Source organism: Pseudophryne corroboree, chromosome 12 (genome assembly GCF_028390025.1).
Source record: "Pseudophryne corroboree isolate aPseCor3 chromosome 12, aPseCor3.hap2, whole genome shotgun sequence".
Classification (NCBI taxonomy): Eukaryota; Metazoa; Chordata; class Amphibia; order Anura; family Myobatrachidae; genus Pseudophryne; species Pseudophryne corroboree.
The window spans coordinates 151,532,252-151,820,609 of record NC_086455.1 but is presented as its reverse complement, the minus strand read 5'-3'; the positions used below and the strand labels follow the sequence as shown (position 1 = coordinate 151,820,609).

Genomic DNA, 288,358 nt, shown 5'->3' with positions numbered 1-288,358 from the left:
AAGAATAATTTCACAGACAGGCTGTTAAGATGTTCCTAATGTTTAAGAGTAAAGGGTATCCAGAGGTTATTCTACAGAATTGTTTTCAAGATGTACAATTGTGTCACACAGGAAGATTATAATAACTTTCAATGATAATAATCAGGCAAAACTGAAAAAAATATTTGGATTGATTGGTTGTATTTGTGACTCAATTTAACTCACGCCTAATGAACATTAGAAAGATAATTAAAAAAATTGTACACAATTCGAACTAGACAAAGTATTGATACCATCTTTGGTCATATATATTGTAGCAGGGTACTTTAGATGTGGCAAAATGGGTTTTTACATATGTTATCACACTGAGTGTGAAAATTATACTGCAGTGATGTCATGAATTATATAGAGTTTGGGATTTATCTGGATTATTACTGTATATGCTTTAGTGGGAGATGTATCAAACCTTGGAGAGAGATAAAGTGGAGATAGATAAAGTACCAACCAATCAGCTCCTGACATTTTTCAAATACAGCCTGTAAAGTGAAAGTTAGAAGCTGATTCATTTGTACTTTGTCCCTTTCCAAGCTTTGATACAATAAATGGGCAGTACGGACGGTGTAATGGTTAGCATTACTGCCTCACAGTACTGCGGTCATGGGTTCGATTCCCACCATGGCCCTATCTGTGTGGAGTTTGTATATTCTCCCCGTACTTGCGTGGGTTTCCTCCGGGTACTCCGGTTTCCTCCCACAAATCAAAAATATACTGGTAGGTTAATTGGCTCCAAACAAAAATTAACCCTAGTGTGAATGTCTGTGTGTACATGTGATAGGGAATATAGATTGTAAGCTCCAGTGGGGCAGGGACTGATGTGAATGGCCAAATATTCTCTGTAAAGCGCTGCGGAATATGTGTGCGCTATATAAATAACTGGTAGTAATAATAATAATAATAATAATGATAATAATAATAATAAATCTCCCACTGTATCTGTAGATGTTTTTAGTTGGTTCCTGTTAAATAATTATATAAAATAACCATCATTGTGACCATGGTAGCATTGTTATCTGTACTTTAAAATATTATGCTGACAAAATGTATTTACAAAAAACCTTTCCACTATTAATTGGTATACATTTTATACATATATAAACAGCATCTTCTTATCTTCCCGCTTTCTGTTATGTCCATTGGTACATAAGGCCTTCTACTAATTATTATGTTAATAATAATAATAATGTATAAAGGCTCTACTGTATATCTATTGCTTGAGTGAATATTAAATCTAAATGTGTGATTGCTGATTGGCTAGCAGATATATACAGTACATATCATGGAGCCCTCAGTATTAGGATACCGCTGATGAAATTGCTCATAGAAGGTGGAGAATCAAGTCAATGTTGTGCTCAAGAGAGCCATTTGGTGACGGTCATGCCAGTACAAAGCAATTTGTATGTACAGTACTATACAGTTTGGTTCAACCTAGCACTGTTGAATGCTGCTTTGATGCATATTTGCTGATGGAGGATTATAAGACCCCCGGGCTCTGTAGCCAGGGTCGGATTGACCCACAGGGGTACAGGGGAAACCACCGGTAAGCCTCACTGCCTGAGGGTCCACTCCTTCCTCTAGGGATCAGGTTCCAGACTGTGCACCTGTATTATACATGGTAGATACGTTGCATTACACTGCACAAGACTATTGTGTATTTCAAGCCTCTGTGGAGGCTGGCCACACCCCCTTTGTAGGCTGGCCACACCCCTGAGTATGGGCCCCTATTACTGCATTCCCCCGGTGGGCCCTTCATGCCCCAATCCGCCACTGCCAGTAGCATACCATTATACTGTTTGGCAGGCAGTGAGAACTTAACACAGTAAGGGGACGATTTATCAAGCTTTTATTTACTAAAATAATGTGAAAAAGGGTGTTTTCACACCCTTTTCACATTAGTTTAGTTTCACTCATATGTATTAAGGGGCGTTTGGAGCAGTTATTGTGAAAAATTGCTCCAAACCCTTTCATTCGGATTTTTTTTAGTAATCCAGATCACATTTCTCATACTTATAATGGGAAATGCGATCTGGACAAATTTATTAAAAAAAAATTCTATAAAAAATACTGCAGTGAGTCCTGTGATAATTATGCCAGCTACACCTGGCGGAATCACTGGGCAGCACTGTGATGAGAGTTCCTCTGCACAGCTTTCTCTGCCTCCAGAGACAGTTGTGCAGGGAGCCGGCAGTGTGATCATCTATGTGTGTCCGATAGATACACAAGATGATCACTTAAAAAAAATTATACTTACCCATCTAGGAGCCGGCGATCGGTGCTTCAGTGATTGCTGCTGGACATCGGGATCTCCTGCTGCTGTGCTGTGAACCCATGTGCAGTAAAGTGATGCTGCAAAGTGGCAGCTAATTTAACTGCACCGCGGGTCACAACACAGCAGCAGGATCCGGCACCTGGCAGCCTCCTGGAAGCAGCGGTCCCCTGCTCATGGACGGGAAAGTATAAGTTGTCTATTAATTTATTGTGCTTGAACCTTAACAATATACTTTAAGCTATCTTACAACTAAAAATAAAGACACAGACACAAACTGCATTGGATTAAATGGTCATGAATTTATTAATTTGAAAGACCTTATTAGTAGCGGGTGTACAGGAAGACGCTAATATTAGCCAGCTCTAGTCTCATAAAAAATGGGGCGACTGAAACACCCCAGCTGTAATGGTGGCGCCTGAAATGCCCCATCTAACGCAATAAGCATAACTTGTGTCGTAAAGGTTTCACCACCCATTACTATAGCACATTGAGGACGCTTCTCATAGAAGCGCCCATTGTCCCCCCACAAGGACAGGACACACTCACCGTCCTTCGAAAAGGGTAAGTGCCCCACAACTACCATTTATGCTACACGTGATCGCTGGCCAGTAGCCCCTTCCAGCCCGCCAAATCAATTACGATTAGTAAGCCAAATTGAATAGAGCCAAATAAAAGAATAATCAAAGGAGGGTGGGCAGGCTTCCAACCAGGTAAGAGAAACAGCTCTGCTCGGACTCCCCCTAAATACCTCACCTCCTAGTATCCGCCCATTAACCTAATGATAGGCTGGCCCATTACCAATTATATCACACTAACCAAACTAGTCTGCCCAGCAACAGATGACCTATACTAAACCAATCTCAAAATTCAAGCCTCTTATATGATTTCGTGCTTAGGCAGCCCTCACCTTTTCTAAATACCGGGGGGGATCTCAGCACAGCGCTGGGGTAGTCACAACGAGGGGGAAGGTACCCGGCGACATCGGGGTATTTTATTACTGCTGTGGAGGGCATTCGCAGGGGCAGAGTTTTTTTAGCAAGTTCTGTCCCTGTATGGAATAAGTGATACATCCATGCAATATACTCAATTATGGCACTGTGAGTTTGACCAATTTTATCACCTGTCATCCGCATTATAAGATGCGGATGGTGATAAATGTGGCCCTTAGTCATTTGTATATTAGTATTGTATGATTCTTACCATGCATTAACTCTGGAGCAACCATCTAGTGTAGAATTAACTAACATACCAGGCTGGAGTGTACTCGTAAACCTGGTTAATTACCTAGTTAATCTATGAAGTTTAATTTTTATTTCGCTACTAGCCTAAAATACTTGAGGTTGCATGAATATTGTTGATTCTTGGCTATTTACATATATATATATATATATATATATATATTCAAATTCCTTCTCCATAACATTGATGGATTTATTTTTCTATTTGGATCAAACTTTATACGTTGGAATTTACAACTAGACAGCGTTGAATTATATATTTTGGGATAGATTGATTGCTGTTATATCTGGATTCCATTTTTCTCAACTATTGGCGTTAATTAAGGCTCTAGTGGTTATCTGGATTACTATTTGGTCAGACAGTTGTGGTCGTATTATGTGTACCAATTATGGCTTTATTTTGTGATGATTTTGAATATGGTTCTATTGCTATTAATTCATTGTAATGATTTATTATAACTATTTTTATATATTATGGAGACCTTGTCAGTGTATCCTTAAATATTATATTTTAGTTATAAGTATGCTGTGTCTTTAATCCCTGACTCCATTTACAGATGATTCATACCTCCCAACTTCTGTCCATCTGAAATCGGGACATGCCGCACCGGGTGGTGCTTCAAGCAAAGGGGTGGAGCCTTGCCACACGGGGGCGTGGTCTGTTGTCGCTGCCCTCGGTTTCATCATTTTGGGGGCGTGTCCAGTGCTCCATGAGCTGCTGGACAGCCCCCGGCTCCCCTCCATGCGCTATTCAGTGTGATCACCGGAGGCTTTGTAAAGCAGAGCAGCGGTGATCACAGGATCTCCCAACTGCCCCCCCCCCCCCGCGGAACACTGCGACCAGCGGGAGGGACAGCGGGACAGTGTCCAATTAGCGGGACTGTTCCCGCTGAAATCGGGACAGTTGGGAGGTATGGATGATTTACAGCTATCACTAGTCCTGTTCCAGTCACTTTCTCCCGTCCATAGTGTCAGGAGTAGTGAAAAACTTTGAGCCAGGAACAATAGTAATCTCAGTAATATGTATCACTACTCCTAGTGTGCCCATTCTATCTCTGTTATATATAACTGGAGTCATTGAGGATGTGATTGGTCACATGTCCTCTCTATACTGATCTGTTGCACTCACTTCCAGTTGTAGATTTCTGACCAGTCTATTTTTAGTCATGTTCTAGTCATATTCCTGATTGACATAGTTTGTTTTCCTGTTTACTATTCAGCCTCTTCTTCTGATGACATTGGTGTGTTTAGGATTACACGTTCTGCCATTGCTCCAGCCCAGATTGTTTATTGACTACTCTCTCACTGCCAAACTTGTCCCTTGCAGGTTTATAATTTCGCTCATTATCCAATTGCCCTGACTATTTGCTTATTTCACTTTGTTAGCCACAATTGAAGCTGATATTTTATCTAGCTGTGCACACTTCCATTTTAGTTCATTCCGTTGTGCCTGTATATTGGTTTTTGGTATTTCTTGCCTGTATGATATATATATATATATATATATATATATACTAGCTGATGTGCCCGGTTTCACCCAGGCAAAGGTTTGGTGGGTGGAACATTTAATCCTTTTTTGCCACCCTTAGCAGTCAAATTTTAATAAAAAAAAACTGCTTAGTGGGTGGCTGCAAATAGCTGTCACAGTTTCCAGACATCCCAGCAGGTCACATGTTCCAGGTCACCCAGCAGGTGCACAGGTATAATTCACAAACTGTCACATTTTTCAGAGCACAATGTTGATGTATTGCAAATGGTAAGCGACATTTTGCCATATAACTCCTAAACAAAGCAACCAATTACAACGCCAATATTTTTCTGCAAATCTACGGACCAATACCTTTAATTTGGTATATGATGTTTAACCCTCCCCAAACAGCATCATAGAAATATGTCACTCATAAAAGTTGTCCTTCTGCTATTAATATATAGATTTGTATCTAACTAATCTCATGTTTAAATTTGTAATGTTTTTAATTATTTTGTGTTTTATTTTTATCTTGAAATGTACACATTGTTATACAGCTTTTTTTTTTAGCAGTTTTATATACTATAGCTTTTTGCCCGCAGCTTCGCCCGGGTGGAATTCTTAACGCAATAAGACGTTATTCAGATGTTTCATTGTGGCCATCTTCAAGTTTAAATTCACTACCCAACCCCTAAAAGAATTAGCGTGAAGATACATAGCTTATACATTAATGGACAGTCTAAGGAACATATCAGTTTTCAAAATGCAATCAGCTTAGTGACCCCGAAAACTATGGATTTCACACTACTGTCGTTCATTTTGGACATTTTATTTTTCACCCCTTTTCACCCCCCATGCTGATAGGGGCTGAACATCGGGAGTGTCACTATTCATCTCCGCGACCGCGAACACTATGGATTTTTACATACCACCCCCTTCCCACCCCCACTCCAAGGGGTGCTAGGGGTGTCTTACCCCCCACAGTATTTTTACAGATTGTAAGTGATATGTGTACCAAGTTTGGTGTAAATTGCTCCAGGCATTCCAGAGTTATGATGTAAAATACATACAGATGAGTCCACAGTTATCTTGACTAGTTTTCTGCGCCTAGACACAACATGATTTATTAGGATAAACCCTTCATCTATTGTTCTCAGCTGCAATACATTACAGAGAACAATACAGCAGGGGATTAAGTCATTACAGCAGGGGATTAAGTTCGACTGGCCAGTCTCAGTTAACCCTATTAAAGGTCAAGATAAACGTGGACCCATCTGTACACACATACATCCCTTTTTATATATATAGATATAGGGCGGGATGTATTAAGATACATCGCTGCCCCTCACCGCTTATCGCAGCGATGTTGATCGCATATGTACTAACATATGCGGTCAATATCGCAATGCGGTGACGGAGGCCCCCCGTGATACCTGTGAGGTGGTCTGCGGGGGGTCTCCGTCATCTCCCTCGGCTCTCCAGACTCCTCCAACACTGGGAAGTAGCAGCAGGCTGCCCCCGGCACCTCCTCCTCCCCCTGCAGCCGTAAGGACCTCCGGCTGCGTTGCTAGGGGGAGGAGGAGATTACCTTCCGGGTCCAGGGCTGCCTGGAGGAAGGTATGCCGGGGTAGGGGGGTCGGCGTCTGCATCGGGGGTGGCATCTGCGGCGTGTTGCGGCGGTCGGCAATAAGAAGTCCATAGGCTTCTATAGGGTATCGCCATCTAGAGATGGTGATACCCTGGACGTCGAAAAACCAGCGGTAGGGTCTTAGTACATTTGAAAATGTGGTAAAACCCCCATTTTCAGGGGGGGGGGGGGGTCCGCATTTTTCCTTTAGTACATCCCGCCCATAGTAACAAAAGCATCCTTATCCGCTACTGCTACTCATTTAGAGTCCCCTCTTAGAAGGACTAAAAATAGGAAAGGAGAAGAAAATCTGTGATATATACTAACATACGTTTTAAATAATGTGTGATATAGCTATATATTAAATCACAATAGTGTTACATTTTTAAGTGGTGTGTGTTAGGAATATATATTATCATACATTTTAAGTGGTGTGCGATATAACTTTATGTTAAATAGCAATAATATCAAATAGACATTTTTACTTAATAAAGTTGTGAATATTTCAGTTGGATTTTGATTGTCAAGATCTAGAATTTCTTTAAATCTTTGATGTCCTATTACATACCAGTAATTGGATACTCGTTGCTTAACAAGTGTTAATGGTAAATTCTTTTTTTTTTTTCTTTCTTTAGCAAAAGCTATTGAACAATTTTCCATATATCATTTAGGTTTGAAGCCTGTTATTTAAGACCATAACAATGATACATTCAAAGAAAACTTTCAGTCAAAAGCTCATAGAAACCAATTGTGGGACATAATGGATATTCCTTCTGAATTAAAACATAGAGGTAGGGAACCCATATCTCATACCGACCAATTGCTATCTAGGTTTATAACCAATGTCATAAATTAAATGTATATACTAATTTATGTTCTGCTCTGTAAAAATGTCTGTAAAAAAGGCTTTGGAAATATATTCTAATCCTTATAGATATCCTTGTGACACTCTTTAGTATGATTATACTGCTGTATATTTATGATAATATATATTTTTATCTAATATGAAAGGTTTGTTTACTTTTTAGATTAACACCTGAAGAAGTTTCCAAGGAGATGAAACGCGTAGGATATCTGCGTTCTGAATCTTCTTTGTGATAACACCACTATGAATTCTTGCTCTTCTATGAAGGGTGAATTGTTCACTTCCAGAATTTGAATTTTGTAAATTGATCCAATTGTACAGAATTGTATCAGTACTGTATCAACCACTTTCATTGTAATAAATTGTACTGTTTTTATATGAGTATCAAAAAATTATTATGTATTTTTTAATTGAAATATATACATATTCAGCATCTCCCAGTTTATAATTAATACCACCTAAAAATATAGTCCTATAAGCACTCCCCTACAGATTTTGTTCTCTCTCTCTGTATATATATATATATATATATATATATATATATATACAACTCTCAGCTCCGGCACTCCAGACGTCCCTTAGGACCTACTTGCAGCGGTGCCTTCCTCCGGGGAAGCACCTAATACATGTTTGAAGTTTTTGCAAGCCTCCGAGTGCCGCCTCGTTATTCTTTGTTATATATATATATATATATACTATTTCACCACCAGGCCGGTGGAAATTACAGTGTACCAAATACAAAAATATATGATTAGAGTTCTGTGTATCCCCATTAAGGGTACATTTTTCAATTATTTCTTTGTGAGTAATCCAAAAGATCCGTGTTTAGGTGCCTAGAACAATCCAATTGTATAGGACGGCCAAATCTCCTTGTTGTTAAGCACACCAACTCCTTTAATCTGAAAAATAACAAAGAACAAGGGCTCCTCCTAGTGTAATAACGTAAAAATCAACACCACATATGAGTAAACCTGTACCATGTATGAATAAATATGTCAGCTAATCTCATATCTTTATGGAGATCCTCATAAGCTTACTGGGATCCACAATATTTTTCACAGGTTTTAATGGAATTCAAAGAACACCATTTACAATCTTAGAGCTTTATCAGAATAAGTGAATGCACGTATACTGTATTAGAGAAAGAAATAAGTCACTTATCTGAAACTCAGCATGCCATATGTACCCAACGTTTCATCCAGATGGAGCTATATCCTCTCTTTAAATTTCTGATTACCCCTGAGGAAGTCTTAGGAAGAGGACATAGCTCCACCCGGATGAAACACGGGATGAATACAAGCAGGGGTCTGGTAATGGAACCAATGGAAGTGGTGTTGATGAAGGGAGCATTAGAAATCAAAGTTACAGATGGGTCCACGGTTATCTTGGCTAGTTTGCTGCGCCTAGGCACAACATGGTTTATTGACATAAACCCTTCATCTATTGTTGGCAATTGCAAGATGGGCTTACAGTACAACACTTGTAATATAGTATATGCCACAATGACTACCATGTGTACGCACAAATATTAGGTACCACCCAGATGTATATACGGGGGACTGCAATCACAGATTTCACTGAGCTTTCATAGTGCTTCAATTCCATCTGCATCCACTATAGGTTGCAATGGGGGCAGTTCGATAGCGCTATGTATGAAATTAATAAAAATAATAAAATTAGGCAGGCAGGAGGTGGCCGTTAATGTTGTGCTTAGGGGCACCCTCACCCCTAAATCCGCCTCTGTATTTGATACATTAGAGCAGTAGTTCTCAAACTCGGTCCTCAGGACCCAACACGGTTCACGTTTTCCAGGTCACCCAGCAGCTGCACTGTGTATCACCAACTGTCACATTTAAAAAAGCTACAGGTGACCTGCAAAACATGAACCGTGTGGGGTACTGAGGACTGAATTTGAGAACCTGTGCACTAGAGGATGTTCTCCAGGCTTCTGTGGGTGCATCTGACTTCATTGTACAGCCCATGGCGATCATTCTACTGTCTTTTTTGCAAAGTGATCACAATGATCTCCATCTCCACAAATTTTGAAGAAACAAACACAACATTTTATAAATCAGACTTGATTATGTACATGGCTACATAAAGCAGTTGCCTCAATGGGTTTTTAAGAATACAAAGGAGGACCACCTTCTCAAATGGCTTCAGCCAAATTGCAGCTTCAGATTTATACCAAATGAATACGACCAAAACTTCAGAACAACATTAGTACATAAAAGAAATGGAAAAGTCTGTAAGCACAGCTGGTAGAGGACACTTCAATGAAGATACAATAAACTGGGAGGCGTGTGTACTCAGACTTACATTCCTAAGATACTTAAATAGAGTTCCTAACCTCTGATGTTGCTCTATACTCAAATGAAGATAGACTAGGTCAATGTCTTGCATATGTGGAATGACAAATAGAGAACAAAAAGTCCTTTCCACAAATGACCATCTTTAAAATCTTTGAAGGAGATGTCTTTATCTCATAAGATGGATGTATTTCACAATGAGTTCACATATATATATATATATATATATATATATATACAGGTTGAGTATCCCTTATCCAAAATGCTTGGGACCAGACGTATTTTGGTTATCGGATTTTTCCGTATTTTGGAATAATTGCATACCATAATGAGAAATCATAGTGATGGGACATAAGTCTAAGCACAGAATACATTTATGTTACATATACACCTTATACACACAGCCTGAAGGCAATTTTAGCCAATATTTTTTATAACTTTGTGCATTAAACAAAGTGTGTGTACATACACACAATTAATTTATGTGTCATATACACCTTATACACACAGCCTGAAGGTCATTTAATACAATATTTTTAATAACTGTGTATTAAACAAAGTTTGTGTACATTTAGCCATCAAAAAACAAAGTTTTCACTATCTCACTCTCATTCACAAAAGTGCGTATTTCGGAATATTACGTATTTCGGAATATTTGGATATGGGATACTCAACCTGTATATATATATATAAACAAAAAAATAGATTGTCCAACCCCCTTGATAATGATGGGCTAGGGGAGTGCACAAGGGAAAAGTAGTCTCCGAGCAGAGTAATGTGAGTAAGAACCCCTATAACAAACTGTTTATCTTGGTTTAGACCAGAGGTTCCCAAACTGTGTGCCGTGGCTCCCTGGGGTGCCTTGGGACACTTGCAGGGGTGCCCTGGGTTGGTGGTCCAGGACCAATTCAAATTATTCATGGTCAAAACCAGTGCTGGTGGCTGCCAGTCATAAAATATGTGGCCAAACAGAAGCAAATCTTGTCCCTCACCACACAACTGACCCTAAGGATGACAAATAAATGCGATCTACTTAATGTAATATTTCTTTCTAAATTTCTCAATAAGAAATTTTTGGCCTAGGGGTGCCGTGAAAAAAATTCTGATATTCTAGGGTGCCGTGATTAAAAAAAAGTTTGGAAACCACTGGTTTAGACTAAATAAAAATATTTTGTTTTCCATGTGAGGTCTCAAGGGGTGATATCAGCAAGGGCGATCCTTACTGCATTTCCCCGATATTAGGCTCCTGTGCACACGGTCTCCCCTGTTTTCTAGGAATTGCGAGGCCAGTTTCCTTGGTCCTCACAAGCTGCACTGCGATGGCAAGGCTGAGTAAGAAGAAGCTTACTCAGCCTGCCGTCGCAGATGAACATCGTGATCGATGGTTGCAATGTTCATCTGAGACACGATCGCATTGCAAATGCAGGGAGGAGGTGGTATGCACCTCCTCTTGTATTTGCATTGCTAAGGACTGGAAATGCAAAGCTGCTGCAAGCAGGCCCTCAGCTTCTTAGCTTCCAGTTGTTCCTTCCAGATGTGTATCCAGGGACTGGTCATCCTGCACTTCTAGCAAATACCACATGGCCTATGGTCATATGGGCTGGCACAGATTGCCAGGTACTGCACTAAGGATTCGGGTTTGTTAGCAAACCAAAAAAGTTAGCAACTGGGCAAAACCATATGCACTGCAGGTGGGGCAGATGTTACATGTGCAGAGAGAGTTAGATTTGGGTGGGTTATATTGTTTCTGTGCAGGGTAAATACTGGCTGCTTAATTTTTACACTGCAATTTAGATTTCAGTTTGAACACACCCCAACTAAATCTAACGCTTTCTACACATTACATCTGCCCCACCTGCAGTGCAGTGCAACATACATTAATTTTGCCCAGTTGCTAAAGTTTTTGGTTTGCTAACAAACCTGAATAAGGCCCAAATGCCCCTCGGTGTTTACCCGTCCGTTGTGCGGTTCCGGGTCTTGCAGTCCCTGTTACTGTCTCTGTGCTGCCCTACTTGAGGGATCTTAGCATCGCTGCTCTCCCGTAGATGGCTCACACACATGGTCCTGGCGTATCCCCTTCTGGTCTTTCACTGGCTCCGGATCCATGTTGCTGATGATCTGCTGACCATTAAATCAACAATGAGAATTCAGATAAAGGACACATGATTCCACGCACAAACCACAGCCTTTCCAGAGGTTTAAACTCCAAAGGTCTATCCAGGTGCCTCAGAAAATTACCACAGTAATGGAGCTCTTCCTACCATGTCCTTTGGCTCCTGATCCCGGTGGTCATTCTCCTGTTCCCTGCTTTTTGTTCAATATTCACAATGAACTACTGGCGCCAGTCAGCAGCCAGCAGTATTCTGTGTTTCCTGTTACCAGTGTAATATTCCTGGTGAACTACAGGTCCCAGCCATCGGTATTCTGTGTTTCCTGTTACCAGCTCAAAATCCACGGTGAACTACTGGTAGTGCCCCTTACACATTATGCCCACACAGTAGCAGTGCCCCTTACACAATACCCCCACAGTAGTGCCTCTTACACATTATGCACACACAGTAGCAGTGCCCCTTACACATTACCCCCACAGTAGTGCCCCTTACACATTATGCCCACACAGCTTTAGTGCCCCTTTTACATTATGCTGACACAGTTGTATTGCAGTACCTGGTGTATTGCCCTGGGCAGTGCTTGGTCTGGAGACTTGCACAGCAAGTATGAGCCACTGTTATACCCCTTTTACACTCGCACACCCGGGTCACTCCCGGGACTGACCCCTTTCACACTGCACTAAGACCTGGGATCGACCCGGGACAGCCCCATTTACACTGATCCCGGGATATCCCTGCAAATGCAACTGGCAGTGCACCACAGTGATAAAACTCAAAATAAGCGAGGTTCTTAGTTACTTTGAGTTTCTGCACTGTAATGCCGGACACTTGTGCCAGTAACAGTGGCTCTTGTCTGCTATGCAATTCTCCCAGCCAGGCACTTCCCAGGAGGCAGCACACCAATAATAATAATGATAATAATAATAATAATAATAATTTTATTTATATAGTGCACTTTCTCCCATAGCATTCAAGGTTCTTTACAGACATAAAAAACACAGTATATGATACAACAGATTTGTTATTACAGCAAGTACAAAAACCATACTGAAATAAAAGAAGGAAAAAGAAAACCTAGAGAGCCCAATAGGCAAAATGCAGGGCTGGTACAGTCATTTTGGGTAATAAATTACATGGGTTATGTATTCCACCCACCAAAGGTACCAAGTGAGGCAGGCATGTTGGGCGCACTGTGTAGGATTACCAGGGTCGGACTGGCCCACAGGGGAACAGGGGAAACCACCGGTAGGCCCCACTTCCTGTGGGCCCTCCTCCTCCTCAAGGGATCAGGTTCCAGACTTTATCCAGGTATGTTACATTATACTTCACAATAATATGGTTTATTATATATTTACCATTGGGCACAGAAAATGTACTCTGTAATGGTTAGCCAAACCTCTGTGGTGGCTGGCCACGCCCCCACTGGAGCCTGGCCACACCCTTAAGCATGAGCCCCTACAACAGCATCCCCCGGTGGGCCCTTCATGTCCCAGTACGACACTGAGGATTACCATGGGTGGAGTATGTCACACCTAGAAGAAATGACACTGGGGTAACACACACCACAGCTCGGGAGGACTGAACTCTGTTCTTGGAGTCAACATTTAGAACATACTAGTCAGCATGATCGTATTATAAAGGACAAGTGGAGGGAGAGGCGCATTTATAAAAGAAGAGTTCTTGAAATTCTTTGGTAAACCTCAGCGTCTACCCTCTACCCTGGTGTCCTGTCAAACCTGCACCTAGCACTGATGCACAAGGAGTAATGCACCAAAAGTCACCTACCTACCTGACATGTCAGAAAAGACAGCAAGGATAGGTAGGGAAGCCTGGTGCCTGAGACAGGAGATAGTCAGGATTTCTGTGCCCTGCAGAGGAGTCTAAGTACAAGGAATGTCCTCTGCTTGAACACCAGGCCTACCTTCTCACCTGAAACTCGGCCTCTCCACCTCCCAGTGTGATCTCTCGCGAAACCAGCAACTGTCTGTTCTATAATCTCAACCCAGTCACATTACAGGTGTAACACCCACATAAGTATTGAATGGCGGTGACTGTGGACACTGGAACTGTGAACACTGGTGATGGAGTGGCAGGCAATGACTGGGGACTGGAACTGGGAGTGACAGGCACTGACTGTGGGTACTGGAGTTTGGACTGAGAGGCAGTGACTGTGGGCTCTGAAGCTGAGAGTGGCAGGCAATGCCTTTTATCAAGCACAGTATATGGACAAGTATCAAGTGTATTATGTGTATTATGTTTCATATATAAAGCCTTAACCTAGGCTTGTCTCATCATTTATTTCTATATAATAACGAATTGCCATTGCCGCAACATTTAAAAGCAGGCAATGGCAGGAAGTCTTGCACACTTCTCCTGGCCAATTTGCGCTCCAATTTGCACAACCTTATGGGGTAGCAAACATTTTTGTGTGAGATCCCTTTGCCGTAAAGTGCGGCGGGTGTTGTGCAAATTCGGCCAGTCGAGATCATCCCCGGCAATTGAATTCCCCCCTAAATATCTATAAAAAATCACCATAACCTAAACATACAGACATAGACCAAAATCCATACAAAACTTTGGTGAGTATTTCTACAAGATGGCTAAAAAGTTACCAGACTGTAAACATAATCAGAGCCACATAATGGAACAATGGATATAGATATACAGTGGGTCAAGACACAGGCAGGAAAGTGGAAGCTTTTCCCTGTTGGGTCTTGTCTGCTAGCCAGGTTCTTAAAGTCACAGGAGGACATTACAAAGACAGATTTTTGTTTTTTGGGGGGAGCAGGAGTAATTGAGGATGTTGCGTGTCAAAAGATAACACAGCACATGCACACTAGTGTCAAGTTAAGGTCCGTACACACTTAACGATAAAATGAGCGACGTCACTCCTTTTCCCCCTCCTTGAGCGACGTTGCTCATTTAATCGTCAAGTGTGTATGCCGCCAGCGACGACCGATGCGCGGCCCTGCGGGCCGGCAACGATCGTCGCTGTCGGTAGGGCATGCATGAAGGATGTGGACTGTCGTCCACGACCGTCATGCAGGGCTGGCGGGGGCGTGATGTCACTGAGCGATATGAGCAGTCATATCGCTCAGTGTGCATAGTCGGCCGCCGGCCGGCCCTGGAGGGGAAAACATTAGACGATGTCGCTCACAGAGCGACATCGTCTAATGTGTATGGGCCTTTACATCCAAATTATGGCTGGCCTTGGCAAACACTGACCTATATTAAGACTGCACTATTTTCAACAATGTTATTGAAAAATAATAATACTACAGAAGAAACTAGAGAAGTATGCAAGCCACCAGCAACAACCACCACCATCATCATCACCACCACCACCACCACCACCACCACAGGAGCTTCATGAAAATCCTCCAGTTGTGCCACCTCCAAAAACCTTGGCTTCTCCTCCACAGAATGGTTAACCTCTGAGGCTCTGGCCTCCCCTCCTCAGATCAGATAATCCTCAGATTGGTCTTACTCTGAAAGCCCTGGTTCTTCCTCCACTAATTGGCCTACCTCTGATGGTCCTGGCTCCTCTCCTCTGATGGCCTGTCCTCTCGCACCTCCTGGACCTAGGTGGGTCAGTTTCCTGTGAAACACAAAATAGCAACACGTCTGTAGGCTAAATGATGTCCAAGGACCAACAATGCAAAGATTAAAGGATTACAGAACTTCAAGCTATGAAGGACTGGTTAACAGACTGTACACTCCTCAAAAGGTGGATGTCACTTTGAAAAGTCATTATCACTTCTACAGTCATATTATACATATATACTGTGCTAAGCTTTGTAAGCACTATGCCTGGCACCCGGCTCACGGAATTATGGTATGCGGTCTTACGGGATGGAGGCGGTCATAATACCGATGCAGGGATCCTGATGAGGAAAAGACAGACAGGGGCGAGTGAGGGGTGTTATCCCCTCTCCCTAACCCTCCCTTTCCGCAGCCTAACCCTAGCCTCCCTCCTTAGTGCCTAACCAGCCCCCGGAGGTGCCTAACCCTAAGCCCCTCCCCCCCCCCGCCATCCCAAGCTGCCTAAACCTAACACTCCCTCCCCTGCAGCCTGACCCTAACCCTCTCAGGGATGTCTAACCCTTGCTCCCCGCAGCCTAACCCTAAACCCCCCACCCACCCACCCACAGCCTAACCCTAATCCCCCTGCCTGGTTCTTTTAAAAACTATACAAATATACATTAATAATACTATATGTTGGATGTGACAAAGTGATCTAAACCTTGCAATCATATCAAGGTGTGTAAATTCTGCCTCAAAGACCATCTCTATTTCAATAATTGTATAACAGTTACAAGTGATCATGTCCTTTTTTTATGCATAAAGTTGATCATTTATTATTGCTTTGCTATATGTATGTAACTTGGAAATTTCACTGGGCTTGATTTGTACTCGATGCTTTACATGAATGATTAAATATATATATAATAAATGTGTAAGTAACCGTTTCTTTTGTAGTGGAGATGAATGGCTGAATCCATTAAGTTACCATCCCAAAGATAAAGTTCAGGATTGGATAAAACATGTTTTGGATGATGAGCCTGCCATGTCCGCATGGCAGGGACGGATCTAGACTTTTCTTTAGGGGGGGGCGGTTTACTGTTTAATCTTGACTCCTCCCTCTACAGTCCCAACTCCTCCCATCTGCAATCCTAACTCCTCCTCTCTCAATTCTGACTGAACTTTTTGAGTGAGACTGAGATAGAGCTTTGTTATTGTTCTATGTACATGTGACTGTGCTATGGGGTAATTGTAATTATTAGCCCTAGTACCCACACACCAGCAAGTGAGGGGCAAATGCTCTGTAACCCTTGCTCTCCTGGCTCCTCTGTGCTGCTGTGGTATAAGCTGCAGCACATCGTTCTGCCTCAGGCTCTCCCCGGAGAGCTCTCTTCTGCTCAAAAGTGGGCGTGGCTATGACTGTGTTAGGGGGGGGGTCGCCCCCCCCTCCCTAGATCCGGGGGGGGGGGTCGCCCCCCCCCCCCCCCCCTCCCTAGATCCGGCCCTGCCGCATGGTGGCATATTGATGTTTCTAGTGCCCACACAATCGGAGGCTACAGTCCCATGCTGAATGATACAGGTTATGAATTAGAGTATGTGCCTACTATTATCTGCCCTTTTTTATTAATTTACTTTTTTTTTAGCAGATGCTTACTACAAAGGTTTCCTGTTAAAGAGCCAGGTCCCCAGGACATGCATAGATCGTTTGCTGCAATGTGACATCTGGTGGTAGAATCCAAGTATTGCATATTGACAAACCGTGGTTTGTGGTTTCTCAGCAATATAATACTGTATGTCTTTCCATATATACCAGAGGTTCTCAAACTCGGTCCTCGGGGGCACACACAGTGCATGTTTTGCAGGTAATCCAGCAGGTGCACAGGTGTATTAATTACTCACTGACACATTTTAAAAGGTGCAAAAAAATAAATTACCAAGGTAATTTGTCCGGCGCTGTTAAGAGGATATGCTTATCCTTTTCAGCTGCTGTTTTAAAGGGATAGTTAGTCCCTGAGTAAATAATATTGAATAGAAGTGTATACAGCGCTAACAAAAAACTGGATATGGGAAATTAGTAATCACAATTTATTATAAAACATTGTTGCAACAATTAAATTCATATAAAAAAAGGGGACAATACTTTGTCAATAAAAAGTAAAAATATAAAAATATATATATAGGGCAGGCACAGCAATTTTTGTTTGATAAATTACCACACGAGGAAGCCGATTGGGTACACTGGTGCAAGTCCTTGGAATAGTAGCCACAGTCCTAGGGAGCAGTTTGCAGTGCTAGCAGATGAAGTCCAAATGAAAAGGCCGATCTTTGTGATGTTTGATCCGGACTGAGGTGCGTCCTGTCAGATTGTTGGATCTTTCTGTGCCTTGTGGACATCCGCTATTTTTCCCAATTCGCTGGTGGACTTCTAGGCTGGTTTCCAAGTTCCAAAAGTGATTCCAGTGGTATACGGCTCCTCAGAACCAACGCGTTTCGCTGTATTCACAGCTTTTTCAAGGTATAACATTTTAAAAGGTCCACAGGTGGAGCTAATTATTTCACTTGCGATTCTGTGAGGAGACCTGCAAAACATGCACTGTGTGTGCCCCCGAGGACCGAGTTTGAGAACCTCTGATATATACCATGGCATTTTGATGCTTGCTACATCTTTACATCTTATATCTAGAGAGTAGGTATATGGACCTCTGAAATGAACATCTCTGCCTGTTGACATAACAGCATGTCTGAAAATGACAGAAAGAAGCAATAATAAATAAATAAATGAAAAATAAATACAATGTATAATTATTATAAATCAGTTTTTTTAATAGTAAAATTTAATAGAGGGCTGGGATACACTGATTACAGTCAATTGATTGATGACAAGCTCTTTAAACTATTTTTATGATTCAATTACCTTGCTAGTAGTTCAGTTTGCAGCTATTCCTGTAAATCTTAACCGTGAAGATGACACTCACACTTCTGGAAATTACACTGTGCTTTGTCTAGGCTGGAAAGAGTCTTAAGTTTAATGCATTCCCTGAAGGGGCTTAGCTAAACAATTAAGAATGCAGTTCCGGAGCCAAATGCTATGTGCGCTCAGTAGCTGTTTTTAATGATCACTAAAATCATTTAGAAAAGAAATATATGTTTGGTTACAGATCTCCGCTCTTTGAATAAAGCAACAAGAAACACTATATAATAGTATGAGTTCTGGAAACCAATGTGAGATGGAGGCTCTACCCTACTGTAACTAATGCACAGAGTTGTCTTTGCTATGGCAGGCTGCCATTTTCAGTACATAAATGAACCCACAGGAATACTGGTGTTACTTTACATAATAAATGCAACCATTAGAGCATACGTTACAACAAAAATATAAATGTAATTCACCAGCGCCATAACTACGTGCCTGGCACACAGCGCAGTTGCCCTGGGGGCGCAACGGCCAGCGGATTGTAATGAGTCAAATTGAGCCGTGTGCTGTCCGCTGTGTGCGCCGCGCTGAAGCCAGAGGCAGGGGAGGAGAGCAACAGCGTCGGATGCAGAAGAGGAGGAGGAGGGAGGGGGACTGGAGCCGCAGCAGCGCTATGTAATTGGTAGAGACGCCGCTGCAGCAGTCCCCTCTCCTTCCGCATTGGCTGCCCGGCGCTGATGTGAATGCTGGGATGCGCTTCCCTCATCCCAGCATTCACAGCACCGGGCAGCCAATGCGGAAGGAGAGGGGACTGCTGCAGCGGCACCTCTACCAATTACATAGCGCTGCTGTGGCTCCAGTCCCCCTCCCTCCTCCTACTTCTCCCCTGCGGCTGCCCGGGATCTGCCAGCATGAGGAGCCTGACTTCCAGCGGGGAGAGATGGTATCTATCTATCTATCTATCTATCTATCTATCTATCTGTCTTTCTCTCACTATCTATCTATTCTGTCTGCCGCAATGTGTAAAAAGAGGGACTGGCTGCCGTAATGTGTAAAAAGGGGACGCTGTCTGCCGTAATGTGTAAAAAGGGGACGCTGTCTGCCGTAATGTGTAAAAAGGGTATGCTGTCTGCCGTAATGTGTAAAAAGGGGACGCTGTCTGCCGTAATGTGTAGAAAGGGTATGCTGTCTGCCGTAATGTGTAAAAAAGGGGACGCTGTCTGCCGTAATGTGTAAAAAGTGGGACTGGCTGCCGTAATCTGTTAAAATGGGGACGCTGTCTGCCGTAATGTGTAAAAAGGGGACGCTGTCTGCCGTAATGTGTAAAAAGGGTGACTGGCTGCCGTAATGTGTAAAAAGGGGGACGCTGTCTGCCGTAATGTGTAAAAAGGGGACGCTGTCTGCCGTAATGTGTAAAAAGGGGGACGCTGTCTGCCGTAATGTGTAAAAAGGGGGACGCTGTCTGCCGTAATGTGTAAAAAGGGGGACGCTGTCTGCCGTAATGTGTAAAAGGGGCTCTACCTGGTGTAGTGGCGCTACTGTGCAGCCCCTATATATACTGCCCCTGTCTTGCATGGGGGGTGCGCTAAAATGCCTAGTTACGGCACTGTAATTCACTTAAATAAGTGCATAAAACATAACATTCAAAGATGGACATTGGTGATATTGTATGGTATTTTCAAGAGACTTTTGCCAATAATTTATAGGGAACTACTAAAATATGGCAAAACATTTTGCAAATACATGTGTTTCCCGAGTTACCTAATCAATCAGATAGGTAATTGTTTCAGGGGTCGTATATAAAATCATGGACAGGAACTGCTACTCATTTTCATAGAGTGACTGTACCAGTTGTTCCTATTCACTATACTAGCATGCACTATACTAGTAATGCTCTGCACACACATGGTAAAATATGCATTTATGTCCCCCAAATCTACAGTCAGTAATGGGCCCTAGTTTAATTACATAAAAACTACTACATTTATCTGGGATGGTGCAATGGTGGGCCCATACCAGCTGCAGAACCAGTATCTACAGTATGTCTGGACACACAGAAACCTTCTTTGTAAAATAATCACTTTGGAATTACTGTAAGTCAATGCAACACATGTATGTTTCATAATATTCTTACTCATGTTTATGCTTGTTAGCTGTTTATTCACAGCAAAATCAAAATAAAACCAAAGACCAAGCCAATCAATCTACACGATGGCAGGTAAATAATTAATAATGTAGTACGCATGGTACCAACTTTACATATTTATACAATATTAATGATAACTACAAATTATAGTTTAGGTCCATCAAGGGCTGTGGCCTCGCCTCTAGTAATGCCACATCATCATCAAGAAATCCATACATCTCCTCTGCCACCGAAAATACGATGGAGATATCTAAAAATAATTATGTATTTCTACACTTTTGCTAAGGAACAATAAAGTTTTTATTTTTTAAATTATACAATATAAACTACCAGTGGTTGGGGCACAGGCATCCTTGAAATAGTGCCAGCACGACACGAAACGCATTGGAAACCTGAAGTAGAGTCTGGAGAATACGTGGAGCCAACTTAAAGGATTCGTGGTGATATCGTCAACTAGTTGCCCCCAGGCGCACCCACAATCCCACATCTGTGGAATGTTGGAGGACGATGCTTAGGGAAAGACAGGGTCAGTTTTCAGTGAAATTGGACTCTTAGGGGTATATTTACTAAGATGGGAGCTCTAGTTAAGATGAGATGTTGCTCATAGCAACCAATCACATTCTACTTCTCATTTATCTAGCACCTTCTAGAAGATAATACCTGGAATCTGATTGGTTGCTATAGGCAACATCTCATCTTAACTAGAACTCTCATCTTAGTAACTTTACTACCATACCGGCTTCTTCCACAATTCCCCAAACGGCTGTAACAACTAACCATTTACATTTTTTTACAGGTGCCTCTATTCATATTTATATACTTGTATTACGTACCAATAAAATGGAGACATCCACTCCATATTCTGTGTCAGTTTTCTGTTTATAAACATAGCAGAAAAATGGTTAACAAATGTGATTTTAAAAGGTCTGTAAAAAACGCAACGTAAACTGCCATGTTTCTTTAATTTATTTTTTTGTGCGAAATCAAGATCAAAATCAAAGTTTGAATTTTTCTTTTTACCTTTTTTTGTAATGGACTACAATGTAAATTACTGGGTAGTTGTGTACCTTTCTACCAATGGAAAGAAACCTGTATATTCTAAACTTACTCTATACACATCTCCATTTTTCCTACAATGAGGCTTTACATTTCTAACCAAGATTGCACCTGATTCTATTACTGCACATTCACAGTGCCAGTTTGACAATGGGGGGAATTCAGATCCGATCACTGGGCAGTGATTTTTGTATCTCTGCGATCAGATAGTCGCCGCCATCTTTCTCCCATGCATCTGGGTGAGGAAGTCATGGCCCTCATTCATTCCTCTCCCCTTACCACCTCCCCTCTTGACCCTATCCCCTCCCACCTCCTCCGCTACCTCTCTCCTTCTGCCTGTGCCTATCTTGCCCACCTTCTCAATTTCTCCCTCTCATCAGGCACTGTACCCTCTGCCTTCAAGCATGCACTCATCTCTCCTATTCTTAAAAACCTACCCTTGATCCAAACACTCTCTCCAACTACCGACCCATCTCTCTTCTCCCTTTTGCCTCCAAACTCCTTGAGCGTATTGTCTACAACCGCCTTACTTCCTTTCTTTCCTCACACTCACTGCTTGATCCATTCCAGTTTGGCTTCCGTGCTCTCCACTCCACTGAAACTGCCCTTACAAAAGACTCTCCTGCCTACTGATAACTACCTCCCACTCCTATCTCCAAGATTTTTTCACGTGCTGCTCCAATTCTCTGGAATTCCCTACCTCTCCCCCTCAGACTCTCCACCTCTCTACAAAACTTCAAACGGGCTCTCAAGACCCATTTCTTCACCAAACCCAGCCAAATCTCATCCTAAACCTCTGTTCCACGCTCTCTATGTACCCCGTCTGTGTCACCCCTGTCTGTCTACCCCTCCCCTTTAGAATGTAAGCTCTCCTTAGTAGGGCCCTATTCCCTCACGTGCTTATCTTTTCTCTTACTTTAATAATCTTCAACTGCATCAACTCCAGCAGTCCTCTGCCACCTGATACTTATTCCAGTGTCATCTAGAGGAGTCTGTCGAAGGCAATTAAGATGATTGAAGATAGGGGTCACCCCTGTAATATGTTTTTTTCCCTTTTGCCATCGGGGAGACGTTATAGGTGTTTAAGATGTCGTACCACTAGGTTAAGGAATAGTTTCTTCCCTTCTGTGATTGTTAGCTTGAATTCTCAACTTTGCTAAATTTTATGTGATGTATTTTATCTGGTGTATATGATATGAGAACTGCATGTAATTTCGCTATACATGTTTATGCTATAATGACAATACATTATTCTTATCTTATCTGCTGATGTAGTTATGTTTAGTTACCCTGTACTTGTCCTATATTGTCTTCAACTGTAAGTCGCTGTTTTCCTGTTTTGATCATTTGTTTATGTACTCTGTAATTGGGCGCTGCGGAACCCTTGTGGCGCCATATAATAAAGGATAATAATAATAAAACGTCATCATCCCACTGTCGGATTCTCGCTGGTTTTGGATTCCATATAAGGAGCCGCGCGTCGCCGCCATTTTCACTCCAGCATTGGAGAGTGTAGCGAGAGGATGTGTCTCCGTCCTCAGTGTCTGTGCAGGATGGAAAGTGGGGTGGTGATTCCAGTGCCGTCTTGTGCTGCTCAGTCCAGTATATTGGGGGTAATTCCAAGTTGATCGCAGCAGGATTTTTGATAGCAACTGGGCAAAACCATGTGCACTGCAGGGGAGGCAGATATAACATGTGCAGAAAGAGTTAGATTTGGGTGGGTTATTTTATTTCTGTGCAGGGTAAATACTGGCTGCTTTATTTTTACACTGCAAATTAGATTGCAGATTGAACACACCACACCCAAATCTAACTCTCTCTGCACGTTATATCTGCCTCCCCTGCAGTGCATATGGTTTTGCCCAGTTGCTATCAAAAATCCTGCTGCGATCAACTTGGAATTACCCCCATTGTCTTATGCTGCATCAGTCCAGTCACAGTGGTGGTGTCCTCTGCTGCCATATGTCCAGTGCTGCTGTATAAGTCCAGTCCAGTGGTGCTGTGTTGTGCTGCATCAGTCCAGTGGTGGTGTCTTGTGCTGCATCAGTCCAGTCACAGTGGTGGTGTCCTCTGCTGCCATATGTCCAGTGCTGCTGTATAAGTCCAGTCCATTGCAGCAGTGCTGTGTTGTCCTGCATCAGTTCAGTGTTGGTGTCCCTGTGCTGCTGTATAAGTCCAGTAGTACTGCCGTATATGTCCAGTGCTGCCGTATATGTCCAGTGGTACTGTCGTATAATTCCAGTGGTACTACCGTATAATTCCAGTGATACTGCCGTATAATTCCAGTGGTACTGTCGTATAATTCCAGTGGTACTACCGTATAATTCCAGTGGTACTGCCGTATAATTCCAGTGGTACTGCCGTATAAGTCCAGTGATACTGCCATATAAATCCAGTCCAGTGGTACTGCCGTATATAAGTCCATTGGTACTGTCCTGTGCTTTATATTATTTACTCCATTTAAAGGGGTTATTAATATTTAATCCAAATAATTTTGACAGGGTTTTTCCTGTGTGGTGTAGGGATACGCTGTCCTGTACCGAATATTGGGAATCATTCTGAGTTGATCGCACGCTGCCGATTTTCACTACTTATCGATCAGTGAAAAAAACGTCTCATCTGCGCATGCGTATGCACCGCAATGCGCACGCGCGTCGTATGGGTACGAAGTCCTTTGTGATTTTGCACTGGTTCTAGCAACGATTCCAATCGCACAGCCGAACACAAGGAGATTGACAGGAAGTGGAAGTTTCTGGGTGTCAACTGACCATTTTCTGGGAGTGTTTGGAAAAACGCAGGCATGGCCGGGCATTTGCTGAGTGGGTATCTGACGTCATTACCGTGTCACTTGTCGCAGCAATCATCGCACAGAATAAGTAACTACAGAGCTGGTCTTGTTCTGCACATAGTGTGTTTGCTGCCGCGCGGTTGCACAGGCGTTCACACAGGCGTTCACACTTCTGTAAAGCGAAAATACACTCTCCCGTGGGCGGCGACTATGCGTTTGCACGGCTGCTAAAGGTAGCTAGCGAGCGATCAACTCGGAATGAGGGCCATTGTGTTATATAACTCCAGAAAAATAATGGAGAACAAAAATTTGGAGGATAACATAGGGAAAGATCAAGAACCACTTCCTCCTAGTGCTGAAGCTGCTGCCACTAGTCATGGCCGAGATGATGAAATGCCATCAACGTCGTCTGCCAAGGCCGATGCCCAATGTGATAGTAGAGGGCATGTAAAATCCAAAAACCCAAAGTTCAGAAAAAAGACCCAAAAAAAGAAATTTAAATGGTCTGAGGAGAAACGTAAACTTGCCAATATGCCATTTACGACACGGAGTGGCAAGGAACGGCCTAAGTTCATGACTAGTGGTTCAGCTTCACATGATGGAACCCCTCATCCTCCCGCTAGAAAAATTATCAGAGTTAAGCTGGCAAAAGCACAGCAAAGAACTGAGCTTTCTAAGATGGTATCACAAATCCCCAAGGAGAGTCCAAGTGTGTCGGCGGTTGCGATGCCTGACCTTTCCAACACTGGACAGGAAGAGGTGGCTCCTTCCACCATTTGCACGCCCTCTGCAAGTGTTGGAAGTAGCACCCACAGTCCAGTTTCTGATATTCAAATTGAAGATGTCACTGTTGAAGTACACCAGGATGAGGATATGGGTGTTGCTGGCGCTGAGGAGGAAGTTGACGAGGAGGATTCTGATGGTGATGTGGTTTGTTTAAATCAGGCACCAGGGGAGACAGTTGTTGTCCGTGGGATGAATAAGCCAATTGTGATGCCTGGGCAAAATACCAAGAAATCCACCTCTTGGGTGTGGAATTATTTCTCCACAAATCTGGACAACAGGTGTCAAGCCGTGTGTTGCCTCTGTCAATCCGTAATAAGTAGGGGTAAGGATGTTAACCACCTAGTAACATCCTCCCTTATATGTCACCTGCTGCGCATTCGTCAGAAGTAATTGTCAAGTTCAGAAACTTTGGGTAAGAGTGTAAGCAGTCCACTGACACCTAAATCCCTTCTTTCTCTTGTACCCAAGCTCCTGCAAGCCACACCACCAACTCCCTCAACGTCAACTTCCTCCTCAGTAAGAAACGTCAGTAGTCCTGCAGGCCATGTCACTGGTAAGACTGACGAGTCCTCTCCTATCCAGGATTCCTCCAGAAGATCCTTGAGTGGTACGACTACTGCTGCTGTTGCCACTGCTGGGAGTCGATGGTCATCCCAGAGGGGAAGTTGGAAGACCACTTGTACTACTTCAAGTAAGCAATTGACTGTCCAACAGTCCTTTGCGAGGAGGATGAAATATGACAGCAGTCATCCTGTTGCAGTGCGGATAACTGAGGCCTTGACAGCTATGGTGGTGTTAGACGTGCGTCCTGTATTCGCCATTAGTTCAGTGGGACTTAGAGAATTGATGGAGGTAGTGTGTCCCTGGTTCCAAATTCCATCTAGATTCCACTTCACTAGGCAGGCGATACTGAGAATGTACAGAGACGTCAGAAAAAGTGTCCTCAGTGTCCTAAAAAATGCAGTTGTACCCAATGTCCACTTAACCACGGACATGTGGACAAGTGGAGCAGGGCAAACTAAGGACTACATGACTGTGACAGCCCACTGGGTAGATGTATTGCCTCCCGCAGCAACAACAGCAGCGACACAAGTAGCAGCATCTCACAAACGCCAACTCGTTCCTAGGCAGGCTACGCTATGTATCACCACTTTCCATAAGAGGCACACCGCTGACAACCTCTTACGGAAACTGAGGGATATTATCGCACAATGGCTTACCCCACTTAGACGCTCCTGGGGATTTGTGATATCAGACAACGCTACCAATATTGTGCGTGCATTACATCTGGGCAAATTCCAGCACGTCCCATGTTTTGCACATACAATTAATTTGGTGGTGCAGAATTTTTTGAAAAACGACAGGGGCATGCAGGAGATGCTGTCGGTGGCCCAAAAAATTGCAGGACACTTTTGACATTCAGCGACTGCGTGCCAAAGACTGGAGCACCAGTAAACACTCCTGAACCTGCCCCGTCATCACCTGAAGCAAGAGGCAGTAATGAGGTGGAATTCAACCCTCTATATGCTTCAGAGGATGGAGGAGCAGCAAAAGCCCATTCAGGCCTATACATCCCCCTACAGTATAGGCAGAGGAGCGAGAATGCACCTGACTCAAGTGCAGTGGAGAAAGATTTCCGTGTTGTGCAAGGTTCTCCAACTCTTCGAACTTGCCATACGTGAAGTCAGTTTAGACACTGCCAGCTTGAGTCAGGTCATTCCCCTCACCAGGCTTTTGCAGAAGCAGCTGGAGAAATTGAAGGAGGAGCTAAGATGGAGTGATTCCGCTAAGTATGTGTGACTTGTGGATAGAGCCTTTCATTCGATTTACCAGGATTCAAGGGTTGTCAATCTGTTGAAATCAGAGCACTACATTTTGGCCACCGTGCTCGATCCTAGGTTTAAAGCCTACGTTGTATCTCTCTTTCCAGCAAACACAAGTCTGCAGAGGTGCAAAGACCTGCTGGTGAGAAAATTGTCAACTCAAGCAGAACGTGACCCGTCAACAGCTCTTCCATCATTTTCTCCCGCAACTGGGGCTGCAAGGAAAAGAATAACATTTCCTAGCCAACCTGCTGGCAGTAATACAAGGCAGTCAGGAGCAAGTGTTGACATCTGGTCCGGACTGAAGGATCTGCCAACGATTACTGACATTTCTATAGTCACTGCATATAATGCTGTCATCATTGACAGCATCCAAGTAGGCTTCTCAGACAGTCCGTATGGTATATGTATGGCAGGATAAAGAGGCAATTTGGAGGCCCTTGCACAAACTGGCTTTATTTTACCTAAGTTGCCCCCCTTCAGTGTGTACTCTGAAAGAGTGTTTAGTGCAGCCGGTCACCTTGTCAGCGATCGGCGTAGGAGGTTACTTCCACAAAATGTGGAGAAGATGATGTTCATCAAAATGAATTATAAATTCCTCCGGGAAGACCTTTACCAGTAATTCCCTCCTGAAAGTACACAGGGACCTGTGATGGTGGATTCCAGTGGGGATGAATTAATATGCAAAAAGAGGAAAAAACACCCTAGGGTGATTTTCTCAAGGCGCTAGATTAGGGGAGGTTCAACACTGCAGCTAAAAGAGTGAGGTTGGTCAGACCTCGCAAATATGCAGTAACAATAAAAAGAATATTTAGCGCAAAATGGTCATAGATGAGATGAGATGATCAATAAGCAATCATATTTAATGCATATAAAATCTAAAAACATCCATGGAATTTACACAAGAAAAAAGGTAAAATATAATATACTAAGCAGTAACTGTGTACATATAAATCGTACGATGATGTTGTTCCCTATAAAGGGTATATTGCACAACTCCCAGACTCATTCAGCTGCACTTGTAAATATAAGATAGGACCTGTTCCTATGTAAATAGTCCCCTTCTGTATCCAATAATAGTGATAGGATAGTCCGTTGTTAATAGTTACCACAGGTGATCAAGGATAATTAAGCGGTACAGCACTCCGCAGTATTGCAGTTCCTTGGTGCAGTGGATAAACTGTGAAATTCCTCAATTGAAGAGGTTTTACCTCCAAGCAGAGGTCCAAGAGGTTCCGTGGGGGACTTGGTTCAGGTCCTGTATCTCCAGATTTCCATAGGTCCAGGGAGTTTAGCAGGAGAGCAGCTCACACCAACGCGTTTCGTTGTGATCACACAACTTTTTCAAGGTGCTGACTGGGCTGTGAGAAGGGGTTTATATACCCAAACAATATGGCTGCTCATTTGCATAACAGATTGGAATCAATCAACTCATCTCATGATATGACCAAATTATGACAGACAGATAAAACCAAATTAAAATCACACATTAGTACCTATAGAACATACTAAAATTAGTTTAATACTGTGGTTATTTCTCTTATTTCATTATATATCGTGTGGTCACATGACCGTTTGTATATAGGGTATATCTAAAAACCGGGGGTCACAATCCCTGGAGGTAGTTGTATGAGCTATTAGTCAAAGGGTGGATCCATGTCTCATTTTATTAATGGCCCTATGGAGTCCCAGAGGCTCTCACCTGAAATAGATCCCATGATAATCAGCGGTGCGGTGGGGATGACGCGAACGGGTCGCGTCTCGTCGCGTCATCTGGAAGTGTCCGATCACGTGCAGTGACGCGATCGGGTTCTCTCCGTCGCGTCATTAGGCCGCGCTTAGGCGCGTATGACGTGACGTGGGGGATGTCATTCTGGTTGTCCAGGCAACGCGTCAGTGTCAGTTATTTTCTGTTTCCGCCAAGCGGCCCAAATATACTAGTTTGTGGTGTTGCATACATTAATGTCCCCGCGAATCTGACAGCCATTATGCCAACCACAGAAATAATGTATCTAAAATCCAATAAATGGATAACAGCATATTATATTGGTAACCCATTAGTTTGGTATATTTAGAGTATCTAAATCCGAAAATAATATAATATAATATGTTTGAGATGTTTCTGTTCAACCAAAGAATATACGTTTTTATAAAAAACACAATATAATGTGAAAAATAATACACAAAAAAAGAAAAAAACAAAAAAACATACTTAATCCAATAAAGTTATAAATATTGGACTGAAAAAAAGGGGGGTGATACATCAAATCACCAAACTGTATACATTCTTATTAAGACAAATATAATTTCTGTATTGAGAATCATTTCTTGCAAAGTTGATTCTAAATTATCCGTCTTAGTATAAGAAACATATTATAAACAGAAAAATTCAAAACTGTAGAAATAAAAACAAGGGTATGGAAAATTAAAAAGAAGAATGAAGGAAGAAAGGGAAAGGGTGAAAAAGGAAAATAGGAAAAAGGAGAAGACCATAGGGGAAGGGAAGAGGTGGTAGGGAGGTACAAAAAGAGGGGAAGAGGGAAGAGAAAAAAACTCAAAAAGAAAAAAGGATACCAACAGCAAGGATGCATAGTTTAGAATATTTGAAAAAATGGTGGGGGGGGGGGGAGATGATCATAACACTGTATTGAGTTCCACTGTTTCATTTAATCCATTTGGAAATATCGTATCTAGTTTGAACATCCAGTACAGCTCTTGTTTGCATAAGGTGTTATATCTATCCCCTCCCCTCTTTGTTAAATCTACCTGTTCAATTGCTGTTAGATGAAGTGAACTAGGGTCACCACCATGTTGATCTCTGAAGTGTCGAGAGACACTATGTGTGGAAACTTTTTTAATAATATTACGGCGGTGCTCCATGAAGCGGATTTTAATGCTTCTAGTTGTACGACCCACATATCTTAAATCACATCCACAGGAGAGAAGATAAATAATATAGGTTGAGTTGCAATTCATGAAACTCAAGAGTTCATAATTCTCCCCATCTTTAACGTGGAGTTGTGTTGTTTTTTTATACATATGTTTGCAGGTCGTACACCTAGTAGCACCACATCTAAAGAACCCTTTGGGTTTGGATGTCAGCCAGTTCTCCTCTGTAAACTGTTGGGTAGGGATTTTCCTAATAAAACTAGGAGCAAGTATATTTTTGAGTGATTTATTCTTTTTAAAAATAAATTTAGGTTTTAACGGTAGTTGGTTCCTAAGTAATTTATCCTGATTTAAGATACTGAAATTTTTGCAGACGATCTTTTTGATCTGCATACTCTCATTATTAAATGTGGAGATAAAGGCCAAGCTATCCGGTTTATCCTTCAGGTCCATTTTTTCAGTTGCTGATTTATTATGTCTAAATAAAGTCTCCCTCTCTAAATCAGAAACTTCTCTAAGGGCTTTCTTCAATGGTGCATGGGGATAACCCCTTTCACCAAAGATCCTCACCATAGAGTCCGCCTGTTCCAAAAACTTAGATTTTTCAGTACAATTACGTCGTAATCGCATTAATTGGCCTCTTGGAATGTTCTTCTTCCAAGGGGGATAATGGGCGCTCTGGTAGTGCAGGTAAGAGTGTGTATCCACCTCCTTGTTGTAATTGGAGGTGTAAATTTTGTTATCCCTGGCTTCTAGAGTCACATCCAGGAAGTTAGTGGTAAGTGGGTGATAGGAGAATGTGAACTGTAGATTAAAGTGATTAGAATTCAAACTAGAAACAAATGACTGTGCAGAAGATAGATCCCCATCCCAAATAATAAAAAGGTCATCAATGTAGCGGCCATAGAGGACGAGACTCGCGCCGAAGCCGCCCCCCCACACATGGGTGTCCTCAAAGAGTCCCATGTATAGGTTGGCATAACTCGGCGCAAATCTCGTCCCCATGGCCGTCCCCATAACCTGAAGATAATATTTATCCATAAACAAAAAGTAATTGTGTTGAAGTATAAAAGAAATAGCATCCACCAAAAACTTCCCGTGTCTCTCCGAGAGGTCACCATCAGCTTTCAATCTAGCTAATATTGCATCTCGACCAAGATCGTGTGGGATATTAGTATAAAGGCTCTGTACATCTAGAGTCAGAAACGCAAAAGTGTCTTTCCACACAAAGTCCTTTATTAGTTGTAAAAAGTGAGTGGTATCTTTAATGTGTGACCTCAAGGTAGAGACACGAGGTTGTAAGAAAGAGTCCACATAAAAAGAAAGATTTGAAGACAGAGACCCCACACCAGAAATAATCGGACGCCCCGGGGGTGACAACAGTGATTTATGTATTTTGGGGAGGTGATAATAGATCGGAATTGTGGGGTATTTAATAAACAAAAAATGATATTCCTCCCTGGATATGACTCCATCGGCCAGGGCTTCATCCAGTAGGGTGTGTAATTGTCTCAAATATTGTGATGTGGGATCGAAATCAAGAATCTTATAAAATTTGGTATTGTTTAGTTGTCTATGAGCTTCAATTAAATATTCTTCTCTACTCTGCACCACCAGACCTCCCCCCTTGTCTGCCTCCCTAAAGACCAAAGAAGTATCTTTGGTAAGGTCACGTAGGGCTTTTCTCTCCCATCTGGTAAGATTGGTATTTATCCTCTTACCAATGGAGGGTTTGTTATGTTGACATAGATTCCTAAAGTCCTCAAGTGTTGTTTTGTAAAAACACTCAACCATGGGACTCTTGTAAGTGAGAGGATAGAACTCAGATTTGCGCCTAAAGTCACCCTTTTTAATGTCATAAATTTTCTTCATGTCGTTCTTTTCTTCGGAATTGATGCTGTTATCCAAAAGGGAATTTAGCATCTCCAAAGCTAGGTCATCACCTGAATCTAGGGTGATGGCCATACCTTCTTCTTTTTGTTGTTGCATATTGCGTTGAATAAAATATCGTTTTCTGCACAAAGTGCGGACGAATCTATTCAGCTCAACAAACAAATTGAAGATATTCGGGGTGCTCGTAGGGGCAAATTTGAGTCCTTTGGCCAAAAGGGATTTTTCACTGGTAGAAAACTGTTTATTAGAAAGATTATATACATTAGTTGGGGTAAGAGTTGTCTGATCCTTTAATCCCAACCCCTTGGTTGTCTTCTTTTTCCCCCCTCTGCACCCTCTATACTTCTGGATCTTCCTCTTTTTGATGTTTTTCTTTCCCACTCTGTTCTTTTCGGGGACCCATGACGTCTTTCGTATCTTTGTTCTAAAAAAACCTCGGAGTTTTTCTGAGAGTCATGTTGGGGATCTGATCTCTGTTCTCTAGGTCTTGCTCCTAGTTCAGACAATTGACCCGCACCTAATTGTGCCGGTCTAGTATTTGTGTTCCTTTCTAGTGTGTTATTGGAAACTTTCCTCTTATCCCTATTTGTCTCTTCATAGCGTGGTGGGTATCTCTCAGAAATTCTTTGTTGGTCCCATCCCCTATTTGAGGGAGCCCTTTTGGAGGTATATGCTATGGATCTAATCCTTTCTCTATTTTTGTTTCTATAGCTCCTCACCTGTCCAGTATTGTAATCCTCCAAGTCTCTCTGGAATTTTTTACATTTGTTATCTACAACTGTTTGTTCAAATTTTGTAACCCTTTCCATGACTAGTAAGTCCCTCTCCTTATATTCCTTTGTATTACTCTGGGGTTCTAATTTGGTTTTAAGGGATTCAATTTCTATTTCAATTTCTTTAACTTTCCGGTCTCTATATGCAATTACCACTTCCATCAGATTCATAGAGCATTTATCCAATATTTTCTCCCATTTCTCTTCAAACTCTCTATCTCCGTCAAAGATAGAGGGCTTGAAGAGTCTGAGACCTCTGGGAATCATATTTTTATCAATATATTTCTGTAAATTGATACTGTCAAGCCACTGCTTGGTCTCTGATCTCATTAGATCCTCCAACTTATAAAACTCGTTTTTCAACAAATCATTCTTGGACTCTAAATTAGTCCCCATGGGATCATCCCATTTCTTAAGAAAGGCATTCCTTCTACTATGTCTGTCATCAAAAGTGGAGAAACTCCCCATTCTTGCAGCCTTGAGTAGGACTATGTGAATTTGCAAAAAGAGGAAAAAACACCCTAGGGTGATTTTCTCAAGGCGCTAGATTAGGGGAGGTTCAACACTGCAGCTAAAAGAGTGAGGTTGGTCAGACCTCGCAAATATGCAGTAACAATAAAAAGAATATTTAGCGCAAAATGGTCATAGATGAGATGAGATGATCAATAAGCAATCATATTTAATGCATATAAAATCTAAAAACATCCATGGAATTTACACAAGAAAAAAGGTAAAATATAATATACTAAGCAGTAACTGTGTACATATAAATCGTACGATGATGTTGTTCCCTATAAAGGGTATATTGCACAACTCCCAGACTCATTCAGCTGCACTTGTAAATATAAGATAGGACCTGTTCCTATGTAAATAGTCCCCTTCTGTATCCAATAATAGTGATAGGATAGTCCGTTGTTAATAGTTACCACAGGTGATCAAGGATAATTAAGCGGTACAGCACTCCGCAGTATTGCAGTTCCTTGGTGCAGTGGATAAACTGTGAAATTCCTCAATTGAAGAGGTTTTACCTCCAAGCAGAGGTCCAAGAGGTTCCGTGGGGGACTTGGTTCAGGTCCTGTATCTCCAGATTTCCATAGGTCCAGGGAGTTTAGCAGGAGAGCAGCTCACACCAACGCGTTTCGTTGTGATCACACAACTTTTTCAAGGTGCTGACTGGGCTGTGAGAAGGGGTTTATATACCCAAACAATATGGCTGCTCATTTGCATAACAGATTGGAATCAATCAACTCATCTCATGATATGACCAAATTATGACAGACAGATAAAACCAAATTAAAATCACACATTAGTACCTATAGAACATACTAAAATTAGTTTAATACTGTGGTTATTTCTCTTATTTCATTATATATCGTGTGGTCACATGACCGTTTGTATATAGGGTATATCTAAAAACCGGGGGTCACAATCCCTGGAGGTAGTTGTATGAGCTATTAGTCAAAGGGTGGATCCATGTCTCATTTTATTAATGGCCCTATGGAGTCCCAGAGGCTCTCACCTGAAATAGATCCCATGATAATCAGCGGTGCGGTGGGGATGACGCGAACGGGTCGCGTCTCGTCGCGTCATCTGGAAGTGTCCGATCACGTGCAGTGACGCGATCGGGTTCTCTCCGTCGCGTCATTAGGCCGCGCTTAGGCGCGTATGACGTGACGTGGGGGATGTCATTCTGGTTGTCCAGGCAACGCGTCAGTGTCAGTTATTTTCTGTTTCCGCCAAGCGGCCCAAATATACTAGTTTGTGGTGTTGCATACATTAATGTCCCCGCGAATCTGACAGCCATTATGCCAACCACAGAAATAATGTATCTAAAATCCAATAAATGGATAACAGCATATTATATTGGTAACCCATTAGTTTGGTATATTTAGAGTATCTAAATCCGAAAATAATATAATATAATATGTTTGAGATGTTTCTGTTCAACCAAAGAATATACGTTTTTATAAAAAACACAATATAATGTGAAAAATAATACACAAAAAAAGAAAAAAACAAAAAAACATACTTAATCCAATAAAGTTATAAATATTGGACTGAAAAAAAGGGGGGTGATACATCAAATCACCAAACTGTATACATTCTTATTAAGACAAATATAATTTCTGTATTGAGAATCATTTCTTGCAAAGTTGATTCTAAATTATCCGTCTTAGTATAAGAAACATATTATAAACAGAAAAATTCAAAACTGTAGAAATAAAAACAAGGGTATGGAAAATTAAAAAGAAGAATGAAGGAAGAAAGGGAAAGGGTGAAAAAGGAAAATAGGAAAAAGGAGAAGACCATAGGGGAAGGGAAGAGGTGGTAGGGAGGTACAAAAAGAGGGGAAGAGGGAAGAGAAAAAAACTCAAAAAGAAAAAAGGATACCAACAGCAAGGATGCATAGTTTAGAATATTTGAAAAAAATGGTGGGGGGGGGGGGAGATGATCATAACACTGTATTGAGTTCCACTGTTTCATTTAATCCATTTGGAAATATCGTATCTAGTTTGAACATCCAGTACAGCTCTTGTTTGCATAAGGTGTTATATCTATCCCCTCCCCTCTTTGTTAAATCTACCTGTTCAATTGCTGTTAGATGAAGTGAACTAGGGTCACCACCATGTTGATCTCTGAAGTGTCGAGAGACACTATGTGTGGAAACTTTTTTAATAATATTACGGCGGTGCTCCATGAAGCGGATTTTAATGCTTCTAGTTGTACGACCCACATATCTTAAATCACATCCACAGGAGAGAAGATAAATAATATAGGTTGAGTTGCAATTCATGAAACTCAAGAGTTCATAATTCTCCCCATCTTTAACGTGGAGTTGTGTTGTTTTTTTATACATATGTTTGCAGGTCGTACACCTAGTAGCACCACATCTAAAGAACCCTTTGGGTTTGGATGTCAGCCAGTTCTCCTCTGTAAACTGTTGGGTAGGGATTTTCCTAATAAAACTAGGAGCAAGTATATTTTTGAGTGATTTATTCTTTTTAAAAATAAATTTAGGTTTTAACGGTAGTTGGTTCCTAAGTAATTTATCCTGATTTAAGATACTGAAATTTTTGCAGACGATCTTTTTGATCTGCATACTCTCATTATTAAATGTGGAGATAAAGGCCAAGCTATCCGGTTTATCCTTCAGGTCCATTTTTTCAGTTGCTGATTTATTATGTCTAAATAAAGTCTCCCTCTCTAATACCAAATTTTATAAGATTCTTGATTTCGATCCCACATCACAATATTTGAGACAATTACACACCCTACTGGATGAAGCCCTGGCCGATGGAGTCATATCCAGGGAGGAATATCATTTTTTGTTTATTAAATACCCCACAATTCCGATCTATTATCACCTCCCCAAAATACATAAATCACTGTTGTCACCCCCGGGGCGTCCGATTATTTCTGGTGTGGGGTCTCTGTCTTCAAATCTTTCTTTTTATGTGGACTCTTTCTTACAACCTCGTGTCTCTACCTTGAGGTCACACATTAAAGATACCACTCACTTTTTACAACTAATAAAGGACTTTGTGTGGAAAGACACTTTTGCGTTTCTGACTCTAGATGTACAGAGCCTTTATACTAATATCCCACACGATCTTGGTCGAGATGCAATATTAGCTAGATTGAAAGCTGATGGTGACCTCTCGGAGAGACACGGGAAGTTTTTGGTGGATGCTATTTCTTTTATACTTCAACACAATTACTTTTTGTTTATGGATAAATATTATCTTCAGGTTATGGGGACGGCCATGGGGACGAGATTTGCGCCGAGTTATGCCAACCTATACATGGGACTCTTTGAGGACACCCATGTGTGGGGGGGCGGCTTCGGCGCGAGTCTCGTCCTCTATGGCCGCTACATTGATGACCTTTTTATTATTTGGGATGGGGATCTATCTTCTGCACAGTCATTTGTTTCTAGTTTGAATTCTAATCACTTTAATCTACAGTTCACATTCTCCTATCACCCACTTACCACTAACTTCCTGGATGTGACTCTAGAAGCCAGGGATAACAAAATTTACACCTCCAATTACAACAAGGAGGTGGATACACACTCTTACCTGCACTACCAGAGCGCCCATTATCCCCCTTGGAAGAAGAACATTCCAAGAGGCCAATTAATGCGATTACGACGTAATTGTACTGAAAAATCTAAGTTTTTGGAACAGGCGGACTCTATGGTGAGGATCTTTGGTGAAAGGGGTTATCCCCATGCACCATTGAAGAAAGCCCTTAGAGAAGTTTCTGATTTAGAGAGGGAGACTTTATTTAGACATAATAAATCAGCAACTGAAAAAATGGACCTGAAGGATAAACCGGATAGCTTGGCCTTTATCTCCACATTTAATAATGAGAGTATGCAGATCAAAAAGATCGTCTGCAAAAATTTCAGTATCTTAAATCAGGATAAATTACTTAGGAACCAACTACCGTTAAAACCTAAATTTATTTTTAAAAAGAATAAATCACTCAAAAATATACTTGCTCCTAGTTTTATTAGGAAAATCCCTACCCAACAGTTTACAGAGGAGAACTGGCTGACATCCAAACCCAAAGGGTTCTTTAGATGTGGTGCTACTAGGTGTACGACCTGCAAACATATGTATAAAAAAACAACACAACTCCACGTTAAAGATGGGGAGAATTATGAACTCTTGAGTTTCATGAATTGCAACTCAACCTATATTATTTATCTTCTCTCCTGTGGATGTGATTTAAGATATGTGGGTCGTACAACTAGAAGCATTAAAATCCGCTTCATGGAGCACCGCCGTAATATTATTAAAAAAGTTTCCACACATAGTGTCTCTCGACACTTCAGAGATCAACATGGTGGTGACCCTAGTTCACTTCATCTAACAGCAATTGAACAGGTAGATTTAACAAAGAGGGGAGGGGATAGATATAACACCTTATGCAAACAAGAGCTGTACTGGATGTTCAAACTAGATACGATATTTCCAAATGGATTAAATGAAACAGTGGAACTCAATACAGTGTTATGATCATCTCCCCCCCCCCCCACCATTTTTTCAAATATTCTAAACTATGCATCCTTGCTGTTGGTATCCTTTTTTCTTTTTGAGTTTTTTTCTCTTCCCTCTTCCCCTCTTTTTGTACCTCCCTACCACCTCTTCCCTTCCCCTATGGTCTTCTCCTTTTTCCTATTTTCCTTTTTCACCCTTTCCCTTTCTTCCTTCATTCTTCTTTTTAATTTTCCATACCCTTGTTTTTATTTCTACAGTTTTGAATTTTTCTGTTTATAATATGTTTCTTATACTAAGACGGATAATTTAGAATCAACTTTGCAAGAAATGATTCTCAATACAGAAATTATATTTGTCTTAATAAGAATGTATACAGTTTGGTGATTTGATGTATCACCCCCCTTTTTTTCAGTCCAATATTTATAACTTTATTGGATTAAGTATGTTTTTTTGTTTTTTTCTTTTTTTGTGTATTATTTTTCACATTATATTGTGTTTTTTATAAAAACGTATATTCTTTGGTTGAACAGAAACATCTCAAACATATTATATTATATTATTTTCGGATTTAGATACTCTAAATATACCAAACTAATGGGTTACCAATATAATATGCTGTTATCCATTTATTGGATTTTAGATACATTATTTCTGTGGTTGGCATAATGGCTGTCAGATTCGCGGGGACATTAATGTATGCAACACCACAAACTAGTATATTTGGGCCGCTTGGCGGAAACAGAAAATAACTGACACTGACGCGTTGCCTGGACAACCAGAATGACATCCCCCACGTCACGTCATACGCGCCTAAGCGCGGCCTAATGACGCGACGGAGAGAACCCGATCGCGTCACTGCACGTGATCGGACACTTCCAGATGACGCGACGAGACGCGACCCGTTCGCGTCATCCCCACCGCACCGCTGATTATCATGGGATCTATTTCAGGTGAGAGCCTCTGGGACTCCATAGGGCCATTAATAAAATGAGACATGGATCCACCCTTTGACTAATAGCTCATACAACTACCTCCAGGGATTGTGACCCCCGGTTTTTAGATATACCCTATATACAAACGGTCATGTGACCACACGATATATAATGAAATAAGAGAAATAACCACAGTATTAAACTAATTTTAGTATGTTCTATAGGTACTAATGTGTGATTTTAATTTGGTTTTATCTGTCTGTCATAATTTGGTCATATCATGAGATGAGTTGATTGATTCCAATCTGTTATGCAAATGAGCAGCCATATTGTTTGGGTATATAAACCCCTTCTCACAGCCCAGTCAGCACCTTGAAAAAGTTGTGTGATCACAACGAAACGCGTTGGTGTGAGCTGCTCTCCTGCTAAACTCCCTGGACCTATGGAAATCTGGAGATACAGGACCTGAACCAAGTCCCCCACGGAACCTCTTGGACCTCTGCTTGGAGGTAAAACCTCTTCAATTGAGGAATTTCACAGTTTATCCACTGCACCAAGGAACTGCAATACTGCGGAGTGCTGTACCGCTTAATTATCCTTGATCACCTGTGGTAACTATTAACAACGGACTATCCTATCACTATTATTGGATACAGAAGGGGACTATTTACATAGGAACAGGTCCTATCTTATATTTACAAGTGCAGCTGAATGAGTCTGGGAGTTGTGCAATATACCCTTTATAGGGAACAACATCATCGTACGATTTATATGTACACAGTTACTGCTTAGTATATTATATTTTACCTTTTTTCTTGTGTAAATTCCATGGATGTTTTTAGATTTTATATGCATTAAATATGATTGCTTATTGATCATCTCATCTCATCTATGACCATTTTGCGCTAAATATTCTTTTTATTGTTACTGCATATTTGCGAGGTCTGACCAACCTCACTCTTTTAGCTGCAGTGTTGAACCTCCCCTAATCTAGCGCCTTGAGAAAATCACCCTAGGGTGTTTTTTCCTCTTTTTGCAAATTCACATAGTCCTACTCAAGGCTGCAAGAATGGGGAGTTTCTCCACTTTTGATGACAGACATAGTAGAAGGAATGCCTTTCTTAAGAAATGGGATGATCCCATGGGGACTAATTTAGAGTCCAAGAATGATTTGTTGAAAAACGAGTTTTATAAGTTGGAGGATCTAATGAGATCAGAGACCAAGCAGTGGCTTGACAGTATCAATTTACAGAAATATATTGATAAAAATATGATTCCCAGAGGTCTCAGACTCTTCAAGCCCTCTATCTTTGACGGAGATAGAGAGTTTGAAGAGAAATGGGAGAAAATATTGGATAAATGCTCTATGAATCTGATGGAAGTGGTAATTGCATATAGAGACCGGAAAGTTAAAGAAATTGAAATAGAAATTGAATCCCTTAAAACCAAATTAGAACCCCAGAGTAATACAAAGGAATATAAGGAGAGGGACTTACTAGTCATGGAAAGGGTTACAAAATTTGAACAAACAGTTGTAGATAACAAATGTAAAAAATTCCAGAGAGACTTGGAGGATTACAATACTGGACAGGTGAGGAGCTATAGAAACAAAAATAGAGAAAGGATTAGATCCATAGCATATACCTCCAAAAGGGCTCCCTCAAATAGGGGATGGGACCAACAAAGAATTTCTGAGAGATACCCACCACGCTATGAAGAGACAAATAGGGATAAGAGGAAAGTTTCCAATAACACACTAGAAAGGAACACAAATACTAGACCGGCACAATTAGGTGCGGGTCAATTGTCTGAACTAGGAGCAAGACCTAGAGAACAGAGATCAGATCCCCAACATGACTCTCAGAAAAACTCCGAGGTTTTTTTAGAACAAAGATACGAAAGACGTCATGGGTCCCCGAAAAGAACAGAGTGGGAAAGAAAAACATCAAAAAGAGGAAGATCCAGAAGTATAGAGGGTGCAGAGGGGGGAAAAAGAAGACAACCAAGGGGTTGGGATTAAAGGATCAGACAACTCTTACCCCAACTAATGTATATAATCTTTCTAATAAACAGTTTTCTACCAGTGAAAAATCCCTTTTGGCCAAAGGACTCAAATTTGCCCCTACGAGCACCCCGAATATCTTCAATTTGTTTGTTGAGCTGAATAGATTCGTCCGCACTTTGTGCAGAAAACGATATTTTATTCAACGCAATATGCAACAACAAAAAGAAGAAGGTATGGCCATCACCCTAGATTCAGGTGATGACCTAGCTTTGGAGATGCTAAATTCCCTTTTGGATAACAGCATCAATTCCGAAGAAAAGAACGACATGAAGAAAATTTATGACATTAAAAAGGGTGACTTTAGGCGCAAATCTGAGTTCTATCCTCTCACTTACAAGAGTCCCATGGTTGAGTGTTTTTACAAAACAACACTTGAGGACTTTAGGAATCTATGTCAACATAACAAACCCTCCATTGGTAAGAGGATAAATACCAATCTTACCAGATGGGAGAGAAAAGCCCTACGTGACCTTACCAAAGATACTTCTTTGGTCTTTAGGGAGGCAGACAAGGGGGGAGGTCTGGTGGTGCAGAGTAGAGAAGAATATTTAATTGAAGCTCATAGACAACTAAACAATACCAAATTTTATAAGATTCTTGATTTCGATCCCACATCACAATATTTGAGACAATTACACACCCTACTGGATGAAGCCCTGGCCGATGGAGTCATATCCAGGGAGGAATATCATTTTTTGTTTATTAAATACCCCACAATTCCGATCTATTATCACCTCCCCAAAATACATAAATCACTGTTGTCACCCCCGGGGCGTCCGATTATTTCTGGTGTGGGGTCTCTGTCTTCAAATCTTTCTTTTTATGTGGACTCTTTCTTACAACCTCGTGTCTCTACCTTGAGGTCACACATTAAAGATACCACTCACTTTTTACAACTAATAAAGGACTTTGTGTGGAAAGACACTTTTGCGTTTCTGACTCTAGATGTACAGAGCCTTTATACTAATATCCCACACGATCTTGGTCGAGATGCAATATTAGCTAGATTGAAAGCTGATGGTGACCTCTCGGAGAGACACGGGAAGTTTTTGGTGGATGCTATTTCTTTTATACTTCAACACAATTACTTTTTGTTTATGGATAAATATTATCTTCAGGTTATGGGGACGGCCATGGGGACGAGATTTGCGCCGAGTTATGCCAACCTATACATGGGACTCTTTGAGGACACCCATGTGTGGGGGGGCGGCTTCGGCGCGAGTCTCGTCCTCTATGGCCGCTACATTGATGACCTTTTTATTATTTGGGATGGGGATCTATCTTCTGCACAGTCATTTGTTTCTAGTTTGAATTCTAATCACTTTAATCTACAGTTCACATTCTCCTATCACCCACTTACCACTAACTTCCTGGATGTGACTCTAGAAGCCAGGGATAACAAAATTTACACCTCCAATTACAACAAGGAGGTGGATACACACTCTTACCTGCACTACCAGAGCGCCCATTATCCCCCTTGGAAGAAGAACATTCCAAGAGGCCAATTAATGCGATTACGACGTAATTGTACTGAAAAATCTAAGTTTTTGGAACAGGCGGACTCTATGGTGAGGATCTTTGGTGAAAGGGGTTATCCCCATGCACCATTGAAGAAAGCCCTTAGAGAAGTTTCTGATTTAGAGAGGGAGACTTTATTTAGACATAATAAATCAGCAACTGAAAAAATGGACCTGAAGGATAAACCGGATAGCTTGGCCTTTATCTCCACATTTAATAATGAGAGTATGCAGATCAAAAAGATCGTCTGCAAAAATTTCAGTATCTTAAATCAGGATAAATTACTTAGGAACCAACTACCGTTAAAACCTAAATTTATTTTTAAAAAGAATAAATCACTCAAAAATATACTTGCTCCTAGTTTTATTAGGAAAATCCCTACCCAACAGTTTACAGAGGAGAACTGGCTGACATCCAAACCCAAAGGGTTCTTTAGATGTGGTGCTACTAGGTGTACGACCTGCAAACATATGTATAAAAAAACAACACAACTCCACGTTAAAGATGGGGAGAATTATGAACTCTTGAGTTTCATGAATTGCAACTCAACCTATATTATTTATCTTCTCTCCTGTGGATGTGATTTAAGATATGTGGGTCGTACAACTAGAAGCATTAAAATCCGCTTCATGGAGCACCGCCGTAATATTATTAAAAAAGTTTCCACACATAGTGTCTCTCGACACTTCAGAGATCAACATGGTGGTGACCCTAGTTCACTTCATCTAACAGCAATTGAACAGGTAGATTTAACAAAGAGGGGAGGGGATAGATATAACACCTTATGCAAACAAGAGCTGTACTGGATGTTCAAACTAGATACGATATTTCCAAATGGATTAAATGAAACAGTGGAACTCAATACAGTGTTATGATCATCTCCCCCCCCCCCCACCATTTTTTCAAATATTCTAAACTATGCATCCTTGCTGTTGGTATCCTTTTTTCTTTTTGAGTTTTTTTCTCTTCCCTCTTCCCCTCTTTTTGTACCTCCCTACCACCTCTTCCCTTCCCCTATGGTCTTCTCCTTTTTCCTATTTTCCTTTTTCACCCTTTCCCTTTCTTCCTTCATTCTTCTTTTTAATTTTCCATACCCTTGTTTTTATTTCTACAGTTTTGAATTTTTCTGTTTATAATATGTTTCTTATACTAAGACGGATAATTTAGAATCAACTTTGCAAGAAATGATTCTCAATACAGAAATTATATTTGTCTTAATAAGAATGTATACAGTTTGGTGATTTGATGTATCACCCCCCTTTTTTTCAGTCCAATATTTATAACTTTATTGGATTAAGTATGTTTTTTTGTTTTTTTCTTTTTTTGTGTATTATTTTTCACATTATATTGTGTTTTTTATAAAAACGTATATTCTTTGGTTGAACAGAAACATCTCAAACATATTATATTATATTATTTTCGGATTTAGATACTCTAAATATACCAAACTAATGGGTTACCAATATAATATGCTGTTATCCATTTATTGGATTTTAGATACATTATTTCTGTGGTTGGCATAATGGCTGTCAGATTCGCGGGGACATTAATGTATGCAACACCACAAACTAGTATATTTGGGCCGCTTGGCGGAAACAGAAAATAACTGACACTGACGCGTTGCCTGGACAACCAGAATGACATCCCCCACGTCACGTCATACGCGCCTAAGCGCGGCCTAATGACGCGACGGAGAGAACCCGATCGCGTCACTGCACGTGATCGGACACTTCCAGATGACGCGACGAGACGCGACCCGTTCGCGTCATCCCCACCGCACCGCTGATTATCATGGGATCTATTTCAGGTGAGAGCCTCTGGGACTCCATAGGGCCATTAATAAAATGAGACATGGATCCACCCTTTGACTAATAGCTCATACAACTACCTCCAGGGATTGTGACCCCCGGTTTTTAGATATACCCTATATACAAACGGTCATGTGACCACACGATATATAATGAAATAAGAGAAATAACCACAGTATTAAACTAATTTTAGTATGTTCTATAGGTACTAATGTGTGATTTTAATTTGGTTTTATCTGTCTGTCATAATTTGGTCATATCATGAGATGAGTTGATTGATTCCAATCTGTTATGCAAATGAGCAGCCATATTGTTTGGGTATATAAACCCCTTCTCACAGCCCAGTCAGCACCTTGAAAAAGTTGGGTGATCACAACGAAACGCGTTGGTGTGAGCTGCTCTCCTGCTAAACTCCCTGGACCTATGGAAATCTGGAGATACAGGACCTGAACCAAGTCCCCCACGGAACCTCTTGGACCTCTGCTTGGAGGTAAAACCTCTTCAATTGAGGAATTTCACAGTTTATCCACTGCACCAAGGAACTGCAATACTGCGGAGTGCTGTACCGCTTAATTATCCTTGATCACCTGTGGTAACTATTAACAACGGACTATCCTATCACTATTATTGGATACAGAAGGGGACTATTTACATAGGAACAGGTCCTATCTTATATTTACAAGTGCAGCTGAATGAGTCTGGGAGTTGTGCAATATACCCTTTATAGGGAACAACATCATCGTACGATTTATATGTACACAGTTACTGCTTAGTATATTATATTTTACCTTTTTTCTTGTGTAAATTCCATGGATGTTTTTAGATTTTATATGCATTAAATATGATTGCTTATTGATCATCTCATCTCATCTATGACCATTTTGCGCTAAATATTCTTTTTATTGTTACTGCATATTTGCGAGGTCTGACCAACCTCACTCTTTTAGCTGCAGTGTTGAACCTCCCCTAATCTAGCGCCTTGAGAAAATCACCCTAGGGTGTTTTTTCCTCTTTTTGCAAATTCACATAGTCCTACTCAAGGCTGCAAGAATGGGGAGTTTCTCCACTTTTGATGACAGACATAGTAGAAGGAATGCCTTTCTTAAGAAATGGGATGATCCCATGGGGACTAATTTAGAGTCCAAGAATGATTTGTTGAAAAACGAGTTTTATAAGTTGGAGGATCTAATGAGATCAGAGACCAAGCAGTGGCTTGACAGTATCAATTTACAGAAATATATTGATAAAAATATGATTCCCAGAGGTCTCAGACTCTTCAAGCCCTCTATCTTTGACGGAGATAGAGAGTTTGAAGAGAAATGGGAGAAAATATTGGATAAATGCTCTATGAATCTGATGGAAGTGGTAATTGCATATAGAGACCGGAAAGTTAAAGAAATTGAAATAGAAATTGAATCCCTTAAAACCAAATTAGAACCCCAGAGTAATACAAAGGAATATAAGGAGAGGGACTTACTAGTCATGGAAAGGGTTACAAAATTTGAACAAACAGTTGTAGATAACAAATGTAAAAAATTCCAGAGAGACTTGGAGGATTACAATACTGGACAGGTGAGGAGCTATAGAAACAAAAATAGAGAAAGGATTAGATCCATAGCATATACCTCCAAAAGGGCTCCCTCAAATAGGGGATGGGACCAACAAAGAATTTCTGAGAGATACCCACCACGCTATGAAGAGACAAATAGGGATAAGAGGAAAGTTTCCAATAACACACTAGAAAGGAACACAAATACTAGACCGGCACAATTAGGTGCGGGTCAATTGTCTGAACTAGGAGCAAGACCTAGAGAACAGAGATCAGATCCCCAACATGACTCTCAGAAAAACTCCGAGGTTTTTTTAGAACAAAGATACGAAAGACGTCATGGGTCCCCGAAAAGAACAGAGTGGGAAAGAAAAACATCAAAAAGAGGAAGATCCAGAAGTATAGAGGGTGCAGAGGGGGGAAAAAGAAGACAACCAAGGGGTTGGGATTAAAGGATCAGACAACTCTTACCCCAACTAATGTATATAATCTTTCTAATAAACAGTTTTCTACCAGTGAAAAATCCCTTTTGGCCAAAGGACTCAAATTTGCCCCTACGAGCACCCCGAATATCTTCAATTTGTTTGTTGAGCTGAATAGATTCGTCCGCACTTTGTGCAGAAAACGATATTTTATTCAACGCAATATGCAACAACAAAAAGAAGAAGGTATGGCCATCACCCTAGATTCAGGTGATGACCTAGCTTTGGAGATGCTAAATTCCCTTTTGGATAACAGCATCAATTCCGAAGAAAAGAACGACATGAAGAAAATTTATGACATTAAAAAGGGTGACTTTAGGCGCAAATCTGAGTTCTATCCTCTCACTTACAAGAGTCCCATGGTTGAGTGTTTTTACAAAACAACACTTGAGGACTTTAGGAATCTATGTCAACATAACAAACCCTCCATTGGTAAGAGGATAAATACCAATCTTACCAGATGGGAGAGAAAAGCCCTACGTGACCTTACCAAAGATACTTCTTTGGTCTTTAGGGAGGCAGACAAGGGGGGAGGTCTGGTGGTGCAGAGTAGAGAAGAATATTTAATTGAAGCTCATAGACAACTAAACAATACCAAATTTTATAAGATTCTTGATTTCGATCCCACATCACAATATTTGAGACAATTACACACCCTACTGGATGAAGCCCTGGCCGATGGAGTCATATCCAGGGAGGAATATCATTTTTTGTTTATTAAATACCCCACAATTCCGATCTATTATCACCTCCCCAAAATACATAAATCACTGTTGTCACCCCCGGGGCGTCCGATTATTTCTGGTGTGGGGTCTCTGTCTTCAAATCTTTCTTTTTATGTGGACTCTTTCTTACAACCTCGTGTCTCTACCTTGAGGTCACACATTAAAGATACCACTCACTTTTTACAACTAATAAAGGACTTTGTGTGGAAAGACACTTTTGCGTTTCTGACTCTAGATGTACAGAGCCTTTATACTAATATCCCACACGATCTTGGTCGAGATGCAATATTAGCTAGATTGAAAGCTGATGGTGACCTCTCGGAGAGACACGGGAAGTTTTTGGTGGATGCTATTTCTTTTATACTTCAACACAATTACTTTTTGTTTATGGATAAATATTATCTTCAGGTTATGGGGACGGCCATGGGGACGAGATTTGCGCCGAGTTATGCCAACCTATACATGGGACTCTTTGAGGACACCCATGTGTGGGGGGGCGGCTTCGGCGCGAGTCTCGTCCTCTATGGCCGCTACATTGATGACCTTTTTATTATTTGGGATGGGGATCTATCTTCTGCACAGTCATTTGTTTCTAGTTTGAATTCTAATCACTTTAATCTACAGTTCACATTCTCCTATCACCCACTTACCACTAACTTCCTGGATGTGACTCTAGAAGCCAGGGATAACAAAATTTACACCTCCAATTACAACAAGGAGGTGGATACACACTCTTACCTGCACTACCAGAGCGCCCATTATCCCCCTTGGAAGAAGAACATTCCAAGAGGCCAATTAATGCGATTACGACGTAATTGTACTGAAAAATCTAAGTTTTTGGAACAGGCGGACTCTATGGTGAGGATCTTTGGTGAAAGGGGTTATCCCCATGCACCATTGAAGAAAGCCCTTAGAGAAGTTTCTGATTTAGAGAGGGAGACTTTATTTAGACATAATAAATCAGCAACTGAAAAAATGGACCTGAAGGATAAACCGGATAGCTTGGCCTTTATCTCCACATTTAATAATGAGAGTATGCAGATCAAAAAGATCGTCTGCAAAAATTTCAGTATCTTAAATCAGGATAAATTACTTAGGAACCAACTACCGTTAAAACCTAAATTTATTTTTAAAAAGAATAAATCACTCAAAAATATACTTGCTCCTAGTTTTATTAGGAAAATCCCTACCCAACAGTTTACAGAGGAGAACTGGCTGACATCCAAACCCAAAGGGTTCTTTAGATGTGGTGCTACTAGGTGTACGACCTGCAAACATATGTATAAAAAAACAACACAACTCCACGTTAAAGATGGGGAGAATTATGAACTCTTGAGTTTCATGAATTGCAACTCAACCTATATTATTTATCTTCTCTCCTGTGGATGTGATTTAAGATATGTGGGTCGTACAACTAGAAGCATTAAAATCCGCTTCATGGAGCACCGCCGTAATATTATTAAAAAAGTTTCCACACATAGTGTCTCTCGACACTTCAGAGATCAACATGGTGGTGACCCTAGTTCACTTCATCTAACAGCAATTGAACAGGTAGATTTAACAAAGAGGGGAGGGGATAGATATAACACCTTATGCAAACAAGAGCTGTACTGGATGTTCAAACTAGATACGATATTTCCAAATGGATTAAATGAAACAGTGGAACTCAATACAGTGTTATGATCATCTCCCCCCCCCCCCACCATTTTTTCAAATATTCTAAACTATGCATCCTTGCTGTTGGTATCCTTTTTTCTTTTTGAGTTTTTTTCTCTTCCCTCTTCCCCTCTTTTTGTACCTCCCTACCACCTCTTCCCTTCCCCTATGGTCTTCTCCTTTTTCCTATTTTCCTTTTTCACCCTTTCCCTTTCTTCCTTCATTCTTCTTTTTAATTTTCCATACCCTTGTTTTTATTTCTACAGTTTTGAATTTTTCTGTTTATAATATGTTTCTTATACTAAGACGGATAATTTAGAATCAACTTTGCAAGAAATGATTCTCAATACAGAAATTATATTTGTCTTAATAAGAATGTATACAGTTTGGTGATTTGATGTATCACCCCCCTTTTTTTCAGTCCAATATTTATAACTTTATTGGATTAAGTATGTTTTTTTGTTTTTTTCTTTTTTTGTGTATTATTTTTCACATTATATTGTGTTTTTTATAAAAACGTATATTCTTTGGTTGAACAGAAACATCTCAAACATATTATATTATATTATTTTCGGATTTAGATACTCTAAATATACCAAACTAATGGGTTACCAATATAATATGCTGTTATCCATTTATTGGATTTTAGATACATTATTTCTGTGGTTGGCATAATGGCTGTCAGATTCGCGGGGACATTAATGTATGCAACACCACAAACTAGTATATTTGGGCCGCTTGGCGGAAACAGAAAATAACTGACACTGACGCGTTGCCTGGACAACCAGAATGACATCCCCCACGTCACGTCATACGCGCCTAAGCGCGGCCTAATGACGCGACGGAGAGAACCCGATCGCGTCACTGCACGTGATCGGACACTTCCAGATGACGCGACGAGACGCGACCCGTTCGCGTCATCCCCACCGCACCGCTGATTATCATGGGATCTATTTCAGGTGAGAGCCTCTGGGACTCCATAGGGCCATTAATAAAATGAGACATGGATCCACCCTTTGACTAATAGCTCATACAACTACCTCCAGGGATTGTGACCCCCGGTTTTTAGATATACCCTATATACAAACGGTCATGTGACCACACGATATATAATGAAATAAGAGAAATAACCACAGTATTAAACTAATTTTAGTATGTTCTATAGGTACTAATGTGTGATTTTAATTTGGTTTTATCTGTCTGTCATAATTTGGTCATATCATGAGATGAGTTGATTGATTCCAATCTGTTATGCAAATGAGCAGCCATATTGTTTGGGTATATAAACCCCTTCTCACAGCCCAGTCAGCACCTTGAAAAAGTTGGGTGATCACAACGAAACGCGTTGGTGTGAGCTGCTCTCCTGCTAAACTCCCTGGACCTATGGAAATCTGGAGATACAGGACCTGAACCAAGTCCCCCACGGAACCTCTTGGACCTCTGCTTGGAGGTAAAACCTCTTCAATTGAGGAATTTCACAGTTTATCCACTGCACCAAGGAACTGCAATACTGCGGAGTGCTGTACCGCTTAATTATCCTTGATCACCTGTGGTAACTATTAACAACGGACTATCCTATCACTATTATTGGATACAGAAGGGGACTATTTACATAGGAACAGGTCCTATCTTATATTTACAAGTGCAGCTGAATGAGTCTGGGAGTTGTGCAATATACCCTTTATAGGGAACAACATCATCGTACGATTTATATGTACACAGTTACTGCTTAGTATATTATATTTTACCTTTTTTCTTGTGTAAATTCCATGGATGTTTTTAGATTTTATAGGGATGAATTAATACTCTGTGAGGAGGAGGAGGATGTACACACTGAAAGGGGTGAGGAATCGGAGGATGAGGATGACATTTTGCCTCTGTAGAGCCAGTTTGTACAAGGAGAGATGAATTGCTTATTTTTTGTGGGGGCCAAATAATCCAATCATTTCAGCCACAGTCGTGTGGCAGCAGAGGTGTAGCTAGGTGCCATGGTGCCCGGAGCAAGGGTGTGTTTCTGCACCCCCTCTCCTGTACTGAATTGTGTGCAAGTTACATTTAAAAAGAATAAATATTCAATTTTCCTAAATTGGTGACAAGGCTGGTTCTAGATCTTGTAGATCTCAATGTGAAAGTCTTCTTTGGGTGCCCCCCATGTTTAAAATAGGGACAGTGCGCACCTAAGGTGCACAACACAAATATAGGCGTGTGGCTTTATGGGGAAGGAGCGTGGCCACAGAATACCACCAATTCAGATTACAGTGCACCGTATTGTCTGTTACATTACACCACACAGTAGTACCCCTTATGCATTTTACACAACACAGTAGAGCCCTTATACACGTTACATAACACTTTAGAGATGTTTATTCTATACATGTTACATCTAGAGATGAGCGCCTGAAATTTTTCGGGTTTTGTGTTTTGGTTTTGGGTTCGGTTCCGCGGCCGTGTTTTGGGTTCGAACGCGTTTTGGCAAAACCTCACCGAATTATTTTTGTCGGATTCGGGTGTGTTTTGGATTCGGGTGTTTTTTTCCAAAAACACTAAAAAACAGCTTAAATCATAGAATTTGGGGGTCATTTTGATCCCAAAGTATTATTAACCTCAAAAACCATAATTTACACTCATTTTCAGTCTATTCTGAATACCTCACACCTCACAATATTATTTTTAGTCCTAAAATTTGCACCGAGGTCGCTGTGTGAGTAAGATAAGCGACCCTAGTGGCCGACACAAACACCGGGCCCATCTAGGAGTGGCACTGCAGTGTCACGCAGGATGTCCCTTCCAAAAAACCCTCCCCAAACAGCACATGACGCAAAGAAAAAAAGAGGCGCAATGAGGTAGCTGTGTGAGTAAGATTAGCGACCCTAGTGGCCGACACAAACACCGGGCCCATCTAGGAGTGGCACTGCAGTGTCACGCAGGATGGCCCTTCCAAAAAACCATCCCCAAACAGCACATGACGAAAAGAAAAAAAGAGGCGCAATGAGGTAGCTGTGTGAGTAAGATTAGCGACCCTAGTGGCCGACACAAACACCGGGCCCATCTAGGAGTGGCACTGCAGTGTCACGCAGGATGTCCCTTCCAAAAAACCCTCCCCAAACAGCACATGACGCAAAGAAAAAAAGAGGCGCAATGAGGTAGCTGTGTGAGTAAGATTAGCGACCCTAGTGGCCGACACAAACACCGGGCACATCTAGGAGTGGCACTGCAGTGTCACGCAGGATGTCCCTTCCAAAAAACCCTCCCCAAACAGCACATGACGCAAAGAAAAAAAGAGGCGCAATGAGGTAGCTGTGTGAGTAAGATTAGCGACCCTAGTGGCCGACACAAACACCGGGCCCATCTAGGAGTGGCACTGCAGTGTCACGCAGGATGTCCCTTCCAAAAAACCCTCCCCAATCAGCACATGATGCAAAGAAAAAGAAAAGAAAAAAGAGGTGCAAGATGGAATTATCCTTGGGCCCTCCCACCCACCCTTATGTTGTATAAACAAAACAGGACATGCACACTTTAACCAACCCATCATTTCAGTGACAGGGTCTGCCACACGACTGTGACTGATATGACGGGTTGGTTTGGACCCCCCCCAAAAAAGAAGCAATTAATCTCTCCTTGCACAAACTGGCTCTACAGAGGCAAGATGTCCACCTCATCTTCACCCTCCGATATATCACCGTGTACATCCCCCTCCTCACAGATTATCAATTCGTCCCCACTGGAATCCACCATCTCAGCTCCCTGTGTACTTTGTGGAGGCAATTGCTGCTGGTCAATGTCTCCGCGGAGGAATTGATTATAATTCATTTTAATGAACATCATCTTCTCCACATTTTCTGGATGTAACCTCGTACGCCGATTGCTGACAAGGTGAGCGGCGGCACTAAACACTCTTTCGGAGTACACACTTGTGGGAGGGCAACTTAGGTAGAATAAAGCCAGTTTGTGCAAGGGCCTCCAAATTGCCTCTTTTTCCTGCCAGTATAAGTACGGACTGTGTGACGTGCCTACTTGGATGCGGTCACTCATATAATCCTCCACCATTCTATCAATGTTGAGAGAATCATATGCAGTGACAGTAGACGACATGTCCGTAATCGTTGTCAGGTCCTTCAGTCCGGACCAGATGTCAGCATCAGCAGTCGCTCCAGACTGCCCTGCATCACCGCCAGCGGGTGGGCTCGGAATTCTGAGCCTTTTCCTCGCACCCCCAGTTGCGGGAGAATGTGAAGGAGGAGATGTTGACAGGTCGCGTTCCGCTTGACTTGACAATTTTGTCACCAGCAGGTCTTTCAACCCCAGCAGACCTGTGTCTGCCGGAAAGAGAGATCCAAGGTAGGCTTTAAATCTAGGATCGAGCACGGTGGCCAAAATGTAGTGCTCTGATTTCAACAGATTGACCACCCGTGAATCCTTGTTAAGCGAATTAAGGGCTGCATCCACAAGTCCCACATGCCTAGCGGAATCGCTCCCTTTTAGCTCCTTCTTCAATGCCTCCAGCTTCTTCTGCAAAAGCCTGATGAGGGGAATGACCTGACTCAGGCTGGCAGTGTCTGAACTGACTTCACGTGTGGCAAGTTCAAAGGGCATCAGAACCTTGCACAACGTTGAAATCATTCTCCACTGCACTTGAGACAGGTGCATTCCATCTCCTATATCGTGCTCAATTGTATAGGCTTGAATGGCCTTTTGCTGCTCCTCCAACCTCTGAAGCATATAGAGGGTTGAATTCCACCTCGTTGCCACTTCTTGCTTCAGATGATGGCAGGGCAGGTTCAGTAGTTTTTGGTGGTGCTCCAGTCTTCTGTACGTGGTGCCTGTACGCCGAAAGTGTCCCGCAATTTTTCTGGCCACCGACAGCATCTCTTGCACGCCCCTGTCGTTTTTAAAAAAATTCTGCACCACCAAATTCAAGGTATGTGCAAAACATGGGACGTGCTGGAATTTGCCCATATTTAATGCACACACAATATTGCTGGCGTTGTCCGATGCCACAAATCCACAGGAGAGTCCAATTGGGGTAAGCCATTCCGCGATGATCTTCCTCAGTTGCCGTAAGAGGTTTTCAGCTGTGTGCGTATTCTGGAAAGCGGTGATACAAAGCGTAGCCTGCCTAGGAAAGAGTTGGCGTTTGCGAGATGCTGCTACTGGTGCCGCCGCTGCTGTTCTTGCGGCGGGAGTCCATACATCTACCCAGTGGGCTGTCACAGTCATATAGTCCTGACCCTGCCCTGCTCCACTTGTCCACATGTCCGTGGTTAAGTGGACATTGGGTACAACTGCATTTTTTAGGAGACTGGTGAGTCTTTTTCTGACGTCCGTGTACATTCTCGGTATCGCCTGCCTAGAGAAGTGGAACCTAGATGGTATTTGGTAACGGGGGCACACTGCCTCAATAAATTGTCTAGTTCCCTGTGAACTAACGGCGGATACCGGACGCACGTCTAACAAGGACTCAGTTATCCGCTTTGCAGTAGGATGACTGCTGTGATATTTCATCTTCCTCGCAAAGGACTGTTGAACAGTCAATTGCTTACTGGAAGTAGTACAAGTGGGCTTACGACTTCCCCTCTGGGATGACCATCGACTCCCAGCGGCAACAACAGCAGCGCCAGCAGCAGTAGGCGTTACACGCAAGGATGCATCGGAGGAATCCCAGGCAGGAGAGGACTCGTCAGACTTGCCAGTGACATGGCCTGCAGGACTATTGGCATTCCTGGGGAAGGAGGAAATTGACACTGAGGGAGTTGGTGGGGTGGTTTGCGTGAGCTTGGTTACAAGAGGAAGGGATTTACTGGTCAGTGGACTGCTTCCGCTGTCACCCAAAGTTTTTGAACTTGTCACTGACTTATTATGAATGCGCTGCAGGTGACGTATAAGGGAGGATGTTCCGAGGTGGTTAACGTCCTTACCCCTACTTATTACAGCTTGACAAAGGGAACACACGGCTTGACACCTGTTGTCCGCATTTCTGGTGAAATACCTCCACACCGAAGAGCTGATTTTTTTGGTATTTTCACCTGGCATGTCAACGGCCATATTCCTCCCACGGACAACAGGTGTCTCCCCGGGTGCCTGACTTAAACAAACCACCTCACCATCAGAATCCTCCTGGTCAATTTCCTCCCCAGCGCCAGCAACACCCATATCCTCCTCATCCTGGTGTACTTCAACACTGACATCTTCAATCTGACTATCAGGAACTGGACTGCGGGTGCTCCTTCCAGCACTTGCAGGGGGCGTGCAAATGGTGGAAGGCGCATGCTCTTCACGTCCAGTGTTGGGAAGGTCAGGCATCGCAACCGACACAATTGGACTCTCCTTGTGGATTTGGGATTTCAAAGAACGCACAGTTCTTTGCGGTGCTTTTGCCAGCTTGAGTCTTTTCAGTTTTCTAGCGAGAGGCTGAGTGCTTCCATCCTCATGTGAAGCTGAACCACTAGCCATGAACATAGGCCAGGGCCTCAGCCGTTCCTTGCCACTCCGTGTGGTAAATGGCATATTGGCAAGTTTACGCTTCTCCTCCGACAATTTTATTTTAGGTTTTGGAGTCCTTTTTTTTCTGATATTTGGTGTTTTGGATTTGACATGCTCTGTACTATGACATTGGGCATCGGCCTTGGCAGACGACGTTGCTGGCATTTCATCGTCTCGGCCATGACTAGTGGCAGCAGCTTCAGCACGAGGTGGAAGTGGATCTTGATCTTTCCCTAATTTTGGAACCTCAACTTTTTTGTTCTCCATATTTTATAGGCAGAACTAAAAGGCACCTCAGGTAAACAATGAAGATGGATGGATTGGATACTAGTATACAATTATGGACGGACTGCCACGGTTAGGTGGTATAAAAAAACCACGGTTAGGTGGTATATAATACAATTATGGATGGACGGACTGCCTGCCGAGTGCCGACACAGAGGTAGCCACAGCCGTGAACTACCGCACTGTACACTGGTTGATAAAGAGATAGTAGTATACTCGTAACAACTAGTATGACGACGGTATAAAGAATGAAAAAAAAACCACGGTTAGGTGGTATATATTATAATACAATTATGGTTGGACGGACTGCCTGCTGAGTGCCGACACAGAGGTAGCCACAGCCGTGAACTACCGCACTGTACACTGGTTGATAAAGAGATAGTAGTATACTCGTAACAACTAGTATGACGACGGTATAAAGAATGAAAAAAAAACCACGGTTAGGTGGTATATAATACAATTATGGTTGGACGGACTGCCTGCCGAGTGCCGACACAGAGGTAGCCACAGCCGTGAACTACCGCACTGTACACTGGTTGATAAAGAGATAGTAGTATACTCGTAACAACTAGTATGACGACGGTATAAAGAATGAAAAAAAAACCACGGTTAGGTGGTATATAATACAATTATGGTTGGACGGACTGCCTGCCGAGTGCCGACACAGAGGTAGCCACAGCCGTGAACTACCGCACTGTACACTGGTTGATAAAGAGATAGAAGTATACTCGTAACAACTAGTATGACGACGGTATAAAGAATGAAAAAAAAAACACGGTTAGGTGGTATATATTATAATACAATTATGGTTGGACGGACTGCCTGCCGAGTGCCGACACAGAGGTAGCCACAGCCGTGAACTACCGCACTGTACACTGGTTGATAAAGAGATAGTAGTATACTCGTAACAACTAGTATGACGACGGTATAAAGAATGAAAAAAAAACCACGGTTAGGTGGTATATAATACAATTATGGTTGGACGGACTGCCTGCCGAGTGCCGACACAGAGGTAGCCACAGCCGTGAACTACCGCACTGTACACTGGTTGATAAAGAGATAGTAGTATACTCGTAACAACTAGTATGACGACGGTATAAAGAATGAAAAAAAAACCACGGTTAGGTGGTATATATTATAATACAATTATGGTTGGACGGACTGCCTGCCGAGTGCCGACACAGAGGTAGCCACAGCCGTGAACTACCGCACTGTACACTGGTTGATAAAGAGATAGTAGTATACTCGTAACAACTAGTATGACGACGGTATAAAGAATGAAAAAAAAACCACGGTTAGGTGGTATATATTATAATACAATTATGGATGGACGGACTGCCTGCCGAGTGCCGACACAGAGGTAGCCACAGCCGTGAACTACCGCACTGTACACTGGTTGATAAAGAGATAGTAGTATACTCGTAACAACTAGTATGACGACGGTATAAAGAATGAAAAAAAAACCACGGTTAGGTGGTATATAATACAATTATGGTTGGACGGACTGCCTGCCGAGTGCCGACACAGAGGTAGCCACAGCCGTGAACTACCGCACTGTACACTGGTTGATAAAGAGATAGTAGTATACTCGTAACAACTAGTATGACGACGGTATAAAGAATGAAAAAAAACCACGGTTAGGTGGTATATATTATAATACAATTATGGATGGACGGACTGCCTGCCGAGTGCCGACACAGAGGTAGCCACAGCCGTGAACTACCGCACTGTACACTGGTTGATAAAGAGATAGTAGTATACTCGTAACAACTAGTATGACGACGGTATAAAGAATGAAAAAAAAACCACGGTTAGGTGGTATATAATACAATTATGGTTGGACGGACTGCCTGCCGAGTGCCGACACAGAGGTAGCCACAGCCGTGAACTACCGCACTGTACACTGGTTGATAAAGAGATAGTAGTATACTCGTAACAACTAGTATGACGACGGTATAAAGAATGAAAAAAAAAACACGGTTAGGTGGTATATATTATAATACAATTATGGATGGACGGACTGCCTGCCGAGTGCCGACACAGAGGTAGCCACAGCCGTGAACTACCGCACTGTACTGTGTCTGCTGCTAATATAGACTGGTTGATAAAGAGATAGTATACAATACTACTAATATACTGGTGGTCAGGCACTGGTCACCACTAGTCACACTGGCAGTGGCACTCCTGCAGCAAAAGTGTGCACTGTTTAATTTTAATATAATATTATTTATCATGTACTCCTGGCTCCTGCTATAACAACCTGCAGTGCTCCCCAGTCTCCCCCACAATTATAAGCTTTATATACAATACATTGATGTGCAGCACACTGGGCTGAGCAGTGCACACAGACTGAGTCACTGTGTGACTGTGTATCGTTTTTTTCAGGCTGAGAACGGATATATTAAGTAAAACAAACAACTGCACTGTCTCTGGTGGTCACTGGTCACTGTGGTCGTCAGTCACTAAACTCTGTCTGCACTCTCTTCTAATCTACAGTATCACAGCAATCTCTCTCTCTCTCTCTCTTCTAAATCTAATCTAAATGGAGAGGACGCCAGCCACGTCCTCTCCCTATCAATCTCAATGCACGTGTGAAAATGGCGGCGACGCGCGGCTCCTTATATAGAATCCGAGTCTCGCGAGAATCCGACAGCGTCATGATGACGTTCGGGCGCGCTCGGGTTAACCGAGCAAGGCGGGAAGATCCGAGTCGCTCGGACCCGTGAAAAAAAAAGTGAAGTTCGTGCGGGTTCGGATTCAAAGAAACCGAACCCGCTCATCTCTAGTTACATCACAGTAGAGCTGAATATACATGTTATGCCACAGTAGAGCCGCTTATACATGTTACTCTGCAGCTTCTAATGCAGAGAGAGGTGCTGCAGCTGCTGCAGCAGCACCAGCAGCTGGGGCAGAGAGAGGTGCTGCAGCAGCGGGGGAGAGAGTGGTATATCAGGACAGAAGTAACCTTGCTGCACAGCTGCAAGCATACAGTGATACATATAAAGGGCCTAATTCATACCTGATCGTTGCTGTCCGTTTTCGCACAGCAGCCAATCAGGTCTGAACTGCGCAGCAGCTGCGACTGGGACAGCAATGAGTAGCTTCCTGCCAGTGAGCAGGAGCTGCGCTGGTAGGGAGCTACTCTTCAAGTACAAAAGCATCGCCGTAGTGCGATGCTTTTGTATTTGTGCAGCGGGGTAGGGCCTGACATACGGGGCGGACTAGCCGTGTGCTGGGCGTCCCCCCTGCATGTCAGGGAAGCTGATCGTAGATGTGCTAAATTTAGCACATCTACAATCAGGTCTGAATTAGGCCCAAAGAGGGCAGCAGATCTCCGGCATGTGCTGTCAGTGTCTCCTGCTGTTGCCTCTGGCCTGCCCTGTTTCCTCCCTAGTCTCCGAGTCAGTGTGTGCCCCTCTGCTTCTCCTCCTCCTCCTGCTCTGCGGCTGTCTGTACATCGGCCCGCAGTATAGCAGGTGGAGGAAGGCTGGGCAGGCGGCACGCCCTCTAACTTTTCCGTCACCCGGAGCTTGTGCTCCACTGGAGCCCCCCTCGCTACACCCCTGTGTGGCAGACCCCGTCGCTGAAATGATTGGTTTGTTAAACTGTGCATGTCCTGTTTATACAACATAAGGGTGGGTGGGAGGGCTCAAGGACAATTCCATCTTGCACCACTTATTTTTTTCTTTGCATTATGTGCTCTTTGGGTCCTAGGTTTTAAAACTGCCATCCTGTCTGCCACTGCAGTGCCACTCCTAGATGTACCAGGTGTTTGTGCCGCACACTTGTGTCACTTAGCTTAGTCATCCAGAGACCTCGGTGCAACCTTTTGGCCTAAAATCAATATTGTGAGGTGTTTAGAATAGACTACAAATGAGTGGAAATGAATGTTATTGAGGTTAATAATACAGTAGGATCAAAATGACCCCCAAATTCTGTGATTTTTGCTGCTTTTATGTTTTTAAAAAAAATCAGCCAGGTCTAAAACCAAAACCCGAAAAGGGTGGTTTTGGCAAAACCGAGCGGGAATCCAGTTCCAAAACCAAAACCCAAAAAGTGTTCGCCGCACATGTCTAAAATATATATATATACAGTACGGATATAGTAACATGGTAATTGGGGTTGAATAGAGGCAAAATGGCCATCGTGTTCAACCTGTATCCTGTATAGTTGCAAATGTATAGAACTTCCTCCCTAGAGCATAAGAAATCTGTAAGATGTATTTAGAGATGGTCACATTTCAGTCTAGTAGGGATAATAGAGCTTAAAGTTTAAACTCCTGCGTATGGTATGCTGTGATAAGTTATTCATTGCTTAATTACATTGGTGGAAAGTTCCAACTTGTTTCAAAGAAGTTGTTTGCTGCAACGTGTAAATCTTGCACTCAAACAGATGTCCAACACCCAATGGTATATTTGCATATAGTGCACATTTGCAGGTTTTATTTCCTATTGTTCATTATCTGTCTTCTTGGAATGATATTTCGTGAGTCAAAGCAGTCACCCTAACCTCAAAGGCAGCTGTCTGGCCTTGTGTCAGGAATCTGTATGCTTTGCTACAGAGGTGGCAGCTGGACCTCATGACTCATTCACCTGCTCAAGGCACTTCCTCAGGTGGGGAACAGCTGACACTCACATTAACCGTTGCAATGCTATATATGTCCGCAGAATAATGTAAAGTATCTCTGTATACACTGAATCATACTTGCCTACCTGACCCTCTCCATGAGGGAGAAAATGCTCTGTTCCTGGACTCTCCTGGTAATGTATGATTGCCATCACCTGTGGTGAGATAGTTAATTGATTAGAAAGGTGATTCACCACAGGTGATGGCAATCATACATTACCAGGAGAGTCCAGGAACAGAGCATTTTCTCCCTCATGGAGAGGGTCAGGTAGGCAAGTATGGATCAGGTTCCAGACTGTGCACTTGTATTATACATGGTAGACATGTTGCATTACACTGCACTAAACTATTGTGTATTTCAAGCCTCTGTGAAGGCTGGCCACCCCCCCCTTTGTAGTCTGGCCACACCCCTAAGTATGGGCCCCTATAACTGCATTCCCCCGGTGGGCCCTTCATGTCCCAGTCCGACAATGTGCTTATTCATTGCAAACGACTATCAAACAGTATCAAACGACTGTATCCCCCCAGGGAAGAGACACACCGCTGAGACCTACATTGACTAGGTTCCAAAGGCAAGGACCGCAGACAGCTGGACCCCGGACAGGGGTTGAAGAACCGTAAGCGCACAGCCGCAAGCACTTAATTAACCTAGCATGACCTGAGACTTTCTATGTTTCCAGATGACATTACCAGCGTCCAAAGGAGTCAATATCCAATAAGAACCTTTTTGTCTCTCATCCTTTACCCCTTTTTCCTTTCTTTTAAAAATCTATACATTAAATTTATTAAATGTATTACCGTTATTCTTTTATGTGAACCATATTGTTTTACCTTCTAATTAATACTTACATCTATCCTATATCTTATGCAAATTGTGTAAGAATATTTTATTTAACCTTACAAATATAGAGTCGCAATATTTAGAAAAATAAATACTTTATACATTTCCCTACTCACTCACCAATTTTGTTACTTGAGTTATCACCCCATTGCACCAAAGGTTTTCCTTTACTTACTGTCTATACATTTATGAAAAAATCAGAAAAGATTAGGCAGCACGGACTAAAATTTTGCTATATAATAACATTCACTAAAGGAAGCGCAGACCAAACCCCAAACACTGTAAGTCATGTAGCAAGACTAACCTGTGGACTACGATCTTGTTGACTACCCAAAATCCATCAGTCTCTTCTGGGTGTACCTACTGTGGTAAGGAATTGGCTTCTTCATATTCTCTGTGCACTAGGGGGGTCATTTCGAGTTGATCGCTCGCTAGCTGTTTTTAGCAGCCGTGCGAACGCATAGTCGCCGCCCACAGGGCAGTGTATTTTAGCTGTGCAAGTGTGCGATCGCATGTGCAGCCAAGCTGTGCAAAACCATATGGTGCAGTTTCTGAGTAGCTCTGAACTTACTCAGCCCTTGCGATCACTTCAGCCTGTCCGGTGGCCGGAATTGACGTCAGACACTCGCCCTGCAAACGCATGGACATGCCTGCGTTTTTCCAAATACTCCCAGAAAACGGTCAGTTGACACCCATAAATGCCTTCTTCCTGTCAATCTCTTTGCGATCGTCCGTGCAAATGGATTCTTCATAAATGCCATCGCACAGCAACGATCCGCTTTGTGCCCGTGCGACGTGCCTGCGCATTGCGGTGCATACGCAGTTCTGACCTGATCGCAGCACAGCGAAAAAAACCTAGCGTGCGATCAGGTCGGAATGACCCCCCAGGTTAGCCTGTGCAAAACTCTAGTAGCTTAATGGGTCTACCTTTGGTATGTTCCCTTACTGTTTGCTCAGAACTTGCACCTCACTGATGTTCTTTTGTGATATCCCACTCCGAGTCCTAGTGAGAACAGTTACGGTTTCTTTGTAAATACTGGCATTATATACATGCAGCCAGAGCTTCATTGGTGACAGTGGACTAGAGCTACAGAGCTAGCGCATGGTGAATGGGAACTCTCAACCACACGCTGGCTACCAGGATGTCACATGCTGCTTCAGGGAGAGGCTGGCTCATGACGCTACTGTGACTGTTGGAGGTCACATGAAACTCCAGAGATAGGCTGGCTCATGCTGGCTGGTGTGTGACAGTTGGTGGTCGTTGAGCATCCATTTTGAGAGGAGTGGCTAGCAGTGAGGAGAAGTGCTGCACTATATACACGGTCCTGACTACTGTTCCCGGTGACCAGAGAGGGAGAGCAGCTGTGAGTCTTTCCCCAGTGAGCAGCAAGTGGAGGGTCTGCAGCCGGAGAGGCGGCACGGAAGGTGGCCCCAGCTTGTAGTGGGATCCGAAGAGGGGTGAGCCAGCTGCAGCACTGATCAGGCTGTAAATCCCTAATTACTGCAATACTGACATCTCCAGGGGAATTAGAGCAGAGCTTCCCCAAAAGCTAGTTCATGACGCCCCAGAAGCTTCATCATATACATGTGGACATTATACACAGGTGCAGTACTATATACATGTGGGCATTATACACAGGTGCAGTGGTATATACATGTGGGCATTATACACAGGTGCAGTACTATATACATGTGGGCATTATACACAGGTGCAGTACTATATACATGTGGGCATTATACACAGGTGCAGCAGTATATACATGTGGGCATTATACACAGGTGCAGCGGTATATACATGTGGGCATTATACACAGGTGCAGCGGTATATACATGTGGGCATTAGACATGTGGGCATTATACACAGGTGCAGTGGTATATACATGTGGGCGTTATACACAGGTGCAGTACTATATACATGTGGGCATTATACACAGGTTCAGCAGTATATACATGTGGGCATTATACACAGGTGCAGCGGTATATACATGTGGGCATTATACATGTGGGCATTATACACAGGTATATACAGTAGTATATACATGTGGGCATTATACACAGGTACAGCAGTATATACATGTGGGCATTATACATGTGGGCATTATACACAGGTATATACACAGTATTATATACATGTGGGCATTATACACAGGTGCAGCAGTATATACATGTGGACATTATACACAGGTATATACACAGTATTATATACATGTGGGCATTATACACAGGTGCAGCAGTATATACATGTGGACATTATACATGTGGGCATTATACACAGGTATATACAGTAGTATATACATGTGGGCATTATACACAGGTACAGTAGTATATACATGTGGGCATTATACACAGGTGCAGCAGTATATACAGTACATGTGGGCATTATACACATACAGATGTAGCCACCTTTATCTTGACCGATTCTCCGCCAAGACGGACGTTTAGTCACGCTAAGGCGATAGCTGAGTTTAATCACAGGCAGGCGCGTTGAGGCGATTCTAGATACTCAGCATGCATTACACATCTCCACCACTGGGTGGCTAATGCTCCACTAATCCAGTACTTTCGATCGTACAGTATAGTGGCGGACTGATCTACAGCTCTGGCAATTGGTCAGTGACGACTGTAATGTTAATACTGTAGGCGTAACGGGAGGCGGTGGAAAAAGATGGTGACCTACACTGCTTTTAAAATACATGTACAGTACATGAGCGTCTGAGTTCCCTAAGGCATAATGGGAATGGTGGGCTAGCGGGAGGCGATGGAAAATACCGTGCTTTACAAATGCGAGCGTCTGAGTCCCCTAAGGCATAAACCAACACCAATGGGGAGGGGGCCGGGCGCTGTTTGCTGTACTTTTACACATGAAATTGGGAATCTCTCATGAGGCGTTGTGGGCTAGCGATGAAGGCTCCCACCTCCCACGCTGGGGGTCCAGGGTTCGAGACCTGATGTGCCTTTTTTTTTTAAATTGTAATAATATACTGTATTATTTTATTTTCATTGTAAGACAGTCAATGGAAAGGTGCACACAAGTTACATATAAATCAGAGTACATCTGCAGGAGCGATTCTTTACGCTAAATGCAACTACATAGCGGCAATGAGTAGAAATGAGTGTATTCTGATGCAACGAATTGAGCAAAACAGTACAGTAGATCTTCGGCGTTTGTGTATTGCACAGGACCTGAATTCCCTCCCTGTCTACTGCATGATCTGTGCAGGCTCCCAGGGGGGGAAGGGCGATGGGGGTAGGGGGAGACGATGGAAAATACCGTGCCTTTGAAATGCAATTATATGAGCGTCCGAGTCCCCTATGGCATAAACCAACACCAATGGGAAGGAAGTGACAACCTTTTTTTTTTAATGTGTTCCCGTGACATTCATTTTAATATTTTTTTTTTCTCTCTAATTCATCCAATGGAAGGATGCACACAAGTTTCACATAAATCAAAGTAGATCTGCAGGAGCGATTCTTTACACTAAATGCATCTACACAGCGGTAATGAGTAGAAATGAGTGTATTCTGAGTGAGCAAAACAGTACTGTAGATCTTCGGCGTTTGTGTATTGCACAGGACCTGAATTCCCTCCCTGTCCACTGCATGATCTGTGCAGGCTCCCAGGGGGGAAGGGTGATGGGCTAGCAGGAGGCGGTGGAAAATACCGTGCTTTACAAATGCGAGCATCTGAGTCCCCTAAGGCATAAACCAACACCAATGGGAAGGAATTGCCAACCTTTTTTTCTCTGACGTCCTAAGTGGATGCTGGGGACTCCGTCAGGACCATGGGGAATAGCGGCTCCGCAGGAGACAGGGCACAAAACTAAAGCTTTAGGATCAGGTGGTGTGTACTGGCTCCTCCCCCTATGACCCTCCTCCAAGCCTCAGTTAGGTTTTTGTGCCCGTCCGAGCAGGGTGCAATCTAGGTGGCTCTCTTAAGGAGCTGCTTAGAAAAAGTTTTTAGGTTTATTATTTTCAGTGAGTCCTGCTGGCAACAGGCTCACTGCATCAAGGGACTTAGGGGAGAGAAGTTCAACTCACCTGCGTGCAGGATGGATTGGCTTCTTAGGCTACTGGACACCATTAGCTCCAGAGGGAGTCGGAACACAGGTCTCACCCTGGGGTTCGTCCCGGAGCCGCGCCGCCGACCCCCCTTGCAGATGCTGAAGATTGAAGGTCCAGAAACCGGCGGCAGAAGGCTTTTCAGTCTTCATGAAGGTAGCGCACAGCACTGCAGCTGTGCGCCATTGTTGTCACACACTTCACACCAACGGTCACGGAGGGTGCAGGGCGTTGCTGGGGGCGCCCTGGGCAGCAATGTATAATACCTTATTCTGGCTAAAAATACATCACATATACACCCTGGAGGCTATATGGATGTATTTAACCCCTGCCAGGTCTCAGAAAAACGGGAGAAGAAGCCCGCCGAAAAGGGGGCGGGGCCTATTCTCCTCAGCACACAGCGCCATTTTCCCTCACAGAAATGCTGGTGGGAAGGCTCCCAGGCTCTCCCCTGCACTGCACTACAGAAACAGGGTTAAAACAGAGAGGGGGGGGGGCACTTATTTGGCGATATGTATATATATATTAAAATGCTATAAGGGAAAAACACTTATATAAAGGTTGTCCCTGTATAATATAGCGTTTTTGGTGTGTGCTGGCAAACTCTCCCTCTGTCTCCCCAAAGGGCTAGTGGGGTCCTGTCCTCTATCAGAGCATTCCCTGTGTATGTGCTGTGTGTCGGTACTTGTGTGTCGACATGTATGAGGACGATGTTGGTGAGGAGGCGGAGCAATTGCCGGTAATGGTGATGTCACTCTCTAGGGAGTCGACACCGGAATGGATGGCTTATTTAAGGAATTACGTGATAATGTCAACACGCTGCAAGGTCGGTTGACGACATGAGACGGCCGGCAAACCAATTAGTACCTGTCCAGGCGTCTAAAACACCGTCAGGGGCGTTAAAACGTCCTTTTTTACCTCAGTCGGTTGACACAGACACAGACACGGACACTGACTCCAGTGTCGACGGTGAAGAAACAAACGTATTTTCCTTTAGGGCCACACGTTACTTGTTAAGGGCAATGAAGGAGATGTTACATATTTCTGATACTACAAGTACCACAAAAAAGGGTATTATGTGGAGTGTGAAAAAACTACATGTGGTTTTTCCTGAATCAGATAAATTAAATGAAGTGTGTGATGATGCGTGGGTTTCCCCCGATAGAAATTATTGGCGGTATACCCTTTCCCGCCAGAAGTTATGGCGCGTTGGGAAACACACCTTAGGGTGGATAAGGCGCTCACACGCTTATAAAAACAAGTGGCATTACCGTCTCCAGATACGGACGCCCTCAAGGAGCCAACTGATAGGAGGTTGGAAAATATCCTAAAAAGTATATACACACATACTGGTGTTATACTGCGACCAGCGATCGCCTCAGCCTGGACAGCGCTGGGGTGGCTTGGTCGGATTCCCTGACTGGAAATATTGATACCCTTGACAGGGACAGTATTTTATTGACTATAGAGCATTTGAAAGATGCATTTCTATATATGCGAAACTCTGGCATCAAGAGTAAGTGCGATGTCCATATCTGCCAGACGATGTTTATGGACACGACAGTGGTCAGGTGATGCAGATTCCAAACGGCACATGGAAGTATTGCCGTATAAAGGGGAGGAGTTATTTGGGGTCGGTCCATCGGACCTGGTGGCCACGGCAACAGCTAGAAAATCCACCTTTTTTACCCCAAGTCACATCTCAGCAGAAAAAGACATAGTCTTTTCAGCCTCAGTCCTTTCGTCCCCATAATATCTGCCCAGGGATAGAGGTAAGGGAAGAAGACTGCAGCAGGCAGCCCATTCCCAGGAACAGAAGCCTTCCACCGCTTCTGCCAAGTCCTCAGCATGACGCTGGGGCCGTAAAAACAGGTGCGGTGCGGGGTCGTCTCAAGAGTTTCAGCACGCAGTGGGCTCACTCGCAAGTGGACCCCTGGATCCTACAAGTAGTATCCCAGGGGTACAGATTGGAAATTCGAGACGTCTTCCCCTCGCAGGTTCCTGAAGTTTGCTTTACCAACGTCTACCTCCGACAGGGAGGCAGTATTGGAAACAATTCACAAGCTGTATTCCCAGCAGGTGATAATCAAAGTACCCCTCCTACAACAAGTAAAGGGGTATTATTCCACACTATATTGTGGTACTGAAGCCAGACGGCTCGGTGAGACCTATTCTAAATGGAGTCACTCAGAGCAGTGATAGCGAACCAGGAAGAAGGGGACTATATGGTGTCCCTGGACATCAAGGATGCTTACCTCCATGTCCAAATTTGCCCTTCTCACAAAGGGTACCTCAGGTTCGTGGTACAAAACTGTCACTATCAGTTTCAGACGCTGCCGTTTGGATTGTCCACGGCACCCCGGGTCTTTACCAAGGTAATGGCCGAAATGATGATTCTTCTTCAAAGAAAAGGCGTCTTAATTATCCCTTACTTGGACGATCTCCTGATAAGGGCAAGGTCCAGAGAACAGTTGGAGGTCTGAGTAGCACTATCTCAAGTAGTTCTACGACAGCACGGGTGGATTCTAAATATTCCAAAATCGCAGCTGTCTCCGACGACACGTCTGCTGTCCCTAGGGATGATTCTGGACACAGTCCAGAAAAAGGTGTTTCTCCCGGAGGAGAAAGCCAGGGAGTTATCCGAGCTAGTCAGGAACCTCCAAAAACCAGGAAAAGTGTCAGTGCATCATTGCACAAGGGTCCTGGGAAAAATGGTGGCTTCTTACGAAGCGATTCCATTCGGCAGATTTCACGCAAGAACTTTTCAGTGGAATCTGCTGGACAAATGGTCCGGATCGCATCTTCAGATGCATCAGCGGATAACCCTGTCTCCAAGAACAAGGGTGTCTCTTCTGTGGTGGCTGCAGAGTGCTCATCTACTAAAGGGCCACAGTTATGCATTCAGGACTGGGTCCTGGTGACCACGGATTCCAGTTTGAAAGGCTGGGGAGCAGTCACACAGGGAAAAAATTTCCAGGGAGTGTGATCAAGTCTGGGGACTTCTCTCCGCATAAATATACTGGAGCTAAGAGCAATTTACAATGCTATAAGCTTAGCAAGACCTCTGCTTCAAGGTCAGCCGGTATTGATCCAGTGGGACAACATCACGGCAGTCGCCCACGTAAACAGACAGGGCGGCACAAGAAGCAGGAGGACAATGACAGAAACTGCAAGGATTCTTCGCTGGGCGGAAAATCATGTGATAGCACTGTCAGCAGTTTTCATTCCGGGAGTGGACAACTGGGAAGCAGACTTCCTCAGCACGACCTCCACCCGGGAGAGTGGGGACTTCATCGAGAAGTTTTTTCCACATGATTGTGCACCGTTGGGAAAGACCAAAGGTGGACATGATGGCGTCCCGCCTGAACAAAAAACTGGACAGGTATTGCGCCAGGTCAAGAGACCCTCAGGCAATAGCTGTGGACGTTCTGGTAACACCAGGGGTGTACCAGTCGGTGTATGTGTTCCCTTCTCTACTTCTCATACCAAAGGTACTGAGAATTATAAGACGTAGAGGAGTAAGAACTATACTCGTGGCTCCGGATGGGCCAAGAAGGACTTGGTACCCGGAACTTCAAGAGATGCTCACAGAGGACTCAGGGCCTCTGCCGATAAGAAGGGACTTGTTTCAGCAAGTACCATGTCTGTTCCAAGACTTACCGCGGCTGCGTTTGACGGCATGGCGGTTGAACGCCGGATCCTAAGGGAAAAAGGCATTCCGGAAGAGGTCATTCCTACCCTGGTCAAAGCCAGGAAGGAGGTGACCGCACAACATTATCACCACATGTGGCGAAAATATGTTGCGTGGTGTGAGGCCAGGAAGGCCCCACGAAGAAATTTCAACTCGGTCGATTCCTGCATTTCCTGCAAACAGGAGTGTCTATGGGCCTCAAATTGGGGTCCATTAAGGTTCAAATTTCGGCCCTGTCGATTTTCTTACAGAAAGAATTGGCTTCAGTTCCTGAAGTCCAGAAATTTGACAAGGGAGTACTGCATATACAACCCCCTTTTGTGCCTCCAGTGGCACTGTGGGATCTCAACGTAGTCCTGGGATTCCTCAAATCACGTTGGTTTAAACCGCTCAAATCTGTGGATTTGAAATATCTCACATGGAAAGTGACCATGATGTTGGCCCTGGCCTCGCCCAGGCGAGTGTCAGAATTGGCGGCTTTGTCTCACAAAAGCCCATATCTGATTGTCCATTCGGACAGGGCAGAGCTGCGGACTCGTCCCCAGTTTCTCCCTAAGTTGGTGTCAGCGTTTCATCTGAACCAGCTTATTGTGGTACCTGCGGCTACTAGAGACTTGGAGGACTCCAAGTTGCTAGATGTTGTCAGGGCCCTGAAAATATAGATTTCCAGGACGGCTGGAGTCAGGAAAACTGACTTGATGTTATCCTGTATGCACCCAAAAAAAAAACTGGGTGCTCTTGCTTCTAAGCAGACGATTGCTAGTTGAATGTGTAGTACAATTCAGCTTGCACATTCTGTGGCAGGACTGCCACAGCCAAAATATATAAATGCCCATTCCACAAGGAAGGTGGGCTCATCTTGGGCGACTGCCCGAGGGGTCTTGGCTTTACAACTTTGCCGAGCTGCTACTTGGTCAGGGGCACACCCTGGCTGAGGAGGACCTGGAGTTCTCTCACTCGGTGCTGCAGAGTCATCCGCACTCTCCCGCCCGTTTGGGAGCTTTGGTATAATCCCCATGGTCCTGACGGAGTCCCCAGCATCCACTTAGGACGTCAGAGAAAATAAGATTTTACTTACCGATAAATCTATTTCTCGTAGTCCGTAGTGGATGCTGGGCGCCCATCCCAAGTGCGGATTGTCTGCAATACTTGTACATAGTTGTTGTTACAAAAAAAAAAAAAAAAAATCGGGTTGTTATTGTTGTGAGCCGTCTGTTCAGAGGCTCCTACGTTTGTCATACTGTTAACTGGGTTCAGATCACAAGTTATACGGTGTGATTGGTGTGGCTGGTATGAGTCTTACCCGGGATTCAATATCCTTCCTTATTGTGTACGCTCGTCCGGGCACAGTATCCTAACTGAGGCTTGGAGGAGGGTCATAGGGGGAGGAGCCAGTACACACCACCTGATCCTAAAGCTTTAGTTTTGTGCCCTGTCTCCTGCGGAGCCGCTATTCCCCATGGTCCTGACGGAGTCCCCAGCATCCACTACGGACTACGAGAAATAGATTTATCGGTAAGTAAAATCTTATTTTTTTTTATGTGTTCCAGTGAACAAGCACAAACAGCTAATTAGTACCCTAATAGAACATACTGTACAGAGATACTAAGTACGGTGATTTGGCATCCGGTAAAACAGCTGTTCATGCTAATTAGTACACTAGTAGAACATAATGTACAGAGATACTAAGGATGGTGATTTGGCATCTAGGAACTTTCCGAGGAGCTTTTATCTCTCTCCATTATACATAGAAAGATTAAACTTGCCACTCTACGTTACAAGCTGTTCGTGCTAATTAGTACACTAGTAGAACATAGAGTACAGAGATACTAAGGACAGTAATTTGGCATCCAGGAATTTAGGGAGGAGCTTTTATCTCTCTCCATTATACTAAGAAAGATGACAATGGAGAGATTAAAGCTCCTCCCTAAGTTCGTGGATGACAAATCACTGTACTTAGTATCTCTGTACAGTATGTTCTACTAGTGTACTAATTAGCACAAACAGCTTGTAACGTACAGTTGCAAGTTTAATCTTTCTATGTATAATGGAGAGAGATAACAGCTCCTCTGGAAGTTCCTAGATGCCAAATCACCATCCTTAGTATCTCTGTACAGTATGTTCTATTAGGGTACTAATTAGCAAGAACAGCTTGTAAAGTACAGCGGCAAGTTTAATCTTTCTATATATAATGGAGAGAGATAAAAGCTCCTCAGTAAGTTCCTGGATGCCAAATCACCGTCCTTAGTATCTCTGTACAGTATGTTTTACTAGTGTACTAATTAGCACGAACAGCTTGTAACGTACAGCGGCAAGTTTAATCTTTCTATGTATAATGGAGAGAGATAAAAGCTCCTCAGTAAGTTCCTGGATGCCAAATCACCGTACTTAGTATCTCTGTACAGTATGTTCTATTAGGGTACTAATTAGCTGTTTGTGCTAATTAGTACCCTAATAGAAAATACTATGCAGAGATACTAAGTTTGGTGATTTGGCAACCAGGAACTTAGGGAGAAGCTTTTATCTCTCAATATTATACATAGAAAGATTAAAATTGCCACTGTGTGTTACATGCTGTTCGTGCTAATTAGTACACTAGTAGAACATACTGTACATAGATACTAAGTACAGTGATTTGGCATCCAGGAACTTAGGGAGGAGCTTTTATCTCTCTCCATTGTAATCTTTCTAAGTATAATGGAGAGAGATAAAAGCTCCTCCCTAAGTTCGTGGATGCCAAATCACTGTCCGTAGTATCTCTGTACAGCATGTTCTTCTAGTGTACTAATTAGCACGAGCAGCTTGTAACATACAGTGGCAGGTTTGATCTTTCTCCTCCGTAAATTCCTGGTTGCCAAATCACCGTCTTTAGTATCTCTGTATAGTATTTTCTATTAGGGTACTAGTTAGCACGAACAGCTAATTAGTACCCTAATAGAACATACTGTACAGAGATACTAGGTACGGTGATTTGGCATCCAGGAACTTACTGAGGAGCTTTTATCTCTCTCCATTATACATAGAAAGATTAAACCTGCCATGTACGTTACAAGCTGTTCATGCTAATTAGTACCCTAATAGAACATACTGTACAGAGATACTAAGTTCGGTGATTTGGCATTCCGTTAATAGCCGTTTGTGCTAATTAGTACACTAGTAGAACATACTGTACAGAGATACTAAGGACGGTGATTTGGCATCTAGGAACTTTCAGAGGAGCTTTTATCTCTCTCCATTATACATAGAAATATTAAACTTGCCACTGTACGTTACAAGCTGTTCATGCTAATTAGTACACTAGTAGAACATAGAATACAGAGATACTAAAGACTGTAATTTGGCACCCAGGAACTTAGGGAGGAGCTTTTATCTCTCTCCATTATACTTAGAAAGATTACAATGGAGAGAGATTAAAGCTCGTCCCTAAGTTCGTGGATGCCAAATCACTGTCCTTAGTATCTCTGTACAGTATGTTCTACAAGTGTACTAATTAGCACGAACAGCTTGTAACGTACAGTGGCAAGTGTAATTTTTCTAAGTATAATGGAAAGAGATAAAAACTCCTCCCTATGTTCCTGGATGTCAAATTACCATGCTTAGCATTTCTGTACAGTATTTCCTATCTAGCCAGAAACCCTGCATCCTGTGCAAGCTAGGCGGACAACTGGAGGGGACCCGAAACACGGTTGCTTCCCGTTTCCTTTTCCAGTGTCACATAAACTAGTGGTTGGTCTGCCCCGATAGCCAAGAGTCTCCTATTTTGTATGGTACCAGTCCTGAATCTCTGGGACACCCAGAACAAGAGATATCAGTATGCAAAGTGGACCCATTTTCCCATAGACTATAATGGGCCCGTTAATTCAGACCCACCATGGGTTCCGACGCTTGCCATGAGCCTTGTGGGGGTCACAGAAACTTGGGGTTAATACCCTCCAGTAGCTAATTGTCTCCCCTTCCATACCAACCTAGCGATGAAGGCTCCCACCTCCCACGCTGAGAGTCCCAAAGTGCCAACCTTTTTTTTCTATGTTCCCGTGATATTCACTTTATTATTTTTTTTTCTTTGTTATACATTCAATGAAAGGCTGCACACAGGTTTCACATAAATCAGAGTAGGTGGAGGATTTTCCTACATACAGTAGTATACTGTTGCACATGTCTTGTAACCTGATCGGAACTCCCTCCCTGTCTACTGCATGTACTTTGCAGGCTCCCAGGGGGGAAGGGGAAAGTGGGATGGGGGTAGGGCGAGGCAGTGGAAAATACTGTGTTCAAAGAAAAGGCATAATCAAAACCATGGGGTACTTTGCGGTGTATCGTTATGTGCATTGACCTCGCTTATCCCTATCACCCCTGTGTATTTTAGCTAGGGGATTCTGACGCTCCTTCAGCATTGCTTCAAATCTGTGCTGTTACTTGCTCCATAGCCGAGTGCCTCCATGGAGCTAGGAGTCACAGGCGGTAGCCATTTCAATTGAGTTTGCCCTGCTATAGAATTGTATGTGTACCGTAAAGTGCATAGAACCTTGACAGTAGAAACTCTCCTGCAGCTTTGCCCTGCTTTATGTAAAACTTGTGTTTTGTCAGTTTGCCATGCGATCGAGCCCGGTGTAACGTAATGTGCATAGACCTCACTTATCTCTATCGCCCCTGTGTATTTTGGCTAGGGGATTGTGACGCTCCTTCAGCATTGCCCCGTAGCCATCGCTGCCTGCCACGAGGTGGAGGTTCAGGGGTAATGGTCATTTTGCCAGTGTGCTATGCGATTGAGTCCGGTGTACCGTAATGTGCAGACCTAGCTTATCCCTATCGCCCCTGTGTATTTTAGCTAGGGGATTGTGACGCTCCTTCAGCATTGCCCCATAGCCTGTAAAATCTGGACTGTTACTTGCTCCGTAGCCTAGGGCCTCTGTGGGGCAAGGAGTCATAGGTGGTAGCCATTTCTATTGAGTCTGCCCAGCTACAGAATTGTATGTGTACTTTACGGTGCATAGAACCTTAACAGTAGAACCGCTCATGCAGCTTTGCCCTGGTTTATGTGAATAAAAATAATAATAAAGTGTCTGGAAAAAACTAACATGCATTTGTACTTTAGGAATCAAACTCAGGACTCTGAGTATAGGAAGCGGAACACTTCACCACTTCGCCGCAGACAGATTAATAAATCCATTGGTTTTGATTATGCTGTAATGACTACGGGATTAGGACGCTAACATACTGTACAAAATTCCTAATCTCAAGAGGCAATAGTGAACTTCTAACACGTCCATTTGCGACAGTGTACACTACTGGTTTTCTGTTGTTTTGTCTGCGGGACTTGGACGCTCACATATTCATAAAGTACTGTAGATGGATCATATACTGTATGCTGTACTATCTGTGTCTGTATTGTATATACTGTATTAAATAATGCAGCGTAATGAGTATTTACTGTATGCAGCGTAATGAGACGCCTTAGTAAAGTAGTCCTTATTATATATTTCAGTATTGTATTTTACGGGAGACCACACGCATGCTCAGTGGTGATTGTAAAAAGCGACATCTGGTGGCTGATCGCAGGTATTACACGTAAAGGTAACGCCAAACGCTCTGTCTGCCTCCGTGCGATTAGGTACGCCTCTCTGTGACTAGGCGCGCCTCCCTACGCTGCGTATGCTCGATCGGGACAAACGCCTCAGCCAGTCAAGATAAAGGTGGCTACATCTGTATACAGCAGTATATACATGTGGGCATTATACAGAGGTGCAGTAGTATATACATGTGGGCATTATACACAGGTGCAGCAGTATATACATGTGGGCATTATACACAGGTGCAGCAGTATATTCATGTGGGCATTATAAACAGGTGCAGCAAAATATACATGTTGTACTGCAGGACATTTGGTGAGTTTTGATCAGAGATACGTGGAAAAGGTACTGTAGGCGGGGGGCACTGCCTCACCTGTCAGAGACTTTTTACTCCAGCGTTTTGACTATAAAAATGATTAGAATTATGCAAAGAAGATATTTCTAATATATTCTTTGTATTTTCCATATACTGTATATAGTTAAAACTCTGGTTTATACATTAGTATGACAGATAAGGCTTTACAAAACAATAATGAACTAGCGCTTCAAACAATGGTGCGGCAACAATTGCTGAGGTGGTCACCAACACCCCAAATGGGTTCCAGAACAAAGTCAGTTGTTTGCAGTTGTGCGCACCCCTGGGGTCGTAAATGTTTCAAATTCAATCTCTATGATAAGTTTTCCAAATTGGAGATGGTTTCAACAAATAGTTTTATATTCAAGGTCCTTCATCCAGATTTCTTCACCTACAAATATCCTTGTCCTTCTGGTGGTGTGACCTTTTTTTAGTCTTTCAACAAGTTTGGGGTGTCAGTCGTGACCACTGATAAACAGCGTGTATGATGTATGACTGCTAATTTAGGCATGCCCAGAAAACGCCATCTGAAAGGCCATGACACGCCAGAGTTTTTCTGACCGCTCCACGTTGCCATCTCCAAACACTGGGCCTAAGTCAGACCTGATCGCAGTAGCAAATTTGTTAGCTAATGGCAGGGTCGGATTTAGACTAGTGGGGGCCCCCGGGACAACTAAGTTGTGTGAGCTCCCAGCAATATAACTGTCTCTGCCACCCACCACTGACACTACTATGCCCCTTGGGGAACAGGAGAGAGAGAGTGAGGGGAGTGAGAGACAGAGGGGAGGAAGAGAGTGACAGTATCCAGGAGAGAAAGAGAGGGAGAGAGAGAGAGAGAGAGAGAGAGAGAGAGAGAGAGAGAGAAAGAAAGAAAGAGGGGAGTGAGAAAGTGAGAGCGTGTCAGGGAGAGAGAGGGAAAGGAACAAGAGAGAGGGGGTTTCAGTGAGAGATAAAGAAGAGAGAGTGTCAGTGAGAGATAAAGAGAGAGAGGGTGTCAGGGAGAAACAGTGAGAGAGGGGGTTTTCATGGAGAGAGAGAAGGTGCTAGAGAGAAAGAAAGAGAGATGGTGCCAGGGAAAGAGTAAGAGAGAGGGTGCCAGGGAGAAAGTGAGAGTCAGAGGGAGAGAGAATGAGAGGGGACAGAGGGGGAGAGAAAGAGGGGACAGAGAGAGAGGAGCAAAAGAGAGAAAGGGTGTCACAAATAGAGAGACGGGGAGTGGAAGCAGGAGAGAGAGAGGGTGGGTGTCAGGGAGAGAGAAAGAGACAGAGAGAGAGAGAGGACCAAGGGAGGGAGAGATGCTATAAGAGAAACAGAGAAAGTAATAGAGGGAGGGGTGCTAAGGGAGAGTGTGATATAGAGAGAGGGAGGAGCGAGAGGTAGTGATATAGAGAGAGAAGGGTCAGCGCACCAAAAAAGACACTTCTACCCCTATGTGCTTCAGATGCCCCAACTACGGCTCCCCATCCTTCTAACACACCTCCTGGCCGCGGCTGCTCGGAGTCCCGTTTCTTCTGCTGATGCTGTGTTGCCCACTGCCCAGCCGCCTTCTGTACTCTCCCGCCAATGTGACAGCCTGATGTTATGGAGGTCACTGCTGGGAGCGGTCAGCCAGGCACCTCAGTATAACCGACCTCGTCGCCTTTCCAATACATCCCCGAATCGAGGCATTATGCATGCCAGGGGGGCGGGGCTTCAGAGCCGGCTATGGACGGAGCGCCACTAGAGTGGCTTGGATCAGGGCAATGTTTGACACAGTGTGGCGGCAAAACCATGTGCACTGCAGGAAAGGTGGGGGGGCAGATATAACATGTGCAGAGAGAGTTAGATTTGGGTGGGTTATATTGTTTCTGTGCAAGGTAAATACTGGCTGCTTTGTTTTTACGCTGCAATTTAGATTTCACTTTGAACACACCCCACCCAAATCTAACTCTCTCTGCACATGTTACATCTGCCCCACCTGCAGTGCAGCATGGTTTTGCCCATTTGCTAACAAATTTGCTGTGATCAGATCTGAATTAGGCCCATTGTCTTCTTGTCACTCACTTTGTAGCTAATTCCACGGTGCGACTGTAATCACATTTACCTTGCTACACATGGCTCAGACGCAGGCACGGTAAGAAAACATTGGCCAATTTACTTACAATAACAGCTGTATGACCATATCTGAATTAGGCCCAGTAGTTTAGTTATAGTTACCAAATGTCCCAGACGTTGATCCTTGTGATGCTCCAAACCGAATCCACTGATTTTCCAAATTAAAACAATTGGATCGGGAAATTAGGGGTCTACAGTCTTTACTAAGCCTTGGATGGAGATAAAGTACCAGCCAATCAGCTCCTAACTGCCATGTCACAGGCTGTGTTTGAAAATGACAGTTTCGAGCTGATTTGTTGGGACTTTATCTCCGTCCACTTTATTCAAGGCTTAGTAAATAGACCCCTTAGTTTGGCCCCAGTGACACTGTCCTCCTGCATTCATGGAAGTGACCCTTTGCGATTGGGTCATTCATCCTGGTCATTTAAAAACCCAGTTTTGCCAATTTGGCTGAAATGTTGAATTTGTTTTGGGTGCGGCAAAAAAAAAAAATGCTGACAGAGAGGTTGGGGGACCACAAAGTGTAAAGAATGACTTTGCTCCTGGAGGCTGGAGCCACAGTCAATGTGAACGCTGTGGTCCTCATTTCAACACGCAAAATGCAGTAATTAACCCTTGATTGCCATTTATATCAGGAGTTTTTCCTTGTAGTGGTTCTAATGTTGGACTCATGAGAAATCTACCTTTTTATATTTTGCATATCACCACACACCTTGTTGTAGTTTGCAGAGGAATCCTACGAGTGAAGACATCAGGCATGTACCATGATGTGCACTGAGTGGACCAGCTACGTGCATTGATAGAAGACAAAGGGGGTCATTCCGAGTTGATCGCACGCTACAACTTTTTGCTGCCCGTGTGATCAACTAGACACCGCCTATGGGGGAGTGTATTTTTGCACAACAAGGCTGTGATCGCTTGTGCAGCCCTGCTATGCAAAAAAAGTTGTGTAGAACAAGACCAGGGTAATAGTTACTTACCCTGTGTGACGGATCCAGCGATGCAGGTCCCGGAATTGACGTCAGACATCTGCCCTCCAAACGCCTGGACACGCCTGCGTTGAACTCACCACTCCCAGAAAACGTTGAGTTGCCGTCCCGGAACATCTTCCTGCTGTCAATCTTCTTGCGATCGCTCCAGTGATCGCTTTCTTCTTATTTCTGGTCGTTGCCCGGCGACGGCCATCGCTCGGCAATGACACACATGCACATTGCGTCCGCCACGCAGGTGCAGACCCGACCTGTTCGCACCGCTGCGACGAACAGCAGCGTGCGAATGGGTCGGAACAGTGGCGTAAGTTCGCCCCAGTTGCCCGTAGGCAAGATAAATATTGGTGCTCCCCTATTTCCTATATCAAGTGTGTGTGTGTGTGTAACAGCAGACACTTTACTGATGGAGCTATTTGCTCCTGTACATGAAGCATGAGAATTCTAACTATATGAAGCTATATGTAACTGTCAGAGAAGTATCTTCATATAGGTAAAATTCTCATATTTCTTATACAGGAGCAAACAGCTTCATCAGTAAGGTGTCTGCTTCCAGTGTAATAGGTCGTGGTTTCTAATCCTGGGTGTGATACTTGTAAAATGTGTATATTCATTCACTATAATAAAGAGGGTGTGATTTGTAAGGTGCAGGGACCAGTGAGGAAGTCGGCCACTGAAAAGACAGCGGCAGCTATCAATCAACTTAATTCAATGGTGTCACAGAATGGGAGGAGAGGTGCCCCCCTTCAGAGCAGGAGCCCGGCGGCAGATGACTCCGTTGCCTCCCAGAGTTCTGCCTCTGGGTCGGAATGACCCCCATAGTGACCACCATGGGGCAAATTTACTAAAGGTTCATTCTAATCGATGTTGTGTTCAGGGGATAAAACACTCATTTACTAACAGATAATTTATAATATTGATTTTTAAATGTTAGCACCTGAAATATAACATCAATTTAGTTAGATTTAAAACTGATTACAAACAATTAATATTGAACTTTAGTAAATTTACCTGTAAGACTCATCTTGCATTCTGGGAGAATGAAGCATGCACCAGACCATACTTACCTACTTTGCTGCCCCCTCCAGCGTTGTAGGTGCATGGGGGCGTGGCCGGCAGCAGGATGGGCATTCTGGGGGTGTGGCCAACAGGGTAGTGGACAGTCTGGGGGGCGTGGCATCAGGATCGTGTCATCGTGGCTCTGCCCCCCGCTATGCATTGCAGAGAAAAGAGGCGCTGTATAGTGGGGGGCGGACCTACGATGACATGATTCAGCGCGAATCGCGTCATCAGACCCCCTCGGACCGCCCACTTGTTCTCTGCTGCGGGTGGTCGAGGAGGGTCGTGGAGGGGCAGCACGGAAAGCGGGAGGCTTGCCCACCTTTTCGGGGGGCCGGGAGGGCCCCCCGATTTTTGGGAGCCTCCCGGCCATTCCGGGAGGGTAGGCAAATATGCACCAGTCTCCTACTTGCCAAATGGGATGTGATCAATGCCCCTCCCCCCCCCCCCCCAGCCTTAGCCCTAGCCGCCATCCCATGTGATTAGCTGTAGCCACCACTCCCCCCACTATCTTAGCCCTCACCCCAGGCAGGTTAGAGTTATGTTAGGGGACAGGGAAGGGTAAATGAATTACCCCGTCCCCTGTCTGCATTTTAAAAATCAGGATGCCGCTGTCAGTCATGTGACCGCCTGCATACCGAACGCCCGGATTACCTATAACACCATGCCAAATATCCTGCTGTCATAGCCTACCAGTTCTGTATTCTCAGCTGATTGTTAAAGGAAAAAATTCTGCGTTTGGGTAATTGCCTAGTGGACTTGGTGGATGGTGCCTCATACCTCACATTACTGTACATAGCCAGAAAGTACCATCTGCTCCGCAAAGCCCAAGAGAATTGTCTATAAGACCCATGAAGTGATACTGTGTCATTATTTAATCTCTCATTTTCTACATCAGGGGTTTGCTACTGCCAACAATCCACAATTGATATAACAAGTAAAAGACAGAAAAGAAGACAGATTGCAGGGAACTTCTGTGTCTTTAAACTTTTAAAATATAGTGGGGGAGATTCAAATGTTTGAAAAGTCGGTTGGGTGTCAGTTTTTTTCTGTCTATTAGATAGGAAAAAACAGACTCCCAACTGACTTTTCAAACATTTGAATCTCCCCCATTGTGACAAAGGAGCTGTGTAGTGGAAGCACACACTGACTCAGTCCTGGGAATAGTAACCTGGAACCAGTGCAGCTGTAGCAGATCCAGCAACCTTGCCCAAAGGGGGTGTGGATCACTGGGTCGGACAGTAACTAGGCTGACAGTCATTAGGTTGACCACTGATGGTCGACAGTGACTAGGTAGACACCTGAAATAGGTCAACATAGAAAAAGGTCGACATGAGTTTAATTTTTTTTTTTTTTTTTTCTTTGGAAAGAGACTGGGAACCCCAATTAGTGCACCGTGTCTCGTTGCATGGTGAGTGGGGCAAGGTGCCTCGCTCCGCTGCATTCGCAAAAGGTTACTATTCCCAATCGTATTCCACGTGGATCGTACAGTATGAAAAAGTGAAAAAACTCATGTTGACCTTTATATGTGTCGACCTTTCCCATGGCGACCTAGTGACCATGTTGACCAAGTCGACCTAATGCATGTTGACCAATAGTGGTCGATCTAATGAGTGTCGACCTAAAGACCGGATACCACCCAAAGCACGGTGAGTGAAGTGAGCCCACGAGGGTATATGGGCTGATGGTGGTCACATATTACCAAGAATCAAGATTTGACCCAAATAAACTGAAAAAACTTGTGTCAGCCTTTTGTGTGTCGACCATCATCACGTCAGCTTTTAGATCCTGTCAATCTTACCCTCTGTTGACCCACTGTACCCATCAACATAATACATGTCGACCATTTGGTGTCAACCTAAATACGTGTGTGTGTGTGTGTGTGTGCGTGCGTGTGTGCGTGTGTGTGTGTGTGTGTGTTGGGGAGTTAATGTTTTATCCTATGTAGTGATATGCTCTTTCCTTCTGCACTATAACCTCTTATAATAAAAAGGACCCTCTAGGGGAGATTTATCAATTATTTGAGAGAGATAAAGTAGGGAAGAACAAACCAGCTTCTAGCTATCATTTATCTAGCACAGTTTAAAAAAATGTCAGTAGCTGATTGGTGGGTACTTAGGGGGACATTTACTAAGCAGTGATAAGAGCGGAGAAGTGAGCCAGTGGAGAAGTTGCCTATGGAAACCAATCAGCACTGAAGTAACATCTATAATTTGCATACTATAAAATGATACAGAGCTGCTGATTGGTTGATGGGGAAATATCTCCACTGGCTCACTTCTCCGCTCTTATCACTGCTTAGTAAATGTACCCCTTAATCTCTCATCTGACCGTTTGTCACCCTCTAAAGGGCATGTTTTTATGTATGATTCTATTAAGTCAGAGGCGATAAGGTAGAATGTGCAGTAAATGTGTGATTAAGTTAGGGTTGTTAATTTGGGGCATGTGGCGCCATTTTGAAAAATTTCTTTATATTATCATAGTTGTGATAGTGAAGGCTATTTTTTTATTAAAATTAAATAATCAATTGTTTTTGCAAAGGGAGCACTGAGTTAATATTTCTATCAGCCTCATGTTAGAGAGTTCCAAAATGTGCTATTTTAACCACTTAACGGACAATTTTTTATCCCGAAAAACGCTCCGAAATTGTAGTTTTTTTTTAATTAGAGAAATAGGTTAAAATGATTTTAGTTAACAAAAAGAAAAGAAAATTTTTGCATTTAAAAAAAAAAAAATCTATTTTTCTCAAACATGGGATCATCGATCGGGAAAATAGTAACTTCGGTAACATCGCGACCATCGCAACATTACTTTTTACCCCCAAAACAGCTGCCAAGTACACAGGGGTGTCTGGGAGTGGCTTGGGGGGTTGGATTACACATTACCAGCGGCTGCTATTGTCTGCAGCCGCCGGGTGGCGGGTCCTGCCGTGCTGACCGATCATTGCTGATTGGCTGCACGGCAACACTGGGGGAGGGTGCAGGGAGGTAGAGGGACCTTCCGGACCCTCTGACAGCAGTAGCGGAGGGAAGTTTATCTTTCCTGCCGCTGCTAAAACTGTTTATCTGAGTGTGACCAGGTCAGATGATGCACTTGCTGGTATGGTCGCATCTGATGTGACCATGCCAGGCAAGTGGTTAAGGTGGATAAATCATTGTGGAATTGCACCTTTAACTGTTTGATTGCTGGCTTATACTGTTCTGTTTTTGAAAATGTCTTTTAATAAGGGCATATGATGTTTATTATAGAACATGTGCTCATTGTACTAGACCATCCTTCAGTTCGTAATTTCTCATTAGCCTGAGGAACCAAAACTTTCCAGTTATGTAACATGCATGTTACGATGTGGTCAAGGGACAGAATAATATTTGTGGCGTTTAAAATTGAGACCATTTCTGAGCTTCTTGTTACAATAACATGTCTGGACTCTATTATTGTAACCATGTTTGTGGAATGGAAAATGGTGTCTTTAATAACGGCTTATAGTACAGAAAGTTATTTCAGCACCATGAACAGTCTTATGCGCCAATATAAACCAGAACAATTAAATGACTTCCAAGTGAATAATTGCAAAAACAAAAAAGTTTACAGACTAACAGATTCATTTTAAATACTTGTTCTTTTTTTTTTTTTTAATTTGTATTGTTATTTATATAGCACTTCCATATTACACGGCACTCCACAAAGACCTATTTGGCCATTCCATTGGTCTCTGTCTCCAGTGGAGCTTTTAATGTACATTGTATGTAATGTATATACACAGACAGATTAGGGATTTCTCTTTAATTAGGCCAATTAACCTACCAGTATGTTTTTTTTACTTTGGTTGGAAACCCACACAATCCTAGAGCATACAACCCACACATACAAACGCCACACAAATTGGACTCTTGAGGAAGTTGAACCCATGACCCTGAGGCTGTGATGTAATTGCACGATCATTTTGCTTGGATATAATAACTAAATGCATATATTGGCCTGTATGCTGTTATATGTTTCTGTTTGGCCAGATCATCCACCCTCCGACAGAGGAGGCCTGGGCCGGGGCCATCTGCCCCCTGAGCCAGTCCTCCATTTAATGTTGCCTTGTTCACTATATGCTGCTCTCCAGGGATGAGATCATCAACAAACTGCACTGCAGATCTCTTTTACTATACTGCCAGCTGCTCACCAGTAGCCCACTCGTCAGAATCACCCCAGCTCCCCAAAAAACGTACTTTGGCCCTAAGTGTCTGCTCGGCTCTGGAACATGTATATATGATATCTCCATATCAACTTGTGTTTAGCTCTGCATCAGTTCCATAATGAAGAAGACCACAACTTTCTATATGTCACTTTTGGTCACCTTTTGTGAGACTTCTCAACTTCAGTTGTCAGGCACCACATTAGTCACATTGTGAGGATAAACAGTTTAAATAATTACTGACTTAGTCAAACTAATTAATTTCAGAGTGCATGATTAAGACCCAAGGGCATATTCATGGGCGCTTTAAGAGAGGGAAGGGCCCATGTCCAGGCTCCGATCAGGCCCCCTCCTCTCCAGCGGTGCAGTAGACTCTGGTATTTTGCCAAAGTTTACTGCGCATGTGCAGGTCTCCGGGAACATGGTGCCTGTGCCGCGTTCCTGGGGACATCTCTATTGTGCATGTGCAAATCACCGTAAAATTTACGCCATGACCAATTTTCCCAGAGATATTTTCAGCTCTGCAGCATAACGTTCCAGTATAGTGCCAGATACACATAATGCCCCCAGTAGAGTGCCAGATACACGTTATGACCCTAGTAGTGAAGTGCCAGATACACATATGTCCTCAGCAGTGCCAGATACACATATGCCCCCATCAGTGCCAGCTACACATGACCAATAGTGCAGTGCCAGATTCACATATTCCCCTAAGCAGTGCCGGATATACACATGACCCCAGCAGTGCCAGATACACATATGCCCCCAATAGTGCAGTGCCAGATACACATATGCCCCCATCAGTGCCAGAGACGTCAGGAGAGTGGAGTCCGGTAGCAGGAGGTGGAGGAGCATCACTGCAGGAAATGCCCTCAGAACTGCAGCTGCTCCAGTCGAATGTGCCTGGAGCTGTCCCTGTTGAAGTGTAGGGCTGTAAATCCATGTTCAGTTAGGGAATCTGAAAGCCCTTTAGAAGTACAGAACATTATGGACCTGTATGTGTCAATTCTGCAACTTTTAGAACTAGGCAAATGAGCTGGAGCCTTGCTGCCCAGCTTCATTGACACACTGCCTTTTATGCAATCTGAAATAGGTCACAGGTAGGCCACTCTCCTGTTCAGCACAGTCTACACTCAATGTGCACAGGAATTTATAGGTCATACACCTGTTACACACACCGTTTTGAAACTGACAATATCTCGTGGCTCTAGTGCAGAACCAACCATAAAATTATGCTCTAAGAAAACCAAGATCCCCATAACACTGGATTACAGTAGGTCACACTTCAGTGTAGTTAACAATTCAAGAGATATTTCATATAAGGAGATACAGCTGATGCGCAAATACAGTACAAGTTCTAACACACTAGTTATTCTGTATTCCTATTTATGCTTTAAATATGCACACATTAAATTTATAAATCACCCATATGTTTTATTATTTCCACAATACTTAACTAATAAATAAAGACACAGACAACTATATGAATTGGAAAACAGAAGTCACAGACAAATTTATAAAAAAATAAAATAAAAAAAAACCCTGAAATGATTAAATTAAGCATGGTGGGGAAAAATCAGTGCTAATTCAGCCATGGCCCAGATAAAAAAACATTTAAATTACTAAATGGGAGTAAAGTTTCCACCCCCGCTACAAAAACTGGCATGGGTAGTACCACCTCCCCTTAACTAGCTAGCCTAGTGCTGGTCTCTTCCTGAGATCTGGTCCTTTCCTTTTGGTATGACTGACTCACCTCTCTCACAGGATAAATGCTAATCAAGTTCTGCTGCACCAGATTGAGCCATCGAAGAGCTCAGCTTTCCACCAGCTGTGCCTCTCCTGTTAGAAGAAAAAGCATAAAAATACATTCCAACAATTTAAATACTGTAAATACTAACCAAACCATGTCAGGTGGGTGTGAGGGATCACAAACTGGAATGAGGAAGCCATCTCCTCCTCCAGCCTTAATATAAGGTAAAACAACCCACCCTCAAGGAACATCTAACGGGATGCAGTTAATATACCAGCTGTCGGGATCCCGGCGAACAGGAGACCGATGCCGGAATCCCAACAGCCGGTGAAATGCAACTGCCAGCTAACTTTGTTGACAACTAAGACCAACCAATCTTTAAATATGAACACAACAGTCAGGAGCGGAACTCTGGGAGGCAGTGGAGTCGGCTGCCGCCGGGCTCCTGACCTCAAGGGGGCACATCTCCTCCATTGTCTCCAGCTGCCTGACCCTGAAGATCCTTCGCTGCGAGGAGCTTTCATGTCAGTGACACGGAAGCTGCCTCCTCGTATATACAGAGAGCTGGCTGTGGCTACAGCTAGGGGGAGCTCCAGAACGCAGCTCCTGCCAGGCCCTTCCAGTTGAGCTGGCCGAGTGAAGCTCTCTGTTCCTCCGTTGAGCTGATAGCAGCTAGGTAGGCACTGGCAGCACTTGCCTCAAGCTGCACTGTGGGGGGGGGGGGGGGTAGTTGGAAGGGGGAGGGGTGCTGGGGGGTCTTTAATAAATGTTGCCAGCACGGTGTTTTATGTGTGCATGTTTAAGTGAGGTGAGTGTGTGTAAGTGAAGGAAGCATGCGTTTGTTTTTGTTTGTGTGTATGTGTTTATTTAAGTGAAAGAGGCGCGTGTGTGTGTGTGTGTGTGTGTGTGTAAGGGAGACTCTGCGTGCGTGTGTGTGTGTGTGTGTGTGTGTGTGTGTGTGAGAGAGGCATAAGTGTGTTTAAGTGAAAGAGGCATTTGTGTGTGTGTAAGTGAAAGAGGTATGTTTGTGTGTTTAAGTGAAGGAGGCGTGTGTGTTTGAGTTTAAGTGAAGGAAGCATGTGTAAGTGAGAGGTGTTTGTGCAAGTGAGAGGCGAGTGTGTAGGTGAGGAGTATGTGTGTTTAAGCAAAGGAGGCATGTGTGTGTGTTTAAGCTAAGGGGGCGTGTGTAAGTAAGAGGCGTGAGTGTAAGTGAGAGGCATGTGTTTAAGCTAAGGGGACGTGTGTAAGTAAGAGGCGTGAGTGTAAGTGAGAGGCGTGTGTGTGTTTAAGTAAAGGGAGGCGTTTGTGTGTTTTTAAGTGAAAAAGGCATTTGTGTGTTTTTTACATATATAAATTGGCACACCGCTGCGCCAAAGCATCTACATTGTGACACGCTGGTGGGTGAGGGAGCACTATAGGTGTGCTATAAACGTATGCTGGCGTCTATTGTATTGTGATGACTGACTTGGAGTGCCGTCCACTTTGCTTGTGTATCTATATTACTAGTGGGAAAGGCACCTGAGCACGCTACTACTGTTCACCCCGAGTGCCGGATAGCTACATATGAAGTGTGGGTGTGTGTGTGGGTATATACAGTATGTGGGGGGGTACAAACATTTATCATGCCTCCGGGCGACTGGGGCGAACTTACGCCACTGATAACAGTAGCTATAACCAGTACTGCTACAACAAAAACAGGGTGCGTATATCCTCTCAAGCTTATACAAGCTCTCAAGTATTTTTTTAAATTCACCCATATGTTTTATTATTTCCTCAATACTTAACTTAAACTAATAAATAAAGACATGGACAACTATAAGAATTGGAAAAAAAGAGCATGGTAACAAAAAAGCAGTGCTATCTCGGTCAAAACCCAGATAGTAAATATTTAAATTATTAAATGGGGGTGGAGTTTCTACCCCCTGTGCAAACCAGTTTGGTTTGTACCACCTCCCCTTAACTAGCCCTGTGCTGGTCCCTCAATGAGGGAGACCTGGTCCTCCCCTAAGGTAGTGGCCGACTTGCTTCTCTCAAAGGGGAAATGCTGTTGCAGATTGCTTCCCCAATCCAAAAGGGGCGAAAAAAATCAGCATGTATGAGCCATTGTACATCACCCCTGGTCGCAAGCAAGGTAGGAAGTGGGTACCCTTTCCCACGCACCACTTGCCCCCCTAGGTTAGAATGGTGCCCCCCTGTTTTTAGGGGTGGGGACATGCCCACTTTTTAGCCCACACCCCCATTCTATTAACAGGGCTTGACATGGCTATCTACACCCCTGCTCTCATGCCAAAGCCAAACAAACTCAAACATGGCATCCTGTAAACTCCTACCCTCACCTTTAGATGCAATGAAACCCTGCCAGTCACTCCCAGCTGCCGAATAGGTCTTTAGTGTACACGGAGCCAGTGCCTTCAACGTGAGTCCTTCAGTGCTGGCCTGATGATCTGCCAGACATAATCAGGACTGGAAAAATCATAAACACAAGGTGAAGGTGCAAGTGACCTAAACTTATTCCACTAAAAATGAGATAAAGCATCCGCAATCTAATTTTCAATCCCAGGAACATGTTTAGCCATGAACTTGATAATCCTAAGAAGGCAGGCATCACATTTAAATGTCTCAGCAGTCTTAAAGCTTGAGGACAAATCATCCTTTGGTTATTGATAGCCTGGACTACAGCCAAGTTATCGCACCAAAAAACAATCCTGAGGTTGCTAAATCGTAACGCCCAAAGCTCAACTTTGACTACAATTGGAAATGTTTCCAAAAGAAACATGTTATCCGTCAAACCTTCAGATCACTTAGAATTAGGCCAAACCTCTACACACCAATCCCTATCAAAAAATAAACCAAAACCTATCACGCCTGATGCATCAGTATACAACAGGAGCTTGGAGTTGGCTACCGGCTGAGGGAGCCAAATGCAAACCCTGTTTAAATCATGCAAGAAAGCCAACCATACCCGTACATCCTCTTTCAATTATAATGAAACATTAATCAAATGGTGGTCCTTCTTCACACCTGCGGTGGCTCTTTCTAACCTGCGACAAAATACCCTACCCATAGGAATGAATATGATAGGTTTTGCCTTGTAACGGATTGCTGCTGTAAAAATACAGGCATTCTCGCACCTCCGGCTTCTCCCAGGCTATTACATTTAGCCCCTGGTCTTTTAAGGTTTTTATGCTTCCCTTTCAATTGCTGCACAAAATAATACATCAGCTTGCACTGCTTCTCTGCTGAACTGGATGAATCAGTAGAAACATCTGAATGTGAAGGATGAGGGGGTGCTGCTGAGTGCTGTAAGGTCTTTCTCTCCTGATCCGGACGATGTAGGGAACCGCCATCACATCCTTGGAAACAGATACCTGTTCCTCATTACACGGTGCGCCCACTGCATCTTGACACCTTCGATGCTTGATCTTCTTGAACAACATTTGCTGACGCTGTTTCAGGTGGAACTTTTTGAGACCTTGGAACCTAGGAACTTGCAGCATGTAAGTTAACAACTGATGACCCAGGTGCTGAACAGCTGTTGCAATGGGGAGATTTTGGGATGGAAGGGGTGTGGGGGCTTGAGGCAAAGGGGGTTGTAAAGTTTGTTGTGCTCCTGCCTTCTGAATAACAGGATGTTGCAACAGCAAAATGATGGTCATAAGGACAATATAATGTCTGCTGCATGAACTGCCTGAGTGACTGAACCAAAGGAAGGTTGTGAAACTGCTGTGAGAACCCTATGAATGTGGCTTCTAATACCTGCCTAATACCTGCCATCAGCAGGAGGGGGCACATTTACTGGCAATAAAGCTGGAGCAGACACCCTATTATGTTCATTTGCTATAGCTGTGGGTGATGTTCACCCCCCAGGTAAAACCAGACTGAGCAGCGGACTAAAGGGATATATTCCAAATGCTGGTGGTCTGAATGCTGGTAGGTGAAATCCCGCCGACACCGGAATCTTGACATGCGGGCAGAATCCCAACATCAGTCAAAATGCCAGCGCAGGAATCCTGACAGCCGGTATCCCAATCATAAGTACGCCGGAGACTGTTAGGGTAAGGCTGCGGGGGGTTAGATGGTTGGGGGGGAGTGTGCATACTTACTGAACCTCTGTCGGGATCCTTACCAAAGGGATGCCGTTGTCGGTCTTCTGACCGCCGGCATCCCGACCAGCAGTCACCCATATGTATTCCGGACTAAAACCTTTAGCTACTCTCGTATGCTGCACCTTTCTAAAGTCACATCAACAGCATGAGGTTGTCTGCCTGCCTCACCAAAAATACAGCAAGGGGCTCTGTAATAAAGTAGGTGGTGATCCCATGACTCCTGAAGTCGTTGGGGGTACATCTGGGTAAGTTAAAACCTCCCCAGTACCTAAAAAGATGGCCACAGCTCCAGGTGTTGGGCCTACCGTGGAAGTTGACTGTGGCCTGGACATTTTATGCAGGGATGCACTGACCAGGTGGGTGGTGCCAGGGGAAATCACAGAGCCCCTGGCCAGCCAAGGCTGTAAGCTGGGGGGAGAAGAAGCAGGCTTTAGCGGTGACCCAACATTACCTGCAGTGATGTGGGTGGTTAAAGCGTGGACCATGGCCAGTCGTGTGCTGCATGTGGTGGGAGATGCAGCCACTGCAGTGAGAGGCCATCCGACTTCAACAAAGCAGTGGGGTGGGGCGTTGCAGTGTTGACGGGGCATAATGGCAGCTGGAGAAGGGAATGAGGGATAATTAAAGTAAAATGGAAGGGGCGAAACAGTACAATAGAAAGCTAAGGAAAGTGTAAAAAGACAAACAGGGCTTTATGGGAAAGATAAAGGATGAAAGGGGAGATAAATTACAGAAAGTGGGTGAAAAAGACAGAAATTACAATAACAGTGTGCAGAATAACACTGTGACAGTAGCCAGTCCAGGAAACCACAAACTGGAAAAAGAAAGCTGTCTCCTCCTCCAGCCTTAATATACAGTAAAACAGCCTGCCTTCAAGAAACTGGTAACTAACTCTGACATCTAATACCAACCAGTCCTTATCTATCAACACAAAACCCGCTATAACCAGTACTGCTACAATAAAATAGTAAACACAGGGTGCTAATATCATCTCAAGCTTATACAAGCATTTTTTTCTCCATATTTTCTCTAGATATCGTACCCTAAACCATACATGTATTTCATAAACATCTACTGTATGTGCAATTTGGTTGCATGTATTTCTTGTATACTGCATATGTATAAAGGTGTGATACGGAATACCGGCATTTGGGATGCCTGCGGTCTTAAGACCGACACCGGCATCCCGATTCTCGGCAGTATGCTAACCCTCCACTACTACCTGGCACGATCCGGGTATCTGGACGCCATTACTTACCCTTCAGATGCCTCCTAAGGCTGGCTCAGCGTTCCAGGACCGGATCCCGCTGTTCCTGAGTTTCCACATGCAGAATGTCAGAGTGGTGATTTCATCAGCCGCGGCCTCCGCTGTGCCCGCGTGGTTAAATGTGCGCTTGTCAGTCTGGCGTCTCCTGTCTCCTGTGGCCGGCGTCGCCATTACTGTTTCAATTCTCACATGGATTACAAACCAAACTTCCCTCCAAGTGTCTGCATGGGCGCAGCCATCTTGGATTTTGTCATCTGAGCATTTCCACCAATCTGCTGTCTGTATTGTTGATTTGCATAATTGCTTAGCCAACCCCTTCCTTGCTGCAGGTATAAGTAAGCTGTGCCTGAGCAAGGAAGGCGTCAGTGCTTTGGTTGTCAAACCTACTTCCAGTTTGTCTCTCTCCTGTGATTGTCTTCCAGGTTCCAGCTCCTGTCTCCAGACTTCTGCTATAGAGACCCGCACCAGCATTCCATCTGCGGTGTAGCCTGACTCTCCGATCCATTCTGGACTCACCTGTTTCCAGCTACAACATCACCTGCTTCCAGCTCAGCTTCCAGCAGTGTACAGCTTCTCTTAAAGGGCCGGTGTCCTTTCTGCAGTTTACCACTCTCCACCGGTATTATTATTTCTCCGCTCTCAAATTCTACATTTCATCTATATTGCATCGCTCTCAAGCTTTATTTATTATTTAACTGGTTCCAGCCAGTATCCACTCCATGCCAACACCTGTCTGGTTCTAACCAGTACCCACAGCAGCATTTTATCTACAGCAGTCCAGCTTTCCCTGGAACACCAGCTGGTACGACCCTGGGCTTTCCTCATTGCTACAGTTGAGCCTGGTAAGGACTTTCCAACTTGCAGATAATAAGAACTGTCTCATACCACCAGAGCTCTGTGGTCCCTGCCACCCTGTAGTACCCAGGAACTGTATTATTATTTCTCTGCTGATTTTTATGTTTCTTTTTACTGCTACTGTGATGCATGGAGTTTGTCATAAATAAATATCATTGACTTTTACTCAAGTTGTCGTGGTCACGCCTTCGGGCGGTTTCTCTTCATGTTACTTACATGTCCAGGGGCCTGATACAACCTCCCAGGTTCCGGTACATCTCAGCCCCTACAACTGAGGCTGCCTTCCGTCAGCTCAGGCCCTCAGTTGTGACAGTAAGCACTGACCAAATGAATCCAGCCGGAGACCAGGATCAAGCGGCCAGGCCGATGCAAGAACTGGCAGCCCGACTTGAACATCAGGAGGCTGCACAGGGCCACATCATCCACTGTCTCCAGGATCTCTCTACTCGGCTGGATGGGATTCAGACAACTCTCCGTGGATCAGGCGCATCTGGGGCGTCAACCACAGTGACTCCAACTATAACCCCACCCACCTTACCCGTTTCTGCTCCACGTCTTCATCTTCCAACGCCAGCAAAATTTGACGGATCTCCAAGATTCTGCAGGGGATTTCTCAACCAGTGTGAGATTCAGTTTGAGCTACAACCTGGCAATTTTCCCAGTGACCGTACAAAAATTGCCTACATCATCTCTCTTCTCAGTGGCTCAGCCCTCGACTGGGCATCACCGTTATGGGAGAGGTCCGACACCCTGCTATCTTCTTACACTGCATTCGTGTCAACATTCAGGCGCATCTTCGACGAGCCAGGCCGGGTAACTTCAGCTTCGTCTGAGATTCTCCGTTTACGCCAGGGATCACGTACTGTAGGACAATATCTTATACAGTTCCAGATTCTGGCATCTGAACTGGCATGGAACGACGAGGCCCTGTATGCTGCATTCTGGCATGGTTTATCCGAGCGTATTAAAGATGAGTTAGCTACCAGAGACTTACCCTCCAAGTTAGATGAGCTAATCTCACTTTGTACGAAAGTTGACTTACGTTTCAGAGAGAGAGCAACTGAACGTGGAAGATCATCTGCTCCAAAATCTTCTGCTCCTCCTCCTCGCCAACTGTCACCAACTAAAGATGAACCCTTGCAAATTGGCCGTTCCCGTTTAACTCCTGCTGAGCGCCGAAGACGTCTCTCTGAGTCTCTCTGTCTGTATTGTGCAGCTCCGTCTCACACTATTAATGCCTGTCCCAAACGTCCGGGAAACTCCAAATCCTAGCTCGCCAAGGAGAGGGCCGGCTAGGAGTAATGATCTCCTCTCCATCTCCTCAAGATTGTAATCTCCCAGTCTCGCTTCAAGTTGCTCAACGTTATCAGAACGTCATTGCCCTCCTGGATTCCGGAGCAGCTGGGAACTTTATTACCGAAGCCTATGCAAATTAGTCGTTCCCGTCTATCTCCCGCTGAGCGCCGAAGACGTCTCTCTGAGTCTCTCTGTCTCTACTGTGCAGCTCCGTCGCACACTATCAATGCCTGTCCCAAACGTCCGGGAAACTCCAGATCCTAGCTCGCCAAGGAGAGGGCCGGCTAGGAGTAATGATCTCCTCTCCATCTCCTCATGACTGTAACCTCCCAGTGTCGCTCCAAATTGCTCAACGTTACAGGAACGTCATTGCCCTCCTTGATTCCGGAGCAGCTGGGAATTTCATAACCGAAGCTTATGTTAAACGGTGGTCCCTACCCACCGAGAGACTGTCCTCGTCCATCTCTTTGACTGCCGTGGATGGCAGCAAGATTTTTGACGCAGTCATTTCCTTAAGGACTCTTCCAGTTCGTCTGAGAGTGGGAGTTCTTCATTCTGAGTATATTTCTTTTTTAGTGATTCCAAGAGCCACACATCCAGTGGTTTTAGGCCTTCCATGGCTCCGTCTCCACAACCCATCAATTGACTGGACGACTACGCAAATACTGGCATGGGGTCCCTCCTGTGCTGGGACTTGTTTAGCCAAAGTTCTTCCTGTTTGTTCTTCCTTCCCCAGGTCATCTGATGTTCCGCCTCCTCCATATCAAGACTTCACGGACGTGTTCAGTAAAGCCTCTGCTGATATCCTTCCTCCTCATAGAGAATGGGACTGCCCAATCGACCTCATTCCAGGGAAGGTTCCACCGCGAGGCCGAACTTATCCGTTGTCTCTGCCTGAGACACACTCCATGGAAGAGTACATCAAAGAGAACCTGGCGAAGGGTTTCATCCGACCATCTTCTTCTCCAGCCGGCGCAGGCTTCTTCTTCGTTAAGAAGAAAGACGGTGGTCTGCGTCCGTGCATCGACTACAGAGGTCTGAACGACATTACCGTCAAGAACCGATACCCTTTACCCCTGATTACCGAGCTCTTTGATAGAGTTAGTGGTGCAACTATTTTCACAAAGCTGGACTTGAGGGGTGCCTACAATCTCATCCGAATCCGTGAGGGTGACGAGTGGAAGACCGCCTTTAACACCCGTGACGGACATTATGAGTACCTCGTCATGCCCTTCGGATTGAGCAATGCTCCAGCAGTCTTCCAGCACTTCGTGAATGAGATTTTCAGGGACATCTTGTACCGCCATGTCGTGGTTTATCTAGACGACATCCTCATCTTTGCTAATAGTCTCGAAGATCATCGTTTCTGGGTAAAAGAGGTTCTTTCCCGTCTCCGTGTCAATCACCTCTATTGTAAATTGGAGAAGTGTGTGTTTGAAGTTAAAACCATTCCGTTTCTAGGTTACATTGTGTCCGGTTCCAGACTAGAGATGGATCCTGAGAAACTCCAAGCAATCCAGAATTGGCCTATACCCTTAAGCCTCAAAGGGGTCCAGAGGTTCTTAGGGTTCGCCAATTATTATAGAAAATTTATACGAGACTTTTCCACCATTGTGGCGCCTATCACTGCATTAACCAAGAAAGGTGCTAATCCATCCAAGTGGTCCGAGGAAGCTACACAGGCCTTTCACCTTCTGAAGCAACGGTTCATCTCTGCACCAGTTCTGAAACAGCCCGACACCGACTCTCCTTTTATCTTAGAGGTAGATGCCTCCTCCGTTGGAGTAGGAGCAGTGTTATCCCAGAGGGCCAAAGATGGACATCTACATCCTTGCAGTTTCTTCTCCCGGAAGTTCTCCCCAGCTGAGCGCAACTATGCCATTGGCGATCAGGAGTTGCTAGCCATCAAGCTCGCTCTGGAGGAGTGGAGATACCTGTTGGAGGGAGCTTCCCACTCAATCACCATTCTTACCGACGACAAAAATCTTTTATATCTCAAAGGCGCACAATGTCTGAATCCTCGTCAGGCCAGATGGGCACTTTTCTTCTCTAGGTTTGACTTTAAACTCCAGTTCTGTCCGGGTTCTCAGAATCGTAAGGCCGATGCCCTTTCCCGCTCATGGGAGCAAGAAAATGAGTCCGAGTCTGCAGACAAGCATCCTATTATTAATCCGTTGGCATTCTCCACGGTAGGGATGGACTCTACGCCTCCACCAGGGAAAAGTTTTGTTAAGCCAGTTCTAAGGAAGAAGCTCATGCATTGGGCCCATGCTTCCCGTTTTGCTGGACATACAGGCATTCAGAAAACCCTTGAATTTATTTCTAGGTCCTACTGGTGGCCAACTCTGAAGAAGGACGTTATGGAATTTATTGCCTCCTGCCCAAAGTGTGCCCAACACAAAGTCTCCCGCCAGTCGCCTGCGGGGCAACTGGTTCCATTATCTGTTCCCCGTCGACCTTGGACCCATTTGTCGATGGACTTTGTTTCCGATCTACCTATCTGCAACAAGTTTAATACCATCTGGGTGGTAGTTGACCGGTTCACCAAGATGGCACATTTCATCCCTCTCACCGGTCTTCCGTCAGCTTCCAAGTTGGTTCAAGTGTTTATACAAGAGATCTTCCGACTTCACGGTCTTCCTGAAGAGATCATCTCGGATCGTGGAGTACAATTTGTAGCCAAATTTTGGCGAAGTTTGTGTCAAGCCCTCCAAGTCAAGTTAAAGTTTTCCACGGCTTACCATCCTCAGACCAATGGTCAAACCGAGAGGGTGAATCAGGACTTGGAGGCCTTCCTCCGTATATATGTGTCTTCCTCTCAAGATGACTGGGTTCAACTCCTTCCTTGGGCCGAGTTCAGCCACAACAATCAATACCATTCCTCATCTTCTTCTACACCATTCTTCATTAATTATGGATTCCACCCTAAAGTCCCAGAATTCCAACCGCTTCCCGCAACTTCTGTTCCAGCAGTGGATGTCACCTTGCGTCAGTTTTCAAATAACTGGAGGAACGTCCGCGCAGCCCTGCTTAAAGCCTCATTCAGGTATAAGAAGTTTGCCGATAGAAAGCGTAGAGCGGTTCCTGCTCTCAAGGTGGGTGATCGTGTGTGGCTGTCCACGAAGAATTTGAGGTTGAGAGTTCCCAGCATGAAATTTGCACCTCGCTACATCGGACCCTTCAAGATTGAACAAGTCATCAATCCTGTTGCCTACAGGTTACAGTTACCATCCTTCTTGAAAATACCCAGGACATTTCATGTTTCTTTGTTGAAACCGCTGATCCTGAATCGGTTTCATTCCGCACTTCCTCCAGCTCCCAAAGTTCAGACTCAACGGGGAGTCGAGTACGAGGTGGCCAAGATTTTGGACTCACGTTTCCGTTACGGTCAGTTACAATACCTCATTGACTGGAAGGGCTATGGTACTGAAGAACGCTCTTGGACCAATGCCTCAGACGTCCATGCTCCTGCCTTGGTCCGAAATTTCCACGCAAAGTTTCCTTTAAAGCCTAAGAAGTGTCCTGGGGCCACTCCTAAAGGGGGGGGTGCTGTCACGATCCGGGTATCTGGACGCCATTACTTACCCTTCAGATGCCTCCTAAGGCTGGCTCAGCGTTCCAGGACCGGATCCCGCTGTTCCTGAGTTTCCACATGCAGAATGTCAGAGTGGTGATTTCATCAGCCGCGGCCTCCGCTGTGCCCGCGTGGTTAAATGTGCGCTTGTCAGTCTGGCGTCTCCTGTCTCCTGTGGCCGGCGTCGCCATTACTGTTTCAATTCTCACATGGATTACAAACCAAACTTCCCTCCAAGTGTCTGCATGGGCGCAGCCATCTTGGATTTTGTCATCTGAGCATTTCCACCAATCTGCTGTCTGTATTGTTGATTTGCATAATTGCCTAGACAACCCCTTCCTTGCTGCAGGTATAAGTAAGCTGTGCCTGAGCAAGGAAGGCGTCAGTGCTTTGGTTGTCAAACCTACTTCCAGTTTGTCTCTCTCCTGTGATTGTCTTCCAGGTTCCAGCTCCTGTCTCCAGACTTCTGCTATAGAGACCCGCACCAGCATTCCATCTGCGGTGTAGCCTGACTCTCCGATCCATTCTGGACTCACCTGTTTCCAGCTACAACATCACCTGCTTCCAGCTCAGCTTCCAGCAGTGTACAGCTTCTCTTAAAGGGCCGATGTCCTTTCTGCAGTTTACCACTCTCCACCGGTATTATTATTTCTCCGCTCTCAAATTCTACATTTCATCTATATTGCATCGCTCTCAAGCTTTATTTATTATTTAACTGGTTCCAGCCAGTATCCACTCCATGCCAACACCTGTCTGGTTCTAACCAGTACCCACAGCAGCATTTTATCTACAGCAGTCCAGCTTTCCCTGGAACACCAGCTGGTACGACCCTGGGCTTTCCTCATTGCTACAGTTGAGCCTGGTAAGGACTTTCCAACTTGCAGATAATAAGAACTGTCTCATACCACCAGAGCTCTGTGGTCCCTGCCACCCTGTAGTACCCAGGAACTGTATTATTATTTCTCTGCTGATTTTTATGTTTCTTTTTACTGCTACTGTGATGCATGGAGTTTGTCATAAATAAATATCATTGACTTTTACTCAAGTTGTCGTGGTCACGCCTTCGGGCGGTTTCTCTTCATGTTACTTACATGTCCAGGGGTCTGATACAACCTCCCAGGTTCCGGTACATCTCAGCCCCTACAACTGAGGCTGCCTTCCGTCAGCTCAGGCCCTCAGTTGTGACACTACCCCCTTAACCCTAACCTTCTCTTCCTGAATCCTAACCCTTACCTCCTTCCCCCTGCAGCATAGCCCTGCTCGGTGGTGCCTAAACTCCTCCTGCCAGCACCCTAACCCTCCCTTCCCTGCAGCCTAACCCTAACACTCCTCGGGGGGGGCCAAACCCGAACCCCTTCCTCCCCGCAGCCTAGCCCTGACCCTCCCTTTTCCACAGCCAGACCCTAACCCTCTCCGCACAGCCTGAATTAATACCCCCCTACCAAAGCCATAACCTACTGTAGGAGACCTGATACGCCGGCATTTTGGCTGTGTGTCAGGATTTTGAGCACCAGCATCCTGACCGCATTCAGTGCGTGACTGTAGATTTGAAAATTTATGTGAAGGTTTATGTTAATATAATGTGGCCACCACACACTGTGAAAGTGGCTACACCCCTTATGGTGGGTGGTGGGTTTTTTTTCTATTTTTTATTTTGCACGTTGTGGACGTGAAACTGGTTATCAACTAGAAAGGTTCTTCTTATCATACCTTGACTCTTTAGAATTGCTATGTGTAAACTAAGCCACCTTTTATGGTTTGTTCTACAACTTTGAGGAATCCAGGATCTCCAGAACCTTCAAATATGACAACCAAGTCCAGGTCATCTCGCTGAGAGAGAGAAAGGGGAGAGACAAGGAGGAAGACACAGAGAGAGAAGGGGGAGAGGTGAGAGATCGAGGGGGAGAGGGAGAGGAGAGAGAGAGTGAGAGGAGGAAAAAAGTGGAGGAGAGAGACAAAGGGGAGACAGTGAGAGGCAGAAAGGGAGAGAGAGAGGGAGAAGGGGAGAGAGAGAGCAAGAAGGGTGGGGGACACACAGAGGGAAAGAGAGAAGACAAGGAGATAAAAGGGAAGCACAGCGAGAGAGAATGGATAAAGAGTGTGATACTGCGCTCTCTATGTGACAGTGGATATCCTTCGTGGGATGTGCTGCTGGGAGAGTGGCTGCACTACAACAGTCCTCTATGGATAGAACATACAAATAAAAAAGGGTGGTTGCTCCCTGCGCACTTCCTTACAGGAAATAATAATACAAATAACATCCAGCGATAGTACAAAATGGTGGTATTAATTAATTTACAATATTGCAATGTAGATTGCAGATGTTACTATTCACAATAGCGATAGTTAGCATAAGTAATTATAAACAGGTTAACGACTAAATCTAAACAAAGGGGAAGGGGTGGCCGAAATTCCTAATACCGGTATACACAGGACAAAAACATACACATACAAATACACAACAAGTATCTATCGCACCAAAACGCACTCAATGTGTCTTACTCTTGTGTGCTTACTTCCTGAGGTAAGATATATCCGTTTATCTGGATTGTAAATACAACGAATCCCTCCTGGGTTTCTAGGATGCATAGGTCCTGTGTACCAATACGCTCGTCTTATACAGACAAAGTCCCGTACTGCGCCCTGTAATGGTGCCTGCGAGAGGTGTTTGAGTAAGGTGGAAACAAAATCCTTACCTCCTCCGGAGTTTGCTTCAAAAGGGCCGGTGAAGTCCTCTGTGTACAGTGGTGGATGTCCGTTCTTGGGGATGGATGCGGTGTCTGCTGGCAGACTTCCCTCATAGACCGCCATGTGCGCCTCGCCGTACTGTCAGGGGATCAGTTCGATCGGTAATCAGGAAGTAAGCACACAAGAGTAAGACGCATTGAGCGCGTTTTGGTGTATTTGTACACAGTAGGTATGTGTATGTTTTTGTCCGGTGTATAATAGTATTAGGAATTTCGGCCACCCCTTCCCCTTTGTTCAGTTTTTATCGTTAACCTTTTTATAATTACTCATACTATCGCTACGTGAATAGTAACATCTGCAATCTACATTGCAATACTGTAAATTAATAAATACCCCCCATTTTTTACTATCGCTGGATGTTATTTGTAGTATTATTTCCCGTAAGGAAGTGCGCAGGTAGCAACCACCATTTTTTACAGCGAGAGAAAATGGTGGAGGACACAGAGATAGAAGGGGGTGACAGAAAGAGAAGGGTGGGAGACACAGAGAGAGCGAGAAAGGGGAGACACAGAGAGAGCAAGAAGTGGGGAAACAGAGAGAGAAAGTGGAAGACACAGAGACAGAGAGAGAAGGTGGAAGACACAGAGTGGTCAATTCAATACTGCGGGGATTAAATAGAGCCAAGAAATAGCTCCCGGGGCTATTCAGTTCAGCGCGATGCTAAGTTGGGGAAGGCCGGTTCTAACTGACTTGGTGTTTTGTCGCAAGAACCGGCATTCTCCGACATAAATGCCCGGCACAATGCTGTTTCTGCTGCGCTAAGGACAGAAATCAGCATTGCACCTGCACGTTTGTCGGATTTCTTCTCACTCCAGAGGGGTGTAGGAAAAAATCCTGTCACTGCGCGTGGAATTGAATAGCCCCGGGAGCTAATTCCCGGTGCTATTCAATCCGCACAGAATTGAATTGAACTCTAAGAAAGAGCGGGGGGGGGGGGGGGGGGTACTGAGAGAGAGAGAGAGAAGGGGAGAGATACAGAGGGAGAAGGGGGAGACAGGAGACAGAGAGAGTAGGGTGAGAGAGAGAGAGAGGGGCTGAGAGAGAGAAGGGGGAGAGAGAGGGGGAGACAGAGAGAGAGGGGGCAGAGAGAGAGAGAGAAGGGGGGAGACACAGAGAGCGAGAAGAGGTAGAGAGAGAGCGAGAGGAGAGAGAGAGAAGGGGGGAGACAGATAGAGAGAGAGAGGTGGGGAGAGACAGAACGAGAGAAGGGAGGAGACAGTGAAGGGTTGAGACTGCCATCCCCTAAATCCACCCCCCCACACACTAGGGATGGACATCGGAAGCCAACCATCAAATGATGGCTGGGCTTCCACCATCTAAACTTTCGATGCGATGGTAACTAACCATCGCATCAAAAGAATTAGATGGAAAAACCCATATGCGCAATAACCCTTCAGCGAGGCAGGGGGCGGGACTGTGGGTGGGGCATGGAATAGTAACAATGCTGTTATAAGGAGTGGCGCATGCGCAGTATTCATGCGGAGCGGCCGGAGAGGACGGAGTTGGACAGAGCATCTGTCAACAGTGGGAGGAGCCAGAGGTGGAGCAGCAGGATGTCACTAGAGTGAGTGACAGCAGTGACTGATCTATCCAACTCACTCACTCATTGACAGAATACCACAACAACACACACAGACGTGTGACATGCTGGGAGTAGTAGTCAGGAGGGCAGTGTCTTCCGATCCCGACACCCAGTGCAGGGTGCACTGCTTACTAGCTGGTTCATAGGTAAGAACAATGATAGCCTCCTGAGCTGTGTACCTAGCTAGCTGGCTGCTGCTGCTGCAGGGGCAAGGGCTGCACTCTGATTGGTTTTCACCACCTCAGAGAACCAATCAGAGCTAGTTTTGTTACCTGTTGCCTAGGTGCAGCCTAGAGAGGGGGAGGGATCATCAGAGTAGTCAGGTCTGAGGCAGGCAGAGGTGCAGAGACATCCTCCCACGAACCCAAGATGCCCTGAAGCAGACACACAGCAGCCGGGAAGGAGCCAGGAACAGTGTAACTCTCAGGAATTAAAAAAACAGTAAACATTGCTACACCATCGGGATGCCACCATCGAATGGTAAAAACACTAACATCGAAAGAAAACCATCGATGGGTAGCAAACATCGACCATCGATGTCCATCCCTGCCCCACACACACGCACACGCACACACACGCACACGCACACACCTACAGACGACACTTCGTACCTTCCTCAGCAGCGGGTTCCTGTCATTAGCAGCAGCAGCAGCGGGTCCCCGTCATTAGCAGCAGCAGCAGCGGGTCCCCGTCATTAGCAGCAGCAGCAGCGGGTTCCCGTCATTAGCAGCAGCAGAGAGATTGAGGGGCAGATGTATTAACCTGGAGAAGGCATAAGGAAGTGATAAACCAGTGATAAAGGCAAGGTGATAAACGCACCAGCCAATCAGCTCCAATATGTAAATCACCAATTAGGAGCTGATTGGTTGGTGTGTTTATCACCTTGCACATATCACTGGTTTATCACTTCCTTCTGCCTTCTCCAGGTTAATACATCTGCCCCAAAGTAACAAGCAATCAGTTACTAACTGTCATTTTTCAAACACAGCCTGTAACATGACAGCAGCTGATTGGTTAGTACTATATCTCTCTCCCCACTTTATTTCTCTAGTATAGTATTACGGGCACCGCCTGACATATGAGCTAGTGGTCCTAATGAATTTTGTTTCCAGGAATATCGACTCAGGGCAGACTTCTGCGTTGTTCAGGTGACCGGCCACGTTATCGGCAAATTACCTTTTATTTCTCCTGACCCCCACAGCGATACGCAGCTCATGTGGCTTCATGGTGCAGGTAAGAGTTGCCATATCTCTGCTTACCTGTTGTGATCAGGTCCTGTTAGAAAACACATTACAATGACTTCTGTTGGCCATGCTACAGATTTGATGAGCCAGGTTTGGTAATGTGGATTATAGTGCCACGTGTGGCTTTATTATAACCGATTAATATACAAGCAGAGGTTAACGGAGGAACTCCATCGGTGGCTGGGTGTGTGAGGTCTCCGGGAAACCTAGGAGTGTTACCATATCTCTGCTTTCTACCCGCTACGTGTGTGACGGGGCAGATGACCAGATTGCCCTGTATAGAGCCAGCAATATCCTGCAATTGATGGGACTCCCAGATTGAAGTGTTTTCTATTCCGAAAGGGGTGGTGGTGGGGGGGAGGGTGTAACGAGCCGCGCGCTGCCATAAAGTGTGAACCCGGTGGTGTGGCGGCAATTTTTTTTATCTTGGGAAAACAAATGATTTACTTAACATTTTTATTATACTATAACGTGTGGATTTACATTAGTAATAACTTAATAGTGTTTTTTTTTAACCTAATTTTTGAATGGATTATCTTGAAAATAAACCACAGAATGTATTAAACATGTTATAATAGCCCTTAACATAGCCAAAATGAGCCAGCATTCCTGCAAATCCTTCCCCAGTAAATATAGAGGCCGCCATATTCTAGACAGATATCAACCGAGGTTATGTTACTGTGTGTTCTATGGGACACTGCAGAAGTGCCAGCTCTGCAGTCTAATATGAATGACTGTAAAACCCCTTTCACATCGCACAAATAACCCAGTATCGACACGGCATATTGCCGTGTCGACATGGGTCAGTGTGCGATGTGAAAGCACTTTGGCCGAATTAGCGGGTCGCCTGACCCGGTAATTCAACCCGGTATAAAAGAAGGATTATACCCGGGTTGAATACCGGGTCAGGCGCAGTGTGAATGGGAGCCGTGTCGATGCGACACGGTTCCCATTCACAGCATAGGGAGAGGAGGCGCAGGAGATTAGCTCATCTCTCAGCGCCGCCTCCAACCCGCCCTGCTGCTGCTGCGCCCCCCCCCCCCACCCCCGCTGCTATGGCAACCGACCCGGTATATTGCCGGGTCGGAAAGCCAACAACAGCAGAGTAAATGCCGGATCCCACCCGGTAAGGACACATTTCTCTTACTGGGTGGGATCCAGCATTTGCGATCTGAAAGCGGTATAACTTAGGCATAACAAGCAGCAATGCACATAGAATTAAACGGGCAGAAGATATGTATATCTAAGAGGCTGTGGTGTTATTACCCTCCAGCACTTGCTACAGTAGCTGCATTCATGTAGTAGACTTAGGGCCCCTATACATTAGGCCTATGCCGCTGAGGTGCCCGACGGACGACCCGCCGGCTGTGGGGGGTGTCACCCAGACCGATAGCAATGCATGCTAATATGGACAAGATTGTCCATATTGGCCTGCATGCATAAAGGGCCCTACACACTGGCCGATACCACTGAAAGATATGAACGATCTCGTTCATATTGTTCAGTGTGTAGGCACCAACGATGAACGATGCGCAGCCCCGCGCTCGTTCATCGTTGGTGACGGCTCGTTTAAACATGCAGGCCAATATGGACAATCTCGTCCATATTAGCATGCAGGGCTATGGAGCCGGGTGACAGGGGGGAGTGAAGAAACTTCACTCCCCCTGTCACTTTCCCCCCCCCTGCCGCCGCCGAGTCGGCCGCATCGGTCGTCGAGCACCTTGGCGGCACATCGCCATGTGTGTAGGGCCCTTAAGCGACCCGGCACCAACGATGAACGAGAGCAGGGCCGCGCATCGTTGGTGCCTACACACTGAACGATATGAACGAGTTCTCGTTCATTAATGAATGAGAACGTTCATATCGTTCAGTGAAATCGCCCGGTGTGTAGGGCCTATTACCACCAGACCAGAAGGTATTTATTACATCAGTACGGTAGGCAGTTTGTGGCTGAACTACAACTCCCAGAATGCCCTGGCTGTCAGAGGATAGCAAACATTATTATTCCACATCAACAAAGGATTTCTTATTTCTAGCTCCTGATGTAGTAAATGTTTTTTGCATGAAGCTGTTCTTGTGTGATTTAATAAGGCGTAAGTATCATCCTGCATGGCGCCATTCTTCTGTGACCGCTACTTCCAGCCGGCTGTATATGTGCTTTCTGGTTATTTAATCATTTAGTATATTTAGGTTAGAAACAGTTTGCGGGCTACTTATAACTGGGTTTTGTTATTGGTGTCGTTTGTACATTCCAGCTTTTACTCCGTAGGGTATCACAATGTCCTGTCACTGGACAGTGGGTGACGTGAATACTTCTCTATGTTATGCCTTGCAGGCCACTCGTGGAATATGTACGCTGTCAATTAAATGCACAGCCATAGGGAAACATGAAATGGATCACGGCAAATCTATCCCATAGAAAATACATTGTAGTAGCCTAGAAATTATCTATAGCTGCCCCAAACTGACAATAATTGAATAATACACTACTTAAATTGTTAGAAGGAAAGAATTGAATAACGGTGCATGTTTGTCACATCTAATATTATTTATACAGTTCCCATTTATGGGCCTTTTTAACAGGATGCGGTCAGCGTCGCGGCCCTGGGGGTGTCGGCGGTCAGCGTCCCGGCACTGGGGATGCCGGTGGTCAGGTGACAGACGCCGGAATCCCGATACCACCTGAAATCCTGGAGCTGGAACCCCTAACGCTGACATCCCGCGGGCAAGTATCGAAGCAACTCTTAGTGTTAGGGCCCAGGGTGAAGGGGGGTTTGGAGTTAGCCACGAAAGGAGGGGAGTTAGCTGCAGCCGCCAACCCCTGGGTCTTAGCCCTAGCCGCCACCCCCACTATCTTAGCCCTAGCTGTCACCCCCATTATCTTAGCCCTAGCTGCCACCTCTGGCGGGTTGTGGTAGGTGGCAGGGGAGGGGTAAAACAATTACCCCATCCCCTGTCGGCATTCTCATGGTCGGGATGCTGGTGTCGGTCATGCGACTGCCGGGATTCCGTATCACACCTGTTTCTCTAACGTCCTAAGTGGATGCTGGGGACTCCGTCAGGACCATGGGGTTTAGCGGCTCCGCAGGAGACAGGGCACAATAATAAAAGCTTTAGGATCAGGTGGTGTGCACTGGCTCCTCCCCCTATGACCCTCCTCCAAGCCTCAGTTAGATCTTTGTGCCCGGCCGAGAAGGGTGCAATCTAGGTGGCTCTCCTGAGCTGCTTAGAATAAAAGTTTAAGTTAGGTTTTTTATTTTCAGTGAGTCCTGCTGGCAACAGGCTCACTGCTACGAGGGACTTAGGGGAGAGAAGTAAACTCACCTGCGTGCAGGATGGATTTGCTTCTTAGGCTACTGGACACCATTAGCTCCAGAGGGAGTCGGAACACAGGTCTCACCCTGGGGTTCGTCCCGGAGCCGTGCCGCCGACCCCCCTTGCAGATGCCGAAGTTGAAGAGGTCCAGAGGTCCAGAAACAGGCGGCAGAAGACTTCCAGTCTTCATAAGGTAGCGCACAGCACTGCAGCTGTGCGCCATTGTTGTCAGCACACTTCATACCAGCGGTCACTGAGGGTGCAGGGCGCTGGGGGGGGCGCCCTGGGCAGCAATGTATTATACCTTTTTTATGGCTAAAATACATCACATATAGCCCTTGAGGCTATATGGATGTATTTAACCCCTGCCAGATCTCACAAACTCCGGGAGAAGAGCCCGCCGTTTTAGGGGGCGGGGCCTATTCTCCTCAGCACACGGCGCCATTTTCCTGCTCAGCTCTGCTGTGACGAAGGCTCCCAGGCTCTACCCTGCACTGCACTACAGAAACAGGGTTAAAACAGAGAGGGGGGGCACTTATTTGGCGATATGATTACATATGTGAAAATGCTATAAGGGAAAACACTTGTATAAGGGGTTGTCCCTGTATAATTATAGCGTTTTGGTGTGTGCTGGCAAACTCTCCCTCTGTCTCCCCAAAGGGCTAGTGGGGTCCTGTCCTCTATCAGAGCATTCCCTGTGTGTGTGCTGTGTGTCGGTACGTGTGTGTCGACATGTAGGAGGACGATGTTGGTGAGGAGGCGGAGCAAATTGCCTGTATTGGTGATGTCACTCTCTAGGGAGTCGACACCGGAATGGATGGCTTATTTAGGAATTACGTGATAATGTCAACACGATGCAAGGTCGGTTGACGACATGAGACGGCCGGCAAACAAATTAGTACCTGTCCAGGCGTCTCAGACACCGTCAGGGGCTTGTAAAAACGCCCATTTACCTCAGTTGGTCGACACAGACACAGACACTGACTTCAGTGTCGACGGTGAAGAAACAAACGTATTTTCCTTTAGGGCCACACGTTACATGTTAAGGGCAATGAAGGAGGTGTTACATATTTCTGATACTACAAGTACCACAAATAAGGGTATTATGTAGGGTGGGAATAATCTACTTGTAGTTTTTCCTGAATCAGATAAATTAAAGTGTGTGATGATACGTGGGTTTCCTCCGATAGAAAATTATTGGAGGTATACCTTTTCCCGCCAGAAGTGAGGGCGAGTTGGGAAACACACCTTAGGGTGGATAAGGCGCTCACACGCTTATAAAAACAAGTGGCGTTACCGTCTCCAGATACGGCCGCCCTCAAAGAGCCAGCTGATAGGAAGCTGAAAAATATCCTAAAAAGTATATACACACATACTGGTGTTATACTACGACCAGCAATCGCCTCAGCCTGGATGTGCAGCGCTGGAGGGGCTTGGTCGGATTTCCTGACTGAAAATATTGATACCCTTGACAGGAACAATATTTTATTGACTATAGAGCATTTTAAGGATGCATTTCTATATATGCGAGATGCGCAGAGGGATATTTGCATTCTGGCATCAAGAGTAGATGTGATGTCCATATCTGCCAGACGATGTTTATAGACACGACAGTGGTCAGGTGATGCAGATTCCAGACGGCACATGGAAGTATTGCCGTATAAAGGGGCGGTCCATCGGACCTGGTGGCCATGGCAACAGCTGGAAAATCCACTTTTGTTACCCCAAGTCACATCTCAGCAGAAAAGGACACAGTCTTTTCAGTCTCAGTCCTTTCGTACCCATAAAGGCAGGCGGGCAAAAGGCCAGTCATATCTGCCCAGGGTTAGAGGAAAGGGAAGAAGACTGCAGCAGGCAGCCCATTCCCAGGAACAGAAGTCCTCCACAGCTTCTGCCAAGTCCGCAGCATGACGCTGGGGCCATACAAGCGGACTCAGGTGCGGTGGGGGGTCATCTCAAGAGTTTCAGCACGCAGTGGGCTCACTCGCAAGTGGACTCCTGGATCCTACACGTAGTATCCCAGGTGTACATTGGAAATTCGAGACGTCTTCCCCTCACAAGTTCCTGAAGTCTGCTTTACCAACGTCTCCCTCCGACAGGGAGGCAGTATTGAAAAAAAATAAAAAAATTCACAGGCTGTATTCCCAGCAGGTGATAATCAAAGTACCCCTCCTACAACAAGGGAAGGGGTATTATTCCACACTATATTGTGGTACTGAAGCCAAACGGCTCGGTGAGATCTAAAAGATTTGAACAATTACATACAAGGGTTCAAATCAAGATGGAGTCACTCAGAGCAGTGATAGCGAACCAGGACGATATGGTGTCACTGGATATCAGGGACGCTTACCTACATGTCCAAATTTTGCCCTTCTCACCAAGGGTATCTCAGGTTCGTGGTACAGAACTGTCACTATCAGTTCAGACGCTGCCGTTTGGATTGTCCACGGCACCCCGGGTCTTTACCATGGTAATGGCCGAAATGATGATTCTTCCTAAAAGAAATATGGACGCTTTCCTGATAAGGGCAAGGTCCAGAGAACAGTTGGCGGTCGGAGTAGCACTATCTCAAGTAGTTCTACGACAGCACGAGTGGATTCTAAATATTCCAAAAATCGCAGCTTTTTCCGACGACACGTCTAATGTTCCTAGGAATGATTCTGGACACAGTCCAGAAAAGGATGTTTTCTCCCGGAGAAGAAGACCAGGGAGTTATCCGAGCTAGTCAGGAACCTCCTAAAACCAGGAAAAGTATCAGTGCATCATTACACAAGGGTCCTGTGAAAAATGGTGGTTTCTTACAAAGCGATCCCATTCGGTAGATTTCACGCAAGAACCTTTCAGTGGAATCTGCTGGGAAAATGGTCCGGATCGCATCTTCAGATGCATCAGCGGACAACCCTGTCTCCAAGGACAAGGGTGTTTTCTACTGCGGTGGCTGCAGAGTGCTCATCTATGAAAGGGCCGCAGATTCGACATTCAGGACTGGGTCCTGGTGACCACGGATGCCAGCCTGAGTGGCTGGGGAGCAGTCACACAAGGAAAAAATTTCCAGGGAGTGTGATCAAGTCTGGAGACTTCTCTCCACATAAATATACTGGAGCTAAGGGCAATTTACAAGGCTCTAAGCTTAGCAAGACCTCTGCTTCAAGGTCAGCCGGTATTGATCCAGTGGGACAACATCACGGCAGTCGCCCACGTAAACAGACAGGGCGGCACATGAAGCAGGAGGGAAATGGCAGAAACTGCAAGGATTCTTCGCTGGGCGAAAAATCATGTGATAACACTCTCAGCAGTGTTAATTCCGGGAATGGAAAACTGGGAAGCAAACTTCCTCAGCAGGCATAACCTCCACCCGGGAGAGTGGGGACTTCAGCGGGAAGTTTTCCACATGATTGTAAACCGTTGGGAAAAACCAAAGGTGGACATGATGGCGTCCCGCCTGAACAAAAAACTAGACAAATATTGCGCCAGGTCAAGGGACCCTCAGGCAATAGCGGTGGACGCTCTGGTAACACTGTGGGTGTACCAGTCAGGGTATGTGTTCCCTCCTATGCATCTCATACCAAAAGTACTGAGAATCATAAGAAGGAGATGAGTAAGAACGATACTCGTGGTTCCGGATGGGTCAAGAAGGACTTGGTACCCGGAACTTCAAGAGATGCTCACGGAAGAACCGTGGCCTCTACCTTTAAGAAAGGACCTGCTCCAGCAGGGGCCTTGTCTGTTCCAAGACTTACCGCGGCTGCGTTTGACGGCATGGCAGTTGAACGCCGGATCCTGAAAGGGCATTCCAGATGAAGTCATCCCTACCCTGGTCGAAGCCAGGAAGGATGTAACCGCAAAACATTTTCACCGCATTTGGCGAAAATATGTTGCGTGGTGTGAGGCCAAGAAGGTCCCTACAGAGGAATTCCAACTGGGTCGTTTCCTACATTTCCTGAAAACAGGACTGTCTATGGGCCTAAAATTAGGGTCCATTAAGGTTCAAATTTCGAACCTGTCAAATTTCTTCCAGAAAGAACTGGCTTCAGTGCCTGAAGTTCAGACGTTTGTAAAAGGGGTACTGCATATACAGCCTCCTTTTGTGCCCCCAGTGGCACCTTGGGATCTCAATGTTGTTTTGAGTTTCCTAAAGTCACATTGGTGATCCACTCACCACTGTGGAATTAAAATATTTCACATGAAAGGTGAAGATTCTATTAGCCCTGGCTTCAGCCAGGCGTGTGTCAGAATGGGCGGCTTTATCATATAAAAGCCCATACTTAATTTTTCATTCTGACAGGGCAGAATTGAGGACTCGTCCTCAATTTCTCCTTAAGGTGTTTTCTGTTTTTCACATGAACCAACCTATTGTGGTACCTGCGGCTACTAGGGACTTGGAGGACTCCAAGTTACTTGACGTTGTCAGGGCCCTGAAAATATATGTTTCCAGGACGACTGGAGTCAGAAAATCTGACTCGCTGTTTAGCCTGTATGCACCCAACAAGATGGGTGTTCCTGCTTCTAAGCAGACGATTGCTTGCTGGATTTGTAGTACAATTCAGCTTGCACATTCTGTGGCAGGCTTGCCACAGCCAAAATCAGTAAAAGCCCATTCCACAAGGAAGTGGGCTCATCTTGGGCGGCTGCCCGAGGGGTCTCGGCTTTACAACTTTGCCGAGCTGCTACTTGGTCAGGGGCACACCCTGACTGAGGAGGACCTGGAGTTCTCTCATTCGGTGCTGCAGAGTCATCCGCACTCTCCCGCCCGTTTGGGAGCTTTGGTATAATCCCCATGGTCCTGACGGAGTCCCCAGCATCCACTTAGGACGTTAGAGAAAATAAGAATTTACTTACCGATAATTCTATTTCTCGTAGTCCGTAGTGGATGCTGGGCGCCCATCCCAAGTGCGGATTGTCTGCAATACTTGTACATAGTTATTGTTACAAAAATCGGGTTATTCTTGTTGTGAGCCATCTTTTCAGAGGCTCCTTCGTTGTTATCATACTGTTAACTGGGTTCAGATCACAGGTTGTACGGTGTGATTGGTGTGGCTGGTATGAGTCTTACCCGGGATTCAATATCCTTCCTTATTATGCACGCTCGTCCGGGCACAGTATCCTAACTGAGGCTTGGAGGAGGGTCATAGGGGGAGGAGCCAGTGCACACCACCTGATCCTAAAGCTTTTATTATTGTGCCCTGTCTCCTGCGGAGCCGCTAAACCCCATGGTCCTGACGGAGTCCCCAGCATCCACTACGGACTACGAGAAATAGAATTATCGGTAAGTAAATTCTTATTTTTTAAAACTAACATGAGCTATTCAATTGTGTGCACGTTTCATTTTTACTTCTTTATTTTACTCTTGGTATGAATGACTCATTTTTAGCCTGTTTCTTACCTACAAGCATGTATTATATTCCCATTGCATCCGTTCCATTGCACTTGCCTGTTGATGATAGACATTCCCATTGGATAGGGCGTACATGGGCCCTCATTCCGAGTTGTTCGCTCGCTAGCTGATTTTAGCAGCATTGCACACGCTAGGCCGCCGCCCTCTGGGAGTGTATCTTAGCTTAGCAGAATTGCGAACGAAAGATTAGCAGAATTGCGAAAAGAAATTTCTTAGCAGTTTCTGAGTAGCTCGAGACTTACTCACAAATAGCGATCAGTTCAGTCAGTTTCGTTCCTGGTTTGACGTCACACACACGCCCAGCGTTCGGCCAGCCACTCCCCCGTTTCTCCAGACACTCACGCGTTTTTCCCTGGCACGCCTGCGTTTTTCCGCACACTCCCAGAAAACGGTCAGTTTCCGCCCAGAAACACCCACTTCCTGTCAATCACACTACGATCACTTAAACGATGAAAAATCTTAGTTCGGGCGTGAGTAAATCTACTAAGTTTTGTATTAAAATACTAACCGCATGCGCATTTTTGCCTTAATCGCTCCGTTGCGAAAATCGGCAACGAGCGAACAACTTGGAATGACCCCCCATGGATGTGTAAAGATTCTGGAATTGTTACTATTTCTGTCTTTCTTTCTGAAAGTGTAAACGTGTTGGAAAAATGATAAATAAATATATTTATGCAAAGTTGTTTTATTATATTACTTTTTGGTGAGCCCTGTGTATAAGAAATATAAGAAGTATTGCAATTAACATAAGTTGATGAGTAACTGTGGGTACACACTGATAGACATATCTGCCGATCAATTGATCTGCAGATATATCTATCTATGGACGGATCGGGCAGTGTGCTGTGCATACACACTGGCCGTTCCGTCTGGGCTGACGTCATGAACTGGGCGTGCGTGTACACACGCCCGCCCAGTTCAGCTGTCAATCACCGCCGGCTGCCGCAGCTTGTGTACGGGCGGTCGAATGATCGCCCGTACACACGCGGCGATGCGCCAATATATCGTTAGACAGGGGGCCACACACACTGCACACCCTGAACCCATTTAAGTGTATTTATTGCTCTGTCAGCCTGGCGCTGTCTGCCTGGTGCTGTTGGCATAGCTGTAAATATTAATGGGAAAATGGCTGCAGTGGCCATTTTCCTGTGATTCACACATGTGCAATAGACATGTCCCTAGGAACACAGCACGGGGGCCATGTTACCAGAGACCTGAACATGCACAGTAGACTGTGGCACAATGATAGAATCTACTACACCGCTGGAGAGGAAGGGGCCCAATCGTAGCCTGCACACAGGTCCCCTCCTCTCAAAGTGCCTCTGCATCCCCCCTTTGCATACCTCCCAACATTGTTGGACAGTGGAGCGGGACCCTGTAGCATTATGTGCATGACATCTATTTACCCGCTAATTACCCATGTGCTCCCCTAAAACTCCCCCTCTACCGCGGTACACTGCAGCCCATGGGTGGGCCAATCCTAGGAAAACTGTACTGTCCCGCTGATCAGGGCCATCTTAACAGCAGTGTAGGACCCTGGGCAAAGCAATGCACTGGTGCCCCTACCCAACCTCCAGCGGTAGGGGTGGGGGGTGCTATCAGCGGCAGCTTTGATGTCGTGCAGACGGTAGGGGGTGTTCTATCTTCTGCTCAGCATGTAGAACCTGGAGCTGTAATTTCTGCTAATTACAGATGGGGCCTCCCTCATCATTGCAGTTTCTCCACCTAAACAGAGTATTTGTCGCACCTTAGTTATAGCTCAGGATGTTGAGGTGGTGCATGGAGAGGCGCGTTGAGGTGCAACAACATACACAGCATGCAATACACATCTTCACCACTGGGTGGCTAATGCTCCACTAATCCAGTACTGTAGAGCAAATAGCGTTGAATGGATATACAGTACAGTACAGTAAACGTACTGTAATAGTGTACTCTTAGCAAGCTCTGTGTTCAGTGACAACTGTAATGTAATACACACAGACCAGTGCTCAGATGGAGAGTCAATCAGGAACTTTAAGTGTATAGCATACTGTAAATAATGGGACGCTGTAGAAAATATTCATTCTCTGTCGGGACCAAAAAAATAAATCAATAAATAAAAATAGTGTATACAGACGCAAACTTATGTGTTAAGGCAATGGTCCATTGCTCAGTCTCATAAAAATAAGACCTCATAATTTGAAAAGTCACACTTGTATATTTGTGTAATAAGTTGCACCTACAATTTTTATTTTTTATTTTGACTGTATATCTGTGTGCATGTCTGAGACTGTATACAAAGTATGACAGGACTTATTTTAGCAAAGTTATATAAAATCTGTGGATGCTAATCTTTACACAAATATACAACACAAGTGTGTCCTTTGCGGGAATCGAACCCTAACTCACGGGCACGGCAACCATCGGTGATACCACTATGCCAAGCTGTGTAGAACTCTGAACTGTGCTTTTCTTTATGTGCATTGGAGACGCTGAGCCAATCTACAGATGTGTCCTTGTACATCCTTGCTGCAGCAGGGCCGAAACTAGGGGGGGGCTAGGGGGGCAGGCGACCTGGGCGCCGGATTGGAGGGGGCGCCGAGACCCCCAAACACCGCCGCGGCACTTTTAAACCCCCTTCTCCCGAGTGCCCAGCTCGGGGGGCGGGGTTTCGCGGAATGACGCGATTGCATCGTGACGTCACGGCGCAAACGCGTCATTCAACGAAACCCCGCCGGAGGAGGGAGAACTGAAGGGGGAGCCCGGAGCCGCGCAGACGAGGAGGGAGAGGCGGCTGAAGAGCGGCGAGAACCGCTTCAAATGTAAGTCAGCCCCTCTCCCTTCTTCTCTCTCTCTCTCTCTCTCCCCACCACCTGCCGTAATGTTTAAAATGGGGACCTGTGCCAGCGTACTGTGTAAAATGGGGACCTGTGCCAGCGTACTGTGTAAAATGGGGACCTGTGCCAGCATACTGTGTAAAATGGGGACCTGTGCCAGCGTACTGTGTAAAATGGGGACCTGTGCCAGCGTACTGTGTAAAATGGGGACCTGTGCCAGCGTACTGTGTAAAATGGGGACCTGTGCCAGCGTACTGTGTAAAATGGGGACCTGTGCCAGCGTAATGTGTAAAATGGGGACCTGTGCCAGCGTACTGTGTATAATGGGGACCTGTGCCAGCGTACTGTGTAAAATGGGGACCTGTGCCAGCGTACTGTGTAAAATGGGGACCTGTGCCAGCGTACTGTGTAAAATGGGGACCTGTGCCAGCGTACTGTGTAAAATGGGGACCTGTGCCTGCGTACTGTGTAAAATGGGGACCTGTGCCAGCGTAATGTGTAAAATGGGGACCTGTGCCAGCGTACTGTGTAAAATGGGGACCTGTGCCAGCGTACTGTGTAAAATGGGGACCTGTGCCAGCGTACTGTGTAAAATGGGGACACTTGCCAGCGTACTGTGTAAAATGGGGACCTGTGCCTGCGTACTGTGTAAAATGGGGACACTTGCCAGCGTACTGTGTAAAATGGGGACCTGTGCCTGCGTACTGTGTAAAATGGGGACACTTGCCAGCGTACTGTGTAAAATGGGGACCTGTGCCAGCGTACTGTGTAAAATGGGGACACTTGCCAGCGTACTGTGTAAAATGGGGACCTGTGCCTGCGTACTGTGTAAAATGGGGACCTGTGCCAGCGTACTGTGTAAAATGGGGACCTGTGCCAGCGTACTGTGTAAAATGGGGACCTGTGCCAGCGTACTGTGTAAAATGGGGACCTGTGCCAGCGTACTGTGTAAAATGGGGACCTGTGCCTGCGTACTGTGTAAAATGGGGACCTGTGCCTGCGTACTGTGTAAAATGGGGACCTGTGCCAGCCTACTGTGTAAAATGGGGACCTGTGCCAGCGTACTGTGTAAAATGGGGACCTGTGCCTGCGTACTGTGTAAAATGGGGACCTGTGCCAGCGTAATGTGTAAAATGGGGACCTGTGCCAGCGTACTGTGTAAAATGGGGACCTGTGCCAGCGTACTGTGTAAAATGGGGACCTGTGCCAGCGTACTGTGTAAAATGGGGACCTGTGCCAGCGTACTGTGTAAAATGGGGACACTTGCCAGCGTACTGTGTAAAATGGGGACCTGTGCCTGCGTACTGTGTAAAATGGGGACCTGTGCCTGCCGCAATGTGTAAAATGGGGACACTTGCCAGCGTACTGTGTAAAATGGGGACACTTGCCAGCTTACTGTGTAAAATGGGGACACGTGCCTGCCGCAATGTGTAAAATGGGGACACTTTTTCCTGCCGCAATGTGTAAAATGGGGACACTTTTTCCTGGATATGAAATTTATGTTAGAAAAGGCAGTTTTTCAGGTTAAAAAGTTCTGAAAGAGATATATATATATATATATATATATATATATATATATATAATATTTTTATTCATTTATTTATTTATTTATTTATTTATTTATTTTATTATTTTTATTTATTTATTGTAAAATAATTTTATTTATTTATTGCGGGGGGGGGGGGTGTCAAATGACTACCTTGCCCCGGGTGACAGAAATCCTAGTTTCGGCCCTGGCTGCAGTCACGCTAAACAGCCCTTTAAGTCACACCATGCGGTGAGACTCAGTAGCACCGATCGTCTTTGTTTGGGTTTTTTCCGCAAAAATGTGTTTTAGACACAAAGTAATGTAATAGGATGCACAAGCAGCTTCTGCTGATCAAAATTATATGCAGCATGCCTATATTCTGTGTGTGACTGAGACTGTATTTGCATATAAAATGCTCTGTTACAGTGTTTTCCTGGAAAACACTGTAACGTTTCATTTTGGATGCAGATAGGGTCGCTATTACACACAGATTGGTGAAGTGCATGGTAACCATCGGTGATACCACTAGGCTAACATACAGTAGTCACAGATATGTACAGTGAAGTAGTTCTTGCGCTACAGTATATTTCAATGGAGACCACACTCATGCGCAGTGGTGATTCTTGCACTATAGTATTTTATTGGACACCACACGCATAAGTGATCGTTATTTTCAGAGCTACATCTGGTGGATAATAGCTGGTATTACACTCACTGGTAACGCCATACGCCTCACTAAGGTGGTCATTCCGAGTTGATTGCTAGCTGTTTTCGGTCGCTGTGCAGCGATCAGGCAAAAAAACAGCAATTCTGCGCATGCGTATGCGGCGTGATGCGCACGCACGACATACTTTCACAACGGCCGTTGCAGTTTCACACAAGGTCTAGCGACGCTTATCAATCGCACTGCTGGCCGCAGAGTGATTTACAGGAAGTGGGTGTTTCTGGGAGGTAACTGGCCATTTTCGGGGAGTGTGTGAAAAAACGCAGGGCGTGTTCGTGACGTCAAAACAGGAACTAAATAGTCTGAAGTTATCGCAAGCTAGGAGTAAGTCTGGAGCTACTCTGATGCTGCACAAAATTATTTTGTAGCCGCTGTGCGATCCTTTCGTTCACACTTCTGCTAAGCTAAGATACACTCCCAGAGGGCGGCGGCATAGCGTTTGCACGGCTGCTAAAAGCAGCTAGCGAGCGAACAACTCGGAATGAGGGCCATGGTTTTGCCCAACTGCTAACAAATTTGCTGCTGCGATCAACTCTGAATTACCCCCTAAGCTCTATGCGCCACCCTGCGACCAGGTACACTGCGACTCAGTGACCGGGACAAACGCCATAGGCGGTATAGATGAACGAGGCTCGAGCAATTAACAGGCTTGGGTGTGCACAACTGCTTTGAAGTCAGATATCTCCGGTTCCCCAGGGCAGATTTGTAAAAATCTGGTACCCCTGAAAAAACGGGACCCTCAGCTATCAGCCTAGTGCTCTTATACTCCTGGGGCCCTTGTACAACTGCCTATTGAGCTCATACAAAAAAGATGGCCTTGCCGCTGAATGTAGGACAGTTGGGAGGTATGCCTTTGATATTTTTCTGGTACATGCTCCCGAATAGGTATTGGCATTTTTCAACATAATGTAATATTGCATAATACGTCCAATATTGCTGCAATATTTTTACACACGTACATTAATGTCTGTTTCCTTTTTATTCTGGCAAACTGATATTATGAGATTTCCAATGAAACAATTGTAATGACATGCAGACAACTCCTGTGGAAAGATTTCTGGATGAGACGTTATACCCTCCAGGTCCATGAGAAACTACTTGCCCTAAGATAACGCAACTCTTTCCTGATAACAGCGGAGCACTGTGGTACAGAACAGCTTGTGCTTTCCACCAGGGAAAGTAGAACAAAGAGATAATAGTAATGTCTTTACTGTACACATAGTTATTTGCATAGTTCATTTTACTGGGGCTAAATCCCTGATGAGTACTATAGGTAAAGAGAAGAAGTAGGAAAACATCTTTAATCCTAATAAAGCCAATTGCATGTCTAAAACTAGCTTAGTCTTATGGGGGTAATTCTGAGTTGATCGCAGCAGCAAGTTTGTTAGCAATTGGGCAAAACCATGTGAACTGCAGGGGGGGAGGATATTACATTTGCAGAGTGAGTTAGATTTGGGTGGGTTATTTTGTTTCTGTGCAGGGTAAATACTGGCTGCTTATTTTTACACTGCAATTTAGATTTCAATTTGAATACACCCCACCCAAATCTAACTCTGCCCCTCCTGCAGTGCACATGGTTTTGCCCAACTGCTAACAAATTTGCTGCTGCGATCAACTCAGAATTAGGCCCTATGGGGGTCATTCCGAGTTGTTCGCTCGCTAGTAGTTTTTAGCAGCCATGCAAACGCTAAGCCGCCTCCCTCTGGGAGTGTATCTTAGCTTAGCAGAAGTGCAAACGAAAGGATCGCAGAGCGGCTACAAAATATATTGTGCAGTTTCTGAGTAGCTTCAGACCTACCCAGCGCTTGCGATCACTTCAGACTGTTCAGTTCCTGTTTTGACGTCACGAACACGCCCTGCGTTCACCCAGCCACGCCTGCGTTTTTCCTGGCACGCCTGCGTTTTTTCAATCACTCCCTGAAAACGGTCAGTTGACACCCAGAAACCCCCACTTCATGTCAATCACTCTACGGCCAGCAGTGCGACTGAAAAGCTTCACTAGACCTTGTGTGAAACTACATCAGTCGTTGTGAAAGTACGTTGTGCGTGCGCATTGCGCTGCATACGCATGCGCAGAAGTGCCGTGTTTTTTTCATCATCGCTGCGCAGCGAACATTTTCTGCTAGCGATCAACTCGGAATGACCCCCTATGTGCGATGAAAGTACAGAAGTCTGCGGTTTTCATAGTTTTCACCTGCTTAACCATTCAACCATAGGTCCATCCGTCCCTGAACTTAATCAACTGCCTCTGTGTCTTCCCTGTAAAACCCATACAAGCTTTGCTTATTATGATTGCTTTGTACTGTGTCAGAGAACATTGATGTTGGACTTGCAGCAGCCTTTACATTTGCAGAAAAATATACAGTATATAATTGATATGTGGAAATGAAGGGAGCTTATACGAGACAAAAAGTCATAGCAGGTCATGTTATAGAGAGGAGAAAACGTGCTGTTGTGCTCAGTATTGGTACGGACAGCTAGCAAGCACACACGTCCTGCCACCGTCACATCCAATATACTCACTCCGTCTGCATTAAGCCACTAATATCTTTTGAGGATGGAGAATTACATTTAGCTTTTACACAGTGGAGACACATTATTATGACCACCATCTAATAGCCAGAGTAAATCGTGTAGAGCACAGGTTCTCAAACTCGGTCCTCAGGACCCCACACGGTTCATGTTTTGCAGGTCACCTGTAGATTTTTAAAATGTGACAGTTGGTGATACACAGTGCAGTTGCTGGGTGACATGGAAAACATGAACCGTGTGGGGTCCTGAGGACCGAGTTTGAGAACCACTGGTGTAGAGCAAAGGCAGCAGCTAGCCGTTCACTGAACTGTCATTTTAGACACACGTCTGGTAGCCCCCAGGTTTGTTTTGACGGTGTGCTGACCCACTGTAGCGCGCCGGGTGGCCCTCACGCACCTTTGTAGCCGACGTCCACCTCTCACATCAATTGCATGTGGTGCTCTACAGTTTCCACATCCGTTACTCGCAATGGTGCCCAGTGGCAAACGCAGCATTTCTAGAGGGGGGTTTCCAAATGTAATCCACAGTCTACCACTCTGCAGAACATGGAATACAGTATTAATATGTAACACTACAGACAGTCTATAGTATAGACTGTATCAAACATTTAAGTAATATACAGTAAATAAGATAAGTGGTCATGAAAAAGGTTAAACATACTATAATAAATAAATATGCAAACACAAAGGAATCTATACTACACTTTCTAAGCACACATCCTTCCACCTCATGATAAGGCTCCTGTCTCTTCTTCCTGGTAGCTACTCTCTGGTCCAGTGCACTGATTGGATGCTCAGATCCACACACAGCAAACTTGGTAGAAGAAGCTGATACCACTGGGCATGTGTAGCAGCTCCGCTCTGTCTCTCAACTTGCATGATGTGGCAGCAGCTCTAGTAATCGTATTATATACCATTGCTATTGTCAAAATGTGAGCCAATTGCCAGGAGAAGGGAGGTTTCCGGGCAACCAGAAACCCCCCCCCCGCCGCGTTTGTCTATGGTGCCATTTGTCCAGTCACGATAGACCTTCACCACAGCAGCACGCAAACAGTTCACAAACTGCGCTGTTTCAGAAATATTGCCACCCTTGGCCTGAAAGCTGATAATCATCCCTTATACAATTCGGTTAAATCACCACTTTTATCCATGACAGCAACGAGTGATATGTGTGCAGACGGCCTATCACACACCTTATATACCCACCAAGCCAGCGCACAACACATGACGTATTTGATGAGCTACACAATGCTGATGTCAAATGTAGGAGGTTTTCAGAATAATGTGACTTGACCGTTTTTAATAGCCTTAAAAGTACCAGTTAACTATAGATGGAGCAATAATAGAAATTAACAAAAGTTAAACGGTCACCATTTTTATTTATCTTATTAAAGATAATGACGGAGATGCATCAAACCCTGGAGAAAGATGAAGTGGAGAGAAAGTACCAACCAATTAGCTTCTAACTGTCATTATACAGGCTGTATTTTAAAAATGACATGAGCTGTTTGGTTGGTAAGTTATCCCTTTCCATTTTATCTCTATTTCCAAGGTTTGATACATCTCCACATAACCTAAAGAGAATGATGTGGCTAAGAAAGCATTGTGTTCTAGGCTCTAGCCTAATGTTATCTATTCCAATACCCTTGAGTTAGATATAAGCCCTTGCATTGCTCAACCACTGGGAGGAAGCTCTGGTCACCTCTTTTGGGCATAGACAACTCACTCCGCAAAAGGGAGGTGCTCCACAGCTACCACTTGTGCTCTAAATGGGCCACTGAGAAGCAATGCTTACCTTTTACCAAAAGAAAAAGTTTGAACATAAACCCACTTCAAACACCTAACAGACCAGCCACGTGCAAACACAAGGAATGGAGGGCTCAAGTATCTGCCATCAATGAGGAAGCAGATCCAACCCTTTATTTAAGATCCTAACCCCAATCTAACAGCCTTTTTGTTGGAAATACGCTATATGTGTATAGTAGTTGTTTGGCAGAGTAATGTAGACACCAGCAGAATTTATAGTTGACAAGTCCAGTGGCTTAACCAGTAGTGTGATTTACTGATAAGTGAAGGTATTGTGGCACTCACTTTTACACTGGTTGAGGCATACAGCGGAGATACAGTAGCAGCAGAGTGGGGTTCTGACAACTCCCCAGCCGGAGATGGTCTCTTGGATGCGGGTAGAAGTGCAGTTTGCTTGAACAGTGGTATAGCAGATAAAAAGTCACAGGTCCCTTGAAGCTATGATGGAGACATCCATCTCCCACTATGTCACTTATATACAAGATGGTGCCGTACATATGCAGTATTAACAACACCAGCGGCCATCTGGGTAAGAGAAGGAAGAATCATCTCCATGTCAATGTGCATTTACCAAAAGGTTGGATTCTGCCGCAAGATGATTGACAGTGCTTGGCGTTCGTGGGGCATGAAAGTGGGGGCATGGTATTCCTGCAGTACCCTGTACCTGCCGTCTACAAATAAAACCAGCATCCTGGTCAAGGGCTCTCTGTGTGGTCTCACAGTCACTTTTACATCTGCTCTGCACCTTTTTGTGATTACCATCCCGACAGGATATTATAACTTGAAAATCATTACTTGGAGTGTAATAATGACAAAAAAAAGTCACAAGTTTAAATGTAAAACGCTTTTCTAAAAACTAAGGCACAGAAATGTTCATGTTCACTTGTGAAAAATCGTCTGCCTAAGAAATGGTTGGAGTATGGACAATCCATCAGTAGAAGACTGACAGAAGAAATGACAATTTCTAAAAATACTTCATTACTTTTGAACATTCCTCCTTGTCCAAACCACCTCTGACATCACTGAAAGAAGTGTGTTGGTATGTTAATGGCTTTTACAAATGGTAGCTTGCAATTGAAACACTTTTCTAAGTCTCCTGAAACCTTATGTTTCTTCATACCCAGAGATACATGATCTATTAAGTGATGCAAGATGTCTCTAGGAAAATGGAAGCTGAAGTATTTTCATTCTTCTCTCAAAATAATAGGACGGTGATCATCTCAGTTGTCATTTGTCCTCTGCTTTTTGACCATTTCACTAACTTTTACATATATAGTATGGCCCAGCTTTTCTGGCCATAGACTTGTGTTACAGTAAATGCTTATATGAAAAAATCTATAATTTATATGTCAATAAAGTATAGATTTTTTTCTATAGAATCAGTAATATATAATGGAACTGACTTTGAGTAATTAATTCATATAATGGGGCATAGGCAGCAACACTTGGCGAGAGATAAAGTACCAACCAATCAGCTCCTATCTTTTACAAACTCTAGAGGGGTCTATTTACTAAGGCCTGGATGAATATGGGCCCTCATTCCGAGTTGATCGCTCGCTAGCAGATTTTAGCAGCCGTGCAAACGCATAGTCGCCGCCCACGGGGGAGTGTATTTTCACTTTAGCAGGAGTGTGAACGCCTGTGCAACAGTACGTCTGCAAACACATTTTGTGCAGAAAAAGACCAGCCCTGTAGTTACTTATCCTGTGCGATGATTGCTGCGACGAGTGACACGGTAATGATGTCAGATACCCGCCCAGCAAACTTACTGCCTTGCTCCGGGTGCCATAAATCCTAGTTTCGGCACTGGGTAGACTTGACAGTTAAGAATAAAACGTGTTTCTTCCAGCTGCTGAAAAGTATACATTTTGCTAAGAAGTCACATATGGATGAAATGACAAATTAGTGTATTGATTGTATTGTATTGTGGAAACCTGGAATAAAATTGGGACATAGGGCCCGATTCTGAGTTGAAAATTTCTGAAAAGCCTTACGGTGCATGCGTTACAAAGAGTGCGCCCACAAAGGTGCTGTTGCAAACAGGACAGACGGTGCAAACCCATCTTATTGCATCATAATATGATTCACATTCAACTTGATTAATATACGACCACTTCTGGTAATGTTACCTTAGGGAGAATACTTTCCATCTCCTACTGCACTTCTTGTCTGGCTTTTTTCGCGTTATCCCAGCAATAACCTAGATGGCAATGTTTTATATTTCGTAAAGCTTACCTATCTCCAAGTAGGTGTTACCAGATAGAGATTATACATGCCCAAAATGTGCAGCTAATATGGCAGGTTCATATCACTGCTTATGGTAATTCCTCAAAATAAAAAATTTTTGGAAAAATTTATGAGACTTTACAATGGATCATCATGGCAAATTTTTCCCTCTTATATCTGACTGGAGATCCTCCCTAGTGGATTTAGGATCTTCAGCTGCCCATAAGTGCCTGTTACATATGTGTATACACACCACCCCTCCCACTGTGGTGTTTTATACAACACAATAGTTTTTGTTTTTGGATGGAATGAGTGGAGGCTTTGATTGTTTATTGACATATTGTTGCTTCCAATTAAAACCCAGATATGTGTTTCCGTACGACGCTGTGTTTCGAGACTAAGATACTCCTTCAGGATGACCCTGTAGTAGAGTCATGTTATGTTTTGGTTTTTTTGTTAGCTTTTTTCATAAAGCTTTCAAAAGTAGTATTTTTTTTAGTATTCAGGGTTATGGTTGTGGACAACTGTAGTGTGCTATATTTATTGTTTACCGCCTCCACCTGGAAGATATAGGGCCAACCAGGACTGGAATGGCACTCAGGGGAAACCCCCGGTGGGCACCACTGCCTTTGGGCCCAACTCCTCCACTAGGGATTAGGTACTAGAGTCTATCCTAGTACACTTTAATTATACATTATACCTATGTTACATTATACTGTACAGGACTATGGTGTGTTTTCTCCAGTGCATTAATCTGCTACATTATCATGCATTCACTAGCAAGGGGCCCATCCCATCACTCTCTATTGGCTAACCAAGCCTCTGTGGTGGTTGGCCACACCACCACAATTACCTGGCCACACCCTTAAGCACAGGCCCCTACCACTGCATTTCCCCAGTGGGCCCTTCATGCCCCAGTCCGACACTGGGGCTAAATGTAAAAGGCAGCAATGTGAGTGAGCCAGAACAATTCCGGCAAGATAGTCCTTATATTTAAACAGCAATTCGTTTAAAGGCAAAACCAAGTTGATTTTGCCTTTAAATTAATTGCTGCTTTAAATCTAGAGACTATGGGACTAATTCCAAGTTGATCGCAGCAGCAAATTTGTTAGCAGTTGGGCAAAACCATGTGCACTGCAGGGGGGGGGGGGCAGATATAACATGTGCAGAGAGAGTTAGATTTGGGTGGGGTGTGTTCAATCTGAAATCTAAAATGCAGTGTAGAAATAAAGCACCCAGTATTTACCCTGCACAGAAATAAAATATCCCACCCAAATTTAACTCTCTCTGCAAATGTTATATCTGTCACACCTGCAGTGCACATGGTTTTGCCCAACTGCTAACAAACTTGCTGCTGCGATCAACTTGGAATTACCCCCTATGGGCCTAATTCAGAGTTGATCACACAGTAAATTTGTTAGCAGTTGGGCAAAACCATGTGCACTGCAGGTGGAGGGGAGGGCAGATATAACATGTGCAGAGAGAGTTAGATTTGGCTGGGGTGTGTTCAAACTGAAATCTAATTTGCAGTGTAAAAATAAAGCAGCCAGTATTTACCCTGCACAGAAACAAAATAACCCACCCCAATCTAACTCTCTCTGCACATGTTACATCTGCGTCACCTGCAGTGCACATGGGTGGTCATTCCGAGTTGTTCGCTCGTTGGCGATTTTCGCTATGCTGCGATTTGCTGCTAAATGCGCATGGTACGCAGCGCGCATGCGCTTAGTTATTTAACTATAAACTTAGCAGTTTTGCTGTTGTTCGTGCAGCGCTTTTCAGTCGCACTGCTGATCGGTGAGTGATTGACAGGAAGGGGGCGTTTCTGGGTGGTAACTGAGCGTATTCCAGGAGTGTGCTAAAAAACGCAGGCGTGTCAGGGAAAAACGCGGGAGTGTCTGGAGAAACGGGGGAGTGGCTGGCCGAACGCAGGGCGTGTTTGTGACGCCAAACCAGGAACTAAACGGACTGAGGTGATCGCAGTCTAGGAGTAGGTCTGGAGCTACTCAGAAACTGCAAGGAATTATTTATTAGCAATTCTGCTAATCTTTCGTTCGCTATTCTGCTAAGCTAAGATACACTCCCAGAGGGCGGCGGCCTAGCGTGTGCAATGCTGCTAAAAGCAGCTAGCGAGCGAACAACTCGGAATGAGGGCCATGGTTTTGCCCAACTGCTAACAAATTTGCTGCTGCGATCAACTCTGAAATACCCCCCTATCTCACCAGAACTGCAGGCTATTACATTTGGTCCATAGAAAGCTTTAATAAGCTTGATTTCTTTGCCTGAATGATACCCTTGTTGCTATCCATTGCTTATATACATACAGGCAGTGGCGGTTCTTGCCACGGGCAAGCGGTACTTTTGCCCGGGCGCCGGCGCCATCCGGAGGGCGCCGCACCAGGGCAAGATCCGCCACTGTGCCCCCCACAGTGCGCTGCTGTGCCCCCCCGCTTTGAAGGGAACCAGACGCGTAGCGTCTAGTTTCCCTTCATTGAGAGGACCTTAGTTGTGCGGTGCGCGATGACGTCATCGCACACCGCACAGCAAAGTAATCTCCATGAAGGGAAACTAGACGCTACGCGTCTAGTTTCCCTTCGTGTAGAGGACCTTTGCTGTGCGATACGCGATGATGTCATCGCGCACCGCACAGCATAGTAGCACAGACACTAGGGGTCATAATTGACCTCTAGTGTCTATGCTGTTCTATGGGAGAGACGTAATAACGTCTCTCCCATAGATCGAAGAGAAGAGAGAGGGGAGAAGAGCGGTGCCGCCGGCGGAGGGGGTCTGGATCAGGAACGGGGATGGTAAGTATTCTTTTTATTTATTTATTTATTTTCTTGCAACGTTGTGACCACGCCCCCTATTGAAGCCACTCCCCCATATTTTGCCCGGGGCGCCACAAGTCTTAGAACCAGCCCTGCATACAGTATGTCTTATAGTACATTTATATGCAACTTGTGTCACATTCATAAATTTAGTTTTCCTTTTTTGATGTCCTACTTCATTGAAAAAAATATATTTTAAAAAACAAAACCAAAAAACCCAAAGATCTGCATTTTAGTCTTCAGTTAAATCAAATCTAACAGTTTGGTGGGCAAAGTTACGGATGACTTGTGGGGACTTTGAACTCACTTGTAAATCGAAGTCCATCTTATTTACCCTGATATCTCTAGAAGAAAAAAGCTATTGTTTGACAAAGTATACAGTTCTGATGACAAAGGGGACAAAGGGGATGGTTACAAACTGATGTTTACTCAAAATGTATTGAGCACTGAAATGTTTGCACGCAGTATTCAGAAATACAGCATACTACCAGATTTCTACTTGCCAAGCCAAGTTACAGCCCTTGCTAAACAGGAGAGAATCTTGAAAAAAGCCAGTTGTCTGTCTGGTCCACCCAGTCTTCAAACCCGTGGACATCACACTTCTTGACAAATGGTAGCGGAGTTCTCTCCAAAGAGAGAATTAAAACAGGAGACATGAAAATATTGACTTTGGATTCTGTGCTATTATGAAGTCTGAATGAGCCAGCCAGAAAATGACTTTATCTGCTGGAATGTCAACACATCTAATCTGCAATACTCATTACAGGGAAAGCTGCAAAAGCCTGCTACATTGTGTCGATATCCTTACACAAACTATGCAAACAGTTAAAGTTATTTTTACACCTTATAGGTTCCTATATATTCGCATACAGTAAGTAACTCTGAATTGCTCTTCGGGACGCCAAAGAAGGTTGTGTAAAACTTACCATGGAAACAAAACACTTGTATGAAAAATACAATTTCTCCCAAAGTTTTTAAGCAAAAGATCTGTGACCAGTTAAGTATTGCTAACAGTTAAATCTGGCAGCAAACTTTGAGAGAACTCTCAGAAATTGTTGCACACTATATAATTGAATTACATCCCACAAACATCTGTGCGACAACCAAACAGCATTTATTTGTGCCAAACTCTAATTTAGATTTAGTAAACATGGATGGAATTGATTACGATGGATGAGGACACTCAAGAGCTTGACATTTTGTTTTGTAACGATTTATGCTATAAAAAAAGTCTAGTTTATAGGGACAACAATAAGAAATTAGAACTCAATGTATTCAAACTACATAAATAGGAACACAACTTTAATTAACAGCACAGTCGAAGTCCACAAGTCTATGTTCTATGGGAGTAATTCAGACCTGATCGTAGCAGCAAATTTGTTAGCAGTTGGGCAAAACCATGTGAACTGCAGGTGTGGCAGATGTAACATGTGCAGAGAGAGTTAGATTTGGGTGGGTTATTTTTTTCTGTGCAGGGTAAATACTGGCTGCTTTATTTTAACACTGCAATTTAGATTTCAGTTTGAACACACCACATCCAAATCTAACTCTCTCTGCACATGTTACATCTGCCCGACCTGCAGTGCACATGGTTTTGCCCAATTTGCTGCTGCGATCAACTCTGAATTAGGCCCTATGTGTATTCAAAGTATAAAAAGAAAAGACAAAAAAAGCTCTAATTTCTTGAGGGATCTGACTCTATGGAAGTGTTATAGCAATTTCAGAAAATTAGATTGCCATTCATCATAAAGATTATAAGCAACTAAAAAAAACAGAGTAAAGGAATGAAACTAAATGGCGGTGATCATTTAGGCAACGCTCAGTTATTTACTGGTTACTGTGGTACAGTGGCAATTATTTTTTCCCTTTAAAGGAAACACACAAGAACAAGAGACTGAATATAGAGTAATCTGTAAATTGGTATAATTTTGAGTTTCATAGTTTATTTTTCATAGAGTATATTTTTTACATCTTTTGTCTACAACTTGCAGATAAACTATCTCAAAGTTAGGAACAAGCATTACTATGTTCCTGTAATTATGATATCGGGGGTCATTCCGAGTTGATCGTAGCTGTGCTAAATTTAGCACAGCTACGATCATCTTCCCAGACATGCGGGGGGACGCCCAGCACAGGGCTAGCCCGCCCCGCATGTGTGTCCGCCCCCCCCCCCCCCCCCCGCACAAGTACAAAAGCATCGTCCAGCGGCGATGCTTTTGTACTTGAAGAGTAACTCCCGGCCAGCGCAGTTCCTGCTGCCGGCCGGGAGTTGCTCGTCGCTGCCCCTGGTCGCAGCAGCTGCGTGTGATGTCACGCAGCTGCTGCGGCCCGCCCCCTGCACGGTCCGGCCACGCCTGCGTTGGCCGGAGCGCATCCCCAAAACGGCGGCCAAACGTCGCCATGCCGCCCCCTCCCACCCCCTCCCATCCAACGACCGCCTCTGCCTGTCAATCAGACAGAGGCGATTGCTAGGAAACGACGGCCGTCCGGCATGCGCAGTTCCGACCCGATCGCTGCGCTGCAATAAACTGCAGCGAGCAAAATGAAAGAAAAATGAAAACATTGTGTTCTGATAAGAGCTGTTTTCTTTATAATTTATATTAGAGTTGAGTGAATTATAGTATTTCAGCACAGTATAGAAAAAAAGCTGAATTTCGTTATACTTAGGCAATCATTTTATAAGTGGATTTACTAAACAAAAATAACAAATTATTTTAAATTTAATTTGAATTTAAATTATTAAACTTTTTTTAAAATTATTATTATTATTTTTTTTAAATGCCAGAAGAACCTCTTCACCAAAGCACCCAAATATGTACAGGGATGTGGAACCTTAACGGGGGTACACACAGAGAGATCCGTGCTTAAAATCTAAGCAATCTGACTAGATTGCGTAAAAATTAAGCACGGATCTCCCATGTGTATGCCCCAGAGTGATAACGATGCGCGACCCCACATATCGCTATCGCCGGTGCTAGATTGAGCCTGCGTGCGGGCTCAATCCAGCAGGTCACTCACTTCACCCCTGTGTGAAGTGAGCAGCCCCCCGCACTCCCCCCCCCCCCCCCCCCCTCCTCGCTCAGCACACATTGCGATGTGCTGAGCGGGGGAGAGATGTGTGTTGAGCGGTCTGTGATAGATCGCTCAGCATACATCTCTAGGTGTGTACCCCCCCTTTAAGCCCTTCACAAAAAGTCCTCTTGGTCCCTGCCTTCCTATTCCAAATCAAAAGGCTTATCAGGGGTGAACACCTTTTCCAATGCAAGACAACATGGATCATTTTATCTTTGAATACACTGGAGCTTCGTCAAGGGTCCAGAAATGTTCACCATTCCTTACCTGTGCACCATCTTGCCCATCTTCACCCACTTCTCCACTTTTATCACTGCTTAGTACATGTCTCCCAATTAGTAATAACCCAGTTGTGACCATGATGTAAATTATTAAAGTGTTACCAAAATGTACATTTCCTTAGTGTCTGTTTAGTATGAATTGCTAGTTTGAAAACTGTGTCTACATTGTGTAAGCTACTTGCTGAACTAAGTGGCGAGGTGTTAACTAATACCCCTTTTCCACCTGTAGCACGGGTCGCAGCCGGGAGCCTGACACGTCTGCGACTCGTGCTACAGCCCCCTTCCCCACAGCGCTCACCAACCCGGCATATTGCCGGGTTGGTGACGCTGCTAGTGACGCGGCAGGGGCGGCGCTGGGAGATCACATGATCTCCCAGCGCCACCCTTCCGTACACTGTGAATGGGAGCCGTGTCGCATCGACACGGTTTCCGTTCACACTACACAGCTTACCGGGTTGAACACGTGTTCAACCTGGCAAGCTACCCGGGTAGGATTCCCGGATCACTTGATCTGGGAATTTGCAGGGGGGAAGGGGCGTTTCCACTAGAAAAAAACACGGGTAAATGCGCGCCCCCACGCATTTCCCAGTGTTTTTAAAACTAGTGGAAAAGAGGTATAAGAATCTTTGGAAGGCTAAACTTCCTTGGAAATATTGTTAGTTTTTCACAGTAGGGGAACCTATTTGAAGTCATTGGGCACAGGCAAGCAAGCTGGAAGAATGTCAGCTTATCAGTCTCCTTTGTTCAGCTTTTCTGCCATAAAATTGCAATCCAGGTTGGGGGTTCAAATCTTACCGAAAGGTATATCTTTTAAGCCATGTCCCTTTCAGGCCCCATATGCCCAACTAACTGAATAGACCAAAACACATTTGTTAAGCAAAAGAGATAGATAACGTTTAGTGGTCCTGGAGACATCCTAATTTGCATCTACACTGATCTTGTAAGAACAAAGAAATCAGTCCTTTTCTGCCTGGAAAAGGTGGAGACTGCTGGCAGAAGAGTGGTTGACATTTTATTACTTTTTATTTACTTGAATTCAATCTGTGCATTTCATAACTGTATGTATTGTTGTTTTACCTGTTTTTCTTTTTACCTTAACCCTTGAGATAATTTCTCAATAAATTCTAAAAATAAATATTTTTTTTATCTGTGTCCTATGAATTCACATGCCTGGGAAGCCCATGCTACATATGTGTAATAACTGTGGATTTTTAAGTGTGCTGTGCGTGTCTGACAGTCGCATGAGTGCTATTCCAAAACCTTTCATGGTGGCAGCTTAAATAAACGCCATGACACAACCAACCACCTTCATCAGGTTGGCGTATCTGAGTGGAGGCTGGGGCGCGGCACTGTTATAAAGACCTAATAGTGTTTGACCATACCTTGGAAGAGCACAATGGAAGACTTCTGAAGGTATAAGATAACTTTGTCAAGGAGAGACTGAATCTGTCTCTTGCAAATTCCAAATCAAATATGTAGAAATTATTGTGAGCTGTGAAGTAATTTCTACTGACCCCAAGAAAGTGGGGACAGTGGCCCATTGGCCTCAACCCACCAAACTTAAGGAATGACACTCCTTTCTGGGATTTTGCAGTTACTTTTCAACCCTCAAGGAAATACGCACCAAGAGGGGTTAATCGGACTCTTCTCAACAAGTTTCTCTTCAACCATATTTGTATATGTCTCCCATCTCTGTTAGGCCCTTTACTGGCTGCCTAACACAGGGCCATAACTAGAGATGTGCAAGTGGTGCCATTTCACAGAGCAGAGGTCTCTGAGGAGGGCACAGTCGCTGCCCCATGGTCAATGCATCTGGGTAGCTGGGTGCTTGGAATGGTAAAAAAAAAGACTTTAGTTTGTGGGCACTTTTCTATATTCATCCAGAGCCTTCCATGCCAGAACTTTCTACTATTAAGATGTAACCTTTATTGGTATATTTAAAATTGCAATAACATAAGGGGCTGCAATCTCGGTGAAAGAAAGTACCAAACACACACACATATATATACTCGCTAAAAAGCAAGGTACTTGATTTGAGGCAGTATAAGTATGTCCTGATTAGTTAGTACAGTAATTATAATAATAATACAAAATCTTAACTGACTTGTTGGGAAATTACGGACCCCCCAAAAATGTGTGGATAGATTCTAGATATGCTCAGTAATGCTCAATCTGTATGTGTGTATCTGTATGAGCCAATAAAGCTGTTTGTACACACATGTGTATTCTATTCCTTTGGTGATTAGAAATTTCATATACAGACATTAGCCAAACATTATATATGTGTGTGCCAGACAGTTGATATTGAATACAGCAATTCCTAGATAGAATACAGATTATCCACTCCCTAAAATACTTAAGTATGCCATATATGTTAATAGGTCTCCTATTTGACAACCCTTTTAAGTCTGAAATCGATATACAGATTAGTACAGCAAATATGTAATCTTGGAGAGTTCAACACCACAATGTATCCAGACAGTCAGTTCTGAAATGCAAGATCACAAAGTAACAGGTACAATATGTATCCATTATTCATATGGAAAGTCACAAAGTATCAGCTAGGTATTACACTGTTTTAGTTACTGTAACCCAGGAACAGATATTCAGTAATCCATATGCTGTACAGGAAAACCTATTAACACAGTCATTAAATACCATATAACAAAATTGCAGCAGGTTCATATGTACTAATCAATTCAGCCCACATTGTATCCTGAACACTTCAGCCAGCATGACACTACTTATTTCATCGGACTGTCATGACACCTTGCATAAAAAGCGCATCAGTGTCCACTAGCAAAAAAGTTGATTGTGTGGAAAGGTTCAAAGAAAGCAGGCCAGATTATCACGATTACCTTTGACAATGCTAAATTCCTTGTCGTATAAACAACCCTTTATGAAGCTAAGAACACTGTACGCTGTTTGCTCAAGAAGTACCGTAATGGTACGCTATTGGCGTAGCGATCGCTCAGCCGTAGGCGAGACGCTCAAGCGTCACGTTCGCTCACGGCCCAGTGATCACAGGACACGTTATTGGCTATGTCTAGGGGAATGATTCGCTGTAGCGTAGCTTACGCTCGAGACCACGAGGAGGTCACCAGCGATGCAGACGCTTACAACACTATACCTTTATGTTAAAACCTTATACCAATGAAATACACAGAATACCTTAATGTGAGTACAGGGTGTAAGTGCAACCTTGTGTAACCTGACTATCTACAAAGCTGCTTGAGCGTCACCGACGCTCAAGTGAACACTTAACACTATAGAAAATACACAGATACTGGTTTAGGTTCCAAGGCCTATTAACTGTATTATATCTAATATACTTGTAAAAAGGGGGTAACAGTACAAATGATACACTACAATATAACAGAGACTACCTAACCAGATAACTACACAAGAAATACAATACAATACAATTACTATTTATGGGAAAATGGAAGGGGAAGAGAAGAAGAGAGAGATAGAGAGAAATGGCTCATGATAACATTAAATAAGAGACAACATGGTTGCAGATAAAACTACACATGTGAGAGACAATCGCTGCGCAGTTAGTCAATGCTGAATACAGCATGGGATGGAAGCTAGACTCCATTTTGAGAAACCTCCACTTGATTCCAAAGACCACACCACATGGCTGAAAGGGGGAGGGGAAGACATCCAGCAGCAGCCATTTTAGATTTGCAGGTCCAAACACATGGCACTCTATACTAAACCACAATCACATAGCAGAAAACACAAGACTCCATTTTCTTCCAAAATGTCCAAGCCTCAAAACAATGCATATGTTCTGATTTTACAATTCCAAACCATCTAAAACACCTTTCACAATGTAATCCAACTTCCTAGAACCATCTCATAATTTCACATCCCAAACAACTTCAGTATCTCAATAACCAGAGCATATTCATCACAAGACCAGATCACAATGTAATTAACACAAACGTAACTGCATGGTGGTATTTATGATTAACAGGATATATATTATAACTAACCAGCACAATCTATTTTAAATCTCCATTGGCAAACAAATACCACAAATACTATGCTACAGATTGTATACTGTTCCAATTTATCACAGACTTCACAGAGTATCCACAAACACCCAACAATCACACAACCAAGTTACAATATCCTATTTAAACCAGAAAGCATTCTGTCTGTTTCCTTATCTAGCCATGTGAGGTTCAATACTTAGCCTTTAGTTTGGAAGATGTCCTGGGGATTTAGCTGCCATGCTGCTTGGTGCCAGGTAGCTGTGTGTGTGTCTGTGAGTGTAGCTACATTACATCTGTTCTCTGAGGCCACACCTGACCACTACCTTCCTGTTTGACCAGTACCTGGGGGAGGGGTCTTTCTTTCTCCTTTGTACTGAGTCACCATTCTCTTTGTATATGCTAATCAGGTTCAGCCCTGAAAACTTAGTAAAAGGTTGTCTTGAGCATCCATTGTTCTAACAATATGATCTTAGCTTTTATACATATAATCATATCTATCCGCTGCAATGTCCCACAACAACACAACAGGCCTCAAACTAACCCACACCTCATTCTGCTTGCTTCAATACCAAACATGATGTGTTTATCTGGTTCGGTTCGAATGATACACATCCATGACATTAATTCATTAGCCAATTCTAAATCTCCATGATGTCTGGTGCTGTTCATTATTATAACCATGTACTGTATGAAACAAGTGCCGAATCCATCTCTGTGCCATGTCCGAGCAAATGCGTGTGTTTCCATATATTGCTGTGCTCGCTGCGCATATTTGCAAGTATAGCGACTTATATGTGTGCAGTTTATATGGTCTCTCTATGTAATATTTTTGACTTTGACAGTCCACCCTTTGGCAGTCACCAATAACTGCCACTTCCTAAAACATTTCAAAAAGAGAAAAATATATGTCAGGGGTTAATACATTTCAATGGTTGGGTAAGGGAGGAGAGAGGAGAAGGTGTGAAGAGGGTATGACCTAGTGAGATAGCAGAAGCATGTGTGTATGAATCCATGTTTGGGGGGTCATGTATCATCGTGCCGTACGTGTTGTACATCAAGCTTCGAGGTATTGCGAAGTATACATTTGAATTCCTTCTTATCCCGTACTAAGGGTCTGTGGATGGGCTGTCAAACTTTACCGAGCTCATTTCGGCTGTGGTTGTAACACAATGGGGGAGCACATTTTAGTTGATGATACATGAATGGGGGAGGTATGTGGTTGCTGATATCTGTGCCTGTATTCCCTATCGACTATGTGTGTCATTACCTGAGGGTTGTAGAGATGAAGATAAAGAACACTTATGGAAAATGCAATGATATTCTATGTCAGGGAAATGTACATCTGTTGTTGAAGTTTTGTTCGGTATCTGTTGAGAGTCGTCTTCTTTGCGCTGTATTGCTCTTTGGGCATGAGCAAATAGCTTTGTCAGTGCCATCAGATTTACAAAAAATGTTGGGCTAGCGTGAGTTTAAAATACTAGGGAAACTGGGGATCCATGGCAAAGTTCATCAAGTGTCCATATCATAGGTCGTCAAAACTTCATCTTTGGTTCTTGTCTGTTGTCTGTATAGCGTCTCGTTAACTTCCTCGTCCAAGGGGTCTTTGTATCTTGGAGAAAAGCAGAAAAACAGGTGAAAGAAACGGACCGTATAATCGCATTTTCATCACATCATGGTTTCTATCATTGGGTCATATACCAAATCCAGGTTAATTACAGTTTCCTCACTCCTTAGACTCATTACCTCAGGTAGTACTTTTCCAATACAACACAATCCTTCAGAGTTTGGGGCAAGCCGCTCATACGCCTTTCTCCCGCATATGAAATATGCGTCATCCTCTACTGGCTATGTGGCGTACAAGCTCTGTATCTGTAGGCATCCTATCTGCTCTATGCGAAAAGGTCATGGTTAGGTTGCTCCATGACACTTCCCAATTTCCCGGCTTTCGGGGATTGGAGATGTTAAAACATAATAGGGACCTATCCACATGGTATTGGTGGAGCTTCAAACTAGGAGGGCTGGAGATATTAAACCTCCTGTCCACCGGTCTCCCACCCTTTAGCTCAAGTACCTCCCCTACCGTTAAAGGAAATGGTACTAGCCCTGATTTACTATGACCCTGAGGTACTTGAGAGCATACCCAACAATCTGTTTTATTTAACACACTACCCACTAAGGAGTGATAGTCACTCAATGGATGCCGGTCCATATGGATATTAAAACTGGATTGGCATTTCTTTATGCATCCATCCTCTACCAGATTGTCACAGAGCCTACAGATACAATTTTCTTTTTGAACTAACAATCCTTCACAATTGTTTACAAATAACATGGTTGTTAGATCGTGCCCGGTACTCGCCTTTGCTTGGTGATTGGGTTGCTATTGGAAATTTACACCTCCGTCTCAGTCATCAGGACCTTTCTGGATCCTTTCTCGACCTCGCTGGTACTCTCACCGAAACAGACTGCTCTGGTCAACATCATGGTTAACGGGAAAATCCATATCACAGTCTCTTGGGGCAAGTCCATCTTACAGGAGGAGAAAAGAAGAAATTTGTAAAGGGGGTATAAGAAATCAGTTTGAGGGGGAGAGAACTTGTTACGATAATAAGTTCTCTCGTCTTGTTGTTCTTCTTGTTCTGCTGTCCTCTCAAAGGTGCTATCTCTCAGTCTTCCAAACGAACATTCTGGTGATGCAATATTCCTTCCTAACCGGTGATCTTTCTGTAAGGAGAAAAAATCTGGCATTACCATTGGTCCAACTGAGGGGTGACATACCATCTTTAAACCATGAAAACATGAGTGAGAAGAGAGAGGAAAAAAAAAAAAAAAAAAAACAAGAGATAGAGAACAATTCATATGCATATATATATTACATAACTCGACATTAACCATCAATAGGAAAAGAGAAACAAAGCATTTTTAAAACATTGTCAACATTAAGAAAACATTGTTAGCATTAGAAAAACATTGTCAGACTTATTAGGCTGTCATATCTATGTGTCTACTGGTCTCCTTGAGCAGTCCCTCCCCACCAGCACCTGCATTACTCCACTGTCTGTATCTGGCCAGAAATACATTGTGGCGGAGGTCATGCTGGGGTTTGGTAGACTTCTGCAAGGACCAAGTGGATATGCAATGTGTGAATTCTTACCAATACTCGTCAGAGATGGGGATAGAGAGAGAGAGAAAAAAAAACATTTCACAGATACATTTACAACGTTTCACCCGGTCATTCCTGTGTCTTCAGGGAATGACCTCCCAATTTATTAACCGTTACCTCAGGCTTACCATCAGTCCTAATGATCACCTTTCCTGACTATATATTATGGGTGTGGCCCAAAATTCTTCCTATGTGATCCCTGCTTGTAATTTGGTGTGTCATAACTTTTGCTCATTTTCATGTCTAGGGGGTCTGATTTTATGTGGGCTGTTGCAGTTACTGGCATAATGCCCTTCTCTTTTGCACAGATCACAAATCCTTAAGTTCCTCCATGTGCCAATGGCCTGGGGTTTTGGTTGATTTGATGCCTCCTCAAACGCTTGGATGCTCATCACCATCAACCGCTTTCCCTGTACCTACCTGATTCCTTGGATACCATGATTATGTCGTTGTCTAGGGAGTTGATATACCTTCTGTGAATCTTTGATCATACACTTAGATCTTTCCTAGGATCTGGGTAATCAGACATGATTGATCTCAATTCTGTCCGGGACCAGGGATGGCGCATTGCACTGTCCTTGACGGGAATGGTTCCCTGATCGTCAGTCTTCCCATTGGGGACTGTGATCACCCTGACAGGACTAAACTCAATCACATCACCTTGTTTTGGTCTTACAATATGGGGTACATTTGTTTGTGCGTGATATAAAACATTGTACGTACCTGTGGACACGACCTCACCTGACCCTCCGTTAGGGGGTTTGATTATTGCCTTTACCAATTTGGTCGTGTCCACCTGGATGTCTTGTAGGATGGCTTCTGGAAGAGGTGCCGACATCGTTCTGGGCTCACTTTCTTGTTTGTATTCCTGAGGAAAGTTTAACATGGGGTGCGACTTGCATGGGTTAATAGTTGTACATTCAACAGTATTACAATAATCATTGTTACATTCATTACACTTATTCTTATTATCTATACTACAGTTGCTAAGAGCATTTTTATTGTTCCACTTTTGTGCTTTTCTCTCCGCAATCAACTCCTCTCCTGCTGCCATGTCTCTCCCCTCAAGATAAGAGTCAGAAAAGTCAATAGACTCTTTTTGTAATTCACTTTCCTGTTGCCATAACTGTAAATATTCATAATGTTTATTTTGTCTCTTCGTTGGTTCAACGAGACTTATCCTCCTCCTTAAATTTTGTAACACTACTGGACTGAAGCTACCTATTCTTGGGAATTTGTCCCTGTCTTGTACAGTCATTCTCTCCCATTCATCACATAAAACTTCAGCGTGATTTCCATATTTCTTACACGTCACATATCGTGCCGACCCGATGGATCGGTTCTCTGAATCAACCCGAACCGAGGTTGATCGCCCCCTACCTGAACAAATGGCCCCCATAATCTGCAGGCGTTGCCTATTCCTCCTTGAATATCAAGGCTTTCAGCGAACCCTTACAAACAAACCAAGATGTCCTTGGGCAGGCCGGCGGTGGTGGTTTATCAAGTACCCCACTTACTTCTCGCCCACGTTGGCCTGTGCTGCAATCACTGTAGCCAGAGCTGCTGTACCCAACCTAGGGCCCCTGTGAACCTTTATTTACTGGGGCGCTTTCCCCAGCAAGTATCGGTTGTTGGATAGTTCCTGAGTGACCAGCGAACTTCCCTTCCCAAAAAAATAAAAAATTACACAAATCACGTCAGAATGTACAAATAGCGTTTGTGACCACTTTACTCTGATGGTATTAGGTCAGATTACTAACTACTGCACACAATTACGTGCGGTCCAATCGTTCAGTACACGAGCACTACTTGTCATGTACTGAAAGATCAATGGAATCGATGTTTCCGGCCGCGATTCCTTCAGCGAGAGCTTATGGCCTATATGGGTTCTGCACCAACACCCCAGGCGTTGTGCCACTGGACTTTTATAGCGGACCTCTTTGTCTATTTTACCTGTTACCTTATGACCTCCTGGTCTGTTACCTTATGACCTCCTGGTCTTGTTACCTTATGACCTCCTGGTCTTGTTACCTTATGACCTCCTGGTCTTGTTACCTTATGACCTCCTGGTCTTGTTACCTTATGGTCCGCTATACTCTAATGCTCAAATATTATTTAACCAGAGATGCCTCCCTAGCCACCGTATATGTCACTTACACGTATGTCCCTTGACGAGTACCCGGCTTTCCTTTTGGTTCCACCTTAAAGTTATATAAACTTTTGTATACAAAACACACTCACTCAACACATGTACACTTTTGTTTCTATATCTATTTCTGCGCAGAAATTTGTCTTTAGCCCAACAGTGTTACCAATTAGGAGCAGGATCTGTTAAACTAAATTTCAGATTCTCCAAAAATAGACTTGCGTTATTTTCCGCGTCGCGTTATCTACCGCTGTGCGTTACTTATCGCCTTTGCGTTACTTCACTTTATCACAACTTGAGCTACGTGGGCGTAACCGGACGCTACGTTGCGTAATGAACGCTGCGTGCGTCTGCCTTTGGATTGCGTACGCTAGTCTTTGTTAGCGACACGTGTACGCAATGCAAAGGATCCACCGTAACACAATATATTTATTTATCAATGTAGGTGATCCCTGATCATCTACCGCAATCCACACTGACTGCCTTGTATCTTCAGACAAACCGTGTGTTGTTCTATACTTTAACTATTACCTCTACTATTAAATAACAGCAAATCTCCTTTTAGCACTTTCTATCAACTATAAAATTTGGCAAACAGGAATAGTGATATACGAAAAATGAAATACACAAGTGAAAAGAAATGCAGGTATGTATGCGTACGCAAGACAAAAGAAAAATAAACAGTTTTAAAAAGACACAAGCGTTTTGTTCTTACTTCCGGTTACCGGGTTCCTTCAGCACTCTTTATCTAAGCGAAGCAGACGCTTATCCCGCCAGCACTATGAGACAATCTCCCACCCTTTGCTGGGGGATAATGTCTGCTGATCTACCTAGTGCAGATGTGAGAAGTATAGGACGAGCCCGCAATTGACAATGCTAAATTCCTTGTCGTATAAACAACCCTTTATGAAGCTAAGAACACTGTACGCTGTTTGCTCAAGAAGTACCGTAATGGTACGCTATTGGCGTAGCGATCGCTCAGCCGTAGGCGAGACGCTCAAGCGTCACGTTCGCTCACGGCCCAGTGATCACAGGACACGTTATTGGCTATGTCTAGGGGAATGATTCGCTGTAGCGTAGCTTACGCTCGAGACCACGAGGAGGTCACCAGCGATGCAGACGCTTACAACACTATACCTTTATGTTAAAACCTTATACCAATGAAATACACAGAATACCTTAATGTGAGTACAGGGTGTAAGTGCAACCTTGTGTAACCTGACTATCTACAAAGCTGCTTGAGCGTCACCGACGCTCAAGTGAACACTTAACACTATAGAAAATACACAGATACTGGTTTAGGTTCCAAGGCCTATTAACTGTATTATATCTAATATACTTGTAAAAAGGGGGTAACAGTACAAATGATACACTACAATATAACAGAGACTACCTAACCAGATAACTACACAAGAAATACAATACAATACAATTACTATTTATGGGAAAATGGAAGGGGAAGAGAAGAAGAGAGAGATAGAGAGAAATGGCTCATGATAACATTAAATAAGAGACAACATGGTTGCAGATAAAACTACACATGTGAGAGACAATCGCTGCGCAGTTAGTCAATGCTGAATACAGCATGGGATGGAAGCTAGACTCCATTTTGAGAAACCTCCACTTGATTCCAAAGACCACACCACATGGCTGAAAGGGGGAGGGGAAGACATCCAGCAGCAGCCATTTTAGATTTGCAGGTCCAAACACATGGCACTCTATACTAAACCACAATCACATAGCAGAAAACACAAGACTCCATTTTCTTCCAAAATGTCCAAGCCTCAAAACAATGCATATGTTCTGATTTTACAATTCCAAACCATCTAAAACACCTTTCACAATGTAATCCAACTTCCTAGAACCATCTCATAATTTCACATCCCAAACAACTTCAGTATCTCAATAACCAGAGCATATTCATCACAAGACCAGATCACAATGTAATTAACACAAACGTAACTGCATGGTGGTATTTATGATTAACAGGATATATATTATAACTAACCAGCACAATCTATTTTAAATCTCCATTGGCAAACAAATACCACAAATACTATGCTACAGATTGTATACTGTTCCAATTTATCACAGACTTCACAGAGTATCCACAAACACCCAACAATCACACAACCAAGTTACAATATCCTATTTAAACCAGAAAGCATTCTGTCTGTTTCCTTATCTAGCCATGTGAGGTTCAATACTTAGCCTTTAGTTTGGAAGATGTCCTGGGGATTTAGCTGCCATGCTGCTTGGTGCCAGGTAGCTGTGTGTGTGTCTGTGAGTGTAGCTACATTACATCTGTTCTCTGAGGCCACACCTGACCACTACCTTCCTGTTTGACCAGTACCTGGGGGAGGGGTCTTTCTTTCTCCTTTGTACTGAGTCACCATTCTCTTTGTATATGCTAATCAGGTTCAGCCCTGAAAACTTAGTAAAAGGTTGTCTTGAGCATCCATTGTTCTAACAATATGATCTTAGCTTTTATACATATAATCATATCTATCCGCTGCAATGTCCCACAACAACACAACAGGCCTCAAACTAACCCACACCTCATTCTGCTTGCTTCAATACCAAACATGATGTGTTTATCTGGTTCGGTTCGAATGATACACATCCATGACATTAATTCATTAGCCAATTCTAAATCTCCATGATGTCTGGTGCTGTTCATTATTATAACCATGTACTGTATGAAACAAGTGCCGAATCCATCTCTGTGCCATGTCCGAGCAAATGCGTGTGTTTCCATATATTGCTGTGCTCGCTGCGCATATTTGCAAGTATAGCGACTTATATGTGTGCAGTTTATATGGTCTCTCTATGTAATATTTTTGACTTTGACACCTTCTAATTCTGCTGTCACACCATCATGATCTCAGAATCGCCTATGTTGAATCAGCGGACGGAGGATGAGAGAGTAGCCGGGGGAAATGCTGGTATGAAAGAAGAGTCTTCCTTTTCTCCTGTTATTTGATGTTTTTCTGACTCTGGGGAGCACCACCAAACTGGAATATTATATGAAAGTTCATATAATTTCCTGGGGTATTTGGTTGCTAACTCTTTTTGAATCTCTTTAGACACTTTAGGCACAATACCCTCTGGGTAGCTTTTTGGTTAAGGAGAGGTCCTGTGCGGAATATGTCATAACCCTGCCCTGCTTGGAATGGTACCCTGTAGCCACAATTGCTGCTGTAGTGCCACCCACTTGTCCTTTGCTCCGGGCACTGATAACCCAATAGCAACCCTAAATGGCTGTCTAGCTGAACTACTGGAGTGGATGAGCGCCAGTTGGCTGCGACTGAACCCGGATAAAACAGAGGTCCTTATGATAGGACCACAACATCAAAGGACAAGACTGCAGCATAGCCAACCAACTGGACTTACACTCGGGGATTCAGAATTACAGACCAGTGATCGTGTGCGAATCTTGGCGTTGTCCTGGATGGTGGCTTGACACTTAAACATCAGATATCAGCCACAATCAAATCCTCATTCTTTCACCTGAGGAACATAGCCAGAATCAAGCACTTAATTCCCTCAGATGATATGCCAAAAGTCATCCATGCATTTGTATCATCTCGTTTAGACTACTGTAATGCCCTCTACCTTGGTCTACCAGCAAAAGAATTGCAGCGCTTACAGCTGGTGCAAAACACAGCTGCCAGGCTGTTAACCAACCAGCCCCGTTCTAGCCACATAACAGCCATCCTCTACTCCCTTCACTGGCTGCCTGTACGATGGGGAATCATCTTCAAGATTGGCTTACTGAGTTTCAAAGCCCTACATGACCAGGGCCCAAGGTACCTGAAACAGCTTCTGACCCCATACTGCCCCACTCGATTACTGCGATCTGTAGATGAAGGACTTTTAGCAGTACCTAGAATCTACCGTAATTCATCTGGGGGTCGAGCTTTTAGTCATGCGGCTCCGACTCTATGGAACTGACTTCCCCGCACAGTGCGAGAGGCCCCAACTATAAAATCCTTCAAAAGTAGACTCAAGACTTTTCTGTTTACTCAAGCATTTCCATAATGTCCCTTTTAGTATCTTCATGCTTCTGTATTTTATGAAAATGTACTTCATTATTTTCTGTACTATATTATGCTATGTATCTGTTAAGCGCCTTGGATCCTATTGGAGAAAGAGCGCTATATAAATAAAATTATTATTATTACTATGAATGCTCCAGACATGCACACTGCAGCCTGTACTGTCCCGCAGAGCATCCTGAGGATGCTATGGGAAGTGCTGTCCTTCTTGAGGATGGTGGCCCTGCCCACTCAACATGAAGTCAAAACATCATGCGCACAGGGGTCATGTTCAGCACAGGGCACCGTAAAGCACCATTATGGAGCTGGCCCAACAGAGTACAATTCAAATGTCTTACATTCACCTATTAAGCTGCCAGCCAAACTTCTTTTCCCTACATCTCTAGCTCATTTCTTTCCCTTCCACTCACTCACTCACTCACTCACTCACTCAGCCAATGATCAATGCTGTTCACCTCCACACATCTCCCTATGAGATCTCACCCTATGAGACCATCCACCTCTCTCCAAAGCTTCAAATGGGCTCTATAAACCCATGTATTATTTATTAGATCTTTCTAACCCATCCCTTTTGTCACTGCACACTGCTTCACCCTTCCATGTCACCTGCAGTACACTATACTACATCTTTCCCATAGATTGGAAACTCCCACATAAGGACCTCTTGCCTCCTCAGCTCTTGCTTCCCTTACCTACTATATGCCATCATCTTCCATTTTGCAATCAGTGGCTTTGAACCTACTGCTTCCATGAATAGGTTCGGTCTGCATTGGTTTTATTGTAACTACTGTGTATACATTGTTTTGTTCTACTACTGTATGTCCATAATGTACCTTTGTATACACTTTATGTATTGTTGTGTTTGTTTGGACTTTTATATGCACCTTTTGCATTGTTTACTTATTCACCCATTTTGTAGGCGTTTCAAGCCCGTGGTCTGCATTGTCAGACTTTCTGGACCCGCAGAGGAGTTCCCGTGGCCACAATGGGCTGCGTCTTCAGAAGGAGCTCTAGAATTTCAGATGCTGGCAGGTGGCATCTTTTTCTTACAGATGCCTCCTGCAACATAAACGTGTAAGTTGTGCAGTATTCCCTGCAGCTGCGCAATCAGTGTCGGACTGGGGCATGTAGGGCCCACCGGAGGAATGCTGTGGTAGGGGCCCATGTTTAGGGGTGTGGTCAGTTATTGTGCAAGTGTTGGTCACCTAGATAACTATATACAGTAAATACTGCAATTCATGCAAGATAATGTACTAGATTAGTAACAGCACAGTCTGGAACCTGATCCCTAGAGGAGGAGGTGGGCCTCCCAGGCAGTAGGGCCCACCGGTGGTTTCCCCTGCACCCCTGTGGGCCAGTCCAAGCCTGTGCGCAATACCGGACATATCTGAATAAGGCCCTTTGTACAGCCCTACAGACCAATTATTGGCACTATAAATAATTTATTAAAATATTAAGTGCTGTAATTCATTTTTGTGAGAAAAGATGCAGTAATTGGACTTATTATATCATGGGGTTTGTAAAGGAATTAACCTGACAAATGTACATGTAACTTAAAAAAAAATGAAACATTGTAATTTTAATTTAAAATATTATTTAAGATCTCCATCAGAAATACAGGTATAAGAACAGTTAAGATCCAGTTAGAGACATGAACAGGCATGAACCTTATAAAGAAGAAGTAGAAATAGGTGTAAATAACCTTACTTGGAAGAGTATGTCAGTTCTGAGATCATTATATCAATCATGAGAAACCGCAGTTCGGGTTACTGATGGTGTAACCTGTAAACCAATTAATACTGGCAGAATATCCAGTTCCCTGATCTATGACTACATTTATCCCCTCAGCGATAGAACACAATATGCTTTTTGTCTAGAAAATAGCTGCTTGCTTCTTCTTGAGCTCCAGATGCAAAAAACGATCGACAACTATATATTTTTTTGGGTCAAAATTAATAAAACACCTATTGTTCTACCTTGCTGTCGGTCCATATATATCCAATAAAAAGGTCCTATCCAGGGATCTGCACAAAATTATTTTAGCCAGTATAAGTGAATTAATACATTTTTGCTGCTATATAGCATGAGTACAGTACGTGAACATTAAACACATATTGCACCTACATGCATGCCAGTAATGCATGCCAGTGAAATGTAATTAGCGAGTAATTAAAGGCAAAGAACACTTTATGTAGGCTGTAACATAGGGGGAAGATGTAATAATCTTTGTAAAGAATGGAGAAGTGAACAAGTGGAGTAGTTGCCAATATCAACTAATCAGCTTCTACCTATCATTTTATAGAATGTAGTATTATTATTATTATTATTATTATTATTATTATTATTATTATTATAATTATCCTTTATTTATATGGCGCCACAAGGGTTCCGCAGCGCCCAATTACAGAGTACATAAACAAATAATCAATACAGGAAAACAGCAACTTACAGTTGATGACAGTATAGGACAAGTACAGGGTAAATAAACATAGTTACATCAGCAGATGACACTGGAATAAGTATCAGGTGGCAGAAGACTGCTGGATGTGGTACAGTTGAAGATGATTAAAGTAAGACAAAGGATAAGCACATGAGGGAAGAGGGCCCTGCTCGTGAGAGCTTACATTCTAAAGAGGAGGACTTGATACATTCTAGCTAGAACCTCATTGGTTGCTATGGGTATCTCCTCCACTTGTCCACTTCTGCACTCTTCAGAAAGATCAATACATTTGGTGTTGAAGAGTGTCCTGTATATGCCCTTTCATCCATTTTGACTTTATGTGGTAGACACATGGTTAGAAACTGGATCAACAATTTAGTCATCTGAAACTCCACTGATATAGACACTTTGGGGGAAATTCAAATGTTTGAAAAGTCGGTTGGGTGTCTGTTTTTTCTTGTTTATTAGAAAGGAAAAAACAGACACCCAACTGACTTTTCAATTATTTGAATTCCCCCCATTAATTGGTGACACTCCATTCTCATTGTCAGCTCACTGTTACGTTCCTGATGCTCAGAACTGGAGAGATGTTGCGAGGTGAGTTCAGAGCACCAGGACGCGACGCTGAACTAAGGAGTGGTACGAGAATAGCCCCTAGCACCCTACCTCCGTTGTCTTACCAGTGTGGTCAATTCACGCCTGAGTGACTATGGTTTCTTGGGCCCACGGCAGCCGCGTTTGAAGGGCGGATTAGGTCTGCCCAACTCCGATGCCCCCAGGTCTTAGCGTGAGACAAAGCGTGAACCGAGACAGGATAATAACAAGGGGACCTCTAACTAAAACAAACAAAAGCTAGGGGCTACTAACTACCCTGAAACTAAATATATGTGCGGCACACCGCCAAAGGAAAAGAACAACAAAAGATACCACTGTCCGTTCCCCCACACGGCACCGCCGAGTTCTGGGGAGGACAGTGAAAAGCGGAAACCTCCGCAAAAACCACCAACACAAAGGTAATACAATGATTAAGCGGCCTAGGCCGCAACTCGCGGCAGAAGCCGCTACTCACAAACCGGGAGAGAACCCCAAGTAACGAGAACCCACGGATGACTGCAACAGGTTCGTTTTGGACAGGAAGGATTCCTTGGACCGGCTTCAGAACTCCAGGACACGGGAGCACAGGGAGCAGGATCGACCATATACAGCTAAACCAGGAACAGACGTTACCAGGCAGGAACAGCATACAGGAAGCTATCACCGGCGTCTGTGCCAGGTAGTGAGGGAGAATTTAACAGGGAACCCTCCAATAGCTGCAGCGAAGCCTGATTAGTAATGTCGTGCAGCTGCCCTGCTGCACGACTAGAGCTAACAGGTGTAATGATTGGCAGGAAGCAACGGGGAACGCGGTAGTCAGTGGCGTCCCCGTTGCTAAGGGTCCGGCGGCTAAGTGCGCACGGCGTCCTAGCGTTGCTAGGGACCCGGCGGCTCAGCGCGCACGGCGTCCTAGCGTTGCTAGGGACCCGGCGGCTCAGCGCGCACGGCGTCCCAGTGTTGCTAGGCGCCGGGCGGGCAGAGAAGGAGGTGCGGCGGCCGTGAGCATCTCTCGGAAACAGACCGAGCGGCGCCGTGGACCGCGGCACCTAACACTCACTCTTCTTTGGGCTGTTGGATGGCTCAAACTAGTTGCTGGCTGACAGTTTTGAATGTATTTGTATTATATTTACAGCATACTAGCCTACTCTCCCGCAAGTTGCAGTATACAACCTCCAGCATCCCTAGTGAAGCAGGCAGGATAAGGAGATTAACAGAGGATTCCCGGCGATGAATGGAGAGGCAGAGATAAAAGATTCAAATTTGCATCATTTAGCCCTGTCCCCTACTGCAGACCCACGAATCACAACATTTGGGGTCCGGGCCTAGTGACATCACACTCTGATGGCACTGCTGGACAACATCCTATTTCGAAGGGAAGTAAGCATGATGTGTCTTTCATCTGATGCACTAAATTTTCCTTGACCGACAACTGCGTCTACTGTCCTCAACGTTGCCCATTTCTTTTTGCTTCAATGCTGAGAAATACAGACAGGTACTTAGGCAAAGGGTGATCACACCAAATATTGATTTCATTTAGATTTTTCATCTGTTCATTCACTTTGCATTTTGATAATTTATAAAAATAAACTATTAAGACTTCTATTGTTGACCACCTTTTGCAGGGTGGCTTACGAGGCCAAGGAAACTGCATCTCATGACGCAGTCCTTGGCCTTGACACTCCTGAAAAATGGGGTCACCTCCACCCCATAATTCCCCCCCCCCCCCGAGCACTTTTGCCTGTCAATCAGGCATTTGCATTGTTGCGATGTGAGCGCAGGACACGCCCAGCATATGCGCAGAATGGGTCCTGCACACACGCACGCAGTTTCCCGACTATTGGGAAGCTGATTGTTAGAACGATTATGCGATCCAACCTGAATTAGGCTCTATAATTAAGCAAATAGTTATTGATAATTAAGGCAATCAGTTTCGAGTTTATAAGTGAGTGTTTTATCTCTGCTAGACATTGGGCTTTAATTACACAGAAATGTCCCAGAATATTATCAGGTCACATAAAAGTTCTGACCTATTGAGATGTTTTTCAGAAGACACACTATTGTATGTATTTATTTATTTATTTATTTATGTGATTTATATAGAGTTAAGGTCCATACACACTTAACGATAAAATGAGCGACGTCGCTCATTTTCCCCCTCCTTGAGCGACGTCGCTCATTTTATCGTCAAGTGTGTATGCCGCCAGCGACGACCGATGCGCGGACCCGCGGGTCGGCAACGATCGTCGCTGTCGGTAGGGCATGCATGAAGGATGTGGACTGTCGTCCACGACCTTCATGCAGGGCTGGCGGGGGCGTGACGTCACTGAGCGATATGAGCTGTCATATCGCTCAGTGCGTACAGGCGGCCGCCGACCGGCCGGCCCGGGAGGGGGAAACGTTAGACGATGTCGCTCACAGAGCGACATCGTCTAATGTGTATGGGCCATTACTGTATCTATCTCAGTTCATGTCCTATATTGCAACAATGTTTCATTAATGTATTATTCATGTATTTAAGTGTTTGAAGAGTTAGTTCCACATATGTAAATATTTTAATTACCCTGACTTTTGGGGGGAGGGGGGGAAGGGGGGGGGGGGGTAGAGGCATTTAAGTTGTTTTTTGTCATTTCACCTGAATGTTGACCTACTATTGGGGACCCAAAGTATTTTTTTCAGTCATCTTGAGTGCCGCTCCCTAACTATCCCTAACTATCTATCTATCTATCTATCTATCTATCTATCTATCTATCTATCTATCTATCTATCTATCTATCTATCTATCTATCTATCACATTGTATTAGAGAGCAAGATTACAGAAGACAGAACGAGGGAGAGAATGAGAGAGAGAGAGAGAGGACAATAGACCACAGATGGGCAACATCAACATTAGCTCCTAAATTACATTAGTTTCTACTTTGTATATTATGTGTGCATTGAGCTTGTCAAGATTTAAGGCCTGGGGTAAAGATGATGTAATCTAGAAGAGACTATATACCACCCTGAAAATGGAGAAGCCTAGTTTACAAGTTCATAGAAATCAGGAAGCAAGTATCCAGAACAAAGTCATCATGGTAGGAGTCACAGCCTGCAGGGAGTCACCTTGGAGATCATATATCCCGAGGGAGAAATGACTTCTAGCAAGGAAAGAAATAAAGCACATCTTTATTTGACAATGTAACATTGAGGGTCATTCCGAGTTGATCGCTCGCTAGCAGTTTTTAGCAGCCATGCAAATGCTTCGCCGCCGCCCACTGCGGAGTGTATTTTCGCTTTGCAGAAGTGCGAACGCTTGTGCAGCAGAGCGCCAGCAAAGTCTTTTTGTGCAAAACAAGACCAGCCCTGTAGTTACTCTTCGTGTGTGTTGATTCTAACGATGGTGGGACGGCTTTTGAAGTCACACACCCGCCCAGCGTTTGCCCAGCCACGCCTGCGTTTTCCCCGACACGCCTGCGTTTTTCTAAGCAGTCCCTAAAAACGGTCGGTTGCCACCCAGAAGCGCCTACTTCATGTCAATCTTCCTGCATTGTGCCGTGCGACTGAAAGCTTCGCTAGAACTTGTGCAAAACCACAACGAACTTTGTGCCCATACGTCGCGCGTGTGCATTGCGGTTCATACACATGCGCAGAAGAAATGCCGATTTTTAGCCTGATCGGTGCTAGCAATCAACTCGGAATGACCCCCATTGTTCACTTATTGTAATGAAGAGCTTGGTATATGACAAATATATTACTATACACTGAGCATCTTAAAGATGGCATATGGTCCAGCATCAACTGTTGCTAAGCATGGGGCTATCATTCAAGACAGAGGGAAGCCCAGAGTGCATCATACACGCTATAAATGTACATCATCATAGCACCATGACAAAAGGCAATAAGGCAAGACTGGGGGGAGATGTATCAAACCTTGGAGAGAGATAAAGTGGATGGAGATAAAGTACCAGCCAATCAGCTCCCTACTGCAATGTTACAGGCTTTGTTTGGAAAAATGAGTTAGGAGCTGGTTGGCTAGTAATTTTATCTCCATCCCATTTATCTTTCTGCAAGATTTAGTAAATAGACCCCACAGTTTGTAAAATGGCAATTAGAAGCTGACTGTTTGGAACATTATATTTCTCCACTTTATCTCTCTCCAAGGTTGTATGCATCTCCTCGTGGAACATTTGCGATACCCCACAATTGACATTTTGAAAGGGTTGAAGCCAGTGTCATTTTAAAATAAAGTTTATTTAAATATGATCATTTGGGAGTGTGACAGTTGGAGATGTGAAGAGAGGAGAGGCTGGATCGGCTGCGGGGCTACACTCCTTTACAGTGGGTTCACAGGCTATGAGGGGAGACAGAGATAGCAGAAGATGACGTCTAGGGGAGTGTCAGTGACAGACGTATCAGTGGCATGGAGTGAGGAGCCGCTCCACCCCCGTATATGACTTTTTGAGAAGCCCTGTGCAGCCAGGAAAAGAGAGGGGCTATCCTTGGTGAGGAGAATTTATGCTATTATTCCTACCCTCCTAGTTAGTTACATTAATTAGTGCCCTATTCAGATGGACTTTTACAATTATCACAACCATATCCCGTTAGCAGCTGATGGAAAATCACAGTCATAATACCAATTTTTAGCCAGTCAAAGAGATTTACACAAGTCTTCGACTGAATAAAATAAGTATGTACAGTCCCATTGGCGCTTTATCCGCCTAGATGTTAAACTTATCACCACCTCTGATTTAACAATGGGATAAAGCGCCTTTAGATCTTAAAAATTGAATAAAACATTTTCAGCAATGGTCGGGATTCTGGCGTCTGTGTCCTGTTCACTTTCAGGATTCTGGCATCAGCTTTCCATCGTGTGTTAGGATTCCGGCGCCAGTATCTTGTGCGCCGGGAGCCCAATCGGATTGTAACCGCATCCCATTTGTGTGTGTTAAATCCTACCCTTAGACAAAAGGGAACTCTAAGAAAAATAAAGTTAATATACTCTCAGAAAAGGATGTAAATGACTGCGTCTGTAGATTTGGGAGTCCTTGCCTCTCTGTCATGATGTGAAAGAAGAGGTGAGTCTCTGCCATCACTTAAGAGTTTGTTTTTAAACCTTGTGGGGTACTACACATTTTCCCTTTCTAGTAAAGACCAGACCACAATTCAGAGGGAACACCAAACTCCACAAAGTGTGACCATAACACCAAAATGATGCAAATATGCACTAAATTACCCCCTACTTCCTTTTTCTACATCACCATATACCCCACTTGATTGTGCCAATTAAAAAGAGAAGTTATTGTAGAGTTTCACAGAAGTCATAGGTGGTCATTCTGACTTGATCGCAGCCAGCAACTTTTTGCTGCAGCTGCGATCAATAGTCCACGCCTATGGGGGAGTGTATTTTAGTTTAGCAGGGCTGCGATCGCTTGTGCATTCCTGCTAAGCTTAAAAATTTTCAAGCAGAAGTTGGCAAGCCCTGGACATACTTACCCTGTGTGATGATCTCTGCGATGCTGGAGCCGGCTTTGACGTCAGACTTCCGCCCTCCGTTCTGCTGGACACGCCTGCGTTTTCTTCTCCACTCCCCGAAAACGGTCTTCAACGGTCCGGATCCGCCCAGGAACGCCTTCTTTCTGTCAATCTTCTTTGCGGTCGGCTCTGTGACCGCTTCCTTCGTAGAACGCGACGTAACCCGCAACGTTGCGCACGCGCACTGCGGCCGCCGCGCATGCGCATTCCAGACCCATTCACACTGCAGCGACAAACCGCTGCGTGCGAACGGATCGGAATGACCCCCATAGTCAGCAAAAAGCCCATTTTCAGCTAAGAAAAACATTGAATGTAATTAAAATGGAACACACAATGGGGTAAATTTACTAAGGTGGGAGATTTTTAGAACTGGTGATGTTGCCCATGGCAACCAATCAGATTCTGCTTACCATTTATCTAGCTGCTTCTAGCAGATAATAGATATAATCTGATTGGTTGCTATGGGCAACATCACCAGTTCTAAAAATCTCCCACCTTAGTAAATTTACCCCAGTGACTCTACAGAAAATACAAAGTGTTTCAAGTCACCTACAGCAGGGTAACTGCCAGATGAGGAGATAAAACTCAAAACCCACCTCAACTATCAAAATTGTGCAATCACAACAAATCCTGCATAGGTAACATTAAATCACTAAATTGACTTGACATCCGGCAAAAAGTATATCCTGGCTGAATGACAGCAGTAATCAAAGTGGGGAGCCTTCTAACTAAAACAAGGTGCAAAAACACCAAACACAATCTAAATATTCATTCAGTACAATCTCCAAAGAGTAATAATATTAATAAAAATCAAAAATGAAAACAGGATTCTTTATTCTAAGGAGCAAGAAACCACCTCCAGCAATGCACAGTGCAAATCTATCATTTTAATGATGGAATGAAATGGAAAGTACCTCAACATAAGACACAACATTAGTAGTATGATATTATTATCCTATCCGTTTCCAAGGCAACATATACCAATAAAATCACCACGCTTAGATGCCAAACCCCCTTCCCTCGCCAAATTGCTGAAAAAGCCATAGATATGATCAGTGGTTGCACAAATATAGGGGTGGTCAAGCAGCCACAGAGCTGGCACCTACGTCTGATATTGCAACTAGAATCCACAGTTCTGAATCACTTGCATAACTACATACACCTTAGTAAGCAAAGAGTTGACCACCTCACAATTTAACTGATATAGGTTGTATTAGACAGATGTCAAGAAACTGTACAATAAGCAAGATTACAGGCCCCAGACACAGTGTTGGACTGGGGTATGAAGGGCCCACCGGGGGGATGCAGTAATAGGGGCCCATACTTAGGGGTGTGGCCAGCCTACAAAGGGGGTGTGGCAGCCTCCACAGAGGCTTGAAATACACAATAGTTTAGTGCAGTGTAATGCAACATATCTACCATGTATAATACAAGTGCACAGTCTGGAACCTGATCCCTAGAGGAAGGAGTGGGCACTCAGGTAGTGGGGCCCACTGGTGGTTTTCCCTGTACTCCTGTGGGCCGGTCTGACCCTGCCCAGAAAAAAAAAAAAAAAAAGACCTGCAACTTCATCTAAGCTATATCATGTAACAAATAATACAGCAGGAATTTCAAAAATACCATACAGTGTAAAATAATCCCCACTCACACATAGGTACCAAAGTAATGTACTTTGCCATTGCCATATAGAAAAATACACTTGTTAGATTTCAAGGCCGTAAATAGTATAATACCCCTCACCCTTGATTATATTGTGAACACTGCACCATCTCCCCTGTCCTTGGAGGGTGTGCAGTGTTGCTGCCATTAAAAGCTTAAAAAAAAAGCTATTTTTCTCTTTGAATGTTTTTTATTATTATTAATTTTTGTCATATTTTATTTCTGAGGCGCCACAAGTGGTCCACAGCACCGTACAGATGCAGAATCAGTAGGACAGTAGAGGGTACATAGAACATTGTAACCAGCAAATGGTGAAACCTATCTCCAATAGTGACCGCACTAATAGCAGGAGTAGAGTCGCTGGAAGAGATGAATGGCTGTGAGTGAGAGGAATCTCAGGGTAAACGGCGACTGAGTAGGTGAAGGCTGTCATTGAAGTGCTAGAGACCAGGGCTGTGAGAACAGGAGGGAGGGGAACCATGCTTCTAAGACCAGGGCCGAATCTAGACATTGTGGCGCCCAGGGTGAAAAATAGGGGCGTGGCTTCATGGAGAAGGGGCGCGGTCAGTTATTTTCTCTGGAGCTGTGCCCTCAGTAGTTGTACCCCTAGTACTGTGCCCCCTGTAGCTGTGCCCACAGTAGTATTGCCCCCAGTACTGTGCCCCCTGTAGCTGTGCCCACAGTAGTATTGCCCCCAGTAATGTGCCCCCAGTAGTATTGCCCCCAGTACTGTGTCCCCTGTAGAGTTGTGCCCCCAGTAGTATTGCCCCCAGTACTGTGCCCCCTGTAGAACTGTGCCCCCTAGTTGCGCCGCTTACAAAATAAATAAAAATAAATTAATACTTACAATCCCCGCTCCTGCTTCCCGACCGCTGCTGCCCTCCGTCTCCGGCCACCGGCGCCGCTCCTCGGATCTTTTGGAGAGACGTCATGATGGCTCTCCCATAGCACCGCATAGACACTAGAGGTCATTTATGACCTCTAGCATCTATATGCCACTCCCACAATGCAGTGCGGGTGCGCGATGACTTCATCGCGCACCGCACTGCACCGTACAGCACCGCACAGCACCACGGTGGCGGCGCCCTCCGGACGGCGGCGGTGCCCCAGGCAAAAATCCTGCTTGCCCGTAGTAAGATCCCCTACTGCCTAGTACCTTACAATCTAGGGGAGAGGGGAGACTGATAGATGACATGACAGGTGAACATGTGGATCAGAACCTGAGGACAGGAGCTAGGGGAGGTAGAGAATGACTGAGGTAGGAGAGTGGGGTGAGTGACCTGGCGATAAGGTTAAGTGGTGGATGGGTACATTTTTGATGAACAATTTTCTGAGCGCATTTGCGTCATGCACAACTTACTTCATATATATTTACATCGCCCACACCAAAAAATACATCACATGTTCTAAAGCAATTACAAATGATACACCATACATTTCGCAATTTTAGTTTCAACGAGTTTGCTTTACAGTGACCACAATTAATGAGTCCCTGCAGCTTCTTATTTGTAAGTGGAAAGTGCAGATGTTTATAGTTAAGGATGTTCCATACATTTTATTTGGGATGATAAAAGAAAATACAGCTGCTTTTCTGTGACTGTAGCAGAACTATCAATTTAAACATGCTTAGGATAGGCATATGAATATCATTATAAACAACTAAGGATCAAATAGGGCTGAGGTTACCTAAAGGTTAAATAGGGCAGATTAGATGGACCAAGTGGTTCTTCTCTGCTGTCAAATTCTATGTTTCTCTGTTGCTAACTGGGTCATTCAAATTAAGCTAGAAAGGGCCTGATTCGGAAGTACATTTGCAAATGCGTATTCAGGCACCGTGGATCTGGGAAAATATGCTAATAACGCTGCTGGAGGTGTTGTATTGTTCACAGGGGATGACAAATGGAAGGCACATATTTACTGCAATCCAGAGCATAGTCTCACGGGGAAGGGGCGTGATCTAGTGGGAAGCCCTTGTTACATCACTCTGGGGGCATACCCAGAATTACCAGAGATCATTGTCGGACTGAGGCATGTAGGGCTCACCGGGGGAATACAGTGGTTAGGGGCCCATGTTTAGGGGTGTGGCCAGTCTCTAGAGGGGGTGTGCCCAGCTGCCACATTGGTTTGCCTAACAATTTTGCAAGTGTCGGTCCTCTAAAAAAATATATACAGTAAATACTGTAGTGCATGCAAGATAATGTACTAGATTAATATCAGCACAGTCTGGAACCTGGGGGCAGATTTATTAAGCTTGGTGAAGTGATAAAGTGGAAGGTGATAAAACACCAGCCAATCAGCTCCTAACTGTCATTTTTCAAACCCAACCTGTGATATGACAGTTAAGATCTGATTGGCTGGTCCTTTATCACCTTCCACTTTATCACTTCCCCGAGCTTAATAAATCTGCCCCATAATCCCTAGAGGGGAGGGTGGGCCCCCAGGCAGTAGGGCCCACCGGTGGTTTCCCCTGTACCCCTGTGGGCCAGTCCAACCCTGCCAGAGATGCTGGGCTGCCCCTGGAGACTGGTTGAACTGCCAGCTACTCCTCAGTGACAGGAGTGGGGTGTTGCATGAGAATGTCACTGCAGCACCCAGCTCCCTGTCACTGCAGAGTAGCCAGCATTAAGGTATCACCCCCCCCCCACACACACACTCCCGTAGGGGTGATACCCGGGTGTGGTCTGCACCCTGCTCACTCCCCTTTTGATGCTGCCGAAGTCTTTACAACTGCATATGAATGCATTTGTAGTTGCAGGCTCAAACACGCCCTTTGAATCGGTTGAGGCAAGCCGGCATTTTGTAGCCACTTCCATTACCTACGACACTCACTACCTGCCTCTTTCTTTGCAAATGAATCCTCACTGTGTCCATTGTCACTAATGAATTGCAGCATGTGCGTAGTGTGACTTTGATGCATGCCCAGTACAAAACAGTTAGTCAACTGCACTCACGTCGACATTGCATCCACCTCTGAATCAGGTCCAAAGTGTTGCAAAAGCACATCAGAATAACAGGTGGGACTGCAAGCTGTGAAAAGTGGCATTGCCGCACTACACATGTACACTAGAGATGGCCGGCTTTTTAAAAAACTGAACCCACCTAAACTTCACAGATCCGAGGGAATCCGAGCGACAGCTCAAGTTTTCCAGCCTCGGTCAGATTCCAAATTGAGGCAAAACTTCTTGTAGGTTTTGGATTCTATATAAGTGCTTGGAGTGGTGATTCGGCGCCATTAAACAGCAGTCTGCAGAGACAGCTGTGTTGTCTGATGGTCTGTGTTTACTCCATGCTTCTGCACTGACCTATGTGTATGTCCACTACATGCATCCATGGCTAAATCTCTGTGAGTCTATGGCATGCTAAGCTGCTATACATGGCAGAATATAGGAAAGGTGTATGTGGACACATTTGTACATGCTCTCTGCACTGTATGCCATTGCACCTTTGTTGACATACTAAATATAAGGGGTGTGATTCACCACTGAGAGTAGTTATAAAAATAATTGTTTTCTCTATTTTATTGTTCAGCCTGAGGGTGCTGTATGCCACTATGCCAATGTTCATATAAATATAAGCAGTGTGACTCCCGTATGTGTGAGTTGTCATTTTTGTAGATGGATAATGATCAGTTGAAAGAAAAGCAGGAGCAGCAACTAACTACTAGTGCAGCATCTGCTGCCAGTCATGATAGTACAACATCTACTAAAGGTGTTCCAGAGGGCAGAAAGTTTAGGAAAGGGCAAGTGAATTCAAAATATTTTATATTGTTAAAAAAGGGGTAGAAGTGTACCCCTTAAAAAATGACAAGCCAGCGCCCCAAAAAAAGAACATTTAGGCTCAATCTGTGTGTTCTAGGGGTGTCTACATTAGCTATGTGTCCGTCTAATATTTCTCAAAAAAAGCCTCTTTCGCCTCCTACCATCATTTGTGCCCCATCTGCAAATGTGGAGAGCAGCAAGATAGTGATGAGGACATAATAGTAAGTGAGGATGCTAGTGCGGAAGTAGAACAGGATGAGGGGGGTAATTGTGTACTATTACTATCTTACACTAATAATGAGGATGAGGATGTTGATGATGTTGTTTGTGTAAGTCAGCCACAAGTGTCTGCAGTTCTTGACCATGATAAGATAATTGTATGCTGTTATGGTTTTTTTTACCCTGCTGAACAGCCTCACACATTATAATTATATTCAATCAATCAATCAATCAATCAATCAATCATTCTTGTATTGTCATATGGCCTTTTTTCACTACTGATTTGCTACAAAATAGAAAGTCGATATAGTCCACGTCTCAATAAAAAAAAAAAAAAAATCACTCATTCCTTCCTTCCACTATTAGGGTAAGGCCAAACATTGCGGCCAAGTGGGTCTTGTTCAGCGAAACCCACTTGGCCGAAAGTAGACTGCACATGGGCGCCTATGCAGATGCCAATACATGTGCTGCAGTCCCGCCGCCGCCAAATCCAACCGCAGCATGCTGCGGTTGGGCCGGACAGCAGGACAACGGGATTTCAGTATGAACACATACATTTCAAATTTTCAATGCATATGTTCACACTGTGTTCTATGAAATCCTGTGTGTCACTGACCAGATCCTGTTCTGCGGGATCCTGCAGAACAGGATCCGTGTGCACACAGAACCTTACTCCACTTCCACTTCCCTGTACTGCCATCGGGTCTCTGAACTAGTTCTTGATTATTGAAAACATTCTTGGTTAGTTTCTATGGGGTCGTTTAGCTTATTAAAACCGCCATCCTGTCTGCCACTGCAGTGTCGCTCTAGGCCTAATTCAGACCTGATCACTAGGAAGCGATTTTTGCACTGCTGCGATTAGATAGTCGCCGCCTACAGGGGGAGGGTATTTTAGCTGTGCAAGTGTGCGAACGTGTGTGTAGCAGAGCTGTGCAAACACATTTTATGCAGTCTCTGCGCAGCCCAGGGCTTACTGAGCCGCTGCGATCACTTCACCCTGTCCGGGACCAGAATTGACGTCAGACACCCTCCCTGCAAACGCATGGACACGCCTGCGTTTTTCCAGGCACTCCCTGAAAATGGTCAGTTTACACCCACAAACGCCTTCTTCCTGTCAATCTCCTTGCGATCGCCCATGCGAACGGATCCATCGCACAAACCCACTGCTGAGCGTCGATCTGCTTTGTACCCGTGCGACACACATGCGCATTGCGGTGCATACGCATGCGTAGTTTGGACATGATCGTCTGCTGTGCGAAAATGCACAGTAGCGATCAGGTCTGAATTGCCCCCTCCGTTTCCTAGATAGACCATGTTTGAAGTTGGACTGCCACGTGTTTGTACCATTTACTGCTGTTACTTAGCTTAGTCAGCCAGCTTGGTCGGTGCAACCTTTTGGCCTAAACTGCATGAAAACAGTATTGTAAGCTGTGAGGTTGTCAAAGTTGACTAGAAATGACTGGAAATGCATGTTGTTGAGGTCAATAGTACTGTAGGAACAAAAAAAGGACCAAATTGTGTGATTTTATCAATTTTTGAAAAAAATACAGATCCAAAACCAAGACACGTCGGTCAGTATACATCACTAAAATAGGGTAAATGTAATAAAATTCACAGACTGCCATCATTCTTTCAAAACAGTTTTTAATCAGTGCTGTAAAGGCTGGTCTTTGGGAGAGTTCTTGGGTAGGTTTATTCAGCTGACAAACAATGGTAGTTGCTCGATCATTCCTGGAGATAATTATGTATCAGGTACAGAAAGAGAGGTGGAGGGTGCAAATCTCCACCTTTAAATTTCCCTTCAGCACACTAAAAATTACATGTAACCATACCTGAACCTATCTGGTAATAGAAATTCAGAGACTTAGTCACACATGTTTGCAAACACATGTTTAGCTGCTGAGCCACTTCACGGCTTCTCTGATATCAGCAGTCCTAACACTACATAATAGCAGTGCCCACATAGGGCCATGTAATTTGCCACAGTATGCCTCATGATAAAGGCTATTACTAAAACACATCCAGACAGAGAGCTAACTTACCCGGGAGCCACCCCCAGGATCTCTCATTGGCGCTACAAGGAACAGCAAGCCTTCCAAATACTGCTCCCATTCAATGCCTCTCGCACACAAGCAGACAAACAATGGAAGATGCTCGATCATTCCTGGAAATAATTATGTATCAGGTGCTGGAAAGGGGGAGGGGTGACAGACAGACAGCAGACAGAGAGGTGGAGGGTGCAAATCTCCACCCCTAAATTTCCCTTCAGCACACTAAAAATTACCTGTAACCATACCTGAACCTATCTGGTAATAGAAATTCAGAGACTTAGTCACACATGTTTGCAAACACATGTTTAGCTGCTGAGCCACTTCACGGCTTCTCTGATATCAGCAGTCCTAACACTACATAATAGCAGTACCCACATAGGGCCATGTAATTTGTCACAGTAGGCCTCATGATAAAGGCTATTACTAAAACACATCCAGACAGAGAGCTAACTTACCCGTCTGTATTAATATTAATCTCCTGTCCCTGAACTCTTTACATGACTAGTCATTTACTGAACTGTTTGTTATCAACTCAACAGATTGTTGCTGGGAAATGGTTTCTAATATTTCATTGCTGCCGCCAGCTTCTTTGTAAACCTATTCTAACATGCACATTGGGAGAATGGGGTAGAGGAATTGGTTGGTACTTTATCTCTCTTAAAGAGAGATAAAGTACTATCCAATTAGCTCCTAACTGTCATTTTTCAAACGCAGACTGTAACATGATAGGAGCTGATTGATGAGTTCTTTATTTCACTTTACTTTATCTTTCTCCAAGCTTTGATAACCTCCCAATAAGGTCTGGTAACAACCATCAGTGAATAAACTCTAGGGAAAGCTCTATGGAAATAGGGCTGCTGAAGGTAAATAGTTGAAGGCAAGATCTGCTGGTTTACCAGAAAGCTGGGGGTATTTAATACACTTGCACATTTATGGATGGAAAAATAAGTAAGCTTTATAAAGATGAGATGTACTTTCTGATTTGGGGACTTTGGGCTTGATTCTGAGTTGGGAACAAAGCAACAAAGAGTAAGTAACTTTGCACTTTGGCAAAACCATGTTGCGCTGCTGGTGGGGGAGATTTCAAATGAGCAAAGACATTTAGATTTAGGAAGGGCAGGGCAAACACAGGATTTCTGGAGGGGGGATTCCAAATGTTTCATTTTAGAGTGATTGTTGACAGCCCATGAAGGATGCGTAACTAGCATGTAACAAACTACAGCTATATCTGCCCCACCTGCACTGCACATGGTTTTGCAGGTTAGAGAACAATTTTGCTACTGCAATCAGGTCTGAAATAGGCCCTTAATATATGCAGCAGCTCCATTATGCCCTTTTTACTGCACGTAGTGGTCTCTGGCCAGGCTGTGGGTATGGGGGCTTTCTGGGCAACTGGACCCTCCCCCCCCCCCGTGTTTGCCTATGAAGGGCAAGCCAAAATAAAATGTAAATTGCAGTGTAAAACTAAAACTGTTCATCATTTGTGGGCTACACGCAAATCGACCAATATTTAACCAGCATGCAAAAACAAACAAAAAGTTATTTGTACCCCTTGCATTGCAGCATGGTTTGTCCAGGTGCACAGTGTTTTTTTGTTTGTTTGTTTCTTTTTACTACCAAAGTAGAATAAGTGCCATGAGCGTTTATATAATGCGTGCAGCGTGTGCAGTGCATACGGTCCCCTGGGTCATTGGGGGGGCCCACACTGCACCGATATATATTATACTTACTCCTCTGGAGTCCCACGATGGCGGCTCTGCACGCGGGTCTCCTCCTCTCTTAAAACACCCCTGATAAGTGTTCTTGCCTCGGAGATAAAAGTTGAAACACTGCATCCTCTGAGAGTAAAGAAAAAAATTCCACAACCGCAATTTTTTTAAATAAATTAAACTTTAGCTAGGGGGCCTGAAGGGATGCCCTAGTATTCCAAGCGTATAAATTCTGTGACAATAGTGTTAGGCTATCCAGATCCAACTCTAGATTTGACGATAAAACATGCCCAGAGGGAAGCTTGGGTTATTCCACAATGTAATAAGGAATATTTGTATTACATTTTCCCAAAATTTTACATATAAGATTGTTGTAGGGGAACTTTGCCAGGTTTGTGGTCTAAATAAAAGCTTATTAACTTTATGAAATAGGCAACAGCATGTTGTTCTTTTCAAAGTAACCATGTATACTGTTCTAGGCAAGAGCTAAGAACAATAGCAAAATTGGAGCGGGTAGCGCTATGCCGGCAACGACCATATATACAGTATACGAGTGCAAAAACAACCAAATAAAAAATTATACTAAGTGAGCTCTAAGTGAGTAAAAGAAAACGTATTGTTATAGTTTATGAAAGTACATAGGGGGTCATTCCGAGTTGATCGCTAGCTCAAAATGTTCGCTGCGCAGCGATGAGGAAAAAAAAGGCACTTGTGCGCATGCATATGCGGCGCAATGTGCATGCGTGACGTACTTTCACAACGGCCGGTGTTTTTACACAAGGTCTAGCGAAGCTTTTCAGTCGCACTGGTGGCCGCAGAGTGATTGACATGAAGTGGGCATTTCTGGGTGTCAACTGAACGTTTTCAGGGAGTGTTCGAAAAAACGCAGGAGTGCCAGGAAAAACGCAGGCGTGGCTGGCCGAATGCAGGGCGTGTTTGTGACATCAAAACAGGAACTGAACAGTCTGAAGTAATCGCAAGCGCTGAGTAGGTATTGAGCTACTCTAAAACGGCACAAATTTTTTTTGCAGTCACTCTGCGATCCTTTCGTTTGCACTTCTGCTAAGCTAATATACACTCCCAGAGGGCGGCGGCTTAGCGTTTGCACGACTGCTAAAAACTGCTAGCGAGCGATCAACTCAGAATGACCCCCATAGTATATAAAACATCAGAACTCATATATATTAATAATTATGAAAATATATATAATATGTAGAAATGTAATCACTTAAAAGAAGTCACAGAAGAAAATCAAAATTGTCATTATGATAAAATAGTCGAATAAAGGACTTTAAAAATATTATTCATAGATTCAGATTCCTATCGTAGTTGAAAGTTCTCTTCCATCTGGAATTTCAACTACGTCTCATTAAGAGGATATATCATAGGTATTGGCTGTGTTCAACAAATGGTTAATCCAAACAAGTTCTGGTATGTCACATCAGAATGTTTTATCAAGATATTTCTGGATTCTAATTTAATATTGTAGTATAGTTGCCACTGTTTGTAGTCTGGAATGATATACAACTGTGGCTGTTATTGTAATGTCATGAAACCATTTATGTTACTGTATCTTTGTGTTTCTGTGACATCACAAACTACCGAGAGGCATGGGAGATGGGTTGTCCTATGTGGTTGTAGAAATCCCCATATCCAGATGGATGTTTGGTGGGATAAAGCTGAATATGATGTCATAAAAGAGTCCTGAGGTGTGGAAAAGGGGTGTGGTATAATAGATCTACAATGTCTAGGTAGACAGTCAATAGGTCGACAACATATGGTTGACATACATTACATCGACATGTACAAAACACCCAAATGATAGGAGCATATCTGAGGGTATCTGGTGGCAAATAGGTAGTTGACGCGTTTCACTGCAAAAGTAGCTTCTTCAGAGGTTAAGCAAGAAACAAGTTTGGAATTTACAAAAAATTATAGGTGGAAGTAGAAGGATCTGAAAAGAGTACATTCATCTTGGAACAATATCTTTTAAGGACTATGGTCCACTCCAGCCATGAGATGTATTATTGCTTCTAAGATACTTTGTCTTATTTCATCTGGTCCAAAGAATTGCAGTGTTCAATATTGCAAAAGTATGGGCAATTTATACCCCTAAATATGTAATACTGTGGCTCTGAATTGTAAAATTACATGCAGCGAGCAAGGACGCCCTATATCAGTAAGGAATATGGAAGGCGAAAGGTTTCTGATTTGGAATTTTGTTTTCTTCTAAAATGCTAGACAGATTGGTAATAAAGTATAAATACATTTTAACAGAACTGAACTACAACTTAAACTTGAACTTAATATGATGACTATGATGTTAGAGATTATTAAAAATGAAAGTGACAGAAATGTATTGAAATTGTCAGACGTTTGACACACATCGAATGTGCTCGACAGATACCGAATGCGATAAAGTGAATACCAAACAGGCTGAAAGTTTTTGGAGTTTTTTAAACAGCAGCGAAACAGACTTGATTTTATTAGAATAGGCTTCAACATTGGTTATTTGTATCTTTAGTATAGATTTCACATATAGTTCCAGTATCTGTAGTATTTTTTTTATATTTATTCTTTCAAGAGCTGAAGTAGAGTACTATAGCTTTAGTTTCGTTTATTGTGATGTTAAAAAAAAGATATTAAAACGAAAAAGCAGGGGGCGTGGCCTGGAGGCTGATTGAGCAGGCTGCACTTTACATGAGCTCCCAGGGACCTGGGAGTTTATAGCCTCCTCACGCCTATTTACTGCCCTATGTGCACTGGTCAGCGTCCTATACCAGTGGTGTATGCGGTGAGTCAGTGCTGCGGAATCGGGGAGCCAGTTTCCTGGCTCCTGCGGATTGCGGCCTACTCACTGACCTGAAGCCGGGGCCTCAATTTTACTTGTACCCCCGGCCGAGTGGTTTGCCCTCCCGGAACGCCTGTGAGGCCTGCCTGGACCCTGTCCCCTGCCTGGACGTTACCTTAGCCTGCTCAGTGCTCCCTACCGACCAGCAGGAGCAATCCGGGACCGGATCGGGGCCGGGCCGTGCGCTCCGGAGCCCGGGCGGCGGCCATCTTGGTTGCCGAGCAGCGAGGAGAGACTCGGCGGGAGCCTGGAGAAGACGTCTAGCGGCCCCCGGGTGCGCGCGGCTGGCTACCCCGGCTCCACTGAGGTGACTACACCTTCCCCTTACCACGAGCTCTGGACGAGCGCCCGTCCCCCGCTGCTGCGGGCGAACCGCCGGCCCGGCCGAGGCCCCCTCCTCCCTGTCTGAAGATCAGCGGCTCTCTCTGAAGTTGCCCCCCCCGTTCACCTGGGGCCCCACCACATCCCATATAGCACCTTCCCGCCCCCTGGGGTGAGAACTGCCCCGTGTGGCCGACGGGTTCCCCCCCCCCCCTGCTTGCTCACCTCTGGGCACCCGGGGGTCCTGCAGTACCCCTGCCCCTCCGCGAGTCCGTCCACGGCTGTGGGTGGCTCGCTGGGCAGCACAGGAGAATTGCACAGCTTCCTCCGTTACCGGGCGGCTGCGGCCTCCAGCCACTTTACACTGGATCCGGGGGCTGAAGTTTGCAGTTTATAATAATAAGGCCGTAAGGGCGACCACGACGGGCCTGGCCCACAGCCCTACTGACACCTCCCTCCTCCGTCTGGAACCCTCCCTTGTTGATGGGCCGCACCCTTCTATCTACACCTGGAGCTGCCGGGAGTTTGAGTTCTTTAAATTATAATAACCCTCATAGCGGCCTTGATTGTATATAGCCTGCTATCCCAGCCTGATTGTCCCCAGTGCGCTTGGGGAGTTGGGCTGGAGCTCCCCCCGGTGTTTCTTCTACGTGCATACGAGGATGGCTAGCCGCATAGCTCTGTCAGCCCTGCTCATGCCAATGTAATGCGAGAGTTATCTCCTACCCCTGCCATTATCTACGTGATGTCTTGATAGCCCTGAGACAGTGGAGCCTCCAGATTTTTCTATCTTCTGTGTCTGGAACCGTTGAACTGTTTTCTTCTATGCCTTATTATGCCTTCTAGACGCAGCAAATCGTCAAAACCTGTCCCGCAGCTTTCATTTTTCAAGTCACCTCCGAAAATGTCTCGTCCTAAAGCTACTGAGACCTCTACAAAAGACGCAGTCCTTCGGACTCCTCCCTCTCTGGAGGCGCCCCCTTCTGCATCTACAGCCGCTGCGAGTCTGGACAAGGTCGGAGATGGAGATGCCCCCACTGTGGGCACTATGAAGCTACTTTTGTCTCGCTTTAAGGAGGAGGTGGCGGCCGAGTTCCGTACCACCTTAACGGCATGTCAACAATCTATAGATGACCTGGGTGGCCGCACTGACCATTTGGAAACTAAAATGGAGGAAGTCGTGGGGGTCCCATAACGGCCTACTGGACTCTCATGATGCATTAGAGACGGAGGTGAAACTTTTACGGGACAAAGTCACGGATTTGGAGGACAGGTCACGTCGTAGCAATCTTAAATTGCGTGGGGTCCCCGAGTCGGTGTCACACAGCAGTTTACACGATTACGCCGTGGCCTTATTTAAAGCTCTATTACCTCAGTCTGCATCTGCGGACTTCCTTATTGATCGAATACACCGGCTACCGAAGGCCAGAGCGGCTCCAGATGATGCCCCTAGAGATGTCTTAATGAAGATGCACTACTTTCACGTTAAGGAGGCCTTATTGAAAGCATCTAGACCAACGTCTGACACATCTTCAGCCCTTCAAGGACTTCAGCTCTTCGGTGATTTGTCTGCAGCCACCCTCTACAAACGACGATCATTTCACCCTATCACTGCGGCCCTCAGAAAGGCTGATATCCCTTATCGCTGGGGTTTCCCTACCAAGCTGTTGATTCCCCGAGATGGCTCTACTGTCTCTATTTCTACTGCTGATGAAGGGGCGAAATTGCTTAAGTCATGGAACATTGCGGGACCTTCTGCAGACTCCTCCCCCCGTCGACTTCAGTAGGACTGGTCCTCGGTGAAGTGAGGGCGCCTGCTCTGGGTCGGGCAGCTTACATAGTTGCTATGTTTCTACTGTTGTGACTCCAGTGACTCTCCAGATATAGTTGTTTGCTATGTCAATATTACCTTTGCCCCTGTCTGAAAAGGCCGTGGTATGTTTGGGGAGGCGCTGATTATGGTGGGCGATTTGTCCGTGTTTCGGACGTGTTTTCCTGATTGCATATTTTGCTTTCCTAATTCCCCTGTTTTTCGGGCATTGTGCCTGGCGCCTCCCCGGACATAGCAGTTTAGTATTAATGTTGGTCTGTTGGGGTAGCTTAATACGTAGTAAGAGTCGCTGGAATGATTCTAGCGTTTGATTCCTGCGTTTTGTTTCCATGTTGGAGCGTTTCTGTTCCGCTTTATCTGCTCTTAAGGTTTTGCTTACACACATGTGTATTCATCTGTTCTCGTATTATCAAGATGTTTTTGTATTCTTTATCTTAAAGTATAAAAGTATGGCGGCGGGTGGGAGATATGCCACTAACCCCCCCTTTAGCCTACACAGCCGCCACATTATGGCATCTGGTTGTGATCTCAAGAGAGATCAATTTAGTTTTGTCTGTTTTATTTTGCTTATGTCTTCCCTCCTGTTCTCTGATATGTTCCCCCCCCCCATCAGGTATATCGGTTTACGCACAGAAATTGGTCTACGGAGTCATCAGCTCTATTTGTAGTTGAACATGGTGCAAATAGTCTCAATTAATGCCAAAAGGGCTCAACTCTCCCCAAAAGCGAAGATTGGCCTTAAATTATTTTCATAAGCTTAAGGCGCATGTGGTAGCGGTACAGGAGACGCACTTTCAGAGTCAGAATCCCCCCCTCTTCACTAATTCACGTTACCACCATTGTTATACTGCAAATGGGCCAGCCAAGAAAGCTGGCGTGGCTCTTCTTATAGCGCAACACTGCCCATTTGTTTTGTCCTCTAAATATGAAGATCCTGACGGGAGATATTTAATCCTAGTAGGTCAGCTAGATAATGTAGAGACCACTCTGGTCTCTTGTTATGCCCCAAATACCAAACAAATATAATTTCTCAGAACCTTTTGTAGAATCCTCCAGGATCGTACTAGGGGTGCGCTTTTGATCCTTGGAGACTTCAATATGGTGTTAGATCCTACTATTGACCGCTCCGTCCAACCCGAATCCTTCGTAGTAGTCCAGCCCAGGATCCCTCGGGCAAATTTGGTCAACTGCTAGCTGAGTATGCGTTGTATGATGTATGGAGGGCCAAACACCCTACAGAGCGGGATTACACTTTTTATTCCCACGTCCATAGTTCATACTCTAGAATAGACTTGGCATTAGTGGATAAATGGACGTTAGCGGCTATAAGTAAGGTTGACATATTACCTATGTCTTGGTCAGATCACTCGCCACTTGTTGTAGTTTGGGATATGAGTAAAAGAGTAGTCCCCCATGGTCCCTGGAGACTAGGTTCATACCTTCTTGCCCGCCCTGAGGCTCACCAGGCCATCCAGCAATCTCTAGATCTATATCTGGCTACTAATTGCCCCGAGGATACATCCGTTTTCACTCATTGGTGTTCTCTGAAAGCTGTGGTTAGAGGCTCTGCAATCCAAATAGCGGCTAGACTCAAACGTGAGTATAGAGACAGATACGCCTCGGCCGAAAGAGAGTCTTCACGACTGGAATCTGCACATAAAATTAGCCCTGCTAATAAATCTCTCTTTAAGCAACTCCTTGCTGCCCGTGAAAAGGTGAATACATTTGCCTTAACTGAAGTTCACCGCAATTTGCAGCGGCTTAACCAAAAATATTGTATGCTTGGTAATAGAGTGGGGCGTTTGCTGGCGCGTAAATTGAGGGGGCGTAGAGCTAAGGAACGCATACATGCTATTCATACATCTACTGGAGTTAAAGTAACCTATCCGATTGAGATAGCTAATACGTTTGCCGAATATTATTCGCAGCTGTATAACCTCAGAGATGACCCTGGTACCCCTCAGCCCACTCTGGCAGATATTAATGGGTTTTTGGAGGGGTTGTCTCTCCCCACTATTGATTCTCAGACTTGTGAGTCCCTTAGCTCTCCCTGGTTACTCGAAGAAGTCGGGGCAGCCATAGATTCCTGTCCAGTGAATAAGGCCCCCGGCCCAGATGGGTACCCCTCTAACTTTTATAAAACATTTAAATCAACCCTTGCCCCACTTTTGACGTCAGTCTTCAATGAAGCCTCTGACTCCACATGTTTCCCGAAGGAGATGTTAGAGGCCCGGATAGTTACTATCCCTAAACCAGGCAAATCTCCTACAGTAGTTCAGAATTACCGCCCAATAGCATTGCTGAACAATGACCTTAAATTGTTTGCTAAGATGGTTGCGAATAGGATATCCCCTCTTTTACCTAGTTTGATCAACCCTGACCAGGTGGGTTTTGTTTTGGGCCGGCAAGCGTCGGATAACACACGCAGGGTTATTCATTTGATTGAACGCTGCCAGGTCCGGGACGAACCTCTCTTGGTCCTTTCTCTGGATGCAGAAAAAGCATTCGATAGGCTCCACTGGGACTATTTACGGGCTACCCTGGGCCGTTTTGGGTTTGCGGGAAGAATACTCGACTCCATTTTGGCTTTGTACTCCTCGCCCTCGGCTTCAGTTTTCACCAATGGTTGCAATTCCTCTACATTTAATATTACTAATGGTACTCGTCAGGGTTGCCCCTTATCACCCCTCATTTTTGTTCTGGCTGTTGAGCCTCTGGCGGAGCGGATTAGGGTATTGGACTCGATTATGGGTCCGGTTGTGGGGGGGATGCCCCATAAAATCTGTCTTTTTGCTGACGATATTTTAGTATGCCTTAGGGAACCTGAATCGTCTTTACCACATTTACATTCTCTCTTGGACTCCTATGCAGCGGTCTCCTATTACAAGCTGAATACTACTAAGGCTGAGGCCCTCCCTCTGAATATTTCTGATAGCGCTATTAGCCGTCTAAAGAATGATTACAAGTACGCGTGGCAACTCAGATCGCTTAAATATTTGGGTGTACATATATCTAGGGAGCGGGATTTAATGGGGTGTAACTACGACCCACTCTTTCGGCCATTTGAACTGTTTATTAAAGACTGGATGATGCAGGAGGTTTCCTGGGTTGGACGGGTGGCAGCTGCGAAAATGGTTCTCTTACCAAAATTGATGTACCTTTTCCGTACCATCCCCAGGACCTTCCCTAAATATATTTGTAATAGATTTAATCGTTTATTAACCAAATATATATGGGGGGGCTCAAAGCCGAGGATAGCAAAATCCACTTTAATTGCTCCTAAGTGTGCAGGTGGAGTCGCGTATCCAGATTTCGAGAGAAACCATACTGCTTGTTTACTCGCTCAGGCCAGAGATTGGTTCACCCAGGGCATTTCAAGGCCATGGGTATCCTTAGAACAGAATGCTGTATTCCCCTTTACACTGCCGGACTTGTTCTGGTTGCCCACCATTTCAATCCCTGCTAGAGTTGCTGAGTGTTCCGCGGTCCACGCAACGTTGTCTGCATGGAGAACCGTAATCAAATCTCTCCCTGCTGGCGCTCTGCCCTCCCCCCAACTGTCTATCCATGCTATAGCCCTATTGATCCCAGATTTGCACTTACACCATTGGCAGGACATAGGCCTCTCCACCCTAAAAGATGTCCTTCGAGACGGTGTTTTGGTCCCCTTTTCCTTACTCCAGGAACAATTTCGTGTACCTAAACAAGATTTTCATAAATACCTGCAAATGCGGCATTGGCTTCAAAGCTGCTTTCCCAACCGAGTCCTCCATACTGGTCTCCCTAAATTATTGATGTCTCTTCTAGTGCCTAGCGGTAATAGGGGTGGCATCTCCAGATGGTACCAACATCTTGTGACCTAATCCCGCCATGGAGTATTCCCCTCACAGACTAAGTGGGAAAAAGACCTCCCTGCGGTTTTCACGAAGATATCTGGAAAGATATATTTAAATCTTGCTTCAAAATTTCTAAATGTGTGAATCATTGTGAAATGTACTATAAACTAGAGATGAGCGGGTTCGGTTTCTTTGAATCCGAACCCGCACGAACTTCACTTTTTTTTTCACGGGTCCGAGCGACTCGGATCTTCCCGCCTTGCTCGGTTAACCCGAGCGCGCCCGAACGTCATCATGACGCTGTCGGATTCTCGCGAGGCTCGGATTCTATCGCGAGACTCGGATTCTATATAAGGAGCCGCGCGTCGCCGCCATTTTCACACGTGCATTGAGATTGATAGGGAGAGGACGTGGCTGGCGTCCTCTCCATTTAGATTAGATTTAGAAGAGAGAGAGAGAGATTGCTGTGATACTGTAGATTAGAAGAGAGTGCAGACAGAGTTTAGTGACTGACGACCACAGTGACCAGTGACCACCAGAGACAGTGCAGTTGTTTGTTTTATTTAATATATCCGTTCTCTGCCTGAAAAAAACGATACACAGTCACACAGTGACTCAGTCTGTGTGCACTGCTCAGCCCAGTGTGCTGCACATCAATGTATTGTATATAAAGCTTATAATTGTGGGGGAGACTGGGGAGCACTGCAGGTTGTTATAGCAGGAGCCAGGAGTACATGATAAATAATATTATATTAAAATTAAACAGTGCACACTTTTGCTGCAGGAGTGCCACTGCCAGTGTGACTAGTGGTGACCAGTGCCTGACCACCAGTATATTAGTAGTATTGTATACTATCTCTTTATCAACCAGTCTATATTAGCAGCAGACACAGTACAGTGCGGTAGTTCACGGCTGTGGCTACCTCTGTGTCGGCACTCGGCAGGCAGTCCGTCCATCCATAATTGTATTATAATATATACCACCTAACCGTGGTTTTTTTTTCATTCTTTATACCGTCGTCATACTAGTTGTTACGAGTATACTACTATCTCTTTATCAACCAGTGTACAGTGCGGTAGTTCACGGCTGTGGCTACCTCTGTGTCGGCACTCGGCAGGCAGTCCGTCCATCCATAATTGTATTATAATATATACCACCTAACCGTGGTTTTTTTTTCATTCTTTATACCGTCGTCATACTAGTTGTTACGAGTATACTACTATCTCCTCTTTATCAACCAGTGTACAGTGCGGTAGTTCACGGCTGTGGCTACCTCTGTGTCGGCACTCGGCAGGCAGTCCGTCCAACCATAATTGTATTATAATATATACCACCTAACCGTGGTTTTTTTTTCATTCTTTATACCGTCGTCATACTAGTTGTTACGAGTATACTACTATCTCTTTATCAACCAGTGTACAGTGCGGTAGTTCACGGCTGTGGCTACCTCTGTGTCGGCACTCGGCAGGCAGTCCGTCCATCCATAATTGTATTATAATATATACCACCTAACCGTGGTTTTTTTTTCATTCTTTATACCGTCGTCATACTAGTTGTTACGAGTATACTACTATCTCTTTATCAACCAGTGTACAGTGCGGTAGTTCACGGCTGTGGCTACCTCTGTGTCGGCACTCGGCAGGCAGTCCGTCCAACCATAATTGTATTATAATATATACCACCTAACCGTGGTTTTTTTTTCATTCTTTATACCGTCGTCATACTAGTTGTTACGAGTATACTACTATCTCTTTATCAACCAGTGTACAGTGCGGTAGTTCACGGCTGTGGCTACCTCTGTGTCGGCACTCGACAGGCAGTCCGTCCAACCATAATTGTATTATATACCACCTAACCGTGGTTTTTTTTTCATTCTTTATACCGTCGTCATACTAGTTGTTACGAGTATACTACTATCTCTTTATCAACCAGTGTACAGTGCGGTAGTTCACGGCTGTGGCTACCTCTGTGTCGGCACTCGGCAGGCAGTCCGTCCATCCATAATTGTATTATAATATATACCACCTAACCGTGGTTTTTTTTTCATTCTTTATACCGTCGTCATACTAGTTGTTACGAGTATACTACTATCTCCTCTTTATCAACCAGTGTACAGTGCGGTAGTTCACGGCTGTGGCTACCTCTGTGTCGGCACTCGGCAGGCAGTCCGTCCAACCATAATTGTATTATAATATATACCACCTAACCGTGGTTTTTTTTTCATTCTTTATACCGTCGTCATACTAGTTGTTACGAGTATACTACTATCTCTTTATCAACCAGTGTACAGTGCGGTAGTTCACGGCTGTGGCTACCTCTGTGTCGGCACTCGGCAGGCAGTCCGTCCAACCATAATTGTATTATAATATATACCACCTAACCGTGGTTTTTTTTTCATTCTTTATACCGTCGTCATACTAGTTGTTACGAGTATACTACTATCTCTTTATCAACCAGTGTACAGTGCGGTAGTTCACGGCTGTGGCTACCTCTGTGTCGGCACTCGGCAGGCAGTCCGTCCAACCATAATTGTATTATAATATATACCACCTAACCGTGGTTTTTTTTTCATTCTTTATACCGTCGTCATACTAGTTGTTACGAGTATACTACTATCTCTTTATCAACCAGTGTACAGTGCGGTAGTTCACGGCTGTGGCTACCTCTGTGTCGGCACTCGGCAGGCAGTCCGTCCATCCATAATTGTATTATATACCACCTAACCGTGGTTTTTTTATACCACCTAACCGTGGCAGTCCGTCCATAATTGTATACTAGTATCCAATCCATCCATCTCCATTGTTTACCTGAGGTGCCTTTTAGTTCTGCCTATAAAATATGGAGAACAAAAAAGTTGAGGTTCCAAAATTAGGGAAAGATCAAGATCCACTTCCACCTCGTGCTGAAGCTGCTGCCACTAGTCATGGCCGAGACGATGAAATGCCAGCAACGTCGTCTGCCAAGGCCGATGCCCAATGTCATAGTACAGAGCATGTCAAATCCAAAACACCAAATATCAGTAAAAAGCCTCTTTTTTTCTTTGCGTCATGTGCTGTTTGGGGAGGGTTTTTTGGAAGGGACATCCTGCGTGACACTGCAGTGCCACTCCTAGATGTGCCCGGTGTTTGTGTCGGCCACTAGGGTCGCTAATCTTACTCACACAGCTACCTCATTGCGCCTCTTTTTTTCTTTGCGTCATGTGCTGTTTGGGGAGGGTTTTTTGGAAGGGACATCCTGCGTGACACTGCAGTGCCACTCCTAGATGGGCCCGGTGTTTGTGTCGGCCACTAGGGTCGCTTATCTTACTCACACAGCGACCTCGGTGCAAATTTTAGGACTAAAAATAATATTGTGAGGTGTGAGGTATTCAGAATAGACTGAAAATGAGTGTAAATTATGGTTTTTGAGGTTAATAATACTTTGGGATCAAAATGACCCCCAAATTCTATGATTTAAGCTGTTTTTTAGTGTTTTTGGAAAAAAACACCCGAATCCAAAACACACCCGAATCCGACAAAAATAATTCGGTGAGGTTTTGCCAAAACGCGTTCGAACCCAAAACACAGCCGCGGAACCGAACCCAAAACCAAAACACAAAACCCGAAAAATTTCAGGCGCTCATCTCTACTATAAACTGGTTCATAGGGTATATTTTACACCGGAGCGTCTGCATAAGATTTGGCTTGATGTCTCCTCTAGTTGCTGGAGGAATTGTGGGATGGTGGGAGATATCCTTCATGTTTTATGGCTATGTCCGGCAATCCGGTCGCTCTGGAGGGAGGTGTTTCTCTTAATTTCCCACATACTAGGAGTGGTTCTTATACCTGACCCCCTCTTGGCACTCTTTCATTATTACTCTGGTGAGATGTCTAATTGTGATAGATACCTTTTGGGCCACATTCTCATAGCCTCTAAGGCCGCCATTGCCTCCAAATGGAAGTCGGCGGTCGTCCCCAATTTACTGATGATAGAAAATAGAGTCCATCAACATTATGTTTTCGAAACAGCAGAGGGCAATTATTCTTCAGGGTCTACCTCTATTAGTAAGAAATGGTTTAAATGGTCCCTATATAAGGAGAGATCAGGCCAAATGGGTGTACCTGGTGCCTCGACTGATTTACCCGACCTTTCTGTGCTTCGTTCTCCGGTCCATACAGGACCTTAACTTGTTAATTGATGCTGACTTCCTTTCCTTCATCATACTCCGCTTTCATTGTTATATTAAGATTTCCCTGATACATACCCTTCCCCCCCCTTGTCCTTATTAGTTCTGTTGTGTTAGTGTCTTCTCCCCCCTCTTTTTTGTTTTTGTTTTTTGGCTTTACCTATCTAAATGTAACTGTAATTTGTATGAAAACTCAATAAAAATTTAATATTTAAAAAAAAACAATGAAAAAGCAAAGCAAAAGCTGCCTGATTTGGAGGTGCACTTACTGTCATGTGCAGATGTGATTTTGTTTGCAGCAGGCTTACAAAAATATTCTACTACTTCCTTGTATTAGGGTTCTAATACCATAACTCTCTGTTATGCACACCAGTGCCTGCAGGAATGTACTGGTGTCTGAACGGAGAGGGATGCAAAACAAATGAACTCACAGACAGACTGGGGAATATGACATTACGTACACAGAAGGCGATAGGGTAACAAAATCAACACAAAGTGAACAGAGAAGCCCAGAGGCTAAGAAACTGGGTGTCTCCCTAGTATTAGGAATGCTCAGATGGAAAGAAGCGAGATGTTGTGTTTTAATATGTAGAGAACCCGAAATGCCGTTGCTAAGGGCAACAGCAAAACCCTAAAGGGTTACCAACGGGTGTGGCAGTAAACTCCTTGGTCAGAGATGGAATAATAGACACAAGGAGAGTCTCCACAATCCTAGTCCTCACTTGCAGTGCACTGGTTCAGCTTACTGCCACTAAACTGACACCTGAACACCTTGCACAGTGAGAAAGGATTTTGGCAGGCAAGTCTGAGAATACAGCCGCAAACTTGCTAAGTTCACAGAGTAGCAAAAGAACCCCAGCAAGTTAAACGACTGACTCCAGTCTTACTGCTAGGTCTGGATTGGCAGAGTGTAGTACCAAATCCCAAGGCCTATTTGCAGTAAGCAACAAACAAATACAAAGCTACACAGTACTGGCTAACTTTCAGGAACTGACTAACCAACAAAGATTCAGCAGCATCTGCTTAACCTGAGAAGAGGGTTTATATAGCAGGTGCTGTCCACGCCCCACTCAGACCTCACAGACTGTGAGCACAAAAACCAGCACCGGATCCCCTGCCGTGCACAAAGCCTGTAACGACTGCACAGCAAAAGACCCGAACCGGAGTATCAGCTGCGCTCAGGTTACTCCGCTAGCACTTGTCTCCCGGTTGCCATGACGACGTGGCAGCACAGGGCAGGAGACCCTAACAGTACCCCCCCTCTGACGAGGGGTCAAAGAACCCCTACCACCGGGTTTATCGGGGAACTGCGAGAAGAAAGAGCGTATCAGTCTGGGGGCATGAAGATCACAACTGCGCACCCACGACCGCTCCTCCGGGCCATACCCCTTCCAGTGCACCAAAAATGACAGCCGACCCCGAACCATCTTGGAGTCAAGAATCCTTTCAACAACAAACTCCCTCTGGCCACGTATCAGAAGAGGAGAAGGTCTTCCACTGGAAGAAGGATTACTAATCGCCCGTTTTAAAAGGGAACAATTAAATGTTTTATTGATACCCAAAGAACGGGGCAGATCTAACTGAAATGCCACCGGATTGATAACCCTAGTGATCTTATAAGGGCCGATGAACCGGGGGCCTAACTTATGAGATGGCTGTCTCAACTTCAAATTCTTGGTAGACAACCAGACGAAGTCTCCTAATTTGAAGCTGCAGGGTCTTTTCCGCTTATCAAAAACCCTTTTGGTCACTAATGACACAGACACAAGGGCTTTCTTCACTTTCCTCCAAATACCCCTAAGGACCGAAACCACAGAGGAACCACCAGGCGTGGAGTCCAGGGGGTCAAAAGAATTGGCCTTAGGATGATGCCCATACACACAAAGGAAGGGAGAGATCCCTGTAGCAGAGTGAGCCGCGTTGTTATAGGCAAACTCCGCCATGGACAGATGAGCAACCCAGTCAGTCTGACACTTGGAGACATAACACCTGAGGAACTGCTCCAAGGACTGGTTCACCCTTTCAGTCTGCCCATTAGACTGCGGATGGTAGCCTGACGACAAGCTGACAGAAATCTGGAGATCGGAACAAAATGCCCTCCAGAATTTGGCCACAAACTGGGATCCGCGGTCAGAGACCACATCAAGTGGCAACCCGTGGAGGCGCACAACATGCAGCATAAATAATTCAGACAGGCGTCTGGCCGATGGCAGCCCAACCAGTGGAACGAAGTGCGCCATCTTCGAAAACCTGTCAACGACAACCCAGATGGCTGTCATCCCCGTGGATTTGGGCAAGTCCACCACATAATCCATTGAAATGTGGGTCCATGGCTTAGATGGAATAGAGAGTGGATGTAATGGGCCAACAGGAACCCCTCTAGGAGTCTTATTTTGGGCACAGATGTCACATGCCCGAACCCACTGATCCACATCCTTAGCCACCGAGGGCCACCACACCGCCCTAGATAGCAACTCCCGAGTTCTGGCAATACCCGGGTGACCTGCCGACTTCTTGGCATGGAATTCCAGGAACACTCGCTGTCTTAACCTAGGAGGCACAAACAAAAGACCTACCGGAAGGTCTGGAGGAGCGTGCTCCTGTGCTCTAAGGACTAATGACAAGAGGTCCTGGGTAATGCCCACTTTAATACATGATGGGGACACAATGGGCAATGGCTCCTCGGTGGTCTCCTGGATTGGAGCAAAACTCAGCGAGAGCGCATCAGCCTTGATGTTTTTTGACCCAGGGCGATATGTTATCAAAAAATTAAAGCGAGCAAAAAACAAAGCCCATCGTGCCTGCCTGGCATTGAGATGGTTCGCTGACTCTAAATATGCCAAATTCTTATGGTCGGTGAGAATTGAGACCACAAACTTAGCCCCCTCAAGCCAGTGTCTCCACTCCTCGAGTGCATCCTTAATAGCCAACAATTCCCGGTTACCCACGTCATAATTCATCTCGGCAGGCGAAAATTTACGGGAAAAGTAAGCACAGGGATGAAGGCGATTATCAGACACTCCCATCTGAGAGAGCACTGCCCCAATACCCATCTCAGAGGCATCCACCTCCACCACAAAAGGACGCTCTGGATCTGGGTGTCGCAGCACCTTGGCCGAGACAAATGCCCTTTTGAGACGGGCAAAAGCCGCTTTGGCCTCACAAGACCAGTGAGCAACATCCGCCCCTTTCTTAGTGAGTGCCACCAAGGGCGCCACTATAGACGAAAATCCAGCGATAAATCATCTATAAAAATTCGCAAAGCCCAGGAAACGCTGAAGCGCCTTCAAACTAGTGGGCTGCACCCAATCCAGGACTGCCTGTACCTTGGAACCCTCCATTTGGAAACCTTCTGGGGAGATAATATATCCTAGAAATGCGATTTGCTGAACTTCAAATTCGCACTTCTCCAGCTTCGCCCCAAGCCTGTGGTCTCTGAGTTTCTGGAGGACTAAGCGTACATGCTTCCGATGTTCCTCCAGGGAATGGGAGAAGATTAGGATGTCATCTAAGTATACAACTAAGAATCTATCCAAATATTCCCTGAGCACATCGTTCATGAAATCCTGGAAGACTGCCGGGGCATTACAGAGCCCAAAAGGCATCACCAAATATTCATAATGCCCTGAGTGGGTATTAAAGGCAGTCTTCCATTCATCCCCCTCTCTTATTCGGATTAGATTGTACGCACCGCGTAGGTCAATCTTAGAAAAAATGGTGGCAGTACGCAGCTGGTCAAACAAGACCGAAATGAGAGGCAGTGGGTATGAGTTTTTAATCGTGATACGGTTCAATTCCCTGAAGTCGATGCAGGGTCGCAACGAACCGTCCTTTTTACCCACGAAGAAGAACCCCAACCCAACTGGAGACTGTGAAGGTCTGATAAATCCCTTAGCCAAGTTCTCCTGAATGTACTCTGCCATAGCCTGAGTCTCAGGACGTGACAGGGAGTACAACCTGCTCTTGGGAAGCTTAGTATTCGGCAACAAATCAATGGCACAGTCATAGGGGCGATGGGGAGGTAGTACCTCTGCAACTTTTTTGGAGAACACGTCTGCAAAATCTGCATAACATCCTGGCAATCCTGGCAAACTTAGCTGCGAAAGCCTGACTGGAAGGCTCAAGCAACTCCTGAAACAATCAGTACCCCAACTAAGAATCTCCCCAGAGACCCAGTCAAATTGAGGATTGTGGGCCCTTAACCAGGGTAACCCCAACACCAATGGGGCAAAAGTACAGACAGTCACATAAAAGGACAATTTTTCAGAGTGTGTGGCTCCAATAAACAAAGAAATCTGGCTAGTGCAAGAGGTAATTTTACCCTGGGATAATGGTTCCCCGTTTAACCCACAGATCTCAATTTCTGATGCCAAGGGTACTAAGGGAACAGAGTGTTTCAGGGCGAATTGGCGGTCCATAAAAACCCCGTTGGCCCCACTGTCCACAAAGGCCTCAGTCTTGACAGTTTGACCGAGGATCTTCAAGGTCACCGGAATGATAAAAGTCTTCTTGGGAAATTCTGACTTCTGGCCTGACAGGATATTTCCCATCACCCTCAGGCCCTGAAGTTTTCCGGCTTTTCTGGGCATGATACTACCACATGACCTTTATTCCCACAGTACAAACACAACCCCTGCTGTCTCCTCCGCGTCTTCTCACGCGAGGAGAGGCGGGTAGCCCCAATCTGCATAGGCTCCTCGGAAAATTCCTCAGAGTCTGAGGTTCCCTTGGGAAAGAAGGAAACCTCGGTCTCTCTTTCAAGCCTACGCTTTCTCAGCCGTCTATCCACCCGGATGGATAACTGCATGAGCTGATCCAAGCTATCAGGCAAGGGATATTGTACCAGTTGGTCTTTTATCTGGTTAGAAAGACCTCTTCGGTACTGGTGTCTCAGGGCTGGGTCATTCCACTGGGTATCATGGGCCAACCTCCGAAACTCCGTACAGTAAACCTCAACTGGCCTTCGCCCTTGCTTAAGGATCGAAATCTGAGCCTCGGCTGAGGCCGTCTTGTCAGGGTCATCATACAACATGCCCAGTGCCGTAAAAAAAGCATCAACACTTTTAAGCGACGGACAGTCAGGCTGCAACCCATATGCCCAGACCTGTGGGTCTCCTTGTAGCAAGGAAATCACTATGCCCACCCGCTGAATCTCCGACCCAGAAGATTGAGGCCTAAGCTGGAAATATAGCTTGCAGCTCTCCTTGAAACAAAAGAACTGCGAGCGATCTCCAGAAAAACGATCCGGGAGATTTACTTTCGGCTCCTTAACCCCTGAAGGTGCTGCTGCTGCGGGGGCTCAGCCAGCGGCCTGGGAGGTGTGCATTTTAATGGACAAATCATTAAATTGTCGAGTCAAGACCTGCACCAGATCGACCACCTGTTGCAAAGTATTTTGAGGGGTATGCTCCATATTCCCACAAAATTTCAACAGGAGTATTGGGCTGCTGAATATGTTATGCACACCAGTGCCTGCAGGAATGTACTGGTGTCTGAACAGAGAGGGATGCAAAACAAATGAACTCACAGACAGACTGGGGAATATGACATTACGTACACAGAAGGTGATAGGGTAACAAAATCCACACAAAGTGAACAGAGAAGCCCAGAGGCTAAGAAACTGGGTGTCTCCCTAGTATTAGGAATGCTCAGATGGAAAGAAGCGAGATGTTGTGTTTTAATACGTAGAGAATCCGAAATGCCATTGCTAAGGGCAACAGCAAAACCCTAAAGGGTTACCAACGGGTGTGGCAGTAAACTCCTTGGTCAGAGATGGAATAATAGACACAAGGAGAGTCTCCACAATCCTAGTCCTCACTTGCAGTGCACTGGTTCAGCTTACTGCCACTAAACTGACACCTGAACACCTTGCACAGTGAGAAAGGATTTTGGCAGGCAAGTCTGAGAATACAGCCGCAAACTTGCTAAGTTCACAGAGTAGCAAAAGAACCCCAGCAAGTTAAACGACTGACTCCAGTCTTACTGCTAGGTCTGGATTGGCAGAGTGTAGTACCAAATCCCAAGGCCTATTTGCAGTAAGCAACAAACAAATACAAAGCTACACAGTACTGGCTAACTTTCAGGAACTGACTAACCAACAAAGATTCAGCAGCATCTGCTTAACCTGAGAAGAGGGTTTATATAGCAGGTGCTGTCCACGCCCCACTCAGACCTCACAGACTGTGAGCACAAAAACCAGCACCGGATCCCCTGCCGTGCACAAAGCCTGTAACCACTGCACAGCAAAAGACCCGAACCGGAGTATCAGCTGCGCTCAGGTTACTCCGCTAGCACTTGTCTCCCGGTTGCCATGACGACGTGGCAGCACAGGGCAGGAGACCCTAACACTCTCTCATTTGTTGTTCAACTCTGAATGTATGACAACAAACAGCAGAGGTGAAAGTGCAGTCCTTACTTCTGAGCTTTTACATAACTATACTTTTCATGTACTCTTTCATCCAATTTGTTGCTCTGTATGTGATGGCTATACCTCACTGGGTGGCCTGGTCAGTACTTGGATGGAAGACAACCTAGGAATACCTGGTGCAGTAGTCAACACATTAGCAAATAGCAGACGGAACAGAGTAGCCTTCAACTAGGGCACCTTTGTTTGTCTGGATTTGACCATAATCCTTAATCAGGAGAAGGCACCAAGTACTATCTATCTATAACTGTGGATAGTATCTGATTGACTCAACTGGCATCAATATTCACTAATACATCTGTATGATGAGCAATGTATTCACTATTGCTGTCCTTGATTGAGAAGGAGGTGATGGATGCAGTCTAAATATTGAATGATATACTGTACATACGTATATGCCTACTCAACTGGTGCAAGTTTTACTGAGGATCGGGAATACTGTTGACCTGATTCTGCTGCCAGAGAGAGATCAGGCATTACCCCTTTGATGAAATGATACTATGTAGCTAGTTCTTTATTGCTTGTATACAAAGGAAATAAACTTTTCCGCTAAAAACTATTAATTATTGAGAAACTGTATAATAGTGATTCTATTCCCCTTCCCTGAGAAATTAAAGGTAAAACCACTGATGACATGTAATATATTTTATTCAATATTGCCATAGTTTTAGAGAGGTATAAAAACAATAAAAGTTATGTTTTAAATATTGCAATTATTATACAACAAAGCATGCACCAAGAAGAATTTTCTGTCTCTTTTTTGTCTTTGCGAATTGAGTATTTAATTAAAATACTATTCAGCCTTTATTTTAAACTTATACTAGGTCTTTACTCCATCAAACTAATCGTTACAATATATACATTCACTCTGTATCACTGATACGTTTCCAAGGAACAGTCCTGCTTCCACTCTCACTATTTACAAACTTTAAACAGAATATAGAATCAATTTTCCTATTGACCCTTTTTTTTTTTAGGTTGCGCTTAAAAGAGCAAATCCAGATTAAATTTGACTGAAATTCTTTTTATGATGTCTAGAAAGTCTGTATCCACTTTATGTTTCCATCAAGGATGAAAGTCATCTTTGTGGTATTCAAAGTTATTAAGGTTTCATTGCATCCCATTTAGAAATGTAAATCACATAATATATGCAGTACATTGGGGGTCATTCCGAGTTGTTCGCTCGTTGACGATTTTCGCAACGGAGCGATTAAGGCGAAAATGTGCATGCGCATGGTACGCAGTGCGCATGCGCTAAGTAATTTAGCACAAAACTTAGTAGATTTACTCACGTCTGAACGAATAATTTCCATAGTTGAAGTGATCGGAGTGTGATTGACAGGAAGTGGGTGTTTCTGGGCGGAAACTGACCGTTTTCTCGGAGTGTGCGGAAAAACGCAGGCGTGCCAGGATAAAACGCGGGAGTGTCTGGAGAAACAGGGGAGTGGCTGTCCGAACGCAGGGCGTGTTTGTGATGTCAAACCAGGAACGAAACGGGCTGAGCTGATCGCAGTGTAGGAGTAAGTCTCGAGCTACTCAGAAACTGCTAAGAATTTTCTATTCGCAATTCTGCTAATCTTTCGTTCGCAATTCTGCTTAGCGAAGATACACTCCCAGAGGGCGGCGGCCTAGCGTGTGCAATGCTGCTAAAAGCAGCTAGCGAGCGAACAACTCGGAATGAGGGCCCATGTGCATAATTCTTAGCATTCATATAGCTGATTAGTTGCATTTCAGTAAATATCTAACAATAAAATCAAATTTATAAAAATAATAGAGACAGATCTCCATTACATTTAGGGGGTAATTCCAAGTTGATCGCAGCAGGAAATTTTTTAGCAGTTGGGCAAAACCATGTGCACTGCAGGGGGGGGGGGGGGGCAGAAATAACATGTGCAGAGAGAGATAGATTTGAGTGGGTTATTTTGTTTCTGTGCAGGGTAAATACTGGCTGCTTTATTTTTACACTGCAGTTTAGATTGCAGATTGAACACACCGCACCCAAATCTAACTCTCTCTGCACATGTTATATCTGCCTCCCCTGCACTGATCATGGTTTTGCCCAACTGCTAACAAAGTTCCTGCTGCGATCAACTTGGAATTACCCCCTTAGTGCAGAACAGAGCAGTGTATTAAACAGGACAATGTCCATGGCTTGAGCATAATCGGAACAACATGCTCAGCAGAGTCTGCAAATCAGGGAGCAGCCTGGCTGGAGAGATGCTCTCCTCGCTCTATTACCCTGCGCTGTCGTCCACCTCCCCCTACTTCCTTCCACTGGAGGATGCCATCCCAAACTTACAGTTAATCACTGAGATAAATGTCTCAGCTCCAGCAATAAGTGATCCCGGAGCTGATGGTATGTGTGTGTCTCCCGCATAAAGGTCACATGACTGATGCTAAGCAGTCACATGACCTGGAAGGAAGTGCTAATACTCAGCAGCTCTACTGTAGGTTATGTCTAAATCCAAGTTGGCTAAAGGACTTCTGAAATCACCAGGGGGAGGAGCAAGGTCAGGACATCATACCCGAATTGTACCCATGCGGGTTCGCTTTGCTCACCGCGCTTCGGGCTGGCTGGCTCGCTTTTCTCGCCACCAGGTTACTATAGGGAGTAATTGTTGACGTGGATAGTGAAAGTACTATCCTGCTGGCCTTGCTACTCCCCCTGATGCCAAAGGTCCTCTAGTCCACTTGGGTCTAGCATCTACCCTCTACTGTTGTGAGGGTGAGTCCTGCTGTATGCATAGGGGCGCAGTGTGTGTATATACTGTATGTGGGGGGGGGGGGGCTTAGTGTGTGTATGGGAGTACAGTGTGTGTGTATAAGAGCACAATGTGTTTGTATGGGGCACCATATCCGAGTGTGTGTATGGGAGCACAGTGTGTGTATATGTATGGGAACACTGTGTGTGTGTATAGGTGGGCACAGTGTGTGTGTGTGTGTGTGTGTGTGTGTGTGTGCGTGCGTGTGTGTGTATGGAGGCACAGCGTGTGTGTATTTAGAAAGCCTAAAGCTAAGTGGAAATGGTAGTTTTATACTAATGGGGTCATGGTGGAAAAGGGTGAAGCAGGAGATATCAGGCCAAGTAAAGTAGAATACTGCACTCACCCTGGTTCTTAATGCTCCAATTTATCAAGATCAGAAGGCTAGACAGTAGATTTACTAAAGCAGTTTTAGACAATAACCCCCACCCTGGCTGGACCGAACAGCCACCCTGACAGCATTTTGTTTCATTTTATTGACCGTTTACATTTTTTTTGGGGGTGGGCAGGGGCCCCAGTTCATTCCTTTGCCCAGGGGTCTACACTGCTATTAAGATGGCCCAGAGTGCACTGCCAGCAGCATTCAACGGCAGCTTGGGCGCTTCAGTCCCCAGTCCACCCACTGATCTCCCATGCCTCCCTCCCCTCTCCTCCCCACGGCACTTGTATGCAGTGCTGGTGCAAGGTTTCCTGGCACCCTAGGTAAAACTTCAGCCTACTGCCCCCAACCACCACCAATAAGAACTTCCCGGCCCTTCAGATGAATGTGTGACCAATAAGTTCCACAGCCACCACTTGCATTAAGTACAACAAGGATGTTTCAGAGATATCCTTAATTTTGTGATAGGCAGACTCAGTGGCACCCTCCCCCCCGCCCCCCCCCCCCCCCTCTCCCCTTTAGATCCTGGCACCCTAGACAGCTGCCTAAAGCTGCCTAATGGTAGAGCCGGCCCCTTATGATTATGCATCAGGACGTTATTATCCAGACCGGAAAATTAGACTCCGCCTGTCAGGCGTGCTTTGTAGATTAAGGTAGAGTTGTTGTATGCAAACCATTGTCTTATTTGTGTTTCATTATTTTTACCTGCCACCATACTAAAATCTAATAATTCAATTTGACGTATAAAATGCATTTGACCTATCAGATGTCATTTGTTATTCATTTATTAAGGTTTAATTTGTTATATATTTTTTTAAAGGGGGATGAACAACACCAATAGGGAGTTTAAAAGGAGAAAGGATAACAAAAAGTGCCTAATATGACTAACCAGTACTATTAATATTAAAAAGATGATTGAGGGCGAGATGTGCTGAGTCAGTGGCAAACGCAGGATTTTTAGAGGGGGGTTTCCAAATGTGAGTCCACAATCTCCCGCTCTACAGAACGTTTGAGCAAGTGCGGGAATCTGGGGAGCGGCAGAAGAACCTAGTACCGACCCTGGACATTAATGTAAACAGTGGTCTTTTTATACACTGGATACTATATGGAATACATTATTATTTATCACTATAGATGGTCTCTAGTATAGACTGTATCACACAAAGTGGTCAGGAAAAGGTTAAACATATCATAATAAATTAATTAATACACAAACATAATAGAACCAGTACTGCGCTTTCTAAGCACACATTCTCCCACCTCGTGGTAAGGCTCCTGTCTCTTCTTCCTGGTAGCTACTCTCTGGTCCAGAGCACTGATGGAGGACTCAGATCCACACACACAGCAAACTTGGTAGAAGAAGCTACTACCACTGGGCATGTGCAGTGGTAAACGGGTGATGTGGCGCTAGCTCTAGTAATCATATTATATACCATTGCTATTTTTGCCATAATGTGAGCCACTTGTCAAGAGGAGGGGGATTTACGTGCAACCGGAAACCCCTCCTGCGTTTGCCTATGTGAGTGATAAAACGGAGAGTGATAAAGTACCAGCCAATCAGCTCCTAACTGCCATGTTAACGGCTGTGTTTGAAAAATCACAGTTAAGAGCAGATTGGTTAGTAGCTTACCCCTCTCCACTTTCTCACTGTCCAAGGCTTAATAGTACATCTGCCCCAGTGGCATAACTACAGCCCCCACAGACCACGACCAGTAGTGGATTTACCACCACGCAAAGCCGGATTGCTTAGCAGTATCTGCTACTGCTCATCAGGGCTGCCCGCTAGCAGTGTCAGCAACTGATATCTTGCTTAGGGCCCTATGAGGTCTAAATCTGGCTCTACTGATGCCTCATTCCGTCTATAGAGGGCGTCAGCTGCGAGTGGCCACCCAAATAGAAAGAGGTTAGGCTGAGCTGCTGTACGGTGTCCTGCTGCCCGGACCAGGGACAAATTAACCGCAGCCTCTCCCGGCACATGCTGAACACATAATATATCAAGGGCATTGTGATGTGTGGCATAATGTGTCAGGGGCATTGTGGTGTGTGGCATAATGGTTCAGGAGCATTGTGGTGTGTAGGATAATGTATCATAGGCATTACAGTGTGTGGCACAATGAATCACGGCATTACGGTGTGTGGCATAATGTATCACGGGCATTGCGGTGTGTGGCATAATGTGTAAGGGGCATTATGATGTGTGTAATGGATATTACGATGTGTAGCATAATGTCTAATGGATATTACGATGTGTAGCAAAATGTGTAATGGGCATTGCGGTGTGTGGTATAATGTGTAATGGGCATTGCGGTGTGTGGCATAATGTGCAATGGGCATTGTGGTGTGTGGTATAATGTGTAAGGGGCATTATGGTGTGTGTAATGGATATTACGATGTGTAGCATAATGTCTAATGGATATTACGATGTGTAGCAAAATGTGTAATGGGCATTGCGGTGTGTGGTATAATGTGTAATGGGCATTGCGGTGTGTGGCATAATGTGTAATGGGCATTGTGGTGTGTGGTATAATGTGTAATTGGCATTGCCATGTGTGGGGGCATTACTATAAGAAGATAAATAAGAAATAATGTAAGGGGCATGAATTAGGATTTTTCCCCCCTGTGATGGACAATGTCTAAGCATGCAGTTTCCAAAACTGGGATATAAGGTAGTCTATTACTGCAATGCCACGCCCCTTGCAGCAAGGTCATGCCCTTCCAATGAGGCCACACTCCTATTTTGGGGTGCACACAAATTCTTTGTTTCTTTTAATGACTATGGGGGGGGGAGCGCTGGCAACTTTTTTGGCTTGAGGGAGCAAAATTTCCAGTTACGCCATTGATCTGCCCCCAAATTGGTCAGCACAAAACCCCAATTTTGTTAATGTGCAAGAGCATCGGTACCTTTACATCCGTAAACACCAATATAATAGTTCAATCTGTAGGTAATCTAGTGTCATAAATAACAGATTACTTTGTTTGCATTGCCAAATGGCAACTTTGACACGGATAAGAAAATAAATGTCTAATAACATTTAATTTCTAGGGAGTTGTCAAAATGTCTGACTATAGAATACGTCACGTGTTAGTAGTATGTCATGTAACATGCCACTTATTTATGTGCTCCAGCCATTATAGTATTTCCGTAGAAAAGCAGAGTGTCTGGAAAAATAAACATCTTTTAATGCCCCTGTGAGGTAAAGAAAGGTTAAAGTTGAATTTGGAAAACAAATAAGAAATAGTAAGTGAAAATAGCATCGCGACCTGGAATTTTAAGGTCAGGCAAATTTACAAAAAGTATCCTTTGTGAGAAGTTCATCCACTTTAGTAATGGAAAAGTTCCATCCGTCAATAGATTTTCTCTGAGTGACTCATAGCTCTGTTTGAGCTTCGCTGATGGTTTAGTTGCTGTCACATGACCTCATCTTAGTCTTGTTCCTATTGTCTGTGATATTACCCAGGGCACGCAAGGAAAATGCAGGCCTTTCATACGTTATCGCCCCGCCAACGTCTATTCCCCTGGCATCATTCCTTCTATTTGCTCTGCTGCCAGAAATGTGGTGTAAAAGATCCAGGCTGAGCTGGCAAAGGCCATTAAATATATCTAATTGCTATCTATGAGTCTCAGTGCTCCAGGTGAATGAATATATGTATTTAGGGGGGAAAAAAGACCAATATTGCTGCAAAGAGCTGCCAAGGTCCCACGGTATAAACTGTTTGTAAGGAGAAAGTTCACATATGGCAGTACGGATGGTGTAATGGCTAGCATTACTGCCTCACAGCACTGAGGTCATGGGTTTGATTCCCATCATGGCTCTAACTGTGTGGAGTTTGTATATTCTCCCCGTACTTGCGTGGGTTTCCTCCAGGTACTCCGGTTTCCTCCCACAATCGAAAAATATACTGGTAGGTTAATTGGCTCCCTACAAAATGAGCCCTAGCGTGAATGTGTCTGTGTGTACATGTGGTAGGGAATATAGATTGTAAGCTCCACTGGGGCAGGGACTGATGTGAATGGCCAAGTATTCTCTCTGTAAAGCGCTGCGGAATATGTGTGCACTATATAAATAACTGGTAATAATAATATTGGGGCAGATTTAACAATGAGTGATATTCTTGTTACTGATCTTAAATGGGCCTCCAACAGTCAGCTCCTGTCATGCGTTTGAAAAATGACAGTTAGGAGCTGATTAGTTGGAGCACCATTTAAGATGATTAACAAGTGATAACAAGAATATCACTTGCTGTTAAATCTGCCCCATAATTCTGAAGATATAAATTCAAGACATCTTGTTGATAACCTAGGTCCTTATATACTGTAGTCATTTTCTGCTGTAGATATTTTACCAGATTATTCAAATTTGCAACATGTTTTACATGGATGCTCAAGGCATGAAACACTTCTAGAACTCGACACACACTATATACAATTATTCTGCCGATTTTCACATAATTGGGTGATCAGCCTGTTTTATTAGGTGGTCTTCAGTCTGCCGGCTGTCGGGATTCCGGCGCACAGTATACTTGCGCCGGAATCCCGACTGCCTGCATATCGACACCTTTTCTCCCTCTTGGGGATCCATGACCCCCCTGGAGGGAGAATAGATAGCGTGGCGAGTGTGGGGCGCGCCACCGTGCCCGCAGTGTGGCGAGCGCAGTGAGCCCGCAAGGGGCTCATTTGCGCTCGACAAGCTGTCGGTATGCCGGCGGTCGGGATTCCAGCGCCGGTATGCTGGCCGCCGGGAGCCCGGACGCTGGCATACCCTACTCCACCCGTTTTATTGTGTAGTGTGTAGGAATGAGCCCTTTGGCCAACCTCTGAAAAAATGGCACAAATGCCAAGAACCATTGATTAATATTTACTTACATTAAAACGTCTCAAATTTACATCTCTATAGATTTACCAAATTTTTAACACTCAGTTATCTTTACAACTGTTAAAATCAGAAATGGGTAGAACAGCTAGTGTGTAATACATGCAAATACGTTCTGCACATAAACACATAAAGTGCACAACTCTGCCTACATATGCAGAATTGATCATTAGACTCCTTTACACTTGGAGAGATGGAAGAGGTGAGGTAAGTGGCTTATAAAGCAGACTGAGGGCCTAATTCAAGGTTGATTGCAAAACAACATTTTCCTCTAAGGGGCAAAACCATGTGCACTGCAGGGGGGGGGGGGGGGGCAGATATAACATGTGCAGAGAGAGTTAGATTTGGGTGGGGTCACGGTGTGTTCAAACTGAAATCTAAATTGCAGTGTAAAAATAAAGCAGCCAGTATTTACCCTGCACAGAAACAAAATAACCCACCCAAATCTAACTCTCTCTGCACATGTTATATCTGCCCCCACCCCCTGCAGTGCACATGGTTTTGCCCATTAGAGGAAAATGTTGTTCCATATTTACAAACTAAGGAAGATCTGTACTGAGATGCATATATGGCTGTCAGTGACCTTTGACAGGTTCCTGGAAGCTGGTATAGATGCACACAGATAATCGATAGGACTGTCATTGCACTCACCACAGGTTCTATTACCACTCTATGGGTGTCGTGGAAACCCAGGAGTGGGAATAGTCCCTATCAGTCAGCATGCCGAATGTCAGGCTTTCCCCCACTCGGGATTCCGGCTTTGGTATAGTGACGCCAGGGCCGGATTATATTAGGAGGGTGGTTGCTACTCACACATTAGCTGCCGGGCTTCTGGAAGTCCTGCTGCTAGGAGCAGGGGCTCTGTCATGCTGAGTGTGAGTGTGTGTGTGTGTGTGTGTGTGTGTGTGTGTGTGTGCGTGTGTGTGTGAGACTGTGTGTAGGGTTCACTTTTATAAATACAGATGCTGTATATCTGTAAACAGGATAAATAATAAATATACACCAGTACTGGCACGTGTCAACTCACCAGTCCGCACACAGTTCTTGCCCAGTCTGGGGGTAGAGGACACCAGTAGCCACCAGCAGCTAGCTGGAGGGGTCCGGGCATGGTCTGTGTGGGGTGTGGGAGGGACAAGCACAGGACCCCGCCCCTTCACCGGCGTGCAGTAGATATAAGGCAATTGAGTAGATCCTGCCTTCTCATCCACATTATCTGCAGTCCCAGTGCCAACCCCTCCTCCTCCCAGTCACCACACTGCTCACCCCACACAGGGTCTCACCCCTTCCTGCCAGACTGGTTCACCTTCTCCCCCCACCGGTAAGTGGCCACATGTGTCCCCGGTACCTCCACTTCGAGTGCTGGGGGACCGTCTGGTGGTTCCTACATCCATTTCCTGGTGAATGCTGCTACTTGTTGCTGAGTCCTGGGATCGCAAGTATCCTGGGGTTGCAGCATAGTATATGGAGGAGGGGGTGCAGAGTATGAGGTATATGGCGGAAGCAGTATATGGAGGAGGGATGTGCCCTGTATATAGGGGGCACTATATGAAGGGGTATGAGGGTGCAGTGTGTATATAGGGGCAGTATATGGTGGGGGGTGCACTGTACATAGGGGGTGTATGTGTCCTTGTCCCTCCAGTGTTTGCCAGCGGCACCACAGAGGTGAGGAGCAGCGTTAGATTAATGTAACCGTAAGTGGAAAATAAAACTAAAGGATAGAAAATCCACTCAATTTTGAATATGAAAGGTTGTTATAAATGGCAGTTGCCACACCAAAAACACCAAAAAACTACCCCTACCCCCACTCTCTCTCTCCCCAGCACCCTTTCTCCATATTCGGCAAGTGTAAAACAGTCAGATCAGTGTTCTTACGTAATTAGACGCAGACGGCACATCTCCCTGCATGATCACTTTCATTTTCATTAGGTCTGTGTGGCGGCCTCCAGTGGCCACCGGTGCACATAACAGAGGTGAGGAGCAGTTAGCCTTTTATTATATAGGATAGGATATAAAATCTCAACCATAAAAATGAAATCTCGTTTTGGTATGCTAGTGCAAAACGGTGAGGAAGTGAGGCACATATGCACCTAATCTGTATATACGATGCAGAAATGCGTGTGTGCAAATGTAGTCCAGGGCCATGACAAAATGGAAATTGCACACAAAAGCACTTTCACATGGACATAAATTGTCCTCTCTGCATATTTGGAAGCTTACAGGAAACTTGATCTACAGTGTTTCCTCCATGATAAACAACTGATGGATATAATCATAAACCAAATACAGTACATAAAGTTAGAGGCATAGTTTTTAACTGTAGTTATTAAACAACTTTCCTATTACACAAGAGTATGATGTGAATGATGTCACGCAGAGCTGGGAATCATAACAATTATCTGTGGTTTGTCTGTTGAATGTCCAAACAGACAGACCTGAGGGGATGCGCGCTACAGGGTGTTTCAGATGTTGGACGCTTATGCTTTATGTAGTATACATTATACTGTACTGTATATAATCTTAGTGGCCCTTCTAGAAGACTCATACATTACTAGATGCTCAGCTATGCTCAGATAAGGGTATTTACAGTGACGGTACATTGAACATTTTCTGGTACAGTAAACCGGAGAGAAGAAAAATTATTATGTGGTCGTGCAAGCACACAAGATAAAGGATGAGATGTACGAAAATGTCTGAAGATGTATGGAGAGTTGTCTATAGTAACCAATCAGATTTTAGGTATTAATATATAGAATATACTTATAGAATGATAACTAGAAACTGATTGTTTAGTATTGACAACTTCCCCTCTTGCCCCCTTTTGAAGGTTTGAAACATCTCCCCCAAAGACACTCAGTACTTCTAGCCCTGCCAGGTAACAATATATTTATGTCTTTATGAGAAAATAAAGTAAAAGATATATTCTAAACCCTTTTACAAAAAAACAACAACCATGCACTCGGGTGAAAAATTAAAGGGACTACATAAAAACACTTTTCAGGGTAGGGCTGGCAAACTTTGGCCATGAGGCAAACATAAGAAAGAGTCACAGCTATTCTATCAATGTGCCAGAAACTGAAATATTGGCCTGTGTGGATGTGGTTTGTCTAATGTAGTTACAGCCAAATAAATTGTTATATTAAAGCGCTATAATCAAACAACATCTACCAGCCCCATCAGAGAAGAATTAAATCTAAGGCAGTGAGTTAACCCTTAGTAATATCAAAATACAGAGGGGCATATTCAATTAGCCATGGGGTTTACTCAATGAGCTACTTACATATGGCTACAGGGAAAAATGCACATTTTACGCAGAATCAATGGATTAGCATGCATTAATCCAGTGATTACCATGTGGGCAAAAAGATAATTAATTGAATGACTATTACCTGTGCAGTGCTGAGAATTAAAAGCCCTGTGGCTAATTGAATATGCCCCAATGTGTACATATTAAACCTTCACATATTACATTTCAAGATGTCAAGTAATCTCTATCCATTTTCTCACTATGCTCAAATATCATGGATACTATATTTTAAATAAACAATTTAGTCATACAAGGTAAAAAACAAAACATGATTTATTTTTAACATTATTTTTTGCTCTAACTAGATACTCAACATGAAAATCTCCAACTAACCAAACCTGTCACCTTGGTCAAGGTCTTGGCTCAGCGCATGTCCCCAAGGAAGAAATGAATTACCATTGGCTTGCTTGGATATGAAAAACAACAAACAATTCAACCAGCACACTGTGAATAGGTCAGCATAAAGACTTTAAAGACACTTACATTCTACCTAATAATAGTAATGCAGAGATCTCAGTTGCGCACATTTGCAAATATATGGTAAGCCACCAGGCTGCTATTATCATGTGGCATAGGGCCACCAGAACAGTAACACCATGCCGTGGCCTAGTGGCTTACTTTAAATGTCATATGTATTTGCAAATGTATGCAACTGAGATCTCTGCATTGCTATTATCAGGTAGAATGCAAATTAAAGTCTCTTTATAGTGGACTAATCACAGTGTGCTGGGTTAATTGTTTTCTGTTATTTCTAGTCTAGCTTAACCCCCCTTTTCATGCACCAGTGATGGCCTTATAAACTGATTTGAGCAACTTTCATTCTATCACTTGCTTAGATAAAGCCATCAACATTGTAAGGACTGAAATGGGTGGGGTCAAAAGCCATTACATTAAGATTCCAGTGCTTGCTATATTTATTCAGTGGTTTGGGCCTCTTCATATTTAAATGGAGCATGCAGGCTCCATTATCTAAAGATTTTAAGGTAAATATTGCTGTCTGTCTGACACTATTTCACCCACCGCAGAGCATCAAAGTGACTGCCATTCAATAAAAAGAGCATCACAGTGACATCCATATAATGTAGAGATCATCATGGTGACACCATATAATGCAGAAAACATCACAGTGACTACCATATAATACAGAGTGCATCAGTGATTGCTATATAAATACAGCGAGCATTAGTGACTGCCATATAATAGAGATCATCAGTGACCACTACATAATACAGAGATTATCACAGTGACACCATATAATACAGAAAGCATCACAGTGACCACTGTATAATAAAGAGAACATCATAATGATTGCTATATAATACAGTGACATACAGTATATAACATTCAGAGATCATCATACTGACACCATATAATATGGAGAGCATCATAGTGACAGACATATAATACAGAGAACATCACAGTTACCACTATACTGTATGACACAGAGGGCAACAAGGGCCACCATATAATACAGAAAGCATCAGTGACCTACATATAATACAGAAATTATCACAGTGACACCCTATAATATGGAGAGCATCACAGTGATTACCATATAATAAAGAGAACATAACAGTCCCTGCCATTTAATACAAGACACCAGTGATTGCCATATATTGCCATCACAGTAACTGCCATATAATCAAGAGAGCATTAGGGATTTCCATATAAATACAGAGGGCATCAGTGGTTACTATGTAATACAGAGATCTATAGTGACCATTACATAAATACAGAGTGCATCAGTAACTGCCATCTAATGCAGAGAGCATCAGTGATTGCTGCATAATCCAGAGAATATCACAGTGACCGCTATATAAATGATATTGTCTTGCAATTTCAGTCTCTTATCAATAATTAACCCTTTCTCAAAAACCATTAACCACTATAGCACCATTGTGATAACCACGTTCAGTGCCATTAATATAATGAACCCTTCTAAACACATTACCTTCATAATACCCTTTATCAATTAACCTCAACATCATCATGTAATTTGGTTGTTGCAGAGTTGAGTCAATAGAGTACTTTATTGTAATATTATTTGATGTCTTTATGTGTTCATTTTCTTTGAGGTTGTATTTGATAATCATAGTAACATAGTAACGTAGTTTCTGAGGTTGAAAAAAGACAATTTGTCCATCGAGTTCAAACTATTTGTGGTCTCCTACGCAGTATTATTTTAGGACTAATTTTTTTCTGATGCTGATGTCGTCCTATATTTTAATAACTATAGTGCGTGACTATGCACCATAACCCTGAATATCCTTATCCATTAGGAATTTATCTAACCCATTCTTAAAGGTGTTGACTGAGTTCACCATTACTACTGTCTCGGGCAGGGAATTCCAAACACGTATTGTCCTTACTGTGAAAAAACCTTTTTGCCGCTTTGTGCGGACTCTCCTCTAACCTAAGCGAGTGTCCACGTGTCCTCTGTGTTGATCTTACCAAAACAGGTCCCGTGCAAGCTCTGTGTAATGTCCCCTAATATATTTTTAAATGTTGATCATGTCCCCTCTTAGTCGCCTCTTTTCCAGTGTAAACATGCCTAGCCTTGCAAGCCTTTCCTAGTATTCCAGAGTCTCCAGGCCCTTAATTAGTTTGGTCGCCCGCCTCTGAACCTATTCTAGCTCCAGGATATCCTTTTTGTAGTATGGTGCCCAAAATTGTGCATAGTATTCAAGATGTGGCCTCACTAGTGATTTATATAATGGGAGTATAACACTCTCGTCCCTTACATCAATTCCCCGTTTTATGCATGCTAATATCTTATTAGCCTTCTTTGCTGCAATCCTACTTTGGGTACTGCTGCTTAGTTTGCGATCTATGTAAACACCTAATATTACCCCATTTAGTATTTAGGTGTTATTTTTGTTCTTGCTACCACAGTACATTACCTTACACTTGTCTGTATTGAAGATCATTAAACATTTAGCTGCCCATGCTTCTAGTTTGACTAAGTCATTCTGAAGAGACTCAGCATCCCCCTCCGTATTTATAACCTTACACAATTTGATATCGTCTGCAAAAATTGACACCACGCACTCTAGACCTTCTGTTAGGTCGTTAATGAAAATGTTGAACAATAGTGGTCCAAGTACAGACCCTTGTGGCATACCACTTAGCACTTCAGTCCAATTTGAAAAGGTTCCATTAACCACAACATGTTGCTCCCTATTATCTAACCAATTTCTGACCCAAGTGCATATTGAGCTCCCTAGCCCTATTTCTTGTACCTTATAGATAAGTTGCATGGGTGGTACTGTGTCGAAAGCTTTAGCAAAGTCTAAAAAGATTACATCAACCGCCTTACCCTGATCAAGGTTCGCACTTACTGTTTCATAAAAGCCAAGTAAGTTGGTTTGACAGGATCTGTCCTTCACAAATCCATGTTGGTTCCTGTTAATGACCTTATTGGCTTCAAGGAACTTCTGAATACTATCCCTTAGAATACCTTCCAATACTTTCCCCACTACATATGTAAGACTAACTGGTCTATAATTACCCAGTTCAGCTTTACTTCCCTTTTTGAATATCGGCACTACTTCCGATATACGCCAGTCTTTGAGAATCATACCTGATATAACTGAATCATTGAATATTAAAAATAGCGGTCTTTCTAGTTCATAGTGAAGCTCCATGAGAACCCTTGGGTGAATTCCATCAGGAACAGGTGACTTATTAATCTTAAATTTTTTTAATCGGTCACAGACTACCTCCTCACTTAAATAAGCACTTAGCAGTGGCACATTATCTTTGTTGAGATTGTGTGTTAATCCCTGCATTTGGTCCTCTCTTGTAAATACCGTTGAAAAAACTAATTTAGTTTGTCCGCTACAGTATGTCATTATCGTTTTTGATTAAGACTCCCATCTTGTCTTTTAAAGGGCCTATACTCTTCTTCTTTAATCTTTTGCTGTTGATGTATTTAAAAAAAAATTGGGGATTTGCTTTGCCTTCCTTTGCTACTAGTTTTTCAGTTTCTACTTTAGCCGCTCATTTCTTTTTTGCATATGTTGTTACAATCCTTTTAGTGCTGAAATGACTCCGCATTCCCGGCAGATTTGTATTTTTTGAATGCTCGCCTTTTTTTGCCCATTAGTTCCTTTATCTTTTTGTTAAGCCACATTGGTTTGGAATTTTTATTCCTTTTTTTTTCTGCCCATGGGAATAAATTTGTGAATATTATTAACTAGCAGTGATATTAATACCTCCCATTTCCCCGTAGTATTTCTTTCTTGAAACAAAATTTCCCATTCAATGTCCCTTAAGGCTTCCTTCATCATGTCAAAGTTGGCTTTGCTAAGTTTTAGAGTCCTAGTAGAGCCAGTATATGACTGATATTGAATGAGACCATATTGTGGTCACTGTTTCCCATGGGCTCCCCTACTATAATATTTGATATCAGATCCCCATTGTTAGTTAACACCAGGTCTAAGATTGCATTGTACCTAATTGGTTCCTTGATGCCTTTCGTTTCTTTCTTAAGGACATCCCACCTACCACTAACTTTGTCATTAGTGCCAACGTGCACCAAGACCGCCGGATCTTTCCCAGCCCCTCCCAACAATCTATCGTTCAACAGCACATATTAAATAAAATCACACATTTAATAAAGTAAAAAATGGAGTTAAAAGGATGGTACAATCAGATGGTGTATGGTATATAAACCAAGTAAACCTCATTGATATCCCGTACAATTTCGCAGGGTTGGTTAGTGTTCTTGTTTCTATTTAAATGGACTGCCCTGTAATGGATGGTAGATAGATTAATTATTAGCACAGTTTAGATGGTAATGTTACCAAGATGGAACCGCTGGAGGATTGTTAGTGCCTACGTCCAATTGCACTTTGGGTAAGCTGTCCTCTCAAGGCTTTGCGACATCCAATGTTAATAAATGGCGTCCATAGGCTAGTCAGTGTCCAAAAAGAGTGTCCAATAAGATCCAAGCAATCAAAACACCTTTGATAAAGCTGCCAGGGAGCAGTGAAATGCTTCAGGACTGGGACCACCTTTCTCCCGTCAGCAGGAACTTCTTCACATCTGATTGCACCTCCCCATCTGCTTCTCCCCTGCACCCGCCCCTCCCCCAACCACAGCACCTACTAGGTGATTCATAATGCCCTGCGTGCCCTGTTCACGCCATTGCAAGGGGCTTCGACCCCTTAACCATTGCATGACCTTTGTCCGTGAAATATTTAACCACTCACACAATTATGATTGGAGGTAATACTCCATATAATACAAATATTGCACGCCACAAGGGCGTGCAAGGGTTAAGGGGGCGTAGTCCCTTACAACGGTGTGAAGAGCATCCATAAGGTGCGATGAATCACCTAGTATATATATATATATACATATATATATATATATACACACAGTCCAGCGGCACTCCTCCCTAGTGTGGATAGCACAAGTGAAAACACTGGTGCCCTCCGTAAGAAGCAGACAGCTCCCCAATCACAGTGGAATGTTTGGTGGCACTCACGGCAAACAAACGACAGTACTCAGCTCTGTGGCCACAGAGCTGAGTACTGTCGTTTGTTTGCCGTGAGTACCGCTGAACATTCTGCTATATATACATATATATATATATATATATATATAATATATATTTATAAAAGAGATAATAAATAATGATATAGTAGACGAGAGGTAATGGATTGCTGGAGGTGCAAGATGCCGGCCGATCTTGGATGTTTTTTAAAGAGGCGGTCATTTACAATGCAAAACCATGCCTTGTAAATGTTTACTGCTTTAAAATAAAACTAAAAACGAGACTGGCCGGCACCCTTCACCTCTGGATATACTAGGGATATATATTTTAATTATTTATTATCTCATATATATATATTGCTTGTCTTCAAGGGAAGCTTCATTCTCTGTACTAACATGGCTGCTACTGAGCATGTGAGGAGCCATCTTGAGCCGATGTGTAAGTGCCACAGTGGAAGACAGTAATCTTCCACCAAGCTCCAGTGAGACCCATGTTTATCTGCATTATAACGGCTGTTCCAGCTTCTTGCATTGCTACCCGGTACCTACATACTGTACACTCACTGACTTTTGAGCTGTATGATACCCTGCTTCACTTAAGCTCCGCTCCATCTACCAGTGTGTATAACAGTGAGTACGGTTGTACCTGCTTTATCGTTATTAAAACCCCTCCACTGGTTAAGTAACTGGGCTGCTCACAGTTTTAATGCATCCACTGATGTCTACAGGGGTGTAGTATGGTTTGCCGGCGGCCGGGTTCCAAGAGGGAGAATAGGTGTCGGTGTGCCGGGTATCGGGATTCTGGCGCCGGCATACTGAGCGCCGGGATCCCAACAGCCGGCAAACTGAATACCACCTATCTACAGAAACGCTGCTACATCCTCAAGCCTGTACACACATGTTTTCGACAGATTTCACAACATTTGTGTTGACAAGAATCCGTGGTTGGGAAAATGTTATCCTATTTCTTTGCCATCTTCTATCAACCAACTTGTTGCTGTCGTAATGTTATACTGTTTTTAATGTATATTTGTATATTAATATGTGCAAACATTGTATTATGTTGTTTATTATAATTTCTTTAAAGGGTATCATTCCAGTTATAATTAGACTTTACCTTTAAAACTAATGTGTCACATTTGTACTCTCTTCTATCTTTAGTATGTGCGTCTTTATCATCCTCTTCTTTCCCCACATCTCAAGTAGACATTAAGTCACCTTCTGTCTGACTTTTCTCAGCGGGTATCAGTTCCTCTTTTCCTATTTGCTAGTACATATTGGATGAATATATTTGTCTGCTTGAGATATGGTTGCTATATATAACTGATGCGATGACCACTTAGCGTCTGGTGACATTCGTAAGTGTGCACAAATATGTTTAACTTCCTTTTTTGCAGGAGTCACAAGGTTAGGTCAGATTAAATTATATGCTTATATTTCATGTGGCTGGATGATTTAGGTGCTATTTTGTAATGTACTGTGTAATAAAATATTACTTAATTACAGCTGTGGAAATCTATATGTCTGGAACATATGTCAAGCAGGCTGGAAAGCTTTCGTTTCACAATCCTTATTGTACTTCCACAATAGGTTGAGTGTCAGGTGATGCTGTATTGACTATACAGGAGTAAAGGTCGACCTCAGGTGTGCAAGAAGAGGATTGCTATATACTGCACCTTCGAGTTGATCGCTAGCTGCATTCGTTCGCTGTACAGCGATGAGGCAAAAAATAACACTTCTGCGCATGCGTATGCAGCGCAATGCACACGCATGACGTACTAATACAACGAACGATGTAGTTTCACACAGGGTCTAGCGAAACTTTTCAGTCGCACTGGTGGCCGCAGAGTGAATGACATGAAGTGGGCATTTCTGGGTGTCAACTGACCGTTTTCAGGGAGTGTTCGAAAAAATGAAGGCGTGCCAGGAAGACGCAGGCGTGGCTGGGCGAACGCAGGGCGTGTTTGTGTCAAAACAGGAACTGAACAGTCTGAAGTCTTCGCAAGCGCTGAGTAGGTTTTGAGCTACTCTAAAACTGCACGAAAAAACTTTGACGCCGTTCTGCGATCCTTTCGTTCGCACTTCTGCTAAGCTAAAATACACTCCCAGGGGGAGGCGGCATAGCGTTTGCACGGCTGCTAAAAACTGCTAGCGAGCGAACAACTCGGAATGACCACCCTTGACCGCTATACATTGTCAAAACCTTTTCACATGGATCATGCTGTGTACTAGCTGGACCTGTCACGTAACAGAATATTAAGTAAATAACCTGCAGAATTCATCCTCTTTTTAGTTAAATAGAAGTCATTACATAAGCACGGGACACTACATTACGAGTACCAAATCTAGGGGGTAAAGCAGTCCATCTTCCGCTAGCCCCAGCTCTGCTTTTTCGAGCATATAGGGGATTGTTCATGCACAAATACATCCTGGTTTATTTTCACCTCTCTTGCTCCGTAAAGTTAATAGTTTCAGGCAGTGGCAGATTACTGGTGCGATAGTGGTAGTTCAGCCACTGGTAATGTCCTCACCTAGGGGTTTAGGAGTCAATTAACTAAGGGCTGTTTCACACACACCGGTTTTCACCGGATGGCATAAAGCCGGACAAACTTTTTTCCGGCTTTTTGCCATCCGGCAGGGTATTTCACACACCACGGTTTAGAGCCGTGTTTAATGCTGTGCACATGGACACCAGCGGCGGCTGCTAAAAAAAAGTTGTGTGTGAAAACTCCCATTCACACGTACAGTTCACTGCCTACAAGGACGGCATATGCAAGTACCCAAATGCATGTAAAGCAGTGTGAATGTAGGAATAATAGCTGTCCGAGGTTATAGTATGTTGTACACCTACCTGCAGTGTGCAAACTACCACCTGAGATAGCCCAGGAGCAATAATCAGAGCAACATCAGCAGTTTCATGAGTTGAATACTGCACATTTTTATACCAATGGGCATCAAACCTAGTCCTTAATTGTGCAATAGATAGCAGCATAGCACAATATCTGACACTTTTGTCGGATGCTATAATGAAACTTAAATTCATGAGTGTTGTAAATGGCTATCCTGGTTCATGCCATGATGCCTACATCCTCAGCAAATCATCCTTACCTGCAAAATATGAGGTGAGTCAAATGCCAGAGTTGTTGGGTAAGTTACCTATACATATAGGGGTATATGCAATTGCGGTCGAATTCCCGAAATTGCCGAATTTCGGGAATTTTTCGCCAAAAAAAAAAAAATCGACAATGCAATTCAGTACTTTCCGACAAAAAAAACGGACTTTCAAAATTCGACTTTTTGAAATTCGACTTTTGACAAATTCGACTTTTTTGCAATGATACACATGCTGCAATTCGACCAAAGTCTATTCAATGGAAGTTTGGAAATTCGACAACAGTGCTTTTAGACAGTAAATTCGTCATTTTCAATCCGACACACTTTGGAGGGTGAAACTAATAAAAAAAATTTAAAACATGTTTTTTTTTGTGTTTTTTTTTCTTGGTAATATCATATCTATTTATATTAGAAGGGATTAGGTACTTGGTTTGTCTTTTTTGGAGGCACAAGTATTATTTATATATTTTTAAAAATAAATTTTTATTTTTTTTGGATGGAATGGTAAAATCCCTGAAAAAAATGGCGTGGGGTCCCCCCTCCAAAGCATAACCAGCCTCGGGCTCTTCGAGCTGGTCCTGGTTCTAAAAATGCAGGGGAAAAATTGACAGGGGTTCCCCCGTATTTTTAAAACCAGCACCGGGCTCTGCGCCGCTAGCCGCAAAGTTCCCACCATTGAATATAATGGAGAGGCTTTGCGATGCGCTGTCAGCTCAGACGCGCACAGAGCCAATCAGCAGAGTGCAAGGACGTTGCGCTCGCTGATTGGCTTACGAGACCTTTCAGTGACAGCTGTCACGTAGAGGTCTCTGCATTCGGGGAAAGGGGTCTCATGTGTCAACATGGGACCCCTTTCAGTCCGCTGGCACGGGTTTTTGCGTTTTGTTATTTTGCCAAGTACCTGGATTATACTCTGGACGTGGATTTATCTCTGGACGCTGGAAGGTGAGTAAAAATTTTTAACAGGTACCCTCGGATCGTCGGAGACTGTGGCAGTCGGCGTGTCAACATAGGTAAGTATGTGTGTGTCGGCAGTATGTAATAAAGTTGTACTTGTCACGGTGTGTGTGTCCTGTTTTTATTTGGGTATTTTTTTTCCAGTAGTACTACAGGTACCAGTGGGCCCGTTTTTCTCCCGCATGCTGGTACTTGTGGTTCTCCAAGTACCAGCTTGCGGGGGAGGCTTGCTGGGACTTGTAGTACTACTGGAAAAAACAATATTCTGACATTTTTCTCAAGGCTATCAGCCTCCCATCCGCAGCCCTTGGATGGGGGGGACAGCCTCGGGCTTCACCCCTGGCCCTTGGGTGGCTGGGGGGGGGACCCCTTGATTGAAGGGGTCCCCACTCCCCCAGGGTACCCCGGCCAGGGGTGACTAGTTGGATATTTAATGCCACGGCCGCAGGGCGCTGTATAAAAGTGACCCCCGGCTGTGGCATTATCTGTCCAGCTAGTGGAGCCCGATGCTGGTGTATAAAATACGGGGGACCCCTACTCTTTTTGTCCCCCGTATTTTGTGCACCAGCATCAGGCGCAGAGCCCGGTGCTGGTTTTAAAAATACGGGGGATCCCATGTCAATTTTGACCCCGCATTTTTAGAACCAGGACCAGCTCGAAGAGCCCGAGGCTGGTTATGCTTTGGAGGGGGGACCCCACGCCATTTTTTTCCGGGTTTTTCCCGTTTTTACCCGTTTTTTAATTCGCGGCAAAATCCGGCAAATCGGCCGTTTTTCGCCCGCGGGACTGTCGAATCCGTTTTTTATTGAATATGGGCCCTCATTCCGAGTTGATCGGTCGCAAGGCGAATTTAGCAGAGTTACACACGCTAAGCCGCCGCCTACTGGGAGTGTATCTTAGCATCTTAAAATTGCGACCGATGTATTCGCAACATTGCGATCACAAACTACTTAGCAGTTTTAGAGTAGCTCCAGACTTACTCTGCCTGTGCGATCAGTTCAGTGCTTGTCGTTCCTGGTTTGACGTCACAAACACACCCAGCGTTCGCCCAACCACTCCCCTGTTTCTCCGGCCACTCCTGCGTTTTTTCCGGAAACGGTAGCGTTTTCAGCCACACGCCCATAAAACGCTGTGTTTCCGCCCAGTAACACCCATTTCCTGTCAATCACATTACGTTCGCCGGAGCGATGAGAAAGCCGTGAGTAAAAATACTTTCTTCATAGCAAAGATACTTGGCGCAGTCGCAGTGCGAATATTGCGCATGCGCACTAAGCGGAATTTCACTGCGATGCGATGAAAAATACCGAGCGAACGACTCGGAATGAGGGCCATGGTGAATTCCGGCAGCCACCTGCCGGAATTCACCTGTCGAATTGTGTCGAATTAAAAAACGGCGATAATTTGCCGCAATTCGCCGTGAATTGCATATACCCCATAGCCACCCAATCCATGACAGAATGCACCTTTGGTCTGTTAAAAATAGATAATTTGGGAGGCATATTATTATAATATTTGGCAACAGTGTCTGATATTGTGGTCTGCTGCCGTCTGTTACATAATCATTAAATAAACCACTCCCCCCAGATTATGCAATAAACAGGGAGCAGGCAGAGGTTTTGTTACCAACAACTATGTGAGCACAGAAAGTAGAAGGCAGGCAGGAAGGCAGATTAGGGCTAAGTTTATTACCAACTATTTCAGCTGTAAGTATTTTAAAAAAAACAAAACACAAAATTGTAATCATCTGTTAGGTTTTCATGTATAAAACAGTGTAAATAGAGAGCTTCCCCTTTAATTAGTGTGCCTGTGATACATTTGGACCAATAGGAAGCAATAAGGAAGTTCAGTTTAATTTTGCATTTGATTTTGCTGGGAATTTTAATGGGGATTTGAGGTTCGTTTTTGGAATGGATTTCAAAATCTCAACCCAAAATCCCTTCCAAACATGAATCAAAATCGAATTCAATTTGAAAATTGATTGCAAATTGATTTTTAGTAAATTACGGATTTTTTCAGGGATTTAGAAAATCAAATAGAGTCGATTTCAGTTGATTTTGTAGATTCATAAAAGTGGTCTCAAAATCGAATTTTAAAATATACCCCTCGATTTCAAGAAGAACCCAATGACCATTTGTTTGTGACCAATTACCTAGTGAAGATCGGACATATGCCTTGTGAAATATGTGGAGAAAGGCATTAACATTTGACATTTACTAAAGTCTTTGGGTGTTTTGAAACTATCTTGTACACTGGAGATTAAGGCAGGGTACACATTAAAAATGAATGCAATTGTGTTTGAGTGATTTCCCTTCGGCCAGGACCATCACAGATTGCCAGTACACATTGAAGAATTTCATAAATGATGGAACTATCTCTCATTCTGTCCTTCACCGGGTCACATACGAGGGGTTGTTTGTAATGGCATCCATGATCATCGGAGGTGCGGGATGCTGCCCGATCTCTGACTATTTTTTTAAAGGGACAATCACTTACAAGGCATTGTTTTGTAAGTGAGTTCCCCTTTAAAAAACATCTGAGATTGGCCGGCATCCTGAAGATGTCACATACGACCCACTAGACGATGTGCACTGTTTGTCCTTCCAATATGACAAATCATGCCAATATTGAGTGAGAGTGTACCTGGCCTAAGACTACAGGGTTATATAATGGGTTCTGAAATGAAGGCGCCAGTGTAATTTTGGCAAATTCACTGCTAAATTTAAAACATCAATGAGATATAAGGCTGGTTTTACCTTATCATACAACAAACACAATTATCAGCGCTAAACATCAAAAATATTCAAACAGTATTGGATATGAAAAGTAAAATTAATTGATATACATGGAGATGCGTGGACTGAAGGTGGGAAAAAAGGGTTATTTATTTAAAAAGTATATATATAGTAATATATTCGATCAACAACATTGGTTAAACATTGGATAAAATTTCACAGCCTCCAGAACACCAAAGGGCTAATACAGTGATTTGTCCGTTCCTTATTTCATGTGGACTATAGATGAATGAGTGCAAAAGAGAATTGGGGCTGATGGCACAGTCCTGATGGTGATAATTACCACAATGGTTACCGCTGGAGGAGAAGGATCCTCTGGATAGCGTCCCTTTTTGGGGGGGAGTTAAACTCTGGGATTCTGAATCCTCAACAGGTTGCGGAGTCCTCAATGCTGAGTGGATGAGTGGAGTCACCAGTGGGCAGATGCTGTTTGCCCAATCCTCTGTGGTTGTAATTCAAAGTCCACTAAAGGTCCAGATAGCCCGTATGATTTCCGATCAGTGGTGGTGAGCTGGAGTCAAAAACTGACGCGTTTCGCTGCAGTACATGCAGCTTTTTCAAAGGTGATCTAGTCAGTCCCAGGGTTTCTATATTTATACCTTAAGATGGCTGCTGATTGTTCCACACCTGTTCAGTCCACTTATCTCCAATTAATCAATCCATTCTATAACAGACACGTTTTTAGTCCAAAGACTGACTTTACACAAAATAAAAAGCCTAACAATATAAGTGACAGAAACATAAATAAAAAAGGGTCACTAGAATTGAGATTCAATTAAAAGTTCAACAAATGAGATGAGTTGTATATTTTAGTTGCTAGGCAACATTGCCAGCTGACCTGGAAAGAATTATCCAACTGAGATCAGGACAGTCACATGATGTCTAATGACCTGGATGTAATTTCTATAGATAAAAACTATTTCAGCTTTTTTGCACATAATAATAAAAGATAAAGTATGTATTAGTAAAGAGTTTAATTTGCAATTTATGTAGAAAGATTTTTACTTCTGTTTTGTGTAATGGATTGATTAATTGGAGTGCTGAACTTTCTGTTTGTATATTTTTAAGTAGATGGCCATGGGCTACATGCACCCCACCCTATGAGTGGTGAGTGCAGACACTGCACCCCGCTTCTGGGGTGGTGAGTGCTGTGGTTTTATATTTGTTGGTATATTGTAGGGTTAATCTTTGGTTAACTCATATTAACTGTGACCACAAGCTTTGTTCATGCACCCCTATGCAAGCCCAATTATCTTAAACCTGAGTCAGCTGTTCTTTAGTAATTTATCAGCCAGTGTCAGGTGACTAGTGTACCTTTAAAAGCCATGGAGTATTTGGCAGATACACAGTAAACCAAGTGGGCGTATTTGCAGTTATATTATGTGTGATACAGTGGCTAGGTTTTAATTTTTAAGACTCTGTGATAGTGTAGGACCTGCATGAAGGTGGGGTACCTTGGGGAGTGGCTTGCAGGCTTCCGTGCATTGGCCAATTCACTAACTAAACCCCCATCATTTATTTATTGATGTTGTGAAAATAAGTGAGCTTGCTTTGGTGAGTGCTGAACTTTCTGTTTGTATATTTGTAAGTAGGTGGCCATGGGCTACATGCACCCCACCCTATAAGTGGTGAGTGCAGACACTGCACCCCGCTTCTGGGGTGGTGAGTGCTGTGGTTTTATATTTGTTGGTATAAATATAATATATATATATATATATATATATATATACAGTGGAGAGACGTGCGGCACTCAGCCCAAAAGAACACTGCAAAGAGTCAAAAGTATATTGCAATATACTTTTGACTCTTTGCAGTGTTGTTTTGAGCTGAGTGCCGCACGTCTCTCCACTGTATCTCATTGCATATGTGAGGGCACCGGCCGCAGCTACATTTGTCATTTGGAGTGCCAGACTCCCTTTCGTGTGTATATATATATATATATATATATAAACTAGGTGATTCATCGCGCCCTACGGGCGCTCTTCACACCGTCGTAAAGGGCTACGCCCCTGTGCGCTGAGGGATGATGGAGGGGGCAGGAGGTGTTGGGCTTGTTGGAGTTGTGGGTGTGTGTGGCAGGGTATGTCCGAGGCTGGCATAGGTGGTGGAGTTCCATATGGGGTGTGTGGGTGGATGGTGAAGGGTATGGGGGGCTTTGTAGTGTTCATGGGAGGGGTGTTGAGCAGGGTAGGGGGAGGTTGATGGTTTGTTGAGGTTTCGTGTGAGCTGCAGGGGTGGTGTATTTGCATAAGCTGTGTGTCAAGTATGGGGCTACAGTGTTTGGTGGATGTTATTTTGAGGTGTTGTGGGTGTTGGGCAGGTGTATGTTGTGTGGATGTGGGGTAAAAGTGTACATGGTATGTTGTTTATATGTGAAAGGGGGTGGGTGTAGTGAGGTGGAGGTGTGTGTGTTGGCGTTGCCCTGGGATTGAGGTATTGACTGTTTGTGGGGAGGGTTGTTGTAGGTGGTGCGTGTGGTGGATGTTTGATTGTAAAATGGCCTTATGGATGGGGATGTTGGTGCAGAGGTGGTGGTATAAATGGGGTATGTGGATGTTGGGAGTGGTGGAGGGTTGGCAGTGGGGGGTATGACATTTTTGAAGGGGGAACGGATGTGCTGTGTGTGAGGGAGGAACATGTGGTGTGTAGGTGGGTTGAGAGGGAGTGTTGCGTTTGGCAGGGTGTGCATAGGTGCTTAGGGGGTTTTGTGGGTGTGGTGGGGAGGTTAGATGGGTTAGGGATTGAGGATGTATGTGTTAGGGAGTGTGAGGTTTGGCTTTGGATTGTTGATGGTGGTGAAGGTAATGTGTTTGGTGTGGTGGTGTGTGTGAGTGTTAGTAGGTTTGGCCTGTGGCCCTGTAAGATGCTGGGGAGGGTGAATGAGTGTGTATGGGCTGAACCGTGGATGGTGGCCGGTGACTGTGTATACAGGGGCAAGGGGTAAGGGATGGTGTAGGTGGTAGGTGGTGTAGTACTTGTTGCATTTGTGTTTGTGCGGTACACGGGGACAGGGGTGGGTGTTGGAACGTGGCATGGGTGGGGGAGTTGCACATGGGGAGTGTGGTGGGATGATGGAGGGTATTTGGGGTGGGCTGCTGTAAGGAAGGGGGGGTGCGGAGTGAGTTAGGGGGATGGTGCATGGGGTAATGGTTGGGTGGTGTATGTGTGGACGGTGGATGTTAGGTATGGGGTTAGCTTGTTTGGGGGATGTGCTTGTGAGGTGCAGCTGATGTGGTGGAGGTGGGTGAGGTGGAGTTGCGGGTGGGGTTGTTTTGAGGGGTAGGGGTTTTTGGGTGGTGGTTGTGTTTTATGATGTAGGGAGCGATAGCATGCAGAGAGGGATGGTGTTGTGTGCAGTGCATGTCGAAGATGCTTTTATGTGAAAGGGTCGTGTGGATGGGGGTGATGTTTTAGAGTGGTGGGTGGAAATGTGGTGTGTACATGATGTGAGTGGTGAAGGGTTTGCTATGGGGGGATGGCAATCAGGGTGGGTGAAGGCAAAGTGTGTGTGTGTGAGGGAGAAAGGGCTGGTGGACAGGTAGGTTGAGAGGGGGTGCAGGGAGTGGCAAAGCCATGTGCAAGGTGGTGTTGGTGGGGGGGGGGGTTTAGGGAGTATGCTGAACTGTTATTGTGGGATCTGGGGTGTGTTTGGAGGGTGCGTTTATTGTGTTTTTGTGGGAGCGGTGGGTGGATTGTTTATGTGTGTGGCAAGGTGAAGAGGATGTGGTGTTAGGGTGTTTGTTGGGGGCAGAGGTGTGTTGTGTTAGCAGATGTTGGAGTTGGAATTGGCGTATTAGTGGCTTTAGGCTATGGGGGTAGTGTTGTGGGGTAGATGGTGTTTTGATGGTTTGACCGAATTAGTTGGGTGCAGAGGGAAGGAGGTGGGTGTGCGATAGGGTTAAGGTGGTGTGTGGATGGATTGTGGAGGGTGTTGAAGGGAATGTGTGTGGTGGAGTGTTTTTTGTGAAGGATACGTAGTTTGGGGTGTGGTTTGCTGAAATGCTGTGGGTAATGATTTATGGTCCTTGGGCAAGTGTGTAGAGAGGGGTCACTGCCTGTATATGTTTTTGCGTAGGGGTGAGGGATGGGGGTGGTGATAGAAGGTGTAGTGTGGGATGGGGTTAGGTGGCAGGGGGATGGAGGAGGGGGTTTGAAGTTGGCATGGGTGGAGGAGGTCCACATAGGATGGGTGGTTGGATGGTGAAGGGTTTTTGTGGGGTTTGTGGTGTGTGGAGGGGAGGGGAGGGGGTGGCAGGATTAGTCAGATGGGTAAGGTTGTGCTGTGGTTGTGTTGGATGGGTGTTGTATTTGTGGTGGCTGGGTGGGCGGTATGGGTGTATTGCGGTTGTGGGATGGGCTTGCGGTGTGCGCGGTGGTGTTGGCCAGGTGGTTGCGTAGGTGTGGGTTTGTTTGTTAAATGCAGTGTTGTGTGTGTTAGGGTTGTTTCCCCTAGTGGTGTGAAGGCAATGGGGGAAGGGGTGGTTGTTGTTGGGTGGTGGTGTAGCAAAGATGGGTAAGGTGTTTTGTGTGTGTGTTGGGGGGAGGGGAAAGGGAAGTGGAGGGTGCGTGTGTGTTGTTAGGTGTGGATGGTGAGTGTGTGTGTGTGTGTGTGTGTGTGGAGGGGGGGGGAGAGGAAAAAAAGGGGGGGAGAGGAAAAAGGGGGGGAAGAGGGGGGGAGGCAGTGGAGGGTGCGTGCATGTTAGGAGTGTGGAGGGTGAATGTGTGCATGGGGGGGGAGTGGAGGGTGCGGGCGTGTTGTTAGGAGTGTGGAGGGTGAGTGTGTGCGTGTGTAGGGGGGAGGGGACAGGCGTGTGGAGGGTGTGTGTGTAGGGGGGAGGGGAAAGTGAAGTGGAGGGTGCGGGCGTGTTGGTAGGAGTGTAGAGGGTGAGAGTGTGTGTGTGTTGGGGGAAGGGGAAAGTGAAGTGGAGAGTGCGGGCATGTTGGTAGGAGTGTGGAGGGTGAGTGTGTGTGTGTAGGGGGGGGAAGGGAAGTGGAGGGTGCGTGCGTGTGGGTAGGAAGGTGAGTGTGTGTGTGTGTTGGGGGAAGGGGAAAGGGAAGTGGAGGGTGCGGGCGTGTTGGTAGGAGTGTGGAGGGTGAGTGTGTGTGTGTGTTGGAGGGAGGGGAAAGGGAAGTGGAGGGTGCGTGCGCATTGTTAGAAGTGTGGAGTGTGAGTGTGTGTGTAAGGTAGAAGTGGTTGCCGTGTATGTGGTGATAGGTGTTGGTATATGTGGGGCCATGAGGCTGCTACTTGTTTCCCCCCTTGTGATGGACGGGGTGCACCTGGTGGGATGGTTGATATGGGGGGCACGCCGTATGTGAGTGGGTGGGTGAGGGCGTTGTCTGCACAACACGGAGTAACAATAACACAGGCCATAGCTGTACATGCGGCATCACCCTGACAGCACGCCACACCTGACTCTGTACCAGCGTTATCTCTATCGCCGCTACTGCCTCCGACCCGACGACCCCGCTGGATGTTTGGAAACAGATTCGTCGGGTCAGAGGCAGCAGCGGCGAGAGAGATATAACGCTGGTACAGAGTCAGGTGCGGCGTGCTGTTAGGGTGATGCCGCATGTACAGCTATGGGCAGTGTTTCTGTTACTCCGGGTTGTGGACGGCGGGTCCCAGGCAGCGTGTCAGTGGCTGCATGTGGGAACAGGCGACGGGCTGGTGCGGAGGGAGGGGTGCGGGTGTCAGTGGGCTCCCGGGCAGTGTGTCCCGTCTGTGCCATCGGGTGCTCCCCCCAGCTCTGCTCCCCCCACCGCCGGCCCTGTTCGCCGGGTCATACAGCCGAAGCGGCCTGCGCTCCCCCCACCGCCGGCCAGTGTGTGCAGCGGTAGTGGGGAGGGGGGGAGCGATGTGTGCGGGCTGGGTGTTAGCCGTCAGTGTGTGGCCGCGGCTGCACTCTTACAGATGGTAGGGGATGTTAGCGGCGGCCTCGGTAGCGGGTGAGTGTCCCGCCGTGGTGGGGAAGGTGGGTGTGTTAGGTGGTGGTTGGTGTTTGCAGGGGTGGTGTGGGTGTCTGGGTGTCCATACGTACCTTGCAGTGTGGGGCGTCAGTGCACTGCTGGAAATGGTCTGCTGAATCTGTGTCTGGTGGTCCCTTTTGTGGTGTGTGGTGTGCTGACACTGAGCAGCTACTGGCCTGTCCAAGTCCGCCCAGGTCTGTGACTCCACCCAGCGTTAGAAATGCAGCCACAGAGTCACAGGGCTAATATATAGGAGATACATGGCAGTATCACTGGAATTATATGGAAGTACCACTGGACATATACGGCAGGATCAATGGAATTATACGGCAGGATCATTGGACTTATACGCCAGTACCACTGGACATATACGGCAGTATCACTAGACTGGATTTATATGCCAGTGCCACTGGAATTATACGGTAGGATCACTGGAATTATACGAGAGGATCACTGGAATTATATGGCAGGATCACTGGATTTATACGCCAGTACCACTGGAATTATACGGCAGGATCACTGGATTTATATGCTAGTACCACTGGAATTATACGGCAGGATCACTGGAATTATATGGCAGGATCACTGGAATTATACAGCAGGATCACTGGAATTATACGCCAGTACCACTGGAATTATACGGCAGGATCACTGTATTTATATGGCAGTTCCACTGGAATTATACAGCAGGATCACTGGAATTATACGGCAGGATCACTGGACATATGCGGCATTATCACTGGACATATACGGCAGCATCACTGGACTGGATTTATACAACAGTACCCCTAAAAATATACAGCAGGATCACTGGAATTATACAGCACGATCACTGGATTTATACTGCAGTACCACTGGACATATACGGCAGTATCACTGGACATATACGGCAGTACCACTGGACATATACGACAGCACAGGGACACCACCACCGGACTGATGCAGGACACCACAGCACCACTGCAATGGACTGGACTTATTCAGCAGCACTGGACATATGGCAGCAGAGGACACCACCACTGTTACTGGACTGATGCAGCACAAGACACTACACTGGACTGATGCAGGACACTGAGGACGGAGACATGTTCTCTCTCTACACTCTCCAATGCTGGAGTGAAAATGGCGGCGACGCGCAGCTCCTTATATGGAATCCAAACCCTGCGAGAATCTGACAGCCGGATAATAACGTTTTGCCTTGCTCTGGTTTCTCAGTCAAGTGGGAAAACCCGAGCCTGATTCTGACTAGAGTGTATATATTAGAGTGTACGCCTCTGTATAAATTAGAGTGTATATATTAGAGTGTATTCCTCTGTATAAATTATAGTGTATATATTAGAGTGTATTCCTCTGTATAAATTATAGTGTATATATTAGAGTGTACTCCTCTGTATAAATTAGAGTGTATATATTAGAGTGTATTCCTCTGTATAAATTAGAGTGTATATATTAGAGTGTATTCCTCTGTATAAATTAGAGTGTATATATTAGAGTGTACTCCTCTGTATAAATTAGAGTGTATATATTAGAGTGTACGCCTCTGTATAAATTAGAGTGTATATATTAGAGTGTATTCCTCTGTATAAATTAGAGTGTATATATTAGAGTGTATTCCTCTGTATAAATTAGAGTGTATATATTAGAGTGTATTCCTCTGTATAAATTAGAGTGTATATATTAGAGTGTATTCCTCTGTATAAATTACAGTGTATATATTAGAAAGTACTCCTCTGTATAAATTAGAGTGTATATATTAGAGTGTATTCCTCTGTATAAGTTAGAGTGTATATATTAGAGTGTACTCCTCTGTATAAATTAGAGTGTATATGTTAGAGTGTATTCCCCTGTATAAATTAGAGTGTATATATTAGAGTGTACTCCTCTGTATAAATTAGAGTGTATATATTAGAGTGTATTCCTCTGTATAAATTAGAGTGTATATATTAGAGTGTATTCCTCTGTATAAATTAGAGTGTATATATTAGAGTGTACGCCTCTGTATAAATTAGAGTGTATATAATAGAGTGTACGCCTCTGTATAAATTAGTGTGTATATATTAGAGTGTACTCCTCTGTCTAAATTAGAGTGTATATATTAGAGTGTACTCCTCTGTATAAATTAGAGTGTGTATATTAGAGTGTATTCCCCTGTATAAATTAGAGTGTATATATTAGAGTGTACTCCTCTGTATAAATTAGAGTGATTATATTAGAGTGTACTCCTCTGTATAAATTAGAGTGTATATATTAGAGTGTATTCCCCTGTATAAATTAGAGTGTATATATTAGTGTACTCCACTGGACTGGACTTATACAGCAGCACTGGACATATGGCAGCAGAGGACACCACCACTGTGACTGGACTGATGCAGCACAAGACACTTACACTGAACTGATGCAGGACACTGAGGACGGAGACATGTTCTCTCTCTACACTCTCCAATGCTGGAGTGAAAATGGCGGCGACGCGCAGCTCCTTATATGGAATCCAAACCCCGCGAGAATCTGACAGCCGGATAATAACGTTTTGCCTTGCTCTGGTTTCTCAGTCAAGTGGGAAAACCCGAGCCTGACTCTGACTAGAGTGTATATATTAGAGTGTACGCCTCTGTATAAATTAGAGTGTATATATTAGAGTGTATTCCCCTGTATAAATTATAGTGTATATTAGAGTGTATTCCCCTGTATAAATTAGAGTGTATATATTAGAGTGTATACCTCTGTATAAATTAGAGTGTGTATATTAGAGTGTATTCCCCTGTATAAATTATAGTGTATATGTTAGAGTGTATTCCTCTGTATAAATTATAGTGTATATGTTAGAGTGTATTCTCCTGTATAAATTATAGTGTATATGTTAGAGTGTATTCCTCTGTATAAATTATAGTGTACATATTAGAGTGTACGCCTCTGTATAAATTAGAGTGTGTATATTAGAGTGTACTCCTCTGTATAAATTATAGTGTATATGTTAGAGTGTATTCCTCTGTATAATGCTCAGTGACTAATATAGCGATAGCTATGTTGATTAATGTCACTCAAAGTAAATCTTAGGGATCTGAACCTCCGATCACTGCAGCTAATGTCTCAGTCGTAGGGCAGCCTTGCCTGTGGACCTGGGGGTCAGCACTCGGTGCATGAATTCCCTAGAGCCTCCTCATGTGTGATGTAATTGGCATCCCGATGTTCCCAGCAGTCAGAACACCTGTGTCGGAATCCTGACAACACTGAGAATCTCGATGCCGGAATCCCGACATCCATAATCCCAAACGTAAGTATGCCGGGGAGTATTAGTGTTATGCGGAGGGAGGATGGGGGAAGGGTTAGGCATTAAGGGGAGGGTTACGCTGCTGGGAGGGGGGGTTAGGATTCGACTGCGGGAGGGGAGAGTTAGGGTTATGCTGCGGGAGGGGAGAGTTAGGGTTACGCTGCGGGAGGGGAGAGTTAGGGTTAGGCTGCGGGAGGGGAGAGTTAGGGTTAGGCTGCGGGAGGGGAGAGTTAGGGTTATGCTGCGGGAGGGGAGAGTTAGGGTTACGCTGCGGGAGGGGAGAGTTAGGGTTAGGCTGCGGGAGGGGAGAGTTAGGGTTAGGCTGCGGGAGGGGAGAGTTAGGGTTATGCTGCGGGAGGGGAGAGTTAGGGTTAGGCTGCGGGAGGGGAGAGTTAGGGTTACGCTGCGGGAGGGGAGAGTTAGGGTTACGCTGCGGGAGGGGAGAGTTAGGGTTATGCTGCGGGAGGGTAGAGTTAGGGTTACGCTGCGGGAGGGGAGAGTTATGGTTACGCTGTGGGAGGGGAGAGTTAGGGTTACGCTGCAGGAGGGGAGAGTTAGGGTTACACTGCGGGAGGGGAGAGTTAGGGTTACGCTGTGGGAGGGGAGAGTTAGGGTTACGCTGCGGGAGGGGAGAGTTAGGGTTACGCTGCGGGAGGGGAGAGTTAGGGTTACGCTGCGGGAGGGGAGAGTTAGGGTTACGCTGTGGGAGGGGAGAGTTAGGGTTACGCTGCAGGAGGGGAGAGTTAGGGTTAGGCTGCGGGAGAGGAGAGTTAGGGTTACGCTGCGGGACGGGAGAGTTAGGGTTAGGCTGCGGGAGGGGAGAGTTAGGGTTACGCTGCGGGAGGGGAGAGTTAGGGTTATGCTGCGGGAGGGGAGAGTTAGGGTTAGGCTGTGGGAGGGGAGAGTTAGGGTTACGCTGCGGGAGGGGAGAGTTAGGGTTACACTGCGGGAGGGGAGAGTTAGGGTTAGGCTGCGGGAGGGGAGAGTTAAGGTTACACTGTGGGAGAGGAGAGTTAGAGTTATGCTGCGGGAGGGGAGAGTTAGGGTTACGCTGCGGGAAGGGAGAGTTAGGGTTACGCTGTGGGAGGAGAGAGTTAGGGTTGCGCTGCGGGAGGGGAGAGTTAGGGTTACGCTGCGGGAGGGGAGAGTTAGGGTTATGCTGCGGGAGGGGAGAGTTAGGGTTACACTGCGGGAGGGGAGAGTTAGGGTTACGCTGCGGGAGGGGAGAGTTAGGGTTATGCTGCGGGAGGGGAGAGTTAGGGTTACGCTGCAGGTAAGGAGGGTTAGGGGAAAGGTTAAGTTACCTTCTAAATAGTACTGACAGTTGGCATTCTCATTGTCAGGATCCCATACCACCCAACCCGCCTACTCTTTAGGCATATTACTATGAAGTAATCTATCTCTGAAAATAATTTAGTACTAAAAGATACGGATACAGATAAGAATTTATTAACAATGTCAGAATAAAAAAAAATGCCTGAAGATTATGCACATGAAAATTTCCCTCCAAGTTCCAATTTCTCTGAAAATAACTGATAACTACAGAAAGCAAAATGGAATCTTATATAGTATGAAAAAGTATAATGCAGTTATGTGTCATATCATTCTGAGACCCTCAATTGTTTTATTTTAAAACACTTATTTTTACACCTTTTTGTAAACAAAACTATCATTTGAAATATTATCTCTTAGAATATTTTGTAAACCCTTTAATTAATATGTGCTACTGTAAAATCCATTTGAATTTAAAAAAATTAAACTAAATTAGAATTTGAGTGTCTCCACATGAATACTGTTTTTTCCCTTTCTTTCTTGTAACAAAAGTTTCCGTAACTTGCACAAACAAACAGTAAGTGACTTTTCGGGTTTTAAGCAGGAGGTGTCAGAAAAGTTCAACAGCTTTAACTCCTGGGGGTAAATTTACTAAGATGGGAGTTCTATTTAAGATGGGATGTTTCCCATAGCAACCAATCAGATTTTACTTCTCATTTATCTAGCAACTTTTAGACGATAATACCTGGAATCTGATTGGTTGCTATGGGCAACATCCCATCTTAAATAGAACTCCCATTTTAGTAAATATACCCCTTATATCATCAAAACATTTGATCTGTGTTCTGTGGAACTATTGCTGCTTCCCAAGCACCCATCTCTCCTTGACATATCCAGTGGAATCATCTGTGGTGCTATGGTATGTTTTCTTTTCTGGAATTAAAGGAAATGGAATTGAATTTTATTGGAGAAGGTCGTTTGTCAGTTTTGGCGCTCTGTCTAAAACCAAAAGGAGGACTGCTGCTGCCAGACAAAATGAAGGGTGTACATTTCCTTCAAAATACTAGGAAAAAGGATAATACTGCGCAGTCAACACTGAAAAAACAGAAGTCTCAAATGATAAAATTACACATTTAGTGAATAAGCGCCTTGAGACCTATTGGACAAAAAGCGCTATATAAATAAAATGATTATTATTATTATTATTATTATTATTGTTGTTGTTATTATATAATTATTAATAAGAAATAGGTAACAAATAATACAGTGGGGGATATCGAATTTGCCCCGGTAACTTACTGGTGCTAATTGGCCCCGATAAGCCGGTACGAGACGCAGGTTATCAGGGATTTCTCTGACGTCCTAGTGGATGCTGGGAACTCCGTAAGGACCATGGGGAATAGCGGCTCCGCAGGAGAATGGGCACATCTAAAGAAAGCTTTAGGACTATCTGGTGTGCAGTGTGCACTGGCTCCTCCCCCTATGACCCTCCTCCAAGCCTCAGTTAGATTTTTGTGCCCGAACGAGAAGGGTGCACACTAGGGGCTCTCCTGAGCTTCTTAGTGAAAGTTTTAGTTTAGGTTTTTTATTTTCAGTGAGACCTGCTGGCAACAGGCTCACTGCATCGAGGGACTAAGGGGAGAAGAAGCGAACTCACCTGCGTACAGAGTGGATTGGGCTTCTTGGCTACTGGACACCATTAGCTCCAGAGGGACCGCTCACAGGCCCAGCCTTGGAGCTCGGTCCCAGAGCCGCGCCGCCGGCCCCCTTACAGAGCCAGAAGCAAGAAGAGTCCGGCAAATCGGCGGCAGAAGACATCCTGTCTTCCACAAGGTAGCGCACAGCACTGCAGCTGTGCGCCATTGCTTCTCAGCACACTTCACACTCCGGTCACTGAGGGTGCAGGGCGCTAGGGGGGGGCGCCCTGAGCAGCAATAGAAACACCTTGGCTGGCTAAAAATACATCACATATAGCTCCTGGGCTATATGGATGAATTTTAACCCCTGCCAGATTTTCACAAAAAGCGGGAGAAAGGCCGCCGAGAAGGGGGCGGAGCCTATCTCCTCAGCAAACTGGCGCCATTTTCTCTCACAGCTCCGTTGGAGGGAAGCTCCCTGGCTCTCCCCTGCAGTTACTACACTACAGAAAGGGGTTAAAAAAGAGAGGGGGGCACTAATTAGGCGCAGTATAACAATACAGCAGCTATAAAGGGAAAAACACTTATATAAGGTTATCCCTGTGTGTATATATATATATATATAGCGCTCTGGTGTGTGCTGGCATACTCTCCCTCTGTCTCCCCAAAGGGCTAGTGGGGTTCTGTCCTCTATCAGAGCATTCCCTGTGTGTGTGCTGTGTGTCGGTACGGCTGTGTCGACATGTTGGATACGTGGAGGCGGAGCGGAGGCCGATAAATGGGATGTCGCCCCCTGTGGGGCCGACACCAGAGTGGATGGATAGGTGGAAGATAGTAACCGACAGTGTCAACTCCTTACATAAAAGGCTGGATGACGTAACAGCTGTGGGACAGCCGGCTGCTCAGTCCGCGCCTGCCCAGGCGTCTCAAAGGCCATCAGGGGCTCAAACAACGCCCGTTACCTCAGATGGCAGACACAGATGTCGACACGGAGTCTGACTCCAGTGTCGACGAGGTTGAGACATATACACAATCCACTAGGAACATCCGTTACATGATTTCGGCAATTAAAAATGTGTTACGCATTTTCTGACATGAACCCAAGTACCACATAAAAAGGGTTTTATTTTTGGGGAGAAAAAGCAGCCAGTGTTTTGTTCCCCCATCAGATGAATGAATAAAGTGTGAAAAGAAGCGTGGTTTCCCCCGATAAGAAACTGGTGAATTCTAAAAAGTTACTGATGGCGTACCCTTTCCCGCCAGAGGATAGGTCACGTTGGGAGATATCCCTTGGGGTGGATAAGGCGCTCACACGTTTGTCAAAAGGTGGCACTGCCGTCTTAGGATACGGTCACCTTGAAGGAACCTGCTGATAAAAAGCAGGAGGCGATCCTGAAGTCTGTAATTACACACTCAGGTTATACACTGAAGCCTGCTATTACCTCAGCATAAATAGTGCTGCTGCAGCGTGGTCTGATACCCTGTCAGATAATAGCTAAGACAGGGATAATGTTTTGCTAACATTGAGCATATTTAAGACGTTGTCATATATAGAAAGGATGCACAGAGGGATATTTGCCGGCTGGCATCCAGAATTAATGCAATGTCCATTCTGCCAGGAGGGTATTAGAAACCTGGCAGTGGACAGGTGATGCTGTATTTAAAAGGCACATGGAGATTCTGCCTTATAAGGGTGAGGAATTGTTTGGGGATGGTCTCTGGGACCTCGTATCCACAGCAACAGCTGGGAAGAAACATTTTTACCTCAGGTTTCCTCACAAAAGCCTAAGAAAGCACCGTATTTTCAGGTACAGTCCTTTCGGCTTCAGAAAAGCAAGCGGGTCAAAGGCGCTCCCTTTCTACACAGAGACAAGGGAAGAAGGAAAAAGCTGCACCAGTCAGCCAGTTCCCAGGATCAAATCTCTTCCCTCGCTTCCTCTGAGTCCACCGCATGACGCTGGGGCTCCACAGGTGGAGACAGGTGCGGTGGGGGCGCGTCTCGGGAACTGCAGGGACCAGTGGGCTTGCCCACAGGTGGATCCCTAGGTTCTGCAAGTAGTATCACAGGGATACAGGCTGGAGTTCGAGACGACTCCCCCTCGCCGTTGCCTTCACATCAGCCTTGCCTGCTGCCCTCGGAAAGGTAGTACTGGCGGAAATTCACAAGCTGTACTTCCAGCAGGTGAAATCAAGGTACCCCTCCTTAAACAAGGCCGGGGTTACTATTCCAAAATGTTGTGGTACCGAAACCAGACGGTTCGGTGAGACCCATTCTAAAATTGAAATCCTTGAACACTTATATACGAAGGTTCAAGTTCAAAATGGAATCGCTCAGGGCGATTATTGCAAGCCTGGAAAATTTCAGGGTATCACTGGACATCAAGGATACTTACCTGCATGTCCCTATTTACCCTCTTCACCAGGTGTACCTCAAAATTGTGGTACAGGATTGTCATTACCAATTCCAGACGTTGCCGTTGGTCTGTCCCCGGCACGGAGGGTATTTACCAAGGTAATGGCCGAAGTACTTATCCCGTACTTGGACGATCTCCTTATAAAGGCGAGGTCCAGGGAGCAGTTGTTCGTCGGAGTAGCACTATCTCGGGAAGTGCTACAACAGCACGGCTGGATTCTGAATATTCCAAAGTCGCAGCTGGTTCCTACGACGCGTCTACTGTTCCGGGATATGGCTCTGGACACAGAACAGGTTAAAATGGGTTTCTCCCGGAGGAGAAGTCCAAGGAGTTGGCGTCTCTAGACGGAGACCTCCTAATACAAATACGGGTATCGGTGCATCAATGCACGCGAGCCTTGGAAAAGATGGTAGCTTCTTACGAAGAATTTCCATTCGTCAATTCCCATGCAAGGGATCTGTTGGACAAGTGGTCCGGGTCGCATCCTCAGATGCATCGGCGGATAATCCTGTCTCCAAGGGCCAGGGTGTCGCTGTGGTGGTGACTGCAGAGTGCTCATAGGCTGGGGGGCAGTCACACAGGGAAGAAACTTCCAAGGCCTATGGAAAAGTCAGGAGACTTCCCTACACATAAATGTTCTGGAACTATGGGCCATTTACAATGCCCTAAGTCAGAGTGGGGACTTCATCCAGAAGTTTTCCAAATGATTGTACACCGTGGGGAAAGGCCACAGGTGGACAGGAGGGCGTCCCGCCTCAACAAAAAGCTACAAAGATATTGCGCCAGGTCAAGGGACCCTCAGGCGATAGCTGTGGACGCTCTGGTAACACCGTGGGTGTACCAGTCGGTGTATGTGTTCCCTTCTCTGCCTCTCATACCCAGGGTAATGAGAATAATAAGAAGGAGAGGAATAAGAACTATACTCATTGTTCCGGGGGGCCAAGAAGAGCTTGGTACCCAGAACTCCAAGAAATGATCTCAGAGGACCCATGGCCTCTGCAGCTCAGACAGGACCTGCTGAAGCAGGGGTCCTGTCTGTTCCAAGACTTACCGCGGCTGCATTTGACGGCATGGCGGTTGGAACGCCGGACCTGAAGGAAAAAGGCATTCCGGAGGAAGTTATCCCTACGCTATTTAAAGCTGGGAAAGAAGTGAACGCAAACCATTATCACCGCATATGGCGAAAATATGTTGCGTGCTGTGAGGCCAGTACGGCCCCAAAGGAGGAATTTCAGCTAGGTCAATTTCTGCACTTCCTACAAGTCAGAGGTGACTATGGGCCTAAAATTGGGTTCCATTAGGGTCCTGATTTCGGCTCTATCGATTTTCTTCCAAAAATAGAACTGGCTTCACTGCCTGAAGTTCAGATTTTTGTTAAGGGAGTGCTGCATAGTCAGCCCCCGTTTGTGCCTCCAGTGGCACCGTGGGATCTCAACGTAGTGTTGGATTTCCTGAAGTCGCATTGAGTTGAGCCACTTAAATCCGTGGAGCTATAATACCTCACGTGGAAAGTGTTCATGCTGTGGGCCTTGGCGTCGGCCAGGCGTGTATCAGAATTGGCGGCTTTGTCAAAAGCTCTTATCTGTATTTTATATGGATAAGGCGGAATTGAGGACTCGTTCCCAATTCCTTCCTAAGGTGGTAGCAGTTTTTCATGTGAACCAACCTATTGTGGTACCTGCGGCTACTAGGGACTTGGAGGACTCCAAGTTGCTGGACGTAGTCAGGGCCCTGAAAATATATGTTTCCAGGACGGCTGGAGTCAGAAAATCTGACTCGCTGTTTATCCTGTATGCACCCAACAAGCTGGGTGCTCCTGCTTCTAAGCAGACGATTGCTCGTTGGATTTGTAGTACAATTCAGCTTGCACATTCTGTGGCAGGCCTGCCACAACCAAAATCTGTAAAAGCCCATTCCACAAGGAAGGTGGGCTCATCTTGGGCGGCGGCCCGAGGGGTCTCGGCTTTACAACTTTGCCGAGCAGCTACTTGGTCAGGGGCAAACACGTTTGCTAATTTCTACAAATTTAATACCCTGGCTGAGGAGGACCTGGAGTTCTCTCATTCGGTGCTGCAGAGTCATCCGCACTCTCCCGCCCGTTTGGGAGCTTTGGTATAATCCCCATGGTCCTTACGGAGTTCCCAGCATCCACTAGGACGTCAGAGAAAATAAGAATTTACTTACCGATAATTCTATTTCTCGTAGTCCGTAGTGGATGCTGGGCGCCCATCCCAAGTGCGGATTGTCTGCAATACTTGTACATAGTTATTGTTAACTAAGGGGGTCATTCCGAGTTGTTCGCTCGGTAAAAATCTTCGCATCGCAGCGATTTTCCGCTTAATGCGCATGCGCAATGTCCGCACTGCGACTGCGCCAAGTAAATTTGCTATGCACTTAGGAATTTTACTCACGGCATTTTCATCGTTCTGGCGATCGTAATGTGATTGACAGGAAACGGGTGTTACTGGGCGGAAACAGGCCGTTTTATGGGCGTGTGGGAAAAAACGCTACCGTTTCCGGTAAAAACGCAGGAGTGGCTGGAGAAACGGGGGAGTGTCTGGGCGAACGCTGGGTGTGTTTGTGACGTCAAACCAGGAACGACAAGCAGTGAAATGATCGCAGATGCCAAGTAAGTCTGAAGCAACTCAGAAACTGCTACGAGGTGTGTAATCGCAATATTGCGAATACATCGTTCGCAATTTTAAGATGCTAAGATTCACTCCCAGTAGGCGGCGGCTTAGCATGAGCAAATCTGCTAAAATTCACTTGCGAGCGAACAACTCGGAATGACCCCCTAAATCGGGTTATTGTTGTAGTGAGCCATCTTTTCTAGAGGCTCATCTGTTATCATACTGTTAACTGGGTTCAGATCACAAGTTATACGGTGTGATTGGTGTGGCTGGTATGAGTCTTACCCGGGATTCAAAATCCTTCCTTATTGTGTACGCTCGTCCGGGCACAGTATCCTAACTGAGGCTTGGAGGAGGGTCATAGGGGGAGGAGCCAGTGCACACCAGATAGTCCTAAAGCTTTCTTTAGATGTGCCCAGTCTCCTGCGGAGCCGCTATTCCCCATGGTCCTTACGGAGTTCCCAGCATCCACTACGGACTACGAGAAATAGAATTATCGGTAAGTAAATTCTTATTTTTGTTTCGCCTGCCTCAGGCAGACAAAACCAAATACCCGGAAACAGCCCCGTTTTCATGCGAAAAGGGGGCTTTTTCTACCGAAAACACACAGGTTTCACTGAACTTGTGTGTTTTCGGGAGTTCATCTTTTTTTTACGGGCGATCCATATTGGATAGCCTGTAAAAAAAATAAATCGGTAAAACATCAGAAAAAAGTCAGAAAAACGGCTGTTTTTCGGACCCGATGTTAATTCACCTGTAATTGGATATACCCCAGTGTATTAAATAGATCCATAAATAATAATCTGTATTCATAGCAAAAGTTACTGTTAAAATGAATAGTATAGGATACTTTTATATCATGTGTGCTAGAGCAAAATCTAAAATTTCAGAATGACAGAATGAGCCCTATCACTACTCTAAGGGGTACATTTACTAAGCAGTGATAAGAGCAGAGAAGTTAGCCAGTGGAGAAGTTGCCCATGGCAACCAATCAGCACTGAATTAACATCTATAATTTGCATACTATAAAATGATACAGAGCTGCTGATTGGTTGATGGGGAAATATCTCCACTGGCTCACTTCTCCGCTCTTATCACTGCTTAGTAAATGTACCCCTAAGGCAGAGCTTCTCAAACGCGGTCCTCAAGGCACCAGAATGGTCCAGGATTTAGATAAGTCCATTGATCAGCAGAGAGGGTTTAAATCAAATTGACTGAGGTACTAATAAAGTCACTTCTGGCCAAGCATGGATAAACTTAAAACCTTTGCTCTGAGGGCCTTATTCAAGATCGTTCTGTGTGTGCACTGACCGGCCAATGCGATTGCATCACATTGCTGCGTATGCCTCTGCCTGATTGAGTTTTCAGGATGGCCGCATGTTATCACACGCAGCTGCTGCAAAGCTAGACATGGCGGTGATGTGCCTGCGTTTGCAGCTAGGCTACGCAGGCAGAGGACTAGCCTTGTTTTGTGGGGTCAGTAATGCGATCGCAATTGAATTGCAATCGCATTGCTGTCGGCAATTAGCCGTGCCAAGAGTGCTAGTTTAGAGCAGATGTAGCCACGATGTGCCTGGCTACATCTGTAAATAGGCTCCAACGTTTTTTAATTATACTTTAATGACACTTTTTACTTGTGTGTCACCTTTCGTACAAAGCTTTTTCTTCTTTCTTATTAACATTTGCTAACACTTTATCCTCTCACTTGTGTGCTGCCTTGGAATAACCCCTCCCTTTCATGCACTTGGATGATTTTACTAATTGGATTGAGTAGTTACCAAATTTCTTGTTGCAACTCTGAAATTGGGCCTGTCGAGTACCTAAAATGAGTATAGAAGGGCTCAGACACAATTATTTACAAACCAGGAACAATTTATTAAATTGCTACACTTTGTTACTTTGTTTTCATCTTTCTTACTTCCTTTTTTTTTTTTTTGTGTGACTCATTAAATCAGTCAGATGAAATCAGAATTTATAGAGAAGAGTAAACTAAATAACAGTATGTAGTGAAACAATCACAAAGAAAACTGGAGCTCCAGAAAGAAGTCTAGCTTTGCTAGTATTAGCGGGTGGCTGAGGCTTCTTCAGGTCCCTTAGAACGCTTTAAGGAAAGATAAGGAAGGATATTAAAAAAAGAAAGATACACCAGAGGAAACAACAGACCTAGCAAAGGAGCAAGGGCAGATACGGTGGGAGCTGTTGCAATTTTCTAGAACAGGTCATAGATTCCTGAAAACTAGTGTTTTGTTCGTCAGGAGGCTTGTCACCTACCAACAGCATGTGGGCATACTACCATATACCTGGCGGTTACTCTGAGAAACTTGATCTTTTACAGTTCGGTTGGTCTCCAGTAATGCTTAGCAAAGGTACCCGCTGAAGACCATCTTGCTTTTAGCATGACTGCCTGCATAGGAATACCTTTTGCTGCAGCTTTTATGGCCGTACGCGCCTCACAGGGAATGACAGAGGATCTTGCCGGATGAAGAGGCTTCCAACTGGTAAAGAAGAGCTGAGTTATATTCTGTCTCTAACAGGAGCAGTCATCTTTAAATAAGGGGAAAGGCACAAAGCTACACACAAGTTAGTATCAGAAGAGTTGCACACAAAATCAAATTCTACTATAGGGTTACTAAATAAGGCAGTCTCTAAGAATAAGGTGGTAACCAGTAGGGGTTTGAGATAACCACAGATCTGTAACATGCAATAGGGTTGGGTCAGCTCCTTTAACTGCTATAGCTAGAACTAAAAAATATGCCAATTGACGGGATAACAGGCCCATGTTGTTACCCGTTTTACAGTACCTAAGAAAGTAAAGTAAATGCTCAATGTCCCGAGTATGAGAGTATTTTGGTACAATAGATCTAGAGGGAACTATGCCTTGTAGTAAGCAAAGGTTTAATGATGAATTCAATTAGCAGCAAAACTGTGAATTTACCGTGAATCGTGGCAAAATTCACGAAATCTCCTATTCAATTGTCCACGAAAATGGATTCACAGTAATTTTACAGCACATTTCAATTCACCAACTCTGAGCAGGTGATAAACTTGGAGAAAATCCATATTTTAAGTTAAAAATGTCGGGATTTGGTTCTGAACCCCTGGGGCACCCCCTGAATGACTAAGTAGGCACTTAGAAGTTTTTAATTCTTTTTAATTGGCCAATAATAAAATGTCATTTTAGAGGTGAGAAAGGGCAAAATGATAGATATTGGGGTACAAGGTATGGGACAGGAATATTGGGGTGCTTTATGAGTGGGGGAAGTGTTTTTAGACTTGCACTTAAGATTAATCGGTCTGTTTCCACTTATTTTATATACAAAATGTCCCCTAAAATTACCCAGATATATACTTATAACCAATTTTATTACTCCCCAAATTTAATTTTAGCACTGATGTTGCTGAAAAATATACCTTTCTATATTTTTTTTTACATAAAAAAAATAAATTTTAGAGCCATTTGACACTAAGTACCAGAGATATATTTATTATAACCAATAATAAACTTTTATACTGTTATCCGATGTTAGTTTAGCTTTTTGGGGGTTACAAACAGATTTACCCATTTTTCACTTTTGGCAACAATTTTTGTGATAATCCCGTTTTTAATCATTTGCAATTAAATAGGGAAAAATCGTGGGAACACGCGTACCCATGAAAAAGTCAGTTTTTGTGGGGAAAAAACACGAAAATGGAGAAAACGGGAATCGTGGTAAATTACCGAGATTTCGCAGCTAATTGAATTCGGCACATAGTTTGTTATCTGTTACGTTAGAGATGATAGCCAAGGCAGAACTAAAGATTTAATGGTAGCTGATGCTAATCTTGAAGAAAGGCCAAATACTATGACTGTCGAGGGAAAAAGGTCACCTTTGCAATAAAATCTGAGATGGTGTCTGTGATTCGGGTGAACACATATAGAATGGAAAGCTTCTTTCAGATTAATTTTTATACAACAGTCCCTTGTGAGGGGGTACGGAATGTCTGAAATACCCTCCATATGAAACCTATTTGGTTTTAGGAACCAATTCAAAGCCTTGACATTTAGTACAGGTCTAATAGAACCATCTTGTTTTCTTATAGGGAAAAGGTGGCTGATCCAGCAATTCTGCCTTCCCCTGTTATAGACCTATTGACAATATACGGTCCAACCGAGGGCTACAATTTCCTGTAGGGAAACACAAATGATTTGGTGTGAAAATCAAAGGATGGTACAATCCAGACTGGACTATCTGTAATACCTGCAGTGCTTGTCTGTGGTAATCTGCTGCCACACAAAATATGAGTGTGTATCTTTGGGTGAATGGTAAATGCAGCTCATCTTACTGTAATCACGGCCTCTCTTAGCATTGTTCCAAGTATTGGAGGTTGGTCCGTGAGTTGTATTGTGGACCTGTGCCCAAAAAAAGATTTCAGGGTTCTTGACTCTCATAGTGTAACTCCCTTTCAGAAGGGGTCTCCTGTAAGTCTCATCAACTATCTTAATACACTCCCAGTGGGAGGCGGCATAGCGTTTGCACGGCTGCTAAAAACAGCTAGTGAGTGATCAACTTGGAATGACCCCCTGTGTCCGAATAGCGGGACTGTCCTGCTGGAATATGGACAGTTGGGAAGTATGGGTTTCTTCCCGCAATCCAAAAATATCCTGGTAGGTTAATTTGCTTCCAACAAAAAAGTTACCCTAGTGTATAAGTGTGTGTATATACATAGGCAGACAAGATGGGCCAAGTGGTTCTTACCTACCGTCAAATTCTATGACAACACAATGAGCTACCTCCCCATTTAACAAGGTTTAAAGTACACTTTTACAGAAGATAACTTAATGTACTGTAGCACTAGTTTATAGGCATATTACTACAAGGAAAGGACATAAGACTTTTCAGCTTGCTTAGGTACCGTACGTAACAGTAATTTATCATTTCACTAAAAACACTGACATTTTTTATTGGCAACAATGTGAAATATGTGATGCCATACAGATAATCACTATAGGCCACAACCTCTCTATACATGAATTTGTATGTTTATTGTCTTCATTTCCAGTTTTTGTCCCCCCTGCCATGGTTCTGTGTTATCACGTATACATTAGTGGGGGTATATTTATTCCGGTCAGTCCAATCACGTCTCCTCTTCCCAGAATCTCAGTTATCTTCTGGCTTTGAAGCAACTGGGCAGAATAAAGTTTTCCAGGAATCACCAGCTTACATCTGGTACTGTTGTTACAGCATATAAATATAGGCATCATGCACAGCCATCTGTAAGTGTGCATTCGTACGGCTTCATAGGATGCAAGCATACAATACCAGGTCCTTTCTATGCATATTAACTACTGTGCATGAATATATGTGTGTGATAATATAAAACAGAAGTAAGGTTTTTGTTTGGTTTTGTTTTTGAGTGATTTACTATGCACTACATCGCAATTATTTGATCACAACTCGTGCCAACAGTTTATTCTCATGACAGAGGCTTTACATTGCTACATTATTGCAAATAGGGATTTTTGGAAGCCATTGTTTCCTTATTTTCTGACCTAAAAGTAACATAACAGCACATTGTAGTGGATAATTGCAAGCAGAAAAAAAAAAGGTTGAATTAGATTCCATCATATGGGAAAACTCTCCCTGATTTGTCGCCATGATGTTCGCTGTGCACATTTTTGGTTATTATGGTAAAGAATAATTTCCTTACTGTAGTTTAATGTGCAATTCAATGAGGTACGGGGAAAAATGGGCCAAAATACCTCACCTCTGTGAGTACTTTTGCCACCTTTTTGGTAGAGATGTATGGTTCAGTTTTCCAGAAATCTGAAGCCACCCAAATTTTGATGATCCGAACCAAACCAACACCCAATCAGGATCCCCCAAAGACATCCGATCCAAACTGAGGTCCGGTTAGAATCTTCCTGTGGCAGAGCATGGAAGGATTTTTAGGGGGTCATTCCGACCCGATCACTCGCTGCAGTTTGTCGCAGTGCAGCGATCGGGTCAGAACTGCGCATGCCCCGGCGCAAGTATCATTCAACTAACATGGGGGTTGGTGCACATGGAAGCGGAATCCTGGCCCATCCATTGGTTTTACACCAGCTGTTGCATCTACAATATCATCACTAGTATTGGCATTTGCACCAGCCCCATGCTAGGTGAAAGAGATCTGTCACAAACAGGCTTCCCATTCACATGTGCATCACTCTGAGCTTTTAATACACTCCCATAACAGTCCAACAAGTTAGGGGGGTTACACGTGAGTGAGTTGCCGCCACTCAGTTCCTGCCGTGAAACACCATATTTCACAGAGAGACAGATCTAAGCAAGTTCTGTTCCAGCTTAGATTAGAACGGGCACAGAGCCGGCCCTAACCAATATTATGCCCTAGGCAAGATTTTGGCTGGTGCCCCCTAGCACCGCCGCTAGTTCTGCAGGAGATCCCTGGCATGAATCAGCTGGCAGCTCTGCTAACGTTTGGCGCCTTTTGTTTATGAAAATGCATCTTATTTGCATTACTATGTGGCTAGGATGCTCAAGCAGCTTCTGCTGATTAAAATGATATGCAGCATGCCTATATTCTGTGTGTGACTGCGGCTGTATCTGCATCTGAAATGCTACATTACAGTGATTTCCAGGAATACACTGCAATGTAGCATTTCGTATGCAGATACAGCCGCAGTCACACACAGAATATAGGCATGCCGCATATAATTTTTAACAGCAGAAGCTGCTGGTGCCCTTAAGCATACCAAATGCCTTAGGCATTTGCCTAGTTTGTCTATGCCTAAGGCCGGCCCTGAACGGGCATACGTAAACATGCATACATTCTCATCTGCTCCTTTCTTTCTGTGAACAGAGATCCTTGCGATTCGGAATGAGAAAGATAATTCTCAAAAAGCTAAAGGTAGCAACTTTGTTGCTCAGTCACAGAAGGACAGGGACAGAGGTATAAAGTAGTAAGGAGTGAATGAAGACCTGATGGTTGTGTTCTCCATATTGCCAACATCCATGTAAACCCTGGGTGTGCTGCAGCTAGACATAAGCACCCATAGGCTACTAATAGCTTAATCCCAGTGGAATAGGGGAGCTACTATGTGAGGAGGAGAACTTTATCCCCCAGACGTCAATAGGAAAAAGAAGGTGAATCTTGCTGGACCCAAGACTTGAGGAGGCAGCATCGAGAGAGAGGAGAGAAGGGAGAGCAATGACAGGCTAAGAGATACCAGGCTCAGTTCCGAGCAGAGAGAGCTGACACACGGGAGAGGAAATTCCCCCAGTGAGGGTCTTGGGTCAGCTGGAGTTGCTGAGGAAGTGGATCCACAGCCCTTTAGATCATTCCAGATTCGATACATCCCAAAGCACTGGAGATCCCCTCTGGATTTTGGAGACCTCAAAATTTGGCCCTCGGGCCAAAGCTCTAGGAGATAAGTAGATGTGGTTAACTTCCATATTGCTCCTTATGTAGAGGAGGACAGAAGGGAGGGTATGAGTGAAAACACCAACTTGTTTGGTTAAACCTTGAATCACCTACAGTATAACACCTAAGGAATTATTCAAGGTAGAGAGTTGTGAAACTATAAGTACCGGCGTAACCGCAATACAGGAACAATTTTGTTGCCAGTGAGAAAGTATGTGTATCAGAGACCTTTCAGTGGAATAGCTTTATTATTCTCCAAGATTACTGTTTGGCTGAAGTTACTTGTTTATTTCAACACAGTATTAGTCCAAGCAGTGGCGTCACATGCCAGGTGTGGGGAGTACGGCCTGATCCCGGGTATCACCCTGTAAGGGGTGACACCAAAGTGTCCACACTTCTGCAGTGGCAGGATCCGGGGTGCTGCAGTGTGATATTCCCCTGCAGCACTCGGCTCCTGTCACACAGGTAGAGCCGGCACACACATATCCCATTCTCAGGGGGCAGCCGGCATCTGCGGGGACGCTGGACACGTCCCCGGAGTGACGGAGAGTAGATCCAGTGAGGCCATGCACCCTCTTCAGGTGGACACGCCTCATGCGCAGGGGGAGTTGTACAGAGTGTGCACCGGGTGTCACCACACCAGGTGACGCCTCTGAGTCCAAGAAGTATATGAGCTCCATATACTGGGACTATTGTTTTGCCCATGTTCAGTTATATTAGCTGTCAGGTGCAATTGATAAAGTGTTTATGTTAGGAAACGAGTGTCTGGAATTCTGGAGACTGGGTGGCTACTAGGAGGTTCCAGAACTCACTTGTGGAACTGCGGCTGGGAATGAGTAACCGCAGCTACACCTACTTTACCCCTGACTCCATTACTCCTCCCAGTGGTTGGATGGTGCCTGCAGAGCTAGTCTTCTGCCTTTAGCAGCCACATTTGAATGGGTGAATTAAGTATGCCCAGACTCCGATGCTCCCAGGTCTTATTAGGTAACTAGGCACCAACTGAGACTGCGAGTAAGGGGAAAGATAACTGAAACCTGCAAGACTACCTATGGAAAAGAATACAAACTGTGGAAGCAACAATGCCGTGAGATGTTTTAAGCAACCAAACAGTATATTTGTGTACAACAATGCACAGGATGTAATAATAAATCATAAAGCAATGAGTTCCTAAATTTCTAGGCAGAGCAAAGCAAAGTATAAACAACAAGAACACTTAGCTGCAAGAGACTCCTGGATTATGGGCTAGGCTAGACAGAGCAAGATAAGGCAGGAACAATCGAAGCTGTCTGATACTTCTTCCAGGCAAGATCTCACATGAACAATCAGGAACTCAGTAATAAGGGAAATGTGCTACCAACTCTGGAAGGACAGAAAACACAGGATTCATACTGGACCGAAAATTCCAAACCATGCAGTGGTACCAATAGCACAAATACAAGATTACACCATCGGAAAGGGCCTGGATACAGGTACAAGCTGGACATGAAGCTAGAATCTTCTATCACTGGCTCCAGGTGCAGGCCAGGCTGGGTAATAAAGGAAACATGTCCCAATCAAGATGGCTGGAAGCCAAGCACAAGGTAATGGCCTAATTAACTAACAGGTGAGACAGCACAGGCCAAATACAAGAGACAGACTGCAGATACACAGACTCACCACATAATGACCTAATAATCTGACAGGTGAGGCTGCACAAGCCACACACATAGGAAACAGGCTGCAGTTACACAGACTCACCACATAATGACCTACAATAGTACTCTAAACAAGTACATGAGAAAACCTGGCATGCAACAGAAATATAACATAAAATACATTAACAAAATGCAAACAGGAATGAGTCACCACAGCTGCTCATAACAGTTTATTCCTATTATCTGGTGAAACTCTAATTGAAGGTATACTGTAATTCAGCTCTTTAGATAATAATTAGCTGAATACCTGTGCTTCACTACAGAATTTCAAGTGTAATCACAAAGGGATAAAAAGCGCTGGTATTTAAATGTAATACTGCTTTTAAAATAGTCTCACTTGTGTTAGGATGTTGTTGAGAACTGGTAGCATCAAAGTGCCCCTCCATGAAACCGCCTGAGAACACACCAAAACAATAAACAGATTTTATTGTACGGGAATCTGTAGTCTCTGTGTCTTATTTTCTGGACAACAGGATATACCTGAAGTTAACTGGTTAGTTGAAGATCAGCAATTAGACTTATAACAGGACATGCTCCGCCCGCTGCTGCCAATCTTTGTCAGGCCGCACCTTTGGGTGGGCCTTCCCCCGATTGATGCTGTCAAAAGCTTGGCACTGAGGAGAATAATCTGCCTCGTCCTGCCTCTGATGCTGCCCTGCTCAGTGCTGTAACTGCTGGTGCTGAGGAGAATAATCCGCCTCCTTCTCTGCCCCGTCCCGCCTCTGATGCTGCCCTGCTCAGTGCTGTAACTGCTGGTGCTGAGGAGAATAATCCGCCTCCTTCTCTGCCTCGCCCCACCTCTGATGCTGCCCTGCTCAGTGCTGTAACTGGTGCTGAGGAGAATAATCCGCCTTCTTCTCTGCCCCGTCCCGCCTCTGATGCTGCCCTGCTCAGTGCTGTAACTGCTGGTGCGGAGGAGAATAATCCGCCTCCTTCTCTGCCCCGTCCCGCCTCTGATGCTGCCCTGCTCAGTGCTGTAACTTCTGTTGCAGAGGAGAATAATCCGCCTTCTTCTCTGCCCCATCCCGCCTCTGATGCTGCCCTGCTCAGTGCTGTAACTGCTGGTGCTGAGGAGAATAATCCGCCTCCTTCTCTGCCCCGTCCCGCCTCTGATGCTGCCCTGCTCAGTGCTGTAACTGCTGGTGCTGGGAGAATAATACTCCTCCTTCTCTGCCCCGTCCTGCCTCTGAAGCTGCCCTGCTCAGTGCTGTAACTGCTGGTGCTGAGGAGAATAATCCGCCTCCTTCTCTGCCTCGCCCCACCTCTGATGCTGCCCTGCTCAGTGCTGTAACTGCTGGTGCTGGGAGAATAATCCGCCTCCTTCTCTGCCCCGTCCCGCCTCTGATGCTGCCCTGCTCAGTGCTGTAACTGCTGGTGCTGAGGAGAATAATCCGCCTTCTTCTCTGCCCCGTCCCGCCTCTGATGCTGCCCTGCTCAGTGCTGTAACTGCTGGTGCTGAGGAGAATAATCCGCCTCCTTCTCTGCCCCGTCCCGCCTCTGATGCTGCCCTGCTCAGTGCTGTAACTGCTGGTGCTGAGGAGAATAATCCGCCTCCTTCTCTGCCCCGTCCCACCTCTGATGCTGCCCTGCTCAGTGCTGTAAATGCTGGTGCTGAGGAGAATAATCCGCCTCCTTCTCTGTCCCGTCCTGCCTCTATATATATATATATTGTTTTGTTTTATATATATATATGTATATATATATTGCATGGATACTGGATCACAACTGGCTGTTCTTGGGAAAGTCTTTACCTGTGTGAAACTGTAAGGACAACATATCCGTATCCATATTTCACGCCTATAGTTGATCCATGAGGTCCATTTTGGCATGAATTTGCTGATTCCGCTATTCCTTTGAAGGCTAAACATAGGAATTATATGAATTCTGAATACTGAATCTACGAGGCCGGCTTGAAGCCTCAGCAGTACCTATTAGTGATGCTTTGAAGTCATCCTTCGAACAATTCTGATTGACCACCTTGACTGAGTACTTTTAGATTGACGTTAATATCAAAAGACATACTCCTGATGAAGTCTAGTTACTAGACGAAACGCGTTGGATTTTTGTACTTTATGTGATCTCTGAATATCCTATGAGGAAGGATTTAAGATATTGCTTAAAAGTGTCTACATTCCTCCACAATTTCAGTGATGGATCATTATAAGAGAAATTACATCATAATGTCTATGTAACATGATGGACATGTCATTTTGTTTCTGTAAATTTTAATAAACTTTTATGAAGGAACAGTTCATGTTTTTGTTTTAAAATCAGTAATATCTGTGAAACCCATAGGGTTCTGTACATTCTACGGGTTATACTAATCCCTGGGCGCCAATTTCCTCTTTTTTCCACATATATATATATATAAGATTGTAAAGCCCGGCACTCCCTCTATAAAATCCGTGCCCCGGTGCCTTCAGAATAAATACTCAATAGAGGAAACAAAAGCTGCGGCTCTCAGGGTCTTGTGTCAGAAGATATGTAATGACAAACAGTTCCATCAACCGCGCACCAACGTTTCGGGGAGTTCAACCCCTTTGTCAAGGTGTAGTTGAAAGAGAAAAAAAAACGTTGGTGCGCAAGACCCTGAGTGCCGCAGCTTTTGTTTCCTCTATATATATATATATATATATATATATATATATCTATATCTCAAATACCAGTGACTCATCACAAAATCCCCTGAACCATAAGGATGGAATTCTTTGCCAGTGGCAGTTGCAGAGCACTCCATTGTTCAAATAGGGGAGCCACACTCAGGGATGTTTGACAGTGCTTAGGGGTGGTAGTTGATGTGGCTCCCCTATTTCAATAATGGACTGCTCTGCAACTGCCACTGGCAAGGAAGTCTAGGAACAGAGCATTGTGTCCTCCATCCTCTGCAGCTTGGTATTGCCAGCACCATGCAGTCTTTATAGCCCCGACTAGGTGGGCTGTCTTAACCCTCCTCTGTGAGGGGGGAATTCCCAATAATCATCTCACCCCTTTTAACCCATTTGTGGGTGAAATCTTGAAAAATCCCTTCATAGTGGGTGCCTACGTCATAAAAGCAAGCTACTTTCCAAATTTCAAGTTCCTATTACTTATGGTTCAGGAGATTTTGTGATGAGGATGAGTCAGTGGTATCAGTATATAGTAGAGATGTGCACTTGAAATTTTTCGGGTTTTGTGTTTTGGTTTTGTGTTCGGTTCCGCGGCCGTGTTTTGGGTTCGACCGCGTTTTGGCAAAACCTCACCGAATTTTTTTTGTCGGATTCGGGTGTGTTTTGGATTCGGGTGTTTTTTTCAAAAAACACTAAAAAACAGCTTAAATCATAGAATTTGGGGGTCATTTTGATCCCAAAGTATTATTAACCTCAAAAACCATAATTTCCACTCATTTTCAGTCTATTCTGAATACCTCACACCTCACAATATTATTTTTAGTCCTAAAATTTGCACCGAGGTCGCTGGATGACTAAGCTAAGCGACCCTAGTGGCCGACACAAACACCTGGCCCATCTAGGAGTGGCACTGCAGTGTCACGCAGGATGGCCCTTCCAAAAAACACTCCCCAAACAGCACATGACGCAAAGAAAAAAAGAGGCGCAATGAGGTAGCTGTGTGAGTAAGATAAGCGACCCTAGTGGCCGACACAAACACCTGGCCCATCTAGGAGTGGCACTGCAGTGTCACGCAGGATGGCCCTTCCAAAAAACACTCCCCAAACAGCACATGATGCAAAGAAAAAAAGAGACGCAATGAGGTAGCTGTGTGAGTAAGATAAGCGACCCTAGTGGCCGACACAAACACCTGGCCCATCTAGGAGTGGCACTGCAGTGTCACGCAGGATGGCCCTTCCAAAAAACACTCCCCAAACAGCACATGACGCAAAGAAAAAAAGAGGCGCAATGAGGTAGCTGTGTGAGTAAGATAAGCGACCCTAGTGGCCGACACAAACACCTGGCCCATCTAGGAGTGGCACTGCAGTGTCACGCAGGATGGCCCTTCCAAAAAACACTCCCCAAACAGCACATGACGCAAAGAAAAAAAGAGGCGCAATGAGGTAGCTGTGTGAGTAAGATAAGCGACCCTAGTGGCCGACACAAACACCTGGCCCATCTAGGAGTGGCACTGCAGTGTCACGTAGGATGGCCCTTCCAAAAAACACTCCCCAAACAGCACATGACGCAAAGAAAAAAAGAGGCGCAATGAGGTAGCTGTGTGAGTAAGATAAGCGACCCTAGTGGCCGACACAAACACCTGGCCCATCTAGGAGTGGCACTGCAGTGTCACGCAGGATGGCCCTTCCAAAAAACACTCCCCAAACAGCACATGACGCAAAGAAAAAAAGAGGCGCAATGAGGTAGCTGTGTGAGTAAGATAAGCGACCCTAGTGGCCGACACAAACACCTGGCCCATCTAGGAGTGGCACTGCAGTGTCACGCAGGATGGCCCTTCCAAAAAACACTCCCCAAACAGCACATGACGCAAAGAAAAAAAGAGGCGCAATGAGGTAGCTGTGTGAGTAAGATAAGCGACCCTAGTGGCCGACACAAACACCTGGCCCATCTAGGAGTGGCACTGCAGTGTCACGCAGGATGGCCCTTCCAAAAAACACTCCCCAAACAGCACATGACGCAAAGAAAAAAAGAGGTGCAATGAGGTAGCTGTGTGAGTAAGATAAGCGACCCTAGTGGCCGACACAACCACCGGGCCCATCTAGGAGTGGCACTGCAGTGTCACGCAGGATGGCCCTTCCAAAAAACACTCCCCAAACAGCACATGACGCAAAGAAAAATTAAAGAAAAAAGAGGTGCAAGATGGAATTGTCCTTAGGCCCTCCCACCCACCCTTATGTTGTATAAACAGGACATGCACACTTTAACCAACCCATCATTTCAGTGACAGGGTCTGCCACACGACTGTGACTGAAATGACGGGTTGGTTTGGACCCCCACCAAAAAAGAAGCAATTAATCTCTCCTTGCACAAACTGGCTCTACAGAGGCAAGATGTCCACCTCATCATCATCCTCCGATATATCACTGTGTACATCCCCCTCCTCACAGATTATCAATTCGTCCCCACTGGAATCCACCATCTCAGCTCCCTGTGTACTTTGTGGAGGCAATTGCTGCTGGTCAATGTCTCCACGGAGGAATTGATTATAATTCATTTTAATGAACATCATCTTCTCCACATTTTCTGGAAGTAACCTCGTACGCCGATTGCTGACAAGGTGAGCGGCGGCACTAAACACTCTTTCGGAGTACACACTTGTGGGAGGGCAACTTAGGTAGAATAAAGCCAGTTTGTGCAAGGGCCTCCAAATTGCCTCTTTTTCCTGCCAGTATAAGTACGGACTGTGTGACGTGTCTACTTGGATGCGGTCACTCATATAATCCTCCACCATTCTTTCAATGGGGAGAGAATCATATGCAGTGACAGTAGACGACATGTCCGTAATCGTTGTCAGGTCCTTCAGTCCGGACCAGATGTCAGCATCAGCAGTCGCTCCAGACTGCCCTGCATCACCGCCAGCGGGTGGGCTCGGAATTCTGAGCCTTTTCCTCGCACCCCCAGTTGCGGGAGAATGTGAAGGAGGAGATGTTGACAGGTCGCGTTCCGCTTGACTTGACAATTTTCTCACCAGCAGGTCTTTGAACCCCAGCAGACTTGTGTCTGCCGGAAAGAGAGATCCAAGGTAGGTTTTAAATCTAGGATCGAGCACGGTGGCCAAAATATAGTGCTCTGATTTCAACAGATTGACCACCCGTGAATCCTTGTTAAGCGAATTAAGGGCTCCATCCACAAGTCCCACATGCCTAGCGGAATCGCTCCGTGTTAGCTCCTCCTTCAATGTCTCCAGCTTCTTCTGCAAAAGCCTGATGAGGGGAATGACCTGACTCAGGCTGGCAGTGTCTGAACTGACTTCACGTGTGGCAAGTTCAAAGGGCATCAGAACCTTGCACAACGTTGAAATCATTCTCCACTGCGCTTGAGACAGGTGCATTCCACCTCCTATATCGTGCTGAATTGTATAGGCTTGAATGGCCTTTTGCTGCTCCTCCAACCTCTGAAGCATATATAGGGTTAAATTCCACCTCGTTACCACTTCTTGCTTCAGATGATGGCAGGGCAGGTTCAGGCGTTTTTGGTGTTGCTCCAGTCTTCTGTACGTGGTGCCTGTACGCCGAAAGTGTCCCGCAATTCTTCTGGCCACCGACAGCATCTCTTGCACGGCCCTGTCGTTTTTTAAAAAATTCTGCACCACCAAATTCAAGGTATGTGCAAAACATGGGACGTGCTGGAATTTGCCCATATTTAATGCACACACAATATTGCTGGCGTTGTCCGATGCCACAAATCCACAGGAGTGTCCAATTGGGGTAAGCCATTCCGCGATGATCTTCCTCAGTTGCCGTAAGAGGTTTTCAGCTGTGTGCGTATTCTGGAAACCGGTGATACAAAGCGTAGCCTGCCTAGGAAAGAGTTGGCGTTTGCGAGATGCTGCTACTGGTGCCGCCGCTGCTGTTCTTGCGGCGGGAGTCCATACATCTACCCAGTGGGCTGTCACAGTCATATAGTCCTGACCCTGCCCTGCTCCACTTGTCCACATGTCCGTGGTTAAGTGGACATTGGGTACAACTGCATTTTTTAGGACACTGGTGAGTCTTTTTCTGACGTCCGTGTACATTCTCGGTATCGCCTGCCTAGAGAAGTGGAACCTAGATGGTATTTGGTAACGGGGGCACACTACCTCAAGAAATTGTCTAGTTCCCTGTGAACTAACGGCGGATACCGGACGCACGTCTAACACCAACATAGTTGTCAAGGCCTCAGTTATCCGCTTTGCAACAGGATGACTGCTGTGATATTTCATCTTCCTCGCAAAGGACTGTTGGACAGTCAATTGCTTACTGGAAGTAGTACAAGTGGGCTTACGACTTCCCCTCTGGGATGACCATCGACTCCCAGCAGCAACAACAGCAGCGCCAGCAGCAGTAGGCGTTACACGCAAGGATGCATCGGAGGAATCCCAGGCAGGAGAGGACTCGTCAGAATTGCCAGTGACATGGCCTGCAGGACTATTGGCATTCCTGGGGAAGGAGGAAATTGACACTGAGGGAGTTGGTGGGGTGGTTTGCGTGAGCTTGGTTACAAGAGGAAGGGATTTACTGGTCAGTGGACTGCTTCCGCTGTCACCCAAAGTTTTTGAACTTGTCACTGACTTATTATGAATGCGCTGCAGGTGACGTATAAGGGAGGATGTTCCGAGGTGGTTAACGTCCTTACCCCTACTTATTACAGCTTGACAAAGGCAACACACGGCTTGACACCTGTTGTCCGCATTTCTGTTGAAATACTTCCACACCGAAGAGCTGATTTTTTTGGTATTTTCACCAGGCATGTCAATGGCCATATTCCTCCCACGGACAACAGGTGTCTCCCCGGGTGCCTGACTTAAACAAACCACCTCACCATCAGAATCCTCCTGGTCAATTTCCTCCCCAGCGCCAGCAACACCCATATCCTCCTCATCCTGGTGTACTTCAACACTGACATCTTCAATCTGACTATCAGGAACTGGACTGCGGGTGCTCCTTCCAGCACTTGCAGGGGGCGTGCAAATGGTGGAAGGCGCATGCTCTTCACGTCCAGTGTTGGGAAGGTCAGGCATCGCAACCGACACAATTGGACTCTCCTTGTGGATTTGGGATTTCGAAGAACGCACAGTTCTTTGCGGTGCTACTGCTTTTGCCAGCCTGAGTCTTTTCATTTTTCTAGCGAGAGGCTGAGTGCTTCCATCCTCATGTGAAGCTGAACCACTAGCCATGAACATAGGCCAGGGCCTCAGCCGTTCCTTGCCACTCCGTGTGGTAAATGGCATATTGGCAAGTTTACGCTTCTCCTCCGACAATTTTATTTTAGATTTTGGAGTCCTTTTTTTACTGATATTTGGTGTTTTGGATTTTACATGCTCTGTACTATGACATTGGGCATCGGCCTTGGCAGACGACGTTGCTAGCATTTCATCGTCTCGGCCATGACTAGTGGCAGCAGCTTCAGCATGAGGTGGAAGTGGATATTGATCTTTCCCTAATTTTGGAACCTCAACATTTTTGTTCTCCATATTTTAATAGGCACAACTAAAAGGCACCTCAGGTAAACAATGGAGATGGATGGATACTAGTATACTTATGGATGGACGAGCGACTGCCGACACAGAGGTAGCTACAGCCGTGGACTACCGTACTGTGTCTGCTGCTAATATAGACTGGATGATAATGAGATGAAATCAATATATATTATATCACACTAGTACTGCAGCCGGACAGGTAGATATATTTATTATGTAATGACTGATGACGGACCTGCTGGACACTGTCAGCTCAGCAGCACTGCAGACTGCTACAGTAAGCTACTATAATAGTATGTATAAAGAAGAAAGAAAAAAAAACCACGGGTAGGTGGTATACAATTATGGATGGACGAGCGACAGCCGACACAGAGGTAGCTACAGCCGTGGACTACCGTACTGTGTCTGCTGCTAATATAGACTGGATGATAATGAGATGAAATCAATATATATTATATCACACTAGTACTGCAGCCGGACAGGTAGATATATTTATTATGTAATGACTGATGACGGACCTGCTGGACACTGTCAGCTCAGCAGCACCGCAAACTGCTACAGTAAGCTACTATAGTAGTATGTATAAAGAAGAAAGAAAAGAAAAAAACCACGGGTAGGTGGTATACAATTATGGATGGACGAGCGACTGCCGACACAGAGGTAGCTACAGCCGTGGACTACCGTACTGTGTCTGCTGCTAATATAGACTGGATGATAATGAGATGAAATCAATATATATTATATCACACTAGTACTGCAGCCGGACAGGTAGATATATTTATTATGTAATGACTGATGACGGACCTGCTGGACACTGTCAGCTCAGCAGCACTGCAGACTGCTACAGTAAGCTACTATAGTAGTATGTATAAAGAAGAAAGAAAAAAAAAAACCACGGGTAGGTGGTATACAATTATGGATGGACGAGCGACTGCTGACACAGAGGTAGCTACAGCCGTGGACTACCGTACTGTGTCTGCTGCTAATATAGACTGAATGATAATGAGATGAAATCAATATATATTATATCACACTAGTACTGCAGCCGGACAGGTAGATATATTTATTATGTAATGACTGATGACGGACCTGCTGGACACTGTCAGCTCAGCAGCACCGCAGACTGCTACAGTAAGCTACTATAGTAGTATGTATAAAGAAGAAAGAAAAAAAAAACCACGGGTAGGTGGTATACAATTATGGATGGACGAGCGACTGCCGACACAGAGGTAGCTACAGCCGTGGACTACCGTACTGTGTCTGCTGCTAATATAGACTGGATGATAATGAGATGAAATCAATATATATTATATCACACTAGTACTGCAGCCGGACAGGTAGATATATTTATTATGTAATGACTGATGACGGACCTGCTGGACACTGTCAGCTCAGCAGCACCGCAGACTGCTACAGTAAGCTACTATAGTAGTATGTATAAAGAAGAAAGAAAAAAAAAAAACCACGGGTAGGTGGTATACAATTATGGATGGACGAGCGACTGCCGACACAGAGGTAGCTACAGCCGTGGACTACCATACTGTGTCTGCTGCTAATATAGACTGGATGATAATGAGATGAAATCAATATATATTATATCACACTAGTACTGCAGCCGGACAGGTAGATATATTTATTATGTAATGACTGATGACGGACCTGCTGAACACTGTCAGCTCAGCAGCACCGCAGACTGCTACAGTAAGCTACTATAGTAGTATGTATAAAGAAGAAAGAAAAAAAAAACCACGGGTAGGTGGTATACAATTATGGATGGACGAGCAACTGCCGACACAGAGGTAGCTACAGCCGTGGACTACCGTACTGTGTCTGCTGCTAATATAGACTGGATGATAATGAGATGAAATCAATATATATTATATCACACTAGTACTGCAGCCGGACAGGTATATATATTTATTATGTAATGACTGATGACGGACCTGCTGGACACTGTCAGCTCAGCAGCACCGCATACTGCTACAGTAAGCTACTATAGTAGTATGTATAAAGAAGAAAGAAAAAAAAAAACCACGGGTAGGTGGTATACAATTATGGATGGACGAGCAACTGCCGAGTGCCAACACAGAGGTAGCTACAGCCGTGGACTACCGTACTGTGTCTGCTGCTAATATAGACTGGATGATAATGAGATGAAATCAATATATATTATATCACACTAGTACTGCAGCCGGACAGGTAGATATATTTATTATGTAATGACTGATGACGGACCTGCTGGACACTGTCAGCTTAGCAGCACCGCAGACTGCTACAGTAAGCTACTATAGTAGTATGTATAAAGAAGAAAGAAAAAAAAAAACCACGGGTAGGTGGTATACAATTATGGATGGACGAGCGACTGCCGAGTGCCGACACAGAGGTAGCTACAGCCGTGGACTACCGTACTGTGTCTGCTGCTAATATAGACTGGATGATGATGAGATGAAATCAATATATATTATATCACACTAGTACTGCAGCCGGACAGGTAGATATATTTATTATGTAATGACTGATGACGGACCTGCTGGACACTGTCAGCTCAGCAGCACCGCAGACTGCTACAGTAAGCTACTATAGTAGTATGTATAAAGAAGAAAGAAAAAAAAAAAACCACGGGTAGGTGGTATACAATATTATATATATATTATATACAATTATCTATATATATATATATATATATATATATATTAAACTGGTGGTGATTATTAAACTGGTGGTCAGGTCACTGGTCACACTATCAGCAACTTGCAAGTAGTACTCCTAAGCAGACAATCACAATATATATTATACTGGTGGTCAGTGTGGTCACAATGGCAGTGTGGCACTCTGGCAGCAAAAGTGTGCACTGTACGTTATATATACTCCTGAGTCCTGCTCTCAGACTCTAACTGCTCCCCACTGTCAGTGTCTCCCCCACAAGTCAGATAATACAGTCACACTCACACTATCTATCACTTCAGCAAGTAACTAGTCTAGTACTCCTCCTAATGCTCCCCAAAATTACTACTGTGTCTCTCTCTACTGTCTCACTCTCTTCTCTATAAACGGAGAGGACGCCAGCCACGTCCTCTCCCTATGAATCTCAATGCACGTGTGAAAATGGCGGCGACGCGCGGCTCCTTATATAGAATCCGAGTCTCGCGATAGAATCCGAGCCTCGCGAGAATCCGACAGCGGGATGATGACGTTCGGGCGTGCTCGGGTTAACCGAGCAAGGCGGGAAGATCCGAGTCGCTCGGACCCGTGTAAAAAAACATGAAGTTCGGGCGGGTTCGGATTCCGAGGAACCGAACCCGCTCATCTCTAGTATATAGAGAGACAATAAAGCAATAACCAGCGCCACTTGTGAGACACTTACTTACAAATACAAAAATAAAATTTGTCCAAGAAATTACACTCCCTCGGTACAAAGGGTGTCAGCAGGCCCTTAAATTTAACCAACAGTGGTAAGCTGCTGAAAAAAGTTAATATGGGAAAGGGGGGATATGGGCATCAGCTACCAATGGTGTCAGGTGTAAAGGAACATAAGATATTATTCAAATTTCTCATTTAAAAGATATATATATATATATATATATATATATATATTCTATACAAGGACATGTATTATTATCTAAGACAGAAAAAAAAAAGACATTACATAATATGAAAATAGTAAAATGGTGCGATGATAAAAATGAATAAAAAATCTAGTTGAGAAAAATAGATAAGAGATGTATAAAGTGCATGAAATAAGTTCTTATCTTATGGATGTAGATCAGTCTAGGGCGCAATCAGGGAGCAACCAACGTGTTTCGTCCGTTTAAGACTTCATCGGCCTTTCCAAATATGTAGTCTGTAAATGCCAGAGATCCATGCTAACTAAAAACACTCTTAGGTAGGTGGGAGTGGTCCTAGTTCAGGCTGAAGGAGTCTCCACCTTCAAGTATACACATGTCCAAAATATAGAATATATGGGGGGGGGGGGGGCTTGGACTGCACACTAAACACAATAAGAGGTGCTATTATGCTGAAACTTGTAGTTCCACAAAAGAGAAAGTGCAGATGCACACTCTATAGTACTAAACTCTACTAATCAGATTAATTATAATAAAATATGCAATCTAACATAGAGAAAAATTGAGGTGCTAAGCACCTTACAATTTACTCATTTTCCTCAAAGACATTTTTAATACATACCATATATACTCGAGTATAAGCCGACTTTTTCAGCACTTTTTTTTGTGCTGAAAAAGCCCCCTCGGCTTATACTCGAGTCAGTGCAGGGAGAGCAGTGTGACAGGGAGAGCAGTGTGAAGGAGGGACACCGAACGCACAGCGTGCGCCTCTCCTGTGTCCCTCCTGCATCTCCGGCGGCAGCGGCGGGTCTATTAAAGGAAGTACCCGTTCGTGAGTGCTGATTGGCTCATGAACCGGCACTTCCTTTAATAGACCCGCCGCGGCCGCCGGAGATGCAGGAGGGACACAGGAGAGGCGCACGCTGTGCGCTCCGTGTCCCTCCTTCAGAAGACAGCACGGGAGTGACGGAGGGTAAGTAACAGGCACTGGGGGAGCATATTTGTCACTTGGGGGGGCATATCTGGCACTATGAGGGGGCATATCTGGCACTGTGAGGGGGCATATCTGGCAGCCAGTGGCGTAACTACTGCCCCCGCAGTCCTCGTGGTGGCTTGGGGGCAAGGGGCTGCGGGGGCGCCACTGACTTAGAACAGATTGACATGCGGATGAGCGTCCGCATGTCAATCTGCGGTCTCCTCTCCCTCCCTGCTGTGTTGGAGGGACACGGAGCGCATCGCGCGTCTCTCCTGTGTCCCTCCCTGGCTCTCCCCCGGCCGGTCTAAGGAAGTGCCGTTCGTGAGCTCTGATTGGCTCACGAACCGGCACTTCCTTTATTAGACCGGCCGGGGGAGAGCCAGGAGGGACACAGGAGAGACGCGCGATGCGCTCCGTGTCCCTCCAACACATGGGGCATATACCTGGCACTGGGGGCATATACCTGGCACTGTGGGGGGAAGATCTGGCACTTGGGGCATATACCTGGCACTGTGGGGGGCAGATCTGGCACTGGGGGCATATACCTGGCACTGTGGGGGGAAGATCTGGCACTGGAGGCATATACCTGGCACTGTGGGGGCAGATCTGGCACTGGGGGCATATACCTGGCACTGTGGGGGCAGATCTGGCACTGGGGGCATATACCTGGCACTGTGGGGGCAGATCTGGCACTGGGGGCATATACCTGGCACTGTGGGGGGAAGATCTGGCACTGGGGGCATATACCTGGCACTGTGGGGGCAGATCTGGCACTGGGGGCATATACCTGGCACTGTGGGGGCAGATCTGGCACTGGGGGCATATACCTGGCACTGTGGGGGCAGATCTGGCACTGGGGGCATATACCTGGCACTGTGGGGGGCAGATCTGGCACTGGCGGCATATATCTGGCACTGTGGGGGCAGATCTGGCACTGGGGGCATATACCTGGCACTGTGAGGGCAGATCTGGCACTGGGGGCATATACCTGGCACTGTGGGGGGAAGATCTGGCACTGGAGGCATATACCTGGCACTGTGGGGGAATATCTGGCACTGGGGGCATATACCTGGCACTGTGGGGGAATATTTGGCACTGGGGGGAGCAGGCACTGAGGGGGCATATGTGGCACTGTGGGGGAATATTTGGCACTGGGGGGAGCAGGCACTGAGGGGGCATATGTGGCACTGGGGGGGGCATATGTGGCACTGGGAGCATGGCCCTAGCAACAAGCACTACCCCCTAGCAACGAGCATGACACCCAGTGCATGAAACCCCTGGCAACGAGCATGACACCCTGAGCATGAAAACCCCTGGCACCGTGCATGGAACCAAGAGCATGAAACCCCTGGCAACGAGCAGGTAATTTAAAAGTAATTAGAAGCCTTACTGTAGAAATTAATGTGTAATGGGCATTACGGTGTGTGGCATAATGTATCACGGACATTGCGGTGTGTGTCATAATGTATCAGGCATTACGATGTGTTGTATACTATATCACGGGCATTGTGGAATGTGGTATAATGTCTCAGGATCATTGTGGTGTGTGTCATACTGTGTCACAGACATTGTATGTGCTATAATGTATCAGGGGCATTGCAGTGTGTAGCATAATGTATAACGGGCATTGCGATTCCTGTCATAATGTGTCACAGTCATTACGGTGTGTGGCATAATGTGTCACAGGCATTACGGTGTGTGGCATAATGTGGTAGTCTTTTCCTGCAATGCCACGCCCTCCACGCAAAGCCACGCCCATTTCGACAAAGCCACAACCCCTTTTTGCCTGCGGCGCGCGCATTTTTCTACCTTTGCTAGTGCCAATTACGGGGGGTATGGGGAGGGGGGGGGGGGGGGGCGTCGAAGGATTTTTTGGCTTGGGGGAGAAAAATTTCTAGTTACGCCACTGCTGGCAGCATGAGGGCATATCTGGTACGTCAGGCGCTGTGGGGCATATCTGGCACTGTGGGGGCATATCTGGCACATCTGGCACTGTGGGGCATATCTGGCAGCATGAGGGCATATCTGGCACATCTGGCACTGTGGGGCATATCTGGCAGCATGAGGGCATATCTGGCACATCTGACACTGTGGGGCATATCTGGCAGTATGAGGGCATATCTGGCACTGTGGGGGCATGTCTGGCAGTATGAGGGCATATCTGGCACTGTGGGGCATATCTGGCAGCATGAGGGCATATCTGGCACTGTGGGGGCATATCTGGCACTGTGGGGGCATATCTGGCACATCAGGCACTGTGGGGCATATCTGGCAGTATGAGGGCATATCTGGCACTGTGGGGGCATATCTGGCAGTATGAGGGCATATCTGGCACTGAGGGCTGTGTACGGCTAGAGCTGCATTTCCCACCCTAGGCTTATACTCAATAAGTTTTCCCAGGTTTTTGTGGTAAAATTAGGTGCCTCGGCTTATATTCGGGTCGACTTATACTCGAGTATATACGGTATGTTAGGTTATGTCCCCATAAAATGTATACACATTTTGATTTATTACACATGCAAAGTTTATTTAGATGTATTTATGTTTTACAATCCAAGTTGAAGAAGTTATCGCAGGGGTTCGAACTGATGACCACTCACCATAAAAAAGTCTGTAAGAAAGTCATAATAATTCAAAGTGTGTATACATTTTTTTCGAGACACTAAGATATGTATATATATATATATATATATGTATATATATATATACTGTATATAAATTCCTATAATTTTTCTTCCATTCTTCAATAACTATTATGCACTCTCACTAGGTTATATTGCAAATACAATGTGTTTTTTTCATTCTTCTTTCACTGTAGACTTTGTGAGCTGCTACGGAGGTAACACTGCACAGGTTCTGCTGCCCGAAGTTGGCTTCAGATCCATTTCCTCCCAGAACAGCAGCTGTTTAAATCTCCCGGCAAACGTGCGCCCATAACCATTCTTTTCTGAACACTTTAATAATTTGTCATCAAAACAGTGGCGTAAGTTAGTCACTGTTGCCCGGAGGCAAGATAAATATGTGTGTGTGTGTGTGTGTGTGTGTGTGTGTGTGTGTGTGTGTGTGTGTGTGTGTGTGTGTGTGTGTGTGTGTGTGTGTGTGTGTGTGTGTGTGTGTGTGTGTGTGTGTGTGTGTGTGTGTGTGTGTGTAATGTTCTGAAAAAAATGTATATACTGTATTTATACATTTAATTGTCTTTTATTTTAAATCACACATTTCTTAGCAGTCATACCCAGGATTAGAACCCATGACCTGTTACACTAACAGCAGACACTTTACTGATAGAGCTATTTGCTCCTGTAGAGCAAGCATGAGAATTCTAACTTTATGAAGTTACGTGTAATTGTCAGAGAAGTATCTTCATATAGTGAAAATTCTCATATTTCCTATACAGGAGCAAATAGCTTCAGTGTACTTCCAGTGTAATAGGTTGTGGTTTCTAATCCTGGGTGTGATACTTGTAAAATGTGTATATTCAGTATAATAAAGATGGTGTGATTTGTAAGGTGCAGGGACCAGTGAGGAAGTCGGCCACTGAAAAGACAGCGACAGCTATCAATTAACTTAATTCTGTAGTGTCACAGAATGGGAGGAGAGGTGCCCCCCTTCAGAGCAGGAGCCCGGCGGCAGATGACTCCGTTGCCTCCCAGAGTTCTGCCTCTGCATCAAAAAGACCTGACAAAGCAAATTGCAGTTCCCAAAATAAAGCAACAAAAAGTGATATCCACATGCGTTAAATGATGAAGGGTAACAGATCACGTATTTAAATAGGGTCTATTGACAAGCATACCAAGTTCACAATAATAGTCTCTACGGATACTTATAAACCTTTAATCTTCAAAGATATCCGAATTCCTCCGAACGAATGCACATGTAAAGAGAGAAAACACAAATTCGCTCCATTGTGAAGTATTGTCTTGATCAGGAAAATCGAAGGGTATGGTAATTAAACAAGGTGAGTAAGTCCTCCACTTTGTGACATCAAAGAACGTAGTATGGGATCACCAAAAGTGCACAACGACCAAAAGTTGGTGCCAGTGTCGGACTGGGGCATGAAGGGACCATCGGGGGAATGCAGTGATAGGTGCCCATTCTTAGGGGTGTGGCCAGCCTACAAAGGGTGTGTGGCCAATCCCCACAGAGGCTTGAAATACACAATAGTCTTGTGCAGTGTAATGCAAAATATCTACCATGTATAATACAAGTGCACAGTCTGGAACCTGATCCCTAGAGGAAGGAGTGGTGCTCCAGGCAGTGGGGCCTACCGGTGGTTTCCCCTGTACCTCTATGGGCCAGTCCGACCCTGGTTGGTGCTCACTTTCCAACTTACATTAAAAAATGAAGTTCATGCTTATAAAGGTATCTTTAAATCCTCTCTAACATGATGTCATCTGGCGAAAAACTGTAATGACTCCTCTCACGGTCTAAAGAGGAATATAGATGTGGGAGGGGCAGTTTTTTCAGAAAATTAGTTTTGTGATCCGGATGATCTTGATAGTGAAGAATCGCAGAATTCCTGCCACACAGGCCTGGTCAGCAAACCGCACATGCACAGTAGCAAAAACAGTTACCCAGCAGTCACATGACCTGGTGATGTCACTATCAAGATCATCCAATGGTTCTGAGAGTACAGAGACATGTATTCACATACTGTTGTAGCTCAAAAATCTGCCAGTTCCTGAATGTACAGCATTGAGTGCCAAAACACTTTGCTTTTTGAAGCTTAGGTCCCGATAACCAATGCCATCTTTTGCTTTCGTTAGCCTACTTGCTAGTTGCTACACTATCACAATTACTTTCAGAGAGGGATTCCATGGATCCCTCTCCAGTAATGGCATTTGCACATGCGAGGACTGATGCGTCTACCTGAACATTATTTCTACCAGATCATAAACCTGGACGTAAAGAATTTGCCATGACAGCAAGCTACTGGAGGAGAATTCTCAGTAACAGCATTATGAGTGAAGCGGATTACTGTGCATTACCGTACGCATAAAAAAATGCAAATACTGATAAGGCTCGCTCTAAAGCTGAACTGATGACAACCGTAAAGTGCAAGCTATAAATTCCCATTCATAAGTAAAATAGTCCATTTCCAAATCAAACACAGCTACAGTATTACTGTCATCCTTCACTGTGAAAGTATTAAAAGGAAACAATGGGGGTCATTCCGAGTTGATCGTAGCTGTGCTAAATTTAGCACAGTTACGATCATTCACACTGACATGCGGGGGGATGCCCTGCACAGGGCTAGCCCGCCCCACATGTCAGTGCCGGCCCCCACGCAGAAGTGCAAAGGCATTGCACAGCGGCAATGCCTTTGCACTTCAAGAGTAGCTCCCGGACAGCGCAGCTTTAGCGTGCTGGCCGGGAGCTACTCTTCGCTCCCCGGCCAGCAGGGGTTGCGTGTGAAGTCACGCAGCCACTGCGGCCCGCCCCCCATTTGGTCCGGCCACGCCTGCGTTGGCCGGACCACTCCTGTGAAACGGCGGCCAAATCAGGCAGAAGCGATCACAGCCCTGCAATGGCCTTCGGCCGTCTGGCATGCGCCGGCGCACTACGGCGCTGGCGCCTGCGCAGTAGAGACCCGTTCACACGGCTGCGAAAAACAGCAGCGAGCGAACGGGTCAGTATGACCCCTAAAATACGGTGTACTATACCTTAAGGTGCACTTGAAAAATAACTTTAGAAATGGCACCTTTGACATTTGTTGAATATGTATATTTATGGAAGTTGACTGTGCTGACCCAAAATGACAAATGTACGAAATCAAGGCAAGCGGAAAGGTTCTTACACCACCCTATTACCCAACAGAAACATTTAGAACCTTCCAAGTAGGCACCAAAGCATGGCAAAACAAACATGGGCCAGTGAGTAGTTAAAGCAATAGTTGCTGGACCTGCACCAGCTCTTCTTCTAACAACACGTTTTTGAATAAAGACTGATAGTGTTGATACTCAGTAAATAAATAAAGACCACAAGAAGCAGGTTGTTGCGTTCTGGATGTCCATGACTTGTCATCTCTTTCAAAATGGTTTATAGACTCTTTGAAAGGAACATGTTGGCACAGTTAGCAGAGGTTAAGCGTAACGCTAAGGAGATTTGTCCATTTAGTTCAGTAATGTAAACTTGTCTTTCACAATCTGTGAGTAGTTGTACTTTCCCCTGAGTTGACCTACTAGAATTTAAGCTGCAAAAATAATAGGTTTAAGCTATTAAGCCTATTATAATTCCAACGTCAGAGACAGAATTCTACAATGATTTTAACATTTTCACAGGATCTTTGTATACTATACATTGTCATAACAAAATTATTTCTTTTAATTTCCTGTAATGTTTACCTCCACTGATTGCACACCTTTCCATTGTGCCCTACATGCAGTATACATCATACTACTACATAAGGATCAGTTTTCCCATATATGAACTTGGCCCTTGTATGGCTCACCTCCCAAAGTGTAACCTTCAAAGTGCGCCCAACATGGCTGCCCCATATGGTACACTTGTGGATGGGATGAAAAATACATAGGCCTGATGGTTTTGATGGAACCCTACTCTGAACTGTAGGACTCTGAAATCACCCCCATTTTGTGTCATCTCTTCTAGGGGTGGACTATTCCACCCTGGGTAATCCTACGCTGAGCGCCCAAGATGGCTGCCGCACCTGGTACCTTGTGAGGGTGGAATACACAACCCTTGGAAGTTATTACCCAAAATGCCTACACCAATCCTGCATTATGCTTTCTGTGTGCTTAAGGTTTTCTTTTATGTCTGTGTGGCTTATCTATTGTTGTATTACTCAAATCCTCTGTATCATGTGCATTGTTTTTGATATCTGTAAAGCGCCTTGAGTCCTGTTGGAGAAAGAGCGCTATATAAATAAAATTATTATTATTATTATTATTATTATTATTATTATAATAATAGAGAATACACCTACCATGTTAACTGAGGATATGTCTTGTGCAGTTGGTGGCATAGCTTACAAAGTGATCTCAACTGTAGATTATATAGACAACAGATACTTTTCACCAATGTTTTTCAGCATTGCTTATAAGCATTATTCGAATTCATTTTATTGTTTAATCCCATAGGAATAGTTTTATTCAGACTAAAGATCCACCTTGATTCTTTTAACAATAAAACAATTGCCCTGTTATCATCTATTAATGATTCAGGGACATGATAGACATTATATCAATGTGGCAAGGCTATGGACCACCATTTTGAGATAACGCTCCACCATCTGATTCCATAACCTTGTCTGTGGCTTGTCCCACATACTGTAATACAGCACACATGAGCATACTATATCATAGACATTGACGTGGTATATCTGATGTCAAAACTTTTTTCACTTTGTGGATGAGTAAATGATTTACAGACAGTGGCAAATTTAAGGGTCTGGCTGCCCCTAGGAACAAAACTATCGACCCGTCCCCCCCAGTCTCCCTGCTGGTTGGTTTTACTATAGTGCTACATAAACAAATCAGGCAGATGTGATCGCTAGGTAATAATGGCCTTCGGCCGTCTGGCATGCGCTAGCGCATTGTAGCGTCAGCGCATGCGCAGTTCCGAACCAATCGCTGCGCTGCGAACAACTGCAGCGTTCGATCGGGTCGGAATGACCCCCTAAAAGCGATGCAGTATTGGATTCCCAACACAGATACACAACGGGAGTGTGAGAGATTTGCCTAAACCCCAGTTACAACAGCAAAGGTCTACAATACGTGACAAGATTACACGGAAAGGCAGACACTACTATACAATTCTAATAGGAATTCTCCTGAAAGGAGATATCACTACTTTTATCTAAGGTGGATGGTCATTACATTGCGTTACAGTTGACAGTAAATACCTATGGACCCCAACAGTGCGCTACAAAGGTAAAGAGTACCCGGGTCCAGTGCCAGATTAAGGTCCACATGGGCCTGGAGCTGAAATTCATGAAGGGCCTATTGTGTGCCTCGTTAGGAGGTGTGAAAAGCGCTGCTGTGGGGGTGGTCTAAATAGGGAGTGTAGTCTGTACCATGGGTGTGGCTACAGTGGCGGAACTAGCGAGTGGTGTGCCCATGTGCAACAAAATGCTTTGGGCCCCTCCCCTCATCCAAGACCACCCCCTCACCCCTGGAGAGGATCTGGTGAGTGGGACCTGCTCAAGGCCAGGGAAATGGATACCTAGCAACAGTGCCGTAATTAGTCATTTTAGTGCTGTGTGCAAGAAACCGCATCGGAGCACCACCCCTCTATGTAAAACAGGGGCAGTGCGCGCAGTAGGCGCGCGCAAAAAAAAAAATAGGGGCGTGGCTTCATGGGGAAGGGGTGCGGCCACAAAATAATACCAATTCATATAACGGTGCACAGTAGTCTCCATTATTCAAATTACGCCGCACAGTAACACCACTACACCAGGTAGAGCTCCTTTTACACCTTACAGCGAACAGATTCCCCTTTTTACACATTACGGCAGACAACGTCCATCTTTTACACATTACGGCAGACAGCGTCCCCTTTTTACACATTACAGCAGACAACGTCCCCTTTTTACACATTACGGCGGACAGCGTCCCCTTTTTACACATTACAGCGGACAGCGTCCCCTTTTTACACATTACGGCGGACAGCGTCCCCTTTTTTACACATCACGGCACACAGCGTCCCCCTTGTTACACATTACGGTAGACAGCGTCCCCTTTTTACACATTACGGCAGACAGCGTCCCCTTTTTACACATTACGGCAGACAGCGTCCCCCTTTTTACACATTACGGCAGACAGCGTCCCCCTTTTTACACATTACGGCAGACAGCGTCCCCCTTTTTACACATTACGGCTGACAGCGTCCCATTTTTACACATTACGGCAGGCAGGTGTCCCCGTTTTACACATTACGGCAGACAGGGGTCCCCATTTTACACATTACGGCAGGCAGGGGTCCCCATTTTACACATTACGGCAGGCAGGTGTCCCCATTTTACACATTACGGCAGGCAGGTGTCCCCATTTTACACATTTAGGCAGGCACGTGTCCGCATTTTACACAGTACGGCAGGCACGTGTCCCCATTTTACACATTACGGCAGGCAGGTGTCCCCATTTTACACATTATGGCAGGCAAGACTCCCCGTTTTACACATTACGGCAGGCAGGTGTCCCCATTTTACACATTACGGAAGGGAAGTGTCCCCATTTTACACATTACGGCAGGCACGTGTCCCCATTTTACACAATACGGCAGGCAAGACTCCCCATTTTACACATTACGGCAGGCAGGTGTCCCCATTTTACACATTACGGCAGGCAGGTGTCCCCATTTTACACATTACGGCAGGCAGCTGTCCCCATTTTACACATTACGGCAGGCAGGTGTCCCCATTTTACACATTTTGGCAGGCACGTGTCCCCATTTTACACAGTACGGCAGGCACGTGTCCCCATTTTACACATTACGGCAGGCAGGTGTCCCCATTTTACACATTACGGCAGGTAGGTGTCCCCATTTTACACATTACGGAAGGGAAGTGTCCCCATTTTACACATTACGTCAGGCACGTGTCCCCATTTTACATAATACGGCAGGCAAGACTCCCCATTTTACACATTACGGCAGGCAGGTGTCCCCATTTTACACATTACGGCAGGCAGGTGTCCCCATTTTACACATTACGGCAGGCAGCTGTCCCCATTTTACACATTACGGCAGGCAGGTGTCCCCATTTTACACATTTTGGCAGGCACGTGTCCCCATTTTACACAGTACGGCAGGCACGTGTCCCCATTTTACACATTACGGCAGGCAGGTGTCCCCATTTTACACATTACGGCAGGTAGGTGTCCCCATTTTACACATTACGGAAGGGAAGTGTCCCCATTTTACACATTACGTCAGGCACGTGTCCCCATTTTACATAATACGGCAGGCAAGACTCCCCATTTTACACATTACGGCAGGCAGGTGTCCCCATTTTACACATTACGGCAGGCAGGTGTCCCCATTTTACACATTACGGCAGGCAGGTGTCCCCATTTTACACATTACGGCAGGCAGGTGTCCCCATTTTACACATTACGGCAGGCACGTGTCCCCGTTTTACACATTACGGCAGGCAGGTGTCCCCATTTTACACATTACGGCAGGCACGTGTCCCCATTTTACACATTACGGCAGGCAGAGACCCCTTCAACAAAGAGAGAGACAAAGAAAAAGAAAAAAGAAAAAACTTCTATACTCTTTGTTTGTCCCGCTCCGGCCCGCCTCTTCAGTCTCCAATCTCCCGGCTCCCCCTCCTCCCCATCATCAGTACTGCGCTCGGGGGTGGAGTTTCGTGCAATTACACTTTTGCGTTGTGATGTCATGATGCAAACGCATCACTGCACGAAACCCTGCCCCCTAAGCGGAATAGTAATGACGGGGAGGAGGGGGAGCCAAAAAGAGCGACTTAGAGCCGCGGTGGGCGTCCTGTGCGAACGCACGCCTCGCCCGCCGCAATAAATGGCTCTGTGGATACCCATTACTGTCAGATACCAGTTAATATCACAGACAGGGGTGACCTAGATTACACTTACTGACACACACACGATTTATTAGCACATACATGCTTACTGACAGACACCCATTACTGACACGCACACACACACACACACACACACATTTACTGACACAGACACCACTAACTTTCATAAACCAATTACTGACTCACAAATACTGTACATACAACACATATAAATGAATAAACTTACTGAAACAGGCACCTCCGGTCTCACCCTTTGGCATCCAGGAATGTAGAATGTAGCACTCTTCACTCTCCATGCAGCCAAGAATAGCTCCTGCGAGTCCCAGGGCTACATTGTACGGCCATTCTGGTTGCCCATGCGGTGCTTGATTCACAGCAGGAAAGGGGAGGAGCTGAGAGGGTGGCTCCTCCTCCTCCCCCTCCGGCCGGCCCATCCTCATAACTTAGCAGCACTGACTGGGGGGAGGAGCTCGAAGTAGATGGGAGAGCTGCTCCGCCCCCCTCCCTCGCGTCACTCAGCACAGCAGCACAACTAATAGGCTGGGGGCGGAGCCGCTCAGGAGAAGAGACGCGATCGGCTCCTCCTCCCGCTCCGGCCAGGAGTCTCCGTATTCAATGAGTGAGTGACTGATACATACTCTGTAATCGGTGGTGGTGGTGCGGCGGGTGCAGCGCTGGCGACGGCATACAATGAGTCAGTGTGACTCATTGTAATGCCAGCAAATATGAGTCCCTTCACTGTGGCTGTGGGCCTATTTTCAATGGGGGGCCTAGAGCTGCAGCTCCATCCGCCCCATTGTTAATCCGGCCCTGCCCGGGTCACTCTCATTTTTGAAACTGATGTGGTTGTAGAAAAGGTTTTTTGTATTGCATGCATCTTTATGTATAGGTATATTATTAACCAGGGGTTAGCGAGGGGATACACATAATATATATATATATATATATATATGTAATATTTATATTGTACATGATAGTTATATGACCTTGATATATTAAATCTGTTATACTTACCATTTATTTGGTTTGTCCGAAAATCGATCCAAGAAGAGCAGGTATATAATTAATAAGGGTAACACTATACATCTTTATATTAGAGATGTGCGGCGGGCACTTTTCGTGTTTCGTGTTTTGGCTTTGGATCTGGATCCTCGCTCGTGTTTTGGATATGGATTGGTTTTGCCAGAACCACCTTTTCGGATTTTGGTTTTGGTTTTGGATCTGGATGATTTTGGAAGAAAACATAAAAATAGCTAAAATCACAGAATTTGTGGGTAATTTTGATTTTACAGATTTATTAACCTCAATAACATTCATTTCCACTCATTTACAGTCTATTTTGAACACCTCACACCTCACAATATTGTTTTTAGGCCTAAAAGTTGCACCGAGGTTGCTGTATGACTAAGCTAAGCGACACAAGTGTGCGGCACAAACACCTGGCCCATCTAGGAGTGGCACTGCAGTGTCAGACAGGATGGCACTTAAAAAGAAAACTAGTCTCCAAACAGCACATCATGCAAAGAAGTAAAAGAGGTGCAATGAGGTGGCTGTATGACTAAGCTAAGCGACACAAGTGTGCAGCAAAAACACCTGGCCCATCTAGGAGTGGCACTGCAGTGGCAGACAGGATGGTACTTAAAAAAAACTAGTCTCTAAACAGCACATCATGCAAAGAAGTAAAAGAGGTGCAATGAGGTGGCTGGATGACTAAGCTAAGCGACACAAGTATGCGGCACAAACACCTGGCCCATCTAGTGTTGGCACTGCAGTCCCACTGCACTAATGGTGGATACCGGACGCACGTCTAAAACCAACATAGCTGTCAAGGCCTCAGTTATCCGCTTTGCAACAGGATGACTGCTGTGATATTTCATCTTCCTCGCAAAGGCCTGTTGGACAGTCAATTGCTTACTGGAAGTAGTACAAGTGGTCTTCCGACTTCCCCTCTGGGATGACGATCGACTCCCAGCAGCAACAACTGTAGCGCCAGTAGCAGTAGGAGAAAGTGGTTCTTGATCTTTCCCTATTTTATCCTCCAAATTTTTGTTCTCCATTATTTTTCTGGAGTTATATAACAAAATGCAGCACAGGAGAGCATACCTCAACACCACACAGGGTAAACCCTGGAAAACCCTGGACATATATGGCAGTATCACTGGAATTATATGGCAGTACGACTGGATTTATACGGCAGTACCACTGGACATATATAGCAGTATCACTGGACTGGATTTATACAGCAGTACCACTTGACATATATGGCAGTATCACTGGAATTATATGGCAGTACCACTGGACATATATGGCAGTATCACTGGAATTATATGGCAGTACCACTGGACATATATGGCAGTATCACTGGAATTATATGGCAGTACGACTGGATTTATACGGCAGTACCACTGGACATATATAGCAGTATCACTGGACTGGATTTATACAGCAGTACCACTTGACATATATGGCAGTATCACTGGAATTATATGGCAGTACCACTGGACATATATGGCAGTATCACTGGATTGATACGGCAGTACCACTAAACTTATACAGCAGCACAGGGACACCACCACTGGACTGATGCAGGATAACACAGCACCACTGCAATGGACTGGACTTATACAGCAGCACTGGACATATGGCAGCAGAGGACACCACCACTGTGACTGGACTGATGCAGCACAAGACACTATCACTGGACTGATGCAGCAGAACACAGCACCACTGGACTGGACTTATACAGCAGCACTGGACATATGGCAGCAGAAGACACCACCACTGTGACTGGACTGATGCAGCATAAGACAGCACTGGAATCACCACTCCACTTTCCCGCACAGACACTGAGTGAGGTTGGAGACACGTCCTTTCGCTACACTCTCCAATGCCGGAGTGAAAATGGCGGCAACGCACAACTCCTTATATGGAATACAAATCCCACGAGAATCCGACAGCAGAATGATGGCGTTTTGCCTCGTTCTGGTTTCCGAGTCTGGCGGGAAGTCCCGAGCTGGACTCGGTTCCAGGCTCGGGACATGATGTTCGGTAGGGTTCGGTTCTCAGGGAACCGAACCCGCTCATCTCTACTTTACATGCAGTTAGCAAACATTACAGGCTTTCCCAAGCAAGCCAAGAAGTAATATTCAGCTTGGGCGGAAGCACATTACCTATAACTGTAATTTCCCCATCATTAGTTATGTATAACACAGAAAGGGGGGTTAAAGTAGGAACAACAGTACACCCAAATTACATGATTTTAGCTGTTTTTAGCATTTAAAAAAAAATACAGATCCCAAACCAAAACACACAAGGGTGGTTTTGTTAAATTAGAACCAAAACATAAAAAAATAATACAGATTCAAAACCAAAAACACCGGGGTCGGCACACATATCTAAAAATGATGACCTGTTAAATTTGCTGTGTCTTTATTTGAGTGATAAGTTTGGTTAAGGTCTGACAGGGGTAACAAGGCAACATCTGTTGCTAGGTAATTTAATATATATTAACAGGACGTTTTATCTTAGTTGCCAGGTAATTATGATTTAACTACGGTATAGAATTTTGTTGCATTCCATAATGACATTTATTTGAAACACAATTTTGTTACATTTGACAATGATATTGTTACGTTTATTGAAAAAAATTCTGATTTTTATACAGCCTTCAGAATTTATTATTCACAAAATGTATATCATTTACCCCTGTCAACTAATTTTGTGAGCTAATTTGAGAAGTACTGCAAGTAATACAATGTGATATCAATAAAAATGTTTTCTTCCGAATGATGGCACATATTTTAACATTTCATCGAAATTTTCTGTAGAGAGCATTGTTCTTAATTGCTGTGACTAAGACCATGAAAAAAGGCCCTTAGCCCTAAAGTACTGTACCTCAGGCATTTCTAAAATTTCCCCACAGACTTGAGATTTATGAGTTCATGCGACAGTGTCTTGCTTTGCTTCAGTGTGTCTAATGCTTACATAATTAGATGAGGGACAGAGTAAGGACAAAGTAGATCTATCTGTGGAATAATACATACTTTTGCTAGTAATTACACAAATTTTCGTGCAAGGACATCAATGATAGATGATAGCCTATCATCCTCCAATTCTGTGCTTTTGTGATATTGTATCTAATGTATACAGTACTTGCCAACTGTCTCAAAAAATCCAAGAGGCTCCCAAATTTGGGGTAGTTCTCCTCAATTTCTGGGAGAGGGTGACAACCATCCCATAACCTGAAAATGAATGTAAGTGTGGATAAAGTGAGCTTTTTATGCAAGTGTAGGGTTAGAGAGCTTTAATGTAAATGTGTGAGAGAGAGCAAAGGTATTTTAATATAAGAATAAGGGGTGGTGGCTGTCTCAAAAAATAAGGTGGATAGGACATGAGCTATTAATTTCATGCTAGGGTGAGGGTGGGGGCTTTTTATTTCATGGTGGGTCGGAGCTTTTCATTTATTACTCAGTTGACGGTGGCAGCTAATTATTTGAGGGTGGGGATGCTTTAATAAAATAGAGGGGGTTTATAGAGGTTTATTAAGTTAACCTAGAGTGATGGGACTATTCTTTTAATGCTGGGGAAATTTGGGGGCTAGTGAATGTGGTTTTGATTTTGCCACAAGGATCAATATTTATATAATATGAATAGTAAGTTTTAAATGTTATGAGGGTAAGTAGGTTAATTTTTTAGGGGTTGATTATGGTAAAATAGGTTTCTTTATTACATTAAATATTATTAATTTAATGTTTGTTTTGTTTTGGGGGCTATAAGGTACATCTGTTTATTATTAGAGATGTGCAGGGACCCAGTGTTTTGCTGTTGGTACTGATTCATCATTGTGTTTTGGCAAAACCACCCTCAAGTGTATTAAGATTGGAATTGGTTTTTGGTTCAGTTTTGGATTCCTTTCAAATCAATAACCATTGATAAAAACAGCTAAAATCATGTAATTTGAGCTGTTTTTGAAACCCAAAACCAGATTTCAGTTTTTAATTTCGAGTACCGAACTGACAACAGACCAAAGTCAGGACTATTTATTATTAGAGATATGCGCGGACCCCCATGTTTTTGGTTTGGTTCTAACTCATCATCATTTTGGTTTTTGTAAAGCCACCCTCAAGTGTTTTGGTTCGGATTCGGTTTTTGGTTCGGTTTAAAATTGATTTAAAAAATCGATAACTATCGATAAAAATCAATAAAAACAGCTAAAATCATGTATTTTTTTCAATCCAAAACCCAAAATTTTGGATTTAAAATTCTAATTCCGAATCGTGGGCAGATTCAAAACGGACTCTGTTCAGATTGAACCTCCTCTGGGGAATTCAGACAGCTTTTTGGTTCAGTTAAGATCCACAAAAATTTGTGTGGTCTGATTTCTGGAGAACCGGAGTACATCTCTGTTTATTATATGTGAATACTATTAATTTAATGTGGTTGATGACTGCAGGGAGTATGGCCTAATTACATTAGTCAACAAGGTTTCAGCAACAAGGATGAATACTAGTGTTTACTGTTGACAAAAATTAAAAATGTTCTATCATGTCACAGTTTTTTAGTTACAAGCAAAAAATAAATAAATATATATATATATATATATATATATATATATATATCTAAAAGCGAAAAATGTGTCCTTCTGTCTTTCTATACAAATCCACAGTTTACAAGCAAAGATCATGAAATTTACATACAAGAATATTAAAACATGGCCGAGGCAACTAAAACAATTCGAAATCAGTTAGACAGCAGCACAGAGTATATCAGGAGACAGCATAACTTCGGAATTGCTGGAGCAATGTACTCAAAAATTGGTACACATATGCCTTACAATCTGGGAACAAACACTGTGGCAGAAGACACCCCTAGCACCCGTAGGGGTGAGGCAGCAGCACTGAGTATTTCAGCAGACAGCATAACTCTGGAATGCCTGCAGCAATTTACAACAAACTTGGTACACATATGACTTACACTCTGGAAACAAACACTGTGGGGCTCAGACACCCCTAGCACCCCTACGGGTGGGACAGCAGCACAGAGTATGTTAGCAGACAGCATAACTGTGGAAGGCCTGGAGCAATTTACATCAAACTTAGTACACATCTGACTTACAATCTGGTAACAAACTCTGTCGCGGTTAGACACCCCTAGCACCCCTAGGGGGTGGGGCAGCAGCACAGAGTATTTCAGAAGACAGCCTAACTCACGAATGCCTGGACCAATTTACAACAAACTTGGTAAACATATGATTTACAAGCTGGGAACAAACACTGTGGGGGTAAGACACCCCTAGCACCCCTAAGGGTGAAGCAGCAGCACAGAGTTTTTCAGCAGACAGCATAACTCTGGAATTCCTGGAGCAATTTACACCAAACTTGCTACACATATGACTTACACTCTGGGTTCAAACACTGTGGGGGTAACACACCACTAGCACCACTAGGGGTGGGCCAGCAGCACAGACTATATCAGGACATGAGTGATATGTCAGTGATCACAGGGCTGCATGTGACAGGGCCAGTGACATGATGTGAGGAGGGGAATGGAGGTAGCATAAACCCACACACTGAGAGTTATATAGTGAAAGTAGCATGGCCACCCAGCAGCACAGAGTATACTGGGTGGCCACTGTATAGTGGGAAGAGCAGGGTCCCTTGGGGGACCAAAAAGGGGTCCGGCCACTACACAAAGTGCATCACGGAAGCAAGATATGCCTATATACTAGATCTCCAACCAACGTAAATTAACAAACAACTATCATTCTAATTTCCCATCCTTATCTCGTAGCGAAGCACGGGTATTCAGCTATGTACAATGTTATTGAAACTGTGTGTTTAATATTTCAATTTATTTTTAGAAACAGACATTCTTAAAATCCCGGGTAACGCCAGGTACTCTAGCTAGTATATATATATATATATATATATATATATATATATATATGATCCAGAGGTTGGGCGGCACTCAGAGACTTTCACAAACCGAACAAACTGTGAACAAGCCCCACGGGGCTTGTTCACAGTTTGTTCGGTTTGTGAAAGTCTCTGAGTGCCGCCCAACCTATGGATCATATACAGCAGGAACAAAACTGATGGGAAGGCACCTGAGCAGGTGATACATAAGACCGGAGTGCCGGGGTCCTAGTATGGAAGTTTTATATATATATATATATATATATATATACATATACTTGAATATGCTTAAAAATGACTGGTGTTCGCTGGACCCAAAGTCATTTCCTTTCTATGTCAGATTTTTCTAGATTGGTTGCTATGTTTCCAGTTTACATGTTATTGTATAGCGATTGCAAACTATATATATTAATAAAATCCTTATTATGCTAAAAAACACATAATATTTCTGTCCAACCCCGTTCTGTGGCAAGTGCTTGTCAGGAAAATATTAATCAACAAAGTTTGTGCAATACAGATGTTTCCTTCAGGAGATAGCCTTTGTTTATAAGCTGCAGTGGCTGCTAGTTTGAGTACAGTGTTTTGTTTTGTGAAATATTTTAAAATGGAGCAACAACATTGTATACAGTATGTATATATTCACCAAATAGCTTTTGCTACATTTGTGGACAATTTACAGTCACAGGGGTAAATTTACTAAGATTCGTATTTTCCAGAATCATGTCCAAGTTCAATCACGAATGACATCGACAGTGTAAAATTGCAACTTTTTGAATTGATTACGACTAATTTACTAAGCTGTCGTATTCGTGTTTTTTGTTTCTTCCGATGTCGATGTCATTCGTGCTTTTCTGCTGTAGATTGCGGCCGCGTTTGCTGTTTCGCGGCCGCGTTTATGTGTTTTTTTTACGACTGCGTCACATGTCTGTTACGGCAGTGATTTAGAAATTGCTGCCGCGTTTTTAGTCCTAAGTTTCGCTTTCGTCACGCGGCCGTGATTGGTTGTATTCGTGAAGGAGGAGTGTCTGTGCATATTACTATAAAACCGCCCCAAACACACCGCACCTCGTGGGTTTAGCTAGTGGAGAGGAGAGAGGAAGGTGTATTTGGAGTTGGTGAGTTTGGTGGAGTTTTTGGTGGATTTGGAGAGGAGTTTGGTGATTGTTGAGTGCTGTACTGTGTGTGTAAGTAGTCTTGTCATATTTGTAGTATTGTTTTTTCACAGTTTGTCTACTTTTTTGTCCTTGTTTTTTTTTTACAGTCTTTTGTCATTGTTTGTGAGTGAGTGAGTGAGCATGTGTGTTGGCTGTGTGGTGTGTAGTAGTAGGAGTAGTGGAGGAGTGTGTTTTGTGTTTTGATTTTTCAGTGTTTTTTGTCGTTTGTCATGTCAGACTCAGAGGTCAGTGTGGTGGCGGAGGTTAGTGAGGTGGAGGCTGGTAGTGAGGTGGAGGCTGGTAGTGAGGTGGAGGCTGGTAGTAAGGTGGAGGCTGTTAGTGAGGTGGAGGGGGGTAGTGAGAGGGAGGAGGTTAGTGAGGAGGAGGAGGAGGGGGTGCCTGTTGCTGTATTTTCCAGTGATAGTGATGGTGTTGTGGCTCCGCAGCCACGCACCACTACCAAGACTGGCAGGAATATTAAGTTCAGCTATGCTGAAAACATGGCTTTGGTGCGTGAGCTGATGAAGCACCATCGCCAATTGTTTGGTCAGGATGCTGGCAAGGTGTCCTCCCGCAGGAAGTCTGTCCTGTGGGGGCAAGTAATACTTGCCGTGAATAGTGAGGGTGTGGTGAGGCGGACTGAGGACACGTGCCGCAAGAGGTTTTATGATATAAAGCGGCGTGTCAAGGCCAAGATGGCCAAAGAGGCCAAATCTGCACGAAAAACCGGAGGTGGCCCCCCTTTCCGGGCCACCTATCGGGACTGGGAGGAGCCTGTGCGGGCATTGATTCCTGCCGAAGTGGTGTCTGCTACTCATGTCCGGGATTCGGACCGACCCACGCAGGATGGTAAGTTTGATTTGTTAGATTTTTATTTAAATGTCCTCTAAATGTTGTAAATGTCATTTTTAAAGGATAAAGGATGCATAAATTGTGTTTCACATATTTCAGGCCTATGCACCCTTAAGGTGTGTTTGTGTTTCGAATTTGCTTTTTTCACCGTGCATTGGCTGTTTGGTAAATTTAATATTGCGCTAAAACATGTGCAATGGCTGCTGTTTTTTTTTTTTTTAATAAAATATTTTTTGCGATATTGCTTGGACATCTGTGTTGTATGCTTATTTTATAAATAATTTTAGATTTATTTACTTCTGAAAAACGGTGCAATTATTCCAATATTACATTTTTCAAACATTTGCAAGTAGTCAATCTCTGCAATATCTGAGGCATAATTCTCAAATGTAACAGATTTATTGTGTGCAACATCATGTACATTTGGATATACAACACAAAATAATGAAGCTTGAAGCTCTTAATCAGAAATTATTTGTTTATCCAATACCTAATAGATGGTTACAGTACACTAAGGCTTTGCAGTTATAATTTTTACACAAAGCATGGTAATAATGTTTGGTCCACTTTTTCAACAGTCCCACAGACCAGCCGGCCAGACAGGCCTCAGACAAGTCAGGATGAGGCTGGGATTGCAGGTAAGACTTCACTGTAGTCACATATTCTGAAAACACATAGAAGTACAAAATATTAATGTTTATATTTTCACATAGGTTCTGCTTCTGGAAGCCGACCTCCTGTAAGGCGCCCATCACAGGGCTCGGGCCACTTACCCAGGAGGCCAAGTAAGACACGGCGTCTTGGCACGGAATCTGCGGCTCCATCATCCCCACCCAGGCGACGCATTTCGGCAGTGTCACCCCAGCCACCACTGGCACTATTGGCGAGTTCGCAGAGTGATGAGCCCCGATCACCTCAGTTATCTGGTGAGTAAAAACAGAAATTAAACACATAGGCAATAATATACACAGTACAGTTAATATGTTGTTAGTTGGTTTTGAGATTACATGTTTTCCAGAACAAGCAATGTGATGTTACGTCTTCAATTGCTAAAGGTGAAAATGTTTTTTTTTAAAAGGTCTTAGTGGATGATCTCGCCAACATCATTTTTAATAAATAACAGACATTTGTTTTAAATTTGGCCACACACGTGCACATTAAAATAAAATACCAATAAAATTCCCAAACAAAAACAGCATCCACAACATTATATTGTTCACACATCTCCCCTGTCCAGTATGTAGATGGCTTACTGGCTCCGCTCATCTGGACTATCCAGGTAAGTAGTCTATATCGTGGTCAGGGGAGGTGATATAACACTGTAATGCTGTGGAGGGGAGGTAGTTAGGTGTGGATTATGCAAATCTGTCTATGTGGCCGCCTGTGTTGGTATATATGTTTTTGAACAAAAAAAACATTATAAGTTTTGAAAAACAACGCCAAAAACTATACAAATGGAGTATTATGAATGTAGTAATGTGTAGAAGTAGCCTTTAAACAAATTGACAAATAAACATTGCATGTTGGCCACCCCATACAGAGCCCAGCTTGATGGCCGACGTGGACCAGCAGGGACAAGACCAACAGGCAACCATCACACTGCAACTTACACCTGTTGACCCAAGCCAGCCAATACAGCTGCAGGATATCCCCCAAGCCTCCATCAGTCCACAACTGGCACAAGCTCCGCCCCCAACCCAAATACCAGATGACTTTTGGGCCAGTTGGACAAGCCAACAGGCCCAAAGCAATGCCAGCCTGACCGCACATACACAACACCTTGCCAGTCTGCCCCATCATCTACCGCGCATTAGTCGCAACTCGGGCAGACTGATTGTACAAGTAGGGCGAATGGCAACCTCAATGGAGCAAATAAGGGCTGACAACAGCCAAATGCTTGCTCATTTAACGCGCATCATAGATGAGCAACAGCGCCATCAGCAGGCACTCGTTCAGCTCATTCAGCACAACCAGGTTGTGAATGAGTCCTTATCCCGGATTGTAGCCAGCCACACTGCAACCAACACTCAACTGATTGCAAGCATTAATAATTTGAGCAGCAATATTACATTGATGGGAGCTCACCAAGTAACCTCCAGCTCGGGGACCACGACCCCTATCCAAACGCCAGTAACCTCCCCTGTTCGGCGTTCCTCCAGAGCACGTGCCAGTGAGCCAGCACAAAGCACAGCACCCAGCACACACAAGCGGAAAAAATAACCCAATGTGATTTGCAAAATAAAAATTTGTATTTGACAAACACACAACTTCCTGTGTCCGTCTCAAACATTGTCGAAGCAGCTCTGTATGTATGTATGTTTTTCATGGGTAATGACTGAAAATGTATTTTTAGCATAAACTAAGTACAATGTACACACCACTATAAACAACAAACAGTAAGTTACAAAACACACAATAGAAAGTAGTGCAAAGTGTTTAGTCAAGGATAATTACAGCCTACTAAAACTGACCTGAAAAATAGCGCAGGATCACTTCTTGCCGTACCTGCCTCCCTACATATGTACTCACACTGTCACCAGATGGGTCTAACTCCTCTGCTTGCTGACTGCTTTCTCCCTCATCATGTGCCAGATGTTGGTTTAAACTAGAGATGAGCGGGTTCGGTTTCTCTGAATCCGAACCCGCACGAACTTCATGTTTTTTTCACGGGTCCGAGCAGACTCGGATCCTCCCGCCTTGCTCGGTTAACCCGAGCGCGCCCGAACGTCATCATGACGCTGTCGGATTCTCGCGAGACTCGGATTCTATATAAGGAGCCGCGCGTCGCCGCCATTTTCACACGTGCATTGAGATTGATAGGGAGAGGACGTGGCTGGCGTCCTCTCCATTTAGATTAGGGTTGAGAGAGAGAGAGAGAGATTGACCTGAGGCTGTGATACTGTAGAAGAGAGTGCAGAGTTTAGTGACTGACGACCACAGTGACCACCAGACAGTGCAGTTGTTTGTTTTATTTAATATATCCGTTCTCTGCCTGAAAAAAACGATACACACAGTGACTCAGTCACATACCATATCTGTGTGCACTGCTCAGCCCAGTGTGCTGCATCAATGTATATATATATATCTGACTGTGCTCAGCTCACACAGCTTATAATTGTGGGGGAGACTGGGGAGCACTGCAGTGCCAGTTATAGGTTATAGCAGGAGCCAGGAGTACATAATATTATATTAAAATTAAACAGTGCACACTTTTGCTGCAGGAGTGCCACTGCCAGTGTGACTAGTGACCAGTGACCTGACCACCAGTATATATAATATTAGTAGTATACTATCTCTTTATCAACCAGTCTATATTAGCAGCAGACACAGTACAGTGCGGTAGTTCACGGCTGTGGCTACCTCTGTGTCGGCACTCGGCAGCCCGTCCATAATTGTATATACCACCTAACCGTGGTTTTTTTTTCTTTCTTTATAGTCATACTAGTTACGAGTATACTATCTCTTTATCAACCAGTCTATATTAGCAGCAGACACAGTACAGTGCGGTAGTTCACGGCTGTGGCTACCTCTGTGTCGGCACTCGGCAGCCCGTCCATAATTGTATATACCACCTAACCGTGGTTTTTTTTTCTTTCTTTATACATACATACTAGTTACGAGTATACTATCTCTTTATCAACCAGTCTATATTAGCAGCAGACACAGTACAGTGCGGTAGTTCACGGCTGTGGCTACCTCTGTGTCGGCACTCGGCAGCCCGTCCATAATTGTATATACCACCTAACCGTGGTTTTTTTTTCTTTCTTTATACATACATACTAGTTACGAGTATACTATCTCTTTATCAACCAGTCTATATTAGCAGCAGACACAGTACAGTGCGGTAGTTCACGGCTGTGGCTACCTCTGTGTCGGCACTCGGCAGCCCGTCCATAATTGTATATACCACCTAACCGTGGTTTTTCTTTCTTTCTTTATACATACATACTAGTTACGAGTATACTATCTCTTTATCAACCAGTCTATATATTAGCAGCAGACACAGTACAGTGCGGTAGTTCACGGCTGTGGCTACCTCTGTGTCGGCACTCGGCAGCCCGTCCATAATTGTATATACCACCTAACCGTGGTTTTTTTTTCTTTCTTTATACATACATACTAGTTACGAGTATACTATCTCTTTATCAACCAGTCTATATATTAGCAGCAGACACAGTACAGTGCGGTAGTTCACGGCTGTGGCTACCTCTGTGTCGGCACTCGGCAGCCCGTCCATAATTGTATATACCACCTAACCGTGGTTTTTTTTTCTTTCTTTATACATACATACTAGTTACGAGTATACTATCTCTTTATCAACCAGTCTATATTAGCAGCAGACACAGTACAGTGCGGTAGTTCACGGCTGTGGCTACCTCTGTGTCGGCACTCGGCAGCCCGTCCATAATTGTATATACCACCTAACCGTGGTTTTTTTTTCTTTCTTTATACATACATACTAGTTACGAGTATACTATCTCTTTATCAACCAGTCTATATATTAGCAGCAGACACAGTACAGTGCGGTAGTTCACGGCTGTGGCTACCTCTGTGTCGGCACTCGGCAGCCCGTCCATAATTGTATATACCACCTAACCGTGGTTTTTTTTTCTTTCTTTATAGTCATACTAGTTACGAGTATACTATCTCTTTATCAACCAGTCTATATTAGCAGCAGACACAGTACAGTGCGGTAGTTCACGGCTGTGGCTACCTCTGTGTCGGCACTCGGCAGCCCGTCCATAATTGTATATACCACCTAACCGTGGTTTTTTTTTCTTTCTTTATACATACATACTAGTTACGAGTATACTATCTCTTTATCAACCAGTCTATATTAGCAGCAGACACAGTACAGTACGGTAGTTCACGGCTGTGGCTACCTCTGTGTCTGCACTCGGCAGGCAGTCCATAATTGTATACTAGTATCCATCTCCATTGTTTACCTGAGGTGCCTTTTAGTTGTGCCTATTAAAATATGGAGAACAAAAATGTTGAGGTTCCAAAATTAGGGAAAGATCAAGATCCACTTCCACCTCGTGCTGAAGCTGCTGCCACTAGTCATGGCCGAGACGATGAAATGCCAGCAACGTCGTCTGCCAAGGCCGATGCCCAATGTCATAGTACAGAGCATGTCAAATCCAAAACACCAAATATCAGAAAAAAAAGGACTCCAAAACCTAAAATAAAATTGTCGGAGGAGAAGCGTAAACTTGCCAATATGCCATTTACGACACGGAGTGGCAAGGAACGGCTGAGGCCCTGGCCTATGTTCATGGCTAGTGGTTCAGCTTCACATGAGGATGGAAGCACTCAGCCTCTCGCTAGAAAAATGAAAAGACTCAAGCTGGCAAAAGCAGCACAGCAAAGAACTGTGCATTCTTCGAAATCCCAAATCCACAAGGAGAGTCCAATTGTGTCGGTTGCGATGCCTGACCTTCCCAACACTGGACGTGAAGAGCATGCGCCTTCCACCATTTGCACGCCCCCTGCAAGTGCTGGAAGGAGCACCCGCAGTCCAGTTCCTGATAGTCAGATTGAAGATGTCAGTGTTGAAGTACACCAGGATGAGGAGGATATGGGTGTTGCTGGCGCTGGGGAGGAAATTGACCAGGAGGATTCTGATGGTGAGGTGGTTTGTTTAAGTCAGGCACCCGGGGAGACACCTGTTGTCCGTGGGAGGAATATGGCCGTTGACATGCCAGGTGAAAATACCAAAAAAATCAGCTCTTCGGTGTGGAGGTATTTCACCAGAAATGCGGACAACAGGTGTCAAGCCGTGTGTTCCCTTTGTCAAGCTGTAATAAGTAGGGGTAAGGACGTTAACCACCTCGGAACATCCTCCCTTATACGTCACCTGCAGCGCATTCATAATAAGTCAGTGACAAGTTCAAAAACTTTGGGTGACAGCGGAAGCAGTCCACTGACCAGTAAATCCCTTCCTCTTGTAACCAAGCTCACGCAAACCACCCCACCAACTCCCTCAGTGTCAATTTCCTCCTTCCCCAGGAATGCCAATAGTCCTGCAGGCCATGTCACTGGCAATTCTGACGAGTCCTCTCCTGCCTGGGATTCCTCCGATGCATCCTTGCGTGTAACGCCTACTGCTGCTGGCGCTGCTGTTGTTGCCGCTGGGAGTCGATGGTCATCCCAGAGGGGAAGTCGTAAGCCCACTTGTACTACTTCCAGTAAGCAATTGACTGTTCAACAGTCCTTTGCGAGGAAGATGAAATATCACAGCAGTCATCCTACTGCAAAGCGGATAACTGAGGCCTTGACAACTATGTTGGTGTTAGACGTGCGTCCGGTATCCGCCGTTAGTTCACAGGGAACTAGACAATTTATTGAGGCAGTGTGCCCCCGTTACCAAATACCATCTAGGTTCCACTTCTCTAGGCAGGCGATACCGAGAATGTACACGGACGTCAGAAAAAGACTCACCAGTGTCATAAAAAATGCAGTTGTACCCAATGTCCACTTAACCACGGACATGTGGACAAGTGGAGCAGGGCAGGGTCAGGACTATATGACTGTGACAGCCCACTGGGTAGATGTATGGACTCCCGCCGCAAGAACAGCAGCGGCGGCACCAGTAGCAGCATCTCGCAAACGCCAACTCTTTCCTAGGCAGGCTACGCTTTGTATCACCGCTTTCCAGAATACGCACACAGCTGAAAACCTCTTACGGCAACTGAGGAAGATCATCGCGGAATGGCTTACCCCAATTGGACTCTCCTGTGGATTTGTGGCATCGGACAACGCCAGCAATATTGTGTGTGCATTAAATATGGGCAAATTCCAGCACGTCCCATGTTTTGCACATACCTTGAATTTGGTGGTGCAGAATTTTTTAAAAAACGACAGGGGCGTGCAAGAGATGCTGTCGGTGGCCAGAAGAATTGCGGGACACTTTCGGCGTACAGGCACCACGTACAGAAGACTGGAGCACCACCAAAAACTACTGAACCTGCCCTGCCATCATCTGAAGCAAGAAGTGGTAACGAGGTGGAATTCAACCCTCTATATGCTTCAGAGGTTGGAGGAGCAGCAAAAGGCCGTTCAAGCCTATACAATTGAGCACGATATAGTAGGTGGAATGCACCTGTCTCAAGCGCAGTGGAGAATGATTTCAACGTTGTGCAAGGTTCTGATGCCCTTTGAACTTGCCACACGTGAAGTCAGTTCAGACACTGCCAGCCTGAGTCAGGTCATTCCCCTCATCAGGCTTTTGCAGAAGAAGCTGGAGACATTGAAGGAGGAGCTAACACGGAGCGATTCCGCTAGGCATGTGGGACTTGTGGATGGAGCCCTTAATTCGCTTAACAAGGATTCACGGGTGGTCAATCTGTTGAAATCAGAGCACTACATTTTGGCCACCGTGCTCGATCCTAGATTTAAAGCCTACCTTGGATCTCTCTTTCCGGCAGACACAAGTCTGCTGGGGTTGAAAGACCTGCTGGTGACAAAATTGTCAAGTCAAGCGGAACGCGACCTGTCAACATCTCCTCCTTCACATTCTCCCGCAACTGGGGGTGCGAGGAAAAGGCTCAGAATTCCGAGCCCACCCGCTGGCGGTGATGCAGGGCAGTCTGGAGCGACTGCTGATGCTGACATCTGGTCCGGACTGAAGGACCTGACAACGATTACGGACATGTCGTCTACTGTCACTGCATATGATTCTCTCAACATTGATAGAATGGTGGAGGATTATATGAGTGACCGCATCCAAGTAGGCACGTCACACAGTCCGTACTTATACTGGCAGGAAAAAGAGGCAATTTGGAGGCCCTTGCACAAACTGGCTTTATTCTACCTAAGTTGCCCTCCCACAAGTGTGTACTCCGAAAGAGTGTTTAGTGCCGCCGCTCACCTTGTCAGCAATCGGCGTACGAGGTTACATCCAGAAAATGTGGAGAAGATGATGTTCATTAAAATGAATTATAATCAATTCCTCCGCGGAGACATTGACCAGCAGCAATTGCCTCCACAAAGTACACAGGGAGCTGAGATGGTGGATTCCAGTGGGGACGAATTGATAATCTGTGAGGAGGGGGATGTACACGGTGATATATCGGAGGGTGATGATGAGGTGGACATCTTGCCTCTGTAGAGCCAGTTTGTGCAAGGAGAGATTAATTGCTTCTTTTTTGGGGGGGTCCAAACCAACCCGTCATATCAGTCACAGTCGTGTGGCAGACCCTGTCACTGAAATGATGGGTTGGTTAAAGTGTGCATGTCCTGTTTTGTTTATACAACATAAGGGTGGGTGGGAGGGCCCAAGGACAATTCCATCTTGCACCTCTTTTTTCTTTTCTTTTTCTTTGCATCATGTGCTGATTGGGGAGGGTTTTTTGGAAGGGACATCCTGCGTGACACTGCAGTGCCACTCCTAAATGGGCCCGGTGTTTGTGTCGGCCACTAGGGTCGCTAATCTTACTCACACAGCTACCTCATTGCGCCTCTTTTTTTCTTTGCGTCATGTGCTGTTTGGGGAGGGTTTTTTGGAAGGGACATCCTGCGTGACACTGCAGTGCCACTCCTAGATGGGCCCGGTGTTTGTGTCGGCCACTAGGGTCGCTAATCTTACTCACACAGCTACCTCATTGCGCCTCTTTTTTTCTTTGCGTCATGTGCTGTTTGGGGAGGGTTTTTTGGAAGGGCCATCCTGCGTGACACTGCAGTGCCACTCCTAGATGGGCCCGGTGTTTGTGTCGGCCACTAGGGTCGCTAATCTTACTCACACAGCTACCTCATTGCGCCTCTTTTTTTCTTTGCGTCATGTGCTGTTTGGGGAGGGTTTTTTGGAAGGGACATCCTGCGTGACACTGCAGTGCCACTCCTAGATGGGCCCGGTGTTTGTGTCGGCCACTAGGGTCGCTTATCTTACTCACACAGCGACCTCGGTGCAAATTTTAGGACTAAAAATAATATTGTGAGGTGTGAGGTATTCAGAATAGACTGAAAATGAGTGTAAATTATGGTTTTTGAGGTTAATAATACTTTGGGATCAAAATGACCCCCAAATTCTATGATTTAAGCTGTTTTTTAGTGTTTTTTGAAAAAAACACCCGAATCCAAAACACACCCGAATCCGACAAAAAAAATTCGGTGAGGTTTTGCCAAAACGTGTTCGAACCCAAAACACGGCCGCGGAACCGAACCCAAAACCAAAACCCGAAAAATTTCAGGCGCTCATCTCTAGTTTAAACACAGATTATGGAGAAAACAGCAGCAGAACACAATTCTAGTCACCTTTGAGGGACTATACAACAAAAGGCCTGCAGATTTATCCAGACACCGAAACCGTGACTTCAGCACACCAAAACATCTTTCTATCACATTCCGCGTAGCCTTATGTGCATGATTGTAACTGTGTTCAGCAGGAGAATCAGGTTGGGACAATGGAGTAAGGAGCCAAGAGTAGCAGCCGTAACCCCCATCACCTGAAAAACAGATATAGTCAACATTAGGACATATGTTAGATTATTCTTTCACCTAATCAAAACTCGAGTTTGTGGTTAAAAGACATACACACAAAACATTTTAAACATACCCAACAGCCAGCCATCAGGCATTTGTCCGTCCTCAAATTTATCGAAGAGCGATGACTGACTGAGGATGAAGGAGTCATGGCAGCCACCAGGGTAACCTGCAACAACACTCATAATTTTTATGTTTGCATCACAGACCACCTGGACATTAGTTGATTGTGCCAGATGCCTATTAGTATATATATATTGGCGGCCCTTAGGTGATCTCAGCTGAACGTGTGTGCAATCTATGGCCCCCAGCACATTGGGCATGCCAGCAAGCTCATAGAAAGCTACCCTGACAGCACTCCACTCCGACTCCTCGGTAGGGAAGCAGATTGAGGCATTAATGTGTGGCTCCAACACATCCAAAACCTGAGTGGACATTAAACAAGCTAAGGTGAGTGTCATGTTAGGTATTCTCTACAATACTGTGTTGTTTGTACTTACAGAAGCAACACTTAGACATAACCGCCTATGTATTTTTAGACTCACCTGATTCAAATATCTGGAAAAGGTGGGCTGTGAGATACCAATGACGTCGCCTGCCACAGCCTGGAAGCTCCCAGTAGCCATAAAGTGTAACACAGCCAGGAGTTTGTGTAGGCATGAGACAGAGCGAGAGCGTGCTGTCTCAGGGTCTATGCCCAGTTTGACAAGGTCATACAGGTGGAAAATGTTGGTTCTATTTAGGCGGAACATCTGTATGACCCTATCATCGGACAATGCATTTAAGTTTAAACGCCCTCTAAAAAAACGAGGCTGGCGTAGCCTCCGCGGTACCTGGACAGGTTGTCCAGGTACCGCGGAGGCTACGCCAGCCTCGTTTTTTTAGGTTGTTGACCATGTTCACTTACCTGGGCCTGATTCCTGGAAGCCTCATGGAGCAGTCTAAGGTATCCCACAGCAAACCAAAAATCATTGGCACACACCACAGCCGCCATTTCAGAGTGAGAGAAGTTCAAAATGTGCCTGGAACACTTTTATAGGGCCAAACATTCAGGTGTGAGTAATGGATAATTGAGTACACATGTAAACACGGTTTTCAAATGCTGGCGCGTTTTTTTTTAGGAAAAAAATACGATGTGTAATTTTTCGCGGCCGCGAATGCATTTTCACGGCAGCAATTACAATTACGAATGGATAGTAAATGACCGAGATTCATATCTAAACAGGCGTAATTTGACCGATGGTGTATTCATTCGTAATTTTTTACTTGGACTTGCAAAAAAATACGAATGCCCTCATCTCTGCCGTGATTAGTGTTTAGTAAATTACCGAGATGACACTTTGCTGAAAAAACGGCATCTCGGTCAAAATCGGGAGCTTAGTAAATTTACCCCACAATGTCAGTCAATCAGAAGCAGAAGCTAATGCAGGCTTATTATGTTTGTTTTTGGCTGTTCTGTCCTGTCAGTGATCAAGATAAAAGTTAGGCATGAAATATGTGCTATATAATGTGTTATGTATGTCTTAGGAAATGGATGAAGGGGAACAAGAGTATTATGGGTTTTGCACTACCAGTGATCTAGAGGGAACCAACCAGATTGTTATTTATGTCTAACAAAACCTAAGTGAATTTCGGAGAAAAAAATGTTGACATTGAATGTCCCAATTTCCCATCTGCAATAAGACAAATGCAGCATACTGTACACCTGAACTCCCGATTCCTGTTTCTCCATCTAGCTGGGAAGAATACACCATTCCATAAGAAGCAAGAGTCACCTGAGCCTGCTGCAGTTCCTCAACATCTCGCAATCCCAGTTACAGTCCCAAGCCTTACAAAAAATACACTTTATTAAGGTAAATGATTTAGGGATATATGTGCTAAGCCTTGGAGAGATATAAAGTGAATGGAGATACCAGAGAACCAGCTAATCAGCTCCTAACTGCCATGTTACAGGCTGTGTTTGAAAAATGATAGGAGCTGGTTGGTTGGTTGGTTGGTTGGTTGGTTGGTTGGTTGGTTGGTACTTTATATTTGTACAATTTATAGTATCTCTCTCCTATGCTTATTACATAGACCCTTTAGTTAGGCTGAAATATATAAGGATCCAGGTTGCTCCAATGGAATTTGCTTGCTAAAGACACAAGGATTTCTGTGTTTAGAAAAGTACATGAAGGCTTTCCATGTTACTATGAAATGCACGGTTCCCTTTGCATCTGGAAATATGAAGGGTTTAAATAAGCGCTGTGTGTGGTTATAAGTAAATAAAGTAAAAATACAAAATAATAAATAATAAAATAAATAATTGCAACTGTGGAAATGGAAAAGTAGGAGAAGAAAGTGCAGTGGGAGCAGCAAAAGAACCCACCAAGGGTTTAAATCAGACCTGACCATAGCCGTGCGCTACAATCAGTTTCACAGACATGCGGGGGGACGTCCAGCAAGGGACATGTCTGGCTCTGCCCCCTCACGCACAGGTACAAAAGCATCGCACAGCGGCAATGATTTTGTACCTGAGGAGTAGCTCCCTACCAGCGCAGCTCCTGCGCGCTGACAGGAAGCTGCTCGTCGCTTCCTGGGTCGCAGCGGATGCGTGTGACGTCACGCAGCTGCTGCGGCCCACACCCCGCATGGTCCGGGCACACCTGCGTTGCCCGGGCCGTGCCCCCAAAACGGCGTCCAATGCCAAAAACGCACAGCAGCGATTAGGTCTGAATTAGCCCCCAAGTGTCTGAATAGCTCCAACAAAATACCTAGAAGGGGCTGTAAACATCGATTCAATGGTCAATTGACCATTGTTTTTACTTATATTTTTTATTTTTTGCATTGTCCCTTCGCTATTGTCCTTATGTTTCCTACAAATTTCCTTTGTTGCTCCCACTGCACTTTCTTCTCCTACTTTTCCATTTCCACAGCTGCAATTATTTATTTTAATTTTATTATTTATTATTTTATTTTTTTTACTTTATTTACTTACAACCACACACAGCGCTTAGTTAAACCCTTCAAAAACCTGATCCCCTGATCCAGAAACTGAGCAGCTCATCACAAGCGCAGCAAGCTATTAGCATTTCCCATAGCATCTGGAAATATGGAAATGTTTTGAAGGATGAACTAGGGTTTCAGCATAACCCTGAAGAATGAGATTTTTCATCGATACTTCTAAACTTAGTTTAAAAACCATAATGGGAATACCAAACCATCTGTACCAGTGGCTCACTAGCAGGGCTGGTTCTAGCCCTTGTGGCACCCTGGGCGAAAATAGGGGCATGGCTTCATACAGGGACGTGGTCAGCTATGCCCCTGTACAGTTGTGCCCCCATTTGTGCACCCTGTAGAGTTGTGCCCCCAGTAGAGTTGTGCCCCCAGTTGAGTAGCGCCGCTTCCCAAAAAAATAAAAAAAATGAATACTTACTATCCCCGCTCCTGATTCCCGACCGCTGCTGACCTCCGCTGCTGACCTCCGCTGGCGCCGCTCCTCGGATCTATGGGAGAGACGTCAATTATGACCCCTAGCGTCTATGTGCCAGTCCCACAATAATGTGCGGCACACGATGATGTCATCGCGCACCGCACAGCAAAGGTCCTCTTTACGAAGGGAACGGGTAGCGTCTAGTTTCCTTCATAGCACCGGGGGGCACTGACCAACAGTAGCGGATCTTGCCATGCGGCGGCGCCCCCTGGAAGGCGGCGCCCCGGGCAAAAATCCCAAGTGCCCGTAGCAAGATCCGCTACTGGTCACTAGGTAACTATGAAAGAAACTTATGATGCAATGTCAATATTGTTAAATCAAATCAATAATATTTTTTTTTTTGCTGGCATATCTGTGCTAATATGAAAGTTATTGTTTTGTTGCTTGGACTGCGTAGTGTATTTACTAGACACGTGCGGTTCGTTTTTCCAAAAATCTGAATTCACCACTAATTTTTTGGATCCATATCAAAACCTGGTCCAGATTTCCCCAGGAGATCCATTTAAACATTTAAATCCAAATTTCAGGTTTTGGATTGCAAAAATTGCATGGTTTTAACTGTTTTTTATATTGATTTTATCAATTGTGTATCAATGATTATCAATTTTTAGTGAAATCTAAAATGTTGCTTCATTCTCCATTTCATATTGTTAGGCCTTGTGACAAGTTGTAGAGTTGTTCAGAGCAGCCAATCAGATGCTGTCTATCATTTCTTAGAATGCACTTGGTAAATTATAGAATCTGATTGGTTGCTATTCGGTAATACCACTCGACTTTTTTTAGAAGCTTTAGTAAATGTATTCCCTGGACTTCATTCCAGGCAATTTGGGATCTGTGGTGGTCATTCCGAGTTGTTCGCTCGTTGCCGATTTTCGCAACGCTGCGAATAGGTGGAAAATGCGCATGCGCATGTTACGCAGAGCGCATGTGCTTAGTAATTTTACTAAGAACTTAGTAGATTTACTCACGATCGGACGACGTTTTTTCCACGCTGAAGTGTTCGTAGTGTGATTGACAGGAAGTGGGTGTTTCTGGGCGGAAACTGAGCATTTTCAGGGAGTGTGCGGAAAAACGCAGGCGTGCCAAGCAAAAAAGCGGGAGTGGCAGGAGAAACGGGGGGGGGGGGGGGGGCTGGCCGAACGCAGGGCGTGTTTGTGACGTCAAACCAGGAACGAAACTGACTGAACTGATCGCAATCTGTGAGTAGATCTGGAGCTACTCAGAAACTGCTAAGAATTATGTAGTAGCAAATCTGCTAATCTTTCGTTCGCTATTCTGCTAAGCGAAGATACACTCCCAGAGGGCGGCGGCCTAGCGTGATCAATGCTGCTAAAAGCAGCTAGCGAGCGAACAACTCGGAATGAGGGCCTGTGAGTGAAGAGCAGGGGGAACAATTCCATCAAGATATTCGCACAATGGAGGAATGATATCAGGTGATGATGTGTGATTTATTGCTGGTTTTTGATAAGGGAGGAATACTACTCATGAATGTAAAAAATAACTGTAAGTAGTACAGTATATATTCAAAATGTATTATTTATATATGTGTATCGTAAATATGTTTTTTTACTGTCAAATGTGACTTTTTCCAGTACTTTCCCTGCTTTAAGCCATCAAACAAGATCTGAAGACTGCAAGAGTCAATCCTTTTGTGGAATGGAAATAGCTGTGATCCTCCAAACATAAAGCAATGCATCTAAGGGGGTCATTCCGAGTTGTTCGCTCGCAATCAGTTTTTAGCAGCCGTGCAAACGCTATGCCGCCGCCCACTGGGAGTGTATTTTAGCTTAGCAGAAGTGCGAACAAAAGGATCGCACAGCGGCTACAAAGTTTTTTGTGCAGTTTCAGAGTAGCTTCAGACCTACTCAGCGCTTGCGATCACTTCAGACTATTCAGTTCCTGTTTTGATGTCACAAACACGCCCTGCGTTCGCCCAGCCACGCCTGCGTTTTTCCTGGCACGCCTGCGTTTTTTCGAACACTTCCTGAAAACGGTCAGTTGACACCCAGAAACGCCCACTTCACGTCAATCACTCTGCGGCCAGCAGTGCGACTGAAAAGCTTCGCTAGACCTTGTGTGAAACTACATCATTCGTTGTAATAGTACGACGCGCGTGCTCATTGTGCCGCATACGCATGCGCAGAAGTGCCGTTTTTTGCCTGATCGCTGCGCAGAGACCGAAAGCAGCTAGCGATCAACTCGGAATGACCCCCTAAACACGTTACCTATCCATCTGCATCTACTGGCATCTGTACATTGCTGAGAAAGTCCTTCAAGCACTCCCTGTATCGCTGCATTCAGAAAGTTCCCATTTTGCACTGTAAAGTTTATTGTTGCCTACTCCGGTACTACCAGCATTCTGGAAGAGTAGGAAACCCTCCCTCTTCTCGCCCACTTTTCACATGAAGTGGGTAGGCAGAGTGATATACATCGCTTAATACAAGTCATCGAGGCCCCGTCCACAATAACATAATGTGCCATGCCAATGTTCATCCCACTTGGACCTCACTGGATCTCACAGAGAGAAAAGGCTTGATCCCAGCAGTGTGAACGGTGTGACATGGTCATTCTAAAAGAGTAGGGAAAGCCAGATCACCGGTGCCTGGAGATTATGTAATCTCATAGGATAGACCCGGCAATAACCTAGGTTCAGCCTGCGGTGTGAATGAGGTTTCAAGAGCTGTGACATGGCTTGAAACTGTGCTCAATTACCCAGGTAGGACCTGTTTTTTTTGGGGGGGGGTTTGGTTGAAAAGGGCTATGATATTTCAATAAAGTCTATAGTAACCATGACACAGTGGTTGTTCCATGCTTTACTGTAGAACTGCAGGAAACACAATACATAGAAGATCAATTCATGCACCAACTACAGTATATACAGCACAAAAGGAGATCCGGTGTATCCTTTCACTGAATGCACACATAAAACCAACAACAGAAACTACATATACATAATGTTGACAAAAGTGATTGGACATCCCCATCAGTGGCAAACGCAGGATCTCTAGAGGGGGGTTTCCAAATGTAATCCACAATCTACCACTCTGCAGAACATGGAATACAGTATTAATATGTAACACTATAGACGGTCTATAGTATAGACTGTATCAAACATTTAAATAATGTAAATAATATAAGTGGTCACGAAAAAGGTTAAACATACTATAATAAATAAATACGCCAACACAATGGAACCAGTACTACACTTTCTAAGCACACATTCTCCCACCTCATGGTAAGGCTCCTGTCTCTTCTTCCTGGTAGCTACTCTCTGGTCCAGTGCACTGATTGAGTGCTCAGAGCCACACACAGCAAACTTGATAGAAGAAGTTCCTACCACTGGGCATGTGTAGCAGCTCTGCTCTGTCTCTTAACTTGCATGATGTGGCAGAAGCTCTAGTAATCGTATTATATACCATTGCTATTGTAAAAATTTGAGCCAATTACCAAGAGAAGGGGGGCAACCAGAACCCCCCCCCCTGCGTTTGCCTATGCCCATGGAAGCGAAATGGTGTGCTCCAGCAGCAGACGCATGTTCGTGAAGGTATAAAACAGAAAGGCACTGATTAGATCATTTTCTAAAGAAATAGATTGCTGGAAGGAGATAACTAAGTTTGAAAAGGGGATCATTGTATGCTGCAAGGTCAGAGTTATGCGTTTGAGAAGCATTGCGGATGTTAGGAAGGTTCATAAATCCACTGTGTCTTTTGTCATTAATGAGTGGAAGAAGACCAGTCATTGCAGGAACGCACCGCTCCCTTAAAGACCGCCAAAACTGCAACTCACGGACCACAGAGTGCTAACCAGGGAGCTCGAAAGAACATTCATACATTTGCACATGAGTTCTGAATGGCCGCTAATGTGTTGGTTTCAACAAGAAAACTTCGTAGTCAGGCCCATGCAGATGGATATTATAGGCGATCAGCTGCTCATAAACCTCTAGTCACAAAGAAGAATGCAGCCCAGTGCTTACAATGGGGTAAAGAGTGCAAAAACTGGACAGTGAAACAGTGGCAGTGAGTGTTATGGAGTGACAAATCACGATTTACACTCTTCAGATCAGATGGACATGTTTGGGTTTGGCGATTGGCAAGACAAATTCTGATGCCCGAGTGTACAGTAAAGCATGGAGGTTATGGCGTTATGCTGTGGGGCCATTTCAGCTGGTTTGGCATGGGTCCAGTGACGTAACTATAAAGGGGGCAAGGGATGCAGCTGTTATGGGGCCCGGCAGCTTAGGAGGGCCCCAAAGGCAATTCCACTACACCCTCTAAAAAATGTTTTCTTCTTTTTTTATTTTTACTTTACAGTTGCCGCGCCAGGTTCAGGGTACAGTAGTGTACTTACTGATACGGAGGAAGGAGGCGGAGCCTCTTGTTCTATAGAATACGGAGTGCGGCTGCTCCTGCAGTAGCGGCACCGGGGCAGCGTGGCTGATGGACACACAGCCATGCTTCTGGATTCTTTAGAACAAGCGGCTTTGTCTCCTTCCTGCCTACCAGTAAGTGCACTGTGGGGCCCCAAACCCAGCACAGCAGCATTAAATAAAAATAAAAAAGTGAAGAAAATAATAATATTACATAATAATAGATTTTAGAGGGTAACAATACATTTTGAGCCCCCCCCCTTTCAAGCCACTAAGCTCCATAACAGCTACATCCCCTGAACCTTGTATAGTTAGTTGGTAGTTGGTTAGTTGGTTGTAGTTGGTCACTGTAGTTAAGGCAGAATGGCAAAACTTACCTCTTGCCAGTGGTGCAAGTAGAAAAAATGTCTTATAGGTAATATGAGCACGCGCTGAAAATGGTGTGGTCAAATGCCACATTGGGGCGTGGATAATGAAAATGGGGGCGTGATACACATATAGGGGGGCCAGATACACATATGACCCCAGTAGTGCCAGACACACTTTGCCCCACAGTGCCAGACATAAATTGCCCCACAGTGCCAGATATACATTGCCCCAGAGTGCCAGATACACAAATGCCCACACAGTGCCAAATACACAAATGCCCCACAGTGCCAGATACACATTGCCCCGCAATGCCAGATACACATTGCCCCACAGTGCCAGATACACATTGCCCCGCAATGCCAGATACAGAAATGCCCCAGTATCAGATATACATTGCCCCACAGTGCCAGATACACAAATGCCCCCACAGTGTCAGATATACATTTCCCCACAGTGCCAGATACACAAATGCTCCCACAGTGCCAGATACACATTGTCCCACAGTGCCTGAAACACAAATGCCCCCACAGTGCCAGATACACAAATGCCCCCACAGTGCCAGATACACAAATGCCCCCACAGTGCCAGATACACAAATGCCCTCACAGTGCCAGATATACATTACCCCACAGTGCCAGATACACAAATCCCCCACAGTGCCAGATATACATTGCCCCACAGTGTCAGATACACAAATGCCACCACAGTGCCAGATACTCAAATGCCCCCACAGTGTCAGATATACATTGCCCCACAGAGCCAGATACACAAATCCCCCACAGTGCCAGATATACATTGCCCCACAGTGTCAGATACACAAATTCCACCACAGTGCCAGATACACAAATGCCCCCACAGTGTCAGATATACATTGCCCCACAGAGCCAGATACACAAATGCCCCACAGTGCCAGATATACATTACCCCCACAGTGCCAGATATACAAATGCCCCCACAGTGCCAGATACACAAATGCCCCCACAGTGTTAGATACACAAATGCCCCCACAGTGTCAGATATACATTGCCCCACAGTGCCAGATACACAAATGCCCCCACAGTGCCAGATACACAAATGCCCCCACAGTGCCAGATATACAAATGCCCCCACAGTGCCAGATACACAAATGCCCCCACAGTGCCAGATATACATTGCCCCACAGAGCCAGACACACAAATGCCCTCACAGTGCCAGATACACATTGCCCCAGAGTGCCCCCCCCCTCTCACCGCTGCCTCTGTTGCTGCTGTGTGAGGGGAGAAGAGTGCAGTGTGTGCCTCTCCTGCCCCTCAATGCTTGCGAAGTCCGGTCTCCGGCGGCGGGTATCTCAAATGAGGCGCCGGTTCGTTAGCAAATCAGAGCTCGCGGATCAGCAGCCAATCAGAAGCCGCGGCTGCCGGTCCGCGAGCTTTGATTGGCTAGCAAACCGGTGCCTTATTGAGATTCCCCCCCGCCGCCGCAGCTGCCAGAGACCAGACATCACAGAGAATTGAGGGGCAGGAGAGGCGCTGCGCTGCGCTCTCCTCCCCTCACACAGCAGCGGGATGCAAGTATGGTGGACGGCCCAGCTGGGAATTTCTTACCGGTAAGCCGTACTGCCCCGAATCCCCCTTACTTGCAGCACTGCTTCTTGCTGTTGTCCAGGAACTTGTGGACAGTTTGCCTGGAAGAATGTCTGCAGTAATACCTGCATGTGGTGGACCTACAAAGTACTGACGTCAATAAAATCTTGTTGATTTATTTGCTGTCAGTGTTCAATCACCTTTGTCTACAGAGTGTACCACAGTATGTAGAAAACTTTTTGTACTATCTAAATGTACTCCATTAAGAACAAACAGCATCTGCTTTTAGTGACTAAATATGACTTCAAATATATTAAATAGGACTTCAAACCCGCAAACTGCAAAGAAACCTAAACGCCTCGCTGCAGGCTCGGTGGTGACCTGCGGTCGCCACGGGTTCTATTCCCACTCTATGGGTGTCGTGGACACCCACGAGTGGAAATAGTCCCTGTTGGTCGGCATGCCGACCATCTGGACAGTGACCCGTCGGGCTGGTGGAGGAGGTCATGTGACTGTCGGTCAGCTGACCGGCGGTCACATGAATACCACCCATCAGCAATATTTATGGTGTCAATAACATAAACAGAAATCGTGACGGTAAAGTAGCGCTGCCTTTTAAACTCGTCTTGGTGATATTCAATGATCAACAGCATGTCAAGAGGAACTGCTGTTAAAAGATTCAGACAAGTAAAGTAGAGTATCACTTTACTAATGACCAAAGCGAAACTGAATAAGCCTGCAAAATACCTAAGGCTTCAGAGAGACACCTGATTACAAATTATAGAAATGTTACCATACCATACAAATCCTCAATTTCCTATGGCACCAGGCTATATGACTGAACATGTGCTTCAAGATAACTCCACACCCTGTTCTTCTTTGATCTTCAGATAACATAATTGAATGTACCCACTTAAAATTCTTTGGTTCTTAAGCATTTGCAATGGTGCTTCTGTAGATCTCTTCTTTACAGGCCTATTCTATGGTAATGTTTGAAAAAACAAGTCCAAAATTTTATAGCTATGCCACACATTTCACTACACTGACTCTTTGGCACTATTAACTTGGCAAATGTAACTTTCCCATTATTAATTATAATTTAAGTTTGCTCTCTAATTATGTGGATTGTGTCTACCTATTAAAAATATAATCTTTGTATTGTTATCAAATATTTAGTGCAATATTTTGACCTGTTATTTTCAATATCACTCCTACGCTACTAACAGGTTTTTGCATGTACTGTATGTCAGACAGAAGCAAACTGACACTCCCAGTAGTGATTGGCCACCAGCAAGTTACCAGGTAATTGAACCTTGCTCCTTATCCATCGTTTGTCATGCTCCTATTCATTAATAATGTATGACTATAGCTTCCTGTCATTTTTCTCTCCTGTGTGGTGACCTCTCTGGCTTTGACTCTTGGCAACATTGTCTAGTTTTGCTCAGCTAACTACAGTACCTACCATTTAATCTACTTCTGACTGCACATGTACAGTACTTACCCTGAGTTAGAACTCAAGACCTTACAGATTAATAGAATGCAGTTTGCCTTTAAAATATTTTTTACATGACTTGACTATAAGTCAGGACCTTACCCAACGTGCTGCAAAATTAAATAATTGGGCCACCATTAATCTATGATTGTTCTCGGTCATTGTTTCCTAAGATGTGACAACTAGACTGTAGAAGGACATCTCTACCAGGTGGAGAGCTGCACATGAGACCGGCATTCCGTCAGAATCCATTTTAATGGACAAATGTTACATGTTACACCTGTTTAATATACAATGGCATCTAGTATGTATCAAACTTTTGTAAGGATAAAGTTCCAACCAATCAGCTCCTGTCATTTTTCAAACACAGCCTGTTAGAAGAGTTAGGAGCTGATTGATTGGTACTTTATCTCTCTTTAAGCTTTGATACATATGCCCCATAATAGCATTTAATTGCAGACAAGCATACGGAATTAAAATATCTTGTTACATAAATTATGCAAATATACTGTATACTGTACATTTATAAATGCAAAATGCAAATAAATGGTGTAGAAATGGAAATGTACTACATTATATATTTCAATATTTTCTAATTAAAATATTCAGCAATAAGGGGATCTTGTAAGTGCGTGTGTGTACATGTGTTTAGGGCAAACTAGATAGGCCAAGTGGTACTTATCTGCCATCAAATTCTAAGGGGGACATTTACTAAGCAGTGATAAGAGCAGAGAACTGAGCCAGTGGAGAAGTACTAACAAAACAAGAAAAATGATACATTCCTCATACGTCCTTTGGATCTTGTTTCTTATTTCTCTTCACTCATAAAGGGTTCCCAGTGGTAAGTTGTTAGGTCCGATGAACATGTGAAAAAAACAAATCAAACCATGTCTAGTATTGTCAGAAAAAAATCTTTATCCAGCCTATAAGGTCCCCCGGAAATGGTATGAAGATGTTTATGGATAATCAGCAGCGTACCCCAACTCACACGAAAAACTTGTGGACTATGTACGTAAAGGTTTCTTTAACCGCTTCTTAAATCCCATATAGCTGTCACCCAAATATATGAGATGCGTACCCAACTCACTTATAACAAGGAGGTGTGTAGACACATAAAGGTATGTCTTGACAAAGGCTCCTACATTGAGCCGAAATGCGTTGACAGAACTGGACACTGTGACACCGTATCGTTTTACCACCAGGAACTCAAGGTAATAACACGGATTTTTTGCTTGTTTGGGGGTCTAAAATATATTTAAAAATTTATGTTTACAGCTCCTTTTGGAGAGGGTTTGGCAGCCAGGGATGGATACAGTCTCTTTAGTTGTTGCTGACCCTTGCTTTCCCTACCTGGAGATGACTTGCGGGATTCCTCAGCCTTTGTACGGCTGTCCGCGGCTCCAGATGTTTTACCGCCTACAGTGGTAGTGCTGATCGGCGGGTGCAGGATCTCTCAGATCGAAGTGGTGTGAGCCTCCTGGCTGCCTGTAGATGTTTCTCCAACGCATTTCATTCATAAAATGTCATCCTTGTAAAAGTACATTTTATGTATGAAACGCAGTGGAGGCATCTACAGGCAGCCAGGAGACTCACGCCACTTTGATCTGAGGGGGGCATTTACTAAGCAGTGATAAGAGCGGAGAAGTGAGCCAGTAGAGAAGTTGCCCATGGCAACCAATCAGCACTGAAGTAACATCTATAATTTGCATACTATAAAATGATACAGAGCTGCTGATTGGTTGATGGGGCAACTTCTCCACTGGCTCACTTCTCCGCTCTTATCACTGCTTAGTAAATGTACCCCTAAGTTTCTATATGGCCAGTACGGATGGTGTAATGGTTAGCATTACTGCCTCACAACACAGCACTGAGTTCATGAGTTCAATTCTCACCATGCGTGGAGTTTGTATAGTCTCCCTGTATTTGCATGGGATTTCCTCTGGGTACTCCTGTTTCCCCCCACAATCCAAAAATACATTGGTAGGTTAATTGGCTCCAGACAAAAAAAATAAAAAATAACCCTAGTGAGTAAGATAGACAGAATTACCCTGAACTTAATACATCAGCATCCCCTACAAGAGAAATTCCAAGTTAATTTGATAGGACAAGTTTACACTTGAACAGATGAATGCACATTGATTGAATCTTAGCTTCCAGATGATGCCAGGCTACATAACACTTTTATTTGGTCTGTAAGTAAACAGAGGTTATAGGATCAGACTCAGTAATGTTTGCATACACTTAGCGCTTGAAACATTTAGTACACCGTTCAATGATTTCCCATTTGTCCAATAAGGTTTAAATATTGTCAGGCATTCATGTATCATGCCAGTGTCCTGGTAGTTTGCACTAGTTGCCTGTTTTGTTTGTCTAGTTGTCTTTGAGTAACTTTATGCTATATTTAATGAACAGAGATGCAATAAGGAGATTGTGATTGATTCAGCAGGAACTTTAAAAGGCAGCATTCTAAATAACATTCAAAACTTGTTTTTGTTCCCCTGCACTGTTCCTTCACAATATTTATATATTAAAAAAATATCTAAAATATAATATATATATAAAACATTTTACATATATAAAATATTGAATCTTAATGTAACTGCGTAACTGGGGACATGGTTTTATGTTGAGTGTTAAGCAGTTAATAACACATCTAAAAGCCTGATCGGGGCAGTATTCAGTATGCAAGTCAGCCCCAAATGTAATCGTAGGTTGGATTTTGTCCTGTACGCACAGCTGCATGCCTCTATGGAAATGCATTGTTCCTATCCATTTGCTTGAAGTAACTGTCATCATTATCAATGCACACTTGCATGAGCCTTCTGTATGGTGAGATACATCCAAAATCAGACAGAACTCTGCGTAATCAGCAATTATGCTATCATGTCCATGACACCCCCTCAGTCAACTTATGTGCAGACAACCTGCTACTTACCCGGTTGCATCAATTTAGCCGCAAGAGAAGATGCATTTGAGATGCAAAAAAGTTCAGAATCCACATTAATTGCTCATAGCTGTAAACCTTCGACTAATGCGCATGAACAATGCTAACAACAAGTTCCATCCACAAAACGAACATGAGTGCAACCCTGCATCAGTCACATGGTTCAATATTAGACACTCACTCTGAGGAAGATGTATTAAGCCTGGAGAAGTGATGACGCACCAGCCAGTCAGCTACTAACTGTCATTTTTTAAACCCAGCCTGTAACATGGAAGTTAGGATCTGATTGGCTGGTGCGTTATCACCTTCCACTTTATCACTTCACCAGGCTTAATACATCTGCCCCCTACAGTTGTTTTTTCCATAAAACAGCATATGCCAAGCGGAAATAGTTCTATACATGCAAATATCAGTATAGTAATTACAAGCACTAATGCAGTTTATGCTAATAAATAATGTAAAAATGAACGATGGGCCATTACTGAAGCTGACTCACCGGCCTAAATTCTTAAATTCCTAAGATTATCATCACAGAACACAAATGAAAGGAAAACAATACCAGCAACGTCAGAGGTAGTTACGACTGACATTCTGTACATTTTGATAAAATACACAGTTTTTACCAGTGGTGCAACATTATTCTGATCCAACAGGTTTTCCCAACTGCTCCAGTGCAGTTGCGTATCTACAGTGGGTGCAGTCTGTGCAACAGCACTGCACAAACAACTAGCATAATGACGTGGCAGCCATTTTCCCAGCATTTTGCACATGCACAATAGGAAAATAAGCGTGAAAATGTCCACCACACCATTTTACCAGAGACCAGAGACATGTGCATGCCCAGTAGGCTCTAGCACAGTGCTAGAGTCTACTGTACTCCTAGTGCTCTGTTCTCATAGTGCACAGAGCTACAGCACTGACGTCTAGACAGGAGACAGAGTCTGCAAATGGGCCCCCTCCTCTCTTAATACACCCCTGCTTCAGTGGTTATATTGCTGCACCTCTGTCTGCTAGCACTTGTTTCAAACGCAATCCTTCTCCCTATGATGGATGTTCATGGTGTAGGGATGTCAATAGCATCTTTCCCTGTGTGAAACAGGCAGGTGAATGCAACAGAGGGGAAAGTAGTGTTGGGCAATTAATGTCTTTACGGGGTGCAGAACATAAATGTAAAAATGTACTGGCAGTCAGGTGTGTGGGGAGGGGTGGGAGGGCAGGTAGTGATTACATGGGCCTGGTACTATGTAGGGGCCCTGGATTGCAGGGTGGCTCCCTATCATTCCATGCCAGCAGAGCACACACACCACCAACATATACAGTTAACAGAACTAATACACAAGGGGATGTAGACTCCAAGGGGTAAATTTACTAAGATGAGAGTTCTCCCATCTTAGTACATTTACCCCCTTCTGTGGCACTACTACAACAGCACCTGGGACCTCCAGAACCCTAAGCTGCCCTTCTGCCAGCAAGCAGTATTTTATCCTAACTCAGTACACATTTTCAAAATTTGGAGTCTGAAGACAATTTTGTGCATGTGTCTTGCATGTTATTGCACTGCACATAATCGTGAGCCAAGCATAAGCAACTACTGTATGAATGATGTTGATTCCTACACAACTGATTAGTAATGGGGCATTCGCACATAGGCTAAATTTAGAGGGGGCGCATTTAAGGAATTGCAGACTATTCAGAGTTGCACGTACATCTAATTACGCCTAATTACTACAAATGCTTACTGATAATGACCGCGGATATGAAATCAAACATATAGATGATGGCAGCCAGGCTGTGGAGATGCATACAGTCCAGCATATAGACAAGTATCTGTGAACACAATGCAGGAGACATTACAGCCGACTGGTCCATGGTAGAGTTCTAAACCTCACACGTCAGATGCATCCACGCGCCACTCACGCAACTTATCTTATAAAATAAAGACACCACAACTGGAATTGGCGTGAAAGGGGTCAGCTTTTATTTTCTGACTGAGAGGAAGGCCTATTAACACGGGTAGCAACAAGCGGCGGGCTCAGGGACGGTAGGACACCATCCCCGGCAAGCGGCCGTGTGCGCCCTCTATCCCCCTGCACTCCGTCCCCCGCCGCGGCAAGCAGCGGGGACGGAGAGCGCAAGCGTGGGGGAGCATGGGCGGGCAGCCGAGCCCGGCTGCGTGCGCCCCGAGTCTCCCACATGGCAGCCGCAGCAGACCTTCCCCATGCCGGCTGGACATCAGAGGCGTCCAGGAGCCGGGCGGGGAGGCCAGCGGCGCGGCTGGGGCGAATTCTGACGTCCATATAGAGAGTATGCTGAGGGGAAGAACAAAGGATAGGAAGAGGAAATATAGGAAAAGAGGAGAGGTGATAGAGAAGGGCAAGGGACAGAGGAAGAGGAGTGGAAGAAGTACAAAGGGGTGAATGAGAAAATATGAGAGAGAATAAGGAAATATGAGAGAGAATAAGGATGTAGAAAATATAATAAATGGAGCAGTACTTGCAGGTCTCACGAGAAGAGCTGGAAGAGAGGCAGGAAGTATCCGGTCAGCAGACTATATGCATGACAGGCCAGACCCTATCCATGATCCAGCCAATAGACCCCCGGACCCTATATCTCGTTCCTCCCACCACAAAACATTAACCCCTTCCAGGCCAAGGTGATGCATCGAGCAGTGCTGCGGAAGCCCAGACGGTGCGTTTATGCCGCTATGGTCACATTATGTTCCCTACGCGGTCTTTCTATAACTTGTGTACCCAGCTGATAACTGTTCAGAACTCTTGAGAAACAGATATCATTCAATGTAAACAGCTAAGAATACTGTATATGCCCAATAAGAAGCACACACACACAAAACTCAGCAGCTGTTTTGTTACAACAGCCAATAAAATGACTTGTGGGAGTAATTATTGCAATGATCCAAAAATGGTCCGGCCTTTTGGAAAATGATTTTGTGTGTTGTTTGTTTTCATTGATACCTCAGCAAAATGTTTGTCGGCAGGAATCACAGCTTTCTGTAACCGGCTCTGTGCCTGACTTACAACGGTGTATCCAAATTGTGAATTAGATCCCTGTGGGAAGCAGATTAGTTCATACTATCTGCCACAAGAGCCTTTTTTTGCCGTTAAATGACACCATCAGCTCCTCTTCAGTGTCACTGCTGTACACGGAATAGGGAGGAAGATAAAAGCCAGGAATTGTATACAGGTTCTATTGTGCTACTTTTCTGTCTATTCCAGCTCACAGGACCACAGATAAGAAAGACCAAAGCACAATTGGATGGCAGTCCATTCAACACATTTATCCACACCTGGAAATCCACACTACACCAAATATTTATCACATTTTGATGGTATTTTGAGCACACAGAATGAATAGAAATTAATTAGAGATAGAAAAAAAATGTGAACACTGCAAACAGACTTACAGTATATTTTTTTTTTTTCCCTAAAACACATCAACAGTTACTCCCACGACATACAGTATACTGTACCTGTCTGTTCATATTTACAACAACTTGAAATTGAGCTGGGTACACACCTGACAGGGTACAAGGTGCAGGATTTCGTCAGTGATTGGCCATATTTTTAAAGTGGAAATCCTTTACAAAAGCTAAGGCAAGCTGGTTTTGTCTTGAAAATGATTGCCACTTTAATAATACGGGCAATCATTGACGAAATCCCCAACCTCCAGCAAACTCAGACCTTATTACATTTGCCACTTAGGGGTATATTCAACTGATGTCGAATTACTTAATTTGTAAAAAAACGGGGCTTATTCGACCAAAAAACCATGTCGAATCGGATTCGACAATTCAATACGGCACTTATCGACAAAAAACCTATAGTTTCAGTTTCGACTTTTGACTATTCGACAATTTCATGTCTGTAATGTTAAAAATGCGTCATTTCGACAAAAGTATATTCAATTGAAGAATGTCGATTCGACATCAGTGCTTTTCGACATTCATTTCGTCAATTTCATTGCACCTACTTTTTCTGGCGTGAGCTGATAAGAAATCTTAAATACTTTTATTTTTTGGTGCTTTTTTGATTTCTAATAGCATATCTATTTATATTTGAAGTGATTATCTACTTGGTTTTTCTATTTATGACCCACAGTATTATATATTCGATTTTTTTAAATTATATTTTTACTGTACTCGGCTGAGGGAAATGTACCCATGATTCCACAGTTTTACCCAGGATACACTTCTCCAAAGCCACTCCCCACTCCAAAACCAAATTGATCACTCTGCAGCTCCTCACTCCGCTCTGCACAAAATGGCTGCTGAGCACGCAGCAAGCAAGCCCTATATAGGATACCAAATGGCGGGAAGTCGAATCCAGGCCGCCCACTATTTGACGATTGGTCCGTTTTCGACAAAGGTAGTGTTGAATCCATTTTTAATTGAATATGTCGAATTCAAGGTCCCGGGTGGAGGGTTTTGGCT

At 44.5% G+C, this 288,358-nt stretch overlaps 1 protein-coding gene across 3 annotated transcripts; it reads left to right on the top strand.

The window, feature by feature from the left end:
- The first annotated feature begins 99,618 nt into the window (after nt 1–99,618).
- On the top strand, nt 99,619–262,455 carry LOC134981056 (uncharacterized). Of its 3 annotated transcripts, none has more exons than XM_063948195.1 (5): nt 99,619–99,807; nt 100,774–100,894; nt 260,808–260,867; nt 260,943–261,155; nt 261,770–262,455. In XM_063948195.1, the coding sequence occupies exons 2-5, from the start codon at nt 100,876–100,878 to the stop codon at nt 262,447–262,449; spliced, it is 972 nt and encodes a 323-aa protein (XP_063804265.1). In that variant the 5' UTR covers nt 99,619–99,807; nt 100,774–100,875; the 3' UTR covers nt 262,450–262,455. The 3 variants fall into 3 exon arrangements, with proteins under 3 accessions (XP_063804265.1, XP_063804264.1, XP_063804266.1); XM_063948194.1 differs by lacking the exon at nt 99,619–99,807 and adding an exon at nt 99,971–100,141; XM_063948196.1 differs by lacking the exon at nt 99,619–99,807 and adding an exon at nt 100,568–100,674.
- Nucleotides 262,456–288,358: the final 25,903 nt, after the last annotated feature.

Excerpts from the sequence above, each read along its gene's own strand:
- LOC134981056 (XM_063948194.1), top strand. Across the intron at positions 100,895-260,807 it reads CATGTGGCTTCATGGTGCAG|TCCCACAGACCAGCCGGCCA; the intron begins GTAAGAGTTGCC and ends CTTTTTCAACAG. Across the intron at positions 260,868-260,942 it reads GGATGAGGCTGGGATTGCAG|GTTCTGCTTCTGGAAGCCGA; the intron begins GTAAGACTTCAC and ends ATTTTCACATAG.